This window comes from Filicampus tigris, chromosome 1 (genome assembly GCF_054856515.1).
Source record: "Filicampus tigris isolate MCC_2025a chromosome 1, RoL_Ftig_1.0, whole genome shotgun sequence".
NCBI lineage: Eukaryota > Metazoa > Chordata > Actinopteri > Syngnathiformes > Syngnathidae > Filicampus > Filicampus tigris.
In genome coordinates, this window is record NC_141217.1 from 19,935,849 (window position 1) to 20,224,206 (window position 288,358).

A 288,358-nucleotide genomic window follows, 5' to 3' on the forward strand; every position below is an offset into this window, starting at 1 on the left:
CTAAATTCCCTGCAACCCCAAATTCCTGTGTAGGGTACCATACATTTCTGAACCGTATCTAAAACATGCATTTCAGCATGTTTTATTGTGTCAACGTGAAATTCAATGTGAGCAAAATGGGTTTTTTAATTTCCCAGTACGTTTAAAGTTTATTTTACACCTTTAATAAAGTCAGTAAGTGAAACACAAGCAGAAAGCAGGTAACACTGACATCCAGCGGACATGGTGAGTATGTGCACATCTCAAACGTTATTTGTTGCTAGCTTCATGAATAACATCCCAAATAAGTTAACCAGTAATGATAATAGCCTTTTTGAAAACAAGTATAACAATACTAATACCACTTGTGGGAATTACGTTAATTTACCAATTTAGCTTCAAATAGAGCAGGTGTCAAAACGAAAACACTACGAGGCGTTACTAGAAGCCGGAAATGAACAACAACTCCCAGCATGCACCAGCCGCTTAGATGACAAGGCCGCAGTTGGTTAGTGGCACCCGGCCAGCCAAAAGAGGAGACACCGTGAACACTTATCCTCCTCATCCACGTTCATGAAACTCCTGGAGGCCCACATTTGACAGTCCACTTGACATGGCCACCAAGCAAGATGTGGCGCTCATCGGCAAAAAACTTGATAAGATGGTCCACAAGAACAACACGGTGAGTGAGTGTCCAACATCTCTCCAAAATGAAAGCTGACATCGGCAACTGCTCAGGGAAACGAAAACACTCGTCACAATGAGAATGAAATCATAGCTGTGATTGGTCAAAAACGCCCAGTCCTAATCACTTGCAGCTGGAATCAATTTACACAAAAAACAGCTCAAACGTATTTATTTTTCTTTTAAATTAAATTACATTATAAGTTAGGGGTAGGGGTAGACCGAAAAACACGGGAAATTAAAAAAAATAAAAATAAATGATTTTTTTTTTTTTTTTTGATCAGTGTTTCACAACCAGGGGGACCCAAGCACTTTGCAAGGTTTATATGTGGAACTTTTATTTACAAGATAAGTAAATATTTATTTTCAGTCATTTCATATCATAAGTCTGTCAATAAAATGCGTTGTGTGCGCTACAACTTGTTTCCCCTCGAACCTCCTGATATTTGACGTTTAAATGCCTGTTTAAAGGGGACGTATCAGACGTGTATATATAACAGGCAGGTTCATCGGTTAGTTACATTTACACAGCACTCAAAGGAGCTCAAACGCATTTATTTACCAGGGGCACGCAAGCGACTTTTTTATTTTCAAGAAGCCTCAAAAGTAAAGGCAAATTAAGAAGACAAAATAAAATGACTTTCACATAATAGCCAGTTGTGTTACGTTCTACTTTTGGAGAATTATCACCATGTATGAGTGGGGGTACTCATGGTATGACAAAGGGTTTGTGGTGACACGATACATAAAAGATTGGGAACCACTGTTCTAAATGTTTGTGTTGGGAATATGTTATTGTTATCGTTACGTTATTGTTTAAGTAGTTTTAGAATAATGATAATTATCAGAAGCTGTACATTTTTTATGTTATCTCTTCCTATAAGTTTTGAGTAAAATCTGTCCCCCCTGTTAGATGTGATCTGACGCTGACAATGGACTGGGTCATTTTCACATCAAAATTTGCAAACTGCTAGTGGGATATTTTGTACATACCAACAGTTTGAGATGCAAGGCAGGTACATAACCCATTGAATTCAGTGTAAAAAAAATTCTGTTGTCTTGCAGGATGGAGCTTTGGAACTGCTGAGGGAGTTGAAGAACATGACAATGTCTCTGGAAACTCTGCAGGTTGATTTTTAAATTACCGTAATCCCCAATGATTCACTGCACAGCAGCATGAGTGGCTTTGGCCTTGACATTTTTATTTTGCGTTTTTACATTCTCCCAGTCAAGTGCTTATCAAAGCAACAAGGCGCACTCCAATCTAAAAAGATTTTTAACCAATTGGTATCCTGAAGAAAATAAATCCCTGACTCATATTTACAACTAAACATGTCAATTGCATTCTTGGATCTTTTGAAAGGCGCTATATACATTCAAATCATTATTAGGGCCTGAGCAACATCCACTGCAAGGCCCCTATTGTTTTTGTAAAATTCTTATTGGTTACTATGTTGTTGTTATCCTTTCGGCTTATCCCGTCAGGGGTCGCCACATATAATAATTATTATCATGATTTATTTATTTTTATTTTTTTATTCTCCGTAATATTCACATTTTTGAGGGCCTGCCATAGACACGATCGAAAAACTCGCCAAACTTTGCACACACATAGTGTGAAAAATGGAAAATACTGGAAAATGTTATGTTTTTAAATTGAACCTGAATTGAACTTGAAACTGAACCTAAGAGGAAGTCCGCCATTTTGATTTTACTTGTCAATTTAGTGCCATTTTTTGACTTTTGTAAGGAACTCCTAGAGAATTTATCAGATGGTCAACAAACTTCGCATGGTTCATATAAAAATATTGAAGCAGAAAAGTTCGTCACCCTTTGTTGCCATGGCGATGCGCTGTTTGCAAAGAAAAATAATGCTATTTTTGATGGTCTAAACGTGGCCGAAACCTTATTAAAATTTGCACACACATCAGGCATGGTAAAAAAAACCATTTAGAAATTAGTGGGTTATTCTCCTATGTGCCAGTCCCTCAACATACCAGTAACCCAATCTGACCAATGTTGCTTTATAGTTGCTCACAGCTCTAGTTATTATTATTAGTGGTATTATGAGGGGGACAAGAGTTAGTCATGCAAATACTGTAAATGACAACATTAGAAATTGAGTTTTGGAAAATCTTCAACATGACTCTAATTCTCCCAAAATAAGTGTTCACGAACCTAACAGACATTTTTGCCTTTGAAACAAATTCTAAAATGCCTTTGAAAAAGTTACATTTCATGTCATGTCATTTGTCCAGTCCACCAGAGTTGGAATGTCGGTGAATGCTGTGCGGAAACTAAGTTCAGACCAGGAAGTACAGAATCTGGCCAAAGTGCTCATCAAGTCCTGGAAGAAATTAATAGGTGTGTGTTTTTGTGTATGCAGTGGGACCTCTAGAGTCAAACTGTCTTGCAATCCTTTCCATGAATCTGGACTCTGATCTTTATTAAGTGTGCGGACATTGTTTTAAGAAACCTTTTCTATACTCAAGTGTTATACCATTAAGAAATTAATATTCTCAAACATAAACCTTCGGTAAAACCGTCTATAATAAAAATGAGCCTTTAATGAGAAAAGGCGCAATGCAAAGGTGACTGATGTGAGCCACAGATACAGCTAAAATGTTCCAGCCATCCATTTTCTTCCTCTTATCTGAAGTCGGGTCACGAGGTCAGCAGCTTCAGCAAGGAAGCCTGGACTTCCCTCTCTCCAGCCACTTCTTCCAGGGGGAGACACAGTCTCTCCATCTTGTCTTGGGTCATCCCCTGGGGGGCCTCCTCCCGCGGGGTCCTCGGCAGCCAGGCGTCCAGGAGGCATCCTAACCAGATGCTTGAGCCACTTTATCTGGTTCCGCTCGAATGTGGACGAGCAGCAGCTCTACACTCAGCCCTTCCTGAGCTTCTCACCCTATCTCTAAGGGAGAGCCTGGACCCTGGACCGTGGGATCTTGTTCTTGACCCACGGCCCGTGACCAATGTTGAGGGTAGGAGCGTCGACCACCACGACAGACCGATACAGAGTCCGCATCACAACAGATGCCGCACTAATCTGCCCATTGGTTTCCTGCTCAATTATTACCCCACTCATGAACAAGAGCCCAGGAAACTTAAAACTCATCCACTTGGGGCAGGATCTCATGCCGAAAGGGGCACTCCACCCTTTTCTGACTGAGTATCATGGACTCAGATTTGGAGGTGCTGATTCTCATCCCAACCGCTTCTCATTCGGCTGAGAACCGCTACAGTCGAAGTTGAAGATAGTGGTTTGAAACCAAGAGTACAACATCCTCTGCAAAAAGCAAGCTGCAATACTGAGACCACCAAACCGAACACCCTCAACACGTCGGCTGTGCCTAGAAATTCATTCCATAAAGGTTATGAACAGAATTAGTGACAAAGGGCAGCCTTGGTGGAGTCCTATCCTAACTGGGAATGAATGTGAATTACTGCCGGCAATGCGGACTAAATTTGTGACACCGTTGAGCAGAGACCGAACAGCCCGTATCGGGGCATCCAGTACTCCATACTCCCAAAGCACCCCCCACAGAACTTCCCGAGGGACAAGTTTGGGCGAATAAATGTAGATAGATAGATAGATATAGAGCTGCAACTAACAATTATTTTATTCAATTAATCTGTCGACTATTTTGTCAATTAATTGATGAATCGAATTTTAAAAAAACATGTTTTAATTTCAATCCCTTTATTTATTCTTTACTGACAGTTCTTAAAATGCACAAACATGAATTATGATGGAGTGACTTATTGTTTTGCAAAGTAAAAGCAAAATGTTTCATTTTGATTCAACAAAAAGAGAATCACTCTGCTTTCATGGCGGACTACAGAAATCTGATATATACTGTTGAGAAGCAGAAATTCTGAGCATTTGGACAATTTTTAATTAAAAAAAAAGGTATCCAAACGATTAATATATTATCAAAAAGAATTATTGATTAATAATCGATAAATCATTGCACCACTAATATACAGGTATATGTTCAGACAATTTAAAGAAACAACTATCTTTTTACCTTATCTACAAAAGACCTAGCCAATGTTTACATTTTAAAAGGCAACTGTGTCCCCCCCAAAAAAGAAAACGGCAATCCCTGATCAAGAGATCAAGACATATTCTTCGACAATATTTTGGTCAAATTCTGATTTATGTGACCCCTGCGGCATTCAACTTTGGAGGTTCCCCTGTATTTACAGAGTGTATACCGGTAAATAGTGCATCTTCCCATTCTTATAAACTGAAGAAGCATAATTTGTTGAAATGTTATTTCTGGTTGTGTCAGATGGCTCTAAGGGCAAGTCAGAAAAAAAGGAGAAGAATGGCGCCTCTCCCGTGAGGACAACTTCCACATCCAAAGACACGTGCAGCAGTGAGCAAAGGTGTGTCATATAATCACCATGTAAAGTCTTGTCGTCGTTATGCCACATAATGCAAGTTGTTGGATGCAAATGCTAAATTCATTAGCATTAGCCAAGGGTGACGACCACAGTGTTTTTTTGTTTTTTTTGTCAAAACCAAGGTTGGTATTTATAAATTTCCCTGGTGGGAGCATAACTGAAGAACATGTGATGTTCATCATGGTGCCTTCAATGCAGGGAGTGGTTTCTCCTTCCCCTGTAGTCACTTTTGGGCTATGTTTTCACTGCAGGGCCAAGTGCCGAATTGTGATGTAAGGCCTATTTCTGTTTTTTGTTGTACCGCACCATTAAAAACTAGGCTTGTGCTTTCATGCCTTAAATAGTTTGGCATTTTGTGATGTTAAATTGTTGTACGTTTAAAACGTACGATTTTTTTTATATGGATTGTGTTTTGACAAAATACTGTTACTTATTTTTACATGATTTCTTAAAAACATTGTATTTATATGAAGTTGGTGCAAATTAATGACGGGGACAAAAAAACCTGCAAAAAAGTTTGAAACCTTTTTTGGTATCTGCAGAAAAAAGCACATTCCAGATTTAATTTTAAGGCCATATGGCCCGACCCTATCTGATCTTTATCCACATTTGGAAGACACTTGATTCTGATCTAAAGATGTGTATTTTCTTTTTTTGTAAATATAAATTTTTTGTATTTGCTGTCCTGCAGAATATCCCAGTTGTGCCATCAAAGAGCAAAAAAAAAAAATGGAATTGTCACTTGAACCATGCATTGTAATCCGGCCTTATTGACACCTATTGAGGGACCCTGTGGTACTCTGTGGCACTAGCTGCAAACTTGTGATTTTTTTCTTCTTCTTTTTTTTTGTTTAATATGACAGCAGCAAAACTAGAGCGAAGTCCCCTGTTACCCTCCCCCCTCTGATCACATCCTTCCCTGCCATTCACCTCACCACAGACAATGTTCGTAATAAATGTCGAGAGATGCTAGTGGCGGCGCTGCAGACTGCTGGTAAGGGCTAATATTTGAAAATATTTCACACTTAGAGTTATTAGAATTTATTTTATTGGAGGAAATAATTATCATGCACTATTGTGTTTATAGTCGTGTACGTCATCTCACAATGATTTTATAGGGGCCAAAAGATTATGTGGACTAGCTTTGTAAAAACAGAAAATCCTTGTTTATTTTCCAGATGACTACAAGACCTTTGGAGTCGACTGCAGCCTCCTTGCAACACAAATTGAGGAACATATCCTTTCTTTGACTCGATTGTATAACCACAACCTAAGCATTTAATGGTACTGATTCCGTTTCAGTTTTTTCGAGGGTAGGAGCAAGGTACAGTGGGACCTACAAGGTCGAACAACATCCACAGTGACATCCAAACATGCCTCTGTGAATGTTAGCTGTTCTGACTTGAGGCCTAAAATTTTAATTCAGTGTTCGTTTTTAACGGCCAATTCGAGTCACCACGATTCGTGCACAGCCTTAATTATCGATCTTTATGAGGACTGTATGAGTATAGTATAGTAAGTATAATTTACCTCCACCAACTCAAACTCTTTTGTCGTGAAGAAGCACTTTTGAAACATTTGGTCATGCTGCTAATGAACTGGCAACATATATCGTCATTTAAAAAAAAAAAAAAAAGTGCACGTTAATGGGGTACTAGTAACGCGGAAACACCATTAACATAAACATTTAAAAAAATGTTTTTCACAGGGCAGTGTTTTTCAAAAAGTGTTTTTCACAGGAACATACACAGTAAGAGATTTAATGGCCATTGACTAGAATAGGAACAAGTTATGGACCCATCAATGGCTCTTATAGGCCCACTATAAAGGACAAAATGTCACATTGGGATTGAACCCCCCCCCTGAATGTGAGGAATTTGATGCCCTTGACAGCTGGCCGCGCTCACAGATCTTTGAGGATTTCAAGTCGACAGACATAAAGTACAAAGCGCGTCTACGGAGTCGAATCTCCAACCTGAAGGACCAGAAGAATCCCGACCTGCGGCGGAACGTCCTGTGTGGAAACATCTCCACTCAGCGCATCGCCTCCATGACTTCTGAGGTCTGCTTGCCACTGCTTGAACACACTCTCATTTGAGAGGTCACTGCCGTGCGTTCTTGTACGTGTGTGTGGTGCGTGTGTTTGTGCTCGAGCAGGAGATGGCGAGTGCAGAGTTGAAGAAGATCAGAGAGACTCTGACCAAAGAGTCCATTCGGGAGCATCAGCTGTCCAAAGTGGGCGGGAGCGGGACGGACATGTTTGTGTGCAAAAAGTGTCAGGGGAGGGACTGCACATACACACAGGTACACACACGCGCGCACACCGTAAATATGCAGGTCTGACTACGTTGTGTGTGCAATCACTGCGGTACATGTGTGCGTGTGTGTGCTATTTTTAAGGTGCAAACTCGCAGTGCTGACGAGCCAATGACCACCTTTGTGGTGTGTAATGATTGTGGCAACCGATGGAAGGTAAACGCATCATATTCATGTTTCCCATCATCATGAGAATTTTTTACTTGACTGTAGAGAAAACCAAGCATTTATTCGAGGTAAGGTGTGGATTAGACATTTGCTTCAAGCAGCTGCAATTTGAGTTCAATATTTGATGTAGTTTAACTTTTCGGAAGTTCAGGATGGGTGGGTCAGAAAAATAAAATACCAGATTTCCCACCAGGTGGCAGCAGAGACCAAACTATTTTTAAGTCCTTTTTTCTGAACTCCTGACGTTATAGATATGCCAGAATTCCGTTCATTTTCTATACTGCCTGGCTTTGAGCCGTGTATCCCACCAAAATAGATCCGCCACTTTACTGAGCAGCAACAGAGTCACATCTCCAAGTTCAAAACCAAAACAAGAGAAGTTGTCATCTTTATTAGCCCGGGGCATTATGAATAGTAATTTTGTTACTATTTTCGTAACGTGAAGTTGGTCGACGGAAGCGCATTTAAAACGACAGACGGACCGACTGATTGGTGATTACTTTGATTCGGCTTGACAAAAAGGCGAAAGGGTACACCAGCTACCGACGGATGGTGATAAACGGACTGGCAAAGTTTAGTAAAATGCCCACCTCTGCAATCTGCTTGTATTTATTTTATTTTATTTTTTTTTAAACACAAAAAATCTTTAAAAAAATTCTGATAAACATTCAGTTTTCCACAAAAAATGAGGGGGAAATGGAGGTAAAAACAATCCCCCCGCAAAATATTGAAATATTTAAAAATATAGATTTTTGTTTTTTTAAATTTTAATCTACGAATATGGGAATCCGCAGATGCCGACCCATGAGTACGTGGGTGTCTACAGACTGCAAACGACACGTCCTGTCAATTAATTTGAGTATGTGCTGCAGTCTGTTATAAAATGGGCAACGGGCCACAAATGGCCCATGGGCTGTAGTTTGGTCAACACAGATATAGACAAACATTCACATTCACACTAATGTACAATTTTGATAGTCTTCACTGTGATGCCCCGCACTTCCTCTCTGAATAATCGGGATGAAAAATAACAATGATAATGAGTTCATAATGAAAAACGAATATTTCTAAGCTTTATTTACTCAATTTTCTTTTTTTTTTTTAATCTGACAAACATTTACCGGTATATATGTTTTAATCCTTTTTTTTTTTGTCTTTCAGTTCTGAGGAGTGCTGTTTTACTGCCTTCATGATGTAAAAACAAGCATCTGAATTTTGGTTAAAAGGGTAGCTTTGCTTTGTTTTGTAACATTTCTTAAAGAAAAAAATGTACAAATATGTATAATATATTCAAGAAAGTAACGAAAGGATGTTTGGAGGAAAAATAACTACAAGTTTGTGTCTGTTTTTTTTTTTTTTTTTTTTTTTTAATATTTATATATGAAGTAGCATGATGATGTACATAAAATGTCCTCCAGTTGTTAAGCTATAAAGTCTTTGTGGACTCTCAAGATGTGCTGTTCTTGGTTTTTTTTTTGTGTGTTTTTTTTAACACAATGTTGCGCCCAATAAAGTTGCTCTTGCATTACTGCGAAATCTTGGTGCTGATTCATTGATCAGTGCATTCGCATTTTATGTAATTTTTTTGGTTTGTTTTTATAGTCATCCTCATTCATACCTTTTGTCAGCCACTGGCCTCAACAAAAAAGTCAATGGGTTTATGCCATATCGTATATGTTTCAGACTTCCTACTTTTTACTGTCACTTTTTTTATTTTATATTTTATTAATTTTTTAACACATTTGTACATCTACTTGTTTACAGGGTGTGCATACTTTTGGCACTTGCTGGCATCATTTGGAGTTCAGAGTAACCCTTGCGCAGTTCAGAAAGGCCGAGTGGAAGACTAGTCGATGACTAGTGGATGAGACTGTGCGACACTTTGTGTTTGTTGTGGAAACACGGCTGCGCTTCTTTCCATACATGAGCATGGGGAAGAGGCGTGTACTTGGGTACAGTGTGATGTCAGGGAGGAATCTTGAAACAAAACACACGACGGTCACATGGTTCTGACGGAACCCGGCCAGCTGGTTGGGAGAAGTTGAGAGAGGAAAAACAAAACAAAACATAGGTCTCAGGAAAGTAGCAGTCAAGTTCAGTTGTTTTCCGAATAATAATAAAATGATATAAATAAATACAAAATGACTAAAATGAGTGAAATATGTTATATAAATATGCCTGTTGAATGTTTTTTGTTTGTTTATTGGCCCGTTTTAGGATCTAGAACAGGGTGCCGTAGGGACTGAACCTGTGTGTGCACACGTGCATCTTTTTGTGTATGTTTGTGTGAATGAGTGTCATACAGAAGATTAATTCCAAACAAAGATCAAGTTACTGTGGAAAACAACATGAGGCAGTACTATAAATTGACTGTTTGACTGCATGTTTAGTAAGTTAGTGTGTGAGTGTTGTGTCAACAATAAACGTTTCCTCAAGTCATGTTCGCTTTGGACTAAAAACAACTGCAATAAGAGCTTAGACACCGGGGATAACAAAAGAACACACATCCATCCATGCATTAAACACGGAATATTTTAATAAATACATTTTTTTTTAAAGGCCGAGGGTAAATCTCAAATATGTAGTTCGGGTGCCAAACTGCAAATATGCAGTGCTTGACTGCAGTTTTAAGTTGTAATATAACTAATCACCACTAGATGGCAGACACGTCTTGGTTGCACTTATACTGTGTCTTATACTGCACTACAACGTCCAAATATACAGTACGGATTTATTTTGTTGTTTGCTTCAAACCCTTTGTTGTTGGGTTAGGATAGTGGATCTTTTGCACATGCATTGAAAATGTTTGATCAAAACATACAGTATATATTAAGAGCACATTATTGCATGTATTTTGTCAATATTTAAAATAGCATTGCCATACATCTGGTTAGAAAGTATGTGGTCCTATACGTTCCCCCACATTTCCCCCCAGTAGCACTGACAAAAAATTGTGGACGCCTCCATCATTCAAGTTGCTCATCCCTGGAATAGACAGTCTTTGTTTCATAAGCCATTAAAGAGAAATGATGGAAAGAATCACAAAACAGAATCTAACGTCCCAAAAAAGAAGACAGCTTGTTGGATATTTAAGGCTTTCTTTTTATATATGTAAAATTAAAATCAGAATTTTTCAACAAAATATAAAATAAATAACATGAATAATAAATGCATTTGGTGACCAGTTTCGTTAAAAACAAGGCTTTTTTTTTTTTTTTTTCATATTTGCCTCCATCGATTGACTCTAAATTTCCCACAAAGCATCATGAACCAGCCACAGCGTTTTGACCAGTGGCACCATATAATACATTCTAATACAGACGCTGTATTAAAAATTCTGGTTTATAAAAATAATAATGCTCACAGGGAGTTATGTCTCATTGAGGAAACAGGAATAATGGACATGGCTCATGGTGATGCGGTTCTCACTACAAACAAAATAAACATTCAATTGTTAAATGAAAACCTCCATGACAATCCAAATAGAAAAATCAACATTCTTATCTTTGTAAAAAAGCACAATATTTGATACAGCTACAGTATGAGATACCATATTATGCAAGTGTTCATAATGTTGTGCCTGGTTTTGCACTTGGGAATGTTTCTCCTGCCTCCTTCCTGATTCCAACAACCACAGTTGAGCTCAGAGGTCGGTGGCAGCCAATCAGGAGCCGGTGGCAAACAGTGGTGAGGTCAAAGGTGACAAGTCACAGAGACCGGGGTCGGCAGCAGCAACCAGGTTGGCCAACCTGGTGTGTGCGTGTGTATTTGTATCACTATGCTTAAAAACGAAACAGAACAATGTTGCCTTTGGGTTGTCGAGAAATCTTTTCGTTAGAGCGTATGACATCTTAAGGACAGTAACAGCAAGACCATAGAAGATCGGTGGGCTTTAGAAACAAATGGTTACCGTGGAACCCTTAAAGTCGAACATCTCAGAAGTCGCACAATTGCTGAATTTGATCCCATTTTAGTGTGAAAGCTTGCTTCAAACTTCAAAAAGCCAGCACGCATGACTTCAGGCGTCAACGTGGAAGTCAAGTCAATTATTTTCCTTACAATATGTTCTATGAGCACCCACTCGTCTAGACATGGCATTCTCACGAATATTGTGTTGGTAGAATCGTAATTACACGGCAAAATCCACCAATTTTTATCCATCTCAGGGAGCGGCCATTTTTGGCTAGTCTCATTTTCAGTCGACAGCAAGTGGCACAATGGCCGCCCCCCTGAGATGGATAAAAATTGGTGGATTTTGCCGCTTAACAAACGGAATATTCATCAGAATACAGTGTTTAGACTTGTGGGGGCACATAGAACATATTATTGTAAAGAGCGTTTTTTCACGACTCAATTCTATGAGCATCAAAGGATTAACTGCGTGTATTGTTCGTTTGGCCTTTCCTGGGACACTTATTTCATAAATAGAAGTATTCTAAACAAGGAGTGCTATGAGAAGAACATGAGTAGAAAAAAGAATCAACTCTGGACTTATGTCAAGCTTCATATTCATGCCAGTCAGACTCCAGAGTCACAATATATGCAGATGGAGTCACTTTACAAAGTTAAAGGGGAAGTCAACCCCCAAGATTATGAGCCTCCACTAGTCAAAACACAGCATTCTGATTAATCTTGTGTTTGTGGAATATGAGTTATTCAGCAAAATCCACCCATTTTTAGCCATCTCAGGGGGCGGCCATTTTGTCACTTTCGACTGAAAATGACATCACAGTTTCTCAGGGCTCCGAAAACGACCAATCACGTTTGACATGTACAAAATGTGGGTGGATTTTACTGCTTAACTCATATTCCACAAATGCAATATGAATCAGAATGTTGAGTTTTGATTAATAGAGGCACATAGAACATATTCGTGTAAATTTTGGGGGTTGACTTCCCCCCTTTAAGGCAGACATATTGTTTTTACATTTCACCATGAGCACTACTATTCACACTTATGCGTAGGCCATTGTTAAAAATGCATGCAACTTAAATTCATTACGCCTTTGTCATTCGTCTCTAACCATTTTTGCATTTGAATAAAGTCGTGCCTTGAAATATGAGTGATTCGTCTTGTGAGTTTTTGGAGGTACGAGCTGTCAATCAGCCGATTTTTTTTTTTTTTTGTTTTTACTTGCCAGTGCAAACTTTAGATACGAGTGCTGTTTGGTGGCAGTGAACTCATTTCACAGCAGTTTGATAAAGAGTGATTTTTTTTTTTAATAATTAAGTTTACTGTCAAACTCAACTAAACAATGACAATTGTATGCTGTGTGTTTAAAACATTGCTATAAGAATGGCCTGCTAGCTTAATGCTAACATATAATCGAGAACAACATTAAGATGCTAACAGCTAACAGCTGCTGTTTTACAAACACCAATTCCCATAAAGTTGGGATGTAAAATGTAAATCCAAACAATATATAAATGATTTGCAACTCCTTTTTTCAACGTGTATTCAATTAAATACACTACAAAGATGAGATATTTAATGTTCAAACTGATAACCTTTATTGGAATTGGGGTTTGTGGAAGAAACAGACATTGAACACAAAGAGCGGCGTTACAAATGTATACAGATTATGTAACAATACTCACACGAATATATTCTTGATCCTCTATAAAAAAAAAGATAATGTTAAGGCATCTCAACTGAGTCACAATAGTAGAAATACTATTCTTTGTTCGTCTGTATGACTGTATTATACTGCCTCCCAGTGGCCAAGAAGGGCTCATCATAAGGAACCAGTCCAATGAACTGAATTGCAGCAGTAAAACGATTCACAAACGGTTTAATTCTTTACGTTCTTTTTAATTATGTTACTCTATGCTTTTATAAAGTACTGCTATTTTTTCCTTAGGAATACAAACTTTTTGGGTGGGTCTTTTTTTGGGGAGGATGGAACAGATTGAGAGATGTGTTTTGGGTTACGAGCATGGTCACGCCACAGAATGAATTCAACTCATATTTTAAGGCACCACTCTATTAACAGTGGTTAACATTCTTACAGTTGTATGATGGTTGAGGATGTTAAAATGTCACATAAAACACTGTCAATATGGTTAATAGAGGTTTTATGATGGAAATAATAATAAAATTGGAGGTTGACCGGCATCCCAGAATAGATTGTGTTTGACCAAAGAGGTTCCAGTGTATTTATAAATAAATAAATATACTAAAGTTGATCTCATAAAGAATGGTGATATAAATACTATGCATGTGTATCTGTCTCACCCCACTTAAGGTTTTTGAGCAAAAACTATACAGTATATATATTTTGAACATTAGGTGTTAAGGCCGTTTTTAGTTTGGATCAAACACCTTTTCAGTTTCATATTAATCACAGAATAACAGTATACCTTCTGAAGTATGGTGATAGAAATACTGTGTGTGTGTATGGGTGTGTTCGTGTGCGGACTCCAGTTTTTATTGCAGCTTGAGTGTGTTGCATCATGTGTTGGATCAGTTCAGTCCAACACGGAACCTCCTCTTTCTGCATTAAAAAAAAAAAAAAAAAAACTCCCAGAATGTGAAAAGTGTGAGACACCAGGAAAAAAATTTCAATAGATGAACAATGGTTCAAAAGCCGTAGTTGTTACTTTTTTTTGGGGGGGGGCTGGGGGGTCAGCAACTCATATTTGAGTTTGTAAATCAGTAGTCAGTATCCATCACGAGTATATCACAACAGTGAGAAGAAACAGTTCGGAGAAATGGTCCTGTGCTTTCCAGTTGGCAAAGGGGAAGAAAGATCAATCCTGAAAGTAGGCAAACAAGGCATGGAGGTGGGCGGAGTCAAGCTTGCCCTCCGCTCAGTGGCTCTTAAAGGTGATTGGCTGGTTAACTAACTCAGGGATTTGGACTTCTGCAGTCTTCGGGTCGCTTAAAATACCAAAATATAAAGGTGGCTGGGAACACAAGCGATGAGGAAGGAGTTGAACAACGATAAGGAGGTACTGAAAATACATAAATGACGACATTTTTCTTTTGTTTTGCGTTGAACTAAAACGTAGACGTGGACCCTAAATACAACTCGAGATATAAATGACAATTAACATTCACACAAATGCACCCATCCATCCATTTTCTATAATGGGCAAACTCCCTGTGTAGGGCCTCATCCTCCATGGGGGGGGGCACATATTTGTGCGAGGGGACACATTTGCGAAGACGCGCATATCCGCTACTGTGCGGGGCGTGTAGGGTACCAGGGTACCAAATTAACTCGAGCAAAGAGAAAGAGGCAATGGTTGCTGCAATGACAGCTCTCAACAACTCTGACCAATCAGAATGACGTGCTGGCCAGCCGCTCATTAGAGAGGAGTCGCTTTAGATTTATTCATTTTCCGTTTGAAGTTATTTTTATTTCATATTCATCTTTCGGGGGCCGTTTGTTTGTGGTCACACTGTATATACAGTATATATTTTTTTACGGCCCCTAGGGACTGAATTTTGTGTTTCTTATTAAGTCCCCCTGTATAGTACCCCTCTCAATTGAGCAGAGGCTAAGTATCATATAGATTAGACTGAATGCTCTCGTTGTTTGTTGGCAATATAGAGAGCGTATGTTTGGTTTGTCTGTATATTTAGAGAATGAAAAAAGAGACTAAAAAGGGAGGTGGGGAAAATGGAGAAGTAAACAAGAGGGCAGCTGGTGCAAAAGTGGACTGACAGAGTCTTGGCCACTGTCAAGTCTTGGCAGTCACAGCATAGATCTGGTGTAGGGGCGGTTTCACCTGCAGGTTATGAAATGGTCGGAGGGGAGGCGTGGAGACGGTGCCGGACTAGGACTCGGAGGAGGTGCGCGAGTTGCCGTGAAGGAGCGACGTGTAGATGCTGGAGGAGAGGAATCGTGGGTAGGAGTCCCTGTGCATCAGCGTGTAGATCTGCAACTGAGCGTCCTCAAAAGTGTGAGGCGTCGGCTCCTGCATCTTCCTGTTGATCACCTCCCGCACGCGAGCGTCCAGGCTCACCTGCGAGGAAAAGCAACAAGCTTGGTGAAGAAAATCACTCCTACAGATTGAAGGGGGCGGCTAAGGGGGAACGTGGGTGAGTAGCTTCTTTTTACACATACGCCGCTGCCAAACTAGTTTGCTTTGCAGCAGCAACCAGCTGCGTGCTGCATCCTCTCTCTCCTCTCCGTGGGAAACTGTATGTCATGGCAACATCTGACATAATGGACCGATCAGAGCAACAACAATTCCTGATGTGTGCGTGGCATGTGTCGCAGACCTGTCGCCAACAGCACAATGCGTCGGTCGCGTGAAACAATGCGGCAGTTGTCGCTCGCGCCCACGCGGGAGTAGAAGGAAGCCTAAAAAGATGCTTTTCACCGATTAAATTTGGCTGCCTCGCGACCACGTCAAACGCATGAGGGCCGATTAGTGGGCCGGACTAAAATCCACTTCCGGCGATGCTTAGTCCGGCCATTTTTTAAAAATTTGTCAGGCCCCACCCCCCGCCCCAAAAATGGGCGAGGGTCCGACCGGTCCGGCCCAGGGATGGACTGTCCAGCTCTGGTAAGTATCATATGAAACATTATAAAATATGTTTTTATTTGTGTTTATTTACTTCCTATTCAAGATGTTTAAATAGAACGTCATTCTTCAAAGTTAAAAAATGCTTTTATGAACAATATAACACATATTGTTAAAATAAGCTTTTTTTTTTCCCCCACAATTTCAGCTGGTGGTGTGCCGTGGAATTTTTTAAATGAAATAAATGTGCCTTGACTCAAAAAAGTTTGAAAAACACTGTTGTAGAGTGTCAGCCAATTGTTCCATTTAGATCAAATTTCATTTAAAATCACCAGGTGTCATCATTCAAAATGAATATGGGCAGTTATAATACAAAAGAATTAGCTCAGATTATGCTGGGGTACACTGTTTTTTGCATTTTAATAACAAAACATAACATAACATATCTGCATGTGTGTTGACTGGTGGACAAAGAATTTTGTCTTGTGTAGCCCCAAGACGTTTTGACCAACCATGAGCACCCCCTAACTCATGCATGCTGAAGATTCTCCAAAAGTAGAATGCAACACAACTGATCATGAAATGAAAATAATTTCATTTCATCTCCTTAATTTGTAATATTTCATTCTCAGGCATTGTCTTCTTACTAACTCAAACAAAAGCAAAGCTGTTGCCTTGAAAATGAATTTGTTGATAAAAAAAAGAAATTAAAAAAAAGCATCTAAGCATCTCACTTAAACACCAAAGCATACAGCATACAGTAGCTATGACTCACACATGCATTTAAATTTGATGATGCTTTGCCATGAAAATCTCTCATCGGTGCATGAATGCATCCATTTACCATTCAGATACTCAGAAACACCCCCTTCTTCCAGTCAGGAGATATTTATAGAGCAATCTTATGTTATGTTCTTATGTTTTCTCTTTACTCCCATTTAGGAAGGAGATGCACACACACACACACACTCACATGCACGCCCGCCCGCCCGCACACCCTCGCACACAGTCAATAAGTCAAGGTCAGACGTGCAGACAGAAAACCAAGCAGGCATCTACACAGTCTAGTGTGTGAATGTGTTTATAAAAAGACTCTAATGCCAGAGGGCCATGACAGCAACTATTTACAGCTTCCTGTGCCCGTACACACATGTGCACTTGCACACACAGAAAAGCACACACTCAGTCACTTGAATTTTTTTTTATGAATCTCTGCGTAAAAATTAAAATAATCTTCAATGAACCTAACATACTGTACATAAAACAATATGGTCTATAAATTCTTCAACAAATATGTTCATGATTTTTTTTTTTTTTTTTTTTTGGAAGACTCTGGCCGATCTGCGGGCAGTTGCGGCCCTCATCAAATTCCTTGTCACCACAGTTGCCACCCCAACTGTCGGTTATACACGACTAAACTCTAAATTCAAATGTTTGTGATATTGTGTGCATAAACATTTTAATAACTAGTTTAGAATTCACTCTAACCTGATCCCCGCTTTAAAAAAAAAAAAGGTTGCATCCTGCGCCACAACGAGTTGGATATGCGTGCATATGGAGTCACCTCCACACCTCGATTGCACTCTTGTACACTGCTGAGGAAAAGCCGAGTCAAGCTCATCTGTGAAGCACGGTGGCGCTAATGTCGTGGCTGTGTCTGTAACAGACTCACTAGTCTTTATTTAGCAGCAGAATGAATTGTGAAGTCTACAAAATCCTTTTGTTTTCAGAAAATGCACCTTTCAGAGTGGCCTTTTATTATGGGCAGTCTAAGGCACACCTGTGCACTAATCACATGTCTAGTCAGCATCTTGATACGCCACACCTGCGAGGTGGGATGGATTATCTTGGCAAAGGAGAAATGCTCACAATCACAGATTTAGACTGGTTTGTGACCGGTATTTGAGAGAAATGGTGATATTGTGTATGTGTCTTTGAGTTCATCTCATAAAAAATGGGAGCAAAAACAAAAGCTTTGCATTTATATTTTGTCATGTGCAATCGGGAGAAGCCACAAAATAATCGCCCAAAACACACTGCCAACACAACAAAGGACTTCATTGGGGGGGGGGATGAAGTGCAAAGTCAATCAAAGGACCTTAACCCAATAGAGCATGCATTTCACCTTCTGGAGGGATTGAAGGGAGAAACCCCCAGAAACAAACAAGTGAACGGTTATCACATTTAGCTGTGCCCAGCATTGAGAGCAAGTGTGCAAAGGCACTATTGACATTTTTGTTAAAGCGTTTTGCTGGCCACCATAATAACCGCCATCTCAAATTGGCTTAAAATCTTTGTGAAAATATCTGATAAATGTTGATATAAGTAGACTGTGACGAAATTCAGAATGCGAAATATTTCCAATAAAAACTTTAAATTGTAATTGCTGAGAATTGTTATTGCATACTCTACTAGGACTGGGTAAGTGCTAAACACGCTAAGTTATGCACGTGACATGCATTAAACCTGTCAGGGAAAGCAGAAAATGAAAGTAACTGAACCTTGGTTCACCCCAAGTAAAACTTTCTTGATCTGCCACCATTTGCGAGGAAGTTGGAATTGTGTGGAGAACACCCACACCCACACACACACCCACAACCACATCGAGAACATGCAAACTCCACATTAACGAAAGCCGAGATTTGATTGACAGATCAGACTATGACTGTTTTGTTAAGAATATTACAAATGGTTGCCACAATTACGAGATCAATGATGTTTCACCATCTTTCCTACCTCTTTTGGCGACAGTATGGAAATATAGTCCTCGTAGATGGAGCGCACCTTCTCCTCAATGGTTTTCTTGTTCATTTCCTGTTTGAGGTCTTCACAAGCCAGCCAGAACAGCATGTTCTCCTCACTGTACTCCGTGCGCAAAAACTCCCGAAAAACATTACGTCCCGCCGGGTTCCTCATCAGCTTGTCAAAGGACTGAGACCAGAGCTGCATTTCCTCCACTGAAGGTTTAGTGCTAGTGAAAAAAAACAGCCAAGAAAAACACTTTGTTATCTGCTTTTGAAGAGCTAACAGCCATTTTTCAAGAGTGAGTGGGACTGCACACTAATGAATAAAATCACAAAGAACTTAAATGTCACTCAGTGGAACGCAGACCTGCGCCAAGGTCAAACTCTTATTTTATTTTTATTTTTTTTAAGTTTTTTTCCCTGTTACAGTTTCAGTAATGAGGCCATTTTTGCAGGTTTCGTATCAAAGTCCGAATTCTGGTACCATGAATACACCACTACTAGGGTTGCACGATATTAGAACAATATGCGATAACGTTATTGAATGTAGCGATATTAATGTGATACTTAACATCTACCTAAAGAAAGGACATTTTCATGACGTAATGAAAGAATTACTATTTTATTCATGTCGGAATATAAGCATGATCAACATATTCTTAGATAATTAATTGTAATCACCCTAGATAAAGTTCAACTATTGGATGGTGATGTACATTTAAGTTTGCGTCTGACTAGTCAAATTCAGACAAAAGCATACAATTTCGCAAGAAAAGTATTGCACATCTTTGCGATGTGCATATTTCATGGGCCAATATCGCTATATCGATATTTTTTCGATATATTGTGCAGCTCTAACTGCTACAGAGGTTGACATTAGCAATATCTCATACGATTTGAATCTGACTGAAGAGATCTGAAAACGTTGGGGCATGGAACTTCCTCTTCTAACCTGATGGACCTTGAGAGGTGCTCCAAAGAGGAATTGGTGAAATTGCCCAAAGATAGGTGTGGCAAAGCTGTGGCATCACAGTAAAAAACTATCAACCTTTAGTAAAGTCACCCATTACCATCAAGAATGAAGGGTTTTGCACATAAAGGAACAAAATGACAAAGCAGGGCACAAGACTGCCCCTTAATGGTGGCAATTCCTAAAATTGAACCAGTAAGTACATTTTTCATTTACTTGTGCCTATGCCACCAGGAAATTTTCAGATTTTTAAAAATGACTATTCCTGACTATTTTTGTACTATACAGTATATAATAATATATTTTATTACGCCACATTAGCATGTTCAGAGGGGACTCACCAAGCTTCACAGTTTGGTATTGTTTCCATCTTGTTGTCCTGTGATATCCTCTTCTTCCTACGCCTCCTCCTCTCATCTTCATTCCTGATGGTAAGACTGACATGATAAGACGGCTTTCAGACAGGAAACACACACACACACACACGCACACCCCCCCCCCCCCCCCCCCACACACACACACACGCACACCCACAAGAAAACCCCCACACATTGATGACAGAACTTTAAACACACACGGATGTTACTACACCATGCACTGACAACACCCCACCAGTGTTAACAGCAGGGTGTGTGTGAGAGAACCTTCCACAGAAAAAAAAAACAAATGACGAAAAACACAGCTAAAAGGAACGCACAACACAGGTGTCCACCTTCTTATCCACAATGTTGAATTAGTGTAACTAGTAGACATTTACGTTTTTTTTTCAGCTAGGGTTTCAAACTAGGGTTAGGGTTTCCAGCTAGGGTTTAAAATTAGGGTTAGGGTTTCAAACTAGGGTTAGGGTTTCCAGCTAGGGTTTCAAACTAGGGTTAGGGTTTCAAACAAGGGTTAGGGTTTCCAGCTAGGGTTTTCAGTTAGGGTTTCCAGCAAGGGTTTTCAGTTAGGGTTTCAAACTAGGGTTAGGGTTTCAAACTAGGGTTAGGGTTTCCACATAGGGTTTCAAATTAGGGTTAGGGTTTCCAGCTAGGGTTAGGGTTTCCACATAGGGTTTCAAACTAGGGTTAGGTTTTCCAGCTAGGGTTTAAAATTAGGGTTAGGGTTTCCAGCTAGGGTTTCAAACTAGGGTTAGGGTTTTCAGCTAGGGTTTCAAACTAGGGTTAGGGGTTCCAGCTAGGGTTTCAAACTAGGGTTAGGGTTTCCAAATAGGGTTTCAAACTAGGGTTAGGTTTTCCAGCTAGGGTTTTCAGTTAGGGTTTCAAACTAGGGTTAGGGGTTCCAGCTAGGGTTTACAGCTAGGGTTTCAAACTAGGGTTAGGGTTTCAAGCTAGGGTTTAAAATTAGGGTTAGGGTTTCCAGCTAGGGTTTCAAACTAGGGTTAGGGTTTCCATATAGGGTTTCAAACTAGGGTTAGGGTTTCCACATAGGGTTTCAAATTAGGGTTAGGGTTTCCAGCTAGGGTTTAAAATTAGGGTTAGGGTTTCCAGCTAGGGTTTCAAACTAGGGTTAGGGTTTCAAACAAGGGTTAGGGTTTTCAGCTAGGGTTTCAAACTAGGGTTAGGGTTTCCACATAAGGTTTCAAATTAGGGTTAGGGTTTCCAGCTAGGGTTTCAAACTAGGGTTAGGGGTTCCAGCTAGGGTTTACAGCTAGGGTTTAAAATTAGGGTTAGGGTTTCCAGCTAGGGTTTCAAACTAGGGTTAGGGTTTCCAGCTAGGGTTTCAAACTAGGGTTAGGGTTTCCAAATAGGGTTTCAAACTAGGGTTAGGTTTTCCAGCTAGGGTTTTCAGTTAGGGGTTCAAACTAGGGTTAGGGTTTCCAGCTAGGGTTTTCAGTTAGGGTTTCAAACTAGGGTTAGGGTTTCCAGCTAGGGGTTCAAACTAGGGTTAGGGTTTCCAGCTAGGGTTTAAAATTAGGGTTAGGGTTTCAAACTAGGGTTAGGGTTTCCAGCTAGGGTTTCAAACTAGGGTTAGGGTTTCCAGCTAGGGTTTTCAGTTAGGGTTTCCAGCTAGGGTTTCAAACTAGGGTTAGGGTTTCCAGCTAGGGTTAGGGTTTCCAGCTAGGGTTTCAAACTAGGGTTAGGGTTTTCAGCTAGGGTTAGGGTTTCCACATAGGGTTTCAAATTAGGGTTAGGGTTTCCAGCTAGGGTTTCAAATTAGGGTTAGGGTTTCCAGCTAGGGTTTTCAGTTAGGGTTTCCAGCAAGGGTTTCCAGCTAGGGTTTCAAATTAGGGTTAGGGTTTCCAGCTAGGGTTTCAAACTAGGGTTAGGGTTTCCAAATAGGGTTTCAAACTAGGGTTAGGTTTTCCAGCTAGGGTTTTCAGTTAGGGGTTCAAACTAGGGTTAGGGTTTCCAGCTAGGGTTTTCAGTTAGGGTTTCAAACTAGGGTTAGGGTTTCCAGCTAGGGGTTCAAACTAGGGTTAGGGTTTCCAGCTAGGGTTTAAAATTAGGGTTAGGGTTTCAAACTAGGGTTAGGGTTTCCAGCTAGGGTTTCAAACTAGGGTTAGGGTTTCCAGCTAGGGTTTTCAGTTAGGGTTTCCAGCTAGGGTTTCAAACTAGGGTTAGGGTTTCCAGCTAGGGTTAGGGTTTCCAGCTAGGGTTTCAAACTAGGGTTAGGGTTTTCAGCTAGGGTTAGGGTTTCCACATAGGGTTTCAAATTAGGGTTAGGGTTTCCAGCTAGGGTTTCAAATTAGGGTTAGGGTTTCCAGCTAGGGTTTTCAGTTAGGGTTTCCAGCAAGGGTTTCCAGCTAGGGTTTCAAATTAGGGTTAGGGTTTTCAGCTAGGGTTAGGGTTTCCACATAGGGTTTCAAATTAGGGTTAGGGTTTCCAGCTAGGGTTTCAAACTAGGGTTAGGGTTTCAAACTAGGGTTAGGGTTTCCACATAGGGTTTCAAATTAGGGTTAGGGTTTCCAGCTAGGGTTAGGGTTTCCACATAGGGTTTCAAACTAGGGTTAGGTTTTCCAGCTAGGGTTTAAAATTAGGGTTAGGGTTTCAAACTAGGGTTTCAAACTAGGGTTAGGGTTTCAAACTAGGGTTAGGGTTTCCACATAGGGTTTCAAATTAGGGTTAGGGTTTCCAGCTAGGGTTTCAAACTAGGGTTAGGGTTTTCAGCTAGGGTTTCAAACTAGGGTTAGGGGTTCCAGCTAGGGTTTACAGCTAGGGTTTCAAACTAGGGTTAGGGTTTCAAGCTAGGGTTTAAAATTAGGGTTAGGGTTTCCAGCTAGGGTTTCAAACTAGGGTTAGGGTTTCCATATAGGGTTTCAAACTAGGGTTAGGGTTTCCATATAGGGTTTCAAACTAGGGTTAGGGTTTCCACATAGGGTTTCAAATTAGGGTTAGGGTTTCCATATAGGGTTTCAAACTAGGGTTAGGGTTTCCACATAGGGTTTCAAATTAGGGTTAGGGTTTCCAGCTAGGGTTTAAAATTAGGGTTAGGGTTTCCAGCTAGGGTTTCAAACTAGGGTTAGGGTTTCAAACAAGGGTTAGGGTTTTCAGCTAGGGTTTCAAACTAGGGTTAGGGTTTCCACATAGGGTTTCAAATTAGGGTTAGGGTTTCCAGCTAGGGTTTCAAACTAGGGTTAGGGGTTCCAGCTAGGGTTTACAGCTAGGGTTTCAAACTAGGGTTAGGGTTGCAAGCTAGGGTTTAAAATTAGGGTTAGGGTTTCCAGCTAGGGTTTCAAACTAGGGTTAGGGTTTCCAGCTAGGGTTTCAAACTAGGGTTAGGGTTTCCAAATAGGGTTTCAAACTAGGGTTAGGTTTTCCAGCTAGGGTTTTCAGTTAGGGTTTCAAACTAGGGTTAGGGTTTCCAGCTAGGGTTTTCAGTTAGGGTTTCAAACTAGGGTTAGGGTTTCCAGCTAGGGTTTCAAACTAGGGTTAGGGTTTCCAGCTAGGGTTTAAAATTAGGGTTAGGGTTTCAAACTAGGGTTAGGGTTTCCAGCTAGGGTTTCAAACTAGGGTTAGGGTTTCCAGCTAGGGTTTTCAGTTAGGGTTTCCAGCTAGGGTTTCAAACTAGGGTTAGGGTTTCCAGCTAGGGTTAGGGTTTCCAGCTAGGGTTTCAAATTAGGGTTAGGGTTTCCAGCTAGGGTTTCAAATTAGGGTTAGGGTTTCCAGCTAGGGTTCTCAGTTAGGGTTTCCAGCAAGGGTTTCCAGCTAGGGTTTCAAATTAGGGTTAGGGTTTTCAGCTAGGGTTAGGGTTTCCACATAGGGTTTCAAATTAGGGTTAGGGTTTCCAGCTAGGGTTAGGGTTTCCACATAGGGTTTCAAACTAGTGTTAGGGTTTCCAAATAGGGTTTCAAACTAGGGTTAGGTTTTCCAGCTAGGGTTTTCAGTTAGGGTTTCAAACTAGGGTTAGGGTTTCCAGCTAGGGTTTTCAGTTAGGGTTTCAAACTAGGGTTAGGGTTTCCAGCTAGGGTTTCAAACTAGGGTTAGGATTTCCAGCTAGGGTTTAAAATTAGGGTTAGGGTTTCAAACTAGGGTTAGGGTTTCCAGCTAGGGTTTCAAACTAGGGTTAGGGTTTCCAGCTAGGGTTTTCAGTTAGGGTTTCCAGCTAGGGTTTCAAACTAGGGTTAGGGTTTCCAGCTAGGGTTAGGGTTTCCAGCTAGGGTTTCAAATTAGGGTTAGGGTTTCCAGCTAGGGTTTCAAATTAGGGTTAGGGTTTCCAGCTAGGGTTCTCAGTTAGGGTTTCCAGCAAGGGTTTCCAGCTAGGGTTTCAAATTAGGGTTAGGGTTTTCAGCTAGGGTTAGGGTTTCCACATAGGGTTTCAAATTAGGGTTAGGGTTTCCAGCTAGGGTTTCAAACTAGGGTTAGGGTTTCAAACTAGGGTTAGGGTTTCCACATAGGGTTTCAAATTAGGGTTAGGGTTTCCAGCTAGGGTTAGGGTTTCCACATAGGGTTTCAAACTAGGGTTAGGGTTTCCAAATAGGGTTTCAAACTAGGGTTAGGTTTTCCAGCTAGGGTTTTCAGTTAGGGTTTCAAACTAGGGTTAGGGTTTCCAGCTAGGGTTTTCAGTTAGGGTTTCAAACTAGGGTTAGGGTTTCCAGCTAGGGTTTCAAACTAGGGTTAGGGTTTCCAGCTAGGGTTTAAAATTAGGGTTAGGGTTTCAAACTAGGGTTAGGGTTTCCAGCTAGGGTTTCAAACTAGGGTTAGGGTTTCCAGCTAGGGTTTTCAGTTAGGGTTTCCAGCTAGGGTTTCAAACTAGGGTTAGGGTTTCCAGCTAGGGTTTCAAACTAGGGTTAGGGTTTTCAGCTAGGGTTTCAAACTAGGGTTAGGGGTTCCAGCTAGGGTTTACAGCTAGGGTTTCAAACTAGGGTTAGGGTTTCAAGCTAGGGTTTAAAATTAGGGTTAGGGTTTCCAGCTAGGGTTTCAAACTAGGGTTAGGGTTTCCATATAGGGTTTCAAACTAGGGTTAGGGTTTCCACATAGGGTTTCAAATTAGGGTTAGGGTTTCCATATAGGGTTTCAAACTAGGGTTAGGGTTTCCACATAGGGTTTCAAATTAGGGTTAGGGTTTCCAGCTAGGGTTTAAAATTAGGGTTAGGGTTTCCAGCTAGGGTTTCAAACTAGGGTTAGGGTTTCAAACAAGGGTTAGGGTTTTCAGCTAGGGTTTCAAACTAGGGTTAGGGTTTCCACATAGGGTTTCAAATTAGGGTTAGGGTTTCCAGCTAGGGTTTCAAACTAGGGTTAGGGGTTCCAGCTAGGGTTTACAGCTAGGGTTTCAAACTAGGGTTAGGGTTTCAAGCTAGGGTTTAAAATTAGGGTTAGGGTTTCCAGCTAGGGTTTCAAACTAGGGTTAGGGTTTCCAGCTAGGGTTTTCAGTTAGGGTTTCCAGCTAGGGTTTCAAACTAGGGTTAGGGTTTCCAGCTAGGGTTAGGGTTTCCAGCTAGGGTTTCAAATTAGGGTTAGGGTTTCCAGCTAGGGTTTCAAATTAGGGTTAGGGTTTCCAGCTAGGGTTTTCAGTTAGGGTTTCCAGCAAGGGTTTCCAGCTAGGGTTTCAAATTAGGGTTAGGGTTTTCAGCTAGGGTTAGGGTTTCCACATAGGGTTTCAAATTAGGGTTAGGGTTTCCAGCTAGGGTTTCAAACTAGGGTTAGGGTTTCAAACTAGGGTTAGGGTTTCCACATAGGGTTTCAAATTAGGGTTAGGGTTTCCAGCTAGGGTTAGGGTTTCCACATAGGGTTTCAAACTAGGGTTAGGTTTTCCAGCTAGGGTTTAAAATTAGGGTTAGGGTTTCAAACTAGGGTTTCAAACTAGGGTTAGGGTTTCAAACTAGGGTTAGGGTTTCCACATAGGGTTTCAAATTAGGGTTAGGGTTTCCAGCTAGGGTTTCAAACTAGGGTTAGGGTTTTCAGCTAGGGTTTTAAACTAGGGTTAGGGGTTCCAGCTAGGGTTTACAGCTAGGGTTTCAAACTAGGGTTAGGGTTTCAAGCTAGGGTTTAAAATTAGGGTTAGGGTTTCCAGCTAGGGTTTCAAACTAGGGTTAGGGTTTCCATATAGGGTTTCAAACTAGGGTTAGGGTTGCCACATAGGGTTTCAAATTAGGGTTAGGGTTTCCAGCTAGGGTTTAAAATTAGGGTTAGGGTTTCAAACTAGGGTTTCAAACTAGGGTTAGGGTTTCCAGCTAGGGTTTCAAACTAGGGTTAGGGTTTCAAACAAGGGTTAGGGTTTTCAGCTAGGGTTTCAAACTAGGGTTAGGGTTTCCACATAGGGTTTCAAATTAGGGTTAGGGTTTCCAGCTAGGGTTTTCAGTTAGGGTTTCAAACTAGGGTTAGGGTTTCAAACAAGGGTTAGGGTTTCCACATAGGGTTTCAAATTAGGGTTAGGGTTTCCAGCTAGGGTTTCAAACTAGGGTTAGGGGTTCCAGCTAGGGTTTACAGCTAGGGTTTCAAACTAGGGTTAGGGTTTCAAGCTAGGGTTTAAAATTAGGGTTAGGGTTTCCAGCTAGGGTTTCAAACTAGGGTTAGGGTTTCCATATAGGGTTTCAAACTAGGGTTAGGGTTTCCAGCTAGGGTTTCAAACTAGGGTTAGGGTTTCCAGCTAGGGTTTCAAACTAGGGTTAGGGTTTCCAGCTAGGGTTTAAAATTAGGGTTAGGGTTTCCACATAGGGTTTCAAACTAGGGTTAGGGTTTCCATATAGGGTTTCAAACTAGGGTTAGGGTTTCCAGCTAGGGTTTCAAACTAGGGTTAGGGTTTCCAGCTAGGGTTTCAAACTAGGGTTAGGGTTCCCAGCTAGGGTTTCAAACTAGGGTTAGGGGTTCCAGCTAGGGTTTACAGCTAGGGTTTCAAACTAGGGTTAGGGTTTCCAGCTAGGGTTTCAAACTACGGTTAGGGTTTCCAGCTAGGGTTTCAAACTAGGGTTAGGTTTTCCAGCTAGGGTTTTCAGTTAGGGTTTCAAACTAGGGTTAGGGTTTCAAACTAGGGTTAGGGTTTCCACATAGGGTTTCAAATTAGGGTTAGGGTTTCCAGCTAGGGTTTCAAACTAGGGTTAGGGTTTCCAGCTAGGGTTTCAAACTAGGGTTAGGGTTTCCAGCTAGGGTTTAAAATTAGGGTTAGGGTTTCAAACTAGGGTTTCAAACTAGGGTTAGGGTTTCCAGCTAGGGTTTCAAACTAGGGTTAGGGTTTCAAACTCGGGTTAGGGTTTCCACATAGGGTTTCAAATTAGGGTTAGGTTTTCCAGCTAGGGTTTCAAACTAGGGTTAGGGTTTCCAGCTAGGGTTTCAAACTAGGGTTAGGGTTTCCAGCTAGGGTTTAAAATTAGGGTTAGGGTTTCCAGCTAGGGTCCAACCATGAAAACACTTCTCTCGTGACCAACAACAAGCCTCGGTGTTAATCAAAGTGAGAGGTTTTATTCTTCTTCTTAATTGAGCTCTTATTATTAAAAAGTATATTTAATATTATTGTAAGCTCCTGTAACAAAATGCACAGTTTGAACATAAGCTTTGCTTGGAGAGGAATTCCACCCAAACATATATTTTTCCAGGATATGTTCTATGCAGGCTCACAAGGGTTAATATTGCCTTTTGTGGAATATGTGTTAAGCAGCAAAATTTCGCTCACTGAGGGGGTGGCCATCTGGTCACTTCTGTCGACTGAAGATGACAATGAAGTTGCTCAGGGCTTTGATCATGGCTCAGCTTCAGAAAACAGGTGAGCCGTCATCTTCGATGTCATCTTCAGTCAACAGAAGTGACAAAATGGCCGACCTCTGAGATGGCTAAAAGTGGGTGCATTTTGCTGCTTAACTTACATTCCACAAACGCAATATTAATCAGAATGCCGTACTTCGACTAGTGGGCCTGCATAAAACGGATTCTGTAAAAAAAAAAAAGCTTATTAAATATATTAATCAATTAATATATCAATATATTAAATATTTTTTTCAAGAATATGTTCCCAGCAGGCCCACTAATTGAAACACGGCATTCTGATTAATTTAGAGTTTGTGGAATATAAGTTAAGCAGCAAAATGCACTCGTTTTTAGCCATCTGTGACGGCGGCCATTTTGTCTTCTGTCGATTGAAAATGACATCACAAAAGCTCACAATGACCAATCACGGCTCAGATTCAGAAAACAGGCCAGGCATGAGCAGTTGTGATGTCATTTTCAGTCGACAGACGACAAAATGGCCGACGTCACAGATGGCTAAAAACAAGTGCATTAACACTTATTCCACAATTGAATTCAAGTTAAATACAACTAAACTGAACTTCGGCTGCGATTCTTTTACGGTCCACTAGAGGGAGCACGCTTTGCCGTTCTTTGCGTGTCATTGAGTTAAACAATAAAACACCAATGTTCAAAATTCATTCAGTCACATATGTCTGATTGGTTCATAAAAAAATGCTGTGTACATTTTTGTGTCCTACCATGAGCAGCTGCAACAGCAGCACCAGCAGAAGCAGCAGGCGCTCGGCCGCTGGGAATTCTGGGTCGTGTTCAGGCCTTGAACCGCTGGCCCACTCAGCGGCGAGGTTTCGCTGCGACCCAACCCCATGGCCAGCTCACCCTCTCGCTCGGCCGGGACCGGACCTGTGTACTACACAAACAGAGACCTTGTCATACATTCGGACTTACGAACATCCAGCTTTCCAATACAAGCATGTTAAGTGATGTTAGCTTTCCCTTACATTCCGTAAACACTCTCTGTACTCATGCGTCTTGTCCTTAATGTTCCATTTGTTTTTTGATGCTTGTTACGGCAATACTAGTCTGTCTCACACTACCTGAGATACATTTCTTGTGTGTTTACATACCTAGCCAATAAAGACAATTCTGATTCTGACACAAAATTGGAAGATTCTGCACTTTCTCGAATAGTGGCCACTACTCTCATACCATGAATAACATGGTGTTGGATCAAATATAAGAAATATTAACTGTAGAACACCAGAGGAAATGCTAGGGAAGATTGGAGACATGTTGCGAAGAGGAAGTGAGAGAAAGACAGTGTGATGAATCATGTGATTGAGCTGTGATCGCACACAAGTGAACACGCGCATACAGACACACATAGAAAAGTTGAAGGGTTTTTCTGCTTATGTTTGACTCTTTTGTGTGTGTGTGTGTGTGTGTTCGTGGTGGGCGTGCGTTTGTGGTTAGCAGTCGGTTTAGGGTGATAACGCAGAGAAAGTGGACTTAATAAGATCCATTTCCCAAATTTTAAGTTAAGTGACTCAAAATGAAATGGCTTTCAGTGAGGAAAGAACTACATTGCTTTTCTGTCCATGTTTTGTGGAGTGACCAAATGTGTGTGCGTCTAACAGGATTTGCTTTCGCTAAATAATCTGATTAAGTGTGATTACATTAGAAAGACTTTGTAATCACACACGTTCGAGCACACAGCCACCCACTCAAAAAATATGGGTTCAACTTCATTGCTATCAAGATTTTTGACACACCCAGAACCTGTTGGAGCCTATTTTGTGCATGCACACACGATAGTAGATGTGGCAAATTTCGGTCCAGATTAAAAACCCTGTCACAGTTTATCTTTAGCCACAGCTGCTTCTACTCATGAAGCTCGTTTACCTGCCAGTTGAGTAGATGTACCTGTGTCTAAAGCCAAACTATGGCATATTTTTTTTTTCTGGACCTGGCTTTGCCACCTCTGCGTGATAGTCTTTATATCATTGCCTCACAATAAATTCTAATAGCTGACATGTCTTTTTATTGCATCTAGATGTGGCATGATCTCGAACTTGCTGAATAATCGGTGACACAGTAGGGCATGTGTTCAGTACAGGGGTAAAAAAAAATATCTGAAACTGCAGTGCAACTATTTGGGAACTGATAAACACGATAGCACGAGTGGTTCCAAACCTTTTCTATTTATGGATGTTAGCGGTCACTGTACTGAATGGGACCTTCAAAGCAACATTTTTTTTTTCTTCACCCTTCCCAGATATTGCCTCGGGACAATCCTGTCTGAGAAGTCTTGAGACAAATCCATTGACTTCACGTGACTTGGCGTGTGCTCTGACCTGCAGGTCTGTTGATTATGGGTTCAAAATCATGCGGCCAAGTCGTCATTAAAGGTCAGATATATAAATATACCACTAGAGGGCGCCCTCGTATCACTGGTGGTACTAGCACCACACTTTGAGGACCGCTGATCTAGGGTGAACGGAATGGCGTTCAGAGAGCTAAAGCCAAAGTTTACATTACACACTTTTTATTTTGGCCGACTAAATCTCCTGCAGTTTCCGTCATCTCTAATCTTATGGTATTTCGTCAGCTAAAAATAGACTAAAACGACAACAATTTGGATGGCAAAAAATATACGATATAATACAATACAATGTTATTTTTATAGCGCATTTCATTTCAACAGCTGGAGCTGTAACAAAGCACTTTACAAACAATACAATAAATTTAAAAAAAAAACAATAAAAGGCTGTGATACACGTATTAATAAATATAGATATAAATAAATAATATATAAAATATAAACACAAATATAAATAAGTAAAGCCAATATATTAACATAAAACACTATACACAATTGACACCGGGAAAGAGCCGAAAATTTCAGGTGTGATCAAAAGCCAGAGAAAAGAAATGTGTCTTCAACCAGGTTTTAAAATCGAAAATCGAATCGAGGCTTCAGTGAATCGTTACATCCGTAATTGAAACTATTTTTTCTTGCAACACTTAAATTCAGTAAAAGACTACTGCTTCACCAAATGCATTGTCTCTTATTATACAGTATTATTGTTTTTGCAATAAAATGTTAAAAGTGCTTGAAAAGGAGATTCAATGTGAGGCAAATCACCATCGCAACAGACCGTCAATTGTGGAGTAAAGAATGATTATTCTATAGTTTTACATCTTCAAATTAACTGCTGTTGACTAATTTTTCCATCTGTATAACAGCAAAGAATGTCAAAATGTTAATTATAACTTCGAGACTCCACAATAAACCGAATATCTAATGATGCATGTGCAAATGTGTATTTAAAAGTCATTATTTCATTCATTGCTTGTTTGTGCTGCGATTGGCTGGCATCCAGCCCAGGATGTACCCCGCCTCTGGCCCGAAGTCACCTAGGATCGGCTCTAGCACACCCGCGACTCGACTGAGGATAAGCGGTCAAGAAAATCAATGGATGGATGGCATTCGTACCTTTTTGTGGTCACAGGTCAGAGAAGTTATTGTTTCCCAACTTCCCAAATGTTTTTCTGCCCCGTTCCTCACAGCTTGACACACACACACACACACAGACACACAAGGTAGGTCTTTAGTAATTAAGTTCATTTAAAATATTAATTTCACTTATTAGTGGTGGTTAATCTTCCTGCTTGCCTGCCAACAAGCATCTGCACAAGTGTGTTTCAGTCTCAATGGGTGGGAGGGACAGAGGTTGTCAGTTGCCAAATCAAGGAGAAAGTAGGAAGGAAACAGATTTGTCGCATTTCGTTGTCATGACTGTAGATACGTACGTCAATAGATATGTTATCATTTCCAGTGACATCAAAATGTAAAAAAAAAAAAAAAAATCCCAAGAGTTGCTCACAAAACATCAGAGGGTGGAAAAAAAAATCCCAAGAGTTGCTCACAAAACTTCAGAGGGTGAAAAACAGTTTAACATACAGGCTGGAATTTTTATGTTTAAACAAAGGTAGGTATACACCGTATGATTTTAGAAGTGGTAGATTTTAACGCAAACTTCAGTTTGAGATTTTATCACCTGTAGTACACGCATCCTATGGACCGACTGAGGGACACAGCTGTCCTGTTGGTGTTGGGTTGGGTACCTTTCACATTTAAATTGGTGCAATACCGATTCCTGGTACCTGCAAATCTGATAATGGTACTCAACAATACCAATTTTTGGTACTTTTGTGTGTGTTTGTGGTAAAAAATGTTAAGTTATTTAATCATTTAACAACTTTGACAAACAGGTGCTCCAGCACCTGAGCTTATATTGTGCAATACTCAACATTCCCCACTGCTGTTAGTCTAGTTTTATTTTTATCCAATGCTGTTCCTTATATTTCCCTGCAGCACTGCAGCAATGTCACTTACTTTATTTTTCCTCTGTACTATGTACAGGCTAAATTGAGTGTTTCTTCATACTTTATATGTATGTTGGTGTGTATATGCATGTATATATACATATAGTTACTGCATATATTTACATAGGTTTGATTCTGAATGTTTGCCGTTAATGTTATACATTAATGGCCACATATGCCGCCGTCTCTGTGTGACCTATATCTTTGCTGCTGTAACACTGAAAATGTCCCCACTGTGGGATCAATAAAGGCCTTCTTATTCTTATTATTCTTAAAACCAAATATGCAAAACAGAGTTAAATAAAAATAAATCAGTGTCACTTTTCACAAATAATAACAAAGCATAAATAATACAAACAAGAAATAAAGTATTACAAATTACAAAGTATAGTAATCGTAGTAGTGTTTACTATCTTCATTCCTTGTGCAGTTGTTTTTCAAGAACACTAAGGGCCTACCGCTGAGTACCAGTATCGATTCGCAGGTACCAGGATTCGGTATTATACGAGTTGAAATGTGAGAGGCACCCATTCCTACAAAGCTAGCTAGCTAAACGCAGGCTGTAATGGTAGAAATGAAAGTAATTCTCAAGGTGGGGAATCAAGCGAGACCCAAGTTTTTCATTCACTGGGTAAAATTTTAGGCATGTCCCAAAAAATTGGAAAACTGAAATGGTGAAAAGTAGTTCAAAAGTATAGCTACATAATTCTCAGTTTTGTAAGCTTTATGTTAGCTACCAACAACGTGTTTAAAAACAAATCCCTGGACTCACTTGACAGGGTCTTTAATTTTTATTCAAAAAAATGTTTCTTTTGTCTAAAGGAAAAAAAAATATTCATGGCTGTACTTGTTCACATTTCAGTGGTTTTCTTGGCCCTCGCTCAAACCCTCCACAGGTGCCTTCCAGTGGTTCAGACCCCCGGTTTAGTTGAGGAACATGGGCAAAAACCTGCCCAAACATGTTGAACATTGCATTACATCTACTTTACACCCACCTTTAAAAGTTTCCTGTACACAAGCACACACACACACACACACACACACGTATACTAATTATTACATACAAACTCAAATAAACCTAAACTAAAACCATCCCACAGGTACAGCTATAGTAGACTTACAGAATCTTTACATGTGTGCAACCAAAAAAGTTGTCCTCCTTTTGTTCTACGTAGGCTACAGTTGGCATTGTTGTCAAAACGATTCTCCTTCACATGCACAGATATTCAGAAACGGCGAATGTGTATGACAGGCCAGTAGTTGCTGATGTCAGCTAAACAAAGATGACACACATGCATGCAAACTAACTGCTGACCATACCAATCGTTTTCATACTAGTCATATTAGTCTTCTTCAGACCTCTTTTCAAATGTGTTTGAATGGCACTTTTAATACCGCAACCTTCCACCATCCGTCTAGGTTACTGTACTTTCGAAAACGAAATAACTAAAACTAAAATTGGAAAAACATGATCATGAACGAAATGAAATAAAAATAAAAATGCTTAAGAACAAACAACATTAACTGAAACTACATTTTACATTTATAAACTAAAACTAACAGTCGTTTGAGATGTTTGCGTTGTACTATCGTTATTACACAATAGTAATGACTTTTTTTTAAAAATCTTGCATACGACATATACTCCATCCATTTAAAAAAAAATAGTACTAAAACGAATCATAACTAAACTAAAATGAAGCATTTTTGGAGAAAAAAACGACAACAAAAAACAAATCTGCTCTAAAACTAACTGAATGTAAAAAACAAAAGTCAAAATTAAACAAAAACTAACTACAGGGTTAACAAAAAATCCATTATATCCCAGTTGTATGCAGAGTGCCAGTTAGCCCCCAAAAAACATTTCAGCTTCATTTCTGCATTCATTGTAGAAATACAAAAACAAATAATGGTCAAATGTGATTAAGGGAAATTCTTAGAATGAAATCAAATAAGGCAATGAGATCACTTGGCTTGCTAAAACTCGCGTTCGCTGACACTTAAAGATGGAGGGGGGAAAAAAAAAATCATACCGATAATTTTTTTAACAACAAATGGGAGATAATCTTTGCAGTGCACCTGTGTCAGCATGCATGCTGACACTAAGAGTAAGCATTCAATCAGCGCGAGAATGACGCCGTTCTGGACCAAAGTCAGCCAGAACCTAAAGTGTTACACTTGTACAAATACGAACAGGAGAGCTCACCAAAGAGAAGACGAGTCAATGTTGACCATGGAACCAAAAAACAAACATCTTCTTCGCCAAACTAGCAAGGCTTCCAACAGTCAGCATGTCTTCATTGAGCGATGGAGGAAGGGAAGTAGTGAAAAAGTGTTGAGGGTTAACAGACAGGAAATAGAGTCGGGGGGGGGGGGAGGTTGTACAGAGGATGGCGTTGATTGTGACACTTTTGGTTTTGCTGTGAAACTTGATGAATCAGACACGGCATTTGCACCCCGACAACTCCAGCTAATACAAGTCTCGACTTGTTCCTCGCTCTTTTGAAACATCTCAAAGCTTATTTGAGACAAACTCACACTGCAGGCATCATGATGACATTAAAAAAATCGGCCCAGTTCAGCACAGTATAGTTTGCAAAGATGAAGCCTGTTGTGAATTTTTTTTTTTTTTTTTTGCAGTCAGGTTGACCATCACCTAAACAGCATGACATCATAACATGGCGATTCATTGTAAAGCATCAATCAGCTGAACAAAAGACGAAGGCCACAGATAAAAAATCTGGCAAGTGTTTTTGGAGCTAAAACTAAGGGATGGATTCAATAGAGCATAGCACAACCCCGCTATTCGAGGGGGTAAGGGTCAGAGAAAGGGATTTTTCTTCCAAATGGAAGTATAGAGATGAATATGAAGTATCCATTTCTTTAATCTTGGAAAGATTATGTCAAGGTGTGTCTTTACATATTTTTTTTCAAGTATATGTTCTACGCAAGCCCACAAGTTGAAACAGGGCATTCTGATAAATACTGTATTGTGTTTGTGGAATCACTGTTAATTCACTTGTTTTTAGCCATCTCTGGGAGCGGCCATTTTGTCTTCTGTCGACTGAAAATGACATCACAGCTACTCACAACGACCAACCACGGCTTAGATTCAGAAAACAGGTCAGCCGTGATTGGTCGTTATGAGCAGTTGTGATGACAAAATGGCCGCCCCCCAGAGATGGCTAAAAAAGAGTTCATTTTGCTGCTTAACTTGTATTCCACAAACGCAAAATTAATCAGAATGCCCTGTTTCAATTAGTGGGCCTGCTGGGAACATATTCTTGAAAAAAATATGTTTGGGTTGACTTCCGCTTTAAGTTTCATTGTTTTTCCTTGTGCTCCTTGGTCTGTGTGTCTGTCTCATTAGGTTATTGAGTAAAACCTGTGCTTGTCATTCCAGTCCCTGGTGTTAGCCAATCAGCTCCCTCCAACCCTTTGCGTCTCGTCCAGGTATTCCTCATTGTTTTCGTCAATTTGTTTGTATTTAGTTCACGGCTTTCGTTCAGTTCTTGTCAGTTGTTGACTTTTTCCTTGTGTTCCTTTGTCTTTCTGTCTGTCTCATTTAGGTTATTGAGCCCACCTGTGCTTGTCATCCCAATGCCTGGTGTTAGCCAATCAGCTCCCTCCAACCCTTTGCGTCTGGTCCAGGTGTTCGTCACTGTCTCATCTTTATTTAGTTCCCCGCTTTCTTTCTTTGTTGGTTTGTTGTAATTAGTCAAAGTTAAAGTTTGGTTTCTTTTGATCCTTGTTGCTTTGGAATTATAGCAGTGCCCTGTTTGCCTTTTTTTCCCATTTAATTAAATACTTAAAACAATGTTTTTATCATTTTAATGATCTGTTGTACTGAATAGGCTTTTAATATTTACAAAAACAATTACTACACTTTACTATTTACTATAATAAAAGGTTGTGTACATAAAGTCCTTACATTATTTCAGTGAAATTCATGTAAATGGTATTCTTATATTCTGTAAAGCTTCATTAAATACACTTTGATGTTGCATTAATAATTTATTTGGACTTCATGGAATTTCAATTCTATTTTCAATGTCAATTGTAATTCTTCTTTGAGTTGAGATGGCAAACAGGCCACCTCAATTCAAATTCAAGAACTGAATTGGAATTTATGGGTCATTCTCACTACAATTCAGAAGAAGCACAAAAAAATGAAATTGTTTTGTTTTTGTTTTAGCTAATAGCTGAAGATAGGTTCCACATACAAAAAGTGAATAGGTGGATTTTGATTTATGAATTTTCACATTCATTTTGTTGCGGTTCTTATCTCATTGTTCATTAAAAATGAGTTACACTTAACCGTCATGATATATAGCTCGCACTATGTTGTTTAATATAAACTGGTTTGAATTTATTGGTGGATCAGTTATTATATTGATGGATATAATGGTATTTTAACCCCACAATATGCAACTGTAGAATCACTTGAAATTGCCATAAAAATATTACATTTTTCACATGTGCAGTCTATTATGTGGACTGTGAAGAAACACTACATTCTACTTGAAAAGTGTGCACGTAGCAGCAAATTCATTTATTTATTTCCATCACACTGCCATGAGAGATCTGCAGGGTTGCTGCAGGAAAATATAAAATTGTATTTAATCTGTGTGAAAATTATTATTTATTAATTACAAAATATATCTTTGTTCATCTACTGTATCTATGCCAGTGACATATAGTGACAAGCAGAACTATTAAATGCTCTTCCATTAGATGGCAGTAGTACAACAAACCTGTGTATCCATTTGTTGCCATTTGTACAACAGAATAAGCCACGGCTTCCTGCGAGTGTACCATCTTTGTGTTTCATTACATTGGCCCACACTCAACAAGTTTTTCATTTGATTGTAAATGTGATGTGATCACCTTTATTTCTTGACTTTTTATGACAGTTTTGTTTGGTGGTGCCATGAGATTTTTGTGATGCAAAACAGGTTCCTTGGCCCAACAAAGGAAACACTGGCAATACTGTGGAAGTTGTGCAAATTACATCCCCCCCTACTTCATTTTGCTTGCCTGCCTTTGGTATGATGGTTAAAATGCCAGTGCGACCAAATGTCAGAACAAATACACTGTGTACTTTTGTTTGGACAAAACTGTCTACCATCCACGTACTGTAACATGTTGAGTGCTACCCTTAAAGTGGGAAGTCAACCCAAATATATTTTTTTCAAGATTATGTTCTAAGCAGGCCCACTACTTGAACAACGACATTATGATTAATATTGCATTAATAGAATATATCAAAATCCACCCATTTTCACCATCTCAGGGGGGCAGCCATTTTGTCACTTCTGTCGACTGAAAATGACATCAATGTTGTTCAGGGCTCAGGTAACAACGAATCACAGCTCCCCTGTTTTCCAAAGCTGAGCCAGGATTGGTCGTCATCTGAGCCCTGCGCAACTTTGATGTCATGTTCAGTTGACAGAAGTGACAAAATGGCTTCCCCCTGAGATAGCTAAAAACGGGTGGATTAACCCTTTATTCCACAAACGCAATATTTATCAGAATGCCTTGTTTCAAATAGTGAGCCTGCATAGAGCATATACTTGAAAAAAATGTTTGGGTTCGCACTTGGATCTGGCAGAAGTGGTCCACAAAGTAGTATAGTGAAGCACAAACAGTAACCAGACTTAAAACTGAACGGTTCTGATTGACGGGTTTGTAAACTGAAAATGGTTGCAGCATATATAAAGTACTTGGTAGTGCATGCATTTACACAGTACAGTTCCTGAACATCCACATGGAACGACCCAACTTTGGCCTAAAGGCGATTTTGTTCCAGACCGCCTTACTGTCTCTAATCACATCTTTATCTAATTATTTCACCTCACTAAAAGCACTCATAAGCCCCGCCCATGTTGAGTCGCCCCGTATAGCATCTTTGAAAACATTTCTGTGTACTGTGTATCGTCTTGTGACATAATCTGTCATACTTATGAGCCGCAAACGGAGAGCATGGAAAAAGAAATCAGTTCATGCAAATTTGGCTTCTGCATGTTATAGTTTTTAAAGGCAGTCAATGCTTTCACTGCTTTAGCGTTAGAGTTCGTTGGAGATGCAGCAATTAATCTATTAATTGATCAATTATTGTGATGGTGAATTATTGTGTATGGGGAGAACATGCAAACTCCACATAGGAAGGCCGGGGCCGGAATTGCTGCGTTTTGTAGCTGCATTGTTCGGTGCTGAACTTTGTGTCAGGCACCTTGTTGGGCAGCTATAGGTCCTCTGGAAGATGTTTTTTGTTGTTGTTTTTTTTAATTCCATATTGGTCCTCAGGAGATGTATGGAGGTATAGTTTACTTTTTACACTGATGCTTGTCTGGGTTTATGATGAAGGTATAAGACAGAAACATACCAAGCAGTAAAAAGCACATTTGAGGTAAACATACTCTTGAGTTTAGTACTACTACTATTATTATCAATTAATAATTATCAGAGCTGGGCATTCCGTCTATGTGACGGGCCGGTCCGTCTATCCGCTTACGACGGACGCCCGTTTTGCTGACTGTTGACGAATGACGGGTAAAATTATGAAATAGGCGGATTAAGCATAGTCGAAAGCCCATGTATTTAATCCGTCTTTCGTCTGTTGTCTGTCTTTAGTCTACTTTTCGCGGTGAGGCTTCGATGGCCGCGGCGAGCACGGCGAGGAAACAATAGTGAGTTGTTGTTGCTTGTGGGACATATTTGAGTGACGGACCACGCTGTGAAAGCAGTGAGTCACTCTTTCCGTTCAAATATCGGACAGCTTTTGGGTCCCCAAGCAAAAACAACTCACTATTGTTCCTCGTCGCCCGTAGCGCTTTTTGTGTGCACCGAGTACCACAATATGGATATGTTGTAGTGTGTCTTCAATGCGCGTTCCGCTCGTATGGCTGGAATCTGGAAATGTAGCTTTGTGCCTTCGAGCAGCTTGTCTGACTGAGAACGCTAATGTCGACACGCTGCTTATATAGAGGTCTTCCCTGCCCTTCTTGTTTCTGATTGGTGGCCCTCGTCGGAGAATCAAGCATCCAATCAGTGCGCTGATGGGGGAGGGCCCCCGCACACAGGGCGCAATGATTGGATGGTCGTTTTTTTTTGTTTTTTTTCACTGACGGAAGCCCGTTTAAAATCAGAGGCAGACCACCCTATAGGCGGGTACTATTTTTTCCCCCTGGAAAAAAAGGTGAATGACAGACGACGGAAGGGGTACCCATGCTGCAGACGGATGACGAATAACGAACGCTCCATTTTTAGTAAAATGCCCAGCTCTGATATAATTATTACTCAAAATCCAATAATACGTGTAAAATGGTGAGTGGACTTTTACTCACTAGTGAAAGCTCTTTAACAGTCTTCTCATTCACCTACTGATGAGATGACACAGCATCAGGAGAAACTAGGGGATCAGTATCTTGCTTAGGGACACAATGACATGGTCACAAGGGCTGAGGTGTGAACTCACAACCTTTAGGTTGGAAATCGACCACTCTACCACCTTGGCCATGCGGCACAGATAAGCTGATGCGTTGCGTCATTATATTGCAGTAAATACAAATACAATACAAATGTAACTAATATAAACTACTCAATTTATGTATTTCATAGCTTTTTAATTAAGATACTCTTTCCCCCAAATATTTTACTTTTTATTTTATTTTACAAATATAATATTTACCCAATGAAAGTGGCTGTAAATCACTACCCTATAGAGGTTATTTTTTGCAGTTTACATTTATTGAGTAGATTCTATAGTTGTTGTTTTTTTTACCATGTAGACATATTTTGCTGTATTTTTCTAGGTAATGCTTGTCACTGATGATAACAGGCGGTGTAGGAATCACAAAAAATAAATAAATAAAAAATAAATAGTAAAATAATCAGGTACATTTTACAAGATTTTCACAAGTAACATTTACCACCCTCCAAAATCGTTCTTTACAGTGTGGAAACGTATGACAAGGCATGGTGATATTGTGTTATGATTGTGTGGATTAGTCATACCCACGGATAACACCACATTAAGCGCTGTGCCATACCACATGGTGGTGTTTCTTCCTTTTTTTTTCTCCCAACATGTAATTCGTATTAAAACAGTGAATTTCTACTGGAAAATAAAAATGTAAGAATAGACTTATACACTGATAAAGCACTCTTTTCCACCAAATCTGTCTGCCGCAAATTAAATCTGGGTCGCTGCAGTAGTTGGGTGTATGTATAGAGAGATATACAGTAGCTAGAAATGTCTAGAACACTGACTTGTCCAATAAGAAATGAAGCTTACACAAGGAAGGGTGCTACAAAAAAGTGCAAATCAAGTCATTGAAAAGAAAGAAAATGGTTACCAGCATGTCCGTCATGTCGTGAGGGCGGCCGGTGGGGCAGCGTGCGAGTCGTCAGCGATGTTAGCAGGCCGGGCACATGCATGTCATCCCCCTTTTGGTCTCGAACCTCTTCTTTATAAATTCACACCCACGCACACCACACACAAAAATGTAAGGATGTTAAAGCATGCATTGATGTGAATGGATATGGGAGTGTAAAATTAGACAGAACGAAAGTTACAGTAACATTAGTTGACAAACATGGCACCCACAAAATGCAACAAAAACACACGCACACACCAACAGAGAGAAAGGGCAAAGTGAGCTTGAGTAAAATCATTCCCTATCTACTGTATACTTCATATTAAAGTTTTGAATCCCATTATAAATACAAACAAGTTGACCACTGTTGATAGTGTGTTAAAACAAAAACAATTATACAATCTAGTAGTAACTGTGACAACAAGTGATGACCCGTATTATGACGCTTGACTTTTATTGTGAGTACACTTACTTCAATTAACGTGGATAGTGTTTCTTTTTTTGGTCGAGATTTTTCTTCTACGCAACTTTTGGAGGTTAATCCTTCTTTTGGAATAAGTCTCATGAAGTAAAATGACGTCTTGTTTGATGTCAGTTACAACTCCTCTCATCTCATCTATCAATCTATCAATCTATCTATCTATCTACAGTATTTCCGCAGCATGGTGCACAATTTGCATTTTTATATATATATTTTATATATTTTTATATATTTTTGGGCGTATTTGGTGTTGGAGTAATCCGAAAGGAATTGAAATTAATCAAGTTACATTAATTCACTGTATTTGGATTACATTACTAACTACATTTTTTAACAGGTAACTGTATCGGAATACATTTTCAAAATAACCCTCCCAATGCCGAGCATATGGCACAATTTCATCGGATGCAGTTCAAGAGCGGCATCAACAATTGTGCCTTTAGAAGAATAATATTGGTCGGTTTTGATTATCGCGGTCAAAGAGCTATAAATGTCAAAATACCTTAATCGTCGTGGTTGTAATTTGAACCTAATACCAGGAGCTGTTTCTTATATTGTGTAGACAATATTTTGCTAAATAAGAGTCAAAATATTAAGCGTACAAAAGCTTGTAGATGCAGTGTTGTTCAACAGCATCTTTCCAGTGGTGATAGTGATACCCTTCACTTTTCTTGGAATTTGCCCTCAAGTGATTACCTCGCCTTCCACGCCGAGAGCATGCGGCCAAGATTAGTGGAATATTTGTCACTCATCAAGTCCATTAGTTGACACAAAAATAAAAACCAATGCTGGAACATGTTGTTGTGGAAAATCACATGTGATTAATTGTAACTAGATGCCCCTGTCCTAAAGATCTGAGAAAAAAAAAATGGCTGCCATGCTTGTTTAACATGATGGTCTGGTCTTGTTATCATTACTGTACTGTACATAGGCTATGCAAAATCCAATCTAAAACTATTATGCACTGTAATGTACTGAAATGAACAGACTTCTTCCAGGGAGTTATGCTATTGTCACTATTTGTTTGTTGCCATTTCTAAGCAGGATTGCTCAAAAACTATTTCAAAAATGTACCTTCTGGAATAGACAAATAGCCAATATGTGAAGATGTCAGTGCGAGCTTCTGGTGTGACGTTACGTATAACACACAGACATTGTGTCTTTTCTTTCAGTGCAACACTTGTTGTCCCGACATTCACAGACATCGTCGCAGCTCTGTTACAGCTTGTATATTACCACTGATGGTGGAATATTTGGGACCTACCCCTATTCCGACTCACTGCTGTTTATGCAGAATAGAGAACAGACTGTGTAAAACCAATGAAGGAGTTACTGATAAAGACACCTGCAACCAGGACATTCATGACGTGTAACTCTGCCTGGCTAACAGACCTGACCTGAAGAATTCTTGGGAGTGCAAAGGCACAACGATACAACTCATGATGGTCACAGCAGAATGAAGTCTTAGATCTACAAAACCGCTTCGTCTGTCAATTTTCAGAAAAATGCATCCAAACTAATTACGAGAAGCCTCATCATGCAGCAAGATATGGACCCAAAACACACTGCCAACACAACAAATGACTTAATCGGGGGTGGCGGAACACTGGCCAAGTCAATCACCAGACCGTAACCCAATAGAGCCTGCATTTTACCCGCTGAAGAGAAGGTTGAAGGGAGAAACACTCAGAAAGAAACTAGAACTGAGAGAGGCTTGCAGTCAAGACCTGGACAATAATTTCAGATGAAGAATGCAAAAGTGTGGTGAAGTCAGTGGGTCGCAGGCTTGATGCACTTATTGCAAGGAGGGCTTGTGCCAGTACTTTGGCTCGCATGAAAAGTGTGTGGCTTCTAACAAAAGGTGCTCTAACCTGAGTTGTTCAACACATTTAGATGTAAATACCATGAAATAAAAGCTGGAATTCGAAACTGTTGTGTGATGTTCATCTTGTAATCGAAAGCCAAATGTCTTCAGTATACAACAAAAACAGAGGCATTGAGCTTGCTGTTCTGATACTTTTGGAGGGGAATGTATGTGGTGCACATTAAAATGACAATCTATCTAGGCGTGTTAACATTAAATCACTATTTACATTCACACAAAAAAAACATGTCCATATTTATTTTTCTGTATTTTTAATGGTTACAAACCAGTAACTCTTATTAGCCGTTCATAGGACTCCCAAATTATTACCAGGGCAAATTCCCCTCTTTCTCCCACCCTGCAGGAAATAAGATTGTTGCTAACATGACAACCAGAGTTGGCCTTTGACGCTATTATTATTATTTTTTTTAAATAGTTGCTAGAATGGTCACTAAGTACAGCGACAATACCTTTAAGTTGGCAACAATGAGGAAAAGTCGCTGCTCTTGTTCGCTTGCACTGCTGTCACACACATATAAAAATAAAGCAGTACATACTTGACATTTTATTTTGACTTTATAAAGGCTGCAAGGGCCAGAGACTGTGCACGGGGAAAAAATAACACTAAACAACAACCTATGCTGCTCCATTGGGTTAGGGTTAGGGTTAGTTAATTGTTAGGTTAGGTTAATTGTTATGTGCACCCCTGTCCATTTTCATGACAATGCTCGAAATAGGCGGTTTCACATTGCAGTTTGTCAGCAAGTCAAAATACGTATTCGGCGCCTCAATCAAACACATTGAAAGGCAAAACTGGGAAGCGGCGGCAGTCCTTCATACCAATTGAGGAAGACAGCCTGTTGAAGCATATTACCGTGGTGTACAAATGAAGTGTTGATGGTCAACTGCAATGCGCAATTGAAATTAGCCTTCGCAGCTACGAGCTGCCAGCTTCATCAATGCACAAGCCGCTAATTACACTGTGGGTATGTAAGCCGACTGTATGAGCGCAGGGCCGTAGCTAGTCATTTGGAACCCAAGGTAAACACAACCATTGCCCCCACCACCACACACGCACTTAAGTTACATTTTGAAAAATGATGAGTTACGTTTGTAATTTAGGCCACTTTGTCCTGCTTGTGAAATCAGTTATCATTTTCTGACATCCAAAGTTAGCCTACTAATATTTACCACCAAAGAATTTTAGTGGATACTGAGCTACGTTAATAAAATAAAAACGGTTGGTTACAGGGGCGGAGCCAGTCTGGTTGGCACGCCCAGGCCCAACCCGATTGACAGACTGCCCACCAAGTGAGATTCATGAAAAAAAATATTTAAATGATTATTAAATTATTTTTTTAATACTATCACTGGTTGATTATATAAAAAAGGAAATCAATTGCTTGTTATTAAGTGAAATGTATTTTATGTAAGTAAAAACATGGATCAAATACACAGTTACAAAAATTGCTCCTCAAAGAAAAACAGTTATTTTGAGCCTTGCATGATGACTGAGCGATTCAGATGAGGACACCAAAAGCACTTTATTCTGATATTCACCCTAGAGGTGTCATTTGTTCTGTGCCTTTCAGACAGAACTTGTCGAAGCGGGACGATGGCTTGTCTGCACTGCGCGTTCACGCAGATTAGTGTTACTGCTTTGAGCGTTTAGACAATTTGTAGCAAAACGTTGTGTGGTCACAGCTGCCAGATCCTGCTGAATGTTTCCGCTCTTTTATGCCTCTGATTTCATGTCCGAAGTGGCAAATTTACTGGTTAACTTCAACCCCGCACTCCGCATCGCCGCCATAGGACAGCAGGCTGAGAAAAAGCAGCGACGAACCAAATCTTGAAGCTTTGACTTCACAGCTCCAAAAATACAGGAACTCTACTTGTGATGTCTCAAAGTCTACAATGGAGACATTTTGATTTGTGTGGGTGAGTAAGATGGAGTAGGACAGACAAAAGGAATACAAAAGTGAAGTGGAAAAGGCAAAGACAGATGTGGCAAGAGCCGGAAGGAGGGGACGCCGACATCTTGAGAAAAAGAGGAAGCAGTGAGTGACTGGCACAATGAAGAAAGATTCAGGAACAGGAAGTGTGTACCAACAGGAAGCGGGAAAAGAAAAAAAATACTTGTGGATTAATGAACACAACAAGTCTGAGTTGTGCTTCCAATTTTAGTTCACAGGTCCAGATCTGTGGTGACGGATCGGAACTGTCTGATCATTTCAGTTTTTATACGCAAGCATTGCAACACGACTGTACAGTAACAGCAGCATTAGCTGTGATGCTAGTAATACAACAAGAAATGCATTCATACTGGAGTATAAATGGCTAATTTAGCCTACAAATTTTGACTCGATTCAGAAAAAATACATTCTTAACAGTTCATTATCCAATCGTTTGAAGACACATTTCTATTCTCTGGCTTTTGATCCGGCCTGAGACTGAAAACATTTTCGTCTGTTTTCCGGTGTGTGTTTTGTGTTAATTTATTGATTTCACTTGTCGTATTATGGCTATTTTGTTGTTGTATGTAAAGTGCTTTGTTACAGCTGTAGCTGTTATGAAATGCGCTATATAAATAAAATTGTATTGTATTGTATTGTATTGTATTGTAAGCAGTAGTAGTAGTAGCAGTTTTTAAATCTAATACAAAACACAAAATCTGCCCAATTTTTCATTTTATATTTTTGGCTCAAATAAAAAAAAACAGGTAAAAGCACTGAATCGCATTGTAATATTTAATTGGTTGGATTTCCATTACCAGGAAGTTTGGTAACAAGCCTCAGTAAAGCCAGTTAGCTTTTCAGCGGTCACAATCAGTCAAGACAACGATGACCATGAAATGATCCATCAGCCATGTTATAACTTGGAGGAATATGTGTTGGTTAGAGGAACAATGCATTTGACTGCTAAGGAAGAAGAATGACAATTGCAGTCACCGCTGTTCGATCGCATGGTTTTTAACTCATTCATGTCCTCTGGTGCGAATCGATACTGAAATATCCATATCCACTGTTCAGTAAGTCAGACACTCAGTAGACAATGGCAGAGCGTATTCGGAGTCATGTGTGGAGCTATTTCAACTCTTTAAAGTGCCAAGATGCGCCTTGCAGTGTTTGTATGGAGTTGTGGCAACACGACAAACCTTGTGAAAGTCTAAGTTTAGACCACAACACAGAATATGAGAAATTCATCACGAGGCGGACAGAAGAGGAGCGCACAGTGTCAGGTGCTAAAGCTAGGGCAAAAAAAAGATGTCGCAGGTGAAGTCTTTCGGTGCTGCTGGCCTGGCAAACCAGATACAGAGGCAAAAAATGTGAAACTTTAAGTGATGCTAAGTACTGTTGCTGTTGGAGTTGTTCAAATTATAGAATACAGTTAGCCCTGACGATGATTACTATATCGATTTATCGCTTGTGAGCAAAACTGGACACAATGTTTTTTTTTTTTTCTGACTCGATGTTTACATACGTCATCAACGTTCAGTCACGCTGCTCTTGGTCCCTCTCCTGTCAGTAATCTTGCTTGGACAGCTGCCGCTGTGCAAGTGTGGGCACTCACAACTCACAAGAACACATACGTAGGCCATTAGTGGTGGAACCCATTCAAATGGTTTATTCAGTTGAACTCTAACGTTACGCTAAATCACATTTCGGTTCGTCTTTTTGGAAACTTCGGTTCGGTATATTTTCGAAACAAAAAAAACGGATTTAAAAAAAAAAAAGTTTATTTTGAAAAGATGACAAGTAAGTGGTACATTTTTTTGAAAAAATAAATAAAAGCGAACCATTCGGGTGATATTCTAAGAAATTACACCAGAATAAAAAATACACTAACAATAAAGATCTCTTCATTTTGTAAATTAATAAGACACTGAAATCTTTAAACACTCAGCAGCAACAGCCTATGACACGTCTAAGTATTCAAGTTGTCATTACAGTACATATATACACTTTTTGTAATGAAAAAAATACATACAATAACAGTTACAATTATTGCTAACTATATTAACACTCTTTTTATAATGAAAAAAGTACAGTAACTTCAAAAAGTCTTTATGAAATTGTGTACACTTTTTAGGCATTGAAATCTTTGAATGTTCAACAGCATATTGTAACGAATTGGGTTATCTGTGTTGTGGTCGGATTTGTGTGTTGCTGAGTTGCAATGTTTCCGAGGTTCATGAAGGCATCGTACGGCAAGCGAGTGGAGCAGCGGAGAAAGAAGAGCGCGAGCAGTTGTACTTGGATTAATAATAAAAACGTGATAATTAAACTACGTCTGATGGCGTGTTCCTGGAAGACGCTACAATATGATAAATCTCGCTATTTCAGTTTGACGTTTTTGCTCCCTCGTCCAAGAAACATTCAGTCGGATGATGCCATGCATGTGAGACGTTAGACAACTTTGGGATTTCTACACGTACCTTTCCCCATCGGCGATTTTAACAGGAAAGCGAGAATGTTCCCAAACAGGAGACCGCAGTGTACGGGGGGAACTTCGAGCTCTGGCTCTTTTCTGGCTCTCTCTTTTGTGCCGCTACCCACCTCTCCCGCGTGCAACAGTCAGTAGTGCCCGTGCGTAAGATCGCGCTAATAATAAAAATGATCAGAAAAGGTAGGCAAGGTGGACCGAACCGAACATGCCCTTGCACCCCTAATAAGCACACGTAACTCTTTCTCATTACGTAGTTAAAGAGGAAGTCAACCCAAACATTTTTTTCAAGAATATGTTCCCAGCAGGTGGAATAAGTGTTAATCCACTCATTTTTAGCACCATCTCTGGTGGCGGCCATTTTGACCAATCGACCAATCACGGCTCAGAATCAGAAAACAGGTCAGCTGTGATTGGCCGTGATTTTCACTCGACAGAAGACAAAATGGCCGCCCCAAGAGACGGCTGAAAACAAGCACATTTTGCTGCTTAATTTATATTCCACAAACGCAAAATTAATCAGAATGCCGTGTTTCAACTAGTGGGCCTGCTGGGAACAGCGGTAGATATATACATTATATACTATATACAGATTGAATCTGTAATGTGTGATTCATGGAACAGATGAACATGTCAGTTAAAGATTTAAGATTATGCTTTGGTAATAAACCTTTTTATTTTCCAGTTCTAAACTGGTTTATAATAACGTAATTGAAGCTGTCCAACGTCAAGAGTCTCTTGCTGGGAAGAACATCATCACAAAGGCTATGTTGCCTTCATTTTTACATACAAAAAGAAGGCCACAGCTGTGAGCTTCAGTGTCAGTTTATACATAAACATGCCGTCAACCACCTGCAAGGTTACTATAAAGTCAAAAAATTCTCTTAAACTGTACTAGAAATACAGTAAAATTCTCACTTGTTTGTTGTTGTTTGTGTTTGTATGTCACAAACCCGGGAGTATCTGTGAAAAAAAAAAGTTTTTATTCGCTTTTGTGCCGATTAAAAGCATTTTTATCAATTTACTTGTGTGCTTTTTGCACAGTTTTTTGTGATTCATATTTAGCCGGCCATAGATGGTAAATAGGTGGTAGTTTTGTCATCTGATGTTCACTGTTCAAGATAACTTTTTTTCTTTGAGGAGCAGTTCTGCTATTCATTGACTTTATTTGTGGAGCAGCTTTCTTTCATTTTGAGGAGTAATTTTTTTTTCCAGGTTAGTCGCAGGGACCTGAAAGCAAGGGTTTTACAAAATATTAATTAAACAATAAAAATAAGACCATATAACAAAGAATTGGTCTGCTTTTTTACATAACCAACAGTTTTCATTGTATTTCTTAAATTCACATTGTGAATAGCAGCAAACATTTACAGTGGGGCAATTTCAAACACAAATATAAATTTCAGTTTTAACGCACAAACTAACTGGGTTGGAAGCTGCTTAGTTGGGGTGTGCGTCCCTCCACATGATATTCAAGTATGTAACGATTATGAAATGTAATACTCTGAACTGTATTGTGAAAACAAACAAATAAGATTGGTGATATTACATATTATACACTATATAGTTTTGCCCTTGTAGGCCGCTGCTCCCAGCTGAGATGCGCCGTAACGTAACGTTAATTCATTTCCAGTTTTGGTTCTGTTTATTTGTGTAGCATTGTGTGTACTTTTCACTTATTAAATTGCCTGTGAGTTTCTGTTCAAAGGTGGATACACTCTGCTTGAACGCAGTTCCACACCAACTTCTGTGAAAAGTGTAATCGTTCACTCAAGCATAAATTCCAGTGTTTCACAAATACATGTACAGTACAATCTTAGCTTAGCTTAGCAATTAGCACGGCTCATCTGTCTTTCCTTCTCATCCCTTCGTGAGAATGATACCTGTCAAAAATCTTTTTCGCCACCATGAACGAGATGATCACTGACTTAAGAGCAGGTCTTTGCATTATTGTTTGTCCACTATTAAAGCAAAAACATGGTATTACTACATTTTCAATTATTGTAATTTCCTGTAATATTTAATTTTTTTTTTAAAAGCTTATAGTACGGCATGCATCTCATGTCGATACATGTTCAGATAAGTCAGTGAATTTGAGATTATGTTGGGAGCCCTGTCAACTATTTTGCTCTCCAATGAAATGAGAGGTGTCAAGCGTGCCACTGTATTTATAGTCAGCCGCAAAGCCAAACTGATTAAACGTAAAGCGATGCTCTATGACAAGTCTAGTCAGCTTTGTTTGAGATCATTCATGTTTCCCTTTTCTTTTGGCAATGTTGATGCTTGGGTGGTTGGGCTGTATCACGAGGTCCCAACTCAAAGTGAGGGAACCTTCAAAAATAACTAAGGTTAATTAGTTAAGATAATCTTTTTAACATACGAATACCGGTTGGATATTTTTAGTTGGGAATGTTGTTCAAATTTCAGTGTAGCTTATTCATAAAAGGAATCAACTAAGCCGTAAACAAATCTTGAGGCTCCAAGCTAAATGTCACATTTAATTAGACAAGTCAAGTGTACAAAAATAAATTCATGATTCTTGTACAGAAAGGAACATGTCAAAACATGAAAGCAGTCTGGTGACAGTCAGACCACCAGATAATAATAAATGCTAACAAGGTACCAAAGTTAGCAAAGCACTAACAGTATTTATTAGATTAGATTGGACTGGATTCTCATTATACATCATAAGTTAAAAGGCACTGAAATGCATATATAAGATATCAATTACGTCTCCATTGCTCTTAGACTTGGTGACTACACAACATAACCTTGTTGACACAAATGTCAGAGTTGTCCGTTTCTTCTAAAACTAAGTATCATAGGGTATTGTTATTTTTGTTGGGGCATTTCTTCAGTCAGTCCATCAACTTGCAAACCAAGGATCAACAGGTATTTGGTTTGCAATTGTTTTCTTTTTCTACTGTTTGCGTTGTTCCCTCTTTCTTGTTTCTGTCTATCCCCTCTTAAATCACAAACAGTATATTTTCAAGTGTTATTGCTTTCTTGTCCTTTGCTATTGTTGTTTGTTATCGTAATTCTCGCTCTCCCTCTCAACTACATAATGTTCCGTAGCACGCCAAATCAATTTGAACACTGTACAACATGCAGAGTAGGCCAGACAAGTCTGTCACACAACAAAACTGTCACAATACGAGATACAGACCACCTGTACTGCATGAGCAAGAACAGCACAGGCATAAAACAACCCATTACTCAACATAGCAAGTTTTGACATTGTGGAACTAAGGCTGTTTGCTTTGAAACTTTGGAAACTGGGTTCCAAGGTGTTAATACTATGAGGAAAAATGTATTCAAAACTAAGTTAATTAGTAACTAGGGTTATGAAGGCCTACAAATAGCTAGCTTTAATTGACTAATTGATTTAAGTGATTAAATTGAGTTCATAGCTTTGGATGATTTTTATTTTTATCTATTTTTTTTACTGGCTTACATAGTTCAAAGCATGTCCTCGCTTATGTGCACTGCTGATATTATGACAAAATGGCTGTGAACAGAGAGGAGCTAGTTTACAAAATAACAGCCAGTGTTGCCAAGTTAATGTCTTTACTGATCTCTCTAGTGACTATTTTTCAAATAAAAAATAGCAACTTTAATTCCCATTAAGAAATGTCAACATGAGAGAAATCAATTTGACATATTTTTTGTTGTGCCAAGAAAGGAGCCCAGCAGAAGACAGTCCCAGAGGGAATTTTTATCGGTATTTTGGAAACTTTTGACCCGAGTTATGTGCTTCCAAGAAGCAAATATTTTTCCAAGGTCGCTTTGCCTCACCTGTACATCTATCTCTACTTGAGAAAGAGCATAAAGAGAGCTGCAGAGGGCATGGGACTACTTTTAGTCTAGGTTCATACAGCGGGTAAACGCAAGCAAGATCGGATTTTTTTGCCCAAATGCGACCGTATATGATTTTTTTATGACAGTCTGAACGGCTAGGCCACTTTCATAAGTGGTCCTAGATCGGATACGTATCGTATTTTTTGCAAAGTAACTGCAGTCTGAACGGCCGGATCGCATATAGCCAACAATGACGTCATTCGGAGCCCAAAATCGAATCTGCGAAGTTGTTTTGAGTATTGACTTTATATTTGGCTTTAATTTAATCCCACTTGAAACATGAAACATAAAGTGGACATTTGTGGTGATAGTAGTAATTCAGCCACGAATCAGATCGGTTCATATTTTACTCGCGGTTTTATGATGTGACGTCATCTTTACAAATGTCTCCATGAAATGAGATTGAAACGGTTTTCCTCATCATTTCCCCCAAATACTGTATTTCTAGCTCCTATCGAACGAGCTCGACTGTAGAAATGCCCCAACACGCTGGACCACATTGACTTCCGTAAACATTACGCCGTGCGTGGCGTCGTCTCTTCTTCTGCAAATGCGGGTCGCTTTAGGGACGCATACGGTCACACGTTCATTTTTATTATTTATATGGAAGTTGATACAAGTTAATTGGGGGGGGGGGGGATTGTTTGGTATCAGGAGAAATAAAGTAAAAAATCCCTAATGTAATTATCTTTTGCTTTTTCTATGAGAGAAGGGGGGGAATTTGTCTTTTTGTAATAGATACAGGTACTACTCAGAAAATTTGAATATCCTGAAAAGGTTGTTGTATTTCTGCAATTCAATTTAAAAGATGAATTTGACATATATAAATGAATAATATGCAAATTGATATATTTCAAGATTTTATTACTTTGTATTTTGCTGATCAGGTCTTGCATCTTAAAAAAAAACTAAAATCCCAAAACTCAAAAAACTGGAATATTACCCAAAGTCAACGTAAAAAAAGATTTTAAATCCAAAAATGTGAGGCCTCAAAAACTAAACTCTTGCACCAGTATTTAGTACTTGGTTGGGGCCCTTTTAGCTCAAACAACTTTCTTTATCTGGCGTGGCATGGATGCTACCAGTTTGTGGCATATCTCAGGGGTTATGGAAGACCAGCATGCTTCAAACGCGGCCCTTATCTCTTCTTTATTGTTTGGGCTCTTCCCGTACAGTTTTGTCTTGACTATGCACCACAGATTTTCTATGGGGTTCAGGTCAGGTGAATTTGCAGGCCAATCAAGCATGGTAATCCCATGGTCATTGAACCAGGACATTATACTTTCAGCAGTCCTGCTGGAAGATAAAGTCTGCATTTCCATAAAGCTGTTCCACTGAAGAAAGCATGAAGTGCTCTAAAATGTCCTAGTAGACGGCTTGCGGTTATGTTTAACTTAATGAACCACAGAGGACCAACACCAGCATCTCACATGGATCCCCAAGTCATCACAGACTGGGGAAACTTAACACTGGACTTGTGCATCTTCTCTCGTGCTCTTCTCCAGTCTTCCTGCAGACTCTGGAATCATTGTTGCCAAATTGATGAAAAACTTGCTCACATCATAAAAGAGGACTTCTGACCACTGGGCTGTAACAGACCAGCCCTTGTTTTCTCTTGCCCAGGAAAGGCACCTCTGGCGTTGCTTACTATTGAGGAGAGGCTGGGCAACAGGAATTAGAAATTTGAAGCTCATGTCCAGCATCCGCGTTGTTTCTCTTGAAGCAACAAACTCTAGCATCGGTCCACTCCTTATAAAGTTCCCACACACATTTGAATGGCCCTTTCCCGACCACCCCTTCCAGCATGTGGTCATCTCTCTGGCTTGTACACCGTTTTCTTCCACATTTGTTCCTTCCACGTGACTGTCCATTAATGTGCTTTGCGACAGCACTCTGAGATCACCCAGCTTCATTTGCTATCTCTTTCTGTGTTTTTCCCACCTTGTGGAGGGACTCAATAATTGCTTTCTGCACAACTGTCGGATCAGCAGTCTTCCCCATGTCTGAACTCATCTGAGCCAACCTAAGACAGACTTTTTAAAGGCTCGATACCCTTTAGCAGGTGTTTTGGATTACTACTTACTGATAAGAATTTGACTCTTAAAGGTCAAATTGTTTTCCAGAGGAAAGCAACCCAAACAGATTTTTTTTCAAGAATATGTTCTGGTTATGTTATGCAGGCCCACTAGTCTAAAAACAGCATTGCATTTGTGAAATAATATGAGAAACGCACCCGTTTTTAGCAAGCTCAGGGGGCGGCCATTTTGCCACTTCTGTCGACTGAAAATGACATCCAAGTTGCTCATGGCTCAGATAACGACCAATCGCGGCTCACCTGTTTTCTGAAGTTGAGCCATGATTGGTCGTTATCTGAGCCCTGGGGGTGTGTGATGTCATTTTCAGTCGAGAGAAGTGACAAAATGGCCGCTCCCGAAATGGCTACAAGTGGATGCATTTTGCTGCTTAATTTATATTCCACAAATGCAATATTCATCAGAATGCCGTATTTCAACTAGTGGGCCTGCATAGAACATATTCTGGAAAAAAATCTGTTTGGGTTGCTTTCCACTTCAACCCACAAAACGGAAGCTTTTCACAGTATTCAAATTTTATGAGTTTGAGGGTTTGTGGTTTCAATAAGATGAAAATCAGTTACAACAAGGAACTGCTTGAAATATGTCAATTAAAGTGTAATGGCTCAATAAAATTTGTTGGTTTCATCTTTTATGTTAAACTGCCAAACTAAATTACTTTACTTGATATTGTAATTTTTCGGGGAGTACCTGTATATACAGTAGGGCTCTCCATTCACAGACAGTGTTGCTGCTGTCTAGCATAAAAAGTGGCGCATTTTGATTTTCGTGCTGGTGCAAGCCTCATTTTAGTGTGTTAGGCAATTTGGCTGTGACGGCTCTGCTGGGCCATGCTGGGCATTCCAGCAGAACGACGGCATTTTCTTTTACCCGCCCCCGGCGCCCCTTAAAACTGAAAGTAGACTAAATCAGTCGGGCTGATACCAGCCTTATTTCAATGTATGAGGTTCTCGCGACAGCAGCCGATGTTAGTCAACTATACTAGGGCGCCCTCTTGTGGCCATTTTACTATCAGGAAGTAGATGACTTCGGTTGTGATGCTGCTGTGCAACCATGTGGCTCATGGTTGGAAACCGACTTGCGCGAACATCGTCAATCAGAGCTATGGACCTAATCCCTGTCGCGCTCTGTGGCAGCCTGGTTGCAGTAAACTTCCAGCCATTAACCCCGCCGATCTACGAGGCTAGCAGCACGGACATTGGATTCCTCCTGGCCACGGCTGAGGCTTTACGTCACCAACAGCAAGGGATTTCGACCCGCTAACGTGAGCCAATCTCAATGCCTTCCTCTCAACAGGGGCTGGGGCTTCTGGTCACCGCTGGCCACACTACTACTCCTTATCACAGCTGTTTTCTTTTTGCGACGAAAACGCATCCCCGTGTGTCTTGAAGGGTGCTTTCGAATGTATTACTATTATCAAAGAAAAACAGAACCACGTGAGAGAAAAAAAGGAAACATGGGCGTGCAGAGGGGTGTTGGGGGGCAATGGGGCGGCTGCCCCATGAAAAAGGGGCATTTAAAGATTAGTTATTTATTTATTGATTTTGCCAAGGCACATTGATTTAATTGAATACTCAAACTAGTTAAATTTTCTTGATAACCATTTTTACGCAGGCTACTGTACATCATAGTGTAAAATGTTTGAAACTACTGCAGTAGTGTATAGTTGGTACCTGCGTAGTAATGTCCTTCCTGTATCTGCCAGAATCTGGTGTCACAATGAACAACAGAGACGACACAGATCCCAAGTAAAGTTTTACACAGCATTGAGAAATCCTTCATGCCAGTCTGACTGGAACATGTGCACAAACGTGACCAAAACCGTCACTTAAGCGGGGCAACTTCAGAAGCCCTTCTCTTCTGTGTGTGCTCTGTCCAATCAACAGCAACATATTCAATCAATGACAACACCTGGAGAAGGACACAAAAAGTCCACAAAGGCTTGCTTGGGTCGCCATTGCTCCCGCCTTTGTCGGAAGGAATCAAGGAAGCAAAAGTGGGCGAGGAATCACTTCAACGCGACCTTTTCGTGCACGCGCCACACACCGCAGCATTATGATACAAAACCACCGCGCCCCCCTCCCGGCCGGGAGCCCGTTGCGGCCCCCACTGCTCGCTCCCTTGCTGCCCTCCCCGTACCGCCCGCTCGTGTCTGTCTCAGCCGATCATATACTTACAATTTTGGCATACAGGAGGTCCGGAGGGCGGCATCCGCGGCGGGTTCGGAGGCACATCCGCCTTTTTCTTCTCCTCTTCCGCAGCGCGAGTGGACTTTTTATTATTATTGTTATTATTATTATTATTTAATTCCTTTCCCTTTTGCTTAATATCTTTCTGCAAATAGATCAGCTCGAGGAGGAAGGAGTCCTCCTTTTTCCTCACTACCGGTTCTCCTGGCTCGGGTTTTTCCAAGCGGAGAAAGCGAGACAGTGTATGCGTGTGTGTGCGCGCGCGTGTGTGTGTGACAGAGAGAGAGAGAGAGAGAGAGAGAGACAGAGAGAGAGAGAGACAGAGAGAGATAGAGAGAGAGAGGGAGAGAGAGAGAGAGAGAGAGAGAGAGAGAGAGAGAGAGAGAGAGAGAGAGAGAAAACCCTTCAAGGAGACTAGAGCTAGAGAATGAATAGTGCGCATGCGTAGAATGTTCCGTCTCGTCCATTGGCTTAGAGCAGAAGGACACCAAGTTAGTAGAACTTCTTAGGTGCTGTATTTAAAATTATTAATATGTTTCTATTACACTTAAGAACAATTAAAATGTATTTGAAAGTTTAAGTTCTTATAAATGTAACCGTGCGTGAAGCTATGTCATGTTTTTGTCCATCTTTAGCCATTTTGCCACTTGCTCTCACAGTTGCCCATGCTCAGGTAATAACCAATCATGGCTCATCTTCAGAAAACAGGTGAGCCATGGTTGGACTAGAGGAGGCACATAGAACATATTATTGCACAGACAATTTTTGGGTTGACTTCCCCTTTAAACACAATATTATGTTGTGGAATAATTTGGTAATGTAATTATAACTAACCTAATAATAATAATAATAATAATAATAATAATAATAAGGAGAAGAGGAAGAAAGTCAAGTATCTATCTATCTATCTATCTATCTATCTATCTATCTATCTATCTATCTATCTATCTATCTATAAGAGACAAGGAATTAACAGCGGAGAAAATAATAAACGTAATAATAAAGTAAGAGTAAATTAATCATAATATATTTAATCTAGTAATATATTTAGTAAGATTTGTGAATTAAGAATTAAGTTCAGCAACAGGTGCAATTTCTTTTCTGAAACTTCATAGCTATAAATTGTGTAATTACATTTACAGGTCAAACTTTTAAAAAAACAAATCTCAAAAACCTGATGTGCTTGTACAGTAAATAGTAAACATATTTTTGAAATCAGCTTCAAAAATACATTCAGGTACACATAAATACATCTCTGATAAAAACTTGCTGTAGACCAGTGTTATTATTCACATTGTGAATGTTTGTTGTATACGTGACTCATCTTAGATGTTCCAATGTGATGTAGCTTGACCTTTTCGAAGAACTGCAATATCAATTCATGAGCAGTCAAAAAAAAAAAGAAGAAAGTACAGTACAGTACTGTACTCCATGTGTGTTGCAAAATAACCTTACAAATAAAGATTTTGCAGTGTGTGAGACATTCTTTTCAACGCTATTAACTATTCAATTAAGTGCTTTTCAGTCTCTATTAGGAAAACCCACACTGGTGAGACATTTACAGGCACTGTACACAAAAAAAAATCAAGTTTCATTCTCACAAACAGCATGTAGAGACAAACAAATAGGAAAATGACACAGGAATTGTCATAAATTATTCACATTTAGATGACCAGAGATTCCCATGTTTCCAAGCTGTTACAACTTAACAGGAGCGTCAGAGAGAGAGAGAGAGAGAGAGAGAGAGAGAGAGAGAGAGAGAGAGAGAGAGAGAGAGAAAGGGGGCGCCACGCACCAAGGATAAGTGAAGTGCGGGTGTGATGAAGGGCAGGACGCAACTAGAAAAAAACAAAGCTCTTCATTCATCGTTTTTGTTCATATTGCATCCTCGAAATACACACTTCTTTTTCTACATCACACTCTAGCGCCCACTGTTGGAAAACGGAACTCAATCAACACTGTTACTGAGCAACACAGTGGTTTATAGGCCACAGTTCTGAGATTCTGAGTTTGAATCTCGCACGGCCTTCCTGTGAGGAGTTTGAGTGATCTCCCAATGCTTGCGGTTTTCTCCAGGTAACTCTGACGCTGTGATGTCATTTTCAATTGACAGCAAGTGGCAGTACATGACAAAATGGCTGCCCCCGAAGATTAATAGAAACAGCTCGATTTTTCTGCTTAATCCATAGTCAAAAAACGCAATATTAACCAGAATACAGTCTTTAATGCTTAGACCATATTGAAAAGAACATTTTAGACTTGACTTCCCTTTTAAAGAGGAAATCAACCCTTTAGAGTCAACCCAAACATGTCTTTTCAATAATATGTTCTATGCTCCTTCACTAGTCTAAACATGGTATTCTGATTAATATTGCGTTTGTAGAATATGAGTTAAGCAGCAAAATCCACCCGTTTTTAGCTATCTCAGTGGGCAGCCATTTTGTGATTTTTGTTGACTGAAAATGACACCACAGTTGCTCAGGGCTCAGGTAACGACCAATCACAACTCCCCTGTTTTCTGAAGCTGAGCCATGATTGGTCGTTATCTGAGCCCTGAGCGACTGTGATGTCTTTTTCAGTCGACAGAAGTGACAAAATGGCTGCCCCCTGAGATGGCTAAAAAGGGGTGGAGTTTGCTGATATGCTCATATTCCACAAATGCAGTATTAATCAGAATGCCTTGTTTCAACTAGCCTGCATAGAACATGTTCTTGAAAAATAAATGTTTGGGTTGACTTCCACTTCAAGACCACCCTCGGTCTGATCTGACCACACATAATATTATGACTCATTTCAACTACTGAGAAATATTTCGGACACTTGAACACCATTTAATTTTTTAATCACACAAATATGAGCAGAGCTGTGCCAAATATTTCACAGGGGGTGTACACAATCGAGCCAAATGTGACCATTTCCCCTCTTTTGCGATTAAAGTCATTTGTGAAAGATTATCCTGAGCTATTGTAAGGCTTCTGTGGGGTGCTGAGTGATTTCCTCCCCGATCTGCTCAATGAGCAACTGGAGCAACTTGAGGGTTGTCATTCGCCGCATTAAAAATGACCTTGGTCTTAGATTCTTTTCTTTCTTCTTTGTATTTTGCGGCAGTCTGGATACCCTGTGGCACCGTGCTGTGCTGTCTGAGCCTACCGTTTCCCAGGCAGCCACTTGTTGAATAAATTATGCAATTCCAACTATCACCACTCGGAGGCACAAAAGGTACATACGGTTCTTTAGTCATCTGTTTCTATCTTGCATTGACTGTTAAAATGTGGCATCATATTTTAAAGCAGTTTATGAGTTTTCTAATGATCAAATTGCTGTAAAACGCCCACTAGGCTGTTTAACACTGGTTGCTTAGCAATTAAATGTAAATCAACACATTCATTTCAATATACATGGGTAAAAAGTAGTTAACCACTTTAATAGAAAATGTTGAAGACAATAAAACAGTCTTTACTTTGAATGACACGCATGGTGACTCCCCTTGTTGAAGCTGCTGCTTTTTTTGCAATAAGAGTCACAATAAAGCAAAACTAAACCCACATTAAACACCTATATATGAGGAATGAAATTATTACTGATTTTAGCACATCTTAGGAGTAGAAGTAAAAGTTGCAACCAAATATAAACTGATTTGGGTGATAAAGAAAACAAAAAAAGCACAAGCCGGTTTGGGAGATTAGTCTTTCCGTTTCCAAGCCAAGTTCATCCTCCCAATATGGACCTCCAACATGGCGAACAAATCCCTTTATTCCGTTGATTGGTTTAAAGCTAACGCAAGCTCCCGTGGCCCAAAGGGAAGAAACGATCACCCCGTTTGCTCACATCGTAGCTACGAGTCTGTGAGTAGAGTCACGGTGTTGACTTCCATTGAGCTGTAGTGTGACAACCTGTCTACTTTTTTCCGCTGCTTACTAGATTGAAAGCAACCAAGGGTTCAAGGCAACAACCATACTCTTACCGGATTCAAAGTGTAATCCTGCATTTTTTTTCAACAAAATATCCCTGCTATCTATTTGTGTTTTTTCTGTGATGTAATTTTTAGAATCCTAATTTAATCATAGTTGTTTATGCGGGCCTCTACTTCCCAAGCCTGGATACAAATAATACCTTCTACCCCATTGTTTTGTTACAATAAAAGTGGGTCAGAAGTGCGGTACGGAAAGTGCAGAACATCTCGCTCACAGACACATTTTCAGAAACTGGCAGGTAAAAAAAAAAAAACATATTTACATGGTTGTTTAATTTCACATTAGATAGGTGTGTAGGCACTCCAGCGATCCAACTATTTGTTTACAAACAACACAAAATCAATTTCCCCAATATGCATTTTTTCCAAGAACATTCCATTCTTCAACCTACAAAACATCCCACATGTTTTAGCAATTCAAAACCATCCATCAGTCCATCTTCTATACCACTTATTCTCACTTGGATCACGAGTGTGTTGCAACCTTTTGCAGTTTACTTCTGGCAATGGGTGAGCACTTCAAATCCCATTGACAGAACTGACAAAAGTTTGAGAAAAGATTTGTCCTGTTGGTCATACGTCCTTCCTTTCCACGTGGGCAGCCACAGCTTGTGTGTGCAAAGGAGGTGTTTGAAATGGCTGATCCGGAAAGGATTAACATTACAGCTGAGGAAATGAAATGGCCAGAAGTTCCCTGCAGACGCAAATGCGCTCTGAATGAAGCTTATGATGAGACACTAAATGATGCTGCAGCAGGTTAAGCCGCATATTTGGCGGTCAGTAATGTGGAGGTGATGTGCTGCTGCGAGCTGATGCAAAATGGCCTTCAAGCAAAATGGCCAACACACACACAAACACACGCACCTGTTATTCGAAGGATTGTCATGTGCATTTCTTTACACAAGTGAAGTAAACTAAAGTAAATACAGGGGAACCTCGAAATTTGAGCGAAACATGTTTAAAGAATATATATATATATATATATATATATATATATATATATATATATATATATATATTTTTTTTTTTTAAACTAATCAAAGACCTCAGCCAAGGTTACTATAGCTAACAAAACTAAAGAAATAAAACTGAAAAAAAACGTTGTCGTTAACGAAACAAAATAAAAACGAGAGTGCTTTTTAAAAAAATGAAAACAAAGTTTTAAGATGAACTAAATCTCACTGAAATTATAGCTGTTCGGCTGTGCATTAGAAGGAAGGTCAAACGTCGTTTCAGTTTACTTTACTTTATTATATAAAAGTTATTGTGACTTTTGCATACAAAAAATACTCCATGTACATAAAGAAAATCATAACTAATACAAAAAACTGTTTATCGTTTTAAAGCAATTCATAGATTTTCACTTCACATAACACACTTTTAAAAGTTTGGCGATATATAACATTGGAGGGGTAAATAAACAATAAAGTTAAACATTTTATAAGAAGATGGGACCTTACCCTGTACTTTGATATTCATTGATCTTAATTAAGATGTTTGTAAATTAAATGTTGTTGCTGTTGTTAAACTGACATTCTTGTCTGTTTTTTTGTGTATACGTGTAGTTGTAATGTCGATAGTTTGTAGTGGTTGTGCTTTGGTTTATTTTTTCTTGTAAGGATGTTATTGTCTTGCCCTTTTTTGTCATAAAAGTGTGCACACCCTGGCCCACCCACGGCTCCGCCCCTGATGCATTGTGTGAGGACAAAAGAAGGCTGGTGGCCACCTGTAGTGTAGCTGATGATATCATCGGCTGCATGATCACATGGCCAGGAGCCAGGTCATGTCAGCATGGCATTCATTTCGCCAATAATGGAGTCCCGCATGTCAGCGAGTCTCCTTTGGTGCTCAGCAGGCCACTTTCTTGATATCGCACTCAGTGGTGTGACAAGAGCGCAACAGACCTGGCGACGTCTGCGTGAGATCCAAATTTGGGGAACCAGAACAGTCTTATGAGAAGTTGAGCTGAGAGCTGATTTTAGCTCCCATATGTTGTTATCCACAAGGAAGGCACTGTGTATGATTAATAATAATAATAATAATAATAATTTAATGTAATTTCAAGTGACCCATCTGATTTCATCGTGCTAGTGAACAATGTAAACAAAGAGTTTGTAAAAAATCTGCTTGCCATACCATACACACATAATAGCGGCCGCCATAGTCTGTCACAAGGGACTAATTAACTGCACATCCGCCTGCACGTCTGATCAATTCTTCAATGACTGTCATTTAATAAATGGCCGGAAATTGTCTTAATAAAGGCTAAACCATTCATTCTGTCATGTTGTTTGTGTTGAATTGGGCATGAATAGTTACTGCGCGCGTTATAAATGCTTCGGTGTCTGGCGGTGTCGCACAAAATGAACAGTGACCACAAGTGGACTGTAGGTTTGGACAAAAATGGGAATTCAATGAAATCCAATAGAAGAGTTGTATTAGAATAAAAATGTTGTCCTCATGAAGATAATATTGTTACTAAAAGATGTTCTACTTGTGTGAATGTTTAGTCAAGCACTGTGTTTAAAAGAAAAATAACACTGTAAATGGAAGGTTCAAAACTGTCACTACACATGTACATTGTAATATTCTTAACTTTCATAAGAGGGTCAAACTGAATTAACCCTTAAAATGGAAGTCAACCCAAACACATAATTTTTTTTAAGAATATGTTCTTTGCAGGCCCACTAGTTGAAACACAGCATTCTGATTAATCTTGTGTTTCTGGAATATGAGTTAAGCAACAAAATCCACCCATTTTTAGCCATCTCCGGCGGCGGCCATTTTGTCACTTCTGTCGACAACACAATCACAACTACTAAAGGGCTCAGGTAACAACCAATCACGGCTCAGCTTCAGAAAACAGGTGAGCCATGATAAAAAAAAAATAAAAAAAATGAAATTAAAATGTCTTGATTTTATACAGGTGCCACAAGGTTTGTGTACAATGTACCAAGTCAAAATTTGTTTTATAATGGATTTTGGATTTAACAGTTGGCCACTAATGTGCATTTTTGGCGGGATTGTGGTAACAGTGTTGAAGAGAAAAACTGAAACAATCACAAGTGTCTGTGTTTCGACCACATTTGTATAGGCTGGCGTCAAATCATGGACCGGTCCTTGAGGGGTCATGGGAGTGCTATAAAAAGTTCTATATAAATAAAATTCGACTTGATTTTATTATTAGTATTAGCATTCTTGAATCCTACAATACTCCTTCAATACTACTACAAAAACAGCTCTTCAATTGGATGTCATTAGGTTGTGTACGGAGAGAAGTGGCCTCTGTGTGATTCACATTCGCTCTTTGCAAAGAGTGAGACGTGGTGTCTGGCAACCTTGCTGCAAATGACCTTGCTGCAGCGTGACGCAGGCTGAATTTAAACATGGCCGTGACATTAGCCCGCCACGCGACAACACGCTTAACCACACCGTACCCAGGATGTGACACCGCATCGTTCGATACACATTAGTCTGCTCTCATTGGCTTAGTCGGGTTTGGTAATTCCATTCTGTTTGCATGCGCGTGCGCGTAAATATTGCGAAAACAGGTAGTCATGCTTTGGGGAATAATAAACAGAGCACAAAGAAAGAGCAATCACGACATGTAAGAGTGGACGGATAGAAGGGAACAATGGATGCGAGTGATGACTGCGGCAAGACAAAGCCATACGCGGATGGGTTTGATGTGAAAGGACAAGCCCATCAAAAACAAATTCAAAAGTGAAAGAGGGATATTTTTACAATAAGAATTTGATTAAAAAAAAAAAAGACATCCAAAAGCAAACGATTCCTAACCACTGTGCCATGAGAAATTTTCAGGTGTGCCATGGTAATGTCATTTAATTAAATAATGAACATTTATTATATGCATCTTTGTTCATCTATTTATGCCAGTGATGTATACTGACTGACAGGCAGAACAATTCAATGCTTTTCTGTAAGATAGCAGAAGGTGCTATTAACATTTGTATTCACCTTCTGCCGTTCGTGCAACAGAATAGCTATGTGTTCAATTAAACAATACAACACAATACCTCTTTATTTATGTAGCGCATTCACAACAGCTGCAGCTGTAACAAAGCGCTTTGCAGAGCATTTGACAGAAAATAACAAAAATACAAACGGAATTCATAACATAAAACGTTGACAACAATCCAATAGAAACAGCTATTCAGGCCCAGATTTCACACTAAGTAAACTTGTGGGCAAATTAACAGGTAATCGCAATTGGCCTTTTATATACTTTTGGTGACATGTTTTTCTGGTGGTTTTTCATGAGATTTTTTTCAAGGTGAAATATGTGCTTAAGATCATATAGACTTCAGTTCAGCAAGAATCAAAAGATAACTGCTTGGGTTTTGCTTTTTTTGGGGCTTTTTCTATCTGCATTGCATTTTGTTAAAAAGGAAATCAACCCAAACATATTTTTTTCCAGAATATGTTCTCTGCAGGCCCACTAGCTGAAACACGGCCTTCTGATTAATATTGCGTTTGTGGAATATGAGTTAGGCAGCAAAATCCACCTCTTTTTAGCCATCTCAGGGGGCGGCCATTTTGTCACTTCTCTCGACAACACAATCACAACTACTTAGGCCTCAGGTAACGACCAATCACGGCTCAGCTTCAGAAAACATGTCAGCCGTGAGTGGTCGTTACTTAAGCCCTGAGTAGTTTTCAGTCGACAGAAGTGACAAAATGGCCTCAGTTGGAGTTTGCTGCTTAACTCATATTCCACAAAGGCAATATCAATCAGAATGCCTTGTTTCAAATTGTGGGCTTGCATAGACCATATTCTTTGAAAAAATAGGTCTGGGTTGACTTCCCCTTTATTAAGCATTAGCCCTGGGACATGGAAAGGTTGAGTGTTTTTGTGTTGACGCTGGCAAAAGGTGGACCCAAATGCAGTGAAGCAGGCAGGCAAGGCAGGATGGATCTAATAAATAAATAAAGCAAAATAGGTACTTGAAAAACTCAATATACTGAATTAACAAAGCCCCAAATGACTAGTCAAATTGCAGACTTTGCAATTAGTAAATTGTGTTTTGTCATATCATGATTATATTACAAATTAATCACTCAGCCCTAAACTGGACACAACTCCAGTGATGCACCTGGAATCATTGTGTGTTTCTGCAGCCGGACTGACCCCAATTTGTGTTCAGATAGCTTTAGTTAACATGATTCCTTGCTCTCCTCTTTAGTGTCGTAGCCATTTACAGCCCCTCTCTCCCTCGATGCCTAAAACACTGATTGCTGTGACCGAGGATCAAGACGCAAAGCCTCTACAACAGGGGTCCCAAACTCCCTGCCCACGGGCAATTTGCCAACATAAATTTGAAGTGATGCCAAGTGTCAAAACCTGTCGTGAAGAGAAAGCACAGCCAATCAAAAAAAAAAGCAGAAGAATTTTTTGGGGGGCTGGGGGATTGAGCACAGGCGCAGCCCGACATATCTTGAATGCACAGCGAAAGTTGTGGTGCTCAAGAAATCCGACGTCATTATTACTCAACTCAATCATGCTGAGGAGTATGCAAAGTACCGGAGGAATAAATAGACACACATCTTGTTGACATTCTGAGCAACTGTTAATGTTCTGAACTGTTACTAATAGGAACGTAACGATGAATCGAAAAACAAGTCAAATCAATTCGCTTAGATTAATCAAGTAATCGTTTCGACAAATCAATTAATCGGGTTGATTAAATTGATCTAGAAAATGATGTTTGAAACATTTTTTTTTCCAGGTGCATAGCACATGTTGAATGTGTAGATCAATTTATGCGCTTGCGTCAAACATCATTACGTATTGCGTTTGTGGATGGCTGAAGAACCACACTAGCTCACACAGACAAGCATGGTAGTGATAAAAAAAAAAAATCGAATCTAATCGAAAATCGGGAATTAAAAATTGAATAGAATTGGGCCTCGGGTGGATCGTTACATCCCTAGTTACTAATAAAGACTGACAACATTGGATTAGTTGTAGTTTTTTTGAATAGTTGTCAGCTTTTTTTGTGGAGTACTTGAAACGGTCCAGACACACCCAAAGTCACTCTCCACCCGGCCCCCACATAAATTGAGTTTGATGAGGATGCCCTCTGATGTTGTCCTGACAGGGGGTGCCCGCTGACTGGCTCTGACAAAGGTAATGGATCTCTTGGAGGGATGGCTCTGCTTTGTCCACATAAGTTCAGTATTGATGGCTTCAGCGATGGTCTTCAGGGCTTGCTCATGCCTCGACTGGTACCATCCATCTCCAAGGGCCTTCGTGCAGCAGCTGAGGATGTGAGGCTCACTTTTGACGGGCCAGGGAGCACGACTTATTGATGAAGATGAAGATTGGGGAAACAAATATGAAAGAATAAGTCCTTTCATGTACTTTTAGCCTCTGGAGTCCACAGCTGTATATATATTACACGCACAAAAAAAGCAGCACAGTATTGAAGCCTGAATGTTTAAATATAATATGGATGACCTGCAACCAATCAACAGTCTGCCATGGCTTTGTGTGTTGGGGTGTGTATGTCGTACGCGTGTGCGGTCAACAGACTTGACAGTATTTTTCAATGTGTCAGGGCTTTTGTCCAATCAATACTCTGTTAAATTGGCCCGTGTGCTAATATTGATAAGAAGGAGACCAAGTGACCAAGTGCCCAGTGCACTCTCACAGCATTAGCAAATCACTCGCTTTTATACGCGCTAAAAGGGCTGTTTGCGCCAGCCTGTGTGATCCTCATGACAATTACAAACACAAAACAGTTCCCATTTGAATCAACTTAAGCACAATTTTCCTTCAAAGAGCAGGGGCATCATCAATAAGAGAGGATGCTCTATTGCTCGGCGCTGGGCTGCATTTACATGTAAATTGCCGGGAAGCAGAAGAAAATAAACTCTGATGCAGTTCATCACCATGGCGGCGACACACGCAATAACAAACAATGGCTGCAGACTCTGTGGATGGATTGTTTCTCACAATAAAATAAAATTACGTTTTGGATCAAGTTCAAACAGAAAAGCGGGCAGGACGTGAATGAAAGCGTCATCCGACATCCCCATGCTTGTATTCATAACGAGTAGCTCCTACGATTGTTAAATACGAAGCCTATCAATTATCAGGAGACACACCTGCAATTCCAAGAGTATATGCCAAGCTATTCATAAAGCACTTTAAAAGTCATTTAAAGCTATAGTATTTTTTTTTTAAAGTGTAGGATTGGAGAGGACTTTGATCTTAGTGGTTGTCTTAAACACACAACAAAATGGCCGAAAGACAAAAAAAGGTGAAAAGATATGTTAAAGAAAAAATTGGTAACAATGACTTATTAAGACATTTTAACTTCTATAATTTTAATGAATAAAAACATTTAAAGGGGAGACAACCCAAACATTTTTTTCAAGAATATGTTCTATGCAAGCCCACTAGTTGAAAGACGGCATTCTAATAAATATTTCATTTGTGGAATAAGAGTTAATCCAGCCGTTTATAGCCATCTCTGTAGACGGCCATCTTGTCACTTGTTGACTGAAAATGACATCACAAGTGCTCATGGCCCAAGTAACGACCAAGCACGGCTGACCTGTTTTCTGAAGCTGAGCCGTGATTGGTCGTTACCTGAGACAAAAAGTGCCGCCCCCTGAGATGGCTAAAAGGGCTAGATTTTGCTGCTTAACTCCTATTCCACAAGCACATTATTAATCAAAATGCCGTGTTTCAACTAATGAGCCTGCTGGGAACATATTCTTCAAAAAGTGTTTGGGTTGATTTCCACTTTAAACGCCACTAAAGCCTTCATGCAAAACATTTGTTAAGAATAACATTACGCTAATAATGTATCAAGTGTTTCCGCAATATTTAGGCATACGAGCATGAGAAGTACGCGAAAAGTGACCTGAACTGAATTCTTTGTGAAATTGGTCATGAAAAGGTCGTGCTCAGAAGACCAACAATTTGTAGACTGCCTTAATTTTGTCTGAAGGCTCCGCAGGGGAACCTCTGTAATTGCGTTGTTAGGCCAAGTTGGGAGTGTTCCCTGCGGAGAGCCACGTGTTGAATTTGGTGAGTGTGCTCACATTTGGGCTGCCTGTGTTTCTTCCTTCCACACACAAAGCTCCATCTGTGACCAAGAGATATTTCATTCTAATCGTGTACAATTTTTGCTCAACCAAGAAGCATGTTCCTAACTGTGCCGCAAAAAAGGGAAATGTGTCACTTGAACCATTTATCCATTTTCTCTTGCTTAGGGCTGTTCGATTTTGCCTAACAAGAAAATCCCGATTATTTTCTCTCAAACCCGATTTTACGATTACAAATTCTTTGTAAAATTAAAAAAAAATAAAAATGGAGTATTTTGAATGTCTTTTATTTAAACTTAATTTTTCTTTCTTTGAACTTAAAATGCCCATTAATTTAACTTAATACACGCAGAACAATCCATTGGGATTAACAGCATTTTACTTACACAATAGATTTCGGATCTGTTCTTAATCAAACCAATAATGAAAGAAGAAAGTGCATATACCATCTGAAACGAAATCATCAACATGTAGTGACTAGCCTGTCACCTTTCTCTCTGGTCTTACTTAAACATAAATCAATGATTAGTGCAAAACTGTCACCCAATAATACAATGCTTAATCTTAAATACAGATGCTTAGTCCGGCTGGACCAGAGGTCCGTTGTAGAGGAGAAAAAAAGGGACGACTTTCAGACGGTGAGTTACTTGCTCGCGGGTTGTATTGTACATGCGGGGCACACACTACACTGCAGATCTATATTTGCCCGATTTATTAACTAAACGCTCACTTGCCTGAGCAAATAGCAGAATCGCCGGTAGCCATGGGTGTTGTCGTTGTTTCGGACTGCGCGCTCGTGGGAGGAAGCAGAAATGCAGAGGAAACTACGGCCGCTTAGATACACCAAAAATAACAAAACCGAACGTGCCGATTTGAACGTTTTTAACATCGTTTTATCCCGAAAATTCGGTTTCGTTTCAAAATCGCTTCATCGAGCAGCCCTACTCTTGCTCTTGTCCTAATTAGGGTCGCGGGTGAGCCGGTGCCAGTCCCAGATGCATTTGGATGTCAGATGCCCAGATTCTATGAGACCATTACGCTCTGTGGAGCAGCGAAATATCTGGCCAACAAGGTGACAGTCTTCATACAAAAACAAAACGGTCGTGGATGAGAAAAGTGTTTTTTTTTCTCGCTAGCTTCGGCTATTCCAGCTGCCGCTCGTCTTCAAATATTCATACCAGCGGGACCGCGGCACTGGCAGCGGGAACGAGGGCAGCGGCGTGACGTGAGGCTCCATGTTCGCTGCCAAAATGTTATGAACCAATAATGTGCAGACAACTCTGTACTAATGACAAGTTTATTCATCGTAGGATACAACACACACCAGCTTTGCGACAGTGTTGTAACACTTGTCGCAGTCCATCATATAGACGTGCAAACTTGTGGAATTTTTTGTACTGAAAATGAGAATGAAACTGGTTCGAGACCACTACACTCCTCTGGAAAAAAAAAAAACCCTCACTGGCATTATCGATTCATTGAGGACAAAATGCTCAACCAATAAATGAGGAAGGCCATAGCAGAGATTCAAAGAGCCATGGGCCATACTTCTTTGACCATGTATTGTAAATCCAACCTTAGTCCTAAAATTACTCACCCTCGGCAATTGAGCTTACGTTTTGAACGTGAACGTGTATCAAGGACTCAGATTCTGCGAGTCAAAAACGACATTCATCAGACTCAATTAATCTCCAACATTTTCTTTGTGGGCAATATATCGTCCAATTTTGGAAACATTTTTCATTTTCACATTAATGCGATGTCTAACGCGGAAAACTATTCACATAAAAATCAGAAAATTGAAAATAATGGCGAACGACGATACGCGACATTCATTTGAAATGATCTGTTTTGCATATCTACGGTGTTATTTTAAATCAGGGTGACTGAAATATCTTGTTGCAGGGTAAAGGACAATCAAAAATGTCCTCCAACCTCTTGCATGTATTGGATGAGGTTATCCCAAATGTAATTTCTTTTCACTCCCTTTAACCATTTTGAGTCTCATATTGGTGGATGGCCAACTAAAGGTTTAGTTGTACCTTGATTAATTTTCTGTTTCCAGTCTCTTCTTACTGTTGCAATTAATAGCACGTATGAATGTGTTGAACAAATCACACCTTACACGGCTGTAAATTCTTCATATTGCATTATTTTGCCGTTTTCACTCATAATCATTGACAAAAATAATACCTTTATCCACAGGTTTTCCCAACAAAACGATTTCCCATCGATTATGGAATTACAGTTAAATTAATCTGATGTAAAATATCCTCTCTTTCAGGTTTACAGATGTGAAAACAGCACAATGATTTATTTTACAATTATTAAATAATTTTCTAACAAAATACATTTTTTGGACACAGTATCCAAAAGAACCCTGGTGTAGAATTCTGTATTCAAATAGCTCTTAGATTTCTGCTTTTAATGACTGACACATTCATAATCCTCGGACATCTCTTCATGTGTATGTTATGTAAGTTATGCGTTATGTATATTGAACATTTTTATGTAATGCTTCAACGATTTATAACAACTAGAGCCTTGTAGGGCTTCGTCTAAGGCCTGCAGGTGTTTAGAGTTTTTTGGTGTTGTCGAAGAAGAGCGGCGGCACAGAAGATCAATACTCCATTTGGGAATTGGCGCTTGCTTCTGATGCGCTCTCATTAATATATGGCATTATTCTTAGAGAAAGCATGAATACAACTCTTGTTCTTCCACAGTTGAAATCCTCTCCACACAACAGCTCTCCATTTGGCCACTTTGACGAAATTGACGACACGAGTCCATCAGGAGTGCTAATGTCGGCCGTCACACCGACTTGCTGAAAATATGCTTCTTGTGGCAGGAGACAAAACACACTTACCCAGTGGCCACCTCATTAGGCACACCTGGATCTTCAGTATAATTACCTTCACGTGTACTCCTTACAATAGAACCTCGATCAGGGGTGGCGAACTTGTGCTCAAAGGCCACATTTGGTTATTAATATGAACAAATGGACAGGTCAGTTAAAGCAGTTAAAATGTGAATTCAGAATATGTAAAAGATTATGTTAAAACACTTACACTTATCTTAATAATTTAACAATACATTATAATTAATTTTAATAAAATAAATATAAATACATGTCAAGTGCATATTGATGTTATTTGACGAAATTTAACTTTCATAAGTTCCCGTCTTATTATTTACAGCATGCTGCAGCACGGTGGTTAACATGCCTTCCTCACAGTTTTGAGGTTGAAGGAAGTTCTCCCTGCGCTTACATGACTTCCCCGTTGTGTTGTTGAAGCTGTAAATTTCCACAGTGTAATAGTGTTCTATACAAAAGTTGAAGTCAAGTCAGACCCGTACGCGTTGTCCCATGTCATCAAGGTTAATTAAGGTAGCCCACTTTTGTTTTAGTATTAATGAATCGGAATGGATGAATCTCCTCCTGTTTTGCATTTGTCTCACATTAAAATAAAGACAGTGCTTTTCTAATGTTTTGATATTAACAGTGGCCACTTGGAGTCACAATTAAGTAGCTTTATTTCCTGTGCCAGTCCCTAGCCTGCAAAAACGGTGAGGGATACATCGAGTTGAATTCCACACTGTATCGATCGGGGCCCGGGAGATTCTATGGAGTTGATGCAATTTGAGACTTTAAGGCGGTGCACGGGAAAGCACAGACGGTAGCCATCGGTTGGTGTTGTGTAAGATGACTATGGAGGTGAGAAAAAGGAATAGTGAAGGTAGAGCAGATGGTCAAACGGTGGAAGTTAAGAAAGGAGGAATGTTGTGAGCACCTAGCGGGGCAGAGGATGAAACTGCAAAACAGGAGGTAGGCCAGATGAAATAGGATGAAATTGATGATGATGAAAAGGCGCTAAGGCAGGTGGTTGAAGTCGTGGATTATTTTATTTATTTTTTTTTTCACCTCGATGTGTCCCTTCGCATGCGCCTGATGCAGACTCGAAGCAAGATCAGTAGGCAAAACACTGCCGTCATGGCGGCATACGATTGTAAAAGTATCTTCAAGGCCACGGGCAAGTCTGGATGTGAAGTGATGGACATGGCCTTCCCAAAATGGGGGTGGACCAGCAGATGTATCTCGGCCACACGGCGTCCCCTCAGCCAGCAGTAGTAGACACCTGAAAAGTAAAAAGTCTGTAAAGGCATCTCATTCATCGCAAACAAACATTCACCCATCATTCTCAAACAATCATCACAGCTGACTTTGGGCAAGCAGTTTGGTACACACTGGACTGGTCGCAGGGCACATTTAGACAAACAACCATTCACACTCACATTCAGACCGATTGACAATTTAGAATCTTCAGTTAAACCCATTTAATCCTAAAGCGCCTGGCTCAACAGCTCCCCAAAACCTAAAAGGTCGTCTTAGGAATGACCCTTGAGAACCTAAAGTTTTCCCAGAAATTCAACACCTACAAAATAATATCTCAGCCCCTGTAGCAGACAGAAACATAATTCCAAAAGATTTTGAGACCTTAGGCATGTGGCTTGCACACAGGCCCGAGTTTATTAATCTTTACTGTTTCAATCCAAGATGTAAGAATAAAGTGTCAGTGTAAGAGAAGCACTATTTTTAATTTTAAAAATCAAGTGGTAATTACCATCCTCGATATTGTTACAGAGACGTCGATATTGTCATTGTCTACAAACATATATCTTAACCATATATCACGTTCCACTGGTTCTACTGCTTCAAAGTCCACAAGCGCATCGTCTATATCACTGCCGTTACTCATTTCAAAATTCCCGCGATCGTTGGCGTCCGCCATTATGACTCGAAAGAATTCCAGAACATCCTCTGCGGGCTCACGACACCGTCACGTGTGTATTCTGATGCATTTCATTGGTTAAGAGGAAAAAAATTTGGATAAAAAAAAAGAAAATGACGTATATGCTCTCCAGGCTTTAAGGGTAGAAAGACGTTTATGCACTATCATCCTTAACGGGTTAACCTAACACGCATGTTATTTGGGCTGCGGGATGAAGCCAGCGTGCCCGAAGAAAATCCACGAAAACCACGGGGAAGCGTTTGCAAACTCCACACAGGATATTGGAACACTAAGTCCATCATGCTGTGCAAAAAAAAATAGAATATATTCAAAGTCAAGTCTCAGAGGTTCCAAATATATTCCCTACCCGAATCCTCAATTTGAGCAGGGGTGAAGACCAGATGATGACCAGCATCAATACAAATCCTCGGAGTCGTGAGGCCTGCCGAACTCTGCGAACGATAAATGGCCTCGGATCCTCTGTCCCACGCCACCGCCATGTATGGCCGGGCCTTCGGGCAACCCAGGGTCAGGATTTGATCTGCTGGGTGGTTCACGTAAGAAACCTGCATCTTTTGTGTCTTCATGGAATTAGAACTACAACACAAAGAGAGGACAAACTGCAATAGTGTGAGTGTATGAATAGCTACTGTGCGTGCGTGCGTGCGTGCGTGTATAAACAGTACATACTGTATATATACGTGTCTCTCTCTCTCTCTCTCTCTCTCTCTCTCTCTCTCTCTCGCTCGCATGCAAATTAATTAAATAATACTCACTGGCATGTTTATTTAATTTTGGCGGCAGTGAGGTGAAGTGTTTTGAGCGGGTGGGGGAGCATTATTTTGAAGGTTTTCCAACCCTATCAGCTGTTTTATAAACACGTCACACGGAAGTGTGACAGCTCCGACGAAACTGATGAGACAGCTGAAACTGTCAGCAAGGTATAGTTTCCTCTCTTTACTGGGGTAAAAAAGGTCTAAGAAAAAGAAACTCCAAACCTACATATATATAGATTAAAAAACATTCTAGAAGCAAACCCTGGGGGCTACAGTATGATGTTAGATTTGTACCACAATTACAAACAGCTAAGAGGAAATTTGGGTGTTAAAATGATGTTTTACTGCTACATATTTTGAATGGTAGCAAGGCTCGAAATATTTTGTCTTTGCAGAGCAGCTTGCTTCATGAGCAACTTATTAACTTTGTGGAGCAATTTTTTTTTTTTTGCAGGTTAATGTCATGGAACTGAAGCAAGGGATTTATCAAAGAATAAAAATATGACAATATAATGATGAATGAATGAACTTTGTTTTAATTTAGAATCAACACATTTTATTACTTAAATTTCAAATGTGTATAACAGTAAACTTTTTTTTTGTTTAGAAGCAAAGCTAAATTTATTTAAAAAAAACTTTGCTGTAATTAAAATTACTGTATTAAAACTTATTTTAAAATTATTTGTTATTTGCTCTACGCAGAGCTACAACAAGAACGTTTTCTCAGAAGTGTTAAAGAGGAACACATCCAACATTGATTAGCAATATAGCAGGCAAATTAATACGTGTCCTGAGTTTTGATTTGAACTTTTGAGGCCGTCAGTCATATTGAATGTTCTCAAAATCACATTACAGTAGGTATTTTTTTTTATTCAGCTTTGCTAAAAGATCATACAACCCATTCAGAAAGTTTAAACTGAAATTTATTTGTGTTCGAAAATATGGTTTGCTGCTATGCACAATGTGAATTTAAGAAATAAAAACAGTTGAAAACACAAAAACCAAAACCAATTGTTCAATTGGACGCTGGGATTAACATGATAAAAAAAAAAAAAAAATGCTGATCAAAAAAATGCTCCTCCAAATTCGAAAGTTGCTCCTCAAATTAAGTCATTGACTCTCAAAATTGCACCCCAAGAAACAATTTTGAGCCTTGCACTCACCTGCTCAGTTGAATCAGGTGTGCTTACCTGTTACCCACAAAAGTCATTTTATCCAGTTTGGAAGTGGAAGGCGCTTCAGTCGGACAAGTCACATTACAGTCTCTGACCTCCAGTTTGGCTCCAACTCTGCTATCCTTCAGGTGGCTGAATGCCTGAGGCACCGCCCCTGAGCCGCAGGACGTCACGGTCCGTTTGAGCTGCGTGTAACGGATGTGCAGGAAACGGGAGCGGACGTAGCAGAGCCCCACTCGGACCTGCTCGCCCTGAATGCCACAGCGATCACACCGTGACCATGGACGGAAAGAGGTGAAAACTTGGTAGGGCATCCGACCAGATCTCTGTTCTCTTACGTCTTTCATAGTGTTGTTCTTATTTTCAGAAGTTAGCCTGGAAGCAGCAAAGAAGAACCTGAATCAATGAGGGTGTATTTCTCCCCGCTGGCAATTCGGGTCATTTGCATGTCCACATCTACACATGTTGTTTTTTGAACGATAACATTCTCAGTTGAGATGGCGCCATCTTTGAACTTGACATACAGTATATGTTCATTTTAGGAAAGCTTTGCATGGCGGCATGACGGCTAGGTTTGTTTTTGTGTCATCCGATTGGGCCCACTATGCATTTGTGGGAGATGTTACTGGCGTCTAGCATTTTGGCCATAATGTAACTTCCCTCGTGCACTGGCTATCTGGCATCTGGTTTTTGTTCCTGTCTCTCACTTCTTGTTGCTATTTGCCTTCAGACTGGTGGTGGTGCAATTGAGACCAGGTGGTGTAGGGCAACCGTCTTCAATCGTTTTTGTACCGCGGACCACTTTCACATAAGGACATATTTTAAAAGACTGTCAGAGAAACATTTAAAAACAAATGTCAACCTTACACTAAATGTAGTTAGCCCTGCTCATATCTACATGTTTCTTAAAGGATTTCTATACCGGTTACCCCAAAGTACAGTATACTGGATGGGTGACATTCTCCAGTTGTGCTTCTGTCCCATGTCGTATTGAGATCCTGCTTTCCCTCATGATTATATCGTTTTAACAAGCATATCTTGAGTTTTTTTTGGGTTTGCGTTCAGTGACCATTTGCTGTAGTAATCAGTAGCGTAAGAGCATTGGGAAGCACAATACACTTTAGTTCATTTTAATCAAATTCCATTTTTGCCCCCTTTAGTGTGGTCATTTGGTCAGGTACAAAAGAGTCACCAAAGTTGACTGCGAATCCTAACAAGCTTTAGAAATCGAACCTTAATCCGTTCCGTCTGGCAAGTGAACAAAGGAACCGATCTGAGCCCAGATGTCATAATCCATAATTACAGGTGTGAACAGATGAGCTGATGGTAGCATGTCTGACCTCCACCTTGATAAAAGACAAACTGAATTTATCAATACACTGACAATGACATCATCTCCAGCATGACCCCTAACCTTGACGTGAAGCTCATCTCCTGCACCTCTTGGATGTCTAGATCGTAGGCATAGAAGTAGTCTCCCTGGGCCGACCCGCAGATATAGACACCCGAGTCGTCCACAGCCGTTCGAAAGATCAGCAGGCTAAAGAGACGAATTGCGAAGCGATTCCGCAGGTCGCCGCTGTGGGGAATTTGAGTGGAGTCCAGCAGCTTGTTCCCATTGTAATCAGTCAGGACTCTGGTCTCTTCTGACTCGGACAGGTGCTTCTTGAAGAACCAAACCACTGATTGGACCTGAAACACAAGCAATGGTCCAAATGTATGACTGTAAAGCATGTACACAAATCATTCCATGTAGACTTAATAAAGGTTCTATGATGACAGTTTGACCCAGGAACATCCATCCATCCATTCATTCAACATGCTTCTTTTTTTGATAATTGTTGATGAATAGTCATCGTGAATGGACTCACCGGTTCGGGTTTGCAGTGGCAGGGCAGCTCCACTGTTGCCCCTGCCTGGTAGGCGGTGTTGAAGAAGATCAGGAACGCTGGACAGGCTTTTAGTGCAAAGACATCCTGCTTGTCTTTGGGAGCCTCGTAGCTCCACGCCTCAGTGAGGAGGAGGAGGAGGACGAAGAGTGGAGACATGCACAGGCCTCTCTTGGAGAGGGTCAGGATTCTTGATGAGGAACCAAGATCTTTCCGTGTGAGTGGTGTCTCAAATTTAACAACATTGTCTAGAAAAAGTAAGAAACTTCATGAAGGACACATCCTCTGGACTATTTGCTGCTGACAGTTGAGACCATATAGTAGTACTACTGTACTTTCAAAATACATATTTGCGTTTGAAACAGCTGCCCACTTATTTTACTGTACCTATTTCTACATTCTATAACCAGCCTTCACTGGAACATAACTTGACGACCCTGTTCTGAGATGCACTTCATGACAAATAAATTGCCCAGATGACAGCTGTTTTTATTGCCAATTAACACAACTTGTACCGCAACTTAAACCGGTTTGTCGGTACAGGACATCAAGTTGCTGGGTAACATGTAATTTAAGAGGTAGTCAAGTAATAGTAGGATTGTTGTCACAATTTCTGTAGCTAGAGAATATCATTAGCTGGATCAAATTATTGGGTAACGTAATTTAAGTAGTAGTCAACTAAGATTATGGTTGTTGTCAGAACTGCTACCATTCAAATTATGCTCGGAGAAACACTTTATATTTACAAGCTAGCTAACGTTTTGATCTTGTAAATTCAACGTGTCATATTTCAGACTTTACGACAGTTCCGGGCGCAGTATAATAATCCAAGCGAGTGAGCACATGCACGTCTGCACGCATCATCTCAGCGCAAAGTACAACTTGTTCTCCCCTCTTCTGCTTCTTGGACAACACTATACAAACTATAGAAAATCGCAATTCGTCGTCTATTTGCCTTGAAAACAGTCACAGTAAAATAATGCAATATATGTTATGTTCGTGGGGTATAATTGAAGGCACCCCGAGTTCTTTCATTGATGCGCGATAGTGAGGAAATCTCAAAGAAAATGGGTTCAAAAGTAATACTTACATGGGCGTGTTTATTTTTTTTCCTGACACCGTCAGATGGACCACACAAGATGCGGTGATATCCTACAAAATCTACTACAACCTACTTTGATGGTATCGTGACGTCTGTTTGCGTGTCGGCATGACGACACGCCTTTCACCCGTGTACGTCACAATCCTGTCATCAAATTTTTCCCTCCAAGACAGATGTTACGTAATTAGGAAAATTGGAGTCATCAGTAAATAGTATATTATTTATTTTTAAATGGAAAGTCCTCAAGCTTCGGAAACAGCCTTAATTATTTCTTCTTCTGAGGTGATTTTAAACGACTTTTTCAATCTTTAGCCTTGATTTGAAATAATGTATCAAAGTTTTGTAAAAGTCAATGGTGATTTCAGCTGATGTTGTTCATTTGCCTTCAAATCACTACAAATTGTACATATAAATGAACATATATTTTCAACCAGCCGTTGTATTTTGTATTTAGCCATTAGGTAAAAATTGTCTAACTGATGCTCTGTTTTTCAGATTGTTTGTCTTTTAAAAATATTATTTTCTGTGATATTATTGTTTGTCATAAGAAAAACATAAATGCCCAGGGCAGCATAGTGGTGCGGTGGTGAGTCTCACAGTCTGCCTCACAGTTCTCACTGTGCAGTTCTCAGTGCAGGTTCTCGCTGTGCTTGCATGTTTTTTTTCCAAGTACTTTGGCTCCCCACTGCAAAAAAACTTGTATATCAGCTGAAGTGATGACTCTAAATTGTCCATTGGTGTGAATGTGAGTGTTAATGGTTAATTGTCTATACTGTATGTGCCCTACAATTGGCTATCAGTCGCCTATAATGTGCACCGGGCCTCTTGCCTGAAGTCCACTGTGGTGGGCTTCAGATCACTTGCCTCATAGTGAGGATAATCGATATAGAAAATTGATCGATGGATAATATGTATACTGTTTGTTTAAATACAGCAAAAAACATATATTCTTATCTTTTCTAGGATATGAGGCAATGCAGTTCCACAATGAGTTAAATATTCTGATCTCTAACTGTGGATTTTTAATTTTTGTACCAAATGTTGGGGCCAGTTTCGCATAAAAGCCTTACCATCATCGCTCATTAGAATAAACAAGAGTACTGTAGTGAACACAACTGGAGCGGCCTCAGTAATAGCATTCTTGAATGTCTGAGGGCAAATGTGGCAAAAGCATTTCATATAATTGCATTGTTGTTAGTCTCCCCAAGTGGTTATGTGGCTCTACTCACATGTCCAGCACACAAATGGCTTCTTAATTGAGTTTGGAGGTAACTGTGGTGACCTTCTGGGGTGGCATTGATTTCAAGAAGCACAACTGCAGAGCAGAGGCGCTCTTTTTTGCACTACTATCTTTGGTCTCAAAATGGGGAGACACACAGCAGCCCCTGCGATTTGTCATGTGTCTTGTCTATTGTTTACCTTACAACAGGATTTTTATCAGGCTATTCCATATACAGTATGCGTGACTGAATTTGGTGACACTTACGGTAATCCTTTTAAGGATATACATCTTTTTTTAAATTTATAGTAATATAGTAACAGGGCTGCATGGAGATAGAGTGGTTAGTGCCTCTGCCTCACGCTCGAGAGACCTCGGGTTCAAATCTCGGCTCAGGTTCTGTGCGGAGTTTTCGTGTCAAATTCGTGTCAAAATTGGTAAAGAATTTGACGAGTTACGATGAATTTACTGGAGCCAAACAAATAAACCTCAAGTGAAAGTAGGAGGTCACTGGGGACTCCCAGTTCAAGATAGCGCCTAAGTCTGCACATCATCAACCAGCTGAAACTGAGCGACATTGGCACATGCTAGCAGCAGCAATGCACTTTCTTGCAGCTACCATCCAATTTTAGTCTATTTTCTGGACGATCAGTCAGATAAAATAAGTCACAAACATTCTTGTAACAGTAAGACAGACTGTTGAATGTCAGCATGTGTAGTACATGTGCGATAAAATATGTTTATTGGTGATAGAAAGACACAGCAATGTCTCTTCTCTGAGTGTATGCGCAGTTGTGTTCATGTCTTGCCCACACATTTTAACAGGAAATACAAATTCAGCTATTTTAATGACTAAATCGTTGATAATTAATAGACTGAAAAGAAAATCAATGTAAAGCACAGACCATAGAACAAAAATGGAGCATAATTTAGCGCAGGGGGCGGCACTGCCTCACTTGCCTACCCTAACTGCACATCCCCTGGCCAGAAGTCATTGGGACAAAAAGTCCAGCGTCGGAGCAGCCGTTAAACTAAAGCAGGGTGACACAGTGATAGAACTGTAACGGGTGATCACACCCACCTCCCGTACCAGAACACAGCTGGTAGACACTGGGTCCACCCTCTCGTTGATTCGCCCCGGGGCTCTGCCTGCAACAGCTGGCCCCAGACCGCAAGGATGGAGATGGCACCAAGCGCCACAAACCACTGTCATTGTGGAATGCCCTGAGATGTGTGGCTGCCAGTGATTGTAGCCGTGCCACGAGTGGGGCACGAGTTTTGGATGGCCAAATTATAAGACCCTTGCATCATCAGGTTAGATCTGCTCCCACCAACTACGGAGTGGCTTGGTCTCATGTTTTTAATATCACAAAAACCTGACATTTGAACAGGGATGTGAAGACTTTTTTTTTTTTAAACCAGTATATGGGTTAGGAGTTTATGGTTGACGTTATTTGTTGTTTATTTCCCACGAAGTAGTTGTAGTAGTAGTCCAGGGTTTTACTGGACTGTCAAAAGACAAGTAAATTTGTCAATGGCACTGAATGAGTTGAAAAGCTCATTTGCAAGTTAATTGTCAGCTATTGCTTGATAAAAGAAGCTGAACTGAAGAAGCTTGGTGACTCAAGATAGCAACAGTATTTTATTTTCATTGAAGTTAAAAACCACATACAGTATTTTAGGTGAGGAAGACTCTAAACTATTATTAATGTGCATCACTTTGTTCTGGAGAACGAAGGGCTAGTGTTTGTGTTTTTCACTGTTGTGATTGCACATAATGGTCTCGTAAAAAAATGTTCTCATATCCACCGCTGATGCCCTTCTGCTGTTAATGGAGGTCACACAGGTTCACTGTGCAGCTGTGGAGATTTGTTGAGGGCGAAGGCGTCAATATTGTTCGAAGACCCTGTCGCTATTAGGGTTGTTGATGTCCTCCCAAAGTGGAACAACTTAATGAGGAACAGCAACAACATCCAGTGCTGTTATTTTCTCTCTTTTTTTTTATTCATGTCAGCATTTCATGGCTCCTCACCAACATGTTTTGAGGTAGAATATAATGTTACGACAACAATAAACATATCGCTGCATGAATACTGTATGTCTGTGAAAATGTCACTGGTTATTTTTCAAATCTATTTTTCTAATTTAGACAGCTCTTGTGTTGGATTGGGCCAAAGTGTCCATGGAAACAAAGACAGCGTTGTAATCATCTATTTCTGGGTAAATATTATGCTGCTGTTTGCCTATTTACTAGTTTTGTTGTAAATCATGCACGCAATCTCATCTGAGAGAGACAAGTTTAACATTTTGTGAACAGGAAATAACAAACGGTGAAAAACTAATTACTGTTCTGACAAAAGCACAGCAAAGGCATTTGGACCAGATCTGGCATGAAGCTGGAACTGATGGTATTCAGTTGGCACTGGCATACGGCATGTGAACCGAACATGGCCGAGGACCGGAGGAAAGGAGGCACTATCGTGACTCTGCCACACAAGATGTGGGCCAGCGAAGTATCTGGCCCAGAAATCAATTTAGAACTCTGGGCCCTGTATGTATAGCCAGTCTTCTACCACCCTTAACTGCAGTTTCCTTTTTATTTTCTACACACAGTATTATTTTACATCACAGAAGCAAGAATGGTATCACATTATTACACACACACACACGCACGCGCACACCGTTACGACGTGCCACATTTGTTTACCCATTAAGGACGGGAGCGCATAACTGCGTTTCTACCATTAAAGCTGGAATCGCTGCTGCTTGTTTCTCCCTTTAAAGCCGGGAGAGCGTATACGTCATTTTCTTTTTATAATCCAATTTTTGGTCTCTTAGCCGATGAAATGCATCGGAATATACGTGTGACGGTGTCGTGAGTTGTCTGAGAATATGAAGGATTTTTTCGAGGAGTAATGGAGGCACAGTCGATCGCAGGAGCTCTGATATAAGTCACGGCAGTGATATAGACCAGGGGTCCCCAACCACCGGGGACTTGGACCGGGCCGCGGCGGGCCACACAGATGAATGAAAGAAAAAAAAAAGTACAGTACTTCCGTTTTATAAATTATCCGAGGCTGAAAAACATTTTATTTTGAAAAGTGACTGGATTCTCTCCGTTACATCCATCTATGACTGACTCTTAAGTTAAGAGCGACGGAGACAACTTGACATGCGTTAAGAGCCTTAATGCATGTCAAGTTGTCTCCATCGCATAACGCTAATATTAAATGCAAAAACTAGCAAATAAGTAAAATAAACAGACATATTTGTAAAGTTTCTTTTTTATTGACCACACATGCACAAATGTCTGTTTTCTTAACACACTGTGCATTCTTGTGTTTACTTACATCAGATAAAAACAAAATGTTTCTTTATACAAAGATGTAAGCATTTGGGAAACACTTGATCCAACACCACTATCAGTTTTAGAAGAATTATTCTTTTTAGTAGTCAAATTACCTGACGATACAAAAAGTTCATTTAAAACCATGTTTGCATGCTTCAGTGTAACCGCCTGGGCCACACATATGGGGCCGAAGAAATGGATGCTAAATCCAAAGATGGCTACATCTGGCTCCTGATAGGGAGGAAGGAGAGGATGAGAAGAAAAGAAGCCATGGAGACAACAATTTGATGGCTGCATAAATGCTTTTCAAAAGCATGCTGCGTCCAAGTTTGGACTATCTGATCAATGTTTAGAAAAAAAAAGTTCCAGTTTATGTGCAGTGGTTCTCAACTTCTGAAAATAAAGATTTCATTCGTCTGCAGTCCGTCATGAGTCTATTTTTCCGCGACGAGGTTTTGATGGCCGCGGGGAGGAAAATAATGAGTTGTTGTTGAAAGTTTAGTCGGATGCGCCAACGGACAGCTGTTTAAAATTAGAGGTGCATCGGCCAATTGATGGGTACAATTTTTGTCCCCGCGCACAAAATGGCGAATGACGGACGACGGAAGGGTACCCATACTGCAATGATGAATAACGGACGCTCAATTTTTAGTCAAATGCCCAGCTCGCCCATCTTGGCCTCTAATTAAGCTTCTATTTCCGGCTGCCGACGGGTAATAACAGATTACCGGTTAGAATAACTGAGCGATGATGTCAATGGTGATGATGATGATAATGATGACGTGCATTTTTACTAACTTGGACATGACGGGGATGAACGAGTGAGCCCCGTCCCCCACAATACCCTCATTCTGACTGCCTGGAAATGACTCCAGTGCAGTAATCGTATTTGTGTAATTGGTGGCGTCGACTTGGCGTTCCGCGATTGTTTCTCTATGCTGACAGTCGACATCTCAAAGAAACCAATGCATTCTGTTTCCAACTGTAATCAATTGAACAGACTCAGACTTACATCGAGTTAGTATGTAATAAGACACAGTGGCGTATCATAGACACACTCCAAGTCCAACATGTCCCATATTAAATTGTACATTGTGAGAGCTTGAAAGATCACCAATTATCAAAGGGTAATATTTACATTTATATCTCTGACTCATGCGTGATAAAATTCACTAATCATCTGAAATAAAAGAGTCTATACCTTTAACGGCGCAGGACTATAATCAATTTAAACAATTGCCATGATTAAAAAAACATGGGTACAATAATATATTTTTAATGTCCTTAAGGTGAAAAATGGTGCTAAACAAGACTGTGTGGATGGCAAGTAACAACTGTTATGCTGCTCTCCCCTTATTATGATTACTACTCCCCATTTACCAATTTGTTCTCTTGTTCTCCTGTTTTCTCAATGCAGACCGATCGCTTGTGCGGCAACATCAAACTGATTGTCCCAGTGTGGGACTAAAAAAACAAAAGTTCTGCTTCTGGCTCAAGTAGTGTATCACACAGGGTGGTGACCTCCAGGGTTTTTACAAGATGCCTTGATATACTGTTCACCGCATGGTCCGCCAAGCAACTGAGGCGGTGACAAAGCTCAACCACTTCTCAAAAGTCAGCTGAAGACCTGTCCGAAGTTACTCATGAGTTTGCATGTCTGTTGCAACACATCTGATTTCAGTTAAAAACAGCTTTGTTTGAACGGCTACTCGCCCTTCACATGATAAATTCCGTGCTTTGCATACTAAAAAGGTACTGTGATATTTGACAGTATTTAATAAGCTGCCTGTTGTAGTGCGTACAACAACGTTGTGACCTCACTGAAGTCCACTGTGTTGACCTTTAGAGCTGGAACCTTTTTGGTTTCTCGTTTTCTTTCAAAACTGACACCAGGAGCCCTCTGAAAAGGTCACAGGTTTATTGTATTTTATTTTATTTTTTTCAAGAAAAGTCATGGGTAGTTATTCTTCACAAATTTAGATTCGGTTTTACCCACGTGTCAGCCCTTTCAGGCAGACTGTTGAAGAGACTTGCTCATATTTCTTTAGAAAGTAGCAAGTATTTCAATACACTTGTGAAAGATGTTATTCATCATCATTCCAATTTAAAGACATTACTTGTATTAGAATTTCCATTTCCTCCAAAAACGTCCTCAGTGGAAGAATAAAAGTGAAAGCAACGGCTCATTTTGAAAGACCTCTGTAAAGATGATCTGTTTCTATCTCTATCTTTACATATCTATCTATAGTTCTATATATTTACAGTATATCGCTCTCTAGCTCTATACATCTCTATATATCTACATTATAGCTGCACGATATTGGAAAAACATGCGATATGAATGTTGACTATAGCGATATCGATATTATTGCAATATATATCAATTTAACATGTACTTAAAGCCGAAGTCAACCCAAACATATTTTTTTAACGAATATGTTCCCAGCAGACCCACTAGTTGAAACACGGCATTCTGATTACGTTTGCGTTTGTGGAATATGTTAAGCAGCAAAATGCACTCGTGTTTAGCCATCTCTGGGGGCGGCCATTTTGTTTTCTGTCGACTGTAAATGACATCACAACTGCTCACAACGACCAATCGCGGCTCAGATTCAGACAACAGGTCAGAAAACCACACGCCACACACACTGTCTGCCATCTGCCCTGAACAGTCCAAAACGGGATTCATCCGTGAAGAGAACACCTCTCCAACGTGCCAGACGCCATCGAATGTGAGCATTCAAGTCGGTTATGACGACAAACTGGAGTTAGGTCAAGAACCCCATGAGGACGACGAGCATGCAGATGAGCTTCCCTGACACAGTTTCTGTAAAAATTCTTTTGTTATGCAAACCCATTATTACAAGTTTGGTTTTGTTCATTTATGTTGATTAAAATCCATAATAAAATAAAACTAATTACTTATGTTGAGTCAAAAGAGGTCTTTAATTATTCGTTTTTAATTAAAAAGAAACTTTATTCTAACCATCACAATTTTATTCTTAAACATCACTGTTAAAAATGCATTTCCAATTAAGTACAGGCAAAACTGGTTGTCACTTTTAAGTTAAGGTGGGTTGTCGGCATCTGTTGAATTTAACCATTAAAGTAACTTATAAGAAACTAACTTAGTTACTTTTAAAATCAAGTAAACAGTAAATTAACTATGTTACTTTTTCAAGGAAACAGTGGCAACTCTGGTAGTAAAAAAGCGATTGTTTGGCGTATTAAATTAGCGGTTGAACATGATTTTGCGGCAGGGATGGCGCAACACTGGGGCTAGGGGGGTTATAGCCCTGTCAGAAATCTATGTTGCCACAATTAATACTATTTATACTATTTTGCCAGCCGCACCCATTTATCAGTCTAGCCCCACTTTAGCCTCGAGAGGGGAAAAAAATCCTGTTTTGCGGTAGTTTTGTGTTGATATTGATGCACAACGACGTGTTAGAAATATAAAGTAGAATTGAAAGATGTTTGGTAATTCAAGCAATTAGTTGCTTTTTTCCAGAAAAGTAGTGATTTCGGAAATGTGAGGATTCTGCCCAACATCGATGATATCCTGTATGTGTACTTCTTCCATTTGTTCACTGTACAGAAACACTCACGTTCATCAACATCAATCTCTTTATTAATGTCATGTGCAAAAAAATATATACAGTATACAGTTTGAATGTAAGCTTCAGCAAAAAATTCTCCACGTTTTGACAAGCCAGCTAGTATGGCAGCTACCTAGCTGTGCCTGGAGTCATGTGATACAAACAGCTCCGACACATGACCAGGTTTTTACTACAAGTCATTACGTTCTTGTTAAAAATGTGGTCTCACGCAGGGATCGCTTTTAAAGCTTGAGCCCGAAGAACTGTTTTGATGTCATTACTCCAATCAGCTGAGATAATCATACAAAGATACACCAGTGTCTCCTGCACAGCATAAACAGAGAAGCAACACAACATTTTCATAGCGATTATCAAATAGCAACACCAACAATATATGTTTTTCTTCTTACATTTGGATTTTCAACAGTAATTGGCTCAACATTCATGTGGTCTGCAAAATGTAAACGGATGAGAGGAATCAGGTGCACTTAAACCTCCCTTCCTGCTCGGAGAGGCGCAATTTTTTTTTTTTTTTTAATCTACACACTGATAATACCGAGAAACGAGAGATCAGAGGTAAATAATGGTCAGAGCCGTATACCTTTACACAGCTGGTACGAAATATGTACAGAGATTTAACAGGCAGTAAATGAGCGCTCACTGCACCGACAAGGCAGCGTGTGCACCCTCTTGGCATCTCTTTAGCTTTTATTTGTATTTTTTTGCTCAACAACAACAACAACTACAACAACAAAAAGAACAATAAATGTTACATAACAGTGACGTTTAAGGACAAAGAACACTTTCAATAAGTGAAGTGATGCCTTTGAATTGAGTTACAATGCCACACCGCTGTTTATGGCTGGAGTTTGTTTTGTACTCATTTTCATCCACTGGTAGAGGAACTGTATTGTTGCCATGGTTACCTGTAGTTTCATACAAAAGGATGAGTCAGCCAAACAACACACCAGCTTTAACTCAAATGATATTTGTGTCTGTCTTATTTCCGTTATTAATATTTTTTTATTCCTCTTCTTTTTTTTTTTTGCTGAAAGATAAGCACACTATTGTGTCCAACGTCTCCTGACCGTTGCCATGGAGACACCGATGGATGTTAATCCCTGCTAGCTCGTGGGATTCCTCCATGGGCCTGTTTGTCACACAAACGGACAAAGACTCCTCCCACTAGTGGCCATGAAATCAAGAAGCTCAGTTATATGAACTCATTATGCTGGAATCAAACATTAAAGTTCAACTCTAGGAAATGGTCACGTAGAGTAAACCTGACTTTTTTTTCTCCACTTTCCTATTGATTATTTAGCCTACATAATAATTTCAACTAACAGTAATGAAACAATATGTTCAGTATTCCAATACTTAAGGCAAATGCACATTCCTCTCCAAAATGAATCCAAAGAAATCCACCAAACACCACAAGAGGAACAACTGGCGACACAATTACAGATGAAAGTAGAAGTTAACCTTGAAACAGAGTTTTGCTACATGTGCAAGTTTACATTTAAACCAAAACACATTTTAAATCTTTTTTGCTTTAATCTGTCAAGGTTTCAGTCATCTGTGGATTTGGAATACAAATTGTAAAAACAATGCCAATATGAAGAAATTGAACTCTTCTTCAATTGTTAAATTGTGCCCAAACCAATTGTGTCTACACGGTAAATTTCATAGAGTACATTTTACTTTAAAACAGACTATATTTGGTCCCAGTAAACAGTAACATTTGAGAATAAGAATATTCAGCCTAAAATTCTCTGAGTAAAGTTCCTGCCGAATGTTGCACTGAATATTTTACTCGAAATTTTTATTCTGTTTACGGGATCAAATAGAGTCTTTTAGAGTAAAATACACCCTGCGAAATTAATTGTATATCTTAACCTAATGTTAAACAGGTGGGGCCAGTCTGTCTCCTGGGCTGGATTTAAACTACAAGTGACATTGACAAACACAAAAACAGGTGACAAAATCAGATATCCTCAGACCGGAATCCCGACATCAACAAATAGTGTACAAAGATGATACAGGTCAGCTATGTGCCAATGCGAGTGCAGTGTAAACTGACAGTTCAGATCAACGAGGACGTATATACACCCGTGTCTGCCCAAGCAACACAAGAATAAAAAACACCAGCTGTAAATATAAACTACTACAAAAGTGTGGAGGATTGAATATGATTTACATAATCAGTTGAGGCGTGTCCATCATTAAATAAGCAAAATAATTGACACTGGTGGGTGGTGGAGTCATCACTTAAACGAGGGGGATCGGCCCAAGCCAACTTAGTGTTGACAGACACATGTGGAGTTATTTCCATGCAATTCGGGCATCTGAGCATGTGGGTTGTTTCAGGTGTTCTGTAAACGTAAACACAGACGGACTGAATATGTGTCCCTTGAAATGTACGTGCAAATTGATTCCGTAGGTAAAAGAAATCAGAAGGCATTAAATTGAAATTGATTCATTGGACATGTAGTAGTGTGAATCCAGCCCTGGAGATGTGACAGTGATTAAATACATCAGATCATGGAAACATTTTCTTACATCACATCTAAAGTATCAGTCAATGTCAAGCATACTGTATGAGCCCTAAAGGGTATCGGGTGGCCAAAATCAATTTCACCGATTAAGATAGGGGGTTATACTGTACATAAAAACGGAAAACGCAAGTGTCGTAGCTGCAGCTCATCTCTCGCACTAAAGTCCAAAACAGGATACACAGTATTAAAAAAAAGGCAGAAAGTAGGATTGGGATAAATAAACTAAAGATGTGCAGCATGATGATGACACTTTGTGATTTGTGTTTCAGGTTTACTATCATCTTTAAGACACTAAGAAGAGAGCGTGAGTGAGCCCCTTTGTCCCTTGGAGTGGGGTCCGAGCTTGGTCACCCCCTTCTCCCGCGTTGCTCTCCAATGAGACCCAGAACCCAACCCTCAAAAGTGACCCTTGACCCGACCAACTGCAACACAGCATTTCCATGCAGCATTCACAAAGCACCTGCGAAAATGCTGGGCTTGTATCATTCGTGTCTCGTACACCCAAAAATCCAGATTGGGAACAATGTAAATGTTCAGTTAGAAGCCCCAAGTTGTATGGGCTGATGTTGCATTCCAGAAAACAAGGAAAAAAGGATCTTGAGGTATCCGAGTGTTCCAAATGTTCCATGTAAAGCAAATATAAACAAAAGACGACGGAAAGCGCATAATTGAGTAACACATTTTTTATATCTACATATTTTACCAAATGACTGCATGCAGAGAGAATATAGCAACATATGTTAACACCAAATTCCGTGCAGAACAGGTTGCTATTAATGACAATATCCAGTCGAAGCAATTAATACAAAGAAAGAGTTTATATAGCTTTTTACATTTGCAGTATGCGTTATGACAAAGCACTGCACTTCAATAAATTCCCCAACTTTGGTTTTCGACCAGCATTTTCCCAGTGGAAGGTGAAACCTCGGAATTGCCAGTTTTCTGGAATGCAGCATAATATTTGCTTCAACTTGGTGAATTCTAAAGTGATTCTAACCAAGTCACACTTAATAGGACCCATACACACATAGCGTATGTTGACAACCAATCTAAAATCTCCATTTAAGGCTTGATCACATGAATCTGGTTGACCCATTTGTGATTAAAGAGGGGGGACTTTATACACATCGATGGCCTGTAAAAATGACTTTGAAATATACACTAAACCATCATGTTCATCCATCCTTTCACAAGCCCAAAGCGATTATATCTGCGGTCCTTTCACCTCCACTGTCAATATACAATCTTCTTAAAAGCACCAAATTAGTGGTAAGAACGTCTTCTCCATTCAGGTCCAGTCTTTGTCTCGCTGACTAGACATGCAATCAGTGGGTCTTGTTAGCAAGGGAATTGGTTTTAAAAATAAACCCTAAATAGGGTTTATCGCCTGACACATGCGCTAATCTTCCTAAAGTCGTGGCTCATTCCAAGAATCAGGATGAAAACACTCTCAAACGAAGCGCCGCCTTCGCTCCAAATGGCCGCCATACTGTCGACTCTATTCCGGTTCTTGTCAACCCGCGCCTTTTTCCGGTCATACGGTCCTCCCAACTCAAGACGTTTTCTCAGATTCTTTTCCCTTCTGCGCCATCGTCCTCGTCAGACTCCCCCCCACCCCAGGCCAGTCGTATAGTTGGGGGGCGGGGGGGCTCGTGCCGCTAGAGAGCTGTAATCTGAGTCAGTTCTGTGTTGGAGTTCCCCGTTCCCGGTGTATCTCCCATCTGTGGGGGATCTACCCCCACCAGTGGAAGCTCCACGCCTAGTCACGCGGGATTGGGAGTCCCGCCGGGCCCGCCGCCGTCGGCCTTGCAGCTGTAGGCGGCCGCCACCTCCCGGGCGATGCTCCTCATTCGGCCCGACTGCTGGGTGTCCAGACGGAACGGCGAAGGTTGGCAGAACTCCCGGAAGCAGCGCTTGAAGTTCTCATCCAGGAAGGCGTAGAGAACGGGGTTGAGGCTGCTGTTAACGTACCCCAGAGCGATGCAGAAGTGCATCAGCACCAAGGTGGACAAACTGCTCAGATTGAAGCTCAGCGACTGGGCCAGGACCATGATCTGGATGGGGGTCCAGCACACCACAAACACCGCCACCACCACCAGAACCATCCTGGTGATACGCCGCAGGTTGCGGTCCTTCTCCTTTGAGCCCGACAGGATGCGGACGCTGCGGAGGCGCTTGACCATCAGGCTGTAGCAGACGCTGATGATGGCCACGGGAATGAGGAAGGAGAAGAGGAACACGCAAGTGCCAAAGACGGGATCCCAGTGACTGCGTGGTTCAGGTAGGCCGATGATGCACTCCACACCTGAATTCGGGAAAGAATGAAAAAAAAAAATCATCAATATTTATGGAATTTCATCAATTCAACATGTTGGAACTTTTTGTGAGTTGACAGAAATGTGTATTCTTGTGTGCTCTGGATATCACTCAAAATCAAGATGTCATTTGTACACACAAAAACATCACACGTGACCTCGTGTCGACCTCAAACATCATGTGCTGAGTTACAAGGAACATACAGAGTTCTTCTTTGAAGACTGTTCAGTGCTGTTCAAGTGCAGTGCTATTCTCTTTATTAAAAACACTTACATTTCACTGTATATTAACTTACAAGCTTGATCGTGGAATGAATAAAACTCTTAAAGGAGGTTAACCCCATTTTTTTTTCAAAACAATAATATGTTCCATGCAATCCCACTAGTCTAGAGACGGCATTCTGATTAATATTACGTTTGTGGAATATGATTTAAGCAGCAAAATCCACCCGGTTTCGTCTATCTCAGCCGGCGGCCATTTTGCCGCTTTCTGTCAACTGAATATGACGCCACTGTTGCTCAGGGCTCAGGTAACAACCAATTGTGGCTCAGCTTCAGAAAACAGGTCAGCCGACAGAAAACAGGTTCAGTCGACAGAAAATGACAAAATGGCCACTCCCTGAGATGGGTAAAAATGTGTGGATTTTGCCGCTTATCTCATATTCTACAAACGAAATATGGGGATTTTTTATTTTTCATTTTTTTTTTTTTGGAGTTTGTTGAATTCGGCGGAAACGCTAACGGAAGCCTGTTTAAAATGCTAGTCTGACCGGCCTATGGGCGATAACTATTTGGTCCAGCCGGACAAAATGGCGGATAAATGGACGGCGGAACGGTACCCCGGCTGTAGGCTGGAATGACGGCGTCAGATCCGAAAACACTTTTGAGCAGGTTTATTGGAAGGGAAACATACCACGCGTGTGCTTTGACACAATTGATTGTGAGTTAAATATTGGCTCATAAACACAATCAAATCCTTCTTTGTAATGCAGAAAATGTGGGTGTTATTTGCATACATTAAGAGTACATAACAAATGCAAATGACACAAGTGATTTGGCAGCGATGCTAATATTACAAGGCGGATGAAAAGAAAAGGATGGGAATATATGCATGTGTAATGGCACTTGATGGCGGAGGGACAAAAAGATGACGCGTGCGTCGAGGGACCATGACAGAAGATGAGACGCCCGCTTTATTGCTTTTAATTAGAGGCTGCAGTCTGAGACTAATGTGTCTGAGGCTACAGACTGATAAGGAGAAATAGGAGAGTGACACACAGACAGAGCAGACCTTAACCAAGGCACTTGTCACCTGTGGAATCAATAACTGGTTAACTATCTATCACATCTAAGATGTCAAAAGCTAAAAGGAGGTCACCCGGATCACGATGGATCAAAGTGTAACTCAAAGGTAACAATTATTTGACTGAATAAATCATGGGCTGCGAGGCGGTAACGCCCCTCTCCAGTCCTATATGGAACCTCTCATACTGGATGTAAGCACAACAAATGAGCTGAAATGTGTTATTGGGATGAGTTACTGATTTACTTACGGTAGTTCACAAAACATTCAAGACTTTTTAGGCGTTGACGTCTGTAAACGTGTTTCCAGCCTCGTTTTCTTTGATACGTCAGGCTTAAGCGATGCTTCCTTCCATCATGTGTCACGTCTCCCTGGTATGATTGCCTTCTCTCATTTTCTTTGTTTTTCCTCACACTTTAGACATTTCGTAGATACTTTGATCTGTCATCCGGTATTTCGTTGTAATCTCATTATTTTCATTTTCTGACAGCTCATCGATGCACTGACTTCAATAATGTGCAACTACGAGCGCATGCTCTACGGAGGACCAAAACTGCCAAAATCAAAAATATATTAAAAGTGAAAATAAAAACAAACATAAAAAAATATATAACTGAAAAAAAAGATATAAATGAATTCATATCAAACTGTATTTGTATATTTATTTTTGTATCTATTTCCACATTTATTTTGCGACTTATTTTTAGTTTTTAAATCTTTTTTTTAAATGTTTGTATTCATTTCTTATTTCATTTTGTACTGCCAAAATAAAAAATATATGGAATAAGAACAACAAAATATATATAGTACAAAATACAACTAAAAAATAAATAAATAAAAAAAAGATTTAAAAATTTAAATTAAATAGCTCAATAAATGTGGAAAAATAATAAAATGATAAATACAAAAATAAATATATAAATGCAGTTAAATATCAATTCATTTACATTTTATTAAATTTTTTAAAATATTTGTTTTATTTTCACTTTTATTTATTTTTTACTTTGGCAGTTCCGGTAATGCTCAAGTTCCATAATGCTCAAGATGATAATAACAATGATAACAATAATACATTTTCTCATAGATTATTGTACTACTTATTTCAACATGTTTATCAACAATCTAAAATGGTAAAAACGTTGGATTTTGAACAGGCACAATCACTGAGCGAGTTCAGCAAGAATGAACAAAATCAAATGAGTTTGTGTTTTTTTTCCCCGTTTGTTTATATCATGTCTTCCAAACAGCTTATCCTGTACAGGGTCGCGGGGAGGTGCTGGAGCCTATCCCAGCCGACAATGGGCGAAAGGCAAACTACACCCCGTAATCGTCGCCAGCCAGTTGCAGGGCACACACACAGACACCGTCACTGAGCGGGAACCGATCCCACGCTGCCCGCACACAACTCAGGCGTGTGTACCATTACACTATCAGTGACTCCCCGTTAGTTTATTTATTTATTTTTTTTTACACAAATTCAATGCAGTCTAAATCATACCATCAATAGAGTTGGCAAATTGTTTATACTGACAGCGAACAAGTTATTTTCACACTTTTAAGACAGTTTCATCAAACTCTGCTTGTACGGTTGATAAAGGTTTAACCCTGAAATAAATTCTATTTCCATGTGTTCTTTTCCACATGTTCCCTGCACACAACGAGGAAGTGCACAGTACACTTTGATTCATCCATTCAATTAATTACATTTTACTCATCAGCTACATCAGCTTTAAGCCTGCTTGCAGGAAGTTCAGTTCAGGATGTTGAATACCAGCAGAAGAAAAGGTCATGTACTTGATAGCTTTTAGTGGCAATCATTCTTTGTGACTGTCTCACCTTCCCAAATGTTAATTGTCCCCTTCCACTCTATCTCTTCCACCAATCACTGCGTTACTGTGCATTGCCATTGTTGTAGGATGCATTTTTGGCCTGAATGGGCATTCATTAACTCAAGGCTCAAAGTCACTTTTTTTTCACCAATTGTGACAATACTGCACACAAGACACTCACACACAAATGTTAAATATTTTAGATTGCAGAAAAAAAAATGATTAGACACAATTTGGTGATGGCTAAATTCAATTCATTAAATATTACCATTATACTGTGTTCAACCATTATATCACTTTGCGCAGAAAACTGATATTGCCTACTATGTTATAGGTCAGGAACGCTACATGAATTAAAATGTCATTTTAAATCTCCTGTGAGCCAGATGAGGTGGCTCGGGCATCTGGTGTGAATGCCTTCTGGACGCCTAACTGGTGATATGTTCTGGTCAAGTCTTGCCTGGGAGGCCCCGGAGATGACGCAGAACATGCGTCTTGGGATCTCCCTGATATAGCTGGACGAAGTGGCTGGGGAAAGGAAAAGTTGGGCTTTCCTGCCCACAACTTGACTCCAGATAAGCGAAAGAAGATGGATGGATGGATCCATTTTGGTTGTTTATAAAGGCAACCTCATAAAACTCATAACCAAAATACTTAACTGTACTGTATTTCATGTGTATAGATGTGCAATGATGTGATTTGTTTGAGTATGTTTCCATAATAACCCCATTAACGGTAATGTTTCAGCCTTAGTACATTCAGTGTCAACTGAATGGATACTAAAAGCAAACAAGGTGATGTCACTGCCAACACATTTCTGGATTAATGGATCGGTACAAGCTTCTATTAGGGACACCAATGATGCTGCATCACCTCCTTCCTGCCAACATGTACTCGGGCATGGCTGTTCACCCCAATTACTGGGTAGTGTTTCCTGTCAAATGTCCCGAAGATGCCCTGCCATCCTACAAGGAAACATTACCACACTAAAGATCTAAACCGGTTTCTTTTGGTCGCGAACTGTGTCTTCATGTGTTGACATTAATTTCAAACTATTTTTGCCAAATCAAAAAAAAAAGAGTTGACATGACATCAGTGTAATATTTTCAAACAATGCAAGTAATTTGAACCAGTTGACAAGAAAAGATTGACTGCAGCTTTTTTTTTTTTTTTTTTTTTGCTTATTTCATATGCACAGTTATGGAATTTGGCAGACATGCTGGTCACTCCAGCGGACTAAGGGCGTTTTTCTATTACATGCCCCAGGCACACCTGACAATCTGATGTCTGAAAGTAGACTCAACATTACGCATTCTGGAAGCAGGTCTAAGCTGTGGCGCAGGTAGTGTAACCCTCTGAATCATTGTAGAAATTAATTGATTGAACCCATTATTATGATTACCATTTTTTACATTAATTGATTAATTAAAAAAAAGGACAAATTAATCAATCACCAAAATAATCTTAAATTGCAACAGTCCTATAATTTCAGTACAAGATTACTGGTGATTAGGTCACTGTCCCACCATATCCAGCAACTGTGATGAAAAAAAAGGTCACTAGTTATGTCTTCCAGAACCATGATTCCATTTTTCAAAATGAACATGTATGAATAAATATATCGAAGAATCTTGATAATGTTGTGTTTGTGGTGATCAGTGTGCGTCTGTCTGATGTTCTATTCTTACTGCTTTGCTGTCCTTCCTTCCTCTGCTCTGGGGGGCGACGCTACAGTCGTCCATTTTCTTAATGAGCTTGGAGGCAAAATCCACAAATTCTGCCAAGCAATAAGTGCCGTATAACCTTTAGATTTGTGTTGGCGCACCTGCTCGCCCTGTAAAATGTCTGTTACTGCAACTAGTTTCACAATGAACAACATACCCCCAAACCCCTCCAAAAACACATAAAAGATAAAACAGATCCTGTTGGGCCTCCACTTATGTCAATTCTATGTCATAGAAGAGCCTTTCCAACAAAACAAAAACATTTAGCATTGTACTATGTTGATTTTGCATTACAGAAGAACCACAGCTAGGGAATTCCTAGTTTAGTACTTCACCGTTTCACTTCTTTTGTTGATAGTGCACATCACAAAATGGTTGAAAGCTGCTAAACAACTGAGACAGAAGAAGCTATGTATGTCTGTGAATCTTTGTGGTTGTGAATTTTAATCACAATAATAATAATAATCCACAGTGAATCGGCACCCAAACTTGAATTGTGTCTTCAATATGTTATGCCACAATCCTTTTCAGTTAAGTGTTTTTTTGCATAATCCTGCAAACTAACAAACAGGAAAATTCACATGCACACAAACAAATCTAAACATAAATAAACCCCTGTGAAAGTGGATCTCTTACATTCATTTGCAAAGCTAATAAAGATGATGAATTTGATAACCAGATCGAGTGTAGTGTCTATGACTTAACCGCACCCATTCAACCATTCCCCCAAAATATATTTTTGTTATTGAATGAAATCAATAATAATAATAATAGTAATAGTAATAATAATAATAATAATAATAATAATAATAATAATAATACTAATAATAGTAATAGTAATAATAATAATAATAATAATAATAATAGTAATAATAATAATCGTGATGATGATGATGATGATACTGGAGTACATGGAGTACACCAAGGTCTCTGTCAAACAAGCAATATTCCTTTTAAAGTTATCTGAGCTGTTGTTGCCATGGTAACAGCCACCGTATTGTGATGCAAAAGGATCCTGACTGGTCATTACATGGTTGACTTGCTGGAATTGCTAAAATTGCTTGCTAAAATTTTCATCTCGTAGTTGCAAACAAAAACAAAATATGGTTTACTGATTCTAATTTGGAGGCTACAAAAGTTTAAGTTAGCACATCGGCACATTGCAGCATGAGGACGTGATTTGTGAGAGTGAAACCTACCACAGAATCATTAGCTTTAATTAAGCTCAGAGCAGGGGCGTAGCAAGACATTTTTCAGTGGGCTGGCCAGGGTAGGTGGCCATATGTGTACGCACACATCATTCACATTTTTGTAAACCATCTCTGTAAGCGAGAAGCCATTGTTTATCATACCATCCACAGTCAGGATTTCATAATAAATTTCAAAGATATACCACTGCCATCACCATCTTCCTTGATCTGATGCAGCTTTTGATACCATTTCTCACACCATCCTCCTGAACACACTCAATATGATTGGAATTACACACACCCTTCAACGGTTAAGTTCTTATGTGTCTGGCTGCACCCATGAATGAAAACATTCAAATGCTATCCGTTGCATTTTTGTTCTGGAGTCCCCCAGGGCTCTGTCTTGAGCCCTCTCCTCTTCATAATCTACATTCTTACCTCTTGGCCATACTTCCTGTAAATTCTATTGTCAACTGTTATGCGGATGACACCCAGCTCTCACTAGACCCACTGCCATACCTCCTTCTCCCCGCAATACTGACTGTTCTCTGAACTTAAACCTTGGTTCTCATCCAACGTTCCACGACTCAAAAGTGATCAAACCAAACCCGACCTCCATAACACACTCATTAACCCCCTTTAAACCTAAACTCAAAAACACCTATTCTGCACTGCTTATTTACTTTAATGCTGCCCATATTATTTGCCCTTTTAATTGAGGTTTTATATTCTGTTGTTTTTATTTTAATGCTTGTTTTCTTTTAATTATATTTGTACGGTAGCCTCGAGTGCCTATAAAGAAAATAAATTATTGTATAGATTACAGAAACTTGCTCAACACCACCACAAAACTCAGCGCCTACTTCAGAGGGGGATATCAATTAACGCATAGGACCGTACACACTGACAAGGCAAAACTTCACCAACAAAGACTTTTTTTTCTAAATCAGATTTTTCTTAAGTTGATTATGTGGATTAATGTTAAATGATGCATTCAAAAGGACAAGATAGCTCAGCAGGTGGCGTGATCACAGGATTATGGGCGGCTTGCCATTCTGTCAGCAGGCCAGCTAGCAAAACAGGACCTCCTCTCGGGAAGTTATTGGGCCTCATGCAGAGCAGCAGAACACCACCAACAACACCATGTGCACACATACATGCACACGCACAAACACACGCACGGAATCTACGGTGAATCCAAGTTAGAAGCTTTTTAAAATTCCATTTAGTGCATCACTGAGGCCGCTGTGTGTGGCCATGTGTTTGAAATATGGCTTGTGCCTGTTTGACCACAGGTTCAATTTTCTTAACTAGAAAGGCACTCCTGGACTCAGCTGGAAAAGCTAACCTCTGCATTGCTTATAATTAGTGCATTTGTGAGTGTTTGTGTGTGGGTGTGCGGGGGTGTGTTTGTTTGTGTGCGTGTGTTTGAGTGTGTTTGTTTCAGGGGGGGATTATAACTTCCGCCTTCCCAACTAAGCCCCCTGGCACCCCTTCACCACCCCAGGTAAAACAGTCTAGAGCCGCCACTGCTTACTGGATATTATAAATAAGCTCCTTAACCGACTTGAGGGTGTGTATAATGTTATTAGCATCAGATGTTTTAGCAGCAAAGCTAGCGTCTCCACTGCAGATTTCTTGGTCGATGTGCTTAATTTCATTGCTTCCTTAATTCTTCTTTACACTTTGTTTTGGCATAACGGCTGTATTTCTCTTGAAGTAGTCATCAATATTCATTCCAAAACACGTTATAGTTTAGATAGCCACACGGAATGTTAATCAGTTGAAAGGTTTGTTAGAGCTCGGGACCGTGCTTACTATACGGCCGCCATTTTGGAGTTCAACCCCACCGTTACTCTTTTTCAATGTAAAATGTGTGCCTTGTCTTAGTAAAGGTTGAGAATGACTATGTTATTTGAAGATGGCAAGATTGTTTATGTTGAGGCACGTTTTGAAAAAAATTGTACCTTATCGAAACCTCCTCTCAATTGGTGCACCCCCTGAAATATTACTTTAGCTTTCTCATGACATAGAAAAGGTTGGAAACAGAGTCACAAGTGAAAAGAATATCCAGGAAGTGACAAAAGGAAAACAAATATTTGCAGAAAGCAAGCACAAAGTTCATTCACACTTAAGATCTTTGGAGAGTGTCATCGTCGTGGAAGAGGACTGGCAGCGGCAGTCAAGTTTGACTGGAGTGGAGCGTTTGTGCGTTAGGCTAATAGACATCTCATTAAATGAAATGGAGTTCACCGGAGCATCAAAGCGGGTGCGGCACTAAAACCATTGCGGCTGACATGATTGAACTGTTCAACTGCTTTTAGAGGCAATCAAAGAACAGATAAACTGACTCGCGATTAAAGTGTCATGTGTAGAAACTTATTACACGGGTGTTTATGAGGCAAAATGATGACTCATCAATGGCGCTCATCTGAGGGTTTTCTTGCTTATTTACTACTCAGCAGTGGTTAGTATTCGTCTATGCTTTCGTTCATCTATATGTCGGTCCGAGTCAGCCAAAATGTGTCGAGAACGGACTTTACCGGTACCATGTCACACGCAGGTGCCCCACTCCTGACTCGCAGCCAAACAAATAAACACAGAAAAATAAAACAGTGTTGTATACCTTTCTGTCCCGCAGATGCAATGACGTGCCCCATTTTGTTTTTATTTCATAGATCACCACACCGTGCGTATGTGTGTGCCTGTTGTTTTTATTTGATATTTTTCTTTATTTGGTGGCGTACCTGCTTGTGCGGCGCCTGCGTGTGGTGTGAAAATTATGTTCTTGATGCTGATTGGCTGTTGCAATTGCACTGATGTTGCTGAATTTCGTAGAATTTTTTAATATTAAAAAAAACACAATTGGATGAATCCGCGGGTGCCAGACCTCGAGTATGCGGGGATTTGCTAAATCAGAAGTTACTCTGTACTTTTTCCATTGAATACTCATATTCTTACTCATGTAATTATTTGGAGGACTACCTTTAACTTTTACTTGAGCTTAGAGGGTGGATTTTGCTGTTTAACTCATATTCCACAAACGCAACATTAATCAAAATGCTGTGTTTTGACGAGTGAAGGCACATAGAACATATTATTGCTAAGAATATTTTTGGGTTGACCTCCTCTTTAAGTAGGGAACAATTTACTCCACTTCCACCTGCACTGCATTATGGAATTTAGATTAAAACACAATTGCTACAGTGAAGAAGTTACACATTTTCAATTCTTTGTGGACCAATCAATGGACATAAGTGCATCTAACTCCAACATTACCCAAACATCTGTAAAAATAAAGGCTTCCTCTCAAATTAACACCTTACTTCAAATTAACACCCGGTACTCATTGCAGTTACGTAAGTAAATGCCATCCAACGCTTAACCGCACACCCAAAAATTGAAATATGGGGTGTTACTCAGTTTCGTAAATGATACAAATCGTGCCAGATGTTGTTTAAATGCCACAGTGCGAGAATTCATAACATCGACCGTGACGAGTCACTTTGCTGGCATATAACTTGACTGATCATAAATCGCATGTGTCGAGCCCATTAGTGAGATGCTGTGCCATAAAAGATGTAAAAAGTGAAAGCAAGCACATTTGGAAAGAAGCTCATGCATACTGCAGATCCGCAGGGTCCTACTAAAAGATAGCTTCGAGCCTTTTTTGTTCCCATGAACCTTCTTCAGTAATGGATAATGAAAAATAAATGCTGTCTGGCACCGTTTCACCACTGTGTATTGTTTTGCATATTAATCTGAGATGAATATATACCAGCTCATGGATACTGCATATGGAAAATACAGGATGCATGTACTGTAAATACAATACACTCGTTACTCACTGTTATGCTCTTGCTCAACCTCAACGTTCCCCATCACCATGGCCGGAACTCCAAAGGCTGAGGCCAACACCCACACGCAGATATTCACCACCTGAACAAAAATGACAAGTAATTAGTTTTCAAGTAGCAAGGCAAAGGGCTCAATTATAATAGCTCGATAAGCCAATGAAAGCCGCCCCCGATGGGTTGTCTGAATGGCGACTGAATGGCGGTGTTGTGACCGTGGGGAGAGCGCTGACCGGAAAAGGAAGTGAGAATGTCACAGTCATTTAATTACAAAAACAAAAACAACGCCATGCGATAAATGTATTTACATAATATTTTCTGATTGAATCATTGCTCTGTATTCAATATAAAATAAATTCTAAAGGAAGAAAAACAGAACCATCTGTCAGATTTGCTGCAGCTATAGAGCAGTGTTGCCACTGGAAACTTGGCTGGACACTGTTTAGCTTAATGTCCAATTACAATTTAGTGCCCTTCTGAAAAAAAAAAATTCAACACAGTGATAACAGAAACATTAGAGAGAAAGTCAACCCAAATATTTATTTTCAAGAATATGTTCTATCCAAGCCCACTAGTTGAAACAAGACATTCTGATAAATATTGCATTTGTGGAATAAGAGTTAATCTACCCGTTTTTGTCCATGTCTGGGGGCGCCAATTTTATCACTTCTGTTGACTGAAAATGACTACTCATTTTAGTAGTACTCAACTACTCAGGTTTTAGGTAACGACCAATCACGGCTGAGCTGTTTTTATTGCCTGAGTAGTTGTGATGTCACATTCAGTTGACAGAAATGACAAAATGGCCTCCTCCGGAGAAGGCTAAAAACGGATAGATTTTGCTGCTTAACTCATATTCCACAAACGCAATATTAATCAAAATGCCGTGTTTCAACTAGTGGGCCTGCTGGGAACATATTCTTGAAAAAAACATGTTTGGGTTGATCTCCCTTTTAACTTTGTTTTTTGGGATAGGCTCAAAGAGGATAAATGGTAGAACGTGGATTGGGGGATGGATGCAATGACATTATCAAGGAAAAAGAATATTAGATTATTCTTTTCATGCATATGCAGACTGGGACACATGGGAGGCGGGGGATTCTGTTAAAACCAGAATTGCAGTGTAACTACAGCCTGGTGCTTCATCACTCACAGTTCCATTTGCATTTTGTTTATATTCGGTCGTGTTGGTATGCTAAGCACACGTTTTACCTTGGCCTTGTGAGGTGTCCTCATGTCCAGAGCTTTGACGGGGTGGCAGACAGCCACATACCTGTCCATGCTCATCACTGTCAGCGTGAAGGTACTGGTGAACATGTTGTAATAGTCGATGGATACGACCGCCTTGCACAAGGCGTTGCCAAACGGCCAAAAGCCCAGGAACACGTCAGTGCCCTGGAAATATTCCCAAATTAAAAAATGAGCATGTGGCGCTCCCATCTAAACTCAAGCGCTTCCATGGAGAGTTCATGATTTAGTCAAGTGGAGCGTGAAACCGCTTCACCTTTCGCTCACGCCGCTAATTGATCCTTACACAGATTAGACATCATTTGCACATTAATTAAAAATGTAAATAATCATTTGGCCTTGATCATTTTTGAGAAAAGATAGTTTGAGGTCACTGATTGTCTTTGTCAGAGAGATCGCACACACAACTTGTTCGATGAATGTATTGTGAGTGAAGGAGGGTACCTAGAAATGTATTCATTATAATGAATAATAATAAGAATAATGGTACTTTATAATGTTGTACTGTAACACACACAGTACTGCAATTGGCTGGCAACTAGTTCAGGGCGTACCTCGCCTACTGCCTGAAGACAGCTGCGATCGCCTCCGGCACGCCCGCGACCCTCGCGAGGATAAGCGATTTGAATAATGGATTGATGGAACACACAGTAACGACACAATTAAATAAAACTTCAATAAATTAACCGTTATTGCCACATTTCAAGTACATGAAGAAAAGGTCAGCCCTCAGTATGCTAAGTAATATTAGTCAAATGTGTGGTTTGTGGTCAAATAGCCGTTGCTTAGAGCGTTATGTCGCCGCATAGCTGACATGAACTGTGCTTTTGTTGTTGCAAGTCACGTTCCCCTTGCCATGTCGTGCTCCTTTTAGGGCAGAATGTTTTGTTTTCCTGGTGTTTCTTTGTTGCTTTAATTCTTATTTTGTGTCTTTGTTTAAGTTAGCATTTGCATTTTTTTCGGTGTCTTGTCTTTGTGTTTGTGAAAATACATTCTTTTTCGGGGAGGAAGATTCATTCTGGATTACCTCCCTGCTTCCCTGCACTTGGGTCCTCCAGTTTTTGCCACACTCCGCAACGCAACCTCGTCTAGCTGCCATTGTGACAAAAGAAGCTGTACGTTAGCCCATCTGTGGCATTTTGAACTCTTTGTTAACATTAGCTCAGCCGACTAAAGTGAAGTTATGTGTGGCTGTTTTAAGTACACAACGATAATTCTCTTTGCTTTATGTTTAGTTGGACCGTAAACGTCAAATGAGAGTGGCATTAAAAAGCTTGAAGCCTCGCTTTTGAAGAATTGTTCACTGTGTGCCAAACTGCTGCTCGTTTAGATATTTCACTCTATTAAAATGTTGATTTTGACAATTTGGAATTGACAAAGTTCTTACCTGGAATGGTAAAGTGGCGAGGAATAAAGAGTCAGCCAGAGCCAGATTGAAGATGTAGATGTTGGTGGCCGTCTTCATCTTAGTGTACCTATAGGCACACACACACACACGCACGCACATCCAGATATAAACAGTTTCAGTTAGTCTGCATTACAAATAGAAGCATGGTGATGATGTTGTATTAAACTTCACAAAGGTACGCTGTCTGCTGTTTGTAGTGGCGGGCGGGGGCACTCTAATCACACCTTGCAGCTTTGGAATTCGTTTAAAGCATCACTCTAAGCCAGCCGGTCCTGGTATCACTGGACTGACTTGGACCTTTTCAAGTGTTATCAATTTGAGTGATGGAACAAGCGGCAGACAAGTTCAAATAGTAACAACTGGAGCAGTTTTGTTCGAATCCACAAACGCAACTTGAGGATTGGCATGTAAATCGGCATGGCTAGACTGGCCGGTGTGAGACGGCTGTTTTGGAGAGGAGAGAAATTACACACTTAACATTTGCCTTTTTTCAGCGTACAAAAGGATTCTACACGAGTGCAGACATCCAGTTATTTCCTAATTTATTTCTATGTAGAAATTGGGTATAAAAAAAACACGTCATGATTGTAATCGACTCCAGTGTTTGCACAAATCAGACCTTTGGACTGATAATGAGCCACAAAGTGGCGCGGTCAGAAAATCGGATGTGGGTAGAAAATTAACCCAGTTATTTCAATATCATCTACCATCCCACACAAATATGATTGTGATTTAACCTGTAACCCACAAACGAACACAAAAATGCAATAAACCTAACCACAAAATACCGGCCAACAATACTGTTAAGTGACATCACAGACCGTCTGTTTTCTGAAGCTAAGCTATGATTGGTTGTTATCTGAGGCCTGAGGGTGTATGATGTCATTTTCATTGTCATTTTCAGTCGACAGAAGTGACAAAATGGCCGCCCCCTGGGGTGGATTTTGCTGCTTGACTCATACTTTGTATTAATCATATTGCCTTGTTTTAGTGGGCCTGCATAGAACACATTCTTAAAAAAAATTTTTTTTCTTGACTACCACATTAAGTTTACTTTCTTTTTAGCTGACGCTGCGCTTGTTAACTTCACTGCGCCATCCCTTGTGCAATCGGTGTTTAAACTTTCCTCAATCACAAGTTCCTCGGTTGCAGCTTTCCCAGTCGATCTTCAAGCCGACTCCCGCGTTTCGTTTCCTCTTCTCTCCATTAAAGTTGGAGGGAGGAACCAGGATGAAAGGAATTTGCAATCTGATGACTCTTTCATCCGGCGTGCTGTTCCCTTTCAAATATTAATCATCACTTTGAATTATTCACACTCTGCAGTCAGCGCTGTGTTGGCTCGTCACTGCATGAATGGAAAATATACTGTCAGAGGATCTATTAACTTTTGGGGGGCTTTTATTTTAAACACAGCACTGCATTAGGGTAATTAAAGATGATTGTTTAGTTTTCTTTCACACACCAAATTCTCCAGTCTAACAAATGCAAAGGGGCATTCTTTAGCAGAGACTATCTGGTGACACTAAAATAGAGCAGACAAATACCAACAACATATTCTCGAATGCATGGAGTCATGCCCTTCCTCACGTCTCACATCAAAACCACCACAAACTGCATAAGGGGAACAAGTGATAGTTTTGGGTGGCCAATGAGGAGTTACTGTACGGTCAGGGATATTTAAAAGTTCTTCAACTCCACACTCATCCTCATATTCGTGAATGGACTGACTTTCAGCACTGTGGTGCAGTTGTGCTGAAACAGAAAAACCTTCCAGCAACTGCATCCCAAAGTTGGTAGCACGAGATTTATGCACAAGGTCGTCCAAGTGGCATGATTTATTGATTCTTTTGAAATTAAATGAAGGAGGGTGTCATGATCTGTGTTTGTGTTGACTTTGATTAGATTTGATTTCGTTCTGTTTTCTTTTCTGTTATTCTGTGTGCTCCTGGGTCATGACTTGTCAGTTCATTATGCTTTCGTTTCCACCTCTCCTCATCAGCCCTGTTCCTTGGGTCAACCAGTCAGCTCCCTCCAGCTAATCGTGTCTTGTCCAAGTCTTTCTCTTTGTCTCGTCATTTTGTTTGCATTTAGCTCACTGCATTCTTTCAATCTGTGTCAGTTCATTAGTGTATTTTAATTATTATATATGAATGCTGGATAAGGCACTGGCACTAGTGTATTGGTTCACATTCATGGACATAGTCCAGGTTTGGTTCCCAGTCAGTGCCCCAATACCCAGCCACTGAAAATTTCAGGTGTTCATCGCAAAGCTTGATGAATATAATTAAAAAAGTAGGTGTAGGTGTTTGGAGGTGAGCAGCTTATTGTCTAACAGTCATGGCTACTAGCCTACAACATATAACAAATAGGATGAGCAGATATTCTCATTCGCCTGTGACTGACTACTGTTTCCACTGTGGCCAAAGTACCAGGTAGTTTGAATGAAGTTGAAGTGATATTTTGCCTGAAAGGAGGCACGTATGACAGAAGGTGAGCAGATGCTTTTACTCTCCTGCTCTCCAGCTTTTACCTCCACATCCTTTTTACACTTTGACAAGAAAGCTCATAAAGACTGTTTAGTTCTACACCTTGAGCCCTTTCATACCATGTCCCCTTGATGACAACCACAAAGCCAATTCAGTGAGCGTCCGCTGCCTGCGCACTTATCGCAACCCTCCTTGATGTCACCACATCAACTCTTTCCTTCAAGAGTCTCAGTAAGACACTCACATGGCCTACCTTGATCTCTGCACAGATGGAGGGATTATCGTAGCGTACCGATGTCATGTAGCTGGATGTCTAACAAAGCGTTCACCAGCTCTTTCTGAAGGCTTACGCGCAGAGAAGCACATAATGTTTGTCAAATCCCAACATCACCGGCATAATCTACTGTTAATTGTTCAGGGGACTTCTCAACCCATGTCACGTCAAATAATGTGAATTATGTACTGTACGCTTTGTTAACTGAATCTTCATAAGACTTTCAATAATCTTCAATGTTTACAAAAACATTATTAGTTGAAATTAAAAAAAAAAAAAAAAGAGAAGCAATTGTCAATATTGAAGGAGTGACAGACCACAAACTTATTTTACAACTCATATAGAGACACTCAGAAGTCAACTATAGAAAAAAAGATTTATACTGGAACAAATTAAATACAAGGAAACAATTGGACGACGGAATGTTTCAGTTGGTTATGGGTTTGGGTGCATTTTATATCAAAGGTGGGATGGGCACCTTTTGCTGTTAGATGATATGCACTGGCTCATCTTCATTTACAAAGCGCTGTACAGCTAACTAGCTTAACAAAAAACAAGCCATGTTTGTGCTTGGGCAGGCCACCAATAATGCAGTGGCGTCCTTAACATTAGGCAAACATAGACAGTTGCCCGGGGCCCAACCTGCGATTGCCAAACATCTCATAAAAACAGGTTGCTGACGTTTTCTTTGGTTTAAAGACATTATTATCATAATTCCTTAACTCTCACTCTTAATATCCCATTAAAATCCTTAATCTATCATAATTTATCATTCCATCATATCTATCTATCATTATCGTTTCGACTGCTCCCCTTCCCTTTTCACGCAATGGAGTATTCCATATTATTACTGTGAATGTGAAGACTTGATTCAGGAAGATGGCTGCAAAAGATGCTCTCTTTTGAGTTACCGCAGTGGAATGTAGGAAAGGAGAAAGTGAGTGAAAAATAAACAGTTTTGATGTAAACCACAAAAGGTTTCAACTTTTTTCACAGTGGAAAATGTGCTTGATTGACAATAGCAAAAAAATAGCACTGCGGTCAGTGTTAGCCGAGACGGATGTAGTTCAGGAAATGAGGAGAAGAACAAAAAATCACGCTTAATCATGTACACGCAAGCTCGAAACCGCGGTAGAATTGGCAAACTATATTAGCTATTAGTTAATATTCTTAGAAAGACCTCCGGTTTGAATGAATAGTGAACTCGGGTAAAGAGAAGGTCAGAGCTGTCAACAAAACCTGGTGTTGTGTTGGCTTTGATGGTGTGGATCAATGCCGGTCCGACCTGGCAGACAAACACGCGTTGCGAGGGTCTGTTGCGAGTCCACTGTTTATTCAGTTTCCCACCAACTATGACCACCATCTCGATGTCGGCGACGGACATGAGTAAGCCATGTTCGGGGCCGCCATTGTTGAGGCGGTCGGATGGACCAGTGAACGTAAGGTGGTTGGTGCCTGTCGTGACGGCAATCCCCCGAATTCACTGTGGACATCAAGGGTGAGGGATGCCGTCAAGCTGAAGAAGGAATCCCATTGGGTTTATTTTGCCCATGGCACTCCAGAAATAGCTGATGAGTACCATGCTAAGCTCAGTCATCTTGGAGGAGCTCAGAGTAGAGACGCTGCTCCTCATCGAGAGGATGATGGTGGGATGATCTCTGTTTTGGATGCTATCCCGATGACCCGACCACTGATAAGCGTAAGAGAATGGATAGAAAAACCTCTGAGGCCAAAGTTAAAATTCACTGTCTGACAGATGAGCCTAAATGGTTGCCAATGTTTACAAAAAAGGATGGGTAGTGTAAAAATTGGATTATACCTCTATCGTAGCATCCACATTGATCTCTTCCTTGGTCGTCGCTAGGTATAGTTCTCGCATAGACCAAATGCCACCCGCACCCCGGAGCTACTGTCCAGAGCTCTTCAAAAGATGCTCAATGGTACGATCATAATGTGAACAACTCAAATCCAGCCATTTGGATTTCTTTAATTCAAATGCATTCTCTCAATGCTAGCAATCTTCTTTTCCCAAAGGTGAGGTTATATCTGCTTGTTAGAAATGTTGTTGCTGGGTAACCTGAGAGATTGGCTTGCACAAGAAAAAAAAAAAAAAAAAAGATTATTTTTCCCCTGTGTTTCATCAAGAGGGAGATAAATCAAAATTGCCAAAAATATAAGGCGATAAGGTGCAGGAGTGTTCCTCCAGCCGCCATCTCCAAGTGTCCTTGACCATGACACTGAGCCTCTAATCTCTCATGAGATGGTTGGCACCTCTCATGGCTTGTGTGAATCATTAGTGCCGTGTATAACACACACGCGCGTACACAGCGAGCTTTTCATGAACAGAAAAAGCACATTCCTCACCAATTGCATCAATGCACTTTAATGCTGCGCAGCGCAAACATAATTTATCATTTTGAAAACTTGACAGATCAGTTGAATTTTGTGACTGGTAGAAAGTCCTCACCTACTTCATTCATATTGTTAATATTCACCTACACGAGGCTCTTTAAATTTGTCTCCCTCCAGGTTATTGATGATGAGCATGATCAGATCAAAAATAGTTATTTCTCCTCAGTTTTCTTCAGTTATTTTCAGATGATAGAAAATACACCAAAAAAAATTATCTTCAGCTAAATATTTTGCACGGTGAAAATTTCAGCAAAGTGGTTTCTTTCTCTTCTCGCCACGACTTGGTGTTATCTTCCCAAAATGAAACCATTTTGCCAAGATTGCTCCCCACTGTTGCTTGTGTGACGGTATCTCCAAAGCAATGTGGTTTAAATAAAGCTGTTGTACAAGGTAAGTTCTCCAAAACAGGCAACACAACAATCCTGTTGAATCATTTCAACAAGTAACACCCAAGTGATGATGTGGAATGCATGATAATGCGAGAGGAGTTTGCACAGGCTGCCGACGTATCATTAGCGGTTTAGCCACGCATCCGCCAACAGGCCAAAGCGGCAATTAATCGTGTCATCTTTTGATCATGCACCAACACCCCACTGCGAATGATTGCCGGTCCATGAAAACCATGTACCTCTTTGAACATGTCGACGGCGCAAAAAGTTTGCGGACCTCTGCTTTACACCACTCTGTGTTGTAGTATTGGATATTTTTACAGTACTAAACGAATTTAGAATGAAATTTGTAGTATTTGTTCCACAGATCAGTTCAGCCTGACTCCCTTCTAATTTATTTACTTACTTACTTACTTATTGCGGCAACTAACTACCATATTTTATGGACTATAAGCCACACTTTTATATAAGCCGCAGCTACCTATTTTAAAAAATTTGATATTTACTGCATTCACAGACCAATTTTGAACTGTAAATGTACATGTATGTACCTGAACAGATTATTTCCTAACGGTGCCTTTTAAAATGGCAGCAACTTTGCTGATTAAACGGGAACAGAAGCAAGAGAAAATAAAGTAAATATCTTCATTTCACTGCCCGCTGCCATCCAGTTTGTCGGTTAACATCCACTTTTTATTGCTGTAATTCTGCATATCACCTAATTCATAACCTAGTGCATAGCGCCTACGCCTGATGAACTCCTCCATCTGCAGTCATATCCTGTTAATGGCATTTGCATTGTATTGATTTTCGTAATTCCAGTTAGACACCCCTAGCGGTGGAAGAAAAATCCCAAGAACAGTCGCACCTTTATATAAACCACATGGTTCAAAACCTAGGGAAAAAGTAGCGGCTTATAGTCCGGAAAATACAGTATTTTTCTCACTGATCTATATGCAGTGGATGACTGAGCTCTACAAACTATGCTTTTCAACAAGTGACTATGAAAATGTGACCAGGAAACAAAATCTGAATAATTTTACTGACCTTCAATTTATATTTTAGTTTACAATGTAAGACAAATGAGCCCTGTGATTGGCTAGATTAGTGATGGGCACGTTAGTTCTTTTGGGTGCACTGAATCAGTTCATTAAAAGTCTTCGCTCAAAAGCTTCCTTCCTTTTTTTTGCCCTGCGTGCTGGTTGTTCATCGGTCATTCGCCGAAGATTCTCGAGCTAGTGACAGACGCCGCAGTTCTGTTCCCGCACTCAGCCAACATCTCACGTGGATGAGCTGAGATGAACTGAGAAAAGAACAGATTTCTTTATGAAGTAATCTTCAGTCATGTGCACTCAAAGATTAATTCCTTTGAACGAAACATTTGCCAACGACACAACACTAGCATGGATAACACATAATTAGTTTTGTCTGTTTGATTAAAACAAGGATGAGTGTAATACAGTTTTCCTGCGACTGAGTCATCTGCCTCAGTCACACTCCTCCTTCCAATACAACAGTTGTCCTTCTCAATGCAGCATGTAAATAATGAATAACTTGCCTATACAATTCCATATAAGGAGGTGAAAATGTGACAGCATCGCTTCATTTCACAAACAGACTTCTTTGCAACGTTCGGATCTCCACCAAATCGAAGAGAGCGGTGAGTGTGATAGTGGACTGACGACACTTGACGGCTGTCTTCGGACTAACATGTCACGCATACTGCAGGCGTAACAGCTTTCTTCTCCCAGGGAGGCAAGAGCCGAGACGCTTGTCACCCGCCAGCAGCCCATGTCTTCGTTAAGTTGGCCAAGAATCGGGGCAGCCCCATGGGAGGCATCCGTGGGAGTGGGGGAGGAGGGTGTCGGTGGATCATCATGGGCAAAAGGCGCCGATGTGATTGAACATGCGACCTTTGTGTCTCTGGGTAGTGGCTGTTAAATCACAACATCTCACTTTACCTCTCCTCATCCTCAGGCGGTAAAATAAATGTGTCTCTCAGCTCACCTCCAACATGGTTCTTGTTCAGTTTACCACATTCTGCCAAGGGACACCTGATTTTAAGACCATTCCAGGTCTGTGCTGTTTGTTACATGGCCCAGAACGTCCATTACTATATATTGTACACTACTATTGGATACCATTGGTGTTTGTGAACAGCCTAGTATTTAGACAGGAATCGTTAAGTTATTCTGCCCCTTTTACAACTGTAACAGTATTGACTTTTCTGGGAAGGTTTTTCAAAATATGTTCCGGTGTGTCTGTGGGAATATTTGGCCATCTGCCGATTTCCATTACTCCATCGCAAGTACGTTAATGGGCTTGTTCTACAACAACAAACTCACCCAGCGTGCCTTCATGAACTGTTCTTTATGCGCCGTGGCACAGTCATAATGCAAAGCGCCTTACAACTGTTCCCATAAAGTTGGAAGCATACAAAGTACATCCATCCATAGCGTTTGTCCTCACTAGGATTACAGTTGAGTTGAAGTCTAGTTCAGCTGACTCTGGGCAAAAGGTAAGATCGACCCCAGACCGGTCACCAGTCATTAATAGAGCATGTAGTATCAACAACCATTTGCACTAACATTCACACCTATGGTCTTCACTGAAACTAACATGCATGTTTTCATGTGGGACGAAGCCAAAGCAGCCAGAGTAAAACAACCGGTATGCAATCACAGGGAGAAATATATCGCTTGTCCTCATTAGGGTTGCCATTGCAATTCCTTACTTATTACATAAAAGCATCAGATTTATGTAACACTCCCCAGACATAATCAGCTATAGCAGGTGCTCGTATATCATCACTTGCATGACCGAACACTCTAAAGTCCTCTTTCACTTCACAGTCAGGCACCTTCACTTTTAGCCACAGAGCAGAAAATAACAAATGATCTAATCCTGCCTAAAGATTGCCTCCATCATCCCCGTTCCAAAGACCCCCGGATTGACAGGTCTGAATGACTATCAGCCAGTAGCCCTCACTCCAATAGTCATGAAGTGCTTTGAGAAGCTGATCATGACACAGATCAAAAACTACATCAACGTCACTGTGAACCCTCACCAGTACGACCAGAGGAAAAACACTCCACTGATGGTGCTATCTCATCAGTGGTCCACACAGCCTCACCCACCTGGAAAGCAGGAACTCCGACGTCCGCTTTCTCTTCCTGGATTTCTCCTTCTCTTTCAGTATCGTCATTCCAGAAAACTTGGTGAAAAAGCTGGGCTGAGACATCACTAAAGGAACTGGGTCCTGGATTTAAACCAACAGACCAGAGACTATCTGGATCCACAATACCATCACCTCCTCCATAACGATCCGTTTTATTAATTCATTTAAGTAGTCTCACAGAACACAAAAAACAAAACAAGGACATTGTAGTGTTTATTGCAAAGGAAAAAAACTCACATAATGCCTTGTAGACATATCACAGAATGCTATTTTGTTGTACTGCGAGCTAAAACTGAAATGTAGTGACACCAGTGAGGTTTATCATCTTATAACATTTTAGGAATTGTGTGTCATTGTCCTCACGTTGGTGCAAATATCACATATTCATAAGTACAGTAAACTGTGCTTGTAGACAGGGTTACTTATGAGGTGGTGTGTGTTGTGTGTATATATTTTTATGAGTTGGTAATATGCATAATAAGAGCATTTGTTGAAAAAATCTCAAACCCTCACTATTTCGATTTACGGGTGTGTGATTGGTCCGCAGATGCCATGAGGATATGATTGGCTGACAAATAAACAAATAACAGAATAATGTGGAATTTAATGCATTCCGATAGGCCCCCTAGAGCGGGCTTCGTGTACTGCAGCAGCAAGTGACCCTCTACGGCCACGGCGTTGCACAGAACCAGCTTGGTCAACTCAAGAATGTAAATTGATTGACAAAAAAAGCAACATCTTTTTTTTTTTTTTTAATTCTGATAGGCCCCGACTTCTGTAGGCCCCTAGTCTCAAACTCAGCTCAGCCCGTTGGTAAGGGCAGCCCTGGTCGCAACTACCTTTTTATTTATTGTTGCATCTACATTAAGGTATGCCTGAGTGCAGTGGACACAAAGTGTGATGCCATTCATTTGACCTCGATGACATTTACTGTGCAGTCGTGCAGCCATATGATGATGGAAAATTAACTAAAGAATTATCTTGATGAATCCTTCTTTCTTGTAGGTAACTCTGTACTACAACTTCAATGACAATTTTGCAGTTTGTTAACGGCAGGTTGACACAAAGGCAGGCAAAGGCAACCCTAAGCAGTGGATTTATTGCATGATTTTAACAAGAACAAGATTTGAAGTTGGAGGACCGAGGACCCAAGAGTAGAGCCAGGACGTAAACACAGATAGCAAATGAGGCGCAACCAACTGACAGGAGTTGCCCTTGGCCAGCTTTGACACGTACATAAAACTTGGAAGGTTACAAGGCCCAACCTGAAGGTGAATGGCAAACAGAAATGTGTCTGACAACCATGTAAACATTTCACTTGAGCGAACATTAATTCTGACTGTTCTGAATTTTAGTACTCAGGCCACTGGGAGAGGAAAACTAGCACAATATATTTTTTCTTTTTCAGTATTTTTGTTTTGTTTTGAGTGAATGTCAAAATTCCCACACAAGCAAAAGCAACATTGTGAAACCAACAGCTTATGCTTTGAAGGATCTGAATCTATATGAATGGCTTTATATTAGCCAACAGGTTAACCAAAAAACAAATTGGGAATTACACATCGCATAATCAGTTCAAAGTCTCAGAGTCAGCGTGCCCTGATCTGAGCACGGGACCAGCTGGTGAAGATCAGCCCATATTAGGCAGGGCCAGCCAGGGAGGAAACCAACCCACATTATGTTTGGATTTTGAAGAGTGTATAAATGTGAGGGCTGCATGTTAGACCGCGCCCCTTTTCTGCCCTCGCCCGTCTCGGGTGAGAGCATTCACGAGGATGGAAAAGCTGCCCAGATTTGATCATTGTATGGTTCCTGAACTTCAGAGATGGTAAAGAAATCTGCAGAGAAAATTCAATTGATTTGTGTGAGTCTTTATTTGTATTGGATACCTTCTTGAAAGATAAAACGAACTAATATGTTCTATGCAAGCCCACTAGTTGAAACGAGTCATTCTGCTAAATATTGCATTTGTGAAATAAGAGTTAATCCACCCGTTTTTAAGCCATCTCTGGGGGCGGCCATTTTGTCACTTCAGTCGACTGAAAATGACATCACAGCTACCCAAGGCTCATGTAACGACCAATCACGGCTCAGCTTTAGAAAACAGGTGAGCTGTGATTGGTCGTTCTCTGAGTCCTGGGAAGTTGTGATGTCAATTTCAGGCGCCAGAAGTGACAAAACGGCCGCCACCCTGAGGTGGCTAAAAAGGGGTGGATTTTGCTGCTTAACTCATATTCCACAAACGCATATTAATCCGAATGCCGTGTTTCAACTAGTGCGCCTGCTGGGAACATATTCCTGAAAAAAATGTTTGGGTTGATTTCTGCTTTTTCACTTTCTCGTCTATAAAGTACTTGAAAAACGCTCTGGCTTTGTTTCAACATTTTGCCACCTGAGGCTCTCATTAGGGGGGAAAAAACAACAACAAGAAAACAGAAGATTTTACTGCACACATTGTTAACCTCACCCAATGTGTGGATGTGGCAATGCCCAATCAAGTCCAACATCTCCTACAAGTGAGAATTAAATGTGTGACCCATACACAACAAACAGTTTTTTTTATGGCTGGGGCCAAATGTAGATATGTCTAACTTACACCGAATGCTCCCCTCCTATGTTTGCTTGCTAACAGATACTTAAAGCAATGAGAAAAGGATTTGGAATTTGGCACTTTTCATTTATATGATAACTACAGATGCTCACTGGTGATTCCCGTACGAGTTTAATATTATTAAATAAGTTAATAAGTAAAAGTTATGGATTTGTTATTTTAGACTCTGGAGGTGGTCTCACACCTGCAGTTGTCTCACTGAGACAAATCAGTAGGTGGGTTTGAAAACTCGTTCATGAAGACAAAATGGAGCTGAATTGCGCTTTGTTGGTAATACAGTACACCGGCAAACTTTACAGCAAGAAAAATTACCGTCCTTTACACGGTGGAAAGAAGATAATATTGCTCATCAGTCTCATTTGTTTACATGCTTCCTGTAATCTTGTCACCATTATGATGTTCAGGGTCCATCCTGATGATGCCATCATATCTAGCCATCCATTTCCAATAGCGCTTGTCCCCATTTGGGTCACGGGTGAGCTGGAGCCTATCTCAGTTGACTTTGGTGTAGAGGCGGGGTACACCCTAGACTGGCCGACAGCCTATGTCGCAGTGTTGTCAAGTTACAGTATTAAAGAAAATAAAAACAGAGTTGAATGGAAAAAGTCTAGCTGTGACATTGATACAGGCTCTTTCATCAAAGTTTTGGGGTGCATTGTGCAACTGTCTTTCTATTCACATATAATGTAAACATCTGCCTGAGAGAGAACATTACAGAGGCAAAAAGGCTTTCGTGCCTCCCTGATAAAGGCCACCATTTCAGTGCAGCAAGAACCAAATGACAAGATGGAAACTAATTTGTCGCACCTTGTTTTCTAACCCAGGCTTTTTTCATCATCATTATGAAACATGCAAATGAGCTGTGCATGGCTGATAAGTTTCCTAATGCAACTGAACACTGCTTTGTGCTGCGAGTCTACAGCGATCATTAGCCGACACTCACGGCTACTAGAAGATGAGGAAGGCCACAAGGATGAAAGAGTAAAATCAGATAATAAGGGATGGAAGAAAAACAAGAAGAAAGGCTGCTCCGCACCATTCAAGTTCCGCTTTCTTTCCTCTTAGTGCACCAACGAGTGCCTGGAAACTGAATGCGGCAAGTAAAACAAATACATTTTGATTAATATGTAAATTCTGATGTTGCAATGAAACTTTGATGACTCAATCTGATCAAGCAATGAGCAACCAGAAATAGTTTTTAGCACCCAAATAGTACCTGTTTAGCACACTTGGAAACCCAGCCACTCAAGTACTAGTAATCATACTTTGTAGTACTTAAAGAGGATGTCAATCCAAACATATTTTTTAGGTTCAATGCAGACCCACTCATTGAAACAAGGCATTCAGATAAATATTGCGTTTGTGGAATAAGTGTCAATCCTGCATTTTTTAACCATCTTTGCGGGCAGCCATTTTGTCACTTCTATCGACTGAAAATGACATCGAAGTTGCTCAGGGCTCAGGTAACGACCAATCACAGCTAACCTATTTTCTGAAGCTGAGCCATGATTGGTTGTTATGTGAGCCCTGAGCATGTGTGATGTCATTTTCAGGTGACGGAAGTGACAAAATGGCCGCCCCCTGAGATGGCTAAAAAGGGGTGGATTGTGCTGCTTAACTCATATTCCACAAACTAAATATTAATCAGAATGCATACTCTTAAAAAAATATGTTTGGGTTGACTTCACCTTTGACTATTTCCCTCATCACCTTTAACAGAAAGCTGTTATGTCGTTTATCAAATTAACCAGAAAATCTAAACAATATGTAATTGCTTACTTAGTGTGTTTAATACGTTAAAGTCAAAGCATTTTAAAGTGGCCCTTGTGTCCTTTCTATGTTCTGTATGTGGCCCTCAAACGAAAACGAAAACCATACTGCCTTAAAGCATACCGTGCTGCATCAAAACATCACCTGCACAATTTTATGTTTTTAATCTGTTTTTAATTTGGAGAGGATTATCAAAGCGATTCTGATGTCTGATAAAGTCCTAACTTGTATCTTGTGGCTACTCTATGCGTGGGTTGTTATGGAAACAGGCAGGAATTCTTGAAGGCTCCTCACAGAGAGGCTTCAGCTTGAGCTTCGGCCTTAGGCCAGTTCGCTGCTCACTTCGCTATGATTATGTTCCTCTCTGAGGTCCAACTTCCTTTGTGAAGGATGCAAGAGAAAGCAGGTTCCTGTAGGAGTGCCTGCTCATAGCCCTTATTGTTGTTGTTGTGCACTTCAAAACATTAGGGTTCAAAGTGTTTTTTCCCCTACCTGTCAGCTCAGAGAAAACATATTGCTTGCAGTGGTCACAAGAAACAAGCACCATAACGTCAACATGGCTTTCTTTATTTCAACTTGACCTCAAATCCTGAGACAATGCACCAAAATTCAGTGATGATTTGGACAGATAGAAAATAGAAACAGCAGTTACTCTGCTTTAAACTCAGACATATAGTTGGTATCATGCTCAAGGACAATTTGACATGATTACAAGATTATTAACACTATGAGCCTATTAGCATGACCGTAATCTGGGTCATTAAAAACAAATTTGCCAAAACAATCATTTTAAAAGGTTATAAGCATCACCAGCCTGGGTATCCACAATCAGTTTTGGGACACTGTTTGCTTACTGATTTGTTCAAAAACAATTATTCAAAATTTAATTACAGATACAAGAAATATGATGCAATAGAATAGAATAGAAACAATTTCTTCTAGGGTCAAACTGGCACCTCCATAAAAACTTTTCTTACTTGAACTACCAACTACTGTAAGTTTACAGTCAACTGAAAATGACACCACGGTGCCTAAGGGCTTAGGTAACGACCAAACACGTTTTCTGTGTTTGGTCATGTGACGATGGCATCAAGATGAGCCCTGAGAGACTGTGATGTCATTTGCAGTCGACAGCAAGAGGCAAAATGGCCGCTCCCTGCGATGGATAAAACCGGGTGAATTTTGCTGCTTAATTCACATTCAACAAACCCAATATTAATCAGAATGTCGTGTGTCGACTAGTGGGGCCACATAGAACATATTATTGTAAAGGAAATCTTTGACTTGACTTCCGCTTTTAAGTGTCATATAAATATTTAAAAAATTCCCCTATGTTAGACCCATCCTGCTTGCTAACATGAGGAAGGGGCGTAACAAGTGTGAAACACCCTACTCCGTCGGTCAAAGGTGCCATGTTAGTGGAGGAACAGGTAAGATTAGGGTCAGGTTTAAACTTCGGCATAAATATAGGTAGTTCTAAACATTTTTATAGGAGTCGTTAATTAGTTGTAGATTTTGTCTATTTGTAGCAGGGCTTGATCGCTAATATTAGGGGTTCAATGTAACACATTTTGGCTGCTAAATATTTCTGCCTGTTCTGTTTCACTCTGATCCAAGATGTAGCAGCAACACAAAATCATTGATAGGAACATATGACCAATCCAATTGTATGCGATTGACAAGAGTCATAGATTTATATCATACCTGATTGGATGTTGTAATGCATGACATGACCCTACGCACTATTGCAACAAAATCACCTTGATGGATACAAGTTGTGACTTGGGAGGACAAGGATGGATGAAATTGTGGACAGATCTGAAGAGTACGAGAAACAAAAGTACCCTTCGGTAATTCCTCATTATGCTGTGTGATTGCTTCCCATACAAAATGTGTATTTCTTGGATTCATCATCTATGACATGACATCATCTCTATTGGCATTCCAACCCCTTTTCTGGGTCCTTCTATGAAAATGAATCATCCTTTCACTTCGTCTTGCCTCCCACTGTTGCCGCCTCTATCCCCTCTATCACAGCGGAGTCATCGTGACACGCCTCCGAGTGTCTTTGGTTGCCATCTCCAACATCTCATGCTGCTAAAACTAGAGACATTCTAAGGTCATGATTAAGACCAGATTGTGTTTGATTTGGAGATTTAAGGTTTAAAAAAAAAAAAGAAAGTTTGAGATCTTATTTGGTCTCTGTGACATCCCCCATCTCCCTTTGAACATTACAGCTTTCTTTAGACCCACGCTCTAATTAGAAACACTGGAGAAAAATGAAGACGAATGGCTTGAGCAATAGACACATCACACTACAAAATAAAAACAGCCCATTTGAAAGTTGCTATTTTTAAACATAACCAGACTGTTTTTTTGCAGTTTCCTCTGTCACTGTTGTCATGAAAACACCTCACTTTGAGCTTTATTTACTTCAACACCAAATAGCAGGCTCTAAATAGTTTTTTTGCTTGCCACATTTTGTTTGGTTACTTAAAGAGGGAAATTAACCCAAACATATATTTTTTTCAAGAATATGTTCCATGCAGGGCGGCACGGTGGTCGACTGGTTAGCACGTCCGCCTCACAGTTCAGAGGTCGTGGGTTCGATCCCGGCTCTGGCCTCCCTGTGTGAAGTTTGCATGTTCTCCCCGTGCCTGTGTGGGTTTTCTCCGGGTACTCCGGTTTCCTCCCACATTCCAAAAACATGCATGGTAAGTTGATTGGACATTCTAAATTGCCCCCAGGAGTGATTGTGAGTGTGGATGTTTGTTTGTCTCTGTGTGCAACCAGTTCGGGGTGTCCCCTGCCTGCTGCCCGATGACAGCTGGGATAGGCTCCAGCACGCCCGCGACCCTTGTGAGGATAAGCGGTATCGATGATGGATGGATGGATGGATGTTCTATGCAAGCCCACTAGTTGAAACAAGGCATTCTGATAAATATCGCGCTTGTGGAATAAGAGTTAACCCACTCGTTTTTAGCCATTTCAGGGAGCGACTGAAAATGACATCACAAATGCTCAGGGCTCAGGTAATAACCAATCACAGCTCACCTGTTTTCTAAAGCTGAGTTTTCTACGTGCTGCCTCCATGAGTGAAAATGTGTTTTTGCTCACCTTTCTCTTCAGACTACAAAACAACTAGCTGCTCGCCTCATTGCAATGCCCAAACTCCGCCCCTGTTTATCATGATAATGCTCCGTAGAGTAAATTTGTGTAAATTACCCATAAATGTCAGAGACCTTTGACTAAGACGAGACTAAGCAAGAGCAGAAATCAAGTATGTTCACAATTGTAAATATTGAAATGTGAAAAACTCATCATTCTTAACTACCATAAGATGATTCATGTCACTGAATTGCGTCATACATTTTTTCCCTAAAATTCCTGTAAATCATTCAAATAAAAAAAAGTTGACCGCAAGATATATAAAAAATACAATAAAAAGAAGACCTCAACCCGACCCCAAAAATACTAATATACATCACTCATTTGTTGCTGAATGAGAATATAACAATAGTAACAGTTTAAAATGAGGGTGAAGTTCCAGCTGCAGCATATCTGCTGCAATGGAGTAATTACATAGCTTGTCCGTAGATCGCATTAGACCAATGTACTGTTTTAAACAGCGACAAAGATCTTACCATTTCAGAATGTGTTTAATTTATACAATCACTGCAGAGCAGACGGTTCTCTGTTATACAATTTGGACACTTGGAACACGCTGTTCAATAAAGATTTCTTCTTACCTTATAATGACGTACATGACCAGGAAGTTCCCCACCAGGCCGATGACGCACACGATCATGTAGACCACCACAATGGTGACCCTCACTCCTGTCGGCAGAAGGGCGTCGGTTTCATTGTAGGCGCTGCTGAAGTTGTTCTGGAAGAGCTGCAGGTGACTCAGCTCGGCCAGCAGGAGCTCGTCGGGGAAGTCCATGTCCGAGCGAGGTCGTAGGGCGAGGAGACGCCTGCTAATGAATCAATCTGACCTGAGAAGGGCACAAAGAACACTTTGAGCCTCTCTCTGATGGTCCAAACTAAACATATTGTCCCAAACAATCAAAAAACTTAATGTGGCTTAAACGAGTATTTGTCGAGTGCAAGAGGGGGATCATAAGTATTGTTGAATGAAGTAAAGTAACTACAACTACGAAATAACTGCTCAACCTTCCTTCTTATGTACGGCTGAACAGTAATACCAAAATAAATACATTTAAACCCCGAAAGTCCATGACAATTTCAGTCGTTTGGTTGTGAAGGAACACCAACCGCGTATGGTTATACGGTGCTTGCTTTCCTGCATCAGCTGCTGCAACAACACCTCAAATTGTCGCCACGAAACCGACTCTTGTACTCTGCCTCTCTTCATTCATGAATATTCATCGAAACAGTAACTCTGCGGCTGCAGCCTGCATGCGGTTACTGCCAGCCTCAATACATGTGGGTTATATGCGTTAAGATTCCCCCCCACCGTCACACACTTCTTCCCTCCATACTGATACGCAATCCACATCCTGACACTGCGGGGCGGAAAAACAGAGTGCAATAGTGCAACGTAATGTGTTCGTTTTATGATGACAGGTGCTCGTTACAGTTCTTGCATATAAGAGAAGGTGTGACATTTTAAACTAATACATGTACAATGTGGTGGGATAGTAAGCGTGTGTTTCGTTTTGGAAACGTCGTCTTTGAGCATCTGTATATGAAAGACTCCCATTTAAACTCTTAGCCAGACTACAAAGCAGGTAAACTACTGCACTCTGGCTTTCTGTATGATTTGTTTTCTTTTTAATTCTTCCAGTCACCAGCGAATAAATACAGGCAATGGATGGGCATAATAATAGACTAATTGATTCTTTACTGTTCAGCCGATTGTGTGGAATTGAGTGTTGATTGATGTTTCCACATTCAGCAGACTAAGCTGTTAATTCAGTCTACACTAAACTGGATATGTTTGACGCAATGGGAAAATGAGCTTGTGTCTACTAAATGTACTAAGCTAAATGATGATTCTAAATTGCTCGTGGGTGTGAATGAGAGTATGGATGATTGCTAAAATACAGTATACAGTAGCTCACAAAAGTGAGGACACCCCTCACATTTGAAGAAATATTTTATTGTATTTTTCATAGCAGAGCACTGGAGAAAAATGACACTTTGCTACAATGCAATGTAGTCAGCGTACAGCTTTTATAACAGTATAAATTTACTGTCCCTTAAAGTAACCCAACATGCAGCCATTAATGTCAAAACCAATGGCAACAAAAGTGAGTAGAGACTGAAGAAAAAAATGTCCAAATCGTGCCCAAAGTGCCAGTACATTGTGTGGCCAACATTATTTTCCAGCACTTCCTTAAGCCTCTTGGATATTAAGTTCACCAGAGCTGCACGCGTTGCTACTAGAATCTTCTTCCACTCCTCAATGACGACATGTCATGGAGAAGAGGGGTGCGCTCCTTCGGCTTCCGTTTGAAAATGCCCCAACGATACTCGATAGGGTTTAGGTCCGAAGACATCCATCTCCAACTCAGCAAGGCAGTGGCTATCTTGGAGTTGTTTTTGGTATCATTATCTTGTTGAAATACTACCCTTAGGTCCAATTTTCGCAAGGAGGGGATTATGCTCCGCTTCAGTCACAGTACATGTTGGCACTCAAGGTTCCCTCAAAGTATTGCTACACCCCAAATCTGGCCACACCTACTTAGTCTCAGACAATAACATTCCCACTACCATGCTTGACTGTAAGCAAGGCACACCTTTCTTTTTAGTCCTCACCTGGTCGCATGATTGATGCTTGACACCAACTGAACCAATTGAGTTCATGTTGGTCTCATCAGACCACAGCGTTCCAGTAATCCACGTCTTTAATTTACTTGTCCTTAGCACATGTGTTTGTGGGTTTCTTGTGCATCATTTTCAGGAGAGGCTTCCTTCTCGGACAATCGCCATGCAGACCAATTTGATAACTTGTGTGGCGTATGGTGTGGACCCACGACACCCCCTCAAGTAGCATGCTGGCAGCACAGCACTCATACTGTATGCTTATTTTTCTAAATAAGTAATAATAAATAAATTTTGGATATGACACCGAGCACCTGTACTCAACCTTTTTGCTTTATCGTGCTGCTGTACGGTCTTGACGACTATGCTACAGCTCTGTTTCATAGTCTTCTTAAATGTAGAGCGACAATTCTTTCTTTCAGATCCTCGGAGAATTCTTTGCGATGAGGTTAAACTTACAGTGACCGGTATGAAAGAGTGAACGCAATAAGACAAAATGCAACACCAGTGCACCTTCACACCTGACATCTTCTAGTAATAACGAGTCACATAACACAGGGGAAGAGAACATAGTTAATTGGGCCCAATTTGGACATTTTCTCTTAGGTGTGCCAGCGGTTTAGATATTAATTGGTGTGTGCTGAGTTATTTTGAGTGGACAGAAAATGTAAAAGATGTGCAATGAGAACTTCACCTTGTAGTAAAGTGTAATTTATACCTTAAAAAAGCTGTATGTACGGTAGTAAAATTGTTTTTAAATATGTGAGGGGTGTACTCACTTTCGTGAAATACTGTATGTTCCCTGCAATTAGCTGGTGGCCAATCAAGGGTGCACCTGCCACTCGTCCAGCTCATCGTTCCACGAAACTTAATGAGAACAATCGCTACATAAAAATGTCTACCTGTATATTTAAATTATAGTAGGTGACGGGAGACTAAAAGTGAGCTCAATCAGAGGAGCCTCTACCCTCCTGTTAGCTCAAACCAAAGTTCTTGTTTGGAAATGTTCCACCACTCTGTGGCCATTGCAGGACTTCCTTTTAGTCAAAATGATGCCTGGCTGGAAAGGGCAGTGTCAACTAAGTTGTGCAGCAGCATGGAAGCATTTCAAGCAGTTATGATCATGTTCCAAATCCTCACAGTGTTTCCGTTACTGCGGCCACACAGTCGAGTAACAGCGGCCTGAGTGCTTCGGTTGTCTTTCTCATGTTTACTTTACTTATATACGGTGTTGTCACAAAATTAAACAGTCAAGTGTTTTTACAATTTGGAATTCAACCAAAGGCAATTGCTAGCACATCTGCCTCTTGAGAGAGTCCAGATTCCGATCTTGGCTCCGGACCTTCTGAGAGGAGTTTGCATGTTTCACAAGTTTCCTACTACATTTGAAAAACATGCATGCATACATTCATTGAAAACTCTTTTCACATTTTTTTTTTCCATATTCAACCAATGTGTGAATATGACTGTGGATGGTTGTTCTTCGTTTACAATACGAGCCTTGCGATTGACTGGCGACATTCGGGGTGTACAACGCCGCTTTCCCAAAGTCATTTGAGATCATTTATCCGCAAACCTAATGAGAAGAAGCACTACCGCTCAAGAAAATTACACATCTACCTTTTAAGTCACATAAAACCTTCACAACGTCAACATCTTCCACAAACTTCTTCAAATCAGCAGACATGCGCCTTCCTCTAATGCACTCTCTGCATTTGTTATGTTTTTTCCTTTAGATGTTGTGTCTTTTGAACACTTATTCAAAACCTCTGAATCATCCTCAACAAGGGGGAAAAGAACAAGGGAGCAAGAAGAAGAACAAGAACAAGAAGAAAAACAAGAAGAGAACGAGAGAAGAAGAATGCAATAATAGAAGAACAATATACAGGAAGTGACAAGATGTAAGCGGATTCTACTCACATTAGAAGCAGTCACACTCCACCATATGTCATCGCTTATCAAAGTTAAGGTATACTTAGTTTGAACTATTACGTGGTTAACTTACTTCTATACTCGCATAATATTCAAAATGTTATTTACAACTTAAAATCCTGGAATGGATGAATTAGATTTTTTTTGTAATTGACCTTTTTTAGATTGACCAGCTTCCTGGAAGATATTGCGTCTGACAGCACAGGTGTCAAACTCGAGGCCCTTGGGCCAGATCTGGCACGCCACATCATTTTATGTGGCCCGACTTCATCCTTTTTGCTAAAAAAACAAAATTGCAAATTGTTTCCACTTTTAAAAGTGTTGAGATGTTGCATGCTTAGAGCTCACCTCATGTCTCTTAATTGCAACATTCCTAGCTCCCTGCTCCTCTAAACATTGAACGTGACGCGGTAGTTGTGAGTGTGTGTGCGGGTTGCGTGTCTGTGTGTGTTTTACCTACTTGTTTTGTGTTGTGCTCTCATTTTGTTTGCACTGTGAGTGAGGTTATTGTATTCCCTTTAGTGAGGACCCTGAATGTGAATATTCACACAAACAAGACCACAAAGTTTGTTTTCCTGCATGTCACAGGGTTCTAGGACAGCTATTGTAATTGTGCTGATGCAGTAGAATCAAGTCATTATTACGACTCATTTGGACGAATTTTCTAAGATCCGTTTACATGCCTGTACTGTAAGTCACATTCACTCCGTAACACATGTACTTACTGATAATCGTGTGTTACTATGCAACTGCACTTTTTCTGCACTTTTCATGTAGATGCCCATACATACTTCTCTGCACTAAATCCCGCTTTCACCTTTTTGCTTTGTAAATCGCACACAATTTCAAAGAGGGAATTATCAGCCAGCAGGCGAAAAAAAATAAAAAAATGTCTTCAAAGCAGTTGACCTTCCCTAAATGAACGTTCGCCCATGAAGGACGGGCTGCATCTGTCTGATAAATACAGCACATGCTCAGTACGTCAATAAATCTGTCTGAGTGTGTTTTGTTTTCCTGGTTCAATCTGTGTGTGTGTGTGTGTGTGTGTGTGTGTGTGTGCGCGTGCACGGGCGTGTAGGTGTGCGTGTGTGTGTCTGCACTTTGATGAATATGCATTCAACTCACAGCCCAAACTGTGTTTCCATGTAAGGCCTCCTTCTCTTCTACGACAACTAATAGGAAAACAAAGCCACTCTCTTGGTCACAATCAGGTGCACTTGTTGCATTATTAACATCACAAAGACGCAATCCAATTTGATAACAAAGGCAAAGTACACTTCTTATTGTTTAAAAGTACGCTTGAGTGACTAAGTCCAAACAGGTCGCACTAACATAAATATACCTCAGTGAAAACGGAAGATGTAGAGTTGTTTAGTCTTCAGGACTCGTCCAAATAGTTTTGGTTACATAAGTAGTCATTACTACCCGGGTGCGATGACATTGATGATGAAGAACAGACACAAACACGCACACACAAATGTGCCCACTCGCAGCTTCTGTTTCCTCTACTACCTCAGAGAAGCTTGCTGCAGCTCATAAGAAATTGTTACTAATACTAGTTCAGAAAAAACAAGTGAAGATGAGGTGCCAAATCCAGATATAGTCTCAATATTCTGAGGTGTCTATTTGACACTTTTGTGTTTACATTCAATTTGGTGTGCATGTCTGTAGTGTTTCTGTACAAACCCACATCACTATCTACTGACCTGGCATGTTCAATACCTTTTTTTTTTTTAGTTTTGTAACTGTTTTTTTAATGCAAAAAAACAGCAGGTAATTTGAAAGGGTTGGGCACTTTTGCAGTGTAGACAACGAAGGAGAAATACAAACACAACAACAGTGGTCCACTGTTGGTTTTCTTATGAAGTAAGTAATGCATGCCAACACACAACATGTAACATTCACAAACCCAGTTAAATTCACCTGCTGTTTAATCAGTCTATTGAATGTAAAGCTCCACACTAAATAATTTCGGCCTATATAACTGTTTGTTGTTTGTAGTCATTAGTGCGTCACTAAAGCAACAAGTTTGAAGTCAGGGCCTACAGCTGTCAAACCTATTCAAAAATAAAATAAAATAAAAATCATTAAAATACGTAATTAACATATTTAGCCACACATGCTTGACCTCACCAGAACACAAACATAAACACACTTTGCCATGAAACCAAATAAAAGCCTGTCAGTGTTTTTCTCCACAAGTTATTTTGTGTACAAGTGAGCCCATCATGCCGGAAACGTCTTTTGGTTTTCGTTGCCATGCAGATGAGGCAACAACTCCAGTCAATAAATCACAGCAAAGGATCCACAATGCATCACGCAGGCGAGTGGAAGAAGTCCCGTCAGCCAGACCGACAGACAGGTGTCTATAAGTACGTATACAATTGAAGGCAACAAAACATATTGCAGCCCTCTCCCTGTCGCGTGCAACCTGTCACTTAAACGCATCGCGTTACAAACTGCAACCGCATTTCAGCACACTGAACGCATCATCTGCACGTCGTTTGCAACAACCGACAGCAGATATCTTAAAAACCTTCCCGCAATGTTCTGCGCATTTCTCACGTTCTGCTGTAGAAGGGTAGGATTAGATCTAGTGAAGCCCCGGTCAAGTATAGGTCCCGTTCCTGGTCCTGGTCCTACCTTTTTTTTTTTATGCGGACCGCGCAGCTACGCCGCAAGTAGTTGTCGCCTGACTGCAGCGTCCTGCTGCCTTCCTCTTGCTACCGTTTCTCTCCGCAGCCTCCTACACCGAGGAAAAGAAGAAGAAGATGAAGAAGAAGAAGAAGAAGAAGAAGAAGAACTGGAAAGACTAGTTGGTCCAAGAGCAGCAAGGGATGAAGAAGAGGGAGGAGGGGACGAACGGCTTTACCTCTCCGCGCGGAGCATTCCGCATCAGCCGAGTGGCAAACGGGCTGGGGGGAGGAGGAGGGTGGTGTGTTGGGGAGGAGTGGATTGTTGGACGTGGGGTGGAGGTGGGGGAGGGCGGGGGTGCAATGGAAGCTCAACATCTCCGTCGCCGCTGCTCACAAATACACAGGAAAAATATGATGCATGTTAAAAACATCTGGTTTACATTTGCTCATGCTAAATGTATCTGTTTGTATCAAATTTAAACTATGATTTTGTAGAAACGTTACGTTTTGATTTGATCCCAATTTAAGTTAAGACCACACACTATTCTTTCTTTCGTTCCTTCTTGGTCCACTTCTAAATTGTTTCTCTCCTTTCCTTGATTCCTTTCTTCCATTCTGTCGTGTCTTGTCCTTTTCTTTGATTTCTTCCTTATTACTGTACTTTCTTTCTCGCTTCCCGCGCCGGGATTCAAACCCAGAGCCCAGAAAGGTGATATAGACGTACTAAGCGCTCGACCGCTTTCCACATGCTCTATTCATTTTTAATTGACTATTTCCTTAATTCCGTTAAACTTACCTTATTGGCCTTCTTTTTCCTTCCTTTCGTACTCATTTCCTTTTCTGTCCTTCCTTGCTTCTTTTTCTTCAGCTCTATATTTCCTTCCAAAATTATTGAGCCGTTTGTAAAGTAGTTAGTTGTGCCAGTACCAGTTAATGAGCATAGTTTGAAGTGAAAATGCTGTTTGACTAAAAGCATTTGGGAACTGAGGACACTAATTGTTGAAGCATTGTAGGTGGGATTTTTTCCCATTCATGCTTGACATACAACTTTTGTTGTTATATTTTTGTTGTCAAATATGGGAGACAGGTCTGGGGTCCATTTCACAAAGCAGGTTTAGTGAAAACTCAGAGTCTGCTAACCCTGAAATGAGGGAAACTCTGACATTTCCATTTCAAGAAGGAAGGTAACTCAAACCAGAGAAAGAGGGGTAACTCTAGCTGGTTTTAGAGAGAGAGGTAACTTAAGATCCCAGTCAGTTACTGCAGTAACAGACTCTCTGAACCTAACCGGGTTGGGAGCAGGTTTATCTCAGTCAACCTCGAGTTTCACTCTGTCTCAGCCCTCTTTCTGAGCCACACGCTCTTTTTCATTTCCTCATTCCTTCAGTTCGCCCAGGGGTGCTTTGTCATAACGTAGTTCTGTCATCTGTCATTAAAAAAAATCGGAGTCAGGATATGAGAAGTCCATTAGGCACAGTATCACTGAAAAACGTTTCTGTTTAATGTATTTACTTTTACTTTGTCAAGTGGTTGCACAAAATGAAATAATCTGGATCCAGATACATTTATTTAGTAGCTGTATAGTCTATTTAAAAAATGTATCTTAATCCAAAATATAATCATCTGGATTAAGATGTATTATTAAGTAGACTATATCTAATATCTTAATCCAAAATACAATCACCTGGATTAAGATACATTTTTAAGTAGACTATACAGCTACTAAATAAATGTATCTGGATCCAGATGATTTTATTTTGTGCAACCACTTGACAAAGTAAAAGTGATTACATCATGTATCCTAATACAAAATATAATCATCTAGATTAAGATACATTTTTAAGTAGACTATACAGATACTAGATAAATGTATCTGTATCCAGATGATTTTATTCTGTGCAACCACTTGACAAAGTAAAAGTGAATAATTTCAACACACCATTTTTTTCAGTCTAAGTGGAGACAAACATGACATGTCCTTATAAACATTCTGTATGTGGAGGAAGGTACAGCATTACTACGCAGAGAATTAAATATTCGTCGAGATATCAGACTGCGCCATGATGTTTTAGCATTTCCAGAAAATTATCTTTTTGAGCGGTACCGTTTCACATGACAGTCCATCATCTACATACACTGAAATATGTTTCTGTTGAATATTTACTCAATGTTATTTATTTAATGTGGTTGCACAAAATATAATCATCTGAGTTCAGATACATTTTTTAAGTAGACTATACTTCTACTTAAAAAATTTATCTGGCTCCAAATGATTATATTTTGTGCAACCACCTGACGAAAGTATAATTGAGTAAATTCAACCATCATTTTTTTCAGTGTACCCGCATGAGATTATGCCAAGGCCGGTCTTAATTGTTTGAACAATGTTTTTGTATTTCATCAGCTGTTAAGTGCGCTTCTCCCCCGCGAGATTGCACCTAAATTAAATAAATTAATAGGCGGAATCAAACAGTTTTCCTCTGTTATATTATTATGATTGCAAAGGACTTGAAACTTTCACATATATTGACCCCAAACAGCAATGTTCTCCCACACCCCGCCCATATTGCCATGGTGACTTGGCAAATTAAGGCTCTGTTTATGCTGTCTTTTCAAAGTTGTGGCGCACGCGCTTAACTTCAGGTGAAGGTACTCCGAGTTGAGTAAACTGATTCAAATCAGCTGTTCTGGAACCGGAATCTCAGAGTAGATCAACTCAGACTTCAGGATTAGACTCAGAGTTTGATGAACCTGCTTTGTGAAACAGCCCCCTGGACTGCTGGCACTCCAGTCCAGTACTCACTGTTTTACTACGAATCTCGGTGTTGTAAGATGTGCAGAATGTGGCTTGGAATTGTCTTGCTGAAATAAGCAGGGACGTCCCTGAAAAAGAGGTTGCTTGGATGGCAACATATGTTCCTCCAAAAGCTGTACACTGTATGTGCCTTTCAGCATTAATGGTGCCTTCACAGATATGCAAGTTACCCATGTCATGGGCACGCACACGCCCCAATACCATCACAGATGCTGGCTTTTGAGCATCATGCTGATAACTGTCCGGAAGGTTATTTTCCTCTTTGGCCCTGTGGGCATGATGTCCATGATTTCCAAAAGCAATTGCCCAAAATGTCACAGCTTTTTTGGACATGTTGCAGCCATCAAATACAAAAGGAGGTAATTTTTTTGAAAAAAAAAAAAAAAATCAGTTTGAACATATTTCGTCTTTGTAGTCGGCAACTGTGCCTCCTAAAAAAATAATATTAATAATATTACCTATGTGGGCGGCACGGTGGTCGACTGGTTAGCACGTCCGCCTCACAGTTCAGAGGTTGTGGGTTCGATCCCGGCTCCGGCCTCCCTGTGTGGAGTTTGCATGTTCTCCCCGTGCCTGCGTGGGTTTTCTCCGGGCACTCCGGTTTCCTCCCACATTCCAAAAACATGCATGGTAAGTTGATTGGATACTCTAAATTGCCCCTAGGTGTGATTGTGAGTGCGGATGTTTGTCTCTGTGTGCCCTGCGATTGGCTGGCAACCAGTTCAGGGTGTCCCCCGCCTACTGCCCAAAGACAGCTGGGATAGGCTCCAGCATGCCCCGCGACCCTTGTGAGGAGAAGCGGTACAGATAATGGATGGATATTACCTATGTCAGCTGGGAAGTTTCATGATTTGGATAGCAGTGTAAAAATGGATGGGTATTTGAATTGACAGTTTCTCTACAGTTTCAAGACAAACACACAGATTAACTGCCACATAGTGACTGCCGCAACCAGCAAGGGCAAGTCAGTAAATAAATGGATTCACTAAATAGATTCAACACACTGTAATTATATTTAATTTGTGCATTATTTCACCACACACAAGGAAACTTGAGTAGTTTTGCTATACATCCCACAATCTGTGGGGTCACAGTTTGTATCAGTAAAATGTGATTCTTTTTCAAAAGAACATAAATACCACATTCCATAAAAAACATAAAATCAATCTTAAAAAGCTGTTGATAAGCGAAAAGCTCACAGGCATCTTGCATAAGGTACACATTGGAAAAAAAAAGGTATCTATTATGAAGCACTCTCGAGGTTGAAGAGAATAAAAAACAGCATTAACCCTTTGTGGTTGGTCTTCAGCGCGCGTCAAACTGCAGTCCATCACCATGGTAACGGCAAAGCAGGTTGGAAGCTGGGCATAAACCAAACTCAAAGGGAAGGACAATATTCTTACAATTGGGCAAAAACAATTTGAATATTTTTTTCCCTAAATTAGCATGCACATTAATTTAAAAGATGCAAACATTTGACTTCCCTTGGTAATGACTCTGAGCTCAATCTTTGGATACAATTTCTTTCACAAGAACAAATCAAATCAAATCAAATTGTATTAATATAGCACTTTTCACTCATGAAAAAATCCACATAAAAAGAAGGGCCGCTCGAAGACCCACTCCCTCCTGCTGTTCATCGCTACCTTTGCAATATACACAAAGACAGATATCCACAAGCACACCTGCACTCGCACACACACACAAAACACACATATAACCTGATGAACTATGATTTTGATAAATAAATAAATAAATAAATAATTAAAAGACATGGCAAGGCACAGAGAAACCATATGAGGAATGAGTACAGCATCACAAAGTGCTTTCCACTGTAAAAGACGGGTCATCTGACATAACACATAAACACACGCCCCCATGTGAATTAAGATGCCCATGTGATCAACAGCCATGGAAATGAAAGTTAGGTGCATGGCACTTATGAGCTGTCTGCCTACAGCGTCCATGCTTTCCATTGTCTTTGATGGGAATGTTGCCCGTGCCAACATGGCCACCACATAGGCATGTCTGTTAGCCAGATCTAGTCTGTATTGTATATCTGTGACAACGGCAGCACAAGTCAGAAATACGCAGGGCTGAGCATTTTACTAAAAATTTTGCGGTCTGTTATGCCCTTGCGACTACAGCCGTGGTACCCTTCCACCGTCCGTTTACCCACCCTTTGGTCAGACCAAATAGCAATCGCCTATAGGCCGGTCCGACTATCATTTTAAAAGGGCTTCCGTTAGCGTTTCCGACTACCAACTTTTACAAACTACCACTAACAATCCCCCAAAATTCGTCCAAAAGAAAATCCTGGGTTCTGCTGCTGGCCAGTGTACGACGAGGGATCCTGGATGTTGAAGTAAGTTATTTTAAACTACAAAGGAAAACCTTTCTGGAAGTTAACAAGCTTGCGTGTACAATCTGATATGTTTTCAAAAAAAGTGAATATGATGTTTGGTAAAGTCTTTTGGACAAAATAAGGTATAGATAAAGTGATATATAAGTGCACTCCATTTACCATTATGATCAAATTGTATTTTTCCTTTTTTTTGGACTATGATGTGTATTTTGGCAAAAGTACAATTAATAACCCATTCGAGTTTATTGGGAACTTGCTGATAAAACAGTAAAAGAATAGCAAACACAGATTTTGGGTGCAAGTCTGAGCACCCAGACTCAAGTGGGCTGTTTTGAGTGGACTGAACACTATTTTCTGTCCGTTAACTCCGGAATCCCTTAAACTGGGGTCCATTAAATCGAGGTTCCACTGTATGTGCTTTTCTCCAGAATTTTAAACCAAAGGTCAAACCTTCCCTTTTCTGAGAAATGCTGATGTATAGTCAGATCCCATGAGTGCATGGAAGGCTGGTAGTGCAGCACAAAGGTCAGGTCCCAGTTCAGCACACATAGAAGTCATATTGATGTTCTTCAAAGCTGTTCCGATGCCCATCCACAGATTTTCCTGAAATCTACCGCAAAACAATATCACGGCAATGTCTGTGTCTAATGCTCTGATCACAATATTTCCATTCTCACTGTCGGTTGCCAAACGATGAAAGTATATCTTGGTGTCAGTCTCCTCATGATTGCTCCTCAGTTTGTGAACTCTCTCTCTGTAAAAGACATCATCTTTCACTTGGATGTGATAACAGTCACCTGGTACATTAACAAACAAACCGTGAGACTCAATCGTATCTGCATACGACAAGTCCTACCAATCATTTGCAAGAAACTGGGGTAGTTGCTTCTTCAAGGACCTTGACGTGAGCGCATCATTAAATCACGTGGAACTCATTTCTGCCTTGGTTCCAGTGATGACAAAGGTCCTGCCAGTCCCTTCCTGTGTCTTTAATCGAAGGTCGTGGATAATGGTCAAAGACAATGTGTACTCTTTCAACTGATTAACTTAAGCTTTGGTTGGCAACGCTTCTGGCTAAGATTCCATAAATATCAGTGGCAAATTCAGCTGTGCAGAAGAAATTGGCCATCAATTATAAAAGGACTAAAATTCCCAGGCTTCTCACCAATATGGATCTTTCTTTACCAGGATGTCAAGTAGTGTATTCTTGTCAGTCCTTGCCATTATCTCATCTGACATGGACATGGACAGAGGAACTAGAACCAATTGGAACACAAGAAAGTACTGCAAATCAAGACTCTTCTATGTGGCCAGCACAAGGATTCGATGAGACCCTTTCAGGGTAGCAGTTTTCTTGTCTTTGTCCAACGGTTGGTTGTAAATCCATCTTGAAGTGTCTTCAGCTTGATTGGGCTTTCAAATTTTTGTGAGTCATTCTGTGTATTGTAGCTCCATGTGATTTATATTTGTTAATTACAGCGTCCTCTTCAGGTTGTTGTTAAATGTGTTTTGCACCAAATTTCACAAAGAATTGTTTGTTTTCAGTTTCAGAAGGAATTACCAGTCTGAATACTATGGTACAAAGGATATTTCTGCAAAGTTTCAATGATTAATGCAAAGCATGATATAAAGTGCCCGTTTAGGACCTTCGTAAATGCACTTAGCACCCAATTAACCAAACTCTGACCACTATGCCCAAACACAACTTTTTGCAGTTTGATTTCTGTACTGAAAATTTGATTTAAATAGATTTTGAGAAGTAGACCAGTCAGCGTCACTTATATGATACAGCAGCTAAAAAACAACAACCTAAAATTCACCAAAATGTGACTTATGAGATTTTGCAGTGCTGAAAACTTCAGTTAAGAAATAAATGAGTGAGACTTATTAGAAACATTCAATAACCCGATTATTGCCCCGAGAGCCTAATACACTTACACATCTACAATGTAACTACAAATCTAGCGAATGTAGCAGATATAACTGAAGTCTTTTCATTTTACACTCCACTTAAGAGAATGTGAAGTGTGAAGTGATGCCCTGGGGTGGGTGTAACGGCACAAGTGACACAAAAGAATATTAAAGTGTCCAGTGCTACTTTAATGTGAATAATGTGTGGGTTGTACAGTATCTGCTGCCATGTTAGCAAATATGCAGCCAATAAGAGTCTTGGGAAAAAAAAAACAGGCTTTTATGTTTTCATAATTTAGATTTCAAACCTGTAACTAAGGAAATTTTTATCTTCAAATAACCTAATGTGGTTGTTTTTGTAAACATCTGAAGCAACTTAAACCTGTTGTACACAAAACAATAATTGGGCCAATTTTGATCCACCCACTGATTATCTTAAAGTGTGGGTCATGTTAAGTGTGATATTATTTTCCTTTCAAATGGAATCCATGGTTAGGCTGTCTTCTGTGTTGACCACACACATATGAATTTGTTATTCTAAATATTGAACAGATTCAATGTTTACCATTGTCGGCTCCGGCAGATCATGGAGGAAAAAAACACTTTTAACCCACATGATAATCTGATGATGGGGCCTTGATGACTTTGATTGGAACGAGGCCATCGGGCTTCAATTATTGGTACTTTGCACATGTTAATAAAGTATGTAACCAGTTTTATATGCAGAAAACAAAGTACCTTTACCCTTACGTTTACAGCTTAGAAACCCTAACATAGGTGTTTTTGTAAATTTCACAAACATCCAAACATGCAAGCATCACCAATGCTTCACAAATGTGTTTTTGGTAAAACATTGAAGTCAATTAGGGTCTTTGCATACCCAAATGAGAAGTCAAATGTTTGAAAAGAGCTAAAAATGGGTGATCTTTCCTACTGACGCTTTACAAGCAGCTGCCGCAGTTGCACTCTTCACGATTCACAATCCAGCTGCACATCCTTGGCCCCGCCGCGGCTTTTTTTGTCACTGATTGAAGCTGAGCGCCGCAATCAGTCTGCTATTTGCCCGCCTCAGCAGGCAGAAGCTGTAGGCTGGTTCCATTTTGAGCCCATGCACATGGGTTAGAGCCACATTTGACCATTTCCATTTTTATGTATTGTATTATTTTTGGTCTTATTCACCATACCAAAGGATTACGTGTATTGTAATAAATGTGACATCTTCTATTTGTATCATATGTGAAACACACTGTGACCTATGGAGGCCCAAAGGCAGAGTGAAGGACTCCAAATAGTGGGGATGTTCCATCACCTCAGTGAGTCTGATCTATTTTCAGCTGCTTCGGCAGGATATGCGTTGTGAGTGTAGTAATAGGTTGAATCGAGTCTAGTTTTGTCACTGGAGATGTTCTTTACTGTGTTTTTCAGTGGAAAGGGTTAATGGCTGTCTGTCTCAATAATGCCACTCTGATTCAGTACTTTGGTCCCATCCATCCATTTTCTTTACCACTTATCTTGTTCACGCTTGCTTGGAGCTGGACCCTCTCCCAGCTGGCTGTGTGCAAAAAGAGGCACACACACTGGATTGATTGCCAGTCAATCCCAGGGCACATATAAAGACAGAATAAACCCACACTGCATGTTCCAAAGTCAGACGAGTGTACCACTGCGACATCAGTGATATGATCCCCCCGCCCCCCACCCCGCACCGTTTTCTATACAGCTTGTCATCAATATCATTGGAGTCATTGTTGAACTGGAGCCTATCCCATGAAGAGGCAAGGTACACCCTGGAGTCAAAAGCTGGGCACATACAGACAAAAAAAATCATTCACATTGACATCCACACTAATGGGCAATGAAGAGTCTTTGCTTAATGAGAATGTGGGCCGGAAACTTGCAGAAAAAAAACACTTAGTATGTGCAAACCCCATACAGGAAGAATCAAGGGCATTCGTGCTATCCACTATGGCATCATGCTGCCCTGCTCTGGTCCCAACCAGGAAATAAAACTGCAACCCTATAAGCAACCATCACACAATGTACATATTGATATAGAGCTTCATCAATAATTGCTCAGTTGGGGCAGTTATTTCTTTGAATCCTATAAGAATAGACTCACAATTTATTGAAGTTATTTTATAACTCTACTTTAACATGTTAACACCCCAGAACACAATTTAGTAAGTTTTCTGCTTCATAGCAGGAGTCAAAAATAACAATGATAAAAACGAAACCATCCATTCATAATGCTAACCGTTTATTGCGTGCTGGAGCCTATCCCAGCTGTCTTCGGCCAGTAGGTGCGGTACGCCCTGAATCGGTTGCCAGCCAATTGTAGGGCACAAAGAGACAAACAAACATTCACACAGAAAGGCCAGGGTCAGATTTGAACCCTCAACCTCCGCACTGTGAAGCGGACGTGCTAACCAGCCGACCACCATGCTGCCCGAAACAAAACCAAAAACAATAACGATTACAAACAAAAAATGGGCAATTGGCTTCTGGATACACACACTGCCACTCTGGTCCTGAAACACATCTTGAACGGCCATCAAAACAAACAAAGCATGGCCTTGATATTAATCTATCAATTTACACAACTGTGGCGTTTGACCCGCATGATGGAAAATGTCGCATGAAAATTCAGTTTGCCAAGCATCAAATTATTAGCTCTTGATGTGATTTGATTTTTCATTGGCTTTTTGTGGGAACACTTATCGTATTTCAAAAGATTTTCCCTGATGAAGGAGCGTTGAAGAGCATGAGAAGGAAATAATACTAACAGGAAGTACGCTTGTACAATATAACAATTGTAAAATTCAGGAAGCCTCATGACTGAAAAATATTATTTTCCAGTCTATTAAGAAGGGAAACTTAAATCAAATGTAGGACAATGTTGATTGATTTGACTGAAGAAATATTCAAACATTCCCGATCAATGTAAAACATCGATTACAAGCTGCACCAAACTGTGTTGGATTGAATTGTTCTGCTACCAGCTCATCAGGTTAATGGAGGACCACCTTGTTAGCAGGGAAAGCTTTTAATTGGGCCGCCGCAGCTGCCAGAAGCCTCCCCAGCCTCGATGGCCAACTCAAGGCACCGCAGTGACTTATGTTGGCGCGTGCGCATGAATTATTCATGAGAGAGAAATATGCACCATAAAGCTGAGTCAAAGAGACACGCTGTACTCCATTGTCTTTTTCGCTCAACTCCATTGACCCAAAACAAGAAACATAGGCTGCATGTCTTTGTGGGCAGCAGAGAGCTTGTTTGACTCACTACAGCACATGTGTCAAACTCAAGGCCCGTGGGCCGGATCTTGACATGTTTTTTTTTAATTGTCTTCACTGTGAACACAACATATTCGATATTTCAAGCATTTGTTACCAATCCTTTCTTTAAAATACATTGAAAAATAGTTGAACAAACTGGCTTCTTATTTCGAAACTAGCGATCCATCGTATAGTTGTGTATACGGCGATCATACATTTACACGGACGGGTTAACAGTCGTAACGGCCCGAGTGAAATCAGAACTACGATGTGGCCCGGGACAAAAATGAGTTTGACACCCCTGCACTATTTACCAACATACTGTATGATAACTTCATCCACAAATTGAAGGTCTATACATAAATGTCTTAATAGATACATTAAGTTTAGTCAATGACCTCAAATTGAAGCATACATTCATTATCAAATCCATGAAACAGTGTGGGACCAACAACGCAACCCTGAGGGACCCCTGGTTTAACTGCAACATGTCAGAGACATTATCAGCTTTTACTGTACAGAGTGACCGGCTCTGCAGTTTGACTATGCGCCCCAGATCATCTATGGGATCCTATGAATTTTTAGCACATCACAAAGGAATGCATGATGAACTGAATTTATCATTATTTCCATTTTATGGGAAAATTGTAGCTCCCCAATCAAGCCCATTCGGTACCACTCTACATGATTTAGTACCCTATTTTTCTCATTTTATATTCAATAATCAATGTGCAACACATTTTTTCATATTAAAAATGAGCCAATGTTAATTGGAATGTATTGATGGATCAAAAAAGTCAATCTTGACACCGAAACAGTTCAGTTCCCAGTCTTGGACCATCTCCAGTGAGCAGTAAGCAATCTTTGTTCCCACTATCTGTTTGTTGCATTTCATTCGTTTTGATGTGGACAGAATTGATTTGGACTGGCTCCGTTATTAGCAACACCCTAGCGACACATCCTAAATGAGCATGAGGCCTCCAAAGCGAGACACCACTAACTGTTTGCCTGCCACAGTCGGAGGCGGTGTCCATATCTGGCCCTATGTGGAAAAAGTAATTTCCTTGAAAATTGCGGCATGTTTTTGTGGTTCAATAAAAATAAACTCAATTGCTTGGTGTGCTACGAGGAGTCGCCGACTGGAATTATTATTATTATTATTTCTTTATTTTTGTCGATGGTCCACTTCAGTTACTTGGTGTGTGGCGGGTCTTATTGAGGGCAAGTGAGATATTCAGGGGAGTTCTCCTAGGTGTCCATCAGGATACATGTCGATCAAGTAGGCAGTGGATGAGTGGGCGATACTTCATTAATTGAATAAGCCATTTTAATCTTCTACTAAATGCCCTCGTGTAGCAGCGCTTCCTTAAGAAAGATATTGCAATAATCTATCAAGTACACCTGAGTGACTTGAGCTGTGAGTGACTTTTATTTCATTTGTTGTTGTGGGTTTTTTTTGTAGGGATGGTCTGGTCAGGGCTTGCCTGTTTTCTTCATCACAGCATATAAAGATTTTGAAGAGTTTTACAGCTGTGTTCTGGTCTTGCCCAACCAATCAGCTTTTTTCATTAAGCAACTAGTGGTGGTGTTGTTGGACTCGCTCTTTAAGTTAGTCGAAAGCAACTTGCTGCAGGCCTTTTTTAATGATCGCTTTAAAGCAGACATTTCTCCTTCAAGGTCTCGGTGTAACAGGCTTTGGCTGAGCTTCATATATTTCAATGTTTGAGGGGACTGCAGACGGGTAATTACTGAGAGAGACACTCATTGATTTACCAAGACAACTCTATCTTGTGTCCACTTTACCTCATTTGTCCTCCACCTCGGAGGTGTCTCAATTTAGCCGGAGGTAGCCCGCAGCTTGGGTTTACATAGCCCTCAGGCCTTTTACACTAGATGATTTAAAGATGTACAGTATACCACTAGACCCGCATATGTCATTGATCTATTGATCTTTGTGGGCCTCTGAAGCCTTTTGAGATGCTTTTGTGATTGAGGGATTCTTTTCTCCTTTATTTTTCCTGTTAAGTTACAGTATACATGTTGGATAATGGTCTACAAGTCCCAGTCATACGTACAATTATTTCTATATGTGTAAAGAGGAGTGTGTGTGTTTTTTAATGTGGGTTACATTACTGTATATGAATAATCTACTACTGCATTAACATATGAGTAACAGAGAACAAGGGGTAGGACTAGAAATGTTTTCTACTTCTTGCTACTCCCTTTGAACATGTAAAATGTGCTGAACCAAGACATCTACAGATAATATTTTCCTTTCCTTTAATTTTTACTTTTATATCCTTATCTATGTATATGTTCAATCAACCAATTAAGACAAATAAGCTTGACAACAGACTTGATTTGGGTAAAACATTGATAATGCACTTATAGTGCAAGTATAGTCTCAATACACCAGCCTCTGACTGTTGCCGTTCAACATCGAAATATGTGCAGTTTTCTATGTATATAGGTTCCGATTCTCCCGTTCAAGCGGAAGTTCTGTTTTTTCAAGCCCCTGGACTTGCGCTTTTCATTGACGTGGATTCTTCTTCCATACAGACTTGACGCACACCCACCGTGCAAAAGCTGTGAAAGAAGGCGGCATTTTTGCAGAAGCGTGAAACATTCACAATGAAAGCTGTCTGGAAGTCATTGAACATGGAATTTTCCTCAGAATTATGTATGACATTCAAATCTAAGAATACATTAAAAAAAAAAAAGCATTACTTTTGAAAAGGCATGATACTTTGAAGGAGAGTGTGTGTTTTTATTCAGGATGAAATAAATCCAATTAAAGCAATTCAATCAGAACACTGATTATGACTGAATGCATGTTCTGGGGGCTCATCAATAAAATAGGTGTGCAGTGCGCACACCCCTAGGTGTGCTCTAGGTTATTTAAATCAATATGCTTCACATAGCTCACACAGACACACGCACCCCCACACAAAACACAACTTAGTAATGCTTTTTCTTTTGGCCAAATCACACTGTAGTCCGGTTAAAGTGTAAAAGCACTTGGATCTGTCAAAGCATTTTGAAAGCATTGATGTCTAAAAAGAAGCTGGATTTCAAGGATGGTGCAATGTGCTTGAAGTCACCATTCACTTCTTTCGGTCAGGGAGCACTAAAGGCTGGCCCAAAATTACTTCACGCAAAATTCAATAATTTTTCAAGCACCCGAATGAACCCTGACACCTGCTACCCCCTGAGGTGAAGCACAAAAGCAGAGATTTAGGGAGGAAAACATTTTGTTGTGAAAAAAATCTATGTGTACAACAGATATCACAAGGGACGATGTCTGCCCAACTTTACCTCATTTTGATTTAAATACTCAAAATGAAGAATTGGTCGCCTTTCTCGCTTCAGTGGATGTGTTTGGTGAGGAACTGGGAGTAGAGCCAGATGAAGGTAAGCAACTACTATCGGTTTTCACATTTATGTAGAAAATGTATAGCAACCTTGACAAAAAAATGTGAACTATTTTCTTTAGCTTACATTTTCCATTTCAAACAATGGTAGCATAAGTACATTTTACAGCTTTCTTAAAGTATCTTACAATATTCATCTTTAAATTTATTCTCTTCTTTTACATTTGGTATCATAAAAAAAAGCAAAAGCAAGAGTAAACAAATGGTGTTAGTCCTTTAAACGATCACTGAACTAGAGTCGTGAGAGCCATTCAATATGCTCATGTCTGATGATATTTATTTTTCATGAAAAAAAAAAAATCCTGTTTTCCAATAATTGTTTTCCAATTTTCACGATTATACAACTTTGAATTTTGAGATTCCAATGCAATGGATGGACCCTAAATGGCCTCCAGGACAATAAACCTCGGATGAGAATGAGCCTGGATGGGCCATCCAGATTCTACGATCACCAAATCACTAACCCCACATTGGGAGTTCAACAACAACAACAGCAACTTTTCTCGGGGGTTTTATGGCCTGTTTATCTGATGCAAAAACTCACAGGAAGATATGCGCAGGGAATGCTGTGACCGTATTCAGATCAGAGGTTTGTTGTTGTTGAGCTCATAACTTCCAGGGGTATCGGAATGACTCCCCTTGAGACAGAACACTCGGAAAAGAAGCCTGCAATTACAGTAAATACATTGAGAGGACCAATTAGGCTTGGAAACACGCACATCATATGCATAAACACACAAACATATCGCATATGTGCAGTCAGCTCATTGAAGAGGGAATACACACAAAAACAACCCACACATGCCTACCTGTTGGGAGTCTTGGCCATAGGGTCAATCCAAAGCACTGTTTTTCAAAGAGAAAGGTCAGAGAGAAAGACTGCAAGCTAGAGGGGCTGGAGAATGAAAGAGGAAGAAAGTGAGGGAAGTCCAAATGGAAAAGAGATTTGTCAAGACAAGGGTCCACACAAGATGAGTTAGTGACCACTGAAGGGAGGTGAGGAAATTACACCCGCATAGCAAAGGCATTTGGGCCAGATCTGGCATGAAATTGGCACAGGTGGTATACTCAGTCGACAATCAATCAATTTAGAACTCTGGGCCATATATGTATAGCCAGTCTTCTCCCACCCTTAAATGCAGTTTGTTTGTTTTTTCTACACACAATATTATTTTTCATCACAGACGTAAGAATTGAATTATCTTATCTTCTTATCTTATCAACACAGACACGCACACATGCACACGCACACATGCACCGGTGAGACATCCAGCAAAGACGTGATGAGTAAATGCATTTATTTGTTTAGGTTAACATTTTTGCCTTTTGTATGTTGTTCAGATTCAGTTTCTGGTGGGCCATATTTCAACCCATAGTGTCACACTTTGTTTAAGAATCTTCAAGGGTTATTTTTACTGACCATACATGCATAAATGACTGTACATTAGTAAGGACATGCACAAATGCCCTTGTGTTTACTTACATCAGTTAAAAAACAAAAAAATGTTTCTTTGTACAAAGCTGTAAACATTTGGGAAACACTTGATCGGACACCGCAATATCAGTTTTAGTTGAATTCTTCTTTTTAGTAGTCAAATTACCCGACAATACAAAAAGTTCATTCAAAACCATGTTTGCGTGTTTCAGTGTAACCGCCTGGGCCACACATCTGGGGCCAAAGAAATCAATGCTAAATTCAAAGATGGCTTCATCTGGGTCCTGAAAGGGATGTTGGCAGGAAGGCGAGGATGAGAAGAAAAGAGGCCTTGGAGACACAAGGATTTGATGGATGGATAAATGCTGTTCAAGAGCATGCTGTGTCCCAGTTTGGACTCCGTATTCAGTGTTAAAAAAAATGTGCAGTTTTCCAGTTTATGTGCAGTGGTTCTCAAGTTCTGAAAATAAAGATCTGTTTATAACACTGTAGTTGTTGAGGCTTTTAAGAAATCTGGGTCAAATATGACTCATGAATGAAGTGGCTTAGTTGAGGTTGAATTAAGGCTGATATCAGGAATCAGTTCTGGTCCATTATAAGGCCAGCTATGCTTACACGATTTGGCTGGGATATGGGCCTTATGTGGCCCAGATGTTGACCACTAAAGGACCGTAATCAGGAACCAGTCCTGGTCCATCATAGGGCCAGCTATGGTTATATGATTTCTCTGAGATATGGGCCTTGTGTGGCCCACACTGTGGATACCAGATGTGGACCACTAAAGGACCGTCATTCATTGAGCTATGTGGGCCAAGTGCAGGTGGGTTGTGTGGCCCGTCACCAATTTTGCTATCTGGGTAATCCCATATAGTGCAAAGGAACAAGGACACAATTGGAAGACGCAGGTGGGAGAGGGTTCTGTATCACCCTGTAGAGATGTGAAGATGCTCTTCACACAGGCAAACACTGTGATAATGTGGCCAATTATGTTTGATGGAGTGGATGAGGCCTTAGCACTTGAGTTCTTACTTCCATTAAAAAGGTTCAAAGCTCACCTTGTGCTTTTCTGACTTACTGTCACTGTCTAATTTGGGTGAAATTGGGCATTGGGTGAAACTACTTCAATAAACTAATCAACAGAGGTAGTTTTTGTTCATCAACATCAAAAACTACAGTGAGCCTTTAGCATTGCTATAAGTGGTTTAATCCCAATTCTTTTCCATGAAAATTCCAAGCATGCATTTTACTCATTAGACCTACTTAATACACAAACGTTATTCTCATTTTGATTATTTTTAACTCATTCCTACCAAACATTTTCAGACCCTCTTTTATCCTAACGTTTGAAAAAATTAAATGAATTCCTGGAATTTAATGTCTGGACTGTGAAAATACATAAATATGTCATTGAGATTGAATGAGTACCTTGCAGAGCTGGGCATACCGCCTATGTGACGGACCGGTCCGCTTATGATGGACGCCCATTTTCTAAGCGATAAACAATTGACAAGAAATTAAAAAAATGAAAAAAAATAGTCAGTTGAAGTAAACTTAAATTTAAAATGGGGTGTTTTAAGTTTGAAAATAAAATAAGTGCATGTGAGGCTTTGTAACGTTCTTTGGGCAGAATGATGTAGCCAGAAAACAACAGTAACAGTGCACTTTTCTGTTGATCGGTTCGAATCTGTTTCAGTCATCTGTTCGAATATGACATATTTCCTTTGGGGGGCAGGGGGGGTTAGACGGATCAAAATTTAGCTGTAGTTGGTCGCAGTTTGTAGTCGGAAACGCTAACCGAAGCCCATTTAAAATCATAGGCGGACCGGCCTTTAGGCGGGTAGACCTACTATTTTTTCCGGGCGAACAAAATGGCGGATAAAAGGACAGCGGAAGGGTACCCTGGCTGTAGGCGGAAGGCGATAAACGGACCGCAAATATTTATTAAAATTCCCAGCTCTGGACTACCTTAATTAATTCATCATTTTCAACAGATTCATATTGCAGCCCAATAAAACAAACTTTAAGAACAATGGTTTATAATTTAACATAATGCCATTCCGAAAACCTCTGATTAAAAATATGGACAACCCCCAAGTTAGCAGTTGTCAGCTCCAATGCAGACAAATGCATTCTTTGCTTGCTATATGCGTGATGTTAAACAACATGTGATGTTCTGCCCAGAGGAGTGGAAATGACAAGGCAGGTGCTAATGATACAAATAAAACTACATATAGCCTATGAATTTCACACATTCATTAGTAATATACTGTGTAACTATAGTGATTATTTTGTATGTACAATTCTGGCCCATTTGCTATCCCTCTGCCTATAATCATGTTTAACTTATTTACCTGTTTTCCATTTGCATTTAGTCGAGTGACTGAGGAGTGGATCATAACGCGAAGCTGCTGATCAGTATCAGCAGATGTGTTTCCATGGTGAGCCACGTCTCTGATGTCACATTTTTGCTCCATGGAGATCGGCAATGTAGAAACAGGATTCCATCGCTTCATCGCTGTGCTTCCTAGCCAACTGAACAGTCCATGTTGCGAGTTAAAATCCTCTAGCTAGTCCATTTTTGCCATGACACCGACATTAAGAGATATCTTATCAAATGAGATGCTAAATGAGTTGAGCCCTCTCTGTCAAAAGTGCTATATCAGTAAAATGAACTTACTTAAGTGAAAATACACAAAGGATCAAGAATTTTAGACACATACAGCATATTTCTTACCAAGGTGAAAATGGGTTGTTTTAGGTCAGTCTCATGCAGTGAGCTCGCCCTCATCCTGCTCCACATACTGCTGGCCAATGGCAAGCCATTTAATAACAGTTATTAGCCGTCTCCTCTGCAACCTCAAGTGTTAGTGATGGCCAACCCCTGTCTTCTACTCCAGGAAGCAGAGTTCAATGTGTGGAAAACATGAAAATGCCTTTAAAGCGGAAGTCAACCCAAACAGGGTGTTCTGATAAATATTGCGTTTGTGGAATAAGTGTTAATCCACTCATTTTTAGCCATCTCCGGAGGCGGCCATTTTGTCTTCTGTCAACTGAAAATGACATCACAACTGCTCACAACGACCAATCACGGCTCAGATTCAGACAACAGGTCAGCCGTGATTGGTCGTTCTGAGCAGTTGTGATGTCATTTTTAGTTGACAGAAGACAAAATGGCCACCCGCAGACATGGCTAAAAGCGAGTGCATTTTGCTGCTTAACCTCTATTCCACAAACGCAAAATTAATCAGACTTCCGTGTTTCAACTAGTGGGCCTGCTGGGAACATATTCTTGAAAAAAATAGGTTTGGGTTGATTCCGCTTCAAGCTTGTAGGCTAACTTCTGGCGTAAACTTATCTTATTTTTGCCATGTACTTTGATTAAAACACTCAGTAAAGTCTTGCTTGTTGTTTGCTAGTTGCCGTGGCTTTGGAACTGTATTTACTGCTGAGATGCAATTAGGTCTTGACAGGAGGTGCTAATTGTTCATTCATACAAATTCCAACAGCTGTTTGTTCAAACATGATCAAGTTTCCACTCCTGAGAAAATCAAGTTGCCAACCTTGTTCGCGTATCATTTGTTTTATGCTGCAAACCTCAAATCTCAACAGATCACCATTTTTCACTGAGTTATTGGTAAATCAAGGGTATAGATATTTGAATCTACAGCATCCTTTGAATTGGTATTACCATAATGTAATAAACTTTCGATCACAGTCAGAGTACTCCTCTGCTTCTGCACTGGACACTTTTTTGCAGTCTAATATGATGAATGCAAGACACACTGCACAGAATTGGTGAGCAATTATTATCAAACCCCTCCAACATTTTTAGGCTTTAAACAAAACGCCACTGCAACATCAGTGAGTTGTCCACCTCAGGTTGTTGTCATGGCGACTGAGCTGAGCTGAAAATCTTGGTCTCAACTTTCATCTTCGCTCCACTCTCAGTGTGAGATGGAAGACCACCTTTTTTTTCTTTTCAACCCGTTACCACTCCCCTGGTATTTTTACCTGAACGCCTAAAAAGGTGAACCCAAAGTAAAACTGAAGCTGTACTTGAACCATTTGGAGTATCAGCATAGTTTTGCTCTCTTTTTAAAGCTAACACTTTGAATTTTTCTCCTCAACTGTCAGAATCTTTTTAAGTGCTACTGGCACTGAATTATGGAAGTTTGAATACATAAAAGATGGCAGATTTTATGTCCGCCGATTTTTTTTTTTCTTTTCCAAAAATCTGCCTGGAAAATTTTGCACTAGGTGATGGACTAAAATAACACAACAGGATTACAGCTCAAAGGCTCCTCCAATTCCATTTCAAATTTGACAATAATACGACAGAAAATTAGCATTTTACACAAGTTTTACTAAGGAGATGTCCAGGCGAACCAAAAGTGTGCCATTTGGGTGATCCCATTGCAACCACGCTCACATACGTAGGGGAAAAGGCTGCTATTGTGGAATGCTTCAACAATCATGAGTTCTAATGAAAAGTAAGACTTGGCGCTATCATATCCATCCATCCATTATCTACCACTTGTCCTCACAAGTGTCGCGGGCGTGCTGGAGCCTATCCCAGCTGTCTTCGGGCAGTAGGCGGGGGACACCCTGAATTGGTTGCCAGCCAATCGCAGGGCAGCTATCATATCCTACATCCAGATTAAAAAAAAAAAAAAAACGCAGAAAAATCAAAGAAAGTGACGCGATATGACGTGCGCTCCGACACACAGCCCTGGTGTCGCTGGGCTTTGAAAGTGTGTGTTACGCAAGTTACGCACGGTGTTTGTTTTTGTTCAAAACAGTTTCCATGTTTTTTTTTTTGAAGAATTTCATTGGTCCTTGAATGCGTCAACCACCAGTTTAGCAAGTTTGGTTGTGACTGCAAACATAACTGACGAATCATCCATATGCAGGGGTGATACTATTTATGCATGGAATATGTTCATTGACTGTTGTTGAACTCTGACATGGGAAACAGTTTATTGGATCAAGTAAGCGATCAATCAAACTAAGGTCCAGCCTATGTTTTGAAAGCTCGTGTGTCTAAATCCGTCGAAGGTAACTCAATCTACGATGGAAAATATGAACATATGTAATATGTACATGTATCTGATAGCAACCCGTAACAGTTGTAGCAGCTGGCTTTATGGATGTCAGGCTTGTTGTGGACTAATTATATTATTGGAATACTTTTACTGGACCCTTGTCGACATAATATGATCATTGATGATGGATTATGAAATTGTGTCGGACATTTGAGGATGAAATGGTGAGTTGCACATTTTTTGTGTGTTAGCGATTGTTTTGACTTAAATGCTCGCCGAGCCTGCAGATATGATTGTATCTTATAATGTTTGGTATCATTCGAATCTGCAGAAAGTCCGTTTTCTAACCATATATCATGCCCAGGAATGCTTTGAAGTTGTTTAGTATTTAGTACATAGTATGTACTATGTAGTGAATGTCCCGCGTGCACGACGCAAAACCCCACCCGTGGGTATATGGAATGGCAACGGGTTTAAGGCTACAAAGGCTGATTTTTTCTTTTTTTCCACAATGGCACAGCAAAGAAGTTACAGGTCATATATAGGCTAACAATGATTGAGACTCACGTTATTGGAGTCTATAAGTACCCGAAAGTCTATGTTTTTGTAACATAGGAGAAAGCAAGAGGACCTGGTGAAAACACATGCAAGCAAAAGAACATGCAAACCCGAAGGCCAGAGTTATCCAAAGCCCAAACCGAGGCAGATGTACTAAACACACAAAAAAATACACTGGCTCGATGGGGTCAGCTCAGAGCGATGACAAGCTCTAGGTAAGTATTGCTCGTCCCGTTTTTTTTGTTTTTTTTTTGTTTAATGAGAGGAGCCTCACAGCACACAATAGCCAAGGACATCGTAGTGTTTAATATAGAAAACTCCCGCTAAACGCGCCTCGGAATTTGATCGATTTCGTAGACATGATTACAATGTGATTGCGTCATACTGTCATGGTTGCGGGATGGAGGACCCAAAATGCAGGGAGGCAGGAGAAGCAAGGCGTACTGACAAAAATATTTATTAACAAAAAAACAGCACGAACAAATCTCGAAAAGTCCAAAACTCAAAGTAGCAAAGAAACACAGTACACTAGAGAACAAAACACAACACCAGGAGAAACCAAAAACATGACAGCGACAATGATCCGACAAGGACTGAACGAAAACCAGGAGCTTAAATACAAGCATACTGACAAGACGACGAGAAACACCTGGACAAGACACACAAGGTAGGAGGGAGCTGATTGGCTAACACAAGGGTGGTGGAATAAAGACAGGTGGACACAATCATCGACAAGACAGACAAATGCTGTGAATACAAAACAAAAACAAAACCCAAACGTAACACATACTGCCATCTATCTTATACTAAAAGATAGTGACATGAGTGGAGTGAAGTTTACCTTCTAACATATTTCATTGAGTCCGCTGATAGTGTAGTGGTACACACGCCTGAGTTGTGTGCGGGCAGCGTGGGATCGATTCCCGCTCAGTGACAGTGTCTATGTGTGCCCTGCGACTGGCTGGCGACCAGTTCGGGGTGTAGTCTGCCTTCGCCCATTGACGGCTGGGATAGGCTCCAGCAACTCCCCGCGACCCTATATAGGATAAGCGGTTTGGAAGATGACATGACATGACATATTTCATTGATTGAGAGTGTAATTTTCCTCATGATTGTGTGGTAGAAATGTTAATTATTCACAAATAAGAGTATTTTTTTATGAAGTAGTGTTGTGTATATAGTGCATGTACATTACTGTATTCATAAATGATAATAGAAATCTAGATATGGTATGAAATGTCACTGTGTGTTTTATATGCATCGTATTATAGTTTGCCAATATTTTATTCTGGGCCAGTTTCTGTCCCAGTAGCCATTTCCAATGCATATGATCATGTGATCATATGACACTTGTCTTATCAACTATTTTCATTTTCTTTTGTCGCTTCTACATTCTCTGAGCGGCTCCAGCAATATCATCAACTTACCTGTTCAGCAGACCCCATGACATTTATTTCTCGTAAAATTATTGTAATAGATCCACTGGGTGCAAAAATAGGTATACAGTTATAAAAAAAAAGATAAAACCTATACAATACTTACTGTGTTTTTTTAAGAAAACAGAAAAAAAATACATTCATCATGTAACTATTTTCACCGATGCATGTATGGCTTCACTTTATGGTCATTATCTGGGTGCAGATATTTTTGGTAAACATGGACAAAACTTAGAATGTGAGGTGTAAAAGACAATCGATGTGTTGTTTTAAATAAAGCAAGGCAATTTTGTTCTTGTAAATTTCTCCAGTGTAGAATGAATTCATCAAATCTTGACACACGCTAGAAAAAGAAAGTTTGTTCAGTAATCAATTGTGGCACTGCGGAGGTATGCACTTCAGTGACTACCCCCTCCAGTTCTGGCTTTAATTAATCCAAAATAAAGACTTAAAAAGAAGGAATCTCTTCACTAATTTTTGCTATTTACTATAACTGGGCCAATGAGTGTGCTTTGACCTTGCAACTTCAATGCGGGAGCCTTAAAGAAACAAACAAAAGCACAATGTCAGTCAGACAGAGTACCGGTAGCTACATAGTGATAGCAGGGGTGCTTGGATTTTAGGAATACGTTTAGATATTTGAGGTAATGTGGCCTACATTACAGTCGGCCTCATTAAGGAGGACAGCAGGGAACGTAAGCATGGCTTGTGTTTTGATGTCAGAATATTTCATAAACAGTTTGAGATTCCACTTTTGAGTTCTCTGTGAAGGCTTTTGTGACACCATAACACAAACTGAGACATATAAATGCAAACTCACGCAGGGGGTAATAAATTAGCTCCCACGTCAGATATCCTATAAAGGTGCAGTGATTTCCCGCTCACCTCACGTAGGCTCATGCACACACACGCACCCCCCCCCCCCCCCCCCACACACACACACACACGTGGTTGTGGTGTCAGCTGACACCCACAGATTGTAGACAAATGGCCATCGACTCCCTGATGTAGTTGTCGGTGGAACATTTATCAGTTAAATGAGGCTATGCAAATGATAACCGTGGACCACAGAACAGGAACACATTATGATTGTTAGTATTAGTATTATTTTACATTTACTTTGCAACAAATGCTGGCGACTAAAATGTTCCTCCGTAGATTATGTGACATGCAAAACAGCAATTTTGCAAAAGTTAGTCACAAAAAAATATACAAAATGGGGATGGTTCTGCTGAAGCACTTTGTGTGTGTGTTGTCAATTTACTGGTAACTGCCATTGTCTCATGGGGGTAGTATGTTGCTGTGGCAACAACCAGAGACAATCAGAGTTGGAGAGATAGGCAGCTAATCCCAGGTTAGAGCACTACACTTTGTCTCATTTGGCTTTGATTTATTAAAAAAAAATCTCCTAATGAAAACTGAACTTTATGAAAAATTGTAAGAATGTATTAGAGCGGGCCTCAGCTGGTGAGTCAGTGCAATTTACAAATTCAAATCATGATAAGAACAAGCCCATTTGTGGGTTTACTATAGCGTGTTTTCTCAGTGGCCAGTGGTGTGTATTTACTCAACTACACTTAGAAACAGATGTCTGTCAGGTTAGGTTGTTAATACTAATAGTGAATAATACGTGACCTTTCTATAAGGTCTGTGAGCAGGAGCTGCGTCCCAGCTGAGTTAGTGGAAGAAGGCCGGTTTCTCTCTAGACTGGTTACCAGCCAAATGGAGGGCGCATACAGGCAAACAATCCTTCATCCTCACTTACACACCAAGTCGTAGACAGGCGCAAGTGCACTCGTCGTAAAAACTGGTGCATCTTCATTTTTGTGCTAGGGCAACACTAGTTTATCGTGTTTGGGAATTTGGCAGACTGTGTTGCGCCTCGCTGGTCGTCTCAGTGGACCAAGGGTATTTTTCAATTTCACACCCCAAGCACACCTGACTATTTGGTGACAGAAATTAGACTACAATTTAAACCAGGTAAAATCAGGTCTAAGTTGTGGCACAGGTGGATTTGGAGTTTGGTGGATTTGATCAAGACCATGAACAAATTTAACACCCCTTGTTGTTCATTCATTGACCGACTAACTGTGGCTTATTTTTGTTTTGATGGCTTGCATGTATACACTACTTTACACAACTTTGTACATGCATTGCAGTTGTTTTTGTAGCATTACATTCTGTTGAAATGCACTGAGGAATGTGGTGACTATACAGTAGTATGCTGTTGCATTAAAGAGGAAATCAACCCACACATCTTTTTTTCAAGAATATACAATACGATACAATACAATTTATATAGAGCATTTCACAACAGCTACTGCTGTAACAAAGAACTTTACATACAACAACAAAAATAGCCATAATGCAACAAGTGAAATCAATAAATTAACACAAAACCCTATATGCAATGTTCCCAGCAGGCCCACTAGTAGAAACACGGGATTCTGATAAATATTGCGTTTGTGGAATAAGAGTTAATCCACTCGTTTTTAGCCAACTCAGGGGCCGGTCATTTTGTCACTTCTGTCGACTGAAAATTACATCACAACTACTCAGGGCTCATGTGACGACCAATCACGGCTCAGCTTCAGAAAACAGGTCAGCTGTGATTGGTTGTTACCTGGTCATTAGAAGTGACAAAATGGCAGCCCCCATTGGGATGGCTAAAAACAGGTGGATTAACTCTTATTCCACAAAAGCAGTGTTTATCAGAATGCCTTGTTTCAACTAGTGAGCTTGCATGGAACATATTCTTGGAAAAAATATGTTTGAGTTGACTTCCACTTTAAAGTCTCTCAGCAAACATTTTCATTCTGTCTGCATTGGCGCTGTACATATGCCTTAGAATGACAATATGAGATGCATGAGGTGCATCTATAACTTGACTCACTAACATATTAAGCATTTTTATGAGTCTTTAATGTTTTAATGGTTCATTAACAGCGATGTAACGATTCACTCAAGCCCCAATTCGATTCAATTTTTGATTTTTAATTCCCGATTTTTAAATTGCTACCAGGCTTCTCTCTGTGCGCTAGTGTGGTGCTGCAGCCATCCACAAGCGCAATATGCAATGATGTTGGGCACAAGCACATAATTTGATCTACACATTCAAAATGTGGTATGCCTTTGGAATGGGAAAAACTTTAAAGATTAGGAGGAACATAATTTTTCCGCACTCTAAATTTGTATATTCTAATGACCTAGGTAAATTATGCCTTTTGTTAGGTGCTGCTGTTTATGAGGGCTTGTGAGTGATGAGTTGTCCGGGTTCATAAACGCAACACTCAAATCAATGATTCAATCAATCAATTTTAATGTGTGTTCATCAATGCATATTTTAAGCAGTTTAAATCGATTTTAAATCAAATTTCGAGTACTCGTTACATCCCTATTCATTAACAATAGTGGTCAACAAAGACTGTTGAAAAGTTACTTAAAAATATTGCCTGTACAGTTAATACAGGTTTTATGATGACTGTCTGACCCTAATTTTCTAATCCATCATTTGTTTTTGGAAAAACTGGCTCGAAATTTGAATGAATAGAAGTTAACCTTGGAGGTTACAATGTAGTAGTGATGAAGCATGATAGGGGTTGATGCAGAGAAATCAGTTGTTTCCAATGACCAGAGTTTTTTTTCTGGATGAGAAAGAGAGCGGGGTGGTTTGTTTCATTGTCAGGTGCAAATATGACAGAAACTTTATCCAATGTGACGACCTTGACTGGAACACAATTTGCCAAAAATTAGGTATTGTTTTTCTTTGTCACATTCGACATGTGTGGTGAGCATTAGGAAGACAAGAGGAGATGAAGTTCATAAGGATGGATGACAAGACTGAGAGGAGGCGGTGTGTATGGACACCGAGACAACTGGAGGGGGGTCGGGCATCTGTCGCGTCTCTGGTGAGGTGAGATTCTGTGTGTTGTGCGCGTGTGTTGGCCGATGTAAAATGAATTCAAGGTCTTACATGACACAGTCGTTGATACATATCTGTAGCTCATTCTATTTGTCTCATCCTTCCCGGGTTCTGTTATTCAAAATGAATACAAATGCCCAAAAAAGGATGAACAACAAAGTGCTTAGAACAAAGTGTCTTGTCCAGGTCAGCAGAGTGAAACGCCAATGGATTTCAACTTACATTGGACAACCAAAGCAATTGTCAGTTGAGCACTGGATATTGTTTTACATCATAAAACATCCCTTCATCCGGCCATGAGTTCTCTACGCTGCTTTTCCTGTTCAGGGTTGCGTCTGACTTTGGTCAAAAAAAGCAAACAACACCCTTGACTATTTTTAGTCAAGCACAGGGAACAGACAGCCATTCACACTCATTTTCACACTTTCTCTGTGTGAGAACTGATCCCGCCCGTACTGCCTGCATAGAAGTCAGGCAAGTAAACAACTATACCATCAGTGACCGTCCTTCAAATGAGGTTTCTTTTGTTATGGTCACCAGAGTGAAACTTCCCAAGACCGACTGGTCGACCTCCAGGTTGTTCTACTATCAAAACAAATCCATCATAAAACTGTTAGTTCCTGTTCAAGTTTGAACTACTGTAACATTGAATATAAACTGTCACACAGGTTTAAAAGTGAGCTAATCACTGTGGATGAGAGTGATAACTGTAGTCTCTACTATGCTGTTCACCTGTGGAACAAACTCCCAGAATATCTGAGGTCTGCTCAAACTGTCCGCTCATTTAAAGATTAGGCGCCCACTCTGGACAGTGGAGAGAAAAAAAAAAAAGCTAAATAGAATGAAACATGGAATATAGTTTTTGGGGAGTTTTTCTTCGTTCAAGCTAAAATGAAACGATTAAAAACCGATAATGTAAAGTATGATGGCATAATGGAATGTCTGAAGCGCTCCATTCTGTCCTGCGGTGTTTTGAAAGTGCTTGTCCTTTTTTAAACATTTTCGCTCAGCTCTCACTAGATGCGTTTGTCAAACAATCCATCTGGTGTGTCAGTAAGTCATGACAAATGACTCTGGCAGTTTTGTGCACTTTTTGACATTTCCTTTTGTCGTGTTGTTTGCGTCAGTGTAAATTTGCACGTCATCAAGGATAAAAGCATGGGAGGAATTTAGAGTGACTCATAAGACAGAGCATCACTCACTCGTTGTAGTGACTGTTTGTATGTGTGAGACATTTCAGTCATTTCCATCACAGCACTAACGAGTGTCATCATCCACTGGGATTAGCCACACAGTAAAAATAAACAAATAAATGAACAGAGGGAATTTGTTTTGTTTTTTTCTCCCATCACAGAGCCATACAAAAGAAAAGAAAAACAAATGTTTAATGGTAAAAGTTAAACACAATCCTTGCAGGACACTGATTAGCACAGTTGTAAAAATGTGCCACTTATTATTATTGCTGACTTGGCCACATTGTACTGAGCAGCCTGGAGAGACTGAGTGTATGAGACTGAAATATAACAAAACTCAAATAAAATGATGACATGTATTGTAGCGCATAAACAAGTGAGGAAAGCAAGGCTTATAGAAGGCCAAAATAATAATGATAAAACAATAATGTCTATTCAACATTGACATGTTACGATGCGCATTCCGTTCGCCATATTTTATTGTTATCATCAGCTGAGCTAGCCATACTGTGTAAGCAGCCGGGACAAATGTTCCATTTCATGCTCCGTGGTCATCATCTCACTTTCCCTTTTCCTGGCACTTTTCAACATGATTAGCATATTAAGGTTATTAATGAAGCAATCAACTCTATGAAACCGTAAAGATTGGTCATAAATAACAGTTCTCAACAATAGGTGTGGGATCACAGTTTAGCTTGTTGCTGCTATAATGCTTATCATTAACAATTAAATTAACAATTAATGAGGTGCTTTAATGGACAAGGAAGCAAGCATTTGGCAAGCACTAAGTCATTTCCATTGTTCCTATCTGCTGCAGCAGCCTAACAAGTCTTAATCAAGTTTTGACATGATTATTAACGACCACTTCATGAATCCTTCATAAGGGTAGCCGTATTGTAACGTGATACCTTAAACATTTATGAGATTGAGGAAAATCCACCGCAAGTAATTATTACTTTAATAATTAAAGTGGACTCAATCAAGGGAGCAGTGTTGTTTGTCTAAATCATTCCGGGCCCAGATTTTTTAATCAAGTTGTAAGCATTGCACCCCGACACTTAATTAAGCCACCAGTGAAAAACTAATTTGTGGATTAAGCGAAATAATATGAATAGTGATTTTGCAGCACAGCAGACTCAAACTAATAAGACGCTTGACTAAATGCCGTTTTATCGTTGACTTTTCATTGAGTAGTCTTGTTTATTGTCACTATTTATTATCATCAATGTGAGTCAGTTTTGGATTATGTTAAGCAAGTGCCTCTGCTCCAATTTCAAATTAAGTCATACTTGTTTTATACTTGTAGCATTTGTTCCTCAAAATGGATACAGTATCCCAGAATCCCTCCAATATATTCAATTACAATGATGGAGAAAAGCATTTCACTTGTGCTTCTCATGCAGCTCTGAGCAACCAATCATATCAAAAGAACAAAAAAGGTCTCACACAAGAAGAAATATTATCCAGACTCGGCACCTCCAAGTAGGAATAACATCCTTTGAAAAAAATATAATACTTAAAAGATGCGGGCGAACTGGTTTTATATAGACTTGAAGAAGAAGAGTTACAGTATATGAATACAAGTCATTCATTAAAAAGAAGTCAACCCAAACATGTTTTTTCCAGAATATGTTCTATGCAGGCCCACTAGTTGAAAAACGGAATTCGGATTAATATTGTGTTTGTGGAATATAAATTAAGCAGCAAAATCCACCCACTTTTAGCTATCTCAGGGGGCGGCCATTTTGTCACTTTTGTCGACTGAAGATGACATCAAATTTACTCAGGGCTCAGATAACGACCAATCACGCTCCCCTGTTTTCTGAAGCTTCTTCGAAGCAACTTTGATGTCATTATCCGTCGACAGAAGTGACAAAATGGTCGGCCCTGTGATGGTTCGGCAGTCAGTCAGCTGAGTTGTGGGCGTGTACTTCGGCGCTGCACCTATTCTGCATCCCCAGTCAAGGACTTTATAAGACAGCAGCGCCGAAGACCTGTTGTCAGATTATTCTTCCTTGCTTGCTCTCATTGCTCCAAGTGTGATTTATTGACGACTCTGGTTTGCGTGTCTTTCTGAGTGTAGAGTTTTGTTTTGTTTTTTTTCTACGGCGTGCTTTGCTGTTTCTTTTCAATTGGAGTTTTCCTGATCCTGTGGTGGCAGGTAATTTTGTGTTAATCATTTCCTTGCCTTGTTTTGCAAGCGTTTTCTGTTATTCCATTTTTTCCCGGTGTGTTGCCAGCGATTTTTGTTGAACTTTGGACAGTAGTAAAATTTTGTTAATACATTTTTGTTTGACAACTTTTCGCTGTCTACATTTTTGCGATCCACCCTTTGCTGGTTCCAAAGGGAACCTTAACAGGCCCCTGAGCTAGCTAAAAACAGGGGAATTTCTCATATTCTACAGAAACAATATTAACCAGAATGCCGTGTTTAGACTAGTGGGCCTGCATAGAACATATTCTGAAAAAAAATGTATTCGGGGTGACTTCATCTTTATTTCTTCATTTATGCCATCATTTATGTCACCCTTCATTTAAGTACATTAATCAATTTCTTTTCTTTCCTTTTTTAATTTCAACTTGAGATCTCATCTCATGTCACGTTACACATTGAGCAGGTCAAGAACCACACTCCTCATACATGAAAAGAAAACCAACTGAACCCTACACGAACAGCATTTAGCAACGGAGGAAAGATTGAGGGAGAGTCAGAGGGTAGATAGAGTGAGATAAAAGTGTTGAAGCGATCAGGGAAGCAACGAGAGAACAATGGTCACAATCTCAGCCATATCATCAACAGTGGCCCTATCAACGATGATACTGGTCCACCCCTAGCAACACCGTACCAGCCTCACCACTGCCGATAACAAGATGATAAATGTGAAAGCGCGTCTCCAGAAGCAGTGAGCACCTGCCACAGGGGAGAGACAAAGAGAAACAGGTTAGAAACGTCTTAAATGGATGGTGATTCAACAAAAGCACACCTAACTGTAGCCTTGTCCACAGTAATAGCATGTTATTCAAAACAAGTTGAGATAAAGAAGTGAGAAGGATAAAGACAAAAGAAGAAGGGGGGGGGGGGTGGTTGTGGGCTCAGTGCATCAAGGGAGATCCCCCATCTAGGCTTATGGCAGCATACCTGAGAGATGAGCCGCGATAAGCTTGAGTCATAAAGGAGAGTAATAACATAAGTCTTGAAGAGAATGAGGGTTCCACAAGAGAGACACATGCCTGATAGTTAATGGCTCTACCTCCCATTCTACTTTTAAAAATGTTTTTGGATTACAAGTAAATGTAAGCTCCGGGAGTGCAGCTTTGTATTCGGTTGATAAGGCACCACAAGCTCTTTTATGGTACAATGGTGCCTGACCAAAGGTTTGTATCTGAGCAGGAGGATTTTAATTTTAATTCTGTATTTTATGGGAAGGCGGTGCGGCGAAATATGATAAGAAATATGATCTCTTATCTTCGTTTTGGTGAGGACTCTTGCGGCAGACCAGTTGGAGGGAATTTACAGACTTGCTCCAGAAATCTGTTGGCAAGGAGTTGCAATAGTCTAACCTCAAGGTCACAAAAATACTGCTGTGATGCCTCTCTTGTGTGGTTTTCTTAACTATGGAAATCTTTGGAACGCATATCTAGTTGAAAACAGTTAAGACCACCAGTTGACACATTGTCACATTGGCTAGGCAGAGCCGCCCACTTGTGTGGGGGCGGGCGGCTAAGACAATATAAGAGTTGCCACCATTTTGCCACGGATTAGAGCTTCTTCCGCATCTGGCAAAAAAGGGCTCCACGGTCATGTCTCAATCTTTCTGGTATCCATTAAATAGTTCAACTGAGAATATACAGTCACTCTAAAAACAGTTGGGTTAAAAAGAACACAATTTGGGACCCATACAATAAATGGACCCAACTTTCTGGGTTGTTTTTGCAGAAAACAACCCCCCATAAACCACTATATACAATTGACACCCGAAAGGTTTTTGGGACAAAACAACATAAGAAACAATCCAAAAAATGAAAAGCCACACAAGAAAGTCGGTCAAATTGATCCAATTAGTCGATCGATCCATTTTTGACCCCAAATTGTGTTATTTTTAACCCAACTGTTTTGAGGCTGTAGTATCATACTGTGAGTAAAACATTCTGAGCATTAAAGATGAAAGGACCAGTGAAAGTTAAACGACAACTTTTCAAATGGTGCTGTTACACGTGGTCTTATGCTGGCTGTTCTTTTTTCTTCTTTACGCCATCCTCACAGAAATGTCAACAATTCGACTGGGCCCACAAAGAAGGTAAGCAGAAATCCTTCTTTTGATAGATACATTCCTGCTTACACCTAAAGGGCGTAGATTGTTCTAATTTCTGAGTGAAGGGAATGGGATTTGTTTCAAATTTTGTAACACGGCACACAATGTTGTATGTGTTGTAGCAAATGCCAGAAGGAACTAACTATGTTTTTATATAAGAAGGCCACCGGGGTGAGTCAGTGAGTGTTTCTAAATGGGGAACTGTTCGCATAGGTACTTGTTCAAGTAGGTACTTGTTTGGATGAGTCTTTATTTCGTTAAATAGCCCCTGCCCGGGTGATGTCGTAGGGTGACTGAGTGTCTTAACACATTATTAATTCGAGAAAGAGCCCCCATTGAAAGCACTATACCCAGGGTGAGTGAGTGTTTCGAACTATAGGTGTCTCTTTAAATAGGTATTTGTCCAGATAGCTGTTTGTCAAACAGCCCCATATGGTGAGTGAGTATTATTGAGTGAATACTAATTCTTGGGAAAAACAGCCCTAATAATAGCTAAAGTGATATATTGGAGGTGAGTGCCTCCGAGAGGAGTGTCAAATCTAAGAGGATATATGTATGAGAGGGAAACAGAGAAAATGTATAACATTAAGAAAATTACAAAAAGTGTATGTGAGGAATCTTGTGATACGAGGAGGTAAAATGTGCTCTCCGACGTTATAAGTCCGAGTCCGAGTAGGGTGATAAGAAACTGTGTGAAACTGATTCAAAAGATGATTGACGTGATCATGATTGGCTCACTAGATGGACCACTGCCTTAAAAAACTGGCATGTATGTTAAAACATGTCTAAAAAGTAGTGAAGTATATACTTATGTAAAAACTGAAGGAAGTGAAATTTGTCACGAAATGGATGACCATCTTTAAAATGATGTCTTGGTGAGAATTTACTTTGTTTTCTCGTTTGAAGATGGCTCTGAATGATTGCATCAGTCTAAAAATATTCAATAGTGACAACCCTTGACTGGACGTAAGACGCCTTGACTTGACAGACCTTAAAGGGAAGTCAACCCAAACATTTTTTTTCCAGAATATGTTCTATGGAGGCACCCTAGTTGAAACAAGTAAATATAAGTAAATATTGCGTTTTTAGCCATCTCTGGGGGGGGCCATTTTGTCACTTCTGCCGACTGAAAATGACCTTCACAGTTGCTGAGGGCTCATGTAACGACCAATCACATCTGACCTGTTTTCTGAAGCTGAGCCATGATTGGTCGTTACCTGAGCCCTGAGCAGTTGTGATGTCATTTTCAGTCAACAGAAGTAACAAAATGGCCGCCTTCTGAGATGGCTAAAAAGGAGTGGATTTTGCTCCTTAATTCATATTCCACAAACACAATATTAATCAGAATGCTGTTTTTCAACTAGTGGGCCTGCATAGAACATATTCTTGAAAAAAAGTATGTTTGGCTTGATTTCCGCTTTAAGGAGCAAAAAGACATCATCATATACCAGACTGCTCACCTCATCTGATTGACGTCACAAGTCCAGGATCATCTCCCATGTCCCACCATCGGACTCACCTGAAGATTATGTCCTGAGAGTAACAACATCAAAGGGACTAGATGTACACAGTACACAGACAACACCAAAGTTTGGGGCAGAACAAATCTCAGTGAAGGCGGACTCTCCAAGTGCGAGGTCTCCAGATAGTAAATCAAATATCCAATATTAACCAGAGAATGGAAGTGTGAAAAAACAGTGGGAGTTTTGAATGTGTTAGGGATGAGCCCAAAAACTTAAATAGGGGGACCAACAAGCCCTTTCGGAACTTAGGATGTAATTGGCTAACAGGACTGATCACCCTGGGCTCCATTGCACTCCTGGCTCTGATTCCAATACTGTATTGATGTTTGAAAAACAAATTGACTAATCAAATTCATCCACCATAACAATGACTAATAGACACTATGATCCAAGATGCTCCCAAAAATGAATGAATCAGATGGGATGTAATTTGTCCCATCTTGCCTGTGAGTGACATTCCACCAGTTTTTCTCTCAAGTAATAATGTAACAGGTGACCTGTAATAATGAAACCTGCATACAATTGCTCTCATTCATACACCAGTTTTGGGTTTAGGTTGAACGTTACAGTGGTACCGGTCCAAAAGCAGCTCCTTTTCCAGCTAACGCCAACCAGGACATGCATTTTAATTGGAGGATAAGGTTCAATTGTGTCAAACAGTGCACAAAGTGATAGCAGGGCGATTACAGAAGACCAACAAGGAGGTTGTTTAAAACTTGTAATCATGCTGTTTCACAAAGTGTACCCTGGTACATTTCGCTTTCACATCCAGTCAGGTATTTGCATTTTGCAGTCATTTTCAGCGTCACCTCTTATGTTATTATTTCTTTGAAATAACTTGATGCGTTTGCTTAAATAGAGAAGTCAATAGAAGATTGAGGTCTACTCCATGTTCCGGCCCACGCATATTACCCCAATTACCTAGCAGAAGGACCTATCCCACGGTGGAAGGAAATGAAGGCTTGGGCTGTCTTCCAGCACATCAGTAAAGGTCACCGCTGATTGGCAATGTGTGTGCTTTGTTTTCCGGTCAGCCATGTATCAAACAAAGAACCAGAATGTTGAGGAAGGGAAGGAATGGGAGAAATTCAGCAGCACACGACACACAAGCAACACACAAACAGAATTAAAAGAATTGGACTGGGCCCTTTTTAGTTCTCATGTTAAAGTGGAAGTCAACCCAAACATATTTTTTTCAAGAATATGTTCTATGTAACCCCACTAGTTGAAACAAGGCATTCTGATAAATATTGCGTTTGTGGAATAAGAGTTAATCCACCCGTTTTTAGCCATCTCTGGGTGCGGCTATTTTGTCACTTCTGTCGACTGAAAATGACATCACAACAACTCAGGGCTCAGGTAATGACCAATCATGGCTGACCTGTTTTCTGAAGTTATTTTATTTGTATTTTTTTTAATTCAATATTAAGAATGGCATAATTGTGGTTGTCTAAGGATCTGAACTTCATATTATTCGGTTTGTCATTTTATTTGAATATACAATGTGTCGGGACAGGAGGATTGTGCGAAGTGAGAGAAATATTCAGGCCCACCTCAATTTTTCAAGCCCCACCCATTAGCCACGTTTTGGCTCTGCCCCTGCTCTGGAGCTGGGGGTTACCGACCCGTGATCTATGTAATGTAATATAAAACGTAGCGTAAACCAAACTAACAAATTCTACAGTGTTCAGATCTGCTATTTTCTCAGCCCTATTTTCATATTCTTCACCAAGAAAATCAGTTCATCTCCATTCTCTGCCAAAAGACAACATCTACTTGCAGTTTCAATGCCCTCTGCTGCTGAGGAGGAGTCAGCATTTGGTACAGATGTACAAGGTAACGTTGAGCCATTTTAGCAACATGAGGAAAATAACGCTTGTTGCTTTTCTACCATGCAAGCGGATTTTAATCCATTGGGAATGCAGCCTGTGAACCTGTATGACATTACCTCCTCCCTGATGATCTGGGACAAAAGAGCTCTTCAAAAGTTCAGCGATGGCATATTTTTTTTTTTTCTGAGGAAGATATAGCTTTATTGATGCCTCTGGCTCCAGCTGAGGATGAGAAAGTCATCTGAAGTTCAGTAATCATGACATATTAAAGAACTTCAAAAATATATATTGTTAGTTTTCATAGCCGTAAACACATTCCAACTGTTGTCTACGGGACACTGTAAAGACAAAAAAATTAAGGGTGTGTGTCTACACAACCAGGTTTGCATCTCCCATTCTGAAGGAATATAATGGACAGCAACAATCAGGGAACTTTGAGAGGTCTGGAGGCGGTCCATACATTACTTGTAAGAGAAGCAGACTGTGCCATAAAACTCACTAAAAAGTCCTCATCTGACCTCTTCTTGAAGTGCAGGTATTACCATGTTGCTGAAGTGTTTGCGAGATGAGATTTTATGTCATGGCTTGAGTACTTTAAGCATCGCACAAAATCCCACACCCTCCACCACGGCATAAGGCTGCATAACCTTTGCTCTGAAATGCCCCATTCCTTTAGCTATGCGTTTTGTTCTGTCAGACTCGTCATTGTAAGTCTGATTGAAAGCCGCGGGGAGTGAACGTTGCCCAGTTGACTCTCTCTCCCTCTCTTTCTTTCTTGCACTAGCAATAGCACCAAGATGATGCCTCTGCGGAGAAGCTGACATAAGATTTGTGGCGCAACGCTTGCACACTTTTAACTAAGACTTTCTTACCGCCGTCATTGTAGGTCACGAAATGGTCGCATACGGCAAAGCTGCATAATGATGCCGCTGGCGTGGATACCGTTACATCTTTGCATTGCTTCCCTTCCTCCTTTGTTACGATTGGGTTCCCTCGCTTGCATCATTAGTTGATTACTCATCCATCAATGTGAATTACTGGGCAGCATATATGCATTTTCCCTGCTTGTCATTCAACCAAAGTGCGTGCGTGCGTGTGTGTGTGTGTTTTTACTTTCAGTTGCCCTCATACAATATTCAGGTCGACATACTGCACTAAAAACAGCAACACGTCGCAGCACAATTTACTGCACGCTTCATCATGTGACCGAGCACCTCTCAATGAAATTAGCAATAAAATCCAAAGGCTGCACAAACACACGAACACGCACACACATGCAGTACACACACCTCAGCTTCTCTTTGGATACGAACGTGACAGTAAGATATTTCGACACTTGCTTTGCCAGGTTGAGGGATTCAATGGGATAGGAATAATGCCGTAGTTCTCCAAATACCGCATGCACAAATACTGTGCATACATACTGCCCACACTCCCCATTAGTGTATGAACGTGTGCGTGATTGGGTGAATGTGAGCCTGTGTCAAGTTCTTTGGGCACCATATGGTATAGTAGTAGTGCACACCATTTACCATTTCCTGCAGGACGATTTGTTGCATCCTGAATAGGCTCTATGAGGATGCCTGTACTTTTTTTGTTTTTTTTTTAAACCTGAAACCTCTCCTGTTTGTCAGATAGGTCACATAGTATGGTGGAACAGCAAAAGCAGTAGAAGAGAACATTAACAACTCTGTATAGGAGTTGAATTGTGTCAGTATGTGGACTTGGGCCACAGATTTGAGTGAGGAACCAGAATGTGACAAGCGCAGTGAGCCACTATTTTTCTTCAAACATCGTCTAGCAGTGGGGTGGGTGCTAGTGAAAGTTTACTCGCCGACGGACGCCTGTTTAAAATTAGAGGCGGTCCAGCCTATAGTCAGACGGGTAATATTTTTTTCCCCTCGGAAAAAAAGTGAATGACGGACAACGGAAGTGTACCCACGTTGCACACGGATAACGAATAACGGGCGCTCAAATTTTAGTAAAATGCCCAGCTCCGTGAGTGTACTCACTTTGGTTCAGAGACGCACACGAACATTGCAGCATCGAACACATCCTACAATGGTGGCAGACTAATGCCTTTTTTTCCTCTTTTTTTTCGATTCCCGCACTCGTCCTGTCCAACACATATGCACAGTTACGAGGCAACTTGTTTTCAAATGACTACAATGTCTGAAGTACTTACCAAAATTGTGTGATAAATGAAGAAATCCAAATATCAGAAGTGTCGTTGACTCGACCACGATGCTTCGTGTGTAGACATATAAACAGTATGTAAAGTGTACACTTGCAGAAGGCACCTGTAAATGGGCTTCTAATATTGATTTTTGACCTGAACTAAAACATTGGCATATAACCCCATAAATATCTCATTTGAGCCAACAATTGGGTTATTTCATAAGAAGTACACCAGAATTTTGACCCAACACAAACAATCAAAAAATGTAGTTGTGTCATGAACTAACCCAACTGTTTTTAGAGTGTAGGATTGATAAGGATAGGACAGGACAGAAGCAGTAAGCCAGCAAAAGCTATCCATGCGTGGTATGCGGTGCCAATCACCTCTGTAAAGAACGAGTGCAATTGAGAGCTCAATCTGGGAAGATAAAGGGATCACAAGGGCTGTATATGGCAATTAGTGACTGACCCAGCACCAGGCCAATAAATCCCATGGGCGTATTTCTAAGGAGACATGCCCGTGATCAACATCAATACTAATGATTGTGTACGTTATCAGGGGTGTCCAAAGTTGCTGTGCAGGCCCAATGAGGACCGACGGATCTGGCTTTACACTCGTGCGCGGGTCATGCAAGCCCACACAGCACCCACGCCCAAGAATCATTGGTGATCTTCCAGCCCTACCAAAGAGCCCAAAATGTGTGCCCAGGTTGATGACACGATAGAATAAATTCAAATTTCAATCAGTAATATTGAAATGATGACGGTCCGGGATCTTTGATAAAAGTGTTTCAAATCCTTATTTTTTTTGTTCAGATATGATACATGTATACAATTCATACTCATGTATGCTTCTGAAAAATAAAATCTGCTTGGACGCAGTGACTGACACATTTTACAAAGCAAAGAGCATGTCTCCCATGTTTTTCTCATTTGATTTCGTGTAATGAATATAATGATGGTGAAACTTAGGTATTTGGGGTTTCTAAATGTAGATGTTTGCAATTAGTTATGGCGAATCAATGTGATTAAAACTGCCTCTGGTAAGTATTCCATTGATTGTCAAGCAGCTTGTCGTTAAAGCAGACATTATGAGGAAGCGCACGAGGGAAGTATACTGTAAGTCATTTATGATATGACCAGTTTCTCCAGTGCAGTTACGATCATAGATATGAAGGTTATTAATCCACAAGAGTAACACTTGTGCGTGTAATGTTCCTCTTTTCCTTAGCGATAAAGCTGTGGAATGAATGTCATCAACTGATAAGATCCAGTTTCTCCACCCTATGTGTTTGTGTATCTCAAAAGCCTCATCACACCGCCACTCGACTCCGTGCAGCTCCTGCTCCTGAGGATGACCCAATTAGCAAATGCCGGCATGCAAATTCATATTTGTTTTCTAAACACGACCCACAGAGACGAAGGTAAAAATATTCATGGAGACTAATTGAGCGCGACATGAGAGATGAGCAGTTAAGTTTCGCAAAGCATAACGGACTGTTGTCACGTTAAACAAGTCTGTCCTAAGCAACACGTGAAGATCATGTGGCCAACTAAAAGCAAAAAAGAGCCCAGGTAGGCCAATGGGGAGTCCGGCTTGTGAAAAGGACAGCAGGCAGAGACTGAACATTGCTACTAGAGTGCAGAAGCAGAGGCCAGGGCGTTGATGCGGAAAGAAACGAGCGTCCGTAAAACCAATCAACACATTATATACACTATGTGTATGTGGTGCATGCAACGGACACTTGACCAAATACAAATATTACCCACTGCCACGGCACTGACAACTTCAGTTCAATGTTCTAACGCTATTCAATGTATCCATCAATTTCAGACAGTGTATTCTGGCGTCCAGTGCAAATAGTGGCTCCGGATCTTTGCCCAGCCTGGCTGATCATGTCATTGGGCAGAGAAACTCAGTGTGACGACGATTATAGCCATACTGTAACGCCACAGTGGGGCTGAAGTGCCGAACCGCTCGTCCATGGACAGAAATAGCCAGATGATACAAGATGAACTAGTACATTTATGTTCACACCCGATCGGTGTGCTGCCCCTCCAGAAGTACTTATAGAAGTACTTAAAAAGTCTAGTTTCCATGATACTTCTCCTTCAAGTCCAGTAATACACTTAAACATGGTTGAACTTGAAGCTACATTTCGGCTGCGCGTAACAAGCTAGGAACGGACATTTCACAAGACTATATGTAACGGATGCCAGCTTGCGCTGCATCAGGTAACATTAGTAAAACCTCAGAGCTTTCAAAGAGGGTGCTGGCTCTCAGTTGGATGCTCAGGCTTTTAGGTCAGCGGTCAGGGCACATATAGTCAAACCACCATTCACACACACAGTCGCACCTAGGGACAATTTAGAGTGTTCCATCAACCTACTATGCATGTTTTCGGAATGTGGGAGGAAAAAGTACCCGGAGAAAACCCACGCCGCCACAGGGAGAACATGCAAACTCCACACAGGAAGGCCGGAACCTGGAATCAAACCCTGGATCTCTGCACTTTGAAGCAGATATCCAAATGATCCAAAATATGTTTGGGTTGATTTCCTCTTTAAGAAATTCCCTTAGATTTACAAAACAATGTTGGCTGATACATTTTCGATTCCATTCTGCGAGTCTTTCGTTTCAAATATCGCCCAGCAGGTGGGGGGCTGCTAGTGGTAGTTTGTCGCAGTTGGTAGTCGGAAATGCTAACGTTTTAACGTTTAAAACTATAGTTGGACCGGCCTATCGGCGATTACTATTTGGTCCGGCCGGACAAAATGGCAGATAAACGGACGGCGGAAGGGTACCCCGGCTATTGTCTGAATGCGATAAATGGACCGCACATTTTTGGTGAAATGCCCAGCTCTGTACATTAGGTTCTTGAATATGTATAAAAATATGGACACAGCTTTGTTGGAGACTAAATTGTCATTGTTAATGAAAACTTTGTTGTTGGTGGTAGACTGTAGGTGTGAATGTGAACATGGATTCACGTGTGACTCAATGTGTCAATCCCGTGATTGACAGGTCATCAGTCATCCATCCTGCCTTCCACCCAAATTCTGCTGGAATAGGCTCCACCCCTGTGACCTTGAGCAGGATAAAGTGCTCTTGAATATGGATATACGTACATGTGTCATAAGGCCTATGGGTTTGACACTCGACTGTCTTGTCTACGTCTGTCAATTGACAGAGCGCGTCGGTGGGCGTCGGTCACCTGACTGATCCTCCTTGTCAAAACATTGCGCTGGAGGGCATGGCCAAATGCACGCAAGCTTCATCTCGGCAAACAATCGGACAGCCGAGCGTGTGCGTGTCACTTCTTGTCACCTAAGTGGTGACAGGAAGGAGGCCTTGCCAATATGTGGAACATATCCACATACTCAACGAAGGGAGAGAGCTCCTCTCACATTTAAAATCCGTCCATTATGCCCCCCGCACGCACACTTTGACAGCGATTAACACAATTGCATTTCTTTTTAATATGGTGCAACATGTTTTTCCGAGGTGCCCTTGAACACGTGAATAGTCGTTGCCTGGCCGACAGACGATAAATCAGATGAGACAGACAGAAGAGACCGACAGAGGAATGCTGAAAAAATGTTCCTTAGCCCGCACGAGCAAAAATCTGGACCAATTTCCCCCCCAAAAGCATTGTAAATTAAGTAAAAGATTATGTAGACAATTCAGGACAAAGATTATTATTGTCATTTTTATGAATATTATTATTGTATTAGTTAAGTCAGCTGAGATAGGCTCCAGCACACCTGCAAGCGTAGTGAGGATAAGGATTGGACTTTTCTAAATTATAAATAAACAATGGTTAAAAACGTTTCTCTTCCTTTCCATTTTTGTGCAATTAGCTTGCAAGCAAGAACTTCACTATGTTTGACTTCATTTTTGTGTTCACAATGTTACCGTGGCATATTAAATGACCTGGCTTTTTATGCGCTTTGTTTCACCTTAATCATTGTTTGAAAGTTTTGAGTTCTATGCACTGTTTCACACATTGTTTCAGTTGAATGCAAGAGGACGATCACATGCTCATAAAAGTTGGACTACTACTCAACAATGGCCCTTTCCCACGCTTCTGAAATAATCACTACGCCCTTGCACACACACTAGCACTGATCACGTTGTCTCGACAGTCTCTGACAGAAAGGTCAGACCAATTTGTGCATGTGAATATATTCTGGAATCCTTTCATATTTGATTTTGGGGACTGTTCTATTGTGTTTTTCACCTCGGGCGTGCTAATGCGTGAAACAGGGACAGGTTGACGTATTATGTCAGTAATTTGCTTCACAGTGTGACAGGAAGCACAAATGTTTCTTCCTTTCTGCACATAACATGCTGTACATGCGGTCATTTTTCTCTGGGTCTGATTCACAAAAGGTTTGCACGAGCAAAGACGGGCACACATTTGACTGTGTGCACGCAAACAGATGTGGAAAATACGAACTAGAAGGAGTAAATGCCGACATTACCACATGCAATGTTATTTATCAAACTTGAGACAAACTGCGGTGGATGGTTTTGGTCATATTTAAATACGACGCCTGTAAGATATATATTGGCACCTCTGTATATTAAGGACTACTGTTATTTTGGCCGGCAGGAGGTCTACTCTGATATCATTTCATAGCCCTGGAGGTGTATGCATGTCCGTGGAGGCCCCTCTAAGGTGTTTGATTGCGTCATACATGCGAATGCGTAAATTACGTGATCTAAACTTCTCAGCGAAGAATATGTCACTTACATATAGATGCAGTCAACAGTTAGGACACTTAAATAATAAAGATGAATATACTTCTGTTAAAGAGAAAGTCAACACAAACATGTTCTTTCCAGAATATGTTCTATGGAGGCCCACTAGTTGAAACAAGGCATTCTGATAAATATTGCGTTTGTGGAACAAGAGTTAATCCACCCGTTTTTAGCCATCTCTGTGGGTGGCCCTTTTGTCACTTCTGTCGACTGAAAATGACATCACAACTGCTCAGGGCTCAGGTAACGACGGCTCGGCTTCAGAAAACAGGTCAGCCGTGATCAAACCGAAAAAAAATCACTGAGTGGCCTTTTCTACCGGCTCACTAGTTTATGTGTCATTGACACTTCACAACATGCTATTGGAGAATTGGCATTTCCAGCATGCTTTTTGCAGTTACAATTAACACTTGTGACTGTGTTTAACATGTTATTCTGTACAAACAGGGTGCAATATAGCAGTTGTGTATTAAATCATTGCTACTTTTGGTTTACATTTTTGTGAGGTTTGGTGACACCTTTAGAAATAAAGGTAGTGCTATATATATTACAATGGCCTACACCTTCTGTAGAAATATGGAAATGTAGTTATGATAATAAGATGACACTACAGCTAATACTAATACATTTTGGTATTTTGTCTGCTGATTTCACAAACAACCCGCACAAATTGGAGGTCAAGCAGCATTACGGAAAAATCACTTTGTCATCCACTTTCCCTGCCAACTCGTCTTCATTTGAATCCGCTAATAAAATAAAGATATTTGAAGGTGTCTGCAATGTTGATTAAAAAATATGCATTACATTATTGTGCATCTATTATCTGGGCTTTTTAAGAGCATTTTGACATTTATAATGTGCCATGTTCTTACAAGCACGCCTTTCAGTTCTCAGGATTTTTGACAGCTGAGAAGTACCATTTAATGTGTGCCCCTTCCATTCCCAGCCTCAAATCTCATCTCATTCAACTCCATCAATTTATTTCCCACTGCTCTCATCTCATCATCTAAATCTCTTCATTTGTATGTGTTCCTTCCCTTCCCTTCATTTTCTGCTTGGCAGATTTCTTCCTATCCCACATTATTATTCCACAATGCATCACCTAAATTGATACGGCTGTTGCTCGCCACTAAACTTCCCCTGCCACACCTTTTTTGATGCATCCGTCTTTTCTCCCTCAAGCAGGCATTCACGTTTTGCTCCCTTTCTGCTTCATTCACCCCATCATCCTGTCTCCAGCTCCACCCTCTGGTTCCCCCCCTCCTTTTGTGCCACTGACACTTCTCTTTCCTCCATCATCTCTACCAGCCCATGTGATATTTTTTCAAAAATAATCTACCACACTCTATAAAACTCTACTGTAGTTGTGGACCTAATGTGTTGTGTGTATTACTGCATAACGGCTCAGGTCCGACCACACTTTAAATCAGCTCTGATTTAGTGAGTGTGACACAAGAGTGAGTGAGACAATGTGATAATGAAACGGCTCCAAAAAATATGGATGCATATTTGCAAAGTAAATGTTTGCAAGTTAATCCCAAGGACTCAAAGTAAGCATTTCACTAAACAATAAAAAAATGACTATAACAATATGATTTAGAATGACTTCATTTTTCAACAAGATGGAGCACCGCCCCATTGGCATCTTGGGGTCCGAGCTTATCTGAATGAAAGCGTGCCTCAGCAGTGGATTGGTAGGAGAGGTGCGAAAGACCTGACTCTCCTAGCTTGGCCTTCCAGATCACAGGACTTCACTCTGTGTGACTTTTTCTTTTTGGGGGTATGTTGAAGACAACATGTTCCACCACCTGATGATATGAAAGATATAGAATAGAAGAATAGCAGCTGCAATCAACATGGTGGACCGCGACATCCCGAGGCACTTTTGGAAGGAATTATCATCGGCTTGATGTTGTCCATGTTGCTGGAGGTGGCCACTTTTATGAACATGAAATAAAAACTTGAAGGTGTGTACAACACATGTTCGAGCTAGCGTTTTGTATTGCTTTTTTGTTTTTGAAATATTGCGCAATGATTTGGGTTTATGATTTTTTAATCACCCTGTACATTAATATCAGAAGTGGGTAATCCAGGTCCAGAAAGCAAAAACCCAGCCACAGTTTGGCTTTAGTCACAGGTGCTTCTACTCAACCAGGTAAACGAGCTCAGTTGATTAGAAGCACCTGTGGCTAAAGCTAAACTGTGGCAGGATTTTTACTTTCTGGACCTGGATTTCCCACCTCTGATTAATATACTTTCAACCTTATAGGTCACTCTTGGCTGGCGTACGGTGTAGGCTACCGTAATTCATTGCTAGGTTCCAGTTCTGCTTAGCAAGTAGATTTTTTTTCTCCAGATAAACAAAACATGGCGAAATCTAGTGTAAGTATGACACCATGTTGCGAATACGGAGGATACAGAACATAGTACAGCAAAAATAAGCATCTTGAGTTGAGTTTAATGAGCATAGGCAACGAGTGCCATAAATACAGCCATCTCTGCAGTGCGACCTCCTTCTCTGTTTGTTTGGCGACCGACTCCCACCATCGCTGACAGATCAGACTGTTTTTTTTTCAATCAATGAATATCACACATTGCAAATATTCCATGATATAACGTGGAGACCCACGGCTATTAATATTAATATGAAGGGGCCAATCAATTTTTTTTATGGGGGGTTTTGTCATTTGGAAATTAGGGTAAATTGATTTTCGAATCCAAATTGCACGTTTATGAATTTTTTTTTAATTGTTTTATGAAGGGCAGCTAGTGGACTGCAAGTGGTTAGCACGTCTGTCTCACAGTTGGGAGGCTCGGTGGTTGAATCTCGCTTCAGGCCCCTCCTGTGTTGAGTTTGCATGTTCTCCCTGCACTTGGGAAGGATTTGTCCACATTTTGAGATTTAGATGCTTTTGCAATCCTTCTCACACTACCCACTTTAGTTTTGTGCAGAGCTGGGCAGTCCGTCCCTGGGCCGGCCCGTTCGGAACTTCCGGCCCGGCCGGATGCCCATTTTTGGAGCGGAGAGGTGGGGGGGATGACAAATTTTAAAAAATGGCTGGACTAAGCATGGCCGGAAGTGGATTTTAGCCCGGCCCACTAATCGGCCCTCATGCGTGTGACGTGCTTGCGAGGCGGCCAAAAATCATCTCAGCCTACTCGGTGAAAGGCTTCTTTTTAGGCTTCTTTCTACTCCCGCGTCTGTGCGAGCGACAACTGCTGTTATAGGGATTGTGGTATTGCCCCCCCCCCCCCCCCCCTCTTGTAATGGTATGCCCCAGTTGCAGGTGGGAGGCGCGGGTTACGTGATGTGACAATGAGGAAATACAAACACGCTTGAGCTCACGTTGCTGTCTCACATGTTGCGATGACATACAGTTTCCCACACGGAGACGGATGAGCCACGCAGCTCGTTGCTGCTGCTGCAAAGTCCCATCACTCAAAGTAAACAAGCTACTCACCCACGTTCCCCCTTAGCCGCCACCTTCCAGAGTGTTTTCGCAATAAAATTAAATGCATCGTCTAGTCATCCCTTTATGGTTGTAGCAGGCACAATATGCATTGTTGTCGCTGTCTTTTTGAAGCGACGCCCCCCCGACTTGTTTCAAAACAATCTGTGTCCACGAGTATATTCAGACGCTATCACATCAAGGTGGAGTTCATGCACTTTTTCTGGCGTTCACTACTTCCGGAAATACGCCATAGCAAACCTGCAGTGTATAGTGGTTTGCTGGTATGCTTTTATCTTGAAGGCCGGGAAGGAGGGAAAGTGTGCAAAATAAATAAGTAACTTGACTACGACTTCTGAGACTTCTTCTTCTATGACTCTTCTTGATAATTTTTGGAGCCAAATAATTATACAATACGACAAATCCAACCCCGGGGCTCGCAATGCAAGGAAGCACGCAGTTGGGTAAATACTACTGGCGCATTTGAAGCATGTCCACAGCGGGTTCGAATAGTAAATTAGCCAGCTAATGATCCTTAAAAAGCCTCTGCTGATAGCGTCTCTACGCTTTTTTTTTTTTTTTTTTGGTCGGGGGGCGGAATGGGGCGGGGGCCGACAATGTTTATGAATATGGCCGGAGGGTCGCGGCCGGACCGGCAAAAAATGGTCAAGTGCCCAGCTCTGGTTTTGTGTTTGCATTATTGTTTGTGAACCGGATTTTAAAGGGTTAGCCAAACAAACGCTTTCATTATTTCAGCTGCAGTGTTGTGTGTACCAGCAGCAAGCCTCTCAGTCAAGCATGCTCATGTTGCATAAAGAGAGTGCACAAGGACCACTCGTCATGACATCCATCTCTCCACATTGATTACTGCCTACCACATGCAGAGTGATACAAAAACATCTCTGCATTCAATCAGCATGGAGAGCCCCTTTATTATTTGTTGTGGACTACAGGGGCACAAATCACAACCAAGAGGATCTGGAATCGAACACAAAAGCACAACCCCTCGATTCTCCTCCTCCCTGTATCGCAGGCAGCTACTAAGCAACACGTTGTTGTTACATGTGCTTAAATATCAGCTTCAAAGTGAGGTGCACGCAACACTATCTTGTAATGAAGAGAACCAAGAGTCTGTAAATTTCATCTTGTGTGGAACACTAGCATTGTGCTAACATTACTTCTAAAAGGCTCCTTACTACTACCTTGTTTCTCCGGCTGTACCTCATCGGCGTGATTACTCAACCATCTTTCACACTGCTAAGTTGGCTCTCCCCAAAAGTAACATTTTTCAAACAAATGCCAAAATGTTTTTACCCGTATGTGTCCCAAACGAATTTTCATGATTTGCAGCATGTTTTCTAAAGATGATCATTTCATTTTGGGATCTAAAGGATTTTTTTCCCATTGTGCCTTTTTCGTGAAAGCTAATGCAAATGCATCTTGGTGAGTTCTTTTTCTGGGGGGTTATTTTACAAAAGGTCCGTATTTGTGATTCAAACTGCCTTTACCGTTCATGCCACTGGGGGGAGTCTCAATGCCCTCTTCCACCTGTGTGAGTCTAGATAAATATCAAAAGAAAGAAAACTCCACGCAGAAAGCTAGATTGCAGTTTGCGGCAGACTTGCACTTGGCACGGTAATAGGGCCCCAAGGGTTTACTAACTAACTACCAATTCTCTTTAATGCCAAAAACAATTACCTCCGTTTTGTTTTGGATTACTTGAAGCAAATTTTGGTTCATCCAGTTATTTATTTTTAGAGAGTGACATGTTACTTTCATTGAACTGTTGTCATTTGAGGACTTGATGTAGCTACATGTCTTCAGAATAGCCATGATGACAGATGACACCAAAATGGGTCCAAAGACTGACCCTTGAGGGACCCCACATGTCATGGCCATTCGATCAGATTGAAAAAGTTCCAATGGTCACAAAACAACTCCTTCCATCCAGTTAGGACCAGAACCATTTCAGAACTGATCCATTTAATATTACCCAAGTTTCTAACCTGCTTTACAGTATATTATCATCTATCAAACGCTGCACTGGGATCCAGTTAAACTAGAACTAACACCTATCCTGAATTTGTATTCAATCTTATACACAGTCATTTAGTACTTTGATAAGAGCTGATTCTGTACTGATGAGGTCGGAAACCAGATTAAAATTTGTCAAAATGTCCATTTGAGTTTAAAAAAAAATAAATCGCTGAATTTATTAAAAACACGTTCTCGATAATCTTGCAAAAGAACGGGAGGTTTGAAATGGGTCTATAATTTGTTAACAAGGAATCATGCATTGGTCACACTAGCACCATTTAATTTGTTTTTAATCAAACTTTGAGTTTCACCATCATGCTTTGTCTTCATTTGGAGTCTAGATTCCTTTTTGATTTGTGGAGTCTATTTCTCCCAAAATTTTCAGTTAAATCCACGTTGTTAGACTCTTTGAATTTCGAAGGCATTGAGCCACAGCAACTAGTCACACCTTTATTCAACAATTCTGGATATTGATACATATAAACTAGATTTGCAGGTTTCTTTCTTACCGGGTGGATGAGTGCTTGGAATATTGAGCAATAAAACACAAGTGGACTCAATTTTGGTCCTGTCAGAACATATTAGGCTCTGACTGGCTGCATTCTGACCCATAATGCAACACTGTGAAGCCCTCTGTGTCCTTGGATAAGCTTCCAAGTGCAGAATTGGATGACAACAGAGTCTGTGGTGAGTTTCATTGTCGATACTTTAAGGCCAAAACATCTGGTAAATTAAATACCTGATTTAAACTATATGGAAACTGCATTTATTAATAAAACATTGGGTGGATAAATGTGCAGCTAAAATGCCAGCCATGCTCTTAATGTCAGCAATGCACAATCTGTTCGACTATGACAGGTTTTTTTTTGAGGGGGGGGGGCGGTTGGTTGACAGAAGTACATTTAAAATGATAGACGGACAGACCGATAGGCGATTACTATTTGGTCCGGCCAGACAGCGGAAGGGTACCCCGGCTGTAGACCGCAAATTTTTCGTAAAATGCCCATTCTGCTATACTACATGAGTGTCAAAATGAGTATCCCCAAAAGAAGAGGCCAAAAAGAAAGTCTTTAGACATCATCATCATCCATGGCCTGTACTGGCATATAAACCACAGTTCATTAGCATAATTGATCCAATGATTAATGAATTCCACCATCACATCTCCAATCATCCTTTGACAAGGTTCGGTAATCAGTTGAACTGGGGATCATAAATGCCTTTCCATCAGCGTTGTTGTTATTGAGATGTCCAGTTCTTCTGGAATATTTTCAATTGAGTACTGTTCATCCATCTAGCATCCATTTATTCAACATTTTTTTCCCCTACTTGAAGCCTCTGCTGGCACTTATTCATCAGGCTGAAGCTGTTCTCTGTCTTTTCACATCTTGTATGCTTTTGTATAGTTCATCTCCTGCTTCCAAAGCACTACAGAGGATGCTAATCATTGTTGGAACTCATCTCAATCTCTTTGCATTACTTACAGTGTCCATTCTCTGTCGAATGTTCTCATTGCTTCCCCTTGAGTAAAATGGTACAATATGCAAAACAATAATTAGGTAAATGATAAGGGTGAGAATGAGGGTAAGTGTCATTATCAAAAAAACTTAGCTTGAATGCTTGTATCAAGACTTTCCAAGATGACCAACCAACTGATTTTGAATAAGTCTCTGACGGTGTAGTGATTCACTCTCCTAACTTGCAGGCAGCATCAGCTACAGAAAAGAAAGAAATAATGTAGTATGGTTTTTATTTGTATTTCTCATACTTATGTAGGTTAGACACAGTTCCAAGTCTTGCCTTGTGTTGGTAGAGTAGGCTTTAGTTTGTTTCTTACTCTAAGTGTAGCTCTTTGCATATGGCTTTGGCCTGTTTTTTTCTGGATATGTACCTTTCTTTCCCTGTGTCTCCACCCTCCTCATTAGATATTTTAGAACCTTTCTTTGTTGTTTTCCACGATGACTTTTTGTCATTGTTGTTTTTGTTCTGCAATTTATGTATTTTCACACTTGTGTGCTCATTTGGTTGTGAATAAAGTCTACTAAATTGCTCAAGGATTGTTGGGTCTGCTTTGGGGTGCACATTACTGCCAAAGCCACTCCTTATGTTATTGAGTATTGTCTTTTCTGTTTAGCCAATATTCTCTAATTTTCTCCAGAGATTCAAGAATTTGTGTTTAATATAAAAGCAAAATGTTGATTGATTATTATTAGCCAAGATAATGTAGAAAGCGGAGTTCCAACATTAAAGTGACGGGATGGCCACGTTTTCACTAACAAGTTCATTTTATATATTTTTTGATCAGGAAAATGAAAAATGTCATTTTCTATTTTATCAATAAATTTGGGAGAAATTAGTGACTCCATGAATAACGCCTCTTGTTAATGAGGAGAATGGCCGCACCCCCTACCGTTCTATCCTTGTTCGGCCGGAGTCACTCGAGGGACCGATTCCAAACTCTCCATTGGAAATCATTGTACTTTCATTGCTTCTAATGTCCAAAAACGGCGATCAATTGGCACCAAAATTTATGTGGACATATCTACTAATGCCCACTTCAACATATCAAAAGGATTAACCTCTCCGTGGCTGATTTTTTTGAGAATGAGGAAATGTGGAAGTCAGCAGAGCTACATAGGCTGGAACCAGCGCACACTGCTTCTTTGCTTAAAAAAACAAAATAAAAAAAACACTGCTTCTTTACTGATCACGGTTAGGACGGGCGAGGCACTAAAGACCAGTCAGGATATTTACAGAGACTGAAGTGGAAATGAGATTTGCACATTTATTTGGATGAGGAGTGCCCCAGATTTTCGTCTTACAACGCGCCGTCCAATTTGGAGGGTAACAGCCGAAATGGCACGTTCCAATGCGGTCACACTCGCTGGAACTTTTCGTTCGCTGTTCGATGAGGGCTTTTGTCACTCTCAAGCCGCTTCACTCGGGCAGAAGAGGGCTGCAAGCAAAAAGCAGAGAAACCGCGCGCGACTGCTTGCGAGGCGACATGAAGATCTTCACCTCCACACGCTGGGCGGACAGTAAGGAGCTAATGTTGTTGTGCTAACACCTTTTGTTTTAACGGCCTGAAGCTAGATGTTGCTAAACTTCCGCTGTCCCAATCCTACCTTTAATCAGGGAGGGAAGCGGTGGGCTTCAATCTGCCTGCTGCTGCTGCAAGCCGCGTCTCTCTCCCTCCTGAGACACGAGTTTATCGTCGTTAAATTTCAGAAATATAACCAGTCGGGATTCGTGTGCGCAGTTATGCTCTTGTCCACTTCAGCTTGTGAAAGTGGAGGATCAATCGCCACGGTATTTTTGATTTTGTGGAGTTGATCTTGATGAGATCACGTTTCATGTCAATAAATCCAAACTATTGTGCAGAACACTTTTATACTTTCACAGTTTGAAGTGGACAAGAGTAGTAATGTGCATTTGCATTTTGGGGGCGATTGGTCACCGTTTTAGACAATAGAACTGACAAAGTGAGCAATATTACCACGCATGCCTTCCTCGCGTGACGTAGACCGCTGAGACCGAAAACATAACATAAGACACGCCCCTTTTTTGGGGCGTGGAAATTTGTCGTAAACCTAATCACAAAAAAATACCTTAAATCACGACAGAGTCTTTTGAGGTGGGCATTTTAGTATTAATGTCGTTTTTACATGCAAACCTATTAGAGATATAAGTGCCAATGTTAAGCTCACCCAAGTGTCCCTTTAAATCACGTTTTTGTCAGAAAAAAACTTGCTTGATCTTTTTTTCCAATTTTTATAGGATAATAATTGTGTGTACAAGCTAAGTTTATTAAGCACCAAATATATTTTTAAGGATGGTCATTCCCTAGGTATTATTGTCACATTTTGGCAGCCAAAATAAAGCGCTCTTCATAGTTTCAGGTTTCTCTGTTGTATGTCAAGGTGGTTTCTTTATTGCTTTTGAATATCCAAGATAAGGTAGAGTTAAAATTCATACAAGACATGAATGCTACTGATTTTGAAGATCCAACCCCAGATGGCTGAGGTAGCTTCCGTCAAAATGTGGTACATGTTCCTTGGCAGCTCACTGTGTGTTCAACACTTCTTCAAGCCTACAATACATTGGTAGGACTGAGAGCTCGATTGGTTTTGATTGAGAACCTTTGTGAGTGCGATGTAGATGGAATCAGCAGTCATTTTTGGTAATAATTTGTCAGTGCACTGCTTTCATACTTTCTCCTCTGCTGCTTGCTGATCCTACAAAACAATAAAACGGTAGTTGTTGCATGTTCTATCAAAAAAGTATAAGGAAATGTGAAAACTGGTATAAGTAGCAGCTTTGAGGAGGCGATTGGCGCCGTCATGCTCCCCCGCCATGCTGCCGCCAGCTGGAACACCTGCTCCCCCTCAAGTTTATTGAGTTACAAACAAGTGAAGCACGCCATCTTCCTGGGTCACAGTCGGAACCACTTTAGTCAACTTGTACCAGTCCATGAGAGCATCTGGACTGGATTCTGGGATGTCGGCGCTAACGAATAGGCATTTGTAATCATGGGAACTTCAAATATGAGCATTTAATTTATTGGTGGTGAATATGATGACTATGTGTTTATCATTCAGGGTTCAGTAGCAGCTGCTTGTGCACATGCTCAAGTGAAGATAATTCAATCGTGCGCTTCCCTTCAATGTACACAAAACATCTTGTAGGACTCAAAGACTGACAGCTGACAATCAGCAGCTGTCAGTAACGATCTGCAATTTTCTCCCAGTAGTTTTTATAATGTAATTGTATTGTTTGAATGAACATGCAAATCAAAACAAGCAGGAAATGAGAGCTTACATGCAATACGTGTCACTTGTGAAATCAATGGACTACCATCTTATGTGGAGTGCATTGCTGCCTATTGAATAAAGCCCACTCATGGTGTCAAAGCACTACTTTAGTCTAAATGAAACTTCTCAAACCACTTCATTATAGTTCCTTGGCACTGAGATCCCATAAGATGGCTCCAACGTGATATTTTTTCTAATCATCGAATTAACTTTGTTAAATATTTATACCTTAATCTATAAAATATTGTTTAATTAATCACAGAAAAAAATATCATGCTGAAGAAATTAATGGAAACTAAATGAGAGTCCTGGTGTGACTATGAACATTATTTACCACCGTGTCACCTAAAGCACCAGGCAGGTACTGTAACTGCAAGCAGCCAAGACGAATACCATTAGGATATTTACTCCCCTATAAGAATAAATCAGCAACCTGGAACTATTTTTTTTTTTTTTTATTGAAGAAAACACAGGGGAACATTGTGTATTTACACACTGCTGTTAGGGCACAAAACACCAGTCTGACACCTGGGACAGCCAATCTCTGATGTACATGTTATCATTAGTTGCAATGTTTTAACAATCTTTGTTGAACAATGTCAGATTGGAAAAATTTGCATGCAAGCTGAAATTCAAGTGAAACCGTTCAGTTGGTAGAGTACCGGTAGTAATGTGTTGAGTAGGAAAAATGTAAATAACACACTCAGTCATTTGTTGTGTTGTTAGGAGCGGGGAGGTCCTAGCTGCTAGGCCAATTTATGAATGGTAACAGGCCATAAAATAATCGTCCACTCTAATCTTGCCCAAGGTGAGGCGCCGAGCAGGTGTGGGCATACTTATTACTTACTTCATTCACTGAACGCATTGCAAAAGTTCCATTTTTCATTGTGCTAAATTGTCAAAACTGGTATTGTATATAATTGACAGAACAAATCCATTTTTACTTTTGTAAATACATTTTAGAGTCTGCACTGTTTTACATGAACTTAAAGAAGTCGAATAAGTACTTATTTTACAGTTTTTTTGTACTTCTACTTAATTACAAATTGTCAGTACTTTTGCCACCTGTGAAAATGTCTTTAATCATGAGCATTGATTTGGGGGGAGAAATGGGAACACTTTCTGGGGGCCTCAATCATTTTGCCCCCAATCCCAAGACGTTCGTCAATGGGGGGGGGCCTTAATAATTCATGATAATGGCCCACATTTTGGCACCTGTCTATAATCCTTCATGCATGTTTTGATGAAAGCATGTCACAGACATATGCTTAATACCTGGGATCTATTTTAAATGTTGAATGCCTAATAGGTTTCATTTAATCTTTGTCATGTTTTTTGTGCTATTTGTTTACTTGCATATGGCATGCATGTTGTTTTCATGTGTTCAGTAAATGTTAACAAAGTGAGATCAATATGGATAACCTGAAAGCAAACGCAAATTGATCCAAATCACAATTGTACCCTTAGGACCTACAGTTTAAATCCAGTCAAATGGTTGATAGTCCTCCATTTTATTTCATTTCAAAACACCCCTCATGTCATTGAGACTAAACCACGGGCATGTGATGGGAGCCCATTTGACCGAGGCTGGATTTATTTGTTTCATATTTACATTTTTCCATGTGACCTCCGGGTGGCCAGGAAGCCTTAACGAGAACTGCTCTCATGCATGCTAATTATCATCTGTGAAAGTCACTTGTGGCGAAGAATAGGGTGGAGGGAACACAGACGAGACTGTCAGACGCCATTTTGGCTTCGGGTGATTAACAAAGCGTGGGTCAAACTCATTTACCTGATAACGGTTTAATCTCTTCATCGCTCAGATGGCCGTTCAGCAGCCGAGCGGGCACAAATAACACTGAAGGACCTCCATTCCAGGCCCAACGCCTTTTCCCTCATTTCTTCAAAACTGGAATATTGTTACAGTATAACATATTTAGGGATGCTAAAGCACCCATTAACTATATTTTAACACCCATAAAATTATTTAACCCTTACATTCTGTTTTGGACAAATTTGACGCCTTTTGCTATTTGACAGAATTATGTTCCACCCTTGAACACATTTTTAGCTCGTTACGAAACTAACACAAAAAAGGCACTCAAGCTCTGAACAAATGGGCCCTGAATGTTATCTTAAAGAACGCTGGTAAAATAAAATTAATCCCTGATATATCCAATCACAAACTGGTACAGCTGGTATAGGATCCAGCACGCCCACGACCCTCATGGGGTTATATAAGTGGTTCGGATAACGGATGGATAATACAAACCCCAATTCCAATGAAATTGGGAATTTATGTAAAACATAAATTTAAAAAAAAAAAAAAAACATAAATTCCAAATATTTATCAACCTATATTCAATTGAATATTCCAAAAAGATAATATATTTAATAAATTGATAAACTTGTCTTTCTATGCAAATATTGACTGATTTTTAAATTGAAGCCTGCAAACAAGTTCCCAAAAAGTTGGGACAGGGGCATGTTTACCACACTGTTGCATCACCTTTCCTTTGAACAACACTCAGTAAGTGTTTGAGAGCCCTTAGTTAAATGTTTACATTAATTGTTGAAGCAGGTTCTGGACATCATCCATTACAATAGATCCCTCAACAATGATGGCAGAGGAAATTGGGTGCTGACGTCACAACTGCTCACAACAACCAATCACGGCTCAGATTCAGAAAACAGGTCAGCCGTGATTGGTCGTTGTGAGCAGTTGTGACATCATTTTCAGTCGACAGAAGACAAAATGGCTGCCCCCTGAGATGTCTAAAAACGAGTGCATTTTGCTGCTTAACATATATTCCACAAACGCTAAATTAATCAGAATGCCGTGTTTCAACTAGTGGGCCTGCAGGGAACATATTCTTGAAAAAAATATGTTTAGGTTGACTTCCGCTTTAATGCTAGGTTCACACCGCAGGCAAATGCGACCCAGATCTGATTTTTTTTGCCCATATGCGACCTGTATCAGATTTTTTTTTTTTTATGACAGTTTAAACGGCTCAATTCCGATTTTTTTTCAAATCCGACCCCGATTTTTTGCAGTATGGTCTGAACAGATAGGTCGCATATATCCGACCTATACGTACGGTAATTGAAAAGCGACAGCAGGAGCGACTGAGCAGGAAGAGCAGTCATGGCGGACGATGAGGCAGAAAACAAGCAATTATGGAAAGAAGGGGAGTGTGAGATTTGATTAATATTTGAATGTCCCGTTGCCTCAGCAAGTGTAGCAAGCCCACCTAACAGATCAAGCGGCGAACGAGCTGGTAATGGGCTAAGTGCATATTTAGTTATTTTTTCATTATTTGCACAGTAATGCATTTAACCGAAGCTGAGAAAAATTACTCACAAATCGAAAAAGGAGCACTAAGCTTAGTATTTGGTGTCATGAAGGTTCATGAGTACCTGTTTGGTCGAAAGTTTACTTTGATTACAAATCACAAGCCTCTATTGAAAATTTTGGGTCCCAAACCAGGGGTACCAACCTTAGCTGCCGCTAGAATGCAAAGATTTGCCATGATATTGGTAGCATGTACATATGAGATTCAATATAAACCCTCAGGACAACATGGGGATGGCGATGCTTTGCTTTGTCCCAACTGCCTATAGCAGACGGGAGGGGGGAGGACCTGTGGTGATTGAAAGGAATACTGTACTGTACATGTACTATTGAAATGGTTGTTGTAACAGAAAGGTGCCAATAGATGGTGCTAGGCGTCCATATAAAGAGGATCGAAGGAGAACGGCAGAGAGAGAGTTAAGAGTGGCTGGTGTGTGTTCACGGAGTGAGAATATAACAACTAAGCGCAACTGCTATACTTCTCTGTCGTTTTTTTTTTTGTTTTTTTTTTGTTTTCTACCGTGGCATTCACGAACTAAGTAATTTGAACAACACCCACCCATTAGCCACGTTCTGGCTCCGCCACTGGCAGGCGTCTTCATTATTTCCGAGGGGGCACCTTGTTTATTTTGGGTCTTGCATACCAGCGAATACATTCAAGACTGTAATCTAGTTCCTTGTTTCATTTTATTTTGTTTTACATTTGTTGTAGGCTTAATCTTGATTTGGGGGGGAAGATTTTTTGTTTTTTTATGTTAATCTTGTTTTAAAATTTTACTTCATGTTAAAAATGTTAATGTAAAAAGACAATGTTAATCTGCTCTCTGGTTTCTTTAGTTTACAATAAAGATGGGGTTGTAGTCTGTTATTATTTGCATTATCCCAACTCCACTGTAAATAATTGGGATTTGTTACATATTACATAATTTATTTAGCTAAAATGTGTTTCGAGACCAAATCAACCACAAATATTGCGTGAAGGAATAGTATTGGCAATATCATTGATAATGTTAACGTACAGTTCAACCTCCACTCAGTCATGCTGAATGCAACAGTTAACCACGATTATGCCCAACAGACTGAATCATGTGCCGTTAGCGCCCTCAAGTGGTCAAAGTGCATTCTATCTGTCTAGACGTCTGTCTATCACAAGAAGTTTAACACGCTGTCCATCTATATCATACTGTATGTAATACACGCACACACGTGCACACAAAACAACAAGGTCCTCTCGTGGCTTTATGCACTGGCAGACATTCCTGAGAGCATTTCCCAACCCCACTTCTCATTTTGACCTCACAGATGCACTTGTGATGAGCTCTCCAGATTATATTAACATGGGCAGAACGATGGTCTAGTGCAGTGATTGCCAGCCTGGGTGTTGTGTTGTGGAAATTATACAATTTCACTGAATTGGTATGACAATTGTTATTCATTTACTGCTAATGATTTAGTAATAATTAGTTGGCTAAAGGTACACCTATCATGTGTACCTGTTGCCATTCACAGAAGTAAGAATAATCATAGTTTTGTTCAACTGAGCAGACCCAGATTTCACACTAAGAACATTTGTGAGTGAACTGAAACACGATAATCATTATTCAAGCACATCTACTTTTTGTGACTACTACATGTTTGGTGTTCTTTTTCTAATGTAAAATATGTGCCTTGGCTCAAGTATTGGGTTGGAAACATGGTTAGCGGTCAGCGCAATTGTCTTACAGTTCCGAGGCAGGGTTTCAAACCCCAGCTCCAGCCCTCTTATGTGGAGTTTCCCAAGCGCTTTGGATTTTGTCTGCGTTCTCTATAGCTTCCTCGAATATATTGAAAACACATGCATGTCAGGTTCATTTAAGAATATAAATTTTCCATTGGGTTGAATGTGTGTGTGTGTGTGTGAATTGTTGCTTGTCTAGATTTTATGGATGAAATTGCTGTATGTATTATTGATTTTTAGACATTTCACTCCATCACAAGCTTCTGTTTAGCTTTATTAATGTATTTATTTGTGAAGTCATACATTCCATTTATTAAATTCTTTGCTGTATGCAGAAGAATCCAAACACATGGTACAATTACAAAGTCGGTGAAATAAAGAACAAGCACTTTTTTTTTTTAACCTGCGATGCATTGATAACGAGAGTAAGCAGCAGCTAGTCGAGATTGGAACTGTGACCTTTTGCCGGCGGGTCACTAATTCATTCTGCCACTGTCTGGCTCAGTGCTGATGGACATGACCTTGGGAATGACTCGAGCATCCATTTGGGCCACGGCCTCACCTTCTTGTTTTTTTTTTGTTTTTTTTAACCAATTGACAACAACACTCATGCAGGTGATTAAATGTCTGCATCAGGCTGCTGTCCGTCAAAACATAAATATACAACAGGCCTAAATACAAATGGTCCATTTCTGTCACTTAACAGGTGACACATGAAATAATTAACAATGAAGCTGTCATGCGAAATTACACAACAATGGAACCAAATCACATTCAGCAGGTCTGTACAATAAAAGAAAGACCACATTCACAGGCGAAACGAACCCTTGAAAGTTTTGAAAAGGAGAATCTTGCAAAGTGGCTGAATAATGACGTCAAGCTAAAAACACAAAAACCTGCAGTAGCCTTGATGAATTGAATTCAAACTCTCGGGCATTGACTCACAAAGTTAAACAGCAAAGAGGGTTTTTTTTTTCCCATTTGAAATACCTCAGAGACTTTGAGTCATTCATTACGTTCCTTTTTCAATGGTAAACATGCATGAAAGAAACCTTTAGAAAAATCTTTTTTTTTTTTTTAAATCTTCATATCTCTGTTTAACACAAGACAAAATATTCAACTTAAATTAAAAACACCAAACAGTATTGTACATACAGTATTGCCTACATTTCATGATTAGGATGGACCTAGATGTTCAGAATAAAGAGTCCATGTCTAAAAAGAGAGAAACCTTTAACACCAAAAAGGATCAAATAAAAACTTTATGATCTGCTTAGAAAAATACAATACAGGGTAAACCCCACCCAAAAAAACAGGCCCAACATTCAATGGACATAATTTCTGAGATTTTTTTTCCAGAATCAAATGCAAATTGAGGTATAACTAGTTTATTGTGTTTAGAACATCACATTAAAACATTATACCCATTGGCCTTTTCTTCTTCAGAATTCCATTTCAAATTTCCAAATGTCAATCTTCTTTCGGGGTCACCCTGTATAAATCAGACACTTCTCACGAGTGGAATAAATTGAGGTTTTGAAGATCGCATACTAAATATATGGTCTGGAAGAAAAGCTGTGATGGGAAAAGGATGGAATAAAATGCTTAATAAAATGTTTTGCTACTTTTTCAAATGTTTGCTCACATGTAAGTATAAAAAACTTTGCAAACTTAAAGAGGAATTCAACGCAAACATTTTTTTGTCAAGAATATGTTCTATGCAGGCCCAATAGTTGAAACAAGGCATTCTGATAAACATTGCGTTTGTGGAATAAGAGTTAAACCACACGTTTTTAGCCATCTCCGGGGGCGGCCATTTTGACACTTCTGTCGACTGAAAATGACATCACAGTTGCTCGTTACCTGAGCCCTGAGCAACTGTGATGTCATTTTCAGACGACAGAAGTGATAAAATGGCCGCAGCCTTAGATGGTTAGATTTTGCTGCTTAACTCATATTCCACAAACACAATATTAATCTGAATGCCTTGTTTCAACTAGTGGGCCTGCATAGAACATATTCTTGAAAAAAAATATGTTTGGGTTGCCTCCCACTTTAAGGCTTGCCCCCAATTTTGGGGAGAAATGTGTTGTGTATTAGAAAGGACTATATGCATCTAGCAGGTGAGACACAGCAATATGTTGATAAAGAGCGTACATATTAACAATACATGAAAGTATATCATAAAAGGTTTGATAAGAATAATAAGATATCAAACAAATGTAAAATGAATGTTTTTAAATCACCCATTTTTGATTGTTTGTTTCGGGCAGTTAATGTTGAACTCAATACAGTACAGCCTACAGGTATCAATGTTATTGAATAAGCACAATTTAATTGTGGTTCACATGGATACATTAAGTAGCAAATCAATTAAATTTTTTTTGACTGATGTATTGCCTTTTGGTCATGTGTAAGAAATCTTTTTACCCCGATTCATGCAAAAGCAAAAACTTTGGTTTGGTAACGACAGCAAGGTATGACTTTTGTAATGGAAGTCTACAGTTGCTTGGGGCCGGGCAACCAAAGCTAACAAACACATAAATTAGACATAATACATCATAAGTGATTAGCTCTCCTGTCCTGTGTTTGTGTTACCTCAAACCGGAAGTGACACATGTCAAACATCAGACACAACATCAGGTCAACAACTGTCAGCATGAAGACGAAAGCGATGATAAAGATTGTAATGAACTCCACCAATTGTCTTTGTAAATATATCTGGAGATTTGCAAAGGAACATTTTTGGGGAGCAAAACGGGATTCTCAAACTATTCTCACTGAGAACAAATGGTTTTGGATCAACTTTCCACTGTTTCTCAAGAAAATTATGCAAACAATTTTGGAATTTTAGAACACTTCATGGTTAAACAATAATGCTAACGTTCTCTCTGTTGGTTTTCAGCAGGTACTGTGTCTTCCTCCCACATTCTAAGAATATGCTTGTATAGCTTACTAAAGACTAATGCTACGTTCACACTGCAGGGCGTGAGGCCCAATTCGTATTTTTTTTTTGCTAAATCCTATCTTTTTATGTACTCATTCCTATTACAAGAAATGCAACTTCCAATGTGAATGTAACATACAATGAGGCACGCATGCGCACAAAGCACAACACTGAGTGATGTGCACCCCCCAAAAAATGACATCACGTGGCACAGTGTTTACGAAAGTAAATATGGTCCCCACGTGCAGGGGCTTTCATTTTATCATTTTGTGTTACCAGAGGAGCGAGGCGGAAGGAGGTAGAAATATTTTGGGTGATATGAGGCAATGCTCCTCTATCCCCTCATTCCATGCCGAAGTCTACAAAAGATGATGTCACGGTATTGCCGCACATAATAAGCGAACCATGAGCGCGGTTGGGTTACTACCATCACCATAAATGGCCACTTAAAGCTGCATGTTTCAAGTGGAATTAAATGAAAGTTAAATATAAAGACAACAATCGTTACTCAAACGAACGTTGCAGAGTCACGTACGTCGTACGATATATCAGTAGTTTCAAAACACATTTTGAGCTTTTGATCATGTATAGGTCGAGTGTGTTAGATTAGCATTCATAACGCAGATGCATCGCATACATTTATATTTATATCCACGCACGAAAGAGGCCGAGGTCGGATTTGGAAAAATGTGAATTGTACTGTTCAGACTGCAAGAAAAAAAAATCAGATACGTGTCGCTAGCGCTGTTCGATTTTGCCCAATAAGAAAATCCAGATTATTCTCTCTCAAACCCGATTTTACGATTACGATTTCTTTGTCAAATAAAAAATAATAAAAAAAAGAAGTATTTTGAATGTATTTATATTTAAAGTTAATTTGGCCTTCTTTGAACTCAAAATGCCAGTCAATTTTAGTTCAATGAAGGGGATCGGCTGGCTAAAATGCAGTCTCCTACCAGAGCAGGGATGGTTCAGAATGGTTCAGTTCTATTCCAGGCAATTTCCAAGTTTCAATCCTGGGCTCCTAGCTCACCATCGACCTGGCCAATTCCGTCAGTTGAGCATACACTCCACTTCACTTCCTCACACACTCGGCAGTCGGCTCAGATAATCGGCTCCTGCAGCAAACAATCCCCAACATGTGTCTCTTTCTCCTCGGCCAGCGGACAATCGCTTCCGCATTTCAGCAAGTGGATTGAACACGCTACTCACGTGACCGCATGACAAACACAAAAAGTAACCACCGGAAAATAGAGATCTTAATACGAAGAGAAGAGTAACAGAAAGTACAAATACGAAGAGAATGTACAAACAGAACACAATACACTAAGTACAAATGGGCTACACTTAGATACACTAAAAATAACAAAATTGAACGTGCCGATTTGAACGTTTTTAACATCGTTTTATCCAGAAAATTCAGTTGCGGTTCAAAATCGCTTAATCAAGCAGCCTTACGTGTCGCATATGGGCAAAAAAAAGAAAAAGAAAATCGGAGCTAGGGACCATTCTAAGGTTACCCTAGCACCAAAGTCAGCCAGAATAGGTTCCAGCTCACCCGTGATCCTAATCAACTTTTATTTTAATATGATCAGTTTGGTCAGTTTGTCTCTTTGGACCAACCAACCTTTCAAATCTAGTGGATAATTAGTTCAATTAGTTCAAGAACTGTTCTTAAAAACACATTTCTGATTACACATTTTGGTGTTGATAAAGCTTCATTTTGCTTCACACGTGACAAAAAACTCTGAAAACATGTTCACATTTTAAATGACTTGTTGATATCAGTGCTTGACTTTTTGCCCATTGTTTTCATGTCCTTGTTTAACACAACACAAAATGCGGTGGGCATAATTTTGTTAGCGGAAGCCACTAAACCAAACATTGATTTGTATACACCTATTTTTAACTGGTGTGGCTTGAACAAAGTACACATTTTCACTTTCTGTGGACCCATGTGGCGGCACTATCCGTTCATGCAGGCCTACATTCCAGCATCTTCTTGAAGGCCTTCCTAAAACTGTCGTCTAGGAAGGCATAGAGAAACGGGTTGAGGCAGGAGTTGGCGTAGCTGAGGCTGGTGATGAAATAGGAGATCCCAATGAGCAGGGGTGTGGTCCTCAGGTCGGTGGTCAGGGCCACGATGGTGCTGAGGTGGAACGGCGTCCAGCAGAACAAGCAGACGGCCAAGACGATGAAGACCATGATGGTGACTTTCTTCTTGGCTTTGTCCAGCGCTTTGGCGTTGCTGTTGAGCCGCATGTTCCTCAGCTTGTAGAGCATCAAGGTGTACAAGATGCAAATGGTGGACACCGGGATGGCGAAGCCCAGGATGAGGGTGTAGATCCGACTGGCTTTGAACCACAAGCTCTCCGGCGCGGGGAAGCTGAGCACGCAGCTCTTCCTGCCATCGTTGGGGTCGATGAAGACGCCGGCGAAAATGCTGAACGGCATCACGATGAGGATGACTAAAACCCACACGCACAAGGAGATGATCTTGGCCGCCCGGTAGGTGCGGTACGGCATGCGCTTGGACCTCACTGTGGCCAGGACCACCAGGTAGCGGTCCACGCTCATCACAGTCAGGAAGTAGATACTGGAAAAGATGTTATAATGGTCGATGCTGAGGATGATTTTGCACAAAACGTCCCCGAAGGGCCAGTAGTGCAGCAGGTGCTCGGCGATACTGATCGGGAGCACCAACGTGAACAGGTCGTCGGCGATGGCCAGGTTGAGGATGAACATATTGGTGACCGTCTTCATCTTGGGAGCTTTGAGGATCACGTAGATGACGGCCGTGTTGCCAGTCAGGCCCACGGCACAGATAACGGAGTAGATGATGGGCAAGATGACATAGAGGTCAGCGTAGAAGTACAACTCGGACGGAGGGGTGCAGTTCAGGTCGCTGCGGTTGCCCGAGGAGAGAGTGTAGAAGTCAACCGAGTCGTCACACAGCGGCGGCGCAAAGACGCCGGGATCGGACGCGTTCTCCATGTTTTGGACAGGAAGTCCCTAATGATTCATAGCCAGGGATGTCTGAGAATAATTCCAGAGGAATGTCGTCATGCACGCTTGAGGTTTAAGATGAATCTCAAACAGGTCTAGGTGAGGTGTGGTAAAATCCTACCATTGGAATTCTTTTGAAATGATCAAAAAAGTCTGCTTGGAGTTCAGATAAACAAAGATCCCGTCCTTTTTCCTCCACATGCACTTTATGAATCCGCTTGTATTCTGTTAACATCAAAGCCCGCAAGCCTCGCTTCCTCTGAATCTCTTCTGTCCCTGGAAGTCTCCCTCCAAAAACTGTACTCTGCTTCTCTGCTAGGTGGCCCCCACTCCCTCCTCCTCCTTCGTGCACCCTGGAGACGCAGCAGTTTTGGAAGGAACACTCAAAATATTGCAAAGGAAATAACATTGAAAATAAAGAAAGCCTACTAATTTACCTTCACAAACCAGTTCCAGCAGAAGAGACGAGCGGTGCCTTGAGCAGCAGCTGAAAACAAATGTAAAAATAATTCAATGTCTTACATGATATTTGTAAATAAGCTATCACACGCCTATGAGGATGTGTAAGGTTGAGAATTCAGCCACCGTAGCATTCTGCCTCTTCACTCCTCCCTCGACTCCTCAGCCGCTCCACTCACCAGCATCTGATGAAGCTCTCTCTTTCTCTTCCTCTTGCTCTCTCTCTCTCTCTCTCTCTCTCTCTTTCCCATCCGTCTCTTGTATCGAAAATACATTTCAGTGCCATGTGGTCCAAACACATGTTGGGCTATAATTTTGTGAGTTTTATTTCTCTGTAATTTTTTAAATATATATATATAATTTAGAACTGTTGGGAGGAGTGAGCATATTGATTCTGACACTCACATGGTTGGCTTGAGCAAGATCGCACAGAGTCTTCCCCAGTTAAATGTGCCAGAACAGGAGGCATCTTAACCAGATGCCCATTGGGCGGGCTGGTAGAATACTTGAAGTCAACATTCTAAGTCGAGGTCAGCAGTGCCCCATCTGTTCCATACATAATCTAGATGGTGCATCACTTCCCCTGCCTAAAGTTGTTCTACATGGAATCACCAAACTCCTCCCAGGCCTAAATTTCTGTATCAGCCACCTCCTCTTCCTGACAGAGTCAAAACTTCAAACATTTGGCAGTAAATGAGTGAAAAGGAAATAAAAATCTAATTCCAAAAGAAATGACATACCACTCACTACCAACATTTGAGAAGATAATTACTTCCTTCAGATGACAAGGCCCAGAAACAATTATCCGTGTAAATGAAACTACAAATTCTGTTTTTTAAAGTTAATATCATTTTAGGGATGATAACAAAAGAAAATAATCCGCTTTATGATTCAACGCAGTGGTTAATTAAGGTAATAACATTTTCTTTTTATTTTCGGTTTCACTGTGCATTTGTGGAATTGGAATACGTCTAATTCAAAGTTGAAAAATTGAACCCAAACTTGTAGTTCTAATCTGGTCATTAAACTGAGGTTTCAGCATTTAGCAGTACTGTTGTCATGGAAACATGTCCTGAAACATGCAGAGAGTTTGTCACCTCTCCCCAGTCTACAGCAACATACCGACACGTGAGATTTCCTTCGCTGCCTGCACCCTCACGTAGTACTTTGAAAGTCAGCACGGACCTGGAATAAATGAACGAGGAATTAAAGAACAGCCTCTTTCAGATCAACTGACCACTGGTCATCTTCTTTCTAGCCTTTCCCTAATAGAATATTTTAAAACACCAGAAGCCCAGTGGAACCGCTTGACTGTGAATTTAATTGAACGAATGACTACAATATAAACAGAATATGTTATCTTACAAACATCCCCAGGTCCCTCTTCTGGGCTGAGCTCATATTGTTTGTGCGCTTCAACCTTCTGCTTGTTGGTCTCATCAAAAACATCAACCAGCTACCCATTCACACTTGAATTGTGCTCAGATGCACAACTTTCTGCCCTCACTTCATCTCATTCTTGCCGTTCCTGTATATGGATCAGCACTCTCATTTGCATTGATTTGGGTTTTTTTGTGGAGAAATACGTAGAACCGTAATTTTGTATTGTATTGTAAGTATTTATATAATGGAATTTGTAAGGCTGAATACAAGTGTTACAACACACGTACATATATCTAATAGTTCCCAAAATGCTCTACAGTACGGCTCGCTGGTGGCTAACTCCGGATACTAATATGCCTGAATGTTTTATATGCGGCTTAAAGAGAAATCAACCCAAACACAATTTTTTCAAGAATATTTTCCCAGCAGGCCCACTAGTTGGAACACAGAATTCTGAATAATATTGTGTTTATGGGATATGAGTCAAGCAGATAATCCACCCCTTTTTAGCCACCTCAGGGGGGCGGCCATTTTGTCACTTCTGTCGACTGAAAATGACATCACAACTGCTCAGGGCTCAGCTTCAGAAAAGAGGTCAGCCATGATTGGTCGTTATCTGAGCCCTGAGCAGTTGTGATGTCATTTTCAGTCGACACAAGTGACAAAATGGCCGCCCCCGGAGATGGCTAGAAACGGGTGGATTAACTCTTATTCCATAAACGCAATATTTATCAGAATGCCTTGTTTCATTTAGTGGGCTTGCATCGAACATATCCTTGAAAAAAACATGTTTGGGTTGACGTCTATTTTAAGACCAACTGGAATCTTACTCGGTAGGTAAGGTGCAGACCTCCGCCAAGGCTTACCAATTCAAAACATGTCACACTATCTTTGAATTTATAAAACACAATGTCAGATGAGATTGTTTTTGTGTCCTTTGTGTTTTGTGTTTCATAAAGTTGATGACTACCATAGCACAGAAAACTGGTTTTCATTATTTGGTGGGTCACTGAAACTCCTGGCTTATTTCAAAAAGTGAAAATAAAGTCTGTGATCCATCACATTTCATTTAAGGAAACAGTGTTTTCATATGACTTGAGCAATCACTTGTAAATGGCAAACACAATATGAAACTGCCTGGTCCTCACCACGTCATAATAACTCTCGAAACCTACAGTGCAATTTATGACAACAGATTTGAGAATTTAAAAGCGGTTTGAAGGATCACGTTGGGAGCATTACGATTGCGTCTCTGACATAAAGACCATAAAGCTCCTGTGATCATCCATTAGCACATGTTCCCGGGAACAGAAATATTCTGACACCGGCTCAGAGGTCAGCCTTCCATGATGAATCAGACTCTAGCCCGCCCGTGTCTGTAGAATATTCAACGGCATGACAACATTCGAGAAATACTGCAAGAGTAGCTGCTCTCCCTGAACTGTCGATTGATGCTAAAAGCCAAATAGGATCATGGGTCGCCAGTAGTGGCTGTTGTGGAATCAAAATACATCTAATACTGAGGAGACAAAATGAATATTGGAAAGACAAAAGAGATTGCGAGGTTTATTATCTTTGCAAAAAGGTCAGCTAACAGCAGCCGTGCTGATATCTGGTGTGGAGGAGGTCTCATACTCAGATCTTTATACCTGCCCACCCACATGCAAATTATCAAAGCAATAAACTCACCACAGGGAGACACAGCCAAATGCATCTATCTAGACAATAAAACATAACATAACGTATTAGCTGAGGTATAATGCCAAGGCACTCTTATTCTAAGTCTACACACCCCAGTTCAAATGACCAGTTTTTGTGGTTTGAAAAAAAAGTGAAATCATTTTGAGAGAGAAAGTCAAACTAAACTACTAAGATAATGTGGTTGCATAAGTGTTCGTTACTGGGGATGTATCTGTGTTCAGAATTAACCAATCACATTCAAACTCATGCTCAGATCTCAGAAGGTTTTTTTTTACTTACCCTCATTAATAGGCTTCTTCTTTTTTTAAAAAAAAGTCAGTCCTATGGGTTGCAGGTCATAATAATGATGGAAAAGGTTTTGTCAGTTTTTTTAATATAAAAAAAAACGGCATTTGAACGAGACTTTGTAGACCTTTTATATTCACTGAATAATTTTGCGCTTTACCAGATGCTGCAAGTTTCTAGTCAGGCATAATGTTATTAATTACATAATCTTGTAATCAACTAAATCAAGTGTTACTTTCCTATGATTTACTAAGGCATGAGGCGCAAGGAACACTATCGAAATTTGTTTTGCTGAAATAACATTTTGTAGTAGGATTGCACTACCAGCCTACTTATTGTCATGACATAAATCATCTAAATAGCAAAAAATTTCATCTCGTCTCTTTAATCACGACCTTAAACGTTTTGTTTGTTTTTGACGACAATTTGTTGAAAATTGTCACTGGTCAGTTTCAAAAGGTTGTTGTCAACCATTCAAAATCTCATCAAGAAAACCAAATGTAAAATATGAACTGAAATACGATTAGTTGGGAATTATGACAAGCTACTTTTGGCATTATAAAACCTTAAAATGAATTATTCTTGACTTCACTGTTTGAGTTAAGGTTTATTATACTAAGTAGTCCTCAATCAACAAATCGTTTATTAATTACTGTACCAATTTTCAAGATGGTCTTTTTGTTCTTTACTTGATCAAGAGCCCCTTTTTATTATTATTATTTATTATTTATTTTTATTACATTATTAATGATGGCCAACATACCTGTTGTCTCTTGTTAAATGCCGACCCCGGTTTTTCAACTGATATTTTTCAACAATTTTGTATTATGGTCTTTCACCTACAACATAGACGGATCAAGCTACTGTCTAAAGTCATATATTTTCAGCAGTGCACAATTTAACACGTAATCACTGACGACACACATTTATACACGCACGCGCACACACTTAGAGACAGAGGCTTGCAGGCTACAAAATTTGTGTGTTATCAATGGCTTGTTCAGACTCTATTAAAGCCCAGAGTAATTGACTTGCTGCTGAGCGACATTTAGAGGAGAAAGGAATGAGCGAGGCCAGAATTTTCCCCCCACTATGCATTGATTCTTGGAAACACTTGGAGACATCTAGAGGCAAAGTGTGAGCTGGTTAAAGAGGTTAAACATGTTGGCAATGATGGAGATTGACTACCATGGATAGTGAGGAGACGTTTACCTACAGTTTAGTGTTCTGGTTGAAGGTTAAAACATAGCATATAATGTACCCGGATTGAATATTCCATTTTCTTCAGTTTTTCCTCCCAAACATTCTGTCCCTCTTTCCCTCGCCACGCATTGCCTTATTGCCTTGTAACCATCTATTGCCAATAAACTCTTTTTTTTTTGTTGATTGGCTGTGTTTCCATGTGACATTCTGCAAACAAAAGTATTGGGGCACACAGAAAGTGAAATGTGAAGAAAGTATGGACTTAGTATGGAAGTAAGTCTGGAAAAATGTTGACGTCTCAGAATTTTTCAGGTGATGCTGTGACTAGAAACAGCCTGCCGGCTTACTATCTCGACTCTACTTCATTCAAAAAGTGTTTGATTGATTTGACTTTTTGTCTCTTGCTTTGCGAGCTAGTGCATAGTTGTGCTGGAAGATAAAAGCACCTTCCCCAAACCGTATGGAAGTAGGAGTTCCTCTGCTGCACTTTGTAAGATTCCAATGGCAACCCAAATTTGAGGGGAAAATCGATATGTAACACAAAATGTCCAAATGTATTCAATATTTGGAACAACCAAACAAGCACAATGTATCAATTCAACCACAGGAGTGTCTGAACTGAGATTTGAACGCAGAACCTCTCAGCTGCAAGTGATGCCTTTATCACATTTATCATCCTGTTTAATGTCCATTAAGATGCACCAGATTAAAAAATGGGATCCCATTTGCTCTGTTCTCTCTGCTGCTTAAAGCTTGTGACTGTTATAGTCTGTGTTTTGAGTTTGTTTTTTTGACTGTAGTTTCTTGTTTTTCCTTGTGTTCCTTTGTCTGTCTCTCGTTAAGTTATTGAGTCCACCTGTGCTTGTCATCCCGGTCGGTCCCTTGTGTTAGCCAACCAGCTTCCTCCTACCCTCTGTGTCTTGTCCAGGTGTTCCTCGTTGTATTGTCAACTTGTCTATATTTAGTTGCCCGCTTTCTTTCAGTCCTTGTTGGTTCGTTTTGGTTTGTCTTGTCAAAGTCAAAGTCAAGTCAAGTCCCGTCCTAGTCCTAGTTCTAGTTCTAGTCATAGTCATAGTTCTAGTCCTAGTGTCTGTTTAGTTTGTTTTTGGTCCTTGTTGGCTTTTTTTGGACTTCAACATTTTTGTTGGTTTGGTATTATCCCAGCACCTTGTTTGCCTTTTGTTTGAAATTAAATACTTTATATTGTACACCATTTTGCCTCCGGAGTTTGGGTCCTCCTCCACAAAAACCTGACAGAGTGATAGAGAAAGTTACCGACTCGGCTCACATTAGTGTCCAATTCCAGCACATTAGATTTTTCACTTCAGAGCCCACTTAAGACCTGATCATGGCCAGCTCGCTCCGACAATCCGATTTCCTGAATTCTGCCAGCATCCAATAATTACAAATCTAATTTAGATTCTGATAAATGATAGCAATAAAAGTTCTCACCTGTGCCCCGTTTTTGTTCCTCCTTATCGGCCCACGTCAAAGGCTGCAAGGCATTTTTCTCTGATTATTCCTGTCCCGTGACTTTTGATCACAGACACAACCATGATTGTGCACCATTAGTAAATAAGCACCAAACTAATCTACATTGACGCACAATTCATTTTGCACATTGTGGGATGACTTTATGCAGAGATTAATTCAGAAGCGTAATGTGATTTATCAAATTGAGACAAATATCATCGGCTTATTTTTCATCTTGAAATTGCTCGTCTGAAGGCAGGCACATGCATAACGGTACCTGCGGAGTGCAGGCAAAATGAGAGAAGGAGAGCACTGGCTGCAGCAACTTTTCTGCCCATCTAATCATTTTTGAAATGAAAAAAAAAAAAAAAATACGGATACGTACCGGCACTTTTGGAGCATATGAATGACATGAAGCCAGTCACAAGAAGGAGTCATGCCATATCACCTATGACAAAATCCTGTCAACAAATGCATGGCAATATCTGGCCTCTCCCAGAACAGTTTTCAGAGTGTGCAATCTTTAAATGCAATATATCAATTTACAATGCTCTCGGGATGAGTTAAATCAAGCAAAATATGGCTTTTAAGTAGTTGGTAGTTTGCACCTTTTAGGGTACTGTACTACTATAGATCTTTTTTTTTTAATTATTATTAACTTTAGCGTCAGCGTATCTCCATATATGTGTTTAGTAGTGACATTTCTTTCTAACAAACATTCGAAAAAGACAACCCTACAAACTTGCCAAATGAGGTCCACTGTTTGGTGAATGGAGTGTGTTATATAGAGTAAGTATTTTTAACACAAGCTTGTGTTAATATCCTGGATGTGCTTAGTTAGAATTATTATTGAATATACTATTATCATTAAAGTTTGACTTTGAATAGGCTCTTTCCAATACACTATGCTGTTCTATAACTCACTCCATGAATTGATTTTATCAGTGGGGTTTTGTTATGATAAAAAATAGTGGGTCACCAATCATTTAGAAAAAAAAAACCAATGTCATCTATGTCCCTATAAATCACCACTGCACTTCATTTTGAAAGCATAAAGATTGATCACTCCAGTTCATTGAATCACACACAAAAAAGTATAACGCAGTCTAACAGACACGCACACACAAATATTGCTTTCATAAGACCACAATGGAATCAAGTTAATTATTTGTCACATCCCGGAGGAAGAGGCCCAAAGTTAATTTGAGGTGTAATTGTTCATCCAATAATCACGTTTCAAGGCGACGCGACCCAATCTTGTCTTTGTGTCAGCCACGAGTGAACCAACGCTGCACCTCTTCAGCGTTTCAATCCCTGATGGGAAACCCGCATCTGTCTCCTCCAGGTTCACACTGACCCAGCTTTTTTTTTTTAAGTGTGCCTGACAAGGTCCAATATCACAGAAAAGGTATGAGGAGTGGGCGGTAATTGTTTCTGAGGCTAGGCTGCGCCTTTCAGTAGGCAGACAATCATTACTTTTTGTCATCCTGTGCCTCTACGGATGAGTAAAGTAACTAAATTACTTCCCCAATTGCTCTTCTGCAGCTTAAGTTACTCGGCAAAGTGTGTTTTTATTATTCTATACTCTCAAACCCTTTGAAAGGAGGGTTTTGCTTTGAAAAAGGATATCCTGACTCACTGCAGTCGGAACTCAATTTGACAAAAGCAGTGACACGTATGTTACCATGGCGATGTGTTCTAGGACCAGACCAGGCCTTGTTGACTTGAATGTCTTATTGTCATTATCTTATGCAAGATGCATTCCTGGTCTACTACAACTGCAGTTTTCTGATCAAGAATTGTGTAATCTGCAGTTCTCGGCTCATCCGTAGGGGTTGTTTTCTGGTAAATCAACAGGAATGCAAGAAAAAAAATTCCTCCCATGTTTTCCCCCTCAGGAAAAAAAAGCAGTAACAGGCGTTGCACCTTGGTACCTAGAAATGTATCTCACAAAGGTCTTGGATCATGTTCATATGTAATGTTAGTCATATTTAAGGCAAATATTGGAAGCCTACTGTCACAGATAAAATATTAAATAAGATATTACAGGTGTTACTAGAAGGACCTATCATACAATAATATAATAGGACCTATAATATAATAATACCAGTACGTTGTAATGCAATGTAATCTGCATTATTTACACTTTTTATTTGATTGCTTGGTTCAAGAGTATTTAAGACAAGACAAATGTTTCCTCCTCGCTGCAACATGGGCTTTTTTTGTCTCTGTGATCAGCTGTCCACAGACCCGCCCGAGGTCAAATCTGCAACCCAACACTTCAAACACTTTCGTCAGCGTGCGTTTGAGCCGAGTGCACCACCAAAACAACCTCTCAGGGTCGGTTGCAAACGGAAAAAATGTGATGACACCTCTCTCAAATTGAGAGAACAGAATGCGGAACAACATCACTCAACCTGGCCGCAGAGCCTGGGTGCGGAGGTAGCTGTGAACGCAAATGGAGATGATTTTACAGTTACGTCAGTAACCGCAAAACTCTGAATAACACCCTAACTGATCGATAACTGATGACACATAATCAAATCAAATCAAATTTTATTGATATAGCACTTTTGAAAACTGCCAGTATGTGTTGGACAAAACTGATCAAATAAGGTTTTACAATCATTAGGTCTTCATTTAGTTACCAATGCAAAAACTAGACAATCAATTCATATGAAACATTTTGGAAGGGTGACATATTCCAATCAGGAATTCATTTAATGGAATTGTGGTTGCAAACCTGAATCAAAGACATAGATATGGGACAGAATTGTATTTGTTGTTGTTGTTTGAATCACGCTGGAAGTATCTCAACTTGCCCCAGAGAGCACACAATATGGTTGCATTAGACAGATGCTAGCATTTTATTTCCCTCCATGAACCAGGAATTAGCCTGTCTCAATGAGTCACTTTCAGTCATACATTTTCTCTTTTTTGCCATTTGAATTAGACTGGCAGTAACCCCATCCCCGAACACCGCCCCACTCCCCATCCCAGAATTACCGTATTTTCCGGACTATAAGCCGCTACTTTTTCCTAGGTGGCGATACTTGCGAACCACCCGGTTTATATGAAGGTGCTGCTATTCTGTGGATTTTTCTTCCACCACTAGGGGCGGTCTAACCGGAATTACAATACAATACAATACAATTGCCATTAACAGGATGTGACTGCAGGTGGAGGAGTTCAACAGGCGAGGGCGCTATGAACTAGGTTATGAATTAGGTGGTATGCGGAAGTACGGCAATAAAAAGTGGATGTTAACTGTTCCCTGTTATAAGGCATTGTTAGGAAAGAATCTGTTGAGGCACATGCATTTACATTTCAAAATCATTCTGTAAATGCAGTAAATATCAAATTTTTCAACATCGATAGGTCCTTTATTTAGGTTTATATGTTTTTTTCCCCTTTTTTTAAATACAGTGGGTACTGCTTATATAAAAGTGCAGCTTACGATCCAGAAAATATAATGTTTTCATTTTCGACCGTCCTCCCTGTACCACATGCGATGATTTGTGTTGAGTCAAGGCTGTTGTTTATGATGCAGTTTTCAAGATTGGATGTTGAGGCAGGAGCCAGATTTTCGCAGGACAGGAGACAACATCGGCAGGAAACAAATGCTCCACTTCCCTGTGGAGAAATACACACCAAGCAGCTATTAAGCAATATTACTTTGCAGCCAGAGTCGTCTCTGTTTCTGGTTCAATGGAATCTGCTCCTCCTCAGTCGAAGGACTTTTATTAGGGATTTACCTGGGGGACAACAGTTTACTGAAGTGGGTGGATGGATCACTCAAAACGTCAAAGCTTTTCACAAGAGATTAAAACTTTGAGAAATGTGTGATTCCGTCAGAGTGCAAGAGAAAAAGAGACAGAATAATAGAAGAGAAATTCTTGTTTTTGACCTGCTAAAGAAACATAAATAATAGTAAAGCTGTGCAAGGAACAACATCATCTGTCTGTATTATTTTCACCAAATTTCGATGGGGCCTTTGCTTTTCAGAAATCATTTGTATATCTTACTAACTAACTGCAAAGTTGAACTTATTTCAGTTCATTAGACAAGGTTCTCCGAACTTGGATAGTTAGCCACTTTTGTAGAGTTGTAACATTTTGCTTCAAAGCAAAGAAGTTGAAACAAAATGTGGAGCGAAAGAAGCTCACCGACTGTAATCACACCTTCATCAAGCACCCCAGCTAGTTACAATTCGATCCTTGCGCATAGTCCTCACACTAAATGACCTTTTAATGAATGTCCTTTTGGCTCAGCAACATTTAGGATCAACATTATGGATGTTAAATGCAGGATTGATTGCAAGAAATCTCATAATTATCAATTGCCAAGTGCTGACGAGAGGGGAAAACAAATGCAAAATATTAATCACCAGTGTTGTCCACTTGGTCCAACTGGATTTGGGAACTCTTCAGACCTCTTGGCAACAGAGTGAGGGGATATTCACTCTACTGATACACTAGAGAATTTTTTGACCTCTCCCTCTCCCCTGCCGTGAAATATTCAAAAGCATGCATGGTAGCTGGAAAAGTGTGCATGTGCGTGGGTGTGTGTTGGGGGTGGGGGGGTGCGTGCGTGTGCTTGTATGTTTGTCAAACCCATGAAAAGAAAACACATTTTTCTACTTTTCTTTTTTTTTAAGCAGTGACTGTAATGCTCTCTGTCTTTAATTATTGATAGAGCGAAAATTCAATGTGCTGCGGCAATGCCACCTGGCTGCTGTCCTCCAGGCTGAATAATAACATCTTCACAGGAGGATGCGATCCAGGAAGTTGACCACCTCAGTGAGGGATTACTTTTTGTTGGCAGATAACATATGCAAATTTCTCTTCTTGTCTTTAACAAAGTTTTCCAGATTCTTTTTACTTTTCAACTTGAACGAGGGAGGAAGATGTTCATGAAAGTGAAGCACAGGCTTGGGACTAATTAAAAATCTTTCCTGCTACACACACACACACACACACACACAGTGGTGAGCAGAGATTCATTCCTTAATAAAAGTGTCACTGAGCCTTTCACATTTACATTGCTTGCAGGCATGCAGAACAACTTATTTGACACATCAGGCTTTGCATGGCCCTCTAATATTCACACAAAACTGGTGCCTGCGATCACATTGAATTAGTTTTCATGCAACTCCAATAAAATAGCTCTTTTTTTTTTTCAGAAAGGTTTTTCTACTTAACTCAATTCTTAATTTTAACCAAATAGGATTTCTATCAAAGACAACATGAACGGGAGACTTTCAGGTCACTGTAGCCACTTCACAATGTACGGATAACAAAACAAATGTTTATTGATTGGAATAGATAGACCGACAGACAGACAGACCGTCTGGCAGGCAAGCCGATGGGTGGAATCTTACCGAGCCCAAACTCACGAAAGGAGACCTTTGAAACTGTAATGACTTTGCAGGGATACAGTACTCATCAAGATCCATGCACTCATTCATCATACATCGATCCTGTGCCAACCTTTAAATTCTCATATTAAAACAATCATGAGAATGGAACACCTACCTCAATATCGATCTCATGGTCTATGAAAAAGCCTTTGACATACTGTAAGGTGAAATATCATGCAAGGTTGCTCATGCTGGTCAACTCACAACTAATTTCGCTGTGAAGACTGGTCTACCACTAGAAGGATAAGACATGGGACACTGCAAACACAACAAGATTATCATAATTTTGCAGAAAACCAAAGACTTTTGTCCCACCAAGAACTATAAACCAATGTGAATAAGAGAGTGAAATCAACAACATACAATCCACACAACTGGTAATATACATAGGGAGAACACATCAAATAGGCCTATTTTTTTTGGGTGGAGGGCTTGAGCAATTGAGGAGACACTGACCAATATTTTATGTCTTGAATTATGAAAGGTAAGCCTGAATCTCGTTCAAGAACATCTGGTCATTTAGGGAAATATCATATCAACAAAATTCACATCCCCTACAAGACTCCCATCGGAACCCAAATACCCCTCCCTCTCTCGTTCAAATACTGTTTATAAAGCATACTTTATTTTGTAAAGTCACAATTTACACATTCTTACTTTTAAGTGCTGATCAACTCACCAATCCACTGAGACAAGAAGTCAAGTTGAGGATCGAACATCTGCTGCCTGAGGGGATTGTCACTGTTGTTTCAGCAAGGACGCCGCTCACCTCTGCTCCCACAACACTTAACTTTTATTGTCACTTCGCAATATCGCAGTGTGAACACATGATGGGGACGATGCACAGAAGTGGGAATAAATCAATTCCTGAGCTTGATGCTGATGATGAGCAATGATGTCAGATTTTATTGTGGCAACTTGTGAGATATGGGATAACACTAAACACTGCCAGTGGTTCCTAACAGTGCAACTTTTACAAAATCGTGCGGATTACACTGGGGAACATAATTTTGGTTGCGATAGGTCTGACAGCTGTTTTCCTATAGTTTTGTGGTGTAAAATCAAAATTGATCTCAGTTTTCCAAAAACTTGACACGATAGAGAAAAACTGTATACTGTGTGTATATATATATATATATATATATATATATATATATATATATATATATATATATATATATATATATATATATATATATATATATATTTTTTTTTTTTTTTTTTAAGAAAATGGGGATCGTGCATCTCAAAAACTTGACGTGATAGAGAAAAACTGAGATCAATTTTGATATATTTTATATATAAATATACATAAAATAAATTGTGTATGTATGTAAATAAAACACTAAGATGGGGATAGTTTGAAGACAAAAAAAGAAGCATAAAGCGAAATAGAATTTACAACAGTATGCCCATGGTTACAAGATTAAGAGAAAAGACAGCAATAATCCTCTTAATTCCTACTATGCTAGCTTTCTGTTTGCATATATTGATCGTACTGGCCTATTGGGCGCTGCACATACCTCTCACCCCACCATCTCAATTAAGACCGCACAGAGAAATTGCCACGTAACAACAGATGAGTCCAATCAAAATACAAGAATCCAATCAGAGAAAATATGTCGAGGTAAAGCTAAATGATTGGCCTTTCGTTAGCTTGAATCCTGGTTAATGACGTTTGTTTAGCATAACATGCTGTATTAGTGTGATGGACCAAGGGTTCCATTTGCTTGCTCTCAGGAAGACCTTGAAATTTTGAAATTTGAGAACTATAAAAACAATCCAAAGGGTGTTCGGTGAGGACCTGTCAAATTTAATAGCCTTCAAATGATTTGACATGAGAAGGCAACATCCGGTAAAAGTAGTTTTTACTTTTACTCATTAAGTACATTTCTGAGCCTGTACTTTTTTACTTTTACTTGAGTAATTCATTGAATGAGTAATTTTACTTTTACCAAAGTCATGTTTTATACAAGTAATTGTACTTTTGCTCAAGTATAGAATGTCAGTACTTTTCCCATCTCTGCTTCTTACCACAGTCTTAATACAGCTAATAAGGTACATTTCAGAGACAAAAATGGACATGCTAAGAAAAAATGACTTCAATTTTAGAATCAGCATGCCAATTTTAGTTTTAATCAACATTAAAATCTAACTCAACACATTTTTTTTCAAATTGTTCCCTGCAGTGTTTTCATTGTATACCCCGATTTAGACAGGACGGACCCCGTAGTGTGTCCAGTTAAAACCTGAACAGAAAATAAAAGATTAATGATCATATTATGATCCTGGTAATGACCATTTTTCTTTCCATTATTTCCTGTGGGGAAAAAAACTAGATTGAGGATAAAGAAAGAAAAACACATATGGTCAAGACGACACACAGTTATGCCTCGGTGAGACATTTCTGAATCAGACGAGGATTCCTATTAACGCTCAGAGTCTCATAACATTTGACCCCAAATTGGAGATGTGTGATACACAGCTGTGTGTAGATGGCAATGATATGTACAGTCCATGTTTGTGTCCATGCGGTTTACGATACCCTTTGCATGACTGACTCATGCACACACCAAAACAAACTAAAATAAAATGAACCACACAACAAGAACTGTTACAGCAATGGTGGGGGGAAAAGTGTAACAGCTTTTTCCTCTCCATCAGTCATATTTCTGCTTTGGACATGTTTGGGGGCGTGTTGTCTCTTCGGGCCTGACTTTAAATTTTCATCATTTCACTTTCCATCCATCTCTGTACTTGAGCTGTTATCAACTTCAAAGCAAAATAACAGCAGGAGGCCAAAGCAGTGCAGTGATATGAAAGCGAGCATTTAGTCAATTCAGTTTAGCCACTTTTACCACCAAGAGGTCTAGTCCAGTTTAAGGGTCAATCCTGATATGTCCATACCTGTCAACCAGTACGTTTTTGCCGTACAAAGTACGGTTTTTATACATTTTAAGACGTGTATGGCATAGAAGAAAATCGGGAAAAACGCAAATTATGGGTACTGTTCTGATTAGAAATCATTTAGTGAGTACAGCTACACCACTAGGTCGCTATCTATGCTAAAGTCACCTATTATGTGTACGTAGTTAGTAGAAGCAGCGTCAGGATGTGACGTAGAGAACAGCGTATGGAACCAAGTCGAATGTTGCGGCCACATTCAATAAAAAGCTACAGCAACCCACGATTATTTTTCATGTTTTATTAAAAAACATAACAGGTACCATCCGGTATGCACTGAATATCAAGAAACGGCAAATGAAACCAGTTCGCCGCAAACGAAACGAGCAGTTTGATGCTACTGTGCGCATGCGTGTGCCGCCTTAAAGGTACTGCATTTCCCATTACAGCACATCATCCCGATCACTTGTGAACAGACGAAAGCACAGTACAACGTAGTTTTAAACTTTTTTTTTTTGATACGATCATCATCAAGTCGAGATGTCCGAACCAGAATTAAAACGCCCTAAGTTAAATGGAAGAGGCAAACGTCACAAAGAGTGGGAGCAAATATCAGGACAATACGAGGGATTGATACAAGCTTCGAAGAAAGGTGTGGAATATTGTTGCTTGCAAAAAAGACGTGAAAGTAGCTGCCTCCGGTTTCTATGATTTAAAGACGCATTTTGATATAAAGAGCCACGCCAAAGACGTAGACGTCTCGAAAACCTATCGATCAATTGATGTTCATTTTGCTCCTAAAAAACCTCAATAGCTGCAGAAGTGATGTTTTGCCATTTCTGGCTGTCAGGTCCTTCCTAGGTGACTGTGAAGAAAGAGCATGACATCACACCTGCTATACAAAAGAAATTCTTCAATTGTGTAAGAGAATTCTATTAAGCTAGAAGTTAGAAAAATGCTTGCAAAATTTCCATTTGAAGATAAAGTGCTACAGGATTTAGTAGTGCTGGATCCAAAAAAGACCGATTCATTGGATTATCATTTCCTGAAACGTGGAAGCTCTTTTCCATTTCGCTGTGTCTCCCACATAGCAACGCAGATAGTGAGAGGGTGTTCTCACTTGTGAGAAAAATCAACAGAGTACAGAAAGAGCATGGCAGAAGACACACTTGTTGCATATTTGCAAGTAAAGATGAACTATATACTGGCAAACGCTGTGACCTTGCCCCATGAAAAGATATGCTCGTTTCAGCAAAGAAAGCAACAGTAGCATAGAACAAAGAGCACAGTGGTAGTTAAAGCAACACTTGTTTACCTAATTAATAATGTCCAACTATGCACATAAATATACGCATTTGAAAAAAATATATATGGTGTAAGATTATTTTGTATTTTGTAAGGGAAAATACAACGGTTTGTAAGGCCATGGAGCCTTGGAGGTTGACAGGTATGCACTGTGTCTCGTGTGTGAATGCACTGTTGCTTGTGCGAAGAAAATGTACAACTCTTGGGGGTGACATGTCAGATTGTTCTTCGAACCAGCCTGTTAGTAAATGACAGGAGCAGACTTCTGATTGGGAGCCGATTTTTTTTTTCTCTCTTTTTTTTCCTTTTTTCTGTTATAGAATTGGACACGCTGCATCTATGCGTCTACACTAAGAAGAAGGGGAAGAGGCGGTTTACAGACACGCCGCACAGTCAGCACACGAACGGGAGCAAGGCAGAGACCAGAGAGTGTGAGAGAGCATTTCTAAGTCGTGGGAGATTACATGCAGTCAAGGTGAAAAATGTGTTTCTAAAAAACAAAGTAAAATTTGAACACATTTTAATCCATAGTTTGAGGGCAGTGTGCAGATAAAATTGAAATTTAATATCGGGGTAGTCTCCAGAAACAACCTGCAATACAGGCGGTCCTCGGGTTACGAACGAGTTCCGTTCCGACGCTGGTGACGTAAACCCGAATTTCCGCGTAAATCGAAATTATCTCTACATAAATATCCGATGTTCCTCGGCATCTCGCCCTTCTCTGACATTTTAATGATATCCAACTTGGTCTCCATTGGAATGGCTTTCCTCTTGGCTGGACCAGCGACGCTTGAAGACCCTGCTTTCTTTTTTACACACACACTAATGGCGGACGAAACCCGGGCCTCGTAAAGTCGAAACGACGTAGATCGAGTACCGCCTAACCTGAGGACCGCCTGTAGTTACAATATTTTAAACTAAAATATTACATCTTTTTGGTGGCCCAATGTGTTTGTATTTTATAGTTGTTGCTTTTTTTATAGCTGCGAATTAATGAGAATTAATAACGCAATATAAATGATGATGATATTTGATATAATGTATATTTTTTAAATTAGTCATTCATTTTACACACAATTGGGTAATAAATAATTTGAGGCAAGAGAAAATAATTGAAAAGCCACTTGGGAGCCGAGCTTTAAGCTCTTCAAATTCCCATCTCTAGTTGTGAGAGAGAACAAAAAAAAAGTTTTACAGTGTTAAGATGTGCACTCATCTTGAGTCTGATTACATTTTAAAAGGAGCTGCGCAATACCTGAGGTCCTGCATGGTCTGAGAGTCTCATTAGACAATGTGCTTCTTCCAGGCTGGAGGTCACATCGGTCACCCATTGTCGGGCTGTGATAAGACGACTTTTCTCACATGCTAAGAGAAGAAGTGTCTTCCGTGAGGTGTGAGATGACAAATGGGCTTGTGACTCATAATGTCGATCGCAGAAAGCGTCCAATGGTGAGATACAAGAATGACCAAGTGCAGTATTTGCCTTTCTTCAAGAGTTTTAAAAAGTAATAGACTCCAATGTCTTTAATGTTGAACACAATCTGTTATGGTACGTTGTTCCTATTTCCTCAGGTTCGACAACACTTGTAAGTTGGGGGTGCATGAGGTTTAATGGCAATTGCTCATTGGAGACAGAGCAGCAGATGGTTTGCAGCTAATGAAAACTAGTTGCAGTGGCTTTCACAGCTGGGAATTTGTTAGGGCTTGAGTTCCCACTAAGTGATAGATGGTGTGACTGTAAATGGTTTGCCAACTTTGCCGGTGTGTATATGGTCCCCATTTATACAGTGTTGCTTTGACGTGCAAGTTTAATTTGCTATGTGACCATGCTAGTGACTCAAATATTATCTCAATATCTCAAATCACTTTTCAGCATTGAAATGAATAGAAATTAAATTAATCCAGCCCCCCCCCCCAAAAAAATGTATGCAAAATTGGTGATCGGTTGTAATGTCAAAAATTGCCGATCTATAAATGACGTCATTGATGGGATCTGCAAAATAAGACATTAAAGCAAACCTGTTCTGTGCTGCCATCTTCAACTAATAATATAAGGTTTCTCAGCAGATTTTTAAATAAATCCAATATTCTTAAATAATTTGTTTTGGTTTTGGGGGAAGAGTTGACGGGTCAACAAGTTGTTGAAATAGATTGGTCGATCTTCTGATTGGGGTTTTTTTTCCAAGTAGCATAATTAGTCAAATTTCTGCCTCATTGGTTTTAGTAAGGTGCTTACTGCTTACCATACCCAAACTTTTATTTCTTGTTGGTCTGGCCATGTATAATCTGATCAAACTACCTCCACATTGGCATGTATCACATGCAAGCCACTGGCTGGTTGCGGGTGATGCTATCACATTATAATTGTTGACGGTAAATGGATATTTCGTCATCACATGGTTGGGCTTGAATCTGGGTGCTGATCTGAAAACAAGACACTTCTTCTTGATATCTGTGATGCTGGGAGAAAAAATTGGTTAGAGTGGACAGCAGCCGCTTCGGCAGGAAATGAGATTCATGTGATTAGAAAATGAAAAACTAGATTAGCGGTATCTCTGCTATCATAATAAGGCCATAGCCCTCCTCCTCTTCCAAGATATGAAGGCAAAGTAGGGTGATGCAAACGCACAGCTTGTCCATCATCCTCCCACCACCGACATGCTTTGGTAATCATTTTTTTCATAATTTTAGCTCTGTAATAGTATCGCCTCAGTGCCCATGATTGTCCCCGCAGAGGATGACAACACAGCTGAGTCTGCAGTCCTTTTTATTAATTCAACCAAATCCTCACTTCATCTGCAGCATTATAATGACGTGATGGCCTGTGGTCTCCATGGCTTGGAAAACAATGTCTTTCCACGCAGCTTCCATTCAGACACCCACTGAATGTATGACATTGAGGCGACATTCATCTGGACCCACCACCTGGACCGGCTGTGGTGTCCTTGAACATAGGGTTGCCAACTGTCCCGTATTAGCCGGGACGTACCGTATTTTGGGCTAATTTGGTTTGTCCCATACGGGACCTTAAATGTCCCGTATATTGACTATCAACTCTTGCAAATACAGAAAATTGCAATCTACCGAATATAAGATGTCCTGTAATATAAGATGCTTTTAGTAAAGCTTTGGATGGCGATCGATTGTCAATAACGACGGACACAGACGGGTTGGCAGCTCAATGTCTTTTACTTGTGTACTTGCTCGAACAATATTGCTGGTTCTTAAACAGTGATAGCACATTACAGCGCTCCTAATGGAGACTCTCGGTACTACACATGACAGATCCTAGATCAGATAAAGCGTCAATCTCAGAACAAGCGGCAATCACTCCACCTGTCATGTAAGGACTTCTCTCTGGCTGCGCAAAATGACAGAAGACTGCTTGAGTCAGTCAAAAGCAGCCAGAAATATCCATAGAAAAAATACATTTGGTGAGTGACACTCCTCTTTTACATTTCAGATTTCTTACACCCGTTTTTTGATGAAAAGAGCCAAATTGTGGTTTCATATGAGGTGACATATCGTCGCTGTCCTGTGAAAAACACTGTCCATTTTTTTTTTCATTTTTACGTGAATGTGGTTTCAGCATTAACGTGAAAATTAGAAAAAAAATCAAAAATTCATACATCATGCTCACACCACCACGGCACCGTGCACCTGTCCCTTATTTAGGAGTGAGAAAGTTGGCAACCCTGCTTGAACAAGACTAACTTGGTGTGACGTCCCCTGCTCCAGGGTCTGGCACTATGCCCCTCCGGCTGTTAAGGCAGCTCCAATGGCCCGCGAGAAATTAGTAAAAAAACTCAAATAAAAAAAAGATCCAGCCGCGACTGTCACGCTTGCCTGCTCTTTTTTTTATTTTTCATTCACATTCTCCACAATAATCATGTCACTTTACACTCACACTCAACACTGCTCAGTGCTTACCAATGAGAACAAGCAGCAAGCTATGCTAAGCTAAGTTAGCTGGAGAGGCTCTAGCAAGCGCCAAGCAGTCACAACAATTCAATGGAAGACAATTGGTCCCCATAAATTAGTGATGGGGCGTACTGTAACGAAAACTATGTTTGTTTAGTGTTAATTCAGTTAAAAACACAAATTTAAAGATGTGTTTTTTTTACCTCTGGCAGCAGGTGTCTGACGAGCGGCCGCCAAAGCAGCCGCCGGCTCGTCGTCACGTGGATCACATTCCGATGTTCAAGTTTTTAATCTCCACCATCTCCACTTTGCAGTAATTACATAAAACTATATTTTTGTCCTTTTTCAGTCTAAAGCGAACCCAAATTCTAGAAATCTTCACCTCTATTGACATTTGTCACCGTAAAAGAGCCTCAGCGGCAAAAAATGTCAGAGCGGAAACACGGAAGTGGCCATACCGAGTTATCCAACTTTTTCTTCCCCAGCCCTATTTTGAATATGTTTTGTCTTCCACTGAAAACGGATGCAGTGTATGTAGCAGTGATATCAGAGCAGGACAACATCTTCTTTATGGAAGATCATAAAATAGCACAAAGTAATTTTTTATAGGGATACTTTTCTTATTCAGCAAAGCACACAAGCTGCTTGTTAAGATAACTTGATATCACACATCCCAGCACCTCACAACTTTTTGGTGATTATAAAGAAGTGAAGATGAATGTGATGACTCTTCTAAAAGTGACTCGTTTGGAAAAAGAACATTAATCATTGAAACTAGGTGAGTATTCTCACCTTTTAGACTGCAAACACTCAACCACAAACAGTGTTATAAAAGTTTTGGATTTTTCACTATTATGTAGTTAGTTTTTATTTCGTTTTGACTTTTGTTTTTCAAATTCAGTAAGTTTGAAATTGTTTTTAGAGCAGGTTTTTGGTAGTTTTTTATTTTTATTTTTACAAGTACTGTACTTTTACTTTTTAAATATATGGTATTTGTCGTGCGTGTGGCGGGGTATAACTCGACCAAAAATACCATTTTAAAAAATGTATTAACTTACTAACAGATGAACAACCATCGACTGTCATGTTTGGGCTTTTTTGGTTTTGTTTTCTCAGTATTTCTGTATCTTGTCTCATCAATGATTGTGTCCACCTGTGTGTATTCCACCCCCTAGTGTTAGCCAATCAGCTCCCTCCTACCTTGTGTGTCTCATCCAGGTGTTTCTCGTCTTGTCCGTTATGCCTGAATTTAAGTTCCTAGTTTTCGTTCAGTCCTTGTTGGATCGTTGTCGCTGTCATGTTGTTTTGTTTCTCCCAGTGTTGTGTTTTGTTTCCTAGTTTTTCTTTGTTACTTTACTTTTTGGATTTTTCAGGACTTTGTTTATGTTTTTTTTTTGTTAATAAATATTTTGTTCAGTACGCCGTGCTTTTCCTGCCTCCCTGCTTTTGGTCCTCTATCCCGCAACCATGACATCCACAAATCATGATAATTTCTGTACAACAGTCCACATAATTTGAAGTGCAATAAGTGCAGTACATAATACTGCTCCTAAGATTAGAGACACAAACCATCCATGAGATACATGCCATAGAATGATCTTTTTTTGTCATTGTTGTTTTAAACATGTTTACATATGTTTAAGTCTTCTGTTCGTTACTGGAAACAAAAACACATTCAAGTCCTTACTTGCATGCTTCCCTTCCCTCTTTGCTGAATTGCAACCAACTCAAGTGGACTTTCAGACTTGTGGCACTCATTCTCTTTGAGAAGTGTTCCACTCTACTAAAAGTCACTTGCCTTTATTTGCAACAGACAAGCGGGCAGATGGATGGATAGATAGATAGATAGATAGATAGATAGATAGATAGACAGACAGAACGCCTGTCTCCAATGGAGGGCCGTCAGTGACCCATGTCCAGGTGAGTGAATCATAATCATGTAATTGATTAATGCATTAAAAATACCGGTAATGGTCTGCAGAGAAATCTATCAAAACAGAGCCTTTTCACTCCACTGTTATGCAATTCCACTTTTGATTAGAATAAAACAATTCTGTGAAGTCCTTCATTGTAAAAGTGCCAAACATGTTGTGTTGGACATAACTACAAGGGCAAGGGCAGATCTTCTTTAAAATAAAATTAAAAAGTTACCACAAGTATGACAGAAATGTAGTTTAATGCTATTCTCCTAGAAACAAGTGAGTAGCAACCCTTTCTGTCCTGCTCAATCCCCTACTAGGCAGAAATAGACATCGTTGCGACATCGCTGTAAGGTGACAATAGTTTGGCCAGAGATCTACAAGTAATTACACACAATCAAGTAATCTGGGACTTTGCACAGAAGTGTAAACAAATTGGAGGGAGTGCTATTTCATTAACCCGATTAATGTGTGCAGGAAAACATAATGATTGACTGACATTTAATCCATTAGTGGCGCTGCTGTGCTCTAATTGTTGACATTTAAGACGAGCCGATCACATGAACAGTGATGGATAAGTTAACCAATCATAGTACAGTCAGACTGTGCAGAAAGGCGTAACTTTAACAGATGCGCAAGCTGCTGCGGAGGACATCATAATGTCTCTTGTGGTGCAATCACAGCTGCATTTTGAAGAAGCGCAGACTGAAATCTATGATTTTAAAATCTGGCTGCTTTTTGTTGACTCAAGAAATCAGTTTGCAGTTCTTGGTGAGAGGCAGTAACAGTGAGTCTATGCACCCACATTTTTTGCTTTTATTCTAAATACTGATTTAAAAAAGATACTTAGCTGAGGGGTCACATACAGTATCTACTTCTAGTTCGCAGGATCGCCATCAGCTTCTCTTTCCTGCTCTTGTGTTCTCTCTCTGGAAACTTGGCTCTCTGGCTCTCTGTCAGTGGCGCACTCAACATCTTTCTCTCCAGCTCTCTCAACACCTCTCTGTCTGGCTCTCTTTCCATGTCGTCTCTATGGTGCGAGTTAAAGTTTTAGTTGGACTCTCCGACGGCCTATAGACGGGTACTATTTTTTTCTCCCCAGAAAAGAAGGCAAATGACGGACGACGGATGGGTACCCACCCTGCAGACGGATGACGAATAACGGATGCTCAATTTTTAGTTAAACGCCCAGCTCTGATTATTTAACCCAAATGGTGTTTTAATGCCAAATATAATCATTAGTGTTTTTACTTTTTTTTAAAAACTGTTTTGGAAAACAAACCCAGAAAAAAAAGTAGATCGCTTTATTTTTTTTGATTGAGTTCTCTAATTACAGTTATTCATTTTCATTTTTCAACAGAAATATGTTTTATTTGTTATGGTTGAACCATTTCACACTTCTCAGAGAATGTGAGCCACCTCAAAAGTGGGTATCGAAAGTGAAGCACTTTGGTTGCTCTCACAGCCACTGATCAATGCTGGAGTAACTACATGGAAATAATGGGAGTCTCCTGCTACATTCGTTCCCATTTCATTTCTGATGACAGAATCTCCTTTTGCTGCTATTACTGAAAGATGGGAGACATGCCATTAAGAAAGCTCTCAGGAAATGTCTTTTTCCAAAGTTCAAACCCAGACTAAGATTCAACTCCATCAAAAATGATGATTTCATTATGTGTATGGATGTGTATACATATATATATATATATATATATATATATATATATATATATATATATATATATATATATATATATATATATATATATATATAAATACGGTAGAAACAAGGAATTCTGATAAATATTGCGTTTGTGGAATAAGAGTTAATCCACCCGTTTTTAGCTGTCTCTGACTGATCTATTTTATGAAACTGAGCCGTGATTGGTCGTTAACTGAGCCCTGAGCAGTTGTGATGTCATTTTCAGTCGACAGAAGTGAAAAAATGGCCGCCCCCTGAGCTGGCTAAAAACGGGTGGATTTTGCTGCTTAACTCATATTCCACAAACGCAATATTAATCAGAATGCCGTGTTTCAACTAGTGGGGCTACTGGGAACATATTCTTGAAAAAAAATATGTTTGGGTTGATTTCCCTTAAAGTCTCGCAAAAGTTTTAGAACCGTAAAAGAAATTGACCCAAGCCAAGCTGCTTCCTAAAGGAAGCCTAGCCCTTCAGTCATCAGTCCATCACTCAATATTTTAACTGTGCTTCCGTGATCGCTGAATTACAGTTTTACAGTTTAACTAATTCACTGTTGTTGACTGACTGACTTGCAGCTGCAGTATATCAACAGCATAAAACTGCGAGGGCTGGCAGTGACTGAGTTAATTTCACGAGAGCTACTAACACCCCCTTTATGAGCTACAGTACTGGTACCGCACGATCTCCTTAATGGGTGCCCCTGGATTAAAACATTCAACCCTTCAGTCTGGGTCTGTATTTCAGATGGTAAAACATGCTGTTTTAGTGATTGATTTGAGAGCCAACGCTGAAGATCGTTTGTCCTTACCAAAGCCACTTGCCAAAACAGCAAGCACCTAAATGCAGCATTCGGGGAGCATTTTAAGATCTCTGCCAATGAAGAATGCTGCGATTGGTGGGTGGTGAGTAGTGGGGGTTAGTCTGATGTGGATTTCACACTGGTGGCTTGTTAGATTATGATCACGGGTGGTAAATCCTCTGTCAGACGGCAGAGTTGCCATGGTAATGCTTTTTGTGATTTGAATTCCCAGAGAAGTTGGAACTGTGCAAATGACGCCATTAGGAGGGTTAGTTGTGAATTCTACTCTGTCAATCCTAACGGAATCCAATAATACGCAGTAATAGGCATATCTCCGTGAGTGTTCTCTTGACACATCTCAATTATAGACTTCATATGTTAAATAGACTCATGACAAGACAGTGACCTCCATTTTGGCATCTTATTATTTTCGGGCTCTGGGTCGCTAATAAAGATAATGTGTTTTCCAAAGATCTTATTAGCACTAAAGTGTCTTCCAGACACTAATGTCAGAATGTATCATATTGCCTGGCATTTAATTTACCCTTTTTTCGTGTGTCTAAGTGTACATTTGTGTGTGTGAGAGTTTATTATCCGCGTCGCCAGGAATATATTGTTTATAGGCTGTAATAAAAAAAAATCTGACACTAAAGCAACGGTTGCCATACCACACCAGCTATGAGGAATAGCTGATAATTTGGAGTTTCCAAATTAAATACTGAAAAAATATTGAGCAACTGGTGAAATTGCAGTGGAATCTCTAAATGAAATTAAATATCTGTGTATTTTGCTTTTTATTTGGCTTTTTTTTTGGGAAGGTTGGTATATAAAAGTGAAATGATGGGAAGATGTAATGATAGCCTTAGAACTGGAAAATGGAACACCTACAATGAAAAACTTGTACCACATTTACTCAATTTTAGTTCATCAAATGGTTGCACAAAGTAAAATCACCTGAATCCAGGTTTATATTTTTTAAGTAGACTATATATTTAAATAAAAAATGCATGTGGATACAGATGATTTTATTTTGTGCAACCACTTGATGAAATAAAATTGAGTAAATTCAACCATTTTTTTCAGTGGATGCCTTCAGACATTCGACATTGACAATATTTACTTCCTCTGGATGACGTGAGGCAATGGGGAGAATTTTTCAAAGACCTCCTAATTTCCACGGGCACACCTTCTCTTCAGGAAGCAGAGTCTTGGCGCTCTGAGGTGATAGATTCAGGAAGTAAGTTTGACCACTTTTCAAAAGTACTCAAGGCTAAAACAAAGGTTCTCAGTGTAGTTTGAGTACACTGTGTGACATTTGATTTTAACATAGTAAACTTAAAGATAACAATGCCAAAACACCAGAATGCACCTAACAATCTTAAAATGTCAAACCGTCCATTAAAATTACAGACCATTCCACAAAATCAAGGAGCTGAGTCCGTGGCATGACGTTTGTTGAGTACTGGCATCATATAAATTGAATTGATAAAATGGATGCTCATGTGACAGAGCACAGCTGCAGACGTTCATGACTCACGTCGTGGAAAAGCTGAGTGTTTATTCCATGCAGCGAGAAAGAATCAATCCACGTTATTGTACAAGCAATCCTCAAATAATCTGCTTGAGTGGACCAGGCAGCTGCTAGATGGAATCTCGCCACGTTTCCACAGTAGAGATTAACCATCTTAGTTACAGTAACTCATCAGCTTCCACCGACTGTCGTCACAGCAACCAGTGGAGCCTGCTCCTCCATAGGAACCACAGACGGTTGGATCAGACTTTGTGAATTTTAGACTTTAAAGCAGTCATGGAGGAAGTACGTTTTAGATGTGATGTCATCAGGTCCAAAATTCTTCAAAATTCTTCCGCATGGAACAATTTGTGAACGCTTTTGTTCGTTGATGAAAGTCAAAGTCGATGAACAGATAATTTAAATAATTTAAACGCAGCATTTATTAGATGAACACAAGATGAATGGAAATGAAGACTTGAGTCATCGACAAACTTAACTGACCCGTTTTTGTCCAAAAGACTTTCTATAGTCTTTAGTGAACCCAAAATACATACTGTACATAGAGTATATGAAAAAGGAGATACATCATCCCATTAGAGAACCCATTAAGGTCATCTGAGACATGTCCAGTTAAATTTTTCTCATCACTTTATCAGTTCGGTGTGTTCAGGGTTCATTTCCTCTCCTTTCAAGAGTCAACATAACACGTATTTATCTTATTCTCCATTCCATGAATGAAGTCGGATAAGGATCACTGTATCGACCTTGTGGAGGTGGCGGTTACATGCAGCCACCCACCTACACACACGCAAGTGACAGCCTATGCGTGTTACTTGCAAACAGGCATCTGCAACATAAAAAACATCAGTCCTTTGAGGCTCTGCTTTGATTAGTGTGTACTTTTTTACTAAATCTAATTCATTATTGACAGCACTTAAACAGCATCATTACCAATCATGTTGCTTCTTGAGTCTGATTCTCGTAAACAAATACGTCCTCGTCAAGTCAGGGACCAACCATTTGTGAAAACACCCCCAGCAATGCTTAAGTCTGCAACTCCACGTGTCAAGATGAAATGTATTCACGCGGCCCTGCGGCGCTCACAGTAATGATTGTCTGTGACGCAGACAAATTTGTTTTTTCCCATAGTGCCGATTTTTTTTGCGGTATAACAGGCGATGTCAGCATGGTGTTTTGAGTTCCTCACACGGCCTTAATTAAGAAGGCCACAAGAGTGTGCGGATCTAATGACAATCGATGAAACAAAAAATGTTTTTTTTCCTATAAGTTAAGGTTTCATGTGTAGAAGGCAACGTAAAGATGATTGCAAAGACCTGCAATAATTGTCACTTAGTAAAGAAACATTAGACCTATATTGTAGACTCGTGGTATTTAATACTAGGGCTGTATGTTGTTATCCTTTTGGCTTTTCCCCTCAGGGGTCGCCACAGCGAATCAAGTGCACGCTCGATTCGTATGATATTGAAAAAACATGCTATATGCGATATGGATGTTGACTATAGCGATATCGATATTATTGCGATATTTAACCCAAAGAAATTACATTTTTATCATTGCAATTCCCCAAGATAAAGTTCGATTATTGGCTGGCACTGCACATTTAATTCTGCATCTTTTGAAAACAGTTATGTTTCCTTCCTACTCCTCACTTATAAGCCAAAATAGGCTTGAAAATATTTTCAACCTCCACAGATTATGAAACAATGTTAAAAAGATGTAAGGATGGTTAGTTCAAGTCAGCCATGTTCAAACCTTTTTTGACTGAGATCTTGGGGACTTATAAGGCATGATTGCGGGAATCGTGGTTATTAGAGATATGTTAACTGTGCTGTGCGGTGATTGGTTAGTCGTATGTCAGAAGAAACAAGACTATTGCTTCACAAAGACTAAACTTTTTCAAAGTTCCTGTAGATGTATTTTTCATTCTTCTGAACAACAATCACACACACGCACACACACACATCACACACAATTTACACGCACACACACATATAGAGATGAACAGAGGAAGAGAGTCATCAAAAGGACGTGTCATGTTCTCATTCATATTTTACACAGCTCAGACACTTTAATTAAAGTCTAACGAGTCGATCAGGCGAAAACCTGCTCAGGCTCTTTGGCTGCCTGCAACAAGGGATTAAATCTGATGCAGCCAGAGCTCAGAGGGATTAACAAGAGTTTAGTGATCGATGGGTTAGATAGCAGAAGCCCTGTTGGGACAAGGTTGACATTATGAGAGGAGTAAACACTGAAAAGAATAGATTCAAAACTGTTGTTAGAATACCAACTAGGAATGGTGAAACTCACTCAACTCAAAAATACTTCCGTATATTAATATGAATTTCCATCCACAAACATTCACTAATAAATAAATTAAAAGTTTGGAAAATTGGTTGCTCAGAGTTTAGTAGATTAGTTTCTATTGTAGAAATGCTTCTTGACCATACATTTTACACCATTTGAAGGCGTGTTTATTTCCCTTTTAAAATTATGCAAAATTTGTATATAGCAGAGCTGGGCAATTGACTAAATATTCGCAGTCCGTTTATCACCTTCTGCCTACTACCAGGGTACCCTTCCGCCATCCGTTTAGCCGCCATTTTGTCTGGCCGGACCGAATAGCACCTATAGGCCGGTCTGACTTAGGCCTTGTCTACACGTAGCCGGGGATTTTTAACAACCGTATGAAACTGAGGGGGACGTGTCACCCGAGCCCCCTCAACTTTCCCTATCCCCATTGTCTTCTGCATCCTTGGTATATTGTTATTATTACTCATGTACAGATGCCACGTGTATCACTACTCTTAATTGTGCTCTCATTGTCTGGTGAAATATAAATAATATGCACAGTACATTTACTGGCTATTTTGGGGTGTTGATGAAACCAATGATTCCCTAAATCCAGTGTTTTATATGTTTAGCCGCCACCTGTGGTTATGTTACCATTTTTAACTTTAGGTACAAAAGTATTCTAGACACAAATGAAGATGAGGACAACACAAGATAAATAGTGATTTGTCAGGGAATTCAGGTCGGAAGCACATTTTGGGCTCCGGATGACGTCAATTTGGGATATATGCGACCTAGCCGTTCAGACCGCGAACGCATTGGAAAAGTACGTATTCGGATACGTATCCGATCTAGGATCGCATATGAAAGCGACCCAGGTCGCATTTGAAAAAATCGGAATTGAGCCGTTCAGACTGTCATAAAAAAATCAGATACAGGTCGCATATGGGCAAAAAAATCCGACCTGGGTCGCATTTGCCTGCGGTGTGAACCTAGCCCAAATGTCACAAGAGGAGTATCAAAGAAATAAACTTTTAAATAGGATATCATGGTAACTGTTGATTTCTCTCACATTTCCCTCCTGTATATCATTGTAACTGTCGATTTCTCTCACATGATTGAACGCAGGAAGCTTAAGCATGAGCTGAAATTTAAATTGCGTGAAGGGCAAATCGGTTGAATGATTACTAAGACCACACCCAGTGTGTCTCACATGCAGTACATGCAGACAAAGCTTTCTTGCCGCCATTTTCCTTTGGTCCCAATCTTTGCCACTGTCCCGCTGAGAGCAGTAGAGCGGAGCACTGATTGCACCGCCCAGCGACATTCACGCTGTGATATGCCAGGGTGTGAGCTCGAGAAATACAGAGATACGGTGACATATACAGTCCCCATTCAAGCAATCAGAGCTTCCACTTCAACAAATGAATAATAGTCCCAACTTTTTTGTGCTGGTGACTAGGGCTGCCATGATTAGTCAACTAATCACGACGATCAAAATCGTCGACAATTAATTTTAATGGTCGACGCGTTGTTTATTTATATATCCATTTATTTGGCACATTATTTTTCTCTCGAGACTGCCGCATCTGGCTCTTCTCCCGCCGGCTGTTTTCCTTACTGTAACGCACATGCGCAGTGGTGGTAATCCGGGGGATGTAAACAGAAGCATTGTGGGTAAAGTAGTGTAAACGTTACACTGTAAGGGCAAATTCGTGTTGGCAACAGAGTCCCGAAAGTTACGGCGCATTGCACCAAATATACTCAATACAATGCAAACCTTCCTTTCATGGCAGCACAATGGGCTTGCCTGGTCATTTAAAAAAAGGAAGCAAGTGTGTGCTTATGCCTGATTTCATACCTGACATAGGCACAGTTGTGTCTAGAAGCTAGCTGCAGTTAGCATACACACGTTAAGTTGTGTGTTTGATGTAACACTGTAACACAATTTGGTACGCTAACACGTCGTAGCATTTTCTATGGATTAAGCAGCCATTATTCAGTACTCGCGTTGATTAACAACCAAAACTAAAAACTCTATGTTTATGCCCTTGGTGGACATCGAAGCAGGAAGCGCATGCTTGCTCTCTTGCTCTCTTGCTCTCTCTCTCTCTCTCTCTCTCTCTCTCTCTCTCTCTCTCTCTCTTCTCTCCCTCTTTCTCTCACTCGCGAACGGAGTGATGCGTTCATGAACTGGGAAATATCAGCACTCAACAAAAACGCCATGCGTGGCACTCATCGGTATCACATAACAATAAAACCCATAATTAAGTTTGTTGTAATATACTACGTTATAGTGCAAAAAAAAAAAAAAGATCTTCCTTATTTTGGTACAGGTGCATACCACATTTTGATTATGTAGATCAATTTACTACTTTTGAATTATGAATACTAGTGAAGAAAAACAAAATCTTTTTGATCAAGTTTATATTAACACAAAATTAAAAATCAATACAAGTGTTTATTTTAGTTTTCTGTAGCACAGAGCATTTTCCCAATTTACTCCTCTGATTTCACTTCCTCCCGTTAAAAAAAAAAAATATTGGTGCCCAAGAAGAGTGAAATATGTATACAAGTACTTCTTTTTGTATTCATAGATAATTTCACTGTATTAGTGCAACTCTGCATAGTGTATAGTTTTGGTTCAATTTTAAAACGCGCTAAAGAATTACAGCTAAAAATGTTAAGGCCAGAGTATCGCCATCAATTTAAGTTGCTCCCTTATTTATAAACATGTCAGGAATGATGGCTTAAGTTGCAAAGTTTAATACAAGTTAAATGTACTATCGTCTTGTCTTCATGATTAGTTTGTACATAAAGAATTTTAAGCTGTAAACGAATGAGGCTTATTATAAGAGCAGCAGCTTGCTGTTGCGATTTGCCGCGATTTATATATTATCCAATTAGTCGACTAATCGCGACTACTGTTGGCGATTAGTCGACTAGCAAAATAATCGTTTGTGGCAGCCCTACTGGTGATGAAATTCAATCAGATGAGGTCTTAAAGGTCAAAGCCTTGCATGATTGAAAAGATACCATCCAGGATAAGACCGATCCAAAAGATCCATACTGGTGTCGGCGTGGGAATGGGATGCGCTTGCCACCATGCTTTACTTTTAATAGCTATCAGAGAAAGCCTACTAAAAAGACACAATTTTCATTCAGGGTGTGTCATGATAGTGTCTGTGAAAATAAAATATGACACCTTTGGAGACAGCTATGAAATCTATGGCAAACCGTGTTCAACGTGACAGGCTTACCTTCTGGAAATGTATTGCTTGCGAACTTGCGTCGTCATACATGTATATCATTGTCACCCTTTATAGGTTATTTTCATAATGCTAGCATGACTAGCATCACTGTTTTTTTACCCGTTTGATCCTTATTGTAAAAACATTTGGGACAGCGGTAGCTCAGTAGGACTTGGGCTTTGGAGTCCGATGTTTGGTGTGTAACACAAATGTGTACATTGGAGTGGGGGTTTGAATTTCCCATGCAATTCGGTACATTTCATATTTTTTTTAAAAACCTAGACTTTTGGTCTTTGTGAGTGTTATTTTTATGAACTACTGAGCAATTTAAAGTGTTGAAAATGTCTTGCTCTCTTTGATGATACAATGTTAATGGTTGAACAAACATTTTAGAGGTACAAGGATTTGGCCCAGTCAGTCCACACATTTTATTTTTATAAATTACTGAGCAATTTAACTCAGTGAGTATCAGACTTTTTCAGACCCATTTTGAAATGACATATAAATATGTCAACTATATCAATATGTCATTGGGATAGAATGTGCTAAAGTGTTGAAAATGGCTTGCTGTCTTTGATGATGCAATGTGAATGGTTGAACAAATATGTCGTTTTTGGGGGCTCCTGAAAAGTGACTATTTTGGAGGTACAACGTTTCAGTCTGATGCCAACAAATATCTTACATTCTACCATAGGACCGATTATTTGATAGCAGTCTCGCAACTCTTGTATTCATTGAACTTGTGAGTTTTTTTTTTTTTAGAGTCTCTGCTTGAATTTATTTGCAGGATGTCCGGATAGCCTCCCAGAGCTGCTGTTTGGATGTGAATTGCTTCCACACCTCATAGATATTTTGCGACTCCCTTCTGCCCTCATAGACCTTTTGCTTAAGGTTGCTTCAAAGGTTTTCAATAGAGTTGATTGTCAGGGGAGGACGGGGGCCACACACAAGTTTCCCCCCCCCCCCCCCCCTTGACTTCAACCCTGTTCATAATCTTTGGAGCATCCTCAAGCAAAGATCTATGAGTATGGAAGGCAGTTCACCTCCAAACTGCAGCTCTAGAGGCTTTTCTGTTGTCGTCAAATCTTTTGAGTAGATGTACCAAATAAAAATGACCGATTTGTGCCTTTTTCCGTTCCATTGAACTCAGCTTTGTTTTTACTTCTTTATGTCTTTATGTGAAACAATCAAGAAATTATGGCCATCACTGCCCTAGAAAACTGTGCCAAATCAACTGATCACATCAACCAATACTGTAAGTCTTTAAATTCATTCAATACAGTGGGTGAGTTGTGAAAGAAATGAGCACCAGGAAACATCTTCAGGCGCTTCCTTGAGGAATAGACCAAATCCTGCTATGTATCGTCCTGTAATATATAATACAGTATACTGGATCCTTTTTTTTTTTTTTATATTTCAGGATTTGTTTCAAAAGAAAAACAAATTCTGGATTGATAGCGTTTTGAACAAAAATATATAATAAACACATTTTACAGTCAACAACATTGTTGTTAAATTTGTTAATGCTGAATGTGTTCAGATTGAGCTCATGACTGAATGAAATTGATGCTTTTTTAAATTCATGGTGACCTAGGTGAAAAAAAAAATCCAAGCATATTCAAAATGGATTTTTATTATTTTGAAAAATAGCTCTTCAAATGTTTCATTCCTTTTGAATGAGGGGAAGGGTTCAACATCAATGTAGGTATTTTCAGTTATTTTCATCCTGCGTGTTGCTACACTGGTCAAACAACGACTAATCGGAAAAAAAAGAACATGCTATTATATTCAAAAGAGGTCAGTGTTTTATTGGCTTTCCCGACACATCAATTGCAGAGGACCCCTTGATGGTTTGCCTTCCTTGTCCCCCTGCTATTTTACGACAAAGGAGAGACAGATTACAGCGGCAATAAGGGATGGTGTGTGCGCTACCATTACTGACAACACTATTCGTTCACCATTAGTTTTCGTGTCGTGTTTGCAGCGAGTTTACGGGCAAGCTCTTATAACCTCGGCATGCAGAGCTTACCGGTCACTGTGTGGTAATGTTTTGCATTTTGTGTGTAGGCTAAAGGTCAATATGTTAAGCTTAACAATATTTACTTGTTGAGAATTTGAGTCCATATGGTGTTGCCATCCATGTGGAAGTTAAGGGCTGTTTGAAACGTATTCAGAAGATATTTATTGTGATGATTGCTTATAAATTATGGGAAGCAAAACAATGTTTTTCGTAGGATTTTTTTTGTTGGGGGGGGTTTATGTATTTGGATCTCTGTTAGCACCCACCATTGCAGTGATTATGTTTGTGGTGACCATGATATCAAATTTTGCAGTTTTATCACCTCAAATCTAAGTTACTTCTGTAATATTGGGTAAATTGTTACTGAAAGTCAGTAGGGTTCTAACCTTTATATTGAACAATGGAATTTAAAAAAACAAGAGTTGAGACGTTCCATGTCCCAAGGATCGGAATTGGCAAGGAAAGACGAGAGCGTTCCCACCCCTCGACAGTCGTCTATACAGTATGTATGCCGCCACAGGTTGCGCATCCAAAGAAGGGCGAACCACAGTTGAAACAGTAGTGGTATTTTTTCAATCTTTTAAAATTAATGGCACAGTGTCCTATTGGTTAATATGTCTACCTGCAGTCGACATATCCTGGATATGAATCACGGCTCACGCCCTCCTGTGTGGATTTTTCACGTTCCATTCTATCAGTGTCATAACTTCGGTTTGAAAGGAGTGTGCGTGGGTCAGGGGCGGAGCCAGAACGTGGCTAATGGGTGGGCCTGGAAAAAATCAGGGTGGGCCTGAATATTTCTCTCACTGAGCACAATCCTCCTATCCCGACAGATCGTGTATTCAAATAAAAGGATCAACTGAATCATATGAAGTTCCGATCTTCCTTAGACAACCACAACTATGCCATTCTTAATATTCAATAAAATAAAAAACACAAATTCAGAAATAATTTAATAATTAAAAAAAAATTTTTAAGTATTTTTTTTTTTTCATGAAAATCATTGGGTGGCCAGTCTGTCAATCTGGGTGGGCCTGTGCACACCCAGGCCCACCCATGGCTCCGCCCGTGGCATGCGTGTGTGTGAGCGGGGAGGGGATAACCTCCGCCCCTCAACTGAACCTCCAGGTAAAACTTTCTAGACTCACCACTGTACGTATGTTTTCAAACTCTGTTTTTAATTAACGTTCGTCACTGTGTGTGACGTGGTACCGGTAAATCCGTTCTCAACGTCGTTTGCCGACTTGAACTGACCGGAGGGGACTGAAATATAAACAAGAACTCACAGACCGAGTAAGCACTGACAAATGCCCACCTCTGGTAACTACATTGCGGTTCCAAACTCTCCTCTATGACTTTTCTGTTGTGGCGAATGCCTGATGGGACACGGTCTGCAGTACAAATGCTCAACACAACTAGTTACTGGCTGTATTTGAGTACAGCAACAGCTTCAGGTCACACAGGGTCCATGGCTCAGCGCAATCCAGTGCTAGCCACACATATAGGGGTTTGCCCTTGTAAATAGTGAGCAGGTTTAACATTTATGGAGATTAATAATTCCTAACAACGTGTTACTAAAGATATAACACGGCTATCATTAAAAAATGGGGGGGTGGGGTCAATAGTTTTATAGCAAAATCCATCTGTGAGTTTAAGATGTGACAGCTGGAGACAACCTCTCCAAAGCTAATTAGCACCTAAAAGACATTGTGTCCATCAAAACTGACAACAATCTGTTCGAGGTGGAAGATTATCAGCCCTTCCAAATGAATGATTAACGCCTAATGCGGACACGTTGTTAGGCTTTCATCAGAAAAAAGAAGCTTCATCCCGGGGGTGATCTGTCTCACCACCACTGGAATGCTCTAGCATGAATATTAAAAAGAACTCTCGCCATACGTCTCCACCCCCTCGTAGCTTTCAGTGCCGCTGTCTATCGTGTTAAAGGCAAGCTCTGCCTCCAATGTGACACTTGGGCCAAACAATCCGGCGCTGAGCGAGGAATTAATTATAGCTGTCATCAGTGATTCTGTTTCATTGAAAGTTAGCAATGCCCCAACTGGGTGATATGACTCACAGAAGGAGGAGCCGCTAACTTTCTATTAATTTGAGCCTGCACTTCACTTGCTACACAATAATGAGCGTTACAAGAAAAAAAGTTTTGAAGGATGAAATATTTGACCAATTTTACTGAATATTAATCGTATCCCTTTTCCCGAAAGATACATTATTTTTGTTATGTAATGAGAGTGTCACGCATCAGTGTGTCATCAACAGTCACTTCTTGACATGCACTAGAAACTATTGCAATAAGTTAATTGAAATCATAAATAAAAAAGTAAATAAACACCTTAATCTTAGCATGTTCAATTTGATTAGCATGCAGACTATTTGTTTGAAATCCCAATTCGACCTTCGTTTATAAACTTTAAATGACTGAATATCGCGTCAGGCTTTCCGCACATGCTACAGTCTCTGTCGCAAATTTATGGGTCACAATATATTAATATTGTATTTAAGAAATCATTAGTCAAATTGATCAAACAGGTTGAAAATGAGCAAAAGTCTTTAACCGCCAGATTATTATGTCTAATAATGCACAGACAACAACTGTGTCTAATAATGAGAACTTCATTCATCCGTGAATAACAAACACAATGACACATACGGCACTGTGTTAAGGCAAGGCAGCTTTATTTATACGGCGTATTTCATTCACAATGTGCTTCACATACAATGGTTTCAAAACAACATTTAAAGGCAAAATATAACATTTAAAGGCAAAAGAATTTAAGACATTAAAAAACAGACAATTTTAAGACATTTAAAAGAAAAGGAGAGTAATAAAACGTACCATGTTTTGGAAACATTTATTGTAGCAATGCTCTAAAATAAGGGTGCCTAAGTCCAGTTCACCTCATAGGTATGGGGGCAAAGCATAGTGTTTAAACTACATTCAATACCATTTACACTTCCGTTCGTTTCAGTTGTGTTGGAAGCTTATTCCATTTACATGTAGCATAACAGCTAAATGCTGATGTACCATCTTTGCTTTGAAGTCTGGGCTCCACTAAGTGATCTGACTAGAAGACTGCCTTCCTGCGTGACAACAGCCCCCATGCACCACCACCACCCATAGTCGGCTACATACGTGCCACTCGTAATCAAAAATGTGATATTTTGTTGACATCGTGCATCACAGTCCCTTGGCAGAGAAGCACTGAAGAGGGAGACGAAGCTCTACAGTGCAACCACACAAACACTTAACAGAGATCAAGAGAATCTCTCAAGTGACCCCTACAGGCTTTTTAAATATACTTGCTCTACAAGAGCCATACTACAGGTGGAGTAGTGGTTATCATGTTTCGCTCACGGTTGTTGGCAGGGTGGGGGTTGGGCCAAAATTTGAATCTCGCCTTTAAGCCAGGGCTCCAGACTGCCCCAACATGCTCATATTTTGCCCCTTAAAATATGACATAACGCGAGTAATATTTTCATCCATTCGCGCCAAGTTCGTCCGGTAATCTCTTCCGGTAATTTTTCTTTATTTTCTTATTTTTTTGATGAAACATTTTTTGGTGCTCACACAATTTGGATCCACAATTTCGATCAAAACACATTCATCATTGAAACAACGCTGGTATAAACAGGATGTTGTGATGCAAAAAAAAAAAAAAAATGCGACTGGCACATGCCCACAGACTAATGATGGGCATAACAGTTCTTTGAAGTGAACTGAATAATTAGAATCAGTTCATCAAGAAGAATCATTCAAAAGAATCGTTCAAAAGAATCGTTCAAAAGAATCGTTCATAACAAGACTCAGTTCACTCACTGACTGCATGGAGTTCGCGTGAACGAGAAACGGCAGCGACAGGTTTACTCACAGAATCGTTGGTGAACGGGAAATGACATCACTCATTCCCGCAGCGACAGGTTCACTCACTGAATCGTTGGTGAACGGGAAATGACATCACTGATTCCTTCGTGAATGCCAATGGCGTGGCAGTATGTTCAGTAAATCCCGCTTGCATCCGACGGTGGATGCTGATTGGTCGTTCGCGAAGATTGACAACATGCGCACGGCTGAGCTCAAATGAACTGAGAAAAGAACGAATCACTTCAGGAAGTGATCCATTCACTCACGTTCGCTGAAAAGATTTGTTCTTTTTGAACGAATCCTTTGCGAACGACCCAACACTACCACAGACGTGCACCGCAGTGATTTTTTTTTCCAGTCTTCTATTTGGCCAAAAAGCACTTGAACGTTTACAACTTTAAAAAAGTTTTACAACTTTACAAATGTGTTTTTGATGTGAATTATCTTGCAGCTAAAAATGTGCATGGGAATATCCCTAATCCCTCATGTGTGGTTCTGGCTGTTTGCTGTACAAAAAACTGGTTTGTTGATGACGCAAAATGAGCTTTGACGTGTAAAAAAACACATACAGTACACTACACTATGTTTATTAATTGTCGCTAACTTGTCTTTTTGTACTCTCAAAATTTGGATAGTCTTAGGCTAAAATCAACAGCCAGCAGGCTCGCATGGCAAGCAGTGAGAAAAACAAGAAGTAGTTGTAATGGTTTCAGTGTGGCAGATGGTAGAAAATATAAAAGGCCATTTGCCATTAATAAGAGACGGTGCCAAAACAATCCAGTGGACTGTTGAAGATAATACAGTATGTTATGTATTATTTTTGGTTCGTTATCTAATTGAACAATTGAACATTACATTATGTTGACTAATTGATACTGAAATTCATTGTTGTGCCAGCAAACTGACTAACATGTGGTCTCAGTCCACAGATGTTCCTTGTGAGGGTCTTACAAGTCACGATTACATCATTTTGTTCCAAGTCACGTCCGAACGTCGGCCGCTGCTTTCGATAATGGATACTATTATGCAGATGTGCCTCGTTCCGCATAAACAAGTCCTTCTAATGATGGACCACTCCACTGTCTTGTAAAATTGTGTCGCTGAGGTTCAAATCACACTCCAAAAATCTCCAAGTTGTTCAGGCAACAATGCAAATTTGCGTCAAAAGAACATCTCCGGAATCATGTGGATGTTGTATTGGCTTGTTTTCAGGAGGATCCCAATCTTGTTGCCATGGTGACAAATCACCTAATAGAGCAGTCTGTAATATTGCTGGACGAGCCAGGACACAGTTTATGTTGCACTGATGCAAGCAAGGGTTTATCGCAAATGCAAACATTTATTACGAGGCGTGATAACACAGAGAATGTCTGTTGCCGTTTTGAGCGTACATTGATTGTAATAAACTTACTCTAATGTTCTTACTTTTCTGCATAGTTTCCCAACTGCACCCCAGGAATGAATGACAGAAAAAATTGGCACTTATTTTATAATCCTGTCCTTAAAATTGATGTCAGCTGTAAAAATTCCCCAGCAAAATGACACAGTAGTGATTTTAGGCTTGTTTTTTTTATTAGTTATTCGGTCTTAATAAGGCCCACTTTTAAATGAAAGAACTGATAGAACCTGTGCATAATGTTATTGTTTATTTGTATGGGTCATTTTCTCACTAAACTCAAAAATCAAGCAAGTATAGTCCACAATACGACACTCAAGAACATTTCAAGGTTCACCATACTTCATAATTATGGCTGACGAAGTTCATTCACCCTTGTCATTTAGCAAGTAGCGATTAGCATGCCCCCATAAGCCACAGCCCATGTAAATATGTTAATAATTTTAAAAAAATGTGAAAGAATAATAATAATAATTGCATACGTTTTAGAGCTATGGATAGGGAGGCAGCGGAGTGGGGTAGGTTCTGTGGTGAGGAGACTGCAAGCCTCCAAAAATTGATTCATCATCACCACTGAAACTTTGAACTCACTATGAAATCGGTCTTAGTTGAGACATTGATCGAATGCCCCCTTCTCTCTCCTGCAATGTGGAAGCGCCGCTGGGCTGGGCACTGTGTGACCCGCTTTTGAATGATTGATGATGCAGCTGTGTCAGCCATAAACAGTAAACTTTGTTCAGGGAGGCGTGCGGGGCCCATCATTTTTTTGTGAACAGAAAAGTGGCGCCACTACGATGGTGGCACTCTCCCTGTAATGTGTCGAGCCCATTTTAGTTTTTTTACAAGCACTGAAATTTTAAAATCTCTATCACAGATCGGATGCCCCCCTAATTTGGGGCCTAAAGAACAGGTCTGGAGGTAATCAGGCGTGGGGTGTGGTCATTGAAAATGAACTCAGCCTTCCATATTTTTGTTTTTGTTTTCCATTGCTGCGGCTTTAAAATGTGCTGTATGTTTGATGAAGTTCTTACATACAAAACCATATTATGGAAAAGTTTGACCTGGCTTGGAGCTCAAGACTCACTTGATGGCTGTGTGCGTAACCTATTTAATAGAGGTAATGTATTGTATTTTGTTCATGTTGTGAAGTACATGCTTGTGAAGCGCACATCCAGATATGATTTAATGGACAAAGGACACAGGCTTTTTAAATAAATTATGCTAATATACCACAGGGGCCTTATGCCCTTGTCTACACAGGTCGTAATTAACATGCGACAGAAAAAATCAGGCTAAAAACAATTCTGTTCTGTGGATGAAAGAAGCGCGATGAAAGGACAGCACAGTCTGATGTTTGGTCATCTTTTAAAGATGGAGGTGAGGTTTTTTTTTCTTTGATGTTTTTTTGCGCAGAACATCCGGCGTGACTGCCACCACACTGCTCGTCATTGTTACACTATGACACAAACCTTCATGAATCTGACAATATGTCCTTGCTCAGCCCTTTATTTTTGATACGCCCTCTGATCTCGCTTTGACCGTTACTGTTACTATAATGATTAGGGACGTAACAATTAATCGGAAATCTGTTTGAATCGATTCGTCACGATTAATCGATTTTAAATCGATTCGATTAATCAAAAACTCATGTTGATTAAATTGAAACATTTTTTCATTCCAGATCCAATGCACATTTTGAATGTGTAGATCAAATTATGCTTTTTGCGCCAAACATCATTGCGGATCACGTTTGTGGATGGCTGTAGAACCACACTAGTGCACAGAGACAAGCATGGTAGCAATTTTTTAAAAATCGAATCGAAAATCGTGAACTGAAAATAGAAAATCGAATTGAATCGGGGCTTGAGTGAATCGTTACATCCCTAATAATGATGTAACATCATGTCACAACTAAATAGATGTTTACATTGGGTTACTTAAAGCGAAAGTCGACCAATCACGGCTGACTTCTTTTCTGAATCTGAGCCGTGATTGGTTGTTGTGAGCTGTTGTGATGGCATTTTCAGTCGACCGAAGACAAAATGGCCGCCCTCAGAGATGGCTCAAAACAAATGCATTTTGCTGCTTAACTTATGTTCCACAAACTCAAAATCAATCAGAATGCCGTGTTTCAACTAGTGGGCCTGCTGGGAGCATATTCTTGAAAAAAATATGTTTGGGTTGACTTACCCTTTAAGGGGGTTTGTGGTTTATGCACCTTCGACACTTTACATCAAAGAGTGTTGATGCTCCAAACATAATTTCATTGTTCCTGTGACAATGACAATAAATCTTGAAATGTTGTGGATATGTTATTTGGTGACTAAATTAGATTGTCAACGAGATTGCACAAAAACTACATCGCTGCAATTTTGCTAAAACCTACTACAGGGGTGCCATTGTTGGGAACCAAAGAAGAAATCATTCAAATTTTCCAGAGATCAAATAATTTATATCACTTTTGGTTGTTATCTGCCTCAATTAAGGCCAAGTGGGTCAAGTGACCTCTAAGGTCCAGCAGATGAAATAAAAGCTTGTTGGGTGTGGCAGTCGACACCCACTTTGTAATGGGCATGACTGCCTTAAAGCAACACTGTGTAGGTTTTCAACCCAAATAAAATATTTTCATAACTCTTCTGATGAAACAGCGACTAACAACTGGTTGAATGTAGTGCTGGGCATGACAGTTCTTTTAAGTGAACTGAATCATTAGAATCAGTTCATCAAAAAGAACTGTTCAAAAGATTCGTTCATCGAATCGTTGGCAGTGTTGGTAATGTTGAAAGTGTAGTAAAAAATCGCTCGGACTTGGATTACACTTTGTACTGCAATCCAATGTCGATTAAATCCACAAGATTATAGTATCCAGCAGCGAAGTTAAAATCACAGTTAAAAAGGAAATGCATGGCTCGTTCTCCATCTCACTCCGGCGTCCAAGCTGCATGAAAGCTGAAGCCGCTTCCTCAGAGGCGGGGCCCCGACCAACCCCCTGCAGGCTCATATTACACTGGGTGAAATCCTGTGTTATTGATTCATTTTGTGTATATGACAAGAGTTTGCAATGATTTTGCAATAGTTTGAGAAAAAAATGGGATTCTTTTTTTTTGTTGTTGTTGAGTTGACTACAGTGATTGCAAAACAAGTCAAGAGCGCGTTGCTTGCTGTGAATCAGCAAAAAAAAAAAAAAAAAAAAACTGTCCAATGTGCATACTAGGAATGAGTAGATGAAGCAATACAATGTGGAGAAACGAATGAATAGTAATACTTTCCTTGAGAGACTGAACTGTATATTTGCGCAAATAATGTTTTATTTATCTGTTTCAAGGCTCAAATGCTGACGAGTAAGGTGGGGGAGGAGGACAGGAGGGGGGGGTCACGGGGGGCGGTCGGGGAATACGGTACAAAAAACAACCTTACATGTTATTTTTACAATTTTCAACATCATTATAATTATATTGTTTAGATACAATTAGATTCGCCACTACATCATTAGAGTCGAGAGTATATTAAAGGAGCCGCCGTTTCGCAATTAGATGTTCCTGGTACTCTATCAAAGAGCAAAAGAAGACGAGGAGGGTGGAACAGAGTCAGAGTGGTGTGGCATGTGGAGAAAGATGACGTTAAGCAAACCTAAAAATACTTGCTGGATCGCGGTGAAGGCCACGCTGAGAAACAATGGTTACCTGTCGGAAGCGGTCACTTCACACAATGCTTGTCCGGCCACTCCTGTGCTCTCACCTGTCACCAGCACATGAAAATGTCACACTTCAAATGCAAGTCATTTAATGTGCTCTGTCATCACCGCAGGACCCTTGCACGCATATACCAACTCCCCCCTGTGAACGTGTCCAATTATGGACCAGCACTTTCGGAAAAGGTCATCTATCGAGCAGTGTGTTAGTGCATACAATAAAACATCAGCATGTTCTCCTCTGGACCCTATCATGTTCTCAGTTTTTTTTTTGTTTTTTTTTTCAAACGATTAAACATACTGGTAATTCCTTCGCAATCAGCACCAAGAGCTGTAACTCAATCTGTGGAGCATCTTTAGGTGTCATGAAAACCACGATACAAGTATTTGTATTAGTATTAGTGTCAAGCGATTACATTTTTTTAACTAATTAATCGCAAAATTTTCTATCATTGAATTTTGAATTTTTGAATTTTTTTACGAGGCTTGGAACCGATATTTACTTGAGTAAAATCTTGCCATTAATGTGGAAAAAAAATAAAAGTATGCTTCAATACAAAGTCTGTTGGAATAGCTTTCTTTGATCCTTGAATACGATTGTTTTCTTGTATAATACAACAGTTGAACGACACACCAAAGACGTACAACTAATATGGTATTTGAATTTGGCTTTGCAAAGTGCGCAAATGATTTTGGATTTCCTCAATGAGCCGTCGAGCAACTTTTTAAAGTAAAACTACGTAAAAGTCCGTCTCTGTGACAGTCACTCTCCTCTAAGTTTGCATGCACAGTCAGCAGACGACAGCTGCCACAGGAAGTAAATAAAACTGAGTTAACTGAGTTAATTTAGTGCATTATCAAATTTTAATTAATCTCCATAGTCAATGCTTTAACTTTGACAGCCCTAATGAAAGATCTTTGCTACATTGTCAGTTGTGTGTCATAGTGGTTAAAATGTGCTTTTATTTCACAGCGTGGCCTTGGTCGGTTATTCCCAAACAGGGGTGCCATAGCAAAGTTGTGTGTCCTGAGAGATCATCAGAAGTGCAGCAGGAAATAATCCAATTTCGATTTCCAATTTCCAATCTGTCCCAAAATGATTATTAATTAGTTCCAAATGTAACCACGTTATTATTTTGGCTACAAAAATATATCTTTGTTTACCAACATTTCAGCAGTGTATCATGACAGGTACAATTAAATGCTGTTCCAAGACAGCAGAAGGCACAATAAACCTGTCTATCCACCTGTTGCTATTCAGACAACAGAATAAATCATGGCTTCCTGCAAGTACGTATATTAGCTTTTTGTGTTCAATTAAACAGCCTTATAATTCACACCAAGTACTGTACGTCAGTTGTGAGTAAATGGTGAGTTACCTCTCAACATAACTATTTATGTTTATCTGCAGTCTCACCCATTTTTTTTCTTTTTTTCTCCTAACAAATACTTATAATTGGAAGAAATATGAATTAAAACAGTTTTTGTTTTTGCTCCCAACAAATAATTATAATTGGAAGAAAAATGAATTTAAACTTTTTTTTTTTTTTTTTGCTCCCAGCAATTACTTATAATTGGAAGAAAGATGGATTAAAACATTTTTGGTTTTTTTTCTGTTACTGAGGTTTTCATGGGACAGCAACAAAACAGTAAGTGGAATTACAATCAAGACTTTGTGAAAGTAGCTGGACTCGTGTTGGTCAGTGGTGCAGTAAGTGTACACTTAAAGTTAGTGTTAAACTCCACACAACAACAGCATTGTGGTTCACCTTCACTGTTTCAGTTTTGACATCGTGCTGTTCGTGTGTCCATGATGGCAGTTTTCAGTTTGTTACACTGACATTTTAACATAAACACGTTTCAATATTTTACATAAACGGAATGATATTTATTTTTAATGGTGGGGTTCAATTAATAAAAATATATATAATAAATGAGAGCACTGTAATTCATTTAAATTGAATATATTTAACAATGTCTTTTACTTCATATGTTGGTTTGTTAAATAGATATGCAGTATGCACAACAAGAAAATTCAATCAGGTTGTATTTCCATAACGCTACATACTGTACATAAACAGAGCTGTTCAATTTTTAATGAAGTGTAATTATAGGAATGATTTCAGGCTTCATTTCGAGCCCACAATATTCACAAGTCCATAACTCATAAATTCAAGTTGTCTATATTCAAGCTGTCAAAGGACTTTTTGTGAGATCAATTATTAAATCTAGATGTTAGTCGTTCCTGCTATGGTCCCCAGATCGTAGTCAGGAGCACAGGGGAACAGTGTCTACTACTCAAATGGGAATTCAATCATTGATTATTGATTGATTTCAATAATTGATTAACTAAATGCAAATTCTGCAGAATGACACATATTTGTGAGTAAGTGATACAACTGTAGCATGTAATTATTTCCAAATAATACCGGTAATTTGTGTAATGTTGCAATATTGACAGTGTTGCAATAGACAAGTACATGCATTCCCTTGCATTCACAAAAAACAAGTCAAGGCACAAAATGAGCAAGAAAAGAACAGTAATATGGAAGCCTCCGCTGATGAAGATTTTGTAATTAGTGAAAAGCAAAATAATTGAGTGCAGGCACTGCACAAAATATTTTTTAATACATTAGAAAACTGCCGTGGAGCTGGGCGTGATTGATCATTGGCTATGAGAGAGGCAGGGCAAGGTTTTAATAGTTTGGGATTTTTCATTGTTTTTATTTCATTTTAACTTTTTTTTTTAATACCGGTAGTTTAATTAGTTTTAGAGTGGGATTGTGTTTTTATTAGTTTTTATTTTTTCAAAAATGGTGTTTTACTTTACTTTTATTTTTCATACTAGTTTTTTTTTTTATATTTGTAGAGTGCAACATTTAAAAAAAAAATTTTAAAAAACAATACTAAGTATCTTAAAGTAGCCAACCATCTTTCTTCTATATGACCGTACATTTCAAATAAACATGAAAGTTCATGCATGAAATTGACAAAGATAAAAATAAAGAACATTTTCACTGTTATTTATGGTTAGTTAGCTACATAAGCATAAAATGTAGTTTCAGTTAGTTATCGTTGTTTTTTAAAAGCGCTATCATTTTTATTTTGTTGTGTTAACAAAAATGTGCTCTTAATTTTATTTTGACAGTTTTCGTTAACAACCGTATTTTTCGGACTAAAAAAAATGCACTTGATTAAAAGATGCAACAACTAAATTTTTTAGGGTTAGGGCCATAAAAACAAACCTGCACAAACACTGGCCGCTTCCTTCATATTAATAGCCACGCGTCTCCGCGTCATAACATGGGATATCTGCAAAGAAAGAGGTCACACAAATGGATTATTGAAAAACTTTGGTTTACCCCAAACAGTAGTGCAGCCTTTGGAAACCAGTTTGTTGAGGAGATGCAGGGATGCACGGACTTGTACAATAAGTCTGTGAGGGGATGTGGCTCCATGACCAGACCTGCTGCCCTGTCGTCGGTTGCCAGCGATATTGGGAGTCGGTAGTCGGGCAACAAAGAAACGGGGGTCACTCTTCAGAGATGACTGTATGTATGGCACTCGTTCCCTATGTTCATTAAACACAACTCAAGATGTTTATTTTTCACTCTCAAATGCTCCTTAAACAGCTGCGCACCACTACGCATACAAACTTCCGCTTTTCTCTCTTCAGGCAACCCGCCCCACTCTCACTCCAACCGCAAATGGCTGCTGAATATTCAGTGAGGACGGACTCGGACAGTTTCATTGGTCCACTTTGACATGCTCAATAACTTCAGATGTGACAAGACTATGGGTACCGGTAAATCTATTTGGCGGTTTGAAGTTCGTCAGTAAAAGTGTCCTGAATAAACCATGTCACATTAAAATTCACAGGGTTCAAAGTGTGGGATAAAAAGTAGCAACTTACAGTCCAAAAAGTAGAATATAACAACCTTGATATGGGGAGTGCTTATCTGGTGGATGTAACAGATGTGACTAGTTAATTAATCTCCCTTTTTACTCATGCAGCCAGGTGCTGGCCTCGAGTGTTGATTTGGGTGAGACAAAGAGAAGGACTTTGGCCAGCAGTCTGTGACAACTCACCAGAGATTCAAGAGGCAGCAGTGTGCCCAGTTTTCTCTATGCCACTTGTTGTGGATGTTTTGCTTTTTTGTTGTAAAGCAGATAAGAGAATGAAAGAACTATCAGTGCCTGCTGCTGATGTCTGTGTCAGTGCTGGGTGAACTCCTGGAGGTAGCAAGATGGCTAATCAGGTATAGGCCTATAGGCCTAAAAAAAGTATATTACTACCGGTATCTATGCGAACATAATAAGAGAACAGAGAGTAAATCACCAACATTAACGCTGGACCATGAAAAACTCTTGATATGACGTCATGTTAAGTACCTTACTCGCTCGTGTCTTGAGCTGCTCCTTGTCATTCCTCACCCTAGCACAATGAACACATATTTAAGTCGGTCAACTGCACTGTATCCTGGCATGCAAGACTCAACCAGTCAAAACGAGAAAATAAGGTGATATTTTATCTTGAGTTTGGTCTGTCTGTAGGTGTGGATCTGAATAAGGTGACCACCAACACTTAAGTGATGCCACATCATAGAGCGAGTTCCTTCAAAAATGAATGTGGTCTGAAACTGCAGTGTTTAAACTTGGCCCTGATATTACAATGGTCTGCAGATCATTTATAATCAGTGATGACTGTGTCCCTGAAGGTATTTTTAACACTGATTTTAAAAGTGTCTTTTTCTCTAGCAAAGCTAAAAGCTTGCGCAACACGCACCATGCTTTGTAATTTATAGCTGACACTGCAGAAAAAGAGTCCACCTGTTGTTGAAACTAACCCTAAATTCTTAAATATTTCTACTAGTGCATTACATATGTTATGAAAACCAGTGGAAAAAAAATCATCTAAAAAGTTTATTTGCATCGCTAATTAAAAAAAAAAAAGACCAGTTATTTTAAAGATGAAGTCAACCAAAACAATTTTTTCCAGAATGTTTTCTGCAGGCCCACTAGTTGAAATACGGCATTCTGATTAATATTACGTTTGTGGAGTATAAATTAAGCATCAATATGCACCTGTTTTCTGAAGCTGAACCATGATTGGTCGTTATCCGAGCCCGAAGCAACTTCGATGTCATCTTCGGTCGACAGCAGTGACAAAATGGCCGCCCCCTGAGCTATCTTAAAAACAGGTGGATTTCTGCTTTCCACAAACGCAATATTAACTTTTAATTTTTGCAACCTATTATTGCCTTGAGCTGGCTGTTGCTTTCACGGGTGCCAAAGCCATGGCAGAGATTGTATTACAGTGGTCTGGTCTTTATGAAGTCCCACGTGTGCAACCATGCAATAGTCATCACATTACATGTGACAGGGCAAACATGGCTGTGTCTTGTCAAGCTCGCAAATGGAAATGACAGACTTGTTCCATGTTCCACCAGGAAATGAATTAGAGTCAACATGGCATAATAATTGCACTGATCTCGTTTACCTGGAGTCTTGGCATGCTTTGTTACATCTGCTCCTCACAAAATGTTCATCACTTGTGCACAAACGCTGTTGAGGGCTATTCAGATATTTCCAGATTATGTAGTCAAATGTGACAGTGTGGTGCTGAGCTCAATTTAGTACAGTACATAGTGATAGTACGTACGTCTGTGAGATATAGGAGTAACTGCAACCCAAATGAAACCCTTGACTTACAAAGTAACCCATGATTAAAGCCTCTTTTTTTGTACTTTAAGGGACGAGTGATTAATAACGGCAACGAATACCTACGGTAAATTAATTGGTAGTGAAGGCGAGGGACCTGATGTAACGTGAGCGAGCACTGCCTCCTACTGGCTACTGTGGACATGACAGGGGATATTATTTATCAATTGAGTTAATGCACTGATGTAGACAAAGGTTAGAAGGCTTTGGTGACTGTCTTGAAATTCAATGGGATTTATTTGACCTTTTGACCTCCATAATTGCCATAAAATGAATAATGATTCTTGCTTGGCTGAATCATTCCCATATGAACAAACTGGTTGAAAAGTGTTAGACCTATATCAAAATCTGACCCTAGCAACCACTGCTATCAAACTTTCCACACCTGACAATCCTCATTGATCGTAACAAAACTATGTTTTTCCTTAATTACTCTATGTACTGAGAGAGCTTATCTAAATCATGCCAGGGTATGAATATGAATTATTTTAAGTACACTGTAAAGTTGTAACAAAAAACATCTGTACATCTACAGTATATACAGACATAATTAAAAAAATTGGATTTAAAACAGACGTTTAAAAAGAAAACACACATGCTACTTGGTTTAGCTCCACTTCCCGAATGCTGCACTCCCATCGGACAAGAATTTAACTTTTGTGACGTGATAAGTCTCATAGTTGTCAGAACCAAGGCCTTGTGGGCCAGTTCCGGTCCGCCACTAAATTTTGTGGCCCACAGACGCAAATCTTGTGTGTCAACTTTTATGATTCTTGCCTAAATTTCTACCAACATTTCTAAATGCCATATGTACAAATATGATATACAGTATAGCAAGCCATTTTTGTTCTCAAGTCCATTTTTACAGTAACTTGAACAACAGTGGAACAAACTATTACATATTATTCTTTGTCTGATTTCAAAAGTAGTTTGCCATCAAGTCCAAGTGTTGGCAGGAGGAGCTGTCCTTTCATCTTAAAAAAACAAACTTTTGATGGAATTTTCACCTTGCCTCGAAATTTAGTTAATATTCCATCAAATGTTGTCCCAGTAGCTCGAAACAAACTGACACTGGAAACTGGTAGCCCTCGAATCTTTATTCCTGAATTGCTTAATTTGTTGCTGTGCGCATATGGTCCATTAACTGGTAGCTGTCAAAGCTCTGTCATAGTCTCAGGGCGGTTTGCATCCTCGTGGATATAAAATGAGCCTCTATTCTTCAAGACTTTCATCACCAGGAAGAGCACCACTGCCACGTTGAGAAGGCTCAGAAAGGCCAGCATCTGTGGGTTGACACACACACAAGCAACATGGAGTCTATCTGGCAAACCACTGAACACCTCCCTGCAGCACATATATATATATATAAAAACGTTTCAAAAAATTAACTCTGGTAACTCCAGAGAGATGGACTTTTATGTCGTTTCAAAAAGATGCTCTACGACTCATTGGAGAAATCCAAAACAATTTGTGCACTTTCAAAACCAAATTCAAATACCATGTTAGTTGTACGTCTTTGGCATATCGTTCGTTCAACAATTGTATTTTACAGGAAAATAATCATATTCAAGGATCAAACAAAGCTATTGAAACCGTCTTTGAATCGAGATATACTCCCCCCGATTAATTACTTGAAAATGTGTAATCGCTTGACAGCAATAGTCAGCTTCTACTCGCCAACATGGTACAAATAGACGGAAACCGAGATTGTCGACAATGGTAGTGACACCCTCAAGAAAGCCACAAGGCTGTGCTCATACTTCCAGTTCAGTACGAGGCACATTTTGGACCTTACCCACCATTAAAAAATAATAATCATATCAAAACATCACTGTCACACGTCATGACCCCAAACCATTAGTTGCTGAAGTGGGCCTTACCATGTAAAGCCAAAGGATCGCGGAATCATAAATGCTTGACACAATATGCTTCTTCCAGTCCCAAGGTGATTCCAACACACTCTGAGCATGGTCATAGTCCAGATTCAGGACCCCTTTTGGCAGCACTCGGACACCCCAGTAAACTGTTTCCAACCTTCTGAAATTGGCATCTAGCACATCACAGCGGTACGTTCCTGGTGGATACAAAAGCAACTTGTCGGCATATTCTGATGCAAGCACAAGAGGCTTAAGGTGGAAGTCAACCCAAACATACTTTTTTCAAGAAAATGTTCCCAGCAGGCCCACTAGTTGAAACACGGCATTCTGATTAATTTTGCGTTTGTGGAATATAAGTCAAGGAGCAAAATGCACCCGTTTTTTTTAGCCATCTCTGGGGGCGGCCATTTTGTCTACAGTCAACTGAAAATTACATCACAACTGCTCACAACGACCAATCACAGTTGACCTGTTTTCTGAATCTGAGGCGTGATTGGTCATTGTAAGCAGTTGTGCTGTCATTTTCAGTCGACAGAAGACAAAATGGCCGCCCCCAGAGATGGCTAAAAACGAATGGATTAACACTTATTCCACAAACGCAATATTTAGCTAAATGCGCTGTTTCATCCAGTGGGCTTGCATAGAACATATTCTTGAAAAAAAAATGTTTGCGTTGACTTCTCTTTAAGGGTATTGACACTTCACCTGCATGCTCCTCCTTGACGGGGTCCAGAATGACCAGGTCCAGCGCCGGACTCTCCCAGTGGATGAAAAGCAAGTCGTCAGAGGTGATCACCCCTGGGGCGCGGTGCCATTCCACCCTGAGGTGAGAAGGACATGCGATGAGATGTGGCATTATTGATAATCTAATGAAACTTTTCATAATGTAGCGCTCGCTCATAACGCCCTCGGCACTATAGCACCTTTAAGAATAAAAATGTGTACGAAGAAACTTGCTTATAAGCACTTAAGCAAAGCTGAAGAAGCTTGAGCGTAAATGGCGTGTGACTAAACTTAATGTCTTCCAATCTATCAGGCATGGGGAATTGGTTCCAACCCTTCACACTCACAACTACGGACAGTTTAGGGTCTTCAATTAACCCACAATGCATGTTTTTGGAATGTGGGAGGAAACCGGAGCACCCAGAAAATCCACACAGGCATGAGAGGAAAAAAACATACAAACTTCACATACGAAGGCGAGAGCCCGGATTTGAATCCATGACCTCTGAATTGCAAGACAGATGTGCTAACCAGTCATCCAACGGGCCACACATGATGTTTAATATTTATACTAATGGATGCTCATTTTCTAACAACCATATCACGTGTCACTGAAATATTATATTGGAATTGAACATTTGGCCCTGCATTGTAAATCCATTCTCAGAGGTGAAGTCCACAGTATCTTAAAAGGTACAGTCAGTCAACAGTGATCTTTTCTTCTAATGGCGCTTTGTTCCGACTGGACCTTTGATCTCAGCTACACTGGACTATTTTGATTCAAACATCCTTCAAATCTAGTAAGATTCTTGACACCTATGGCCTGAAAAATTGTTAAGGTCCTAACCTCCGGTGTTCCCCAACACTTACTAAGCCAACAAAGTTAGTAGTAGTTTATACCAAAAAAAAGTAGTTTGTTGTACCAACAACACAGGGAGTCTTGGGTTAATTGTACCTTCTGCAGTTTTGTGATTGCCAAACTACATTGGTGGGATATATCAATTAAGAAAGACACATAGTTTATAGTAAATTCGATTTTAGTTTTTAGAACAATTAAGTGAAACTTGATCATTTCCAGTGGCACATCTGATGATCTCCAAGACAAACTAATGTGGTTGGGAATTACTGCTCACCTCCACGAGAGCTTCTTCGGCTCCGTCTTCTCCACCAGACATTTCAGCTCCAGCCTCTCTCCTGTTGTCACGGTGAAGGTCTTGAGTCCACATTTCCATGTCTCTTGACACTTGACTTTCACTTTGTGACACCGTTCTATCACCTTGAACACAAGCACAACATAATGGTTGTCGCCGGAGAGTTGCTATTCGATTGGCCGTGTGCTAAAGTACCTCGACTGCTTCGGTACTCCCTTTCTTTTTCTGCAAGGCCGTCTCTCCATCTTTTATGGTGCAAACCGTTTGCACCTTGATGCCCATGCCACATGTGACACTGCAGAGCGTGGTGTTGACGACCACCTCAACCTCCACCTTCTCCACCTGAGCTGAGCTAAACTGGAGATGGAGGATTACAAAAAGGAGAACCGGCAGGTGATCCATTACGCTGAGAAATCTCCTGGAATTGAATCAACAAACTTTGATTACATTTCAAGTTGCGTAATTCAACTAAATGTTTTTCATTTTACTGTTGTGAAAATTATTGTCCCACATTTCACACCAGTTAATTGAACCCCAATTTACAAATGTAGAATTAAAAATGACCAAAAAATGCCCCTAAAATTTCAGATTAGGGGCCACTGTGTTCCTACAAAAAAAAAAAAATTATTGAGACTGGAGCCCCGCTATAATCTAAAATGCAGGTCTTGATTGAGCATTCTAACCAAGGCAGGCACACGTCAAAGGCACAATGCATTCGTCACGATTCATTATTTTCCGTCGATTACATCCAACAATTCTCAAAGATGCGCTAATGGATGGGGAATGTCTTGCTTCTCGGGACCTGTTGCCACATATTCGTAAGCGCTCCCTGGTTGACATTCCTCGATCCTGCCGCTTTCCTTGTTTTTCTCCAGTTTTAAATCGCTTTGATCTCAGTCAGTCGACGCCACAAACCCGGTTGACTTTACCTCTTTATGTCCGTCTTCTTATCGTTGCGTCGTCATCAGCAGAGGTGGGGTGTGGAGGGTGCAGTCATTAAAAAAAAAATACTTAAAATACCTGGCCAATTAACTTACAGTATTTAAGTATTGTACTTTACCACTACTGCTCACGACCATAGTGCCAAGTAATGATGTACATGCACGCAGGTAGAGGACTTGCAGTGACATACAAAGTAACACGTAAAGGTTTTCACGACATCAACTTGATGCATGTGACGCTCACCTTACGCTTGCTTGAAAATGCTCTCGTCACTCTGCTGCGACAATACCCGTCGCCATTAAAAAGAAAACGACAAGCGTCCTTTCACACTAAATAAAATACACGTAATGGCAGCTTTTCGATATTTTAAACATGCGACATGATTGCTCATTGTAATGTTGCTTTTTAAATTATATTTCCATGTCACGGTTTTGCACAGTTTACTGTCCAGCTGGTGTCAGACAAACACACGAGACGAACCTCATAATGCAGTCGCAATGCATTAAATGGCATTTTATACACAAAGCCAAAGAACTTCAGGAATATATTTGAATTGACTGTGTCAAACTGTTGCTATTGTGGGCTGCCCATCTGGAAAAACAGGCACCTGCTAGCCTTATGGTGAAAAGCTCAAAGGGAGAGTAAATGTAGCAGTTGTTGGCTGTGGCACGCAAAGCAGCGTCGGCAGCTCTTATACAAGTGTGAAAATGAATTAAGCCGTTTACTGTTAACTTTCATGATGAAGGCTAATACGAAGGTGCTTTGTGTCACGTGTCTTGTAGACCTATGTACTACCCCTAAATTTCTTGAAAGCATAAAACGTCATCCACAGTAATAAAACAATCAGCATCCTTGATAAAGCAACACCATGTATTACACTAGTCTTCCAGCTTTAAACAGTCTGCTTGCTGTGTACTTCTCTTGTCTTGTTCTTATCTTAACACATTATTGACGCTGCTCATTCTTTTGAACTAGATGTTGCAATAAATCAGAAGAAAAGGATGTTGCTCCTGAAACTGAGCTCTCATTATAGCTACGCTGGGAAGTTGTGCATTACTGACATTGAAAATTTTGATCAAATTCAGAAATTCTAAATCATGGTAAAAAAAACCAACCCCAAACTGGGTCAAAAACTTGTGTTATTTAACCCCAAAAGTGAAAAACAACTAACTCAATTTTGGGGGGATTGAATTATTCATTTGACCCAACAATTGGGGTTAAAAGAAATACCCAAACAGGTGCGCTGGTCCCTTTTGACCAAATTTGGGTTATTTATTACCTAACTGTTTTTAGAGTGTGGGATGTTACATGTGTGAAATTCCACCATATACCCTACAAATAGAGTAGACCAAGCAGTAAAGAAAGACAATTATACAGTAGATTGCAGGGATTTGAATTTGAGCCAAACAAAGCCAGGCACTGTATGTTTAAAAAAAATCTATGATTGGAAACAAGTACAGTAATTACATGTGAATGGATGCACGGATGGATTGAACGTGAACTCTTAAACTGGAGGTGCAAAATGTCATTTGGTGATGTGTGACGTGAGTCGCCCTCAAACAACCCTCCTTGACTGTCACCACCGGAAACAAGATCTAAACAACAAGACGACATTGTCAGTCCATCCTCCGCATCCTGTTGACCAACAGTGTGACTGAGTGCGCATAAATGTTGAATTATACACATTTAAACTGGCTGACCCTTATACTCACACCTCTCTCTCTCTCCCGCCCATCTCTTGCATCGAAAAATAGATTTCAATGGCATGTGGTCCAAACACATGGGTTTTAATTTTGTGTGTTTTATTTCGCTGTTTTCTTTTTTAATATATATAATGAGGTGACTATCCTCAATAACTGTTGGGAGGAGTGATCACACTGATTCTGACACTCACATGGTTCGTATGAGCAAGTTCGCCCAGAGTGTACCCCGGTTAAACGTGCCAGAACATGAGGCATCGTAACCAGATGAGGGTGAGAACATGGATTGACTGGTAAATCCTTCTTCACCACATCAGACTGATGCAAAGTTCACATCTTCAAACTGGACAGGGAATGTCACTCTTTTCCGGGTGCAGCCATGCTCTCAGATTTGGAAGTGCACTCACTGCAGCCACTTTGGACCATCCAAGTGAGAGTTGAAGAGCACAGTATGATGAAGCCGACAGAAACACTGCAGACTTGGCTTTCCCATCGCGCGGATCGGTAGAATACTGGGAGTCTTCGACCCACAACATCCTAAGTCGAGGTCAGCAGCGCCCCATCTGCTCCAACCACAATCTAGATGGTGCATCACTTCCTCTGCCTAAAGATGTTCTACATGGCATCACCAAACTCCTCCCAGGTCTGAGTTAGGGTGTCCAGTCACCCCCACATTACCGTGGTTGCAAGTTGAGGTCCAGTGATCTGCGGTTAGAGCAATACATCTGTCCAAATCACCCGCCAAAATGTCAAGTTTGCTTTTCTTTTCACCATCATACATCTTAATGATTTTAGTCATCACTGCATTCCTGCACGGTGGATTGTATGGTGGATCATTGGATGCTGTTTGAAACACCTCAATTTAATCCCTTATCTTCAACTATGTTGATCGGCCTGCAGTTCATCGCTATTCATTTGGCAAGAACATTCGTCAGCCCGTCGGTCGCAGACTTGCTCAGACGCGGGCTGTTCCCGAGTTTAGTTTGGCGAAGAGATTTGCAATAGCTTACTGCATTAGCATCTTCACTGCTATCATTAGCTCTAGCTTTAGTCACGGCTGGTTACTTTAGATTTGTGTGGTAGGCTTGAACTGCATCTTTAGTTAGCAAAGTCCTTCTTACAAAGAAAGCATATCACTCTGCCTTTATCAACAGTACCATCAGGGCATTTTTTTAAAATTCACCATTCATCAGATCAACAACTCTCACACGCTCCTCCATTTTCACATCTTCTCTCTGCTCCTGAACTTGCCCTCCCACCTACAACAGGAGCCTCTCAGGTTATGCCAAACACAATGACAGCCAATCAGTGTCCACTTCAGGCTGTGACATTGAACATTGTTTTTTACACCCCCAACAACTCAAGCACAAGGCCCATGCATTAAAATCGATCTCATTATAATACAGAAACAGTAAAGTTAGAGATTAAAAATCAGATTACACTAGAAGCGGTGCAAACTAGTTCATCAGGCATCACTTATAACTGCACTTGTGAGCATACAGTACTTGAATGCAAATCTCGGGGTAAATGTCTCTTTTGTGGTGGCAGAGCAGGATAGACGATCATGGTGACAAATCAGGCTTAAAGAAAAGGGCGGCATGTGTCTGTGGTTGTTATTTCTAGAGAGAGAGGTGTTAGAACGTGGCATGGAGCATGTTGTTTGCAGCCGCCAACTTGCCTGCGCCACAACAGTCTACGTCAGTCAGACATGCTGGATCCCCCGTGCTCACAATCTGGAAGCACGTGGATCTGCAGGTGGCTTTCAAGAAAACCCTCAACTGAAAGCCTGTCATTTTTCAACATGCTATAGGAGCAAATAATGTCAGGCTATGGTACTTTTACTCATGTGGGTGGGGTGGATTTTTTTTATTGGTCCATTCTTTGAGTTTTTCTAGATGATTCTAACATCAACTACCACTATTACAGCTAATGTCATCTGTAATTATGAAAACAAAATACAGAGAAGTTAACTCATTTAAGGCATTCATTGCAATATATGTACTAGGAAATCCAATGTTAACTTTCATTGGAGTAATAAGTATATTATTTATTCTGCTTTTCTGCTTTGAAGAATCAAGACCCTGCTTATGTTGCAAATATGATTTCTTGACTGAAAACATATACAACTTATTTCACAGTTCATGCAGAACAATACTGAAGTTTCACTTTGAGGTGAAAAAGATATGAGATAGGCCTATGTATTGAAATGAGATATGTATTGAAACTCTTTAAGATAATAAAAAAACAGGGAACTAGGAGGCGGGACCACATGCTTATATCGACACACTACTGTATTTGTTTAACGCAGTTTGGTTCTTTACTGTCCCCGACTGGCATGAAAAATAAATCCCATTTTACGTCAAAGCAGCACAAGGCCTTGAGATAAGACGTCAGCATCCAAGGAGCCGAGTGGGGGTGACGCAAGCCATACATAAGGCCACCTCAGAAATCCTGTCACTTGCAATACTTGTGCATATAGAAGGACAACAAAGTATCAGAAAGAGGGTCCCTGGATTATTTTCAATTAAAGCGATGCAAATTCTAGTTGTTTATGAAAGTTAACCACCACACAATCAAACCACTACACAATTAACACATCCATCCTCGTAATTGGAGGATCCTGTTGTAATTTGTTGATTTTAATTAAAAGAAAGAAATTGTCAAACCTTCAAGGTGAGATTCCCTAATAGTTGTCCAGATAATAATGTGCACAATTAATTAATTCCAACAATACAAGGAATGGGAAATCATTTTACTTTACTTTATGTATTTTGAAGTGGCTTCCCTTTATAATTGTATATTTATTATTAGAAATATCCTCAGTTTAAATCACTTCAAATTTTAATTTATTTGATATTCAATTTAAATCGACATGGTAAAGGCCGAGGATCCATTCACTCAAATAAAAAGTCACCGTTTAATCTATTGTCATGTTGATTTCCGGATTCCCATGCCGCTCAAACGTGACCCAGTGGATGACGAATTCCGTCACGCCGACCAATGGAAAGACCGAATTTGAAGCGTCGCTGCATTCACGTTGTGGAAAGGCTTGTGCTACATTTAATTGCTGTCGAAAATTAGCAATTTACAGTCCGAACCCCATTCCCCAACTATTAATTGTCATATTTTTATTACAATACAACACTATTATAGTGTATACATTGTCTACCTTGTATATAGTGTCTACATACTTTATGCCCCGTATTTTAATTACATGGACGCATTCAAAAATTTAATCTTGAACTTCGAAAGAATATGACGTTTTCGTTACAGTCCATGGTTATTGTTTTAAAAGCGACATTCGTTCTATATTTGTGCCATCTTGTCGGACATGTGTCCACTGTGGATCTTAATACAGTTATATTATGGCTCGTGATCTGTCAGCGCGTCAAACAGGTCACGAGAACATTGAACGCCGCACGAAAGGAGGCTATATGGCTTTCGCGCATGCGCATTGAGGCAAACGCTTATGAAACCAAGCGATCCGCAAGTAGTTTTGAACACTCCAGGCAGAGGCCAGTGATTCTGCCTGCCGTATACCTTCGCGCACCCAAGTGGCAGCCGGCACTTTCACGCACACGAAGGAAGAATGCACGTTTCTTTGGGCTTGACTTAGATATCATCTCCGGGGCGCTACTGCGAGGTAAGGCAGGTGTTTTGGTGGTGAAAGTGTTTAGTTTCAAGCGGGTAGTACCTTCTACTTTTATAAACAGCGCCACTAGTTACATAAGCCGTGCTTCTCTGACCCGGTTTCTTGGACGTCAACTTTAGTGTCAAACTCTCCTTTTTATTTGAGTGTAATTTATGTTGCTTAGCAAATGAAACCCTGACGCTCATATTGACTGTATGGCCTCAGTTTAAGGTTGAAATTGTGAATCAGGTTTGCGCTAGGTTCCAATGCAAACCAGACGCATGACCTAGTTTCCATCAGAGGGAAGTTCACTGCATTTCATTTGCTTCTGAACAGCCACCAGAGATGTGTGTGCATGCACAGTATGTACAGTACATCATCGTGTTCGAATGTATTATTGTTCCACTGGGGGCACACAAACGAGGGCTAGCTTCAATAAACACTTGGAGAGTAGCGCATTTAAAGTACAGTATTTTCAAAATTGTTACTCCTTGTTGTTGTTTTTTTAACATGTGAAAAGCAACAACAACAACAGTGTAGTTGTATTGTTTTTACCTATTACTATTAACGGCGGTAACTTGTTTTTCGATCTTTACCGTTAACATTTTAGTTGAAACATGCAGGAACTGTTTATTAAGTTTTATAGATGGTGAAAAATAGCTCTGGTCAACTGCAAATTTTAATGAGAAATGAAATTTTGATTAGAAATGCCCTTTTGTGTACATACACATCTTTCTGACACTGATTTAAAAATGTTTTTACTTCTGACACATCAGGTTTTGGGCTTTTTATTTAAATTTTTGTTTTTTAAGTTTGACCCATAAACAGCTTTTTACAAATTTTACTAAGTGTCATTTATAGCTATGATGTTTCAGAAGAAAATTCACCTGCTGCTTGATCAATTCTGGCAAGATCCGTTGAACAAGCAGCAACTGATCTCCTTTGCTTTTCAAAGCCTTTTGCTTGTCAACTATCTGTTGACATGCCTGCCAAACCGGGGCCTGTTACACTTAGCCTAATCCTTACTTCTTACTTAGGTATTGTTATATTGTTATTATAATTATGAAAACCTGACATGCTGGAGAAAAAAAATGAGGGATTCGGAATAAGAGCAAGAAAATAATTCCGAAAAGTTTACTTGCATCTCAGATGTTGACCAGTAAAATTAAAAACAAACAGTAAAAACAAATTAGAGATTGACTGTTGAGTGTCCTGTAACAGATTGTATTCAACCTCATGCTTCAGTCATCAAAATTTTGCATGTCAGCATACATGTGAAATGGGCTAAATTCAGCTTGCGCCATCAGGTTATTGGCGTCAGTAGCCATCCTCTTTCCACCCAAACAGACTGTCGCTGTCACACGTTTCATGCCAGTGAATGGGTGACAACATTCATGACGAACGTTCCATTGAAAAATCTGGCAAGTGATTGAGATGTGAAGGCTGTAAAAATAAACAATATGGCAGAGCAAGTGTTGACCTCTTTTTATAATAAATTTCCCTTATGAGGTGAAGTATCACAAGATGAACAAAGCATTGCTATCTTTTGCTATTTATTTTTTATTTATACTTTGTAATTGTATGTTAGTGCTTTTTTTACATCATGGCCAGCCAGGGGACTACAGATGAAAAATAGTCTTTTGGCTAATTCTGGCTTTTTTAAACCATGATTTTTCATGTGTTATGTGAAATTGCACTGTCCCCTTTCAAATAAACGTATCTATCTATCTATCTATCTATCTATCTATCTATCTATCTATCTATCTATCTATCTATCTGTCTGTCTATTTATCCAACTACCCAAATATCCATCTTTGTAAACATCCATCAACCTATCTGTAGCTTTTTCATAAATATGACACCATCTTGGGACAATCCCTCAGACTCATTGTGGAAATCAATTCATTGAGCGAATTATAGTCATTATCATCTTATATAATATTTAAATTTCACAACCGTCACTATTGGGGGGAGGGACACACGGTCTCCAATTGCCCACGTCCCATGCACGGCCGACTACGTCACCCGCAAAGGGAGATCTTGCGTACGGCCCTTGGGACAGAACCGACCAAACAGAGGTTCATATCCGGCCAGTGGGGATTGTTCTGCCTGTCAAGCAAGTTCTAGTTCATTTTTACATGCATGACTCTTATTTTGAAACAAATGCTTTTAACATAAGATCTGTAGAACCAGAAATTTTGGAACTCGTGTGATACATGCACATAGGTGATAGAGAATAAAGACTGCTTCCAACAGGTATGCAGTAAGAAACTTTGAACTCATGCAGTTGCATTACCTGTATGCATCATATTACAGTATATTGTTTGTTAAGTAGTCACTGATGGTGTAGTGTTACATTCATTTGATTTCGAAGCAGGCATTGTGGGTTCAGTTTCCACTCAGTGACTGTGTGAATGTGAGTCTGGGTGGTTGTCTGTCACTATATGGGCCTTGTCAGCTGAGTCCCACTTGAAATCAAAATTGGGTGAATTAGGCCCCTGAACTGAAATGAGTTTGACATAGCAGTAGGACTGTGCGATTATGACTAATCATATTTATTTTCTGTGCCATAGCACAGTGACATTGTTCCTCATCAGCTTTTTCTTTTCCCAGCAGTGAGCACACTATGTTGTAGGCACAAATGATACTGGACGTGTTGCAATTAGCGAAACACAATTCAGTCGGCTTTGTCTCATCCCTTCTTCAGACAAACATGGCCCCCAATTCCATCCACTGGTTTCGGAAGGGCCTCCGTCTTCATGACAACCCAGCGCTCAGAGAGGCAGTCCAGGGGGCGGGCACGGTGCGCTGCGTCTACTTCTTGGACCCTTGGTTTGCAGGCTCTTCCAATGTCGGGGTCAACAGGTGGAGGTAGGCCTTTTTTTAATGTGGCTTTTATGCAGCCTTATACATTATGAACACTACATTAAAGTGTGTATTTGGTGGGGGATATTTCATACAAATCAATAGCAACTTCAGCTTATTGAAAATCGCAGTTTGTACCAAATCTGGATGAAAGTTAGACATTACAGCCTCTGAGCCTTCAAACACACAGACACAGAGAAACCATCAAGTGACTACTGACATTGTCTGTGAATCTGTAAAGTTTTGATTTAACAAATAATGGCTCATTAATAGTTTTTTCCTCACTATAGAACATATGAGGAAGCAGATGTAGGTTAGTGTGCCAGGCAGCGACGTTCAACTTGTGAGTGGTTATGTGATCGTGACCTACTTGTGGCAAGGCACTCTCCATGCTGGCAGACGCGCTCGCTGGAAAAGGCTGCAGGCAAATATGATGGTCTCTCTGTCATCTGCCAAAATATGCCGCAGCATAGATTAAATGTCACATGATCATCCTGAGTCTCTACATTATCTCATTTGCATTCAAATGAATGTTTGTGAGTGAAAGTGACAGTAGTGCTTTTTGACATATTGGAGGAACTGACATTTTTTTTGTCGACATTTTACTGTATTGTAGTATAGTATTAAAAACACAACTGCTCATCCCAGGTCTTAGCTGCAAGTTTACATTTAAATCTATTCATTGAACCGTTAGCATTGAATTGCAACACACAGTGAAAATGATGTTGTATCAGAATTTGTGTTGGCAGGGAAGGAGATGAAGTCTCAAGTTTACATTCTGAACATTTGATTTCCGGTGCCTCAAACACTTAAAAATATTTCTCAAATACTGTAATTGTTCAAAGTAAAAGGTGTTTTGTTTTTAAATTGCACACTATTGCGACATTATTCCATTTCCAAGGAAGTTGTAACTTTTGCCAGTTTACAAGTCACAGCCGATTCTCTCAGTAGACAGGTATGATGTTTCATATGATGATCAGTGGCTGAATTACTGTACATGAAGTCAAGTCAAGTCAAAAAATGTGTTTACAATGATATGTTCCCCCACTAGTCTAAACGCGGTATTCTGGTTATTATAACGTTTGTGGAATATGAAAGACGCAACAAAATCCACACGTTTTTATCCGTCTCAGGAGGGGGCTATTTGCCTTGTACTGCCATTTGCCGAGCCCTTAGGCACTGTGATGTCATTTTCAGCCGGCAGCAAGTGGCAAAATGGCCGCCGCAGAATGGATGGATGCATGGATAGTTTTCATTTGAACCTTTGTTTAGTTTGTTCTGTGACAGTGTTCCTGTGCCTTTGGAAGTTGTAACTCTTTAAAACTGGAAATGTTACAGAAGAAGGAGTCTATTTGACAGAGTCATTCATCTTAAGTGGATGACCTTTTTATGACTAATTTGTGCACGCTATCTATTAGCAATTATAGCGACTATTTGTGGAAATAGAATATTTTAGAGCGTTAAATGAAATTTGATTAAATTCTGCCATCCAACTACAACTGTCATATACTTTAAACATGAGAGCTTGTCATCAGGCCTCCATAAGTAATTCATAAGCAAACTCACATGTTAATAATATCGTAATACAAAGAGGAACAGAGAGGAGCGAGAGTGTGCACGTGTGCACCAGGAATGAGGTTACTAGGCTAAGGGAAGGGACTGTGTTGTGGTTTGATGGAAACTAAGTGTATTTGCAACAACAGATATAGGACAGAACAGTTGCATAAGGTCTGAGGTTTGATGATGCCGTTAAAACACACACACAGTGGAACACAAATATTAGCAGGAAGTGGCTTGCTGGGTACAACACACCAGAAACTTGTGGAGAATCCTACTGGCAAGAAGTTGGGACGTACACAATGACAACAAGCCTTGCCGTCGTGCGCTCAGGCAGACTCCACTTACCTTAATGTGAACCCAGAATATCTAAATAGAATTTATTTGCGTTGTTATTTTGTGCTTCACCACTGATGTGCTATGAAAAAAAAGTTTTTACTTGGTTTGAATAACCGGTGCAGTACACTTCTAGCCACATAAAAAGATATCATATCATTGGGATACTTTCATTTAAATAAAAAAAAAACAGGAAGATGATTGAGGCAATTTGGATGTGCTGTTTTATTCATAATGCATCGCTGGGCTATCAGATTGGGTGATGGACGATACTCAAAATCAAGTGTCTTGGACTTGAGAACAAAAAAATGTTATGGTGACATCCTTTATGTTAAGTGTTTCGAGAAGGCGATATTGCTGAGAGATGTCAGGACATGCTAACCGGGATGTAGCAGAGTGCTTTAATGTGTTTGTGTTGGATGAGTGGTTTGGCCTAATGTTCCTTTTGTGGGCTTTAAATACAAAAGTATCAATTTAACCTGTTTGGCCAGTGCTTCATTTATCACCAAGTTTGTCATGTTATTTATGCAACTGACACAACTATTGGCTTTCAGCCTATACACACATAGCCGAGAGGCATGCTCTCCTGATCGGGGTTTAGTGATCTGAACTGCAACTGACATATTTATGTGCTAACGTTTATTTTGACTTTGGTCACTGATAGTTATAGTGCCTAACTTCCATGCAAGCAGTGGATTCAGATGCCGCTCAGTGACAGATTTGAATGGGAGTGGGAATGGTTGTCTGTCTATGTGCTGTGTGACTGACTGCAAACAAGTCCAGTGTGTACTGTGCCAATCACTCAAAGTCAGCTGTGATGTGCCTCAGATCACCTCATTTATCGTGAGGGTTACATTCCAAAAATGACCCGCAATAGGTGAAATCCAGCAGCGGACAAGGATGACGAAACGTCGGCTAACAATGACAATAAAGTTTTGTTTTTTATATTCAAATGCCTTGCCTTAAATAGAGTCCCGCGTCACATTGTAGCCAAAGGTGGAATCCTGGTGGGTTAATGCACCTGTTAAATGTTATTGTGCAAAGCAAAAGTTAGTTGTCATAAATACCGTTGCATCTTCTTCATTGTCGTCGTCATATTCTTATTCTTCTTCGTCTTCTTTTAAAGAAGTAGTCATGGCAACTAACAGCAAGGATTTAAAAGGCACATTAATCCACCACGATTGTAGCTTTGGCTACAAATTGACATGGGATTCTAGTTAAGGTAAGCTATTTTAACATAAAAAGAAAAACTTTATTGTAGTTATTAGCTGACGTTTGGTCGTCCTCGTCCGCTGCCGGGATACAGTGTGCTCCGCTTGCATTTATTTATGAACGTAGCAGCTGTTCATTCCCTTCGTACTGCCTACACTGAGCTCTGTTTTTGTGGGCACTCTGAATAACCAAACTGTACATTTGAACAACGTTCTGAGTTTTCGATCCAGTCTGTGTGAAGCAGAGCGTTTGAAAATATGCCCCGAGAGTGCACTGACTGCTTCACTCCAAAAGTTCGGAAACTTAGAGTGTTGTTCAAATGTGTCGTTGGGGTATTCTGAGTTCACCAAAAACGGAGTTCCGATGCGCACTCGAGGTGCTCCAACTAGGGACACGGTGCGTCAGGATGGAAACAGTTCAAGCACGAGCCGCTCATTGGTTTAAAACGTAGGCTGTCTCAGCGTGCTCTACCTCTTCGAACACACACAATCCGAACAGTGCACTAGTGAATTTCTGAATGCGGCCCTTAATATTCATGGTCTTAGGTTTTGTAAAACAAATTTCCCGCCCAAAATAGACAGTTCTTGACTGGTCCGACTTAGAAGAAAGAAAAATAGCAAAAAAATAACCAGGTAACACCACAATAAGTTAAGTTATGGTCACAAATGAAAACCCGCGGTAGAGTGAAGCCGCAATAACCAAATCGCAACATAGCGAGTGAACACTGTATAGGAGTTAGATGGATGGATGGATGGATGGATGGAGGGATGGGTAAATTCACTTTGCACCCGTAGCCAAACAGCAGAACTCTGCAGTAGTTAGAGAGTCCAGAGTCACACACCATGAACAGGTCTGCAGAAGGTGAAATAGTCTTCTTTGCTGCAAACCATGAACATAAACCTTTTTGAGCTGTGTAATCTCCCTACCCCTGCATTAGTTGACAGTGAGAAAGATTAGCTTTGTCTTACAGCCTCTCTCCTAAGGGACAGGCTGACGGATATGTATAGAATAGCCAACCAGGCCCCTGCTTGATCCTCATGCAGATCAGACACAGTCTAGACTGGTGCAGCTGAGTTGTCCTGGTTTGTAGGTCAAACATGCAGTTCTGACTGTGCACTGAAACAAATTCACCAAGCTGTCAGAAATTATAATTGACAGTGCTCAAGTCATGTTGTTCAACAACTTAGTCATAGTTTGGAGTGGTAAAACCTGAGGTGTTGCGTGTGGAGGAGACTGGTGATAGCAACGTCATCAATGTAAATGGCATGGTGACAATGAATGTACCAAAGAAGATAGAGGCCTACTGTAGGCAAAGAACATCATTGGAAGACTTTACTTATTGACAAATGTTTTTTTTAATCATAAGAAGACACCGATTTGATTGGCTATATCGTATCGGCCGATATGTAGCGTTTAATTCATATTCAATAATATTACATTGCAATCGCAGTTTTTAGTTGGGCGGGGGCAAAATTTCTATTATCATTCAGCCCTGGTTTAGATTGATAGACGGATGGTTTAATTTTCTCCTTGGCCATCAGGTTTCTTCTCCAGTGTTTGGAGGATCTGGATGCCAACCTTCGGAAGCTCAACTCCCGCCTTTTTGTCATAAGGGGCCAACCAGCCAATGTGTTCCCTCGGCTCTTTAAGGTCAGCTTCTTCTCTAATTGTCCCTCATGGCGTCTTTGTGATTTAATTCGAACACCTGTAAGTATTGATGTGTTTGGTTTGTCTGCATCAGGAGTGGAAGATCTCGAGGTTGACCTTTGAGTATGACTCCGAGCCTTTTGGGAAGGAGAGAGACGCTGCCATCAAGAAGCTGGCTATGGAGGCAGGAGTGGAGGTCATCGTCAAGATCTCACACACTCTGTATGACCTGGACAAGTACGTTGTAAACCTGACACTAGACCCTCATTCAAAACCTCATTATCATTATGAATTTCTTGACATTTGTCAGCCTTTGCCATTGGCAATCTGCTGTTATGAGAGGCACATCTCATCAGCTCAACATTAAGGGCTCTATTTTTGCGGCCAACGCAAGTTGAGTAAATCTTCGCAGAGGCGAGTTATACTGAGTGTTGGTTGGAGTGTTGGTAGCCAACATATAAAAACAAAAAGTGTAGTTTGTGCCGTTGTGGGTGTGAACACAACCGTCAATCAAAGTAGCTCCTCTCATTTACTTTAAATTTGGTGCGCACTGATAGTCCTTGGAATGAAGAAGGAACTGATTTGCTCGAGTCCGGCGGGAATTCAAAGCGTGCGAAGTACGGGCAGATGATGTGAAGTTGGTCACGGTGATCACCGCTTTCCGCCCCAATTGTTCGTGACCGTGTAAGACACCAGCACCCCAACCCACTGCCCAGCCATATCTGTGCCGCGGCCAGGGGAATAATTTAAAAAATAAAGGTGGTTATAATAACAGTAATAATAATAATGCGTTAATTTACTTGATTTCTGCAAAGATTGAGAGTGTTACAGTTACACTGTTGTCGTATTTATGAATGAAATGTGATGACATCCACCACACAGATCCGCGGACCTCAAATCTGTCTGCCTGTGGCCTGATCAAATTCAACAAAACCGCGTTAAACTCCCTGCGCCCTCGGTACGCAGGAACACGGCGCAGAGCGACAAACCAAAAATGAACACGCCTCCTACGAAAATAGAGCACTTAAAAAAGAGAGCTTCAGCCTTTTTCAAACATTCTCACCACATTAAGTTGCTTTCAAATCTAACTTTAACTTTAAAAACAAAAGACAAAATGTAGTACAAAGGTGATGGTCTCTAACATTTCCCTCACGCACCAGGATTATAGAGCTGAACAGTGGCCAACCTCCCCTTACCTACAAGCGTTTCCAGACACTGATCAGTCGCCTGGATCCTCCTGAGATGCCTGTGGAGACATTGTCAGATAGCCTGATGGCCAACTGCATCACCCCCATCTTGGAGGACCATGGAGACAAGTATGGGGTCCCGTCCCTGGAGGAGCTTGGTGAGAAAACACCACGAGAATCCCTGTTGTCAATTGTTTTTGTTGTCATTTTCTTTTTTTGACACACACAGTTCAAAATGATGAGATTGTTTAATTTACATGTGAGGCAGAGAGTAGAAAAACTTGTTTATGTGCACATCCAGTTAGGACTGGGCAATTAATCGATTTTTTTGTTTATCTCCCAACATAATCTTTATTGATTTTTTTTTTTTTCCCAAAAAATGTTCAACAACATAGAAAAACAAAACTGTTCCCATGACAAAGGGAATATCAAGGGACCGCAAAGTGTTAAAAAGACAAACAAACAAAAAACACTAGTGGTGCAGTGGAACGAATCATCTTTGATTGGTAAGGATCAAGCATAGGTTCAGGATGGGCACGATCCGCAGAATGGTTGGTGAAAAAAACTGCGCGTTCACAATAAGGCAGCGCGATTACTCCGCATTCAGTAGAGAAAGTTGAATGCCCTCAAGATCACTAACTTCAAAATAAAGCTTACCAAATAATGCATTGAGTCATTAATGCCAATGCAATAGCCTTAGTGAACCTATACTTTGAAGTTCGCCCGCGTAGTAGCGTAAAGGCTAACTTGACTTCCGTTTTCTACGTATCCGCAGTTTTAACGCTTGCTACTAACACCGACACAATGCTGTCTCAAAATCATTTTCAGTCGGTAATTTAGGACACGAACAAACCGCTGGTTAATTACACTGTCATTGTATGATACGGCACAAGTCGCCGGCGTTAGTGGCTAGCAGCTGTTATCATTAGCTGGTAGTACAATAGCTGCCTCTTGGCTTAATTTTTTTTTAAACTTCTTTTTCTATATTGTGGACATAGATTATTTTGTAAAGTGCTGTCCATGTTTTAAGCAAGGTGCCTTAAATTGCACTTCAAGTCTTTTTTATTTAGAAAAAGTAAATAAAATAAAAATAAAACTTTGCCATCATTTAATTTATAACAACACGTTTGCCTAATAATTGTAAGAAAACATTCAGTTCAAAATGTCTGGCAGAATACCTTGAAATGTATACAGTGTACCACTTTTTCACAAAATTGCGGTAAATTGTGTTCTTAAATCCTAAACGTCCATATTAAATATTAGGTCCATGACCCATCCGAACCGTGACTTTTGTGTTCCGTTTGACCACTAGTGAGTACCAAAGACAATCTCCTGGTACTCATGCGAGTACCGCATGAAAAAAATTATGTGCACCCCTGACATTGCATGACAGAAGGTGCTTCTCATATTTTATATATATATATATATATTCTCATATTTTCAATGCATTTACCACATTGCACATTATTGAAATATGATGGTTCTAACTTTCAACATTATAAAGAAATGTAGATATTGTGCATGTGCATAATGTGCATCTAAAGTTTTAAGTAACATTGATAGCATAGTTGATTGTCATGCAATTGAAAAAGAAGTTATACAACCGCTGTTCACATAGAGAAATCACAAACCACTCAAAGTCAGCTGGGATGGGCACCTGTGACCATGAGCAGGATAAGCAGTAGAAAATGGATGGATGTTCTTTTGGGTTAGCTAAACACTGTTGTCGACTAAAGTCCACCTGTCACGACACCTTTTTGTATTTAAAGACACCGCTGGTCTAAATCTGACTATTGGATTAATTGTGTGGCAGCTCATCTTCCTCTGAGCTTCCATCCAGATGCCTGCTTTCCATTCACAGATGGTTTGGCTCAATTTAGAGCAAAGACTTACCTTCTGCTGCCTCCACACGGGCCAGTAATTCACTCTTCATGTAAGATGGCAGTACAGTATATTTAAGGTGTCTAATGCTTGGCGAGCAGAGGTCAGGCTGTTTGTCTCCTAAATTAGCCTCGAAAGGTCACGCTGTTAGCCTCTGCCAGCAGCCCACACTGACACTAGTATGCCATCTGCTGCTTCCATCTGGATGAGGTGCAAATGCAAACTGTACTGATGTGCTGTTAACAGTATCATCATCTGGGATTGTGTTTATTTATATGTACACCACCAGGTGATAGTTGGACACACAATTTCATGCTATTGAATAAGAAACCGTGTCCAAACATTTGAGTGGTAGTGGCTTGCTTGCATTGACGGCGTATACCCTATGTGTGCGTTTGCGTTGCAGTTACATCGGCAGATATCCGATATGGATCTGATTTTTATCCACATTTGGAAGAGGTCTTGTTCTGATGCGAGGTTATCTGATTTCACATATTTTCTTGCCTTTACGCTGCCGTAGTGCAATCGGAATTGTACCTTATGAGAGCAAAAATTCTGAATTGTGTCACTTAGTATAAATCGGTATCTGAGATTGCAATATCAGTATATTGCGCAATAGTGTTTTGTTTTCTTGAGTCTTTTGATATTCGAGCAGTTCGGACGATTTTTGTGCACAAATTTGAGATACAAGCATTATATGGCGACATGTTAAATGTGATTATCACCGTAGAACCTAAGATTATTTTTTTATTAAAATGTCCGAAAGTGACACGTCTCTGTCTTTGACGATCAGTATAATATGGCTTCCGTGATTTCCAATGGGGGAAGAAGTGTTTCTTAACCTAACCAAATCTGATGTCAACCTACTGTTTTGGAATAGATTCGGGTTTGACTGTATTAAGTTGTATTCAATTGCTGACTCAATTATTATTTATGTTTTCAGGCTTCGACATTGAAGGCCTGCCGACAGCTGTATGGCCAGGAGGAGAGACCGAGGCTCTGACGAGAATAGAGCGCCATTTAGAAAGAAAAGTGAGTATCTTACTCGTCTTTTTTTGTTTCTTTGTATTAGTGATGATGATTACCTGAGCATCCACAACGACTTAAACACTGCATTCCAGAAAACTGAGAGGTTGGACGCTCCCCATTTGGAATTTCTCAGGTCCGACCCCAATGTGTTCAAGGCAAATGTGCAAAAACTTGGCTGACACCTGCAATTTATATATGTGTGTGTATGTATAGTATAGTTAAAGTATATATTTTTTTATTTAGATAGTCACTTTTAATAGTCTTATGCCATTGACGTCAGACTACACACTCTGAAGTCGGAGCACAGTGGAACCACACATACTTGCGATTTGGCACCTGTTAATTTACCTACCGGTATTTGCAGATTTTCTTAGTTTTTTTTCCCAAATGCATTTTAATGTCCGTCAATTATATACAGATATTCACAGGCCGTCCCGGTCCATATCCCCTGCTAATAGTGGAGGTCAACTGGATGTACATCGTTTTGTCCCGACTTTACAAGTAGTAACTCCTACTTGGATTGGTGTTTCGTGGTCTATCTTGTTTTTTTTTCTCCAAATCAGAGGTCCTAAATTGTGGTCTACCTTTTTTCTGGAATGCAGAGTCATGCCTTGTCCACAAACACGGGTATTTAAAAAAACAACAACAACAAACAAAAAAAAATTGCAGTGCATATTTTTCCACAGTGAAATTTGAGGGCGCAACTTTTGGGAAAACTCTCGCCAGGTTTAATTTTTTTTTTTTCTCCTTTGTGCGCGACACAATGGATGATTGGCTATCACATCCGCCTCACAATTCTGCGGTCATGGGTTCAGAAGTTTGCATGTTCTCCCGGTGCCTGCGTGGGTTTTGTCCTGGTACCCGAATTCATCCCACATTCCAAAAACATGCATTGTTTTTGAGGACTCTAAATTGCCCGTAGGTGTGCTTGTGAGTGTGAATGATTGTTTGTCTATTTGTTTGTCTGGCGACCGGTGCAGGGTGTACCCCGCCTCTTGCCCAAAGTCAGCTGGGGATAAGCGGTACAGAGGATGGATAGATAGTCTTTGTATGACTATTGCAGTGAGCACAAAATTCTTTACGTGAACCAATTCTTTTTTGTTTTCGTTTTTTGTTTTTTGTTGCTGTTGTATTAACTCACCCACAACTCAACTCATTTAATAGTCAGTCCCCTTTTTCTCTTGTTGATAAAGCACCTTGAACTATTGTGTTATAATGCCACCTGGTGCTTTGATATGCGTTTGCGTGTTGATGTGAAAATGTTTTTCAAACCCCAGAGTGGGGAAACTACGTTTTTAAGAAATACCCGTGCACTTGTGGACATTGCCTTACCGTTGGTTGCTGTGGGATGCTCTGCACCTCCCCTCCCCTGCTCTCCTTGTTCACCTTGCAGGCATGGGTTGCAAACTTTGAGCGTCCGAGGATGAACGCCAACTCGCTGCTGGCCAGCCCAACAGGCCTCAGCCCATACCTGCGCTTCGGCTGTCTCTCCTGTCGCCTTTTCTACTTCAAGCTCACGGACCTGTACCGCAAGGTGAGCAGCCATCACAGAGCTCAGGTTTTTCGCTGAACAGAAACCCTCTAGATCAGGGGTGTCCAAACTCGGTCCTCGAGGGCTGGTGTCCTGCCTGTTTTCCATCTATCCCTGCTGCAACTCACCTGATTCAAGAGATCATTCATGATCGTTATCAAGCTTCTTCAGAGCTTGCTGATCATTAAAATCAGCTGCGATGCACCAAGGAGAGCTGGAAAACAGGCAGGAAAGCGGCCCTTGAGGACCGGAGCTGGACAGGTCTAATCTAGATAGTTCAAGAAAGTTAGATAGTAAGCGGGTCACGCATGGGTGGAGGTGGAATTCAATTAAGGTGCGGATCAGAAGCTGTAAAATTTAAATGATTTCATTTTGCAATGAGTCAATGGAATATCTTAAGAATCAAAATCACCTCCTCTTGTGTCTTTAACACTAGGGAACGCAATTTTGGTTAAGTTAGATCTGACAGCTGTTTTTAAATGGGAAGTCACCCCAAACATTTTTTTTTTCAAGAATATGTTCTAGGCCCACTAGTTGAAATAAGGCATTCTGATAAATATTTCCTTTGTGGAATGAGAGCTAGTCCACCCTTTTTAGCCATTGTTGGCAGCCATTTTGTCACTTCTGTCAACAACATTTTTGGAATCAGAATCCCCATTTTAGTTTTAATCAGCGTAAAAATTTAACTCAATAGAATTTTTTTCCCAAAATTGTTCCCCAGTGTGTAACATTTTGTGTTGTCCCCCCTGAAGCAGGAAGTTGCCTGCACACTAACAACCAATTGGACTACCGAGTTGTTTTTATGTTTTAAAACAAGCAGTGGTTAGCTTTTTGACACCTGGATGACCGTTGGCAATGTTATATTGACAGTTAGTGTACAGTTAACAAAGGTTTTATAATGCTGACAATTTAGTTGAGGGAGTCTTTTTTTATCCTTACGAATGTTCTACTTAAACTCTGCTTCCAATGTTTTCTTCTCAGGTGAAAAAGAACAGTTCCCCTCCTCTCTCGCTTTACGGACAGTTACTGTGGCGAGAGTTTTTCTACACCGCGGCCACCAACAATCCGCGCTTCGACAAGATGGAGGGGAACCCCATCTGTGTTCGCATCCCCTGGGACAAAAACCCTGAGGCACTCGCCAAGTGGGCTGAGGCCAAGACTGGCTTCCCATGGATAGACGCCATCATGACTCAGCTGAGGCAGGAGGGCTGGATCCATCACCTGGCTCGCCATGCTGTGGCTTGCTTCCTCACCAGAGGCGACTTGTGGATCAGCTGGGAGGAAGGGATGAAGGTAAGCTATAAATGGATTTCAGCCACCGCTATTAAAAAGCGGATCTTTATGCTGTGGAGTTTTACAATGACGAGTGGAATTTGACTGGCCTTAAGGCTCTATATTCGTAGTCAAATTTGGCGCATCATGATTTTCGTGACATTGCAAGCCTCATTTTTCCTGTTTGGCAATTGGGCACACCGTTCTGTCCCATGGTCGGTGTCCTGACGTTTCCTTAGCAATGTGCCTAATGCGCCTGACAATTTGGTGGCTGAATTTCGACGAGACTTTTTGCCTGCTGGAATCTCATCTAAACGTTGGCACAGCGTTAATTGAGTCCCAACCAGCTTGCTGCATGTGTGGACTATTGTACAAAAGTTAGATGGAAGACAACAGAGTATGCACCATTTTTGAATAATTAAATTATACACTAAGTAATGTATGTCAGGGTCGTATATAAATTCAACACAGAGTGGTATGAACTGAAGAAAGCGTTCTTCATTTGCAGACATGGAAAGAAGGGCTGCCCAATATATTAAAAAAATATTGATATCGCGATATTGGCCTATGCGATATGCATATCGCCAATATCATGTCAATATTGCAGAGACATGCAATCATTTTCTAATGGAATTGTATGCTTTTATCTGAATTTGACCAGTCAGACGCAAACTTAAATGTGCATCGAGGCCAATTACAATGAATTGGCTAAGAACACATTGAGCCCGCTTATTTTGCCGCAGGATAAAAGAAAGTACCCGTTTCCTTAGGTATTAAAAATGTATTTTAATTTCAGTATTTAAATTAATTTCTTTAGGTACATGTTAAATAACGTAATAATATCGATATCGACATAATCAACATGCATATCACGTTTTTCCAATATCATACAGCCCTAATGGAAAGATATATTTTCTTTATTTTCTCTTTAGAAGGTCATGTTAGATGTATCCTGCTCGGTCGGTTCTGCTCACTTAAGTTTTTGGTGCCACAGGTCTTCGAGGAGCTGCTTCTCGATGCCGACTGGAGTGTGAACGCGGGTAGTTGGATGTGGCTGTCCTGTAGTTCCTTTTTCCAGCAGTTTTTCCACTGCTACTGTCCCGTGGGCTTTGGCCGGCGCACCGACCCCAATGGTGACTTCATCAGGTGGGTAGCTGTCATGCCACAGGTCGTTGATGTGAGCGAGAATTCCAGAATATAATTCATATTCGAGATTTCTCCTGAAGACAAATTCTTTTATGTTAGGTTGCTGCACAGCTTCTTGTGTGTTTCTTGGTTTGAAGTGATTTAGTATTCAAACAGGTTCTTTGTCGGCACTCTCCCAGCTGAATGTTGTACACGTGAGCTTAGCCAAAAATGTGTCATGAAGTCATTTGTGACATATGACTACAAACTGAAATGATATGGTGCGTAGTACATTTTTCAATTCCATTTATTTGTTTATTTTTCTATAAAACATGATGGAAAAATATAACACCGAACAAAGCAAAGTCCCTGTCAAACAAAAACATGCACATCATAAAATCATGATTGTAATAATTTGTTACAAATGAATAAATAAAGAAATAAATGAATGGATAATATGAACAACAGGTAGAAAATCTGGACTCGTGCATAGTAATTTGCTGCATTGTATCTAATCAGCATTATCTAATGTCTCCCTGTGATTGCAGACGTTATTTACCTGTCCTCCGAGCTTTCCCTGCCAAGTTCATATACGACCCATGGAACGCACCGGAGTCAGTTCAAGCGGCCGCCAAGTGCATCATTGGCGTGCACTACCCGAAACCAATGGTGCACCACGCCGAGGCAAGCCGGCTCAACATCGAGAGGATGAAGCAGATCTACCAGCAGCTGAGCCGATACAGAGGACTGGGTGAGGACACATAATGTTAATAACAATAATAATGATGAAGTAATACTCAACACAAAGCAAGAATATTTTTGATTTTAAATATCGTGAGGACATGGACTCAGTCACCTATTTTTTTTTTTTTTGCATAATTCTGCAAATTTACAGTGTGAATATTTGTGATTTGAAGGAATACGACTCGCGGTAGTTCTAATTTGAGTATGTCAGTAGGGTTTTACATTGACTTTATCATTAGCACTGGCGCTTTTTTTAAAACAAAAAACGTGTTGTATTCATATATACAATGTCTGTAATACTTATCTGAACTGTGTGAATCATTGATAGCCACTCTCATACTTCAATTCTAAGTATTTTTGTGCGTTTTTCAGGCCTGCTAGCGTCTGTTCCGTCCACCAATGGTAACGGAAACGGAGGAATGATGGCCTACTCACCTGGAGAACAGTCGGGGAGCAACGGCAGCAATAACAACAACGCCCCCCACAGTAAGTGCACGGGCGCTGTTGTGCCACCGCTTCCTGAATGCCCACCCGCTTCAATCTTCTTCTCTGGTGTCATTCAAGTGCCTGGCGTGTCGGGCGGCTCGGTCTCCACGAGCAATGGCAGTGGGAGCATTCTCCTCAACTTTGACAGTGAAGAACAGTCGGGGCAGCGACTACAGCCAGTGGTGCCGCAGCATGGTGGGTCACATGACATGCTGAGTTTCTGGTTTAACGATGGATGATATTAAAAATCCCTACGTTGTAACTCAATGATAAATAATTGTGGTTACAGTATATATTAGAGCTAGATGATGTGGCCTGGAATTCATATTTTGGTATGTAGGTGTACTACACTGTAATTTTTCACGTTATAAACATTAGTGTAATTTTTCCAATAATGGAAGTATTTCTGAATGGGTTATGTAGTCCTTTCAAAAGTCACTCAATCCTTTCAAAAGTCACAAGTCTCAAAACTCCAAATTTAAACTCAGCACTCTATGATGCACACTAGTGCAAACACAAAAAAAACAGTGCTGATATTATTTATATATTTTTTAATATACTGTACTATACTGACCATATAGGTTTCTCCTGGCTGATCTATGTGTGAGCTTGCTGTGTAGCTGTTGTATTACGTAGTTTCCCTCTAAGTTTCTAGTGTTACTCTACTGTAATGCGGTTCCAGCCAGACGTCCGGGAAAAATGTACTGTACCTAAGCACTTACAGTATTTTGGTGTTTTGCTACTCTACGTTTAAGGTTAGTTTAGCAATTAGGATGGATTCTCCATCTTCTCCTGTTTTGTTTTCTTGCTTGGTGTGTTGCGTCACTAGCTTGCCCTCCTTTAGTGATAGCGATTCTTGACAGAAGTGAAGCTTATTTGCCATTATAGAGACAAGGATTCGTGTTGTAGAGGAGCAGTTCCCAACCATATTAGGACAGTGTTTAGCCGCGCTAGCTAGCCAGCCGCAGCTCCTTGCAAGTTAGCTTAGTGCCTAGAATTCCCTCGGTAGATCCTGAGCAGTCGGGAAATCGGGGAGGATAGGTGACTATTCTACATAGACGCACATATGGCTGGCAGCTCCTCCGGCCCTGTGGTCAGAAGCGCTTAAAGTTTGTTTCACACAAAGCCAGATACAAATAAGGTCATCACCAAGCGTTATTATGATTTGTCGCAGCAGTCCAAATTTATACCATTGAGCCAAATTTGTACTGTGTATTGCACGTACTGCATACACAAACAGATGAATGAATGGCTTTGTAGACTGCTTTGCTTTTTTATCCCATGGCAGGATATTATTAAATGTAGGTTTACAGGAAATTATATTAATTACACCCTAAGACTGAAAAAGTAAAGTTTACTAGATTTTTTTTTTTTGTGCTGATTACCAATCTGCCATCCTTGTTTCTCTAGCTATCAGGTTTTTATAATTACAATAACAGTATAATATGTAATATAGTAATATTTATGAATTAAGGTTTTGGTTGAACAGGTGGATTTTTTTTTTTTAAATGTCATAGCTGTGAATTACGACGTATGGTAAAATCCGTATTGCGCAAGCTTTTATAGGTCAAATTTAAAAAATGAAAATATCTAAAAAAAAAAAAAAAGTCTGATGTGCTATTAAAAGTAAAGAAGTAAAGCCATTTTTAAAATCAGTGTGAAAAATATGTTTCGCGACACATCAAGCAATCTCTGATTAAAATTTGATGTTGACCACTTTAACTATAGTTGGAGTACTTCGTAGATGGCTATGATTGATTGACTGGAGGATGCCGTATTGCCTCAAATCGTAGGCTTTACTCTAATAACAAGAGTGTTCTATTTATGCATGCGCATTTGATTACATTTTCTCCCACCAAAAAATAATGATCAATTATTATTGATTACTTGTTAGGGTACACTTACTTGCCTGGTACGCATTGTTTAATGTTAAACAAAAAAATTACCATTAGGTATATAACTTTTTAATGACAATCAAAATGTGTTTTCCACATTAATATCTTCATCTGAAGTGTATACTTTAAAAATGTGTTTGAACACATGTTCAGCATTCATCAACGCTCCCTATTTGTCAGTAAAGATGGGGAAATGTTCTTTTTAAAGATCACTAAATTTCTCAATCAATCAGGTTCTGCTTACCGCCAAGTAAAATATTGAAGAGTGGGAGACGGACTCATCTTCCACAAGCATATTTTGACGTGCAAGTAGGATGTGTAACCTTTGACGGTGTGTCTTGCAGGTTACCATACAGTGCCAGAAAACAACACAGTGGTCACCAATAGCCGACTGTACCATGAGTTTGCTGTGCCTCAGCACCCAGGTAAGATGGCACACACTGAAGGAACCTAAGCCACAAGTGACTTACTGACAAAAGTATTGGGCCACATTGAAAATATTTTGAGTAAGTCTAAATGTGCCCCCCCCCAATACATTTTGTTCATATAGCCACTGTCCAATGAGTACGCGTACCGCCTTTTTGTCAAGGAGCAGTAAAACACCAATCACAAATCGATAGAGATGATGTTGGATGTTTTTGCAGTCAGTGCTGTACTGTATATTGAATTATAGTCATTGTTGTCATTATTTTAATTGCTAGTTCTTCCTCTCAGCTTGTAGCAATGTATTGCAATATATTTTGAACTTATTTTTACACATAGGAAGTAATGGAAATCAAATTAATCTGTTGTGGATCAAACTATCTTAAACTTTTTAGGTCTCCAGACAATTTTGATGTAACATTTTAACATTATCAACTGTCACTTCATTGTTCTGTGATCATCAAATTGTTTCATTTTACCATCACTGGTCCTGTTGTGTGTTGGCAAAATAAGTCTCGCCACGCCTCACTTGATGCACATTTTGACAGAACATTTGGTCACATTCCGATTTGAGGTTCCACTGTATAAGAACTTAAGATCACTTTTTGTCTCCCTTTTCATCTTTAATTCCTACCCATTTTTTTATCTTCAGGACTTGCTCATATCAGAGGCGGCATCACAGGAAAACGTGAACGGGAGATGGAACGGGAGGGTTCGGGGGAGGAAGACCCGTCGTCCTGCTCTGGCCACAAGATGCAAAGGCAGAGTTCAGAGGTCAGTTGGGAAAGTGCAAGCCAACAACAAGGCTTTCAACGTTTGTCACATGTGACATCAGTGAGTGAACATTGATTGCCTTGTGGGATCCGAGTAGCTAAATGGAGGTTTCATCTTCAAGTTTCCTCCTGATCCATAAATTCTTCTTCTGGATCCAATGAAACCAAGTGTCATTATGATTCTGCACTAACAGCAAATGGCAACCTGATCAGATGATGGTTGCGATAGAGTATGTGTTTGAACAATGTTCAATGGGTTTTAAGATGTTTTTTTGTAAAAAAAAAAAACTTAGCAAATGTGCCCATAAAAATCTTAATCTGTGGGTGCGCCAAATAATCATTTTTGCTGCCGCTTCTAAATATTTATGTATAAAAATATTTGTTCATGTATATTGCTGGGAACATAATTTTCTCTTGTTGCATCTAGCTAAAAAAAAGAACAGCTAAACATTAAACTAACATGTTGTGGTGTTACTATATGACACAGGTGTCAAACTCAAGGCCAAATTGTCTTTACTTTTAATAACACTGATATATTGCAAGCAACCAATCCCATTTTAAACCAAATTGAAAAATTGTTAAACCATTTTTTTACTGGCTTCGGATTTCAAAAGTAGTTATCCATCAATTGGTTGTGCATACGTAAAAATATGAGGCGATCATACATTTATATTGAGTTCACATACAGTCACAATCACCCCTTGAGAGAAACTGTGATGTAGTGATTAATATATTTGATCAATTTGTGAGTTTTTTTTTGTCAGGATGATTTGTATTTATTTATTTTTTATTTTTGTATTTATTTATTTTTTTTAATTGGTTTTTTTGTCAGGATGATTTGTATTTATTTATTTATTTTTTTGTATTTTTTTTGCAGCTTCCGTAATTAAAAAATCCAAAGCATTGTCAACATCTCTGCAAACAAAGAGGAGCTACTTTACAAAAGCAGTCAGTATTGACAACCTCGGGATTTGGTCACTATCTTTAACTGTTAAACAAAGCAACAAGATGATGATTCATACAATCAAACAACTTTAACCCATTACAAGAAAAAAACACCTTGATAGTTGTCTCTCTCTGAGTATTTGTTAGGGGGCGAAGGTGTTGCTGTGCCAACAAATATTTATGGCCCGGCCACCACGCTTGCAAATGCGCTGTTGCTGTACTCACAATGACACACTAACTATGCAAAACGGTGGTGGTGTTCACTCATGGAAAGCACGAGTAAAAGGATAGAGGACTCACTCATTTTCTAATTTTCAAAATGTTTGCATTTTACTTAGGATGCTTCATGTATGTACGTGTTGTTGGTCTAAAATGAACACGTATCTTCCCATCACACGTAGCAGTATGCAATTTTAGCAGGTTGCTAACATTAATGATTAAATGAATCCCCAGACGCATTTGTCTTCATGAGACATTTGTACTCATTTTAGATTTTGTGAAGCTGGAAAAGAAAGATGAAATAGATATAACAATATCCAACTTGTATAAGAGCTGTTATGTTTACATTGGCATTACTTTGGCAACACTCCACTGTAGTAAGCTAGTCTAAAATAGAAACATTGAAATAGAATAAGGTGGGAGAAAAAAAATCAAAAAAGCAAAACTGGAATTTTTATGAAGTTGAATTCAAACTAGAGGTGTCAAAGTCAGCATAACACAGCCCTCATATTCAAGGTACTGAAAACTCACAACCAAATCTGTTTCCAGAGCTAGAACAGGAAAGAAATATAAATCCCGCCGGAGTTGTTACAAAATGCCCTCTGGCTAAAAAATCAGCTGCAAATACAGGTAATCGTTGATTTTCAGTGTCACAAAAACTCTGAAATATTACATAAATACCATAAATGCCATGATAACATATTTTCCTGAAAAAAAATATATAGTACATGATGCAAGCAGGGGTCACCAATCTTTTTGAAGCTGAGAGCTACTTTTGGGGTATTGATTAATACAAAGGCCTACCAGTTTCATAGACACTTCTAAAATAAATGTGCTCAAATTACCTTTAATGGTGTTAATTGATAATTAATGATCATTTTTTTGACAACACTTGATCATGTTCATGATTTCTCACAATAATTAGGAAACCGAAAAATATCAGTCTGCAACACCGTTTATTTATAAATCTCTGACATTGTTTACATTTTCAAACGATTACCTCTACAACATTCCTAGAAAATCACAATGTCCCATCGCTGGTGTGCTATTTTTAGAGCAGGGCTACTTATGTGTCAAATGTATCAAATGTGCATTGAGGTATAATAACAAATGTTTACATACAGTAAGTGTTTATTTTTGCGAAATTTGGATTTAATTGCCATTTTACAAAAGAAAATGCTGGTTTTCAGCAAACTATTTGCACTTTTAGTCAAATTTTATTTTTATTGTGCACCCACACACTCCATTTTTGCTTGTTCCATCAGTGCAAGAGTTCCCATGGCTTGAGCAATGCATGCCTATGTTTTATTCTTCAAATTTTTTGCTTGTCCTGCTTTGTGTCCTGCAGACCACCTAAAGGACGTCGGCGTACGAGAAGTCATCGACATCGGTCCTCTGTAACACACATTCTCAGTCAGAAACTCCCAGGGTGAACATGGAGGTGAAAATGTGATTCAAGGCTCAGATTTTCCAAGGGAGTCTGGCGACCTCTAACCTCAGTAGCTTGCAGACCTGCAAAAAAGCCTCGAGAAACAAATCGCAACGATTTATTTGTAATAAAATTAAAGCAAAAAAAAAAACAAAAAAAAACTAGCAAATGTGCCCATAAAAATCTTAATTTGTGGGTGCGCCAAATAATCATTTTTGCTGCCGCTTCTCAATATTTATGTATATAAAATATTTGTTCATGTATATTTCATGATGGGAACATCATTTTTCCTTGTTGCATCTGGCTAAAAAAGAACAGGTAAGCATTAAACTAACATGCCCGGCGTTACTATAAGAGACAGGTGTCAAACTCAAGGCCAAATTGTCTTTACTTTTAATAACACTGATATATTGCAAGTAACCCATCCCCGTTTGAAACTAAATTGAAAAACTGTTCAACAAGTTTTCAAAAGTAGTTATCCATCAATTGGTTGTGTATATGTAATAATATGAGGTGATCATACATTTATATGGGTTCGCACACAGTCACAATTGCTCCTTGAGAGAAACTATGATTTCCACACCCAGTTTCACACCCCTGCAGTGTAAGGTAAAATGATTACAAAGACAATCTTATTTGGAGTCATCGCGGTTGACTCATGTTAATGTTGAATAGGTTAACTTACACAATCTATTTTGTCGGCAGCTAAAAGCAACATTGGGTCACGAAGGAGAATGTGTTTGTGTAGTCTGAAAAGTGAGACATGCCAGGTATTTGTACGCACCTGTATATAATAGAACCTCAAACGAAATTTTGGGAGCCCTTTGAAAAAGCAATGATTACCTTTTGCCAACTCCCGGCGATGTCATTTTTGTGCCGTGTCACATTTCCACATCAGTGGTTCCCTTGACGCTGTCACTAAAACATTCTGAAGACCAGTGACACTTCAGCGTGTGCAACATTTTCAACACCAAATGGTTCACTGTCCCCCACTTGCTCAGACGTTTTCAAGGACGAGGATCATCTCCAAGGTTCCATTTTTTTCTACTGTTTCATATAAAACAACAAAAAAAAAAAAAAGACAGAAAAATAAAGACAAATTGTGCTCGAAACAAACATTCCTCACATCCAAGTCCAGCCTCCTGAATTAGACGTCCACAGCACAAGGCGACTGTGACAATTGATGTCTCAACTGTGTTGCAAACTGTCGCTGTTGGAATGGTGCCAGAATCCAACTAATAAACAAACATGGATGACATTGGGCACCCGGACAGTCTGTGGATACGTCGGACAGTCCGCTGCTGTGGTTTGGACGAACCCAAGAATGTACATGTTTTCTTCCCCCTTTAGGATGCAAGCTGATGTTTATACCGCACAAAACTCACTTCAAGATGAACAGGACAGTTTCAACGGGTCTACTCGGCTCCCCAATCTGTAGTCACGTAGGGCGGGGGATACAGTGTATTCATAGGCCAGCACCCTCAAGTGAGACTTTACTTGCAGAACATGCGTCACAATCCCTAACTAACTAACCTTAATTTATATATATATATATATGATATATATCGTATCATTAGCAATCAAAATACTAACACAATGTTCCACCCTACAGCCTATTTTTTACTTCAGGTTTGCTTCAAATTTATCCCAAAGATGCAGATTGGGGCAACAGATTATGTGGCGACTTTGTTTTGTTTTGTTTTTGTTTTTTTGGGAGGGACAAATCTATTTTTGGGGGGGAGGACGGTGGGTGTCAACTATTGTGTACCATCTGTATCATAATTCTGTGTTCTCTTGAGAGTTTAAACCGTTAGTTTTTGTAGCTTTGATCACATCGAAAGAGAAAAGTAAAGGTTTTTCTTTTAGTTTTGTCGTCCTGCTGCCCAGTATTGCACAACAGAGGAGGAATGAAATAGGCATCCACTTCATTTCACCGGTGGCCTCAGTGCACCTGAAATGAGCTGGGACGTGGCGTGAAATTCCTCCGCCGATGCCATCCGACTGTGTCTGTAAAGTGGCGCTTGTTCTCTGTCCTGCCTCGTGATGTGAAAGGCCTTGTTTGTGATTGATCGCCATCATGACAGCAATTAAAAAATGGTTCAACGTGACATGCTTTTCTTTTTATTAAGGAATGTTTGCAAGCTGCTCCATTGATTTGTTATCAAAGTGCATTCTTTACAGTTTGTTAATTCACCCTTTCCCAGATTTTTTTCCAATATCCTGAGCCAGCACTTAGCTAAAAAAAAAGTGAGAAAGCCTGTTAATAGTTGGTTGCAGCCGCATGATCAGTATGAGTGAACATAATCCAACAATGCAAATGCAGTAATGGCAAAGTATTTGGAAAAAGGCATAATTACTTAGTATTCAAGACCTCAATCAATAGTTTTTGTTCATGTATTTATGGTGGATAAATGTTTGTTGGAGGTCAGGATCGGAAGATAGGCTTGAAATGTAAAGACTAGTAGACCAACTCGCGTACATTTTCAGTTGTGCGGTTTTTATTTTGTTTTGTTTGCTAGGTTTTTGTTGTTGTTGTTTTTTAATAAAATCTGTTACACATTTTCCAGTCTTTAAAGTCACTTCTGTCGGCTGAAGATGACATCGAAGTTGTTCGGGCTCAGATAACGACCAATCAAGGCTCAGCTTCAGAAAACAGGTGTGCCGTGATTGGTCATTATCTGAGCCCTGAGAAACTTTGATGTCATCAGTCGACAGAAGTGACAAAATGCCCCCCCAAATGGCTAAAAGTGGGTGCATTTTGCTGCTAAACTTAATATTCCACAAACGCAATATTAATCAGAGTGCCGAATTTCAACTGGTGCTAGCCCTGCATGGAACATATTCTTGAAAAAAATATGTTTGGGTTGTCTTCACCTTTAAATAAATAGGGCTAAAAAGTTGGCAAGTGTATGGGGAAACTTTGGATGCAGTGCAGGCCAAGAAAATTAGATGTCGTCTTAAACAACAACAATCAGAAATTGCAAAAAATGCAGAAGTAAGACCTAGTTGACAGCTTTTCTTAAAAACAGCACTGACCTTTCCTAACATTAGCATTAAGGCTAGATAGCAGTTAGCATGGTGGAGGCATGCAGCTAATTAAAGAATTCTAAATTTTTTATGTGTAAGTTTTGCGTAATGCCACGGCAGCAATTGACTGATATCCGAAAGTTGAAGATACATATTTTATGTATCTCCTGTGACTCAAGAGTACTGAACTAAAATGTAATTTGAAAATGGCAGATGTGGGCAGTGCATTTTGGATCTGGGCCTTCAGTGAGGATTTAGTGACGTAATCCACCCCTTAATACTGCCACCATATTTTCGCAATTTTACACAATAATATGCAAAAGGAAATAAAACAATGTATCAATACAGAGAGATGCATTTCGCATATTTGGGATGAATACAAATATTACTAAAGCAAGATATTTCATCATTTTCTTTCTCCAAACACCTCCAAACTGCTTCACTACAAAGTTATTTGAAACCACCCATCCAGCAATGGTAATGGATGACCTATGCTCACAATGTCCAGTCTTTTCTTGAAAAGTCTGCCTTAATTTAAAAAAAAATAATACACGCCAATCATCCTCCTCTGTCACCTATTGCGCACATTGCAAAAACATTTAACGCCGATCAACCAAAACCCCAATGTTTTTGATCATCATCTCCATTTAAATTTGCTCAAAGTCTGTGAGGTCACGTCTTTTCTCATTGCGCTTCAGCGAGTCAGAGCTGGGACTTCCCGTTTTTCACTTGTTGTAAATTCCTGAGGGACCACCGGTGACTCCCTCATTATTACCTGGAATCCCTGGCACACTCTCATACACATGGAAATGAGGCCTCTGCGCTGTTTGCCTCCAAACAAGAGTGTTGCTAGGTCTGACTCACAGCAAACATCTGAATCAGGAAATTGATTAAAGCACTTGAACTTTGAAGACACTTTATACTGTATAATTGTTGAATGGCTAGTGAGCAATGTCATAAAATGTAACAAATTCAATGATACAAATTGAACATTTGGTCGAATGGGCGACTATCATCTAACCCAGTGGCCATGTTGATCACTTTGTCAAAAATGTAAGTGAATGTCAACGCAATTTTGGTAAGTCATTACATCCTCAAACGTTTATAAAACACTCCAAAAATGTATGTTGAATAGATAGAATAGAATAAAGGACCTAAAGCAGCAACATCAATTACAATGCAACGTTTTAGTTTCGTAATTTAGCAGTTTCAATCTATGGAGTATTTGTCGAGTGTAAGATACAAAAAATAAAAGGGTCACTAAAGTGTTAAAGTAAAGTAAAATACAATTCAAACAACCCTAGTTCTTCTGTTGACCCGGATGTTGAGTAATACCAAAATAAATATGTGTATGATATTAATTGCCAAAAATGAAAACGAAGGACGTTTTCGCTATATTTATATAGTGTTATAAATGTAAGATTCAGTTAGTTTTCATATTCTTAAGAATTTTTGTTATTTCATTTTGTTAATAAACATGTATTTTCAATTTTACATTCATTTTTTTTTTTTTTGTTAATTATAATAAAATTGTCAAGTGGTTGCACCTCTGCTTCAACCCCAGTTTCAGCACTCCGGTGTGGAGTTTGCCTGTTCTTCCTGTGCTTACGTGTGTATTGTTTTTTTTGTTGTTGTTTTTTTACAGGTACTCCAGTTACATCCCACACTTCAAAAACATACATTGGGTTAATGGATTGCTTTAATTTGCCAATATTTGTGAATGTATAGTTAAGTGTCAAGTGCTGTTTGCCCTGTATTGACTGGCATCCAGTCCTGCATGGACTGCCAAAAGTCAACGGGGATAAGCTCCAACTCACCCACAATTCTAATGAAGTCAAGCGTTGTAGAAAATTCTCTGCCGAACCAAACCACAGAAAGGAGATTTAGACATTATCAAACTATTTCAAGCCACATACGTACCTTGCAGAGATGGCGCACATCCTCTTCCCCCCAAGAGCACAATTAAAATTTGAAAAATAGAAATTAGAACAAAGCCTATTATCAAAAGATGTAACATTGTTATTCATTCATTCATTTTCTACAGTGGTTGGCAGTGTACACTGCTTGTTGGGCAATCTCTGGGAAAATATAGGAAAACAACCATTCACACACACACACACATTATATATATATATATATATATATATATATATATATATATATATATATATATATATATATATATATATATATATATATATATATATATATATATATATATATATGTATACATATGTATATATATATATATATATATATATATATATATATATATATATGGGCAATTTCTAATATGCTTTGGTGAGAGAAAACCCTCGCAAGCACAATGAAAAGAATCAGGAAATTAGCTCCTGCAAACTAGGCATGCATGATGGATTTAGAATGTTGAGAATATGGCGTCACGATCAGCAGTTGAAGTGTATTTTGGGTACATTGAAGGGTGCACAAATCACAGTGAAAAGGTAAAATGAGAAAGGATGAAATGTCTAACTAGGACCCCAAACCCAAGTATATGAATAATTCTGGGCTTGGCTGTATACCTATCCCTATTGCAAATAGACTAGATACATACTAGCCCCAAATAGTTCATCCCCTGGGGTGTGAATAATTTTAGGCTTGAGTACATGTAATCAATGAGAGGATTAAAAAAATGATGACTAAGTTTCTGTTTTCAACCATGCTTTGTATTATGGAACCTCTATAACTCATCTGCGGTCAGCACATCATGCAAATGCATGTTGACGTCACGGGTTTGGCAGGATATATAAAAAAGGAACTGCCTGGTCATACACCCATTCAGTTTGTACATCTCAACGTCACTTTTAAAGAATCTTCTCTTCAGACATCAACATGACTGCCAGCACAACTCTGGTGAGTACTGAGCATTTTTTAAATAACCTTCTTCAATAGTAATTGCTTCAACCAGATTGCCATCATCATCCAGTTATCCTTACGTTCATAGCACGATTAGTTGTTTTGGCGTTTACTACCTCAAATACTCACAAAAGGTTGGCGATATTGGGATTTGGGGTTAAATTTGGGGATGAATCTAAAATGCACTATAACCTTTACAGGTGTATGGACTTTTCTGTATTTTTTGCACAACTTGTTCTCTAACAAGGAACTCAATGGCAAATTTCACAACAGGTGCTTGATCCATTAATGGATCAATTATAATTGGTATTTAACCCTTGTATGGTGTTCGTATTTTTGTTACTCAGCCAGTGTTGATGGGTGGACCCGCTAGAGTTTGGGGTTTTCAAAAGAACACAATCAAATAATTTTCTGTCACTGTCAGACATTTTCAGACCCGCTTGTCCCCTAACGTTTGAAAAAAAATGGGAAAAAAAATAGAAATTAGTTCCTGGGATTGAATGGCTTGACTGATAAGACAAATGAATTCGTCAATGGCAGTGAATGAGTTACAATACTCAACAGATGTTTACTACATCCCAATTGCAAGTCATATGAACAGCAAACATTGTCCTTTACCTTTGTTAGATCCCATTCATGAATTAAAGTGCTCCTTTCTTAAAAAATAAAATGAAAAGAAAATCTCATAACAGCGTGCTATCACCACGAGGAGCAGGTTTCTTATAAGCTTTGGGTCATTTTTTTTTTTTTTTAATACAAACTGAACGCCCACACACCCGTGAACACTATACAAGGAGTAACCCACCACTGGAAGGCTTTTCAAACAGGATGATCTCAGAGAGAAAAAGCCACTGTTCTGAAGTGATACAGAATGTCATCAGCAGGTTGCAACAGAGCGACTGTAAGAGTCACAGAAGGGCCTAGTAATGAACAGTCATTGAAAATTTGAAAGGTCAAACACCTGTTGTGGATTTTGCCTTTAACTGGTCAGTGAACAGTAAGTTGTGCAAAAAGTAAACATTTGCATATGTACACTAAAAGGTTTAGAGATTGTTAAATGAAGGTCACCCGTAAAGGTCATTGTCCACTTTAGGTTCATCCTGAACATTCCTAACTTTTTGGGTTCAACACTCTTTAAAACTGTAAGAGTGCTTATTTAATTCAGACAAAATACACTTGCAAATTGTTCTTAGTGGAGCGCCAACAAGAAATGCGGAAGGACATCTTGCATACGCTGGCCTTTGTGGGGAGCTATAGGCAAATATTGTTAACAATAAACATTATCAATACAGCTAGCTGTCACAGTGGGGTAGGAGACTGATTTGCTTTTAGTCAAAGCTGCCATTGCAAAATCTTTATTAACATGGCCGTTGAAATTAGAACACAACCTCCCTATCCTACCCTATATGGTGAGTTTCCTTTTGTAGTGCTGTTTGAATGTGTAGTGAGTATATCTTATCCCATATTGTCCCCTCAATGTATCCAAGAATGCATAAAAAGTAGTGAACAATTGACGGCTAGGGCTGTGCAGGAATCAGTTGTGACTTATGTATGTATGTTGTGTGTGCACAGCGTCGTGTGAAGTGTGCGCTACTGTGCTTCGAGAACAACACTCGGAAGTGTTCTCGTAAGCAATCAGTCGCGAAGGCTACAGGATGTGTATCAACACCTTTGAAGTGAATTTGCTGTTGGCCTCTGACGCCGTCATAGCATGAAGGGAGTTTGCAAACTTGGACGATGGACCGAGGAGACGAACTCTCCATGTTAGCTTAGCGCTAGCTAGCTAGCACAACAGAACACACATGGATTTACCTTAGCCAAAAGCAAAAAAAACACCCTGTAAAGTAAGTTACATTAAACTAAAAAGGAAACCCTAGCAATGAGGGTTTTTTTTTAAACTTCAAAACCTAAAAAAAATACAAAATGTCCGTTTAGGGTGCCCGTATTTAGGTGCATCAGTACGCGTCCCGTATTGAGTTGTAAAGGGACGCATTTTGTCCCGTATCGTCAGATTAAAAATAATCTGTAAAATGTCAATGGAATTAATGAACAACTGTTCGCTTTATATGACAATTTAGGGTAACAGTCCGAGTACCTCCCCAGTCTTACATTTATTACAAGTTCAAACAGGTATGCATATTTTTTTACTGTACAGGCAGTCGATATACTACACTAGTAAAAAAAAATGGAAAAAAATTGTTTACATTATTTTTCTCTTTTATCAAGAGTAAGTGGACAAATATGTGAAAATGTTCTGCTGAACTGATTATAGGTGAGGTCATTTTGAGCCTCAACTATGACATGTCTTGCTCAGTGTTTTACTCCGCAGTAGTCAAAGACGTTTCTTCTAAGGCAGAAAGCTCTTTGCCCTTGGCAACACATAGTGAAAATTCTGATTGGATGACAATACAACCTCCTAAATGATAGATTAATAAATATATTATATATATGGATTCATTGCAAATATCACTATTTTATCTTGAGGATCGATACTTGAAATTGAGCACTTTGCATCGCCCATCCCTAGTTGAAGGCAGTCAGGTTGGCCGTCCCTGCCGATGAGATGTCCCTTATTTATTTTTCAGGGAGTTGGCAACCCTATGTCTGCTCCTCTCCATTGTTGTGGTAATACATCAATTTGAACGCTAACACACTGATACCTGTGATATTAACTCTCAAGAGGACACAGTACTGATGAAGCAACTCTTGTGCTTTTTATTTCCGTTTTCTGTATTAGGTTTCCCAGCTGTTACTGGTCGTACTGGGGACAGTCTGCTGCACACCTGTGTGTCCAAATCATTGCACTTCTGCAGAAAAATTCCAGCGCCCACACTTCCAGCACGTGTCAGATTTGGGAGTCTCTTCAGTTGCTCCCTGGGAACTGAAGTGAGTTGGAGTTATTGTCACTAACAGCAAACAAAAAGTTCACAGGAGGAGCTAACCCTAGAATCAAGGGCTTAGATCCTCAGGACGTTTTGTCATTCCGTTCAGTTATCGATATTATAGTACATTATTTTATGTTATGTTGTATTATATTGTATTATATTCTCGCTCACTCTCTTGCACGGGTGTTGAAAGTACAACCCATCAAAAAAGTTTCCTGAATTTGGTCATGTACTTATATTCAGTATCAATAAGGCCCAACACCAGTTTTAGCGATCATCATCAAGTTGCGAGCATGGTGTAAAAGTTTGGTGATCATTTCAAGGATTCCCCTTGAGAAAGGGGATGTCGGGCCCGTTAATAGTTGCTCGTAGATTTCATTGCTATTAGTATTTTAGGTGGTCTGATATAAGTTCATGGGTCTAAAAACCCAGTGCTGTCAGTGTCCTCATAAAGTTCCATTTCATTGCAGGCAGAATGTTACTCAAGGTAGAGAGCCTCAGATCATCAGGCATGCCGTCTGCAAGAATTGCATTGTGGCGCATATGGTCGCCAAGCCCATCTACATCCAGATTTCGGTCTACGAGAGAATACGCAGCGAGGTGCACGATGTCTGGTGCAAGTGTCCTTACGAGCTGGCTGTGGGATGCACTTGTGTTACCACGCAAACGGAATGACCTTCACATGCGGGACAGTGCCTGTTGTTCTCCTTACTGTACTCTAGTAGGACACTTCCCCATCCTTTTTTTCTACCAAGCATTGTGGTTTGGCTCACTTTGGGACAGCATGCATTTCTCTGTGTTTTGACTGTAGAGGGTTTCAAAATATCCGTCCTTACTCAGTAGGACGGTGGTGGTCTCCACTGAATCGTCAGCAGGGAATTGTTCATGTGGAATGGGAAGAAAAAAAAGCGCTGTTTTAAAAATACAGTGTATTACAACAGAGAGGAATTGAAAACGTTGCTGTCACTTGTTTACAGATGCCAGATGTTTATTAGGTTAGCTAGTTGCTACAATGTCACACTATGTACAGTACGTAGCTGATCCATCTCCATCCTCCCTGCGCACCTTGCACTGGAATTGGAAGCTCCATCAGCAGATTGTGATTTGTTACATCTGGCAAACTGACTAAACTGTACAGCTTGGTGGAAATGTGACCACACAACATAACGGTTAGTGTTTTAGAGGGTTCTCCATATTGGGAGGAAGATTTATTTTTAAGTTATATTAAAAAAAAATCACTTTAGATACAACTGATTTCAAGAGTCGTAAAGGTGAAATTATATTTTTGGTTTTGGAGAATACTGCCATGTAGAAGCAATGCTGGCTTCTAAAAACTGAAAGTGGTTTCAGCTGGTGGATGAAGGCCAGCCAGCAGACAGACTATCTCTTACGAGTGGGTAGCGAAAAGAGCTGCTTCAGGTCCATAAGCAGTCCTGCAGAACTTATAGCAGGGGAAACACCAAATGGGGTGATGATGGTGGTGGAGCGGATGAAAATGGCCACATTCTTCAAGACATCAATGCTGATGATACCTGTTGTAGTAGGTGTGTTGAGAGCTAGATCCTTGGCTCGAATTTGGCCGAGGATCTGGCTCACAAAGCAGGCATCGCCCTTATGAACATTGCCACCACATAGTAGAACTGTATTTAAAAAAGGATTTGCAAAAAGATGAATAAAGCCAACTTAATTGAAATTCCAAAATAACTGTAAGATGGCCTCGAAAGTGTTAGGTGGTTAGCAAAACCATGTTGAGCTGAATGCATGAAACGGTCATTGTGAGACGCATGCACAATAATACTTTTCAACATCTTTTTTATTGTATTGATTAAATTGCACCTTGATGTGGAAGGAAATTGACTAGTTTTGACTTTTATTCATGCACTTTGGTGGTATGGTGAATAATAATAATTGAAACTTCAGTAAGCACTTGTACTCCGGTCTGACTAGAAAGTCCAAGATCAGGAGATCTTGGACTCCCAAGTCTGGCAATCTACCATTTAACCACTAGGTTGAACCAATGAGCAGCACATGCTGTTATATGAATCAAATTACTATTAGCAATCAAGTCACTGGCACTGCTTAGAGTTTTATTGTAGACGCAATTCAAAGTATCTGATGTATGTAGACAGCAATTTGGGAAACACTCAACAAGTGTTAAGCTCCGATCAGAAAAAACTCTGAGAATATAGCGTTGCCATTTAGCAAGAGTGTTAGCACACTACCCCACCCCCCAAGAAAAACAATAAATCTGTCAAATTCCTACACAATGTATTGATGACAAAGTGGGTGTATACTGTAATAAACCCATTTATCCAGTGAATGAATGAGATGTGTACTTTTAAATGTACTTGGACTGATACAAGAACATAAACACAAACAATTCATTTAGGCAAACTCAAGCCTCCCAACCCAAACCCAGGACCCCCACAATAAGGCTACTCTGTGTGTCCATGGTAGAAAGATGTTGTTTTTGAACCTTTAGATTTTCAATGTCATATGATTAAACTAAGCGTACAGTCAGAAGCTGTAGTTGTGTTTATGTTTAAAACACAACGGTGTTGCTACAAATGGTCAACCCTGACATCTGCCGGGGCCCATGACACACCTGTTGCACAACAACCATGGATTGGTCACATCGACCACACCGACTCCCATTGGGAGGTGAGCATTTGCAGTACCTATAAGTACTGACAATCCGGACAGAAAAGGTGCATGAACTGGAGTTAGTTTTTTGTTATCTATCCATCCTTACTTCAGCTGCTAGTTACAGAGCTGGAACCAAGTCCGTGTTGGCCCGTCTCTTGATGGACATTCCAAGCATCACACTCTTCCACTTTCATACCAGAGCGCCCTTTGGAAATCAGTTAAAACATGTGCTTAAAGGGGATTATTCCGTTTCTTAGTCAACCCTGCTGTTTGTAATCCAAGCGTTAGGGTGTGAAAGGTTTGAATAAAACTGCAAAGAATCTTTTGACTTTGCTCCTGCCGATGCCATCTTTGTAAGCGTTGAGGTTGCTTATGAGATGTTTCAACACAGCGTCTCGAAACGAATCCGAATTGGACTTGAAAGTCTCCAAGAGCTTCTTCTTAGAACGATACTGATGAAAGAGGTCCTTGATGACTACCTTGATGAATTTACCATAGGTGACCATGTCCATAGAGGCAAGAGATTCTAACCCTAACCCTAAACCTTCATTCAAAACTTCACGGTAAACCTTACTGATGATCATCTGCACTTCACACTGTCCCATCGACTTCTTCACTTTTGTTGGGAACTGTTTCACCAGCGTCATGATCAGCATGCTTACGAGACTCCGAGCCAGCTTCTCCAGCATTGCTGTTGTGATGGTAACTGATGCTGCGTGAGACTGCATTTCGATTTGGCGCAGCGCAGACACCGACGCTTTTGGCTGCAAACTGGATTTCCCTTGGTTTGGAGTCTCAAGTGAAGACATGAGCATGTCAATATCATTTAAGGCACCACACACTGCAGTTGTGCTGTACTTCTTTCTGGACTCTATCTCCATCCAAAGGAGCATCTGCTGCAAGAACTTCCCTACGGAATCTTCCACAATGTTAAACAGAACATCCAGGTGCCGGTTTTTGCCCTTTCTCTGCCCCTGTGTTTGCTGGTCTGCAAACTCAGAGGCGCCGGTCGCCTGGTTTGCCTTAATATGGTTATAGATTTTATCCCTCATCTTTTTTGAAAAGAGTGTCATCTCGTCATTGAGGGTTTTATGGCTTTTGGTGACTTTTGTTCCTGCCATTGCAAAATTGCTGTACAAGTCCTCGACATCGTCCTGGATTCCCTCAAAACTGAAAGGAGGAGTGATGGAACTGGGCAGGGACACCTCAGGATCAAATGTACCGACATCAGCAGAGGTGCCGGGGAAAGTCACCAGGTACTCGGAGTCTTTCCACTGACCCTGATTGATCACTTCAGCCATCATTTTGTCAAACCTCATTTTTGAGAACGCAACAAAGCTGTTTTTGCGCGGGGTCTTTTGTACATGCGAAGAAAAAAAGTTGGTCAATGTCTTCTCAATCAACCGCAGATCGAAGTGAGGGCTTTCTGGGCTGCTGCTGTTATTGTCCATATCCGAGGCATAGTGAAGATCACCAACAATTGTTGTGACAATGTCAGATGCTGTGCCTTGAACATCTGGAGACGCTTTATGTTGCACATTTGCGGGTTCAGCATTACTGCCGTCTGACCATTTGCGCAGGATTTTAGTTACCGCTTCCGTTGTCTCATCAACACTGATATTTGATTTGGGGCTGTAGGATGACTTCAGACTCTGACGTTGCTCAATCTGGGTCACCTGGGGCTGGCCAGGCCGCTTGTGGGCCGACGGTTGACGCCAGCACGGTCCGAAACACCGAGTCGTTGACTCGACATGACCCAGATAAGTCCACAATGCACTGCAAGCAAGACGCACCATCTGGTAAAGCACATTGAGATTGGTAAAAGTGCCAGGGATGTACAGGAGCGGCACTATCTGTTGAGCGTCCTTGTCTGAAGCTGATGCCAAAGTGCGATTTACCCTTTCGGAAACCTCATCTGTTAACAGTGAGTCCAGCTTGTTGGCGAAGTCGCACTGTTGTAACGGGATGCTAAGCGCTGAAGCAAATGCACCGTTTGTTGCGCCTTCCGGGACCGGAGTCAAACGATCTACCTTTACCTCACCAACCCGCTGTAGGAATACTGGTATGATGATTTTCAAGGCGTCAGTTGAAAGCTTTTGGGTCATCTCTGTGCACATGTCCGCCAGTGTGGCCCCCGTTTGGGAGTCAAACTGCCCTTCAGACAGCAGGCACCACTGGGCTGCTGAAATGTTGTCAAAATGTTTCGACACAATTGGCAGGAGAGTCTCCTGTTCCACTGAAATATCCGACTCCATCTTTCTTGTCCAGTGCGTCCCACATTGAATTCCGGATTGTAAATTTCTAACGTGAATTGATCATTAATCACAGAGATGTGACATGCTACTTAGCATATTTTCAGTCTATCTCTATGACAAAGGATTCACCTTGTGATGTGACTCAGCCCCCCCTTGCTTGAGAGTGATGACATCAGGAGAGCTTGAAAGGCAAACTTTAATTATGTAAATAACTTACAATTTTTACAGTTTCTGTAGTAGCAAAAATACACCAATGACTTGTATAAGCAGTCATTTTCAGTTGATGGATTGCACTTGCATTTGCGCTCCCCTATTTAATTCCTATTTACACTTTTTTGCTGTTTTGCCAGGAACAGAATTTTGCTCTCCAAATAACAATTTTACTGATATGATCTAATGCTCCTCTGATTCTTTCTCTGTATGCAATGTGTGTGAGGTATTCCACATTCCCTTTTAGAATCCATTAAGTGTTGGTTGCAGTGGTCATTTCCCAAAACTCAATAGCTTGTGCAGGCTATTTTATGTGTAGTAGTAGCTACACTACTCCGGTTTCCTCCCACATTCCAAAAACATGCTTGGTAGGCTAATTGGACACTCTAAATTGCCCCTAGGTGTGAATGTGAGTGCGGATGTTTGTTTGTCTCTGTGTGCCCTGCGATTGGCTGGAAACCAATTCAGGGTGTCCCCTGCCTACCGCCCGAAGACAGCTGGGATAGGCTCCAGCGCTCCCCGTGACCCTTGTGAGGACAAGCGGTATAGATAATGGATGGATGGATAGTAGTTACACAAAGCTCCGTGGACAAAGTGAAAATTGATCAATTTCGCTCTAAAACCACTGTCTTGCGGGAAGGTGTGCGGTTATTGGTAATTGGAAAGCAGAAAGAAAGCTAGGTTGAATGTTGTAGCTGAAAAATGAGAATGGACAGCAGGGCCTTTATTAAATAAACTAATTTCAAGTACTCTAAAAACACCCAAATCCTCAAAAGTAGAAAATAACCCAATTTGGGTCGAAAACGGACGATCCAGTAATCGGGCCAATTTGACCGTCTTGGTTTGTACCCCCTCAAACGCAAACAGATGCCCTTTCTATTTCTGTCGACGCTTGGTAGTTTTACAACCAATAAACAATGGCGTTTTGATTTTTAAGAATTTGTTAGTCCAAAGAACTCTTTTCTCCTCATCAGCTGCATGTGAGTGGACAAAATAATGAGGGAAGCCAAAGTGGTTCAGAGACGACAATATTTAATAGAAGTGCAGAAACATTTGCATCAGTACAAGCTGCAGTGTCATGCATGCAAAACTGTGCTCCAAGCCACACAAGGCAGGGGGAGCTTCAAAGTCGAAACAATTAGGAGACCGTTTGCAGTCCGAGCGGTGGAGTGGTAGGCCTGAGTAAAGCTCTGCCGACGGCTATTAAGAACCTTTTCATCGCGCTCATCTGTGAGGCTCGGTTGAGGATTTTGAGATTTTTTGTCAGGTGATTGGACACAACATCGTCAAATGATGGCTCATCCGAGATCAGAGCTTCCAACAGTTTCTCCTGTGAATGATACTGCTGGAAGAGGTCCTCGATCACAATCTTGATGAATTTATTATAGGCAACCATGTCCATAGCAGCCAGGGGCTCCAGGTTGACCTCCTTCAGAACCTTACGGTAGATCCATCCGATTATCAGCTGTAAGTCGTATTGTTCAATCGACTTCCTGACTTTTTTGGGGAAGCGCTGGACGAGCGTCATTATCAGCGTGCTCACAATGTTTCTTGCCAATTTCTCCTGCAGAGGCGACGCGCCGTGGACGCTCGGTGTGGGTGCTGGGGAATCCGTCATCGCTTGTTAATTCTGGATGGTAAATGCTGTAGACAGTAGACACGGCAGTTTGGAGCCTATCGATCGATGAGTAAGCGCTCAGTGAGTAGCTTCAGTCTCGCTTTATGACAACAGAACCAGTGCACTTCATGATGTCACTGAACTTTGTGTCAAAGACCATGGTTACATCAGTACTGTCCATGTAATTGGCAAAAACTATCACCTTGTTTCAACTTTTCTAAACAGGTGATTCATTGCTTAGATTGCCACACAGTAAATTTACCAGTGGTTTCTACTGAACCTGTATTTTGCGTGTGAATGCTAATGCTAAAGCAGTAGTACATTTGTTTTCACAAACATTTGACAATCACAATTTAGAATCTTGGATGCCAGTATATTTTGGGGGAGATATTGAAGTCACTAAAATTAACCAAAAATGTTTTTGTTATGAAAACAATTCAGTTAAACAAGGAAAATTATCGAGAGAATTTAGCGTCTTCCTCGATCAGGGGTAACAACTGTTGTGACACCAAGGGCTGCCGGAAACAAGTGGGGGGCTGCTTATTTTCACATAACCTTCCTAAATATTGTTGGCGTCGGGCTAAAACCTTATACCTCCAAAATAGTCACTTTTCAGGAGACCCCAAACATGGCACGTTTGTTCAACCATTAGCATTGCATCATGAAAGAGAGCAAGCCATTTTCAACACTTTAGATTGGTCAGTAATGTGTAAAAGTAACACCCTCGCGTGTGGATGGACCAATAGTCACCAAAATGTGATTGACGAGTTTTTGGCCTTGGCGCCAGCGATACATACTGTATGTACTTGTATTATTGCAATAGCAACACATGAGGCTGTAAATTGCTCTGATGTACAATTTGTATTAATGACTCCTTTTGTTTTGTTTTTACTTTCTCAGGCATGTTCAGATCACGGACAGGCAGGTTTGCTGCATGTAATAGTCCAGTGCCTTGTGAAAACAGTGAAAATATTGGATTGAAAAAAAATCCACGTACGGACTACTGACGAGCAGCAAGCAGGTGTTGCAGCTGCTCACGTCTCGATCCCCAAAAATTCCCATTTGCAGGACCCTCCCGAGGCGTTAATCTCATAAATGAGTCAATTGAGCTCAAAAATAAAGGAAAACTCATTTTCGAATAGTTTTATTCGCTGATGATTCCCGTGCTTCTTTGGATGGTGCAAATGGATGGATGGTGGGTGCGCACCATGTTGCAAAAAGGCTCCAATGTCAGCAAGGAGCTGGAGGTTCTCAACTGTTTTCTGAATTTGGTCATGTGGTATTCCCAAGCTGAGTTGTTATCAGTGGTTAGCTGATCCCCCGAGCAATTTAGCTTTAAAAGTTTATGAGCAAGCGTCTGAAGCAATTAAACCATTTCAAATTTTAAGGCGTCTGATAGAAGAGTGTTACATAAAATGAATTTAAATTCAAATCAAAGAAGAAATTAAAATCATTGGCGTTATTTGCAACAAGGATTGTGGCTAAACAAATTGGCAAGATAAACTGAGTGTAAAGAAGCACTGAAATGGGAAACTAAGAACACAAACTATAAATCAAAAATTGAAATTTTTAGAATTTCTAAACTCCTTTTTCTTGCTGCCAATATTTCTCCTCCAGCCAATAAAACAATTAAAATGGATAAATTCTGTGTAAATTTGGTCTGAGGAACAACAAGAGAAGTCACAAAAAGGGATCTCCCATTTATAGGGAGTTTAGAGGTGTCAGAGGCGTAGAACTTGGCTCCCGACCTGGCCCTCTGGAAGAAAAGGAGATGAAGAGCCAAACACGGTCTTTATTATAAATTAATCGTTAGCGATTATGTTGCACGATATGAATACTTGCAAAATGAAATTCAAAAAGATAAATGACGCTCGATACGGTCGTTTTATTTATGAGTACTCCCAACGAGAGCTATCCTGTCGTGAAGCTGTTATGTTAAAACGAAAAAAAGACAACACCGAAGATGAGACACAACAACACTTACTGGTCAACTGCTAGAGTTCAGAAGGTTTGGGCGGCCATTAGGCAACGGTTATGTATGATATGGCTTGATAGAAAGGGACATGTCTACCCAACAAAACTCACGTTATTTAGACCAGATGTGCCACAGTGACACGGTTGTCAGGCAGATTCACTGCCATTTCAGAAGAGAAAGGACAAAGGAGAAATGTAACTTTTCCATGGCACACTCTAGACTTGTGAAATTACAGTTTTAAGTCACCCACAGGACTTTCTATGTATGCTTGGAGTTATTCTTTGTATTTTTTTGTGAACCATTTGCACT

General features: G+C 40.1%; 9 protein-coding genes and 1 long non-coding RNA gene across 23 annotated transcripts; 3 read left to right on the plus strand and 7 right to left on the minus strand.

The window, feature by feature from the left end:
• Positions 1–405: 405 nt before the first annotated feature.
• Positions 406–9,096, plus strand: tcea2 (transcription elongation factor A (SII), 2). Of its 2 annotated transcripts, none has more exons than XM_086025366.1 (10): positions 406–661; positions 1,729–1,791; positions 2,922–3,027; positions 4,962–5,058; positions 5,943–6,070; positions 6,255–6,309; positions 6,982–7,138; positions 7,234–7,380; positions 7,477–7,548; positions 8,722–9,096. In XM_086025366.1, exons 1-10 carry the CDS (start codon positions 593–595, stop codon positions 8,725–8,727), a joined length of 900 nt encoding a protein of 299 aa, XP_085881492.1. In that variant the 5' UTR covers positions 406–592; the 3' UTR covers positions 8,728–9,096. The 2 variants fall into 2 exon arrangements, with proteins under 2 accessions (XP_085881492.1, XP_085881483.1); XM_086025357.1 differs by having other exon boundaries at positions 407–661; positions 5,940–6,070.
• Positions 9,097–10,074: 978 nt separating this feature from the next.
• LOC147153181 (regulator of G protein signaling 20-like) lies at positions 10,075–55,806 on the minus strand. 3 transcript variants are annotated; one of them, XM_086025394.1, is made up of 5 exons: positions 55,550–55,806; positions 28,607–28,776; positions 20,091–20,186; positions 18,772–19,006; positions 10,075–15,531 (listed from the first exon to the last, which is right to left on the minus strand). In XM_086025394.1, exons 1-5 carry the CDS (start codon positions 55,604–55,606, stop codon positions 15,343–15,345), a joined length of 747 nt encoding a protein of 248 aa, XP_085881520.1. In that variant the 5' UTR covers positions 55,607–55,806; the 3' UTR covers positions 10,075–15,342. The 3 variants fall into 3 exon arrangements, with proteins under 3 accessions (XP_085881520.1, XP_085881502.1, XP_085881511.1); XM_086025376.1 differs by lacking the exon at positions 55,550–55,806 and adding an exon at positions 31,363–31,737; XM_086025385.1 differs by lacking the exon at positions 55,550–55,806 and adding an exon at positions 31,363–31,733 and having other exon boundaries at positions 20,091–20,174.
• A 15,456-nt stretch (positions 55,807–71,262) lies between these two features.
• Positions 71,263–77,453, minus strand: LOC147153182 (Ig-like V-type domain-containing protein FAM187A). 3 transcript variants are annotated; one of them, XM_086043692.1, is made up of 7 exons: positions 77,331–77,453; positions 76,223–76,488; positions 75,766–76,043; positions 74,690–74,726; positions 74,367–74,602; positions 72,768–72,997; positions 71,263–71,746 (listed from the first exon to the last, which is right to left on the minus strand). In XM_086043692.1, exons 2-7 carry the CDS (start codon positions 76,397–76,399, stop codon positions 71,529–71,531), a joined length of 1,176 nt encoding a protein of 391 aa, XP_085899818.1. In that variant the 5' UTR covers positions 76,400–76,488; positions 77,331–77,453; the 3' UTR covers positions 71,263–71,528. The 3 variants fall into 3 exon arrangements, with proteins under 3 accessions (XP_085899818.1, XP_085899826.1, XP_085899809.1); XM_086043683.1 differs by having other exon boundaries at positions 71,267–71,746; positions 74,367–74,726; XM_086043700.1 differs by lacking the exon at positions 77,331–77,453 and having other exon boundaries at positions 71,265–71,746; positions 74,367–74,726; positions 76,223–76,482.
• An 8,070-nt stretch (positions 77,454–85,523) lies between these two features.
• Positions 85,524–126,686, minus strand: oprl1 (opiate receptor-like 1). 2 transcript variants are annotated; one of them, XM_086025407.1, is made up of 7 exons: positions 126,647–126,683; positions 126,418–126,520; positions 119,805–120,050; positions 102,915–103,002; positions 101,492–101,674; positions 100,274–100,364; positions 85,524–90,369 (listed from the first exon to the last, which is right to left on the minus strand). In XM_086025407.1, exons 3-7 carry the CDS (start codon positions 119,996–119,998, stop codon positions 89,828–89,830), a joined length of 1,098 nt encoding a protein of 365 aa, XP_085881533.1. In that variant the 5' UTR covers positions 119,999–120,050; positions 126,418–126,520; positions 126,647–126,683; the 3' UTR covers positions 85,524–89,827. The 2 variants fall into 2 exon arrangements, with proteins under 2 accessions (XP_085881533.1, XP_085881539.1); XM_086025413.1 differs by lacking the exon at positions 126,418–126,520 and having other exon boundaries at positions 126,647–126,686.
• A 29,605-nt stretch (positions 126,687–156,291) lies between these two features.
• Positions 156,292–160,671, minus strand: LOC147153184 (uncharacterized). Its single transcript, XR_015086110.1, has 3 exons — positions 160,551–160,671; positions 159,567–159,639; positions 156,292–156,704 (listed from the first exon to the last, which is right to left on the minus strand). It is a non-coding gene; the product is annotated as an uncharacterized LOC147153184 (long non-coding RNA).
• A 25,039-nt stretch (positions 160,672–185,710) lies between these two features.
• On the minus strand, positions 185,711–190,332 carry LOC147153185 (neuropeptides B/W receptor type 2-like). Its single transcript, XM_086025425.1, has 2 exons — positions 190,161–190,332; positions 185,711–190,076 (listed from the first exon to the last, which is right to left on the minus strand). The coding sequence occupies exon 2, from the start codon at positions 189,709–189,711 to the stop codon at positions 188,692–188,694; it is 1,020 nt and encodes a 339-aa protein (XP_085881551.1). The 5' UTR covers positions 189,712–190,076; positions 190,161–190,332; the 3' UTR covers positions 185,711–188,691.
• Positions 190,333–239,061: 48,729 nt separating this feature from the next.
• On the minus strand, positions 239,062–243,278 carry tmem81 (transmembrane protein 81). Of its 7 annotated transcripts, none has more exons than XM_086025445.1 (6): positions 242,660–243,278; positions 241,926–242,148; positions 241,713–241,855; positions 240,562–240,677; positions 239,860–240,053; positions 239,062–239,262 (listed from the first exon to the last, which is right to left on the minus strand). In XM_086025445.1, exons 2-6 carry the CDS (start codon positions 242,130–242,132, stop codon positions 239,134–239,136), a joined length of 789 nt encoding a protein of 262 aa, XP_085881571.1. In that variant the 5' UTR covers positions 242,133–242,148; positions 242,660–243,278; the 3' UTR covers positions 239,062–239,133. The 7 variants fall into 7 exon arrangements, with proteins under 7 accessions (XP_085881571.1, XP_085881599.1, XP_085881584.1 ...); XM_086025473.1 differs by having other exon boundaries at positions 241,926–242,087; positions 242,916–243,277; XM_086025458.1 differs by having other exon boundaries at positions 241,926–242,087; positions 242,660–243,275.
• A 4,547-nt stretch (positions 243,279–247,825) lies between these two features.
• On the plus strand, positions 247,826–272,667 carry LOC147153187 (cryptochrome-1-like). The gene is made up of 15 exons (XM_086025482.1): positions 247,826–248,015; positions 250,711–250,874; positions 255,515–255,623; positions 255,715–255,857; positions 256,781–256,965; positions 259,632–259,720; positions 261,111–261,251; positions 262,230–262,541; positions 263,515–263,666; positions 264,194–264,396; positions 264,762–264,875; positions 264,954–265,070; positions 267,115–267,195; positions 267,846–267,967; positions 270,479–272,667. The coding sequence occupies exons 2-15, from the start codon at positions 250,717–250,719 to the stop codon at positions 270,485–270,487; spliced, it is 1,935 nt and encodes a 644-aa protein (XP_085881608.1). The 5' UTR covers positions 247,826–248,015; positions 250,711–250,716; the 3' UTR covers positions 270,488–272,667.
• A 5,061-nt stretch (positions 272,668–277,728) lies between these two features.
• Positions 277,729–281,184, plus strand: LOC147153188 (uncharacterized). Of its 2 annotated transcripts, none has more exons than XM_086044428.1 (3): positions 277,729–277,869; positions 279,198–279,346; positions 279,820–281,184. In XM_086044428.1, the coding sequence occupies exons 1-3, from the start codon at positions 277,824–277,826 to the stop codon at positions 280,018–280,020; spliced, it is 396 nt and encodes a 131-aa protein (XP_085900554.1). In that variant the 5' UTR covers positions 277,729–277,823; the 3' UTR covers positions 280,021–281,184. The 2 variants fall into 2 exon arrangements, 1 of the variants encoding a protein (XP_085900554.1); XR_015088567.1 differs by lacking the exon at positions 277,729–277,869 and adding an exon at positions 278,026–278,304 and having other exon boundaries at positions 279,816–281,184.
• A 1,091-nt stretch (positions 281,185–282,275) lies between these two features.
• LOC147153189 (uncharacterized) lies at positions 282,276–284,282 on the minus strand. Its single transcript, XM_086044937.1, has one exon. The coding sequence runs from the start codon at positions 284,244–284,246 to the stop codon at positions 282,276–282,278; it is 1,971 nt and encodes a 656-aa protein (XP_085901063.1). The 5' UTR covers positions 284,247–284,282.
• Positions 284,283–288,358: the final 4,076 nt, after the last annotated feature.

What these genes read in the sequence shown, in the direction of transcription:
- LOC147153181 (XM_086025376.1), bottom strand. Translation starts at nt 31,494, where the DNA reads ATGAACTTAATTACTAAAGACCTACCTTGTGTGTCTGTGTGTGTGTGT. An exon ending in TGCTGTTGCAGCTGCTCATG is followed by an intron (nt 20,187 to 28,606) that starts GTAGGACACAAA and finishes TTATCATGTCAG; the next exon opens with TCTTACCATCAGGAATGAAG. An exon ending in ATACCAAACTGTGAAGCTTG is followed by an intron (nt 19,007 to 20,090) that starts GTGAGTCCCCTC and finishes TTTTTTCACTAG; the next exon opens with CACTAAACCTTCAGTGGAGG.
- LOC147153182 (XM_086043700.1), bottom strand. Translation starts at nt 76,399, where the DNA reads ATGTCTCCACTCTTCGTCCTCCTCCTCCTCCTCACTGAGGCGTGGAGC. An exon ending in GCCACTGCAAACCCGAACCG is followed by an intron (nt 76,044 to 76,222) that starts GTGAGTCCATTC and finishes CTTGTGTTTCAG; the next exon opens with GTCCAATCAGTGGTTTGGTT. An exon ending in ATGACTTTTGTGGGTAACAG is followed by an intron (nt 72,998 to 74,366) that starts GTAAGCACACCT and finishes TTTGTGTTGTAG; the next exon opens with TTCTAATTCCATGAAGACAC.
- LOC147153185 (XM_086025425.1), bottom strand. Translation starts at nt 189,711, where the DNA reads ATGGAGAACGCGTCCGATCCCGGCGTCTTTGCGCCGCCGCTGTGTGAC.
- LOC147153188 (XM_086044428.1), top strand. Translation starts at nt 277,824, where the DNA reads ATGGCCGTTGAAATTAGAACACAACCTCCCTATCCTACCCTATATG. An exon ending in TCCCTATCCTACCCTATATG is followed by an intron (nt 277,870 to 279,197) that starts GTGAGTTTCCTT and finishes TTTCTGTATTAG; the next exon opens with GTTTCCCAGCTGTTACTGGT. An exon ending in GTTGCTCCCTGGGAACTGAA is followed by an intron (nt 279,347 to 279,819) that starts GTGAGTTGGAGT and finishes CATTGCAGGCAG; the next exon opens with AATGTTACTCAAGGTAGAGA.
- LOC147153187 (XM_086025482.1), top strand. Translation starts at nt 250,717, where the DNA reads ATGGCCCCCAATTCCATCCACTGGTTTCGGAAGGGCCTCCGTCTTCAT. An exon ending in GTCGGGGTCAACAGGTGGAG is followed by an intron (nt 250,875 to 255,514) that starts GTAGGCCTTTTT and finishes CTTGGCCATCAG; the next exon opens with GTTTCTTCTCCAGTGTTTGG. An exon ending in TAACAACAACGCCCCCCACA is followed by an intron (nt 264,876 to 264,953) that starts GTAAGTGCACGG and finishes GTGTCATTCAAG; the next exon opens with TGCCTGGCGTGTCGGGCGGC.
- tcea2 (XM_086025357.1), top strand. Translation starts at nt 593, where the DNA reads ATGGCCACCAAGCAAGATGTGGCGCTCATCGGCAAAAAACTTGATAAG. An exon ending in ACGTGCAGCAGTGAGCAAAG is followed by an intron (nt 5,059 to 5,939) that starts GTGTGTCATATA and finishes TTAATATGACAG; the next exon opens with CAGCAAAACTAGAGCGAAGT. An exon ending in GGCGGCGCTGCAGACTGCTG is followed by an intron (nt 6,071 to 6,254) that starts GTAAGGGCTAAT and finishes TTTATTTTCCAG; the next exon opens with ATGACTACAAGACCTTTGGA.
- oprl1 (XM_086025413.1), bottom strand. Translation starts at nt 119,998, where the DNA reads ATGGACTTCCCCGACGAGCTCCTGCTGGCCGAGCTGAGTCACCTGCAG. An exon ending in GTCATGTACGTCATTATAAG is followed by an intron (nt 103,003 to 119,804) that starts GTAAGAAGAAAT and finishes GTGTGCCTATAG; the next exon opens with GTACACTAAGATGAAGACGG. An exon ending in GGACACCTCACAAGGCCAAG is followed by an intron (nt 100,365 to 101,491) that starts GTAAAACGTGTG and finishes ATTTTTGTTCAG; the next exon opens with GTGGTGAATATCTGCGTGTG.
- LOC147153189 (XM_086044937.1), bottom strand. Translation starts at nt 284,246, where the DNA reads ATGGAGTCGGATATTTCAGTGGAACAGGAGACTCTCCTGCCAATTGTG.
- tmem81 (XM_086025433.1), bottom strand. Translation starts at nt 242,570, where the DNA reads ATGTCAACCAGGGAGCGCTTACGAATATGTGGCAACAG. An exon ending in GGAGTACCGAAGCAGTCGAG is followed by an intron (nt 241,856 to 241,925) that starts GTACTTTAGCAC and finishes CTTGTGTTCAAG; the next exon opens with GTGATAGAACGGTGTCACAA. An exon ending in CCGAAGAAGCTCTCGTGGAG is followed by an intron (nt 240,678 to 241,712) that starts GTGAGCAGTAAT and finishes TTCTCACCTCAG; the next exon opens with GGTGGAATGGCACCGCGCCC.